The 270369-nt window shown below is 40.4% G+C and overlaps 2 protein-coding genes and 1 pseudogene across 2 annotated transcripts; all 3 read right to left on the bottom strand.

Annotated features, from left to right (window-relative positions):
- Positions 1 to 53209: 53209 nt before the first annotated feature.
- On the bottom strand, positions 53210 to 212710 carry grik1a (glutamate receptor, ionotropic, kainate 1a). Its single transcript, XM_007901250.2, has 17 exons — positions 212399 to 212710; positions 139897 to 140064; positions 139506 to 139763; positions 134722 to 134903; positions 133088 to 133141; positions 126051 to 126224; positions 113174 to 113317; positions 111486 to 111593; positions 110555 to 110596; positions 108944 to 109057; positions 107462 to 107665; positions 102028 to 102251; positions 95722 to 95840; positions 91214 to 91431; positions 89228 to 89453; positions 71253 to 71503; positions 53210 to 54289 (listed from the first exon to the last, which is right to left on the bottom strand). Exons 1-17 carry the CDS (start codon positions 212520 to 212522, stop codon positions 54134 to 54136), a joined length of 2766 nt encoding a protein of 921 aa, XP_007899441.1. The 5' UTR covers positions 212523 to 212710; the 3' UTR covers positions 53210 to 54133.
- On the bottom strand, positions 136237 to 136461 carry LOC121848961 (annotated as a pseudogene).
- Positions 212711 to 263557: 50847 nt separating the features above from the next.
- On the bottom strand, positions 263558 to 269779 carry med4 (mediator complex subunit 4; the record flags this gene model as incomplete). The annotated part of the gene is given in 5 exon segments (XM_042334279.1): positions 263558 to 264773; positions 265254 to 265385; positions 268263 to 268349; positions 269335 to 269392; positions 269609 to 269779. Coding segments are annotated over 5 exon segments (621 nt in total), but the record flags the coding sequence as incomplete, so codon positions are not given.
- Positions 269780 to 270369: the final 590 nt, after the last annotated feature.

The raw sequence follows: 270369 nt of genomic DNA on the forward strand, positions 1-270369 counted from the left end.
GAAGGCTTTTAAAATTCATATTTATCATACCCCAAATTGCCCTTTTCCCAGAACTTCATTCTCTATTGACCCCTCCCTCCAACCAATAAGTCTAATAAACACATCCATTCATTCTCTTTATTGTCAAGAAGAGTGGAAAAGGGATGCCTGGTGAGGCATTTTGCATTAAAGCTTCAGTTGAGTGCTCTGTTCAGTGCTGGTTAGGATTCTTGGATTTTTATCCTGCGTCCTTTACAATTATTATAGAACTATGAAAACAAACGTTGGAATGAGCTTAACGCTGCATTCATTCTTTGATGATAAATACAACTAAATGCAGGTAAGTACTGCCAGACACAGAAATATAGCTCTAAATATTTTTGTGATATTAAATGGTGATTTTTTTTACGTCTACATAAAAAAACAAGATTCATATAGTCTGAAAAAGGCAAGACACAGCTACAATTTTATCTTTTAGAAAACCACTTAAGATTCAAGCTCCCAATATGCTTTCAGAATTCATAGGATTAATTTTGCCTGGTATTTGCTCCAAACTTTTATAGCCTCTGAAAGATAAATTGATGAAAATGTATGTGGCTACACTGCTTTACTTTGTAAAACTATCCCTTCCCCTTAGTGAAACATAGTTGGAATAGAACCAGAATTTTGGAGAGAACTAGTGGAAAAGGGTGAAAGAAGGTTTTTAATATAAACTCTGTGGGATCAGAAAGCTAAACTATTTATTTTGGTAACACTGTCGCTGCTGAGTCAGAAAGTTGTGAGTTCAAGTCCCACCTCAGTACTTGAACTTGGGTAGTCTAAGCTGACACCCCAATACAGTGCTGGAGTTGTGCTGTATTGTCGGAGGTGCCGTCCTTTGGCTGAGACATTAAGCTGAAGTCCCGTCTGCCTGTTCAAGTGGACGTTAAAGATTCCCTTGGCATTATGCAAAGGGAGTTTCTCCTGATGTTCTGGCCAAAAATCCCCCCCGAAATAAAATTGATCATTTGTTTCATGGCTGTTTGTGGGACACTGCTGTGTGCAATTGGCCTGTCGCATTTGTCTTCACAGTAAATCCTGTGAAGCGCTTTGGGATGTCCTTCCGGACGTGATAAGGTGCTATACCAATTGTCAGGATTATTATTTATAAAACTTAAGATCATTTATTTACCTCCAGCAGAGGGCGTCTGAGACAGTGCTTGATACGATTAAGCTTATTACCGTATAAAACCGTGAGTTTACTTACAGTATACACTATAATGTGGTCAAAGGTCAGTCTTTCCTCTCTCATCATACCTGGAATTTCTTGCATTTGATTTGAAATCCAATGTATTACAACAAAAATTGCAGTTTGCAACCAATTATAGTGAAACCCATTAATGCATTACTACTGCCTCAGGTAAACATTTCATTGCAGAAAATGTTATTCCTAATCTTTAGCAAAAGCTTATCATGCTTTTTTTTTTAATTGTTCGCTTTGTGCTAAAACTTACAAAAAAATTAAAGAGAGTAGCAAGAACCAGCTGGATAAGCCAAACAATAAATGTTTCAAACTTTTGGAAATCCTTTGCACCCTGTGCACATTTAAACTCTTTTTAATACACTGCACTGTTATAGTTTTGTATTAGTTTATGTCAGATGCTTATTAAATGGGTTTCAAGAAATGCTGCCTTGAGAAATCGATACAAGCAGCAGCAAAATTTGTTGTTTTGGGGAAATAAGGTCTTCAAAATGTAATATATTGCTTTTTAAACTTAAGAAACCATGGTATTCAAATGCTAAAGGTCAACATCAAAAACTTGCTGTCCCAACTGTTTCTGGGCAGATATTTGCTATGGAATCTAATTGGTTCTACAAGTTATGTAAAATACATTCTAAGCTTTGTTGCATCTTAATTTACTTTTAGCATGAATATTGAAATTTTCTGCCAGTTTCAAAATGCACAGCTTCTATTTGTATACATCTGTATAAATGATTTTTTTTGTACTTTTCTAATGCTCAGTTTTACAAAATATCAGTACTGTGGCCAGATTTATGGTTCACGATTTCATAATATTGTAATAGACGTAACAACTAGTATTTTATTGTGGGTTTAGTTTTCATGCAAAAATACCACTTTAATATTGAAAGAGCTAATTGACCTTTCTGAAGTAGAGATAAATAGTTAATGCAGTGATGTTTAATGACAGTATGGTCTGACTCTGAATGTGCTACACATTTTTTATTTCCCACTTTCCTATTCCTCTTTCAAGGATTATATTTCGGAATGAAGTCTCAAATACCTGCTTTTTTTTACAGATTGATTTCCAGTTCATTGTTCTTAGTTTCAAACCATTGTTGAATAGCTATGTATTCACTGCCATTCTCTGTGATTTTTTTATATTGTACAAATGTAAAAGAAATGAACCAACATTTATACTTGTTTGGCGTGTTCTATCCTGAAGTCAGTGGTTTAGGATCTGTCCCATTTTGCATAAAATGTAAATATTAAAAATGTGTGAAACTGTTACCCATCTCAAACATTTTCAATAACTCTTTTGTGTATGAGTTCATAACATTGTGTTCACTATTGCTGAATTTGAAAAAAAGCTTTATTGAAACAATATGAATATATGTATGTGTATGTATATATATATATATGTATGTGTATATGTATATATATGTATGTGTATATATGTATGTATACACAGTCCAATTTAAGTATAATAAGGATTGGGAGGATAAATTGTGTTATGTCTATTCTGGTATGACTGAAAATTATTCTCAGAAGATTTCTTCATTATATGCTGGAGCATCACCCTGCCACTGGATGGTGGTGTAACATTGCACATTTTTATCTTCTCAAGTGAAGCCAGTATTTCATGGTGGACTGTGGCACTTGATGGCAGCAGCAGGTCTCTTGCTACCTTGCCCACATGACCTCTTTAAATGTGTGCAACAGAGCAGTGAACTGGACAGACTGCTCTGTTTCTACTTAATAGAAAAAAGTTCAATGTCTGAGTTGCTGCAGAGATCTTATGTTTCTTTATTACACAAACAGTACAAGCAAAATTTTCTTCTTGCTGTCAAATTGTGGATTCATTTTTTTTGCACACCTTTCAACCTTCAGCAGCTGTTAATTTCTCATAATTCCCTTTATTTGATGTAGCACCTGTCAGGAGGATGTCTCATGGCACTTCACAGGATTCATTGTAAAGGCAGTGACTATATTATTGAAGGTGATTGCAGCAGCCAATTTGTGATTTGCACGTAGCAATGGCAACAAACAACTAAAAAAGGGAATGACCAATTTTATATTGGGAAGTGTTGTCCAGAAGATCAGGAGAAACTTCCTTTTTGAAAAACGCCAGGGTATCTTTAACATCCACCTGAACAGGAAGATGGGACCTATGATGAGATGTTAAATCACGAGATGGTTTAACATCTCATCCAAAGGAAAAGCAACTCTGATAATGTAGATTATCTGGCAGCATTGCAGTGGAGTTTCAGCCTAGACTGGGTTTAATTTAATAGATTGAAGCCTAAGCTTGTTTTAAAACAATTTTTCATCATTATCGCTGCTTGTTCATGCTAGCACATGAATTACATTTGCCGAGTGCCATGGAAGTTTACCACTATGTTCAGTGATTCCTCTTGTTGTTATTTAATGTGTTGATGCCTGTTAAAAGCTGAGCTCTGGGATTCACTAAGTTCTTAGAAATCACTGGAAGTGGAATCTTGGCTTCCAGAATATTTAAGCAGGCATTCCAGCACAGGTAATCAATTTGAATCCCTAGATCAGAGAAAGCAGAGTACAAACTTGATATGAGGAAAGCACAACGGCATAGGAGACTAATTCCATGTCTTTGAAGAGCACCCCTTTTCCCAATCGATTCAGTTCAAACTCTTTATGTGGGCTTGCATGTCTGAAGAGACAGCATTAGAGGGGACTTTAGATATTGCACCGCTTCCACAAGAAAGCAGCAGTGACCCATAATTCAGCTGCTGTAACATGCTGCCACCTTGTTGGTTCTGCTACCATCTACTGCACCATTGCACGTTAGCTATTTCCATTCAAGCTGTTACGTAAAAATTAAATTTATACTCTACATGCAGGTCTTACTGAAATTCCTGGCATTAGTGTACAATATTGCTACGGATTCCTCATTCCTTACCATCAGCTGAAACATCCTAGCTGCTCTTTCTTGGCTTCTCCCTACTCCACCCATCTGTCTTCAGATTAATCCAGCCCTCATTTTAACCTCTCTTTATCTTTCCTGCTGTTGATTTGTCTGTGCTACCCTCCATCCCAGTTTCACTTTAAAGAGATCTTGATGTGAACAGAAGGGACCGATGAGGTCCTTAAGTGATATAATTGGTAGACGCTCGAACCAGCATTGTAACCCAGAGCAACCACAAGAAAACGCTGACATTTCAGTTGCTGTTGGGAAAAAATGCTGCCAAGATGGAGTGGTGTAAATATATTGGGAAAGTGAGTGTTTACTTCTCGCAGTTGCCTTTTACTTCTAGTGCTACAGCATGATGTATGCTTCACCCCACTTGACAGCTCAGTTTCCTAATTAACCCCAAAGTATCGGAAATTAATCCGACTAGCAATCCACACAGGTTATTAACACCCAAAGTGGATATTCATGTGGCTGCTACCTCTGGGAGGGTTTAATCCCATTTTTAATATTTTTTCTGATGTTCCTTGAACGTTTACTTCGCTGGTTCTTATCCAGTTACCTTTTGAATTATTTCTTTAGCCTGGTGGCTTTTAATAATTAAAAGCTAAAATTATGTTGTGGACATTTGTGGTGTCCTGTAGTTTAGTAGTTAGAGCACTCGCCTCGCAAGCTAGAGGACCTGGGTCCAATTCCCAGGTGGGGTGAAACCTTAGGCAAGTTTCCTTACTCTACACACCACTGTTTCCCTAGCAGTAAGTAGGAACTCGGTTGTTAGTCGATTAGAGGATCGCTTTTCCGGGGGCAATAATTTCTTCAGAAAAAAATTATTTGGACACTCAATCCATGACAGTGGGACACAATTCAGTGCCGCGAATAGCCCACAAAATATGCAGTCAATTCACTTTACAGTATATTCTGGGAAGCGTTTTGATACATCTCAAAGATGTGACAAGGTGCTACATCAAATGCAAGGATTATTAATATATTATGCTTCTCCTTATAGTAAGTAACTAATAGCTTTGCTTGGAGTTCAATGAAAAATGTGGAGAGGTGACGTAGCATTTAGTAATCTTACAGAGAGCGCTTTTCAACAGACCTTTATGAAGGACAGCTCATTTAAAAAAATAACTTTTATAGAATAGCCAAATAGAAATTCTATCATAGTAGGCCAAGAGAAATATATAGCTTACTAGTTTTAAAATGAATTGGTCAAGCAGTTAATTATTATTATAATGATTCAAATTTTATTATGCCTAGTAAAATGAGTAGCTTGAAATATTGAAGTAACCATTGAGAAGCAGTCGTTTCCTCTCCACTCATTGTTTAAGATTTATAATGTAATAAAAGTTTACGGTGATTAAACATATTCTACACATGTAATTGGTCAGGAAGCAATGTGAAAGGGGATTACCTATCTTGTTTCTTTTTCATTCTTTGAATTTGTAGGATAACCACAAGCTGCTTGGTTATCAATTCACGTACTCCACATTGTGGAGTTTTGCACCATATTGGATAGAGCACTCGCCTCGCAAGCAAGAGGAATGGGGTTCGATTCCCGGGCCAGGCGAAACCTTAAAGGCAAATTTCCTTACTCCACACACCTCTGTTTACCTAGCAGTAAGTCGGAACCTGATCGTTAATGGATTGTTGGATTACTTTTTTTGGTTAGGACACTGGGAAACAACATTTACCCTCTTCAGTTAAAAAAATCAGTTTTTAAATTCCTGGTGAGTGGGTGTGTCTCTGCTTGTTCTGTTGCAAAGTGAATTAAATCATGCATGACTATTAAACCTAAACAGTAGTTTTAATACATTTTGGCATTCTACCAATACACAACAGGTTAATTAAGAAAATTGATTTCCTTGTGTAAATGTTTCATTGCAAATTATATGCCAAAATACTGGTAGAAAAAGAAAAAGAAGAATCCTTGCATTTGATAAAGCACCTTAACACGTCTTTAAGGGTCCCAAAGTGCTTTACAGAATACTGAAGTTAATTGACTGTATATTTTGTGGGCAAAACGAGGCAGCCAATTACGCACAGCAGTGTCCCACAAACAGTCTTAGATTGAGTGACCAATTTTTTTTGAAGGAATTATTACCCCCAGAAAAGCAATCCACCAATCGACTAACAACCCGGTTCCTACTTACTGTGAGGTAAACAGTGTGAAGTAAGGAAACTTTCCCAATGTTTTGCTCTGCATTAATATTTCAAGAATGCATTAATAGTTAACTTCCCACTAATTTTTATTGAACAGTCTTAAGAAACGTTAAATATATTTGCTCAATACATCTCTGATAAATGGAAGATAGGCCATCTGATTACAGAATGAGATCACACGTTATAAACATTAAATTAACTGACCTATTGATTTCTAGTATATCTTCCTGTGCAATATGAATTATAGCAATCTTCATAATAAAGAAAATTGCTTAGTTGATCATAATAACTCATACTTGTGTAATTTCTTTTACCATTTTCACTCGTTGGAACTATTTTGTGAAAAAAATGGAGATCAGAATGCAAGATTATTGCCAGCTAAATAAGACTGGATAATTATCAACTCAGTGTTTGGCACATTTTTGACATTTAATTTAAAACTCATTGACAGCAACTTCAAAAATTGGCCTCAGATTCACTGAAGGTGACTGTTGTTTCCTGCTTCTTCTGCTGGTTGTACTTTTGCATTGTGAAAATTCTGACAATATTTTCATCAGCTTTTGTGACTAAAAGTAGGAAGCCTGATGAACCAAGGCATACACCTGAATGCATTGGGTCAAATATATACTTCTACATCAACATTAAAGATTTAAATTTACAAAGGAAAAACATGAAGCAGGACTTGTTGAGGTAACATGCAGTTTCCAACAAGCCTCCTTAACCAGGAGAAAAGTAACTTAAGTGACTTCTTGGTTTTGAACTGAGACAATTATTAGTGTATTTTGGTTTAACTTTTATGAAGTTAGGAACAGGAGTTTATCACTTTGAAAGCCCTCCATGGTCTTACTCCTCTCTTCCTCTGTGATCTACTAAACCTTTACCAACCTGTCCGCTCCCTCCGCTCAGTTGCTCCACATCCGCCGCCCTGTCCACATTACCCCAGCAGTTTGGCCTTCATGCTTTCTGCCCCTGCCCTCTGCAACTCCATCCCGGAGCCCCTCTGCATCGCCCTCTCCCTTGCCTCCTTCAAGGCCCGTCTCAAGATGGCAATACTTAGCTTTATTTTAATTAGATTATTGCCAGCTCTTCAACCGGTCATCTTTCCCACCCCCACCCACCCTTGCTTTCCACCCCTCCTGATTCCAACTCCAACTTGGGTGCAAACCTCTCATTGCCAGCACCTTGGCATGGCCTTCCGACATGAAAGGTGTTATATAAATGCAAATTGTTGTTGTTATCAAACCTTACCATGATATCCGTAGATGTCTAACTACCAGTGCTGTTGACTATCACGTATCAGTCTTTGGTCCCTCAGTACCTGCATCAACAGCAGTCTGGTCTGGTACCTTCACATTAGTGTTAAAAATGGAATTGGATTTTACTAGATTTTCACTAGATTTTAAATTCTTTGAAGCACTTTGAGGCATCTTGGGGCCATCATGACAGAGCATTATAGGAAATGCAAGGATTATTGTCATTCTATTTATATAGTACTTTTTAACATCAAAAAAACTTCTTGAAGCATTTTACAAAATAATTGAAAATGAAGTGAATCCAATAAATCAGCACAACAGCTGACTTGCCCTGACAGTGACCAATGGGTGTGAGATGAGTAGCCAATAGATTTGGTGTGAATTTGAATGACTAATAATAATCCCTCCAAAACCAAAACAATAATAAATTGGTCATTTTAAATCTACGACTGTTTGTGGGACATTGCTGTGCGCAATTGGCTGCCGCGTTCGCCCACAAATATACAGTCAATTCACTTTACAGTGTGTTCTTTGAAGCGCTTTGGGACATCCTCCCGACGTGAAAAGCGCTATATCAAATGCAAGGATTATTATTATTATTATTGTAAGCCAGGAGGGAGAAACCTTCATGTTTCTTGTGGGGGGGGGGGGCTTTTAGTATACATCTGAAATAAATTAATGGCTCAATCAAACAATGGGATGATCTGGACTTAAAACAATAAACATATATTTATTATAGAATATTAAGTAGGGAAATATGACATACTGACTTTCTGAAGCCTTTCACTTAGCCTTACAGTACTCCTACCTTAGATTGTAGATCAATCAGACATTCTGTGGATAGACAACACTACAAAAGTGAAATCTCTACATTAGGTCATTTACTCTGTGCAAGAGTGCTCTGGAGATAAGGACTGTATTAAAACAATCCTTGCAATTTGATATAATGCTTTATGTCAAAACATCTTAAAGTGTAAAGTGCAGTAACTATTTGAAGGTGAGATACATGGACTAAGCATCTTGAATCTAACGGAATCCAGATCAGAATACTGCGGTGGTGGACTTCAAAATCCTGCTGGAAATGCTCAGAAGCATGATCCAGCCATACGGCTGGACATTTGGATAAGAGGTAACAAGAACTCTCTACACCAAAATATCAACTGTTGAAATGAGAGCCATTCAATCCAGTTGACTTAATAGCTGTCCTAAGGCTGTGAAATAGCTCCCTGAACCTTAAAGCAATTTAACAAAACTCCAGAATCGATCTAATCCTACAGAATGCATTATTGTACCCCAACCAGATGTTTCCATTGTCCAAGTACCACAGAAATCATTGTGTTCTCCATAGAATTTGATCTCATTCATGTCTGTCCTTATAACCTTCAATCCTTTTCTTTTCCAGCTATCTATCCACCTTTGATTTGAAAGGAATCAATTGACAGAACATGTACCTCTTACGTTGGATGTCTGTTCCACGAATTAGAGAAGAAAAACATTTTTCATTTTAAATCTTTTTCGAGGCTCGTAAATTATAGTCTCCTGGACTCAAGAACTTCTATCTGAATCCTAGAATATTCACCAGTGGGTAGTCTTGTGAAATGGCCTAACGTCTAATCATACTGGACAGGAAACCCATCATTTTACTTTGTTCTCCGCGTGAGTTTAAGCTCTTCCACACAAAGTTCCTAGCTCAGACTGATGGCTTATTTATTTGAAACAGACAGAGCAATTGTCCAAGGATACACCCATGATCAACAGACTTTGGCATCATCAATATCTATCATCAGGTCTTTAATACTATAAAGGCAGTGTGATCTGATATTAGAACAAAGAGAATCCTCTCATCTCAAAAAAAAACCCTGGCATACTGTTCTTGCGGAACCAATATGAATGATGGTCATGTTTTATGTGGGTGCAATCAACAAGTGTAATCGTATGCCTGGAAAGGAACTTGGATCTGTAAGTATGTATTGACTCAAAAGATTTTTAATCTTATACTTATAACTACAATATATATTTTATTACACTTCTTTCTGAGTGTATCTTAATGTCCTCATTAAAATTTGCAATTGGCCAGTGTGTTCTTGACATAGAAAAATGTTATTCTGAGAGCAGTTGTTTTCATAAAGCATAGGATGATTTACATCCACTAATCAATATCCATTCTGCTATGTAGGTAAAGCCGACTTCCAGATCCTCACTCTAGTGTTTAAATCCCTCCATTCCTTGGCACCCTCCTATCTCTCTAACCTTTCTCCCCACAGCAGTACCCGTTGCCTCCGCTCTACTGGGTCCGGCCTCCTCCGCGTCCCCGAATCTTCTGCTCCACCATCGGTGGCCGTGCCTTCAGCCACTACAACTCGAAACTTTGGAACTCCCTCCCTCAACCCCTTCGCCTCACCCCCTCCTTCCCGATCTTCAGGTCGCGCCTGAAGACCTTCCTTTTCAACCGCGCCTATGGTCACCTTCCCCCTCCCCTGGCTCGGCCTTGGGCTCCATCATTGTTAAGTGCTCTGAGACGCCGCCTGGTGTGGAGGGCACTATATAAGTGCAAGTTGTTGTTGTTGAAGCAGTTCTTGGAATGCAGCATGTTTTCTGCAGCAAAATTGAATACTGCCTTGTCTAAATAAATCCGAATACTATGTGTATATCTTGCTCCATATAATTCGAAAACCAAACTTCAGTTTAATACCTGGATGTGAGGAAAGCTTGTCAACATTGTACAATGAGAAAATGGGTTCTAATTTAATACTTTACTTCATTTGAGTAACTTGTGGAACTGCCTGTTTTTAAGTGCTCTTAGATGCTACCCTGTGTGAAGGGAACAATATAAATGCAAGTTGTTGTGTTGCTGTTTTTATTTAATTAATTATTTCATGCAGCCTGTGTTATTTAAAAGAAATTGATTACCAATTGGTCTCTGATTAGCACAAAAACAACAACAACAACAACAAGATTCCATTTATAAAGCGCCTTTCACGTCAGGAGGACGTCCCAAGGCGCTGCACAGTTGGGTCATGACCCGAGCAGGGGGGAAATGGTCATGGGAGGGGAGGGAGCGAGGAGGGGGGAAATGGTCAGGGTGAGAGGAGGGATGGGAGGGACCGAGAAGGGGGAAGAGAGTCGAGAGGGGAGCTGAAGGCTCGGTCAAAGAGAAAGGTTTTGAGACCGGCCTTGAAGGAGGAAAGGGAGGAAGCAAGGCGAAGGCATTGGGGGATGGAGTTCCAGAGCCTCGGGGCTGAGAGGCTGAAGGCCCGACCACCAATGGTAGGGCGATTGGGGCGGGGGACGTGGAGCAGACCGGAGCCGGAGGAACGGAGGGTACGGGCAGGTAGGTAGGGGGATAGTAGGTTGGAGAGGTAGGAGGGAGCAAGGCCGTGAATGGCCTTGTAGGTGAGGATGAGGATCTTGAAATCAATCCTCTGGGGGATGGGGAGCCAGTGGAGGCGAGCGAGGGTGGGAGTGATGTGGTCCCGAAGCCTGGTGCGGGACAGTACACGAGCTGCAGAGTTCTGGATGACCTGCAGCTTGTGGAGGGAGGTGGCGGGAAGGCCGACGAGGAGAGAGTTCCCATAGTCCAGCCTTGAGGTGACAAAGGCGTGAACCAGGGTTTCAGCACCGTGAGGGGTGAGGTAATGGCGTAGTCTGGCGAAGGGTGAGGTAATGGCGTAGTCTGGCGAAGGGTGAGGTAATGGCGTAGTCTGGCGACATTCAATCCATCAAGTCTGCATTGGTATTTTTCTCCACATGAGCTACCTCATCTAATCCTATTTTCATGCTCGCTCCCAATTTCTTTTAATATTCACAGGATACTTGCTTACAATGTCTTGCTTATAAGTTCTGACATGAATAGCAATAAGAGTACCATGACATTAATTAGCCTACTACAAAAATAATATGTTTCTATTCTGCAGATGTTCACAACAATCTGACACCAGCTTGTGTTTTTGTCTGTGAATGTTGATGCAAACAATATGATATCAAAACTTCAGAGAAAAATAATGGATCCATCTTTTGAAACAGTACAAAGAAAAACAAGTGCAGCTTGGCAAAAATGAGGAGCAAGTTGGGGAAGGAGAGAGAACATGACCACTGTATCTGAATTCAATCTGTGTGAGACATCGGCTGGATATGCAAAAGATGATTGAATTAGAATTAGACACAAATGCTGAATTGGATATTCTAAAAACCCTACGAGGAAAGTACATTGAATGTAACCATTCAGGGCTTACACTTACATATATTTTATTTTTTTGGAGGATTCCAAGAATTGGTACTCAGTACTGAACAGACTGAAAGCTGAGACTTAAAACCAATCAAAGAAAATGATGCCTGGAAGCAAAGTCATGAAAATGCTTAAAACTGCCACATTGTTCATGAAGCCATGATCTATTGCCTCTGCTGTCTGCAGTATGTTATCTTTATTTTTCTTAACCTTTCAAAAATGATTTCTGATATGCATCTATAACATAAAGCATGATAGGGTCACCCTGGATACAATATTTATCCAAAGTCGTGATCTGGCATTATTCACAGATGAACCTGTATCTGAAGAGGTGACTGTTCAGGTACCAACTGGAAAATGGCATAGAATTCTGGTCACCATATAATGGATAAGGACTTTGGAGATAAGGCAAAGGACAATTAAGGTGGAACTAAGGACAATTAAGGTGGAATTGTATGTCAACCTGGTGCAGTGGTAGCACTTTTGCCTCTGAGTCAGAAGGTTTTGGGTTCAAGCTCCACATTGGGACTTGGAATCACATAGTCAAAGCTAACACTCCATTGCAGTGCTGGGGGGTGTTGCATTGTTGGAGGTGCCACGCTTCGGATGAGATGTTAAGTCGAGGTCTGCCTGTTCAGGTGGACATTAAAAGATCCCACAGCACTATTCAAAAAGAGAAAGGAGTTTCTCCCAGTGTCCTGGTGAACAATCCCCCAAATAAAATTGGTCACTCACCCCATGGTTGTATGTGAGACATTGCTGTGAGCAAATTGGTTGCTGCGTTTCACCCACAAAATACACAGTAGGTGGATATACACGTATAAACATATACATTTATACACTTCCATTCATATTGGCCCACAAAATGTAGCAAATTGCTGAGTGTTTTTTAAAAAAAAAATGTTTGTGAGCAACCAGGTTTGAGAAAGGTAGCATATTGAGAAGTACTTCATAATTCCTATAATACATAGAGGTAATGAAAACTCCAAAAATTCAAACATTTAAATGTTAAATATTTCAAAAGAAAAATCATTCCTGAACATAAATGCTAAATTTTAAATAAACACAGGAAATTAAGGATACATTGAACCAACGCTTTGAATAAATAGAAACTAGAATTTGGAAAATTGAAGCTTCCAAGGAAATCTCAAAAAATTAAAAACCTAAAAAAATCAATAAAGTACAAACAAGCTAAACATTTAATTTACGCCTGGCTGTGAATGTTCAGTTAGGGACAAGCAGGGATTGAAGCTGCCACTTCAGAAGTTTATGGATTTGAGTTCTACACTGGGAGTTGAGCTCTTAAGCTAGGCTGACACTCCAGTGTATTATTGGGAAAGTGCTGCGTTGTGTGCGATGTTTCGGGTGTTAAGCCAAGCTCCCGTCTGACTATTTCTTTGTGTGTACATTAAAGATCCCATGACACTATTTAAAATGGGATTTTTTTCCCCCCAGTGTCCTAGTTATCAAGCCACCAAATTAAATGCTCGTTTAATCATGGCTACTTGTGGGAATGCGGTTGCCTACAAAAAGTCATTGCATTTGAGTGAATATTTGAACCTATTTTGAGGCATTTTGTTTGTTAAGATGCTCTGAAAATGTTTTTTCTTTTATTCACTTTACTTAAATCAAATCAAAGACACTAAAAGCATCCTTTCGCTAGCATTCACTTTCTTGAAGTGAAAGATTAATTTAAGTTAAAAATTAAAGGAAAGGAAAATATTTTCAAATTCAATGTTTTTAAAAATGAGATTTAAAAAACCCTGAAATGAAAAATCCTTTTTTTAAATACCCTACTAATATGAGCATAAATTGTGAATGACATACTTTATGTTTTGCATGGTGTACTAAATTCATTTCTGCAATGTGAAATGATGAGATTTTGTGAAACATTTAGGGACATAGAGATATATGACAGGAAAAGACTAATACTGTCCATCTGGCTCTTAACATTTACAAAATACCATTGGTCTCTTGTCTCTCATACCTCCAATCCCCATGACATCGTAAACATATTTAATTGCTATGTGAAATTGTCAATTCTGTCTGCCTTCACAGCCTTCCTGGTTAAAAAGTATCCACATATTTAGCACTTGGTAAGGTAATTGTATCTGAACTTCCTTCTGAATTTGAGACCATGCCATCTTGTCGACTTGACAATATTAAACCTATTAATGGAGTCCACCTTATTCTTTAGAGACTGAAAATATCAATAAGATTGCACTTTAATCTTCTCTTCTACAATATAAACCACTTCAGCCTCTCCTCATTACCTCAGGTGCCAAATTGTCTATTTCAGCTTCGTGTCCTTTCCAAAATCAGGATGGATTTTTTCCCACCTGAATTGAACAGTACTCCAGGTGGGCCTAAACCAGTGTTTTATAAAAAAAGAAACCCTGGTTAGTTCTTGGAATTTATGCTCTACTTTTATCTGCACACTGTGGTAATTAAATCTTAGATTCCACTGAGCTAATGGTTTCTATGAGCTCCCTAACAATAGTCTTCAAACCTCTTTTTCTGGTAGTACTGGCACATACGCTAGTGTATTCTTAAATTAGGTTCCATTTGCCTTATGATTCAGGTGGGTGTAAAGGGAGGTCCCTGCCATTTTTATTTCAAAAAAAAAGAAAGTTTTTCTGATGGTTAAACTGGTTTATATTCCTATTATAATCCAATTTCAAATCAATAATCTGATCATCTCATTGTTTATGGAGCATTTGCATATATTACAATCTTCACTTCTTTTGTAAAGCAATTAGACATTTAATTTTGCTTGACAAATATCCATAAATGCAAGTTATTATTATTTACCACTTATTCCTCTGGCTATTCTCATCTGTTTACATTTATCCACAAGAAACATTGTCTGTCATTTTCCAGTCCAACTACATGATCTTTCGCATTCTGTTCACTTAAATCTTCCTCTTAGGCGATCTCATCGAATTTGATATCAACAAAAGTTCTCAATTTCCTTTTACTCCCAAATTATTCATAGCCATTCTGAAGCATGGAGGCTCTATTACCTACCCACAGCAATTGATTAGTCACTTCCTTCCAACCTGATGCGGTTTCAAGATCTCTGATTTACTCAATTTTGAATCACTTTAGACATCCCCCTCAAACACACACACTCACGTTATCCTCCATCCTGTGTCTTTCAACCTTGTGGAGCAATCTTCTACCTGGCACTGTGCCACAAGACTTGGTTAAATCCAAAATGTAATATACACTGCGTTTTTCCTCACTCACCAAGCTTGTCATTTAATCATAAAGCTCCCAAAAGATTTGTGAGGCTTGACCCTTTTTCATAAAATCAAGCAGTCTCCCTCTTATTTCATATTTTTAATATAAAACTCTAAAATTGTTGACAAACAATCAATTTAAGTTGCTCTCTGTGTCTCTCTGCACAAAACATCACCACATATTTTCATACAGCTAAGCAATGTCATTTATACATACAATCACCCATTTACCCATTAATTTAACTTTATATCCTCTCTGGAAAATTACTCTCCCTCAACCTCCTTTCAGAGTTAGATTGCTGAGGATGGGGGACTCCTTCCTTTTCACTGTCATTGAAGAAAAGTTCCAAGTCTAGGAGTTTCATTGCCACCTTCTAATGAATGTTTGAGAGGAAAAGGGCCATATCAAGTGTTATTATCAGTCAAAACTGATTTGAAAGTCCAATTTTTCAGGCAAAGAGAGGAGGATATCATAAGATTTGACCTCATTCTTTGTCACTTTCTGATGTTTATTTTCAGGTGCTACCAAGACGTGAAGTGCCAAGGACCTGTCGATGGCTTGTGTAAGATATTTCATCAATAGTGGCCAACGGTTTCAGTAATTGGAGATCAATTATGATCAGATACTAAGTTTAAAAAACTTTGCTCTCTTTTCTTCCCAATGTAGAATTAAGAGAAAACCTCACAAACACTATGATAATGTACCCATTATAAAGAGGAAGAAACAGATGTGCACTGAAGCAAAGTTGAGGCTTTAGTCTTCTGCTTGATCCATATAAGATTAGAGATCTACTTTGGATTGTAATTAAGAATACAAGGCTAAAAGGCTTTAAATATCAAAAAACAAATTAAGGAGCTTTAAGGTTCAATCCCAGGATTCATCAAAATACTGGAATCTAAGATGTCATTACAACATGGGATTATGGCAAAACCCTGGCAGACCTTGATTTGTTATCCTCTGCTCTACGACAATTCTCTTCCCTCTCCTCTTTCTGTGTAAGATTTGCTTTTCTCTGGATTGCAGTTTATACAATACTGAAGATGTCCCAATAACTCTAGATTGGTGTCTAATACCCTGCTCTCAATGAGGAAACATTGATGTTGTTCAAAGCAAAATGACAACCGCTTGACAAGTGGTTTCACGTCCTTTGAGGAAAATATTGATGAGTCATTTCTGTTTATGATATAATTCATTTTGCTGATAACAAAGTACAGACTGAAAGAGCCTGTGAAGGGTTTAATGGTAGCTCACTCTGGGGTAATACATTTTGTGAGTTTAGTGACATTGTATTTTATGAAGGACTGAATGCCACTTTCACATATTTATTTTCAAGGTGATCTTTGTGTTCCTCCACAGATTACGAAAGAGTTGAAAATGGTAAATGATTGAATTCTGATGCTTTCAGTAATGCGCATGAAATGTTACAGCGGAGGCTTTCGACTGTTAGTTTATAGATAACGCTTTCAACTCTTGGAGAAAGAGAAGTCGTGAGCTCACTGATATCTGCCAGTGATATATGGTTTGCAATCAGTATCTCCCTTCTGTCATCTCACTCTCTCCTTTCCAACCTTCCCTCCCCCATGTTAGATTGAAACAAAAACAAAGCACTAACAATCCATGGCAGGCTAAGTTAATTTCTGAAAGAGAAACAGAGTTTTGGGTTAATGATGCGGGCATGACTTACAGCAGCTTCTTGCAGATGCTGACTGGCCTGCTCAACACATCTGCTGTTTTCTTTGTATTTCAATCCAGGTGTTTAATGCACTGTTTTCAACTGGAAAACATCGGGGCTGGAGAAGATAAAGTGTACATTTTTACGTAGCAAAATTAGCTTCCCTGGGAAATGTGTTAGGCATTGATTTTGTTCACTCAAATGCAATATGTACAATTTATGAAGTTTAATGAACAGAATATCATAGTTCTATGATTCAACACTTAACAACAACAAGTCAACAAGATTCCATTTATTGAGCGCCTTTCACGTCGGGAGGACGTCCCAAGGCGCTGTACAGTTAGGTCAGGACCTGAGCAGGGGGGAAATGGTCAGGGTGAGGGAGGGAAGGGAGGGAGTGAGGAGGGGGTAGAGAGTCGAGAGGGGAGCTGAAGGCACGGTCAAAGAGAAAGGTCTTGAGACCGGCCTTGAAGGAGCAAAGGGAGGAGGCGGCGAAAGCACTGGGGGATGGAGTTCCAGAGCCTAGGGGCTGAGAGGCTGAAGGCCCAGCCACCGATGGTAGGGCGGTTGGGGCGGGGGATGTGGAGCAGACCGGAGCCAGAGGAACGGAGGGTACGGGCAGGTAGGTAGGGGGATAGTAGGTCAGAGAGGTAGGAGGGAGCAAGGCCGTGAATGGCCTTGTAGGTGAGGATGAGGATCCTGAAATCGATCCTCTGGGGGATGGGGAGCCAGTGGAGGCGAGCGAGGGTGGGAGTGATGTGGTCGCGAAGCCTGGTGCGGGACAGTACACGAGCTGCAGAGTTCTGAATGACCTGCAGCTTGTGGAGGGAGGTGCGGGAAGGCCGGCGAGGAGAGAGTTCCCATAGTCCAGCCTTGAGGTGATAAAGGCGTGGACCAGAGTTTCAGCAGCGTGAGGGGTGAGGTAGTGCCGTAGTCTGGCGACATTCCGGAGGTGATGGAAGGCGGTGCCAGTTGTGGCGCGGATATGAGGGAGAAAGGACAGCTCAGGGTCGAACAGAACCCCGAGGTTCCTGACTGGCTTTGAGAGGTGGAGAGTGCAGCCTTGGATGCTGATGCTGTCAGCGCCTGAGGTGCGGAGGCGCTGACTCGAGCCAATCAGGAGGGCCTCAGTTTTGCGCACATTGAGCTGAAGAAAGTTATCTCTCGTCCAGGACTCGATGTCGGACAGGCAGGCTGTCAGGACATCGGTGGTCGAGGAGTTGAGGGTAGAGGAGGAAAGGTAGAGTTGGGTGTCATCCGCATAGATGTGGAAGTTAACCCCATGTCTGCGGATGATGTCACCAAGGGGGAGCATATAGAAGGTGAAGAGGAGGGGACCGAGGGCAGAGCCTTGAGGGTCACCGCATGAGACAGTGCGGGGCCGGAGGAAAAACCATTTGTGGAGACAAAGTGAAGACGGTGGGAGAGGTACGACCTAAACCACTCAAGGACAGGGCCTTGAAGGTTGAGGTGGGAGGACAAGCGGTGGAGGAGGATAGCGTGGTCGACCGTATCGAATGCTGCCGATAGGTCGAGGAGGACGAGGAGGTAGAGGGAGCCCTGGTCACAGATGGTCAGGATGTCATTGGTGACCTTGACCAGGGCAGTTTCTGTGCTATGGGCAGCACGGAAACCCGACTGAAGGGGTTCGAATAGTGAATGGTTGGAGAGGAAAGAGCGCAGCTGGGAGGCGACAACTCGTTCCAGGACCTTGGACAGGAAGGGGAGGTTGGAGATGGGCCGGTAGCTTGATAGCTGCGACGCATCAAGGGAGGGTTTTTTTAAGGTGGGAGTGATGGTGGCAGTTTTTAAGGGAATGGGAATAGAGCCAGAGGAGAGGGACAGGTTGACGATGTCTGTGATATGTGGGGCAAGGAGGTGGAGCTGGGAGATAAGGAGTGGAGTGGGGATGGGGTCAAGGGAGCAGGTGGTGGGTTTCAGGGATAGGATGAGTTTGGTGACAGAGGATGGGGAAACGGGTACGAAGGTGTGTGGGGGAGGATGGGTAGGAGTCGGAGTGTGGAAGGGAAGGGGTCGGTGGATGTTGGAGGGGAAGTGACCGCGGAGCGAATTCCCTTGATCTTGGATTCAAGGAAATCCAGCATCTCCTCGCAGTGAAGGTTGGAGGAGATGACCTGCGCGGGGTGGCGGGGGGGACGGAGGAGTTGGGATGTGGTAGAGAACAGTAGCCTGGGGTTGTCCTTCGCCTCCAGGATTATCCTGGAGTAGAAGGACGATTTGGCCGAGGCTAGAGTGGAGCGGTAGATTTTGAGGAGGTCCATCCAGATTTGTCGGTGGACCGTTAGGCCAGATTTGACCCAGGTGCGTTCAACAGCCCGCGCCTGGCTCTTCAGTGAGCGGAGGTGGGTGGTGAACCAGGGGGAGGAGCGAGAGTAGGAGACAGTACGGGAGGTGATAGGGGCAAGAGTGTCAAGTGTGGAGGAGAGGGTGTTGTGGAGGAGGGTGAGAGCAGAAGAGGGGTCGGTGAGGGTTGAAGGCCAGAGGGAGAGGAGTTCAGAGGACTCCAAGGCAACGGTTAGGGATTGAGGGGGTAACTTCTTCCAGGGGCGGTAGAAGATGGTGGTGGGTCTGGTGGAGGTGGGGAGGGGGTGGAGGTGGTGAAGGAGATGAAGTGGTGGTCGGAGATGGCCTTGTCGGTGATGGTGACATCCGAGACACTGAGGCCCCGGGTGATCACCAAGTCGAGTGGGTGGCCGTGACTGTGAGTGGGGGAGTTGATGTGGAGGGAGAGGTTGAGCGAGGAAAGCAGGGAAGAGAAATCTGAGGAGATTGAGCAGGAGGGGGTGAAGTGCAGGTTAAAGTCGCCCAGGATGATGAGGCGATCAGAGCAATGCCTTTGCAAACACATAAAAACATGAATGAAGTAAATTGATTTTTGAGTTGTTCCTTGGTGTGATTAGCAAAGTATTTTGCTGAATTTTTTAACATTTCCCTAACTTTTGATGTCTAAACACAGCAGGTATTTTTCAGCAAGGTAAAAGATGAAGACCGATGTCTGGAAGATCAGACTTTGATGTGCTTGTCACCAAGCCTTACAAAACAGCAATTCATAATTGTCTGGCGTTGTATACCTTCAAAACAGAGAAAGGTTATTTCTCAGTTACATTTATAAATCTTTCTCTTGAAATAATTTATTTACAAGTCATGGCAAGCCATAATTTAATTTGAAGCACTACACTAATGTACCTTGATATAATTTGCAAATTTTATTAAAGAATGTCTGACTACTACCTCCTCCCCATCTCCCTCTCACACCCGGCCCCAACCATCCCTCCCTCCACACCTTCAAACCTGTCTCGCACTCCTCTCTCACCACCACTGTAACCCACATGAAACCGACCCCATCCTACCCATCTCCATACCTCCCAGCTCCCCCACCTACTCACAGACATCATAAACCTCTCCCTGTCCACTGCTACCGTTCCCACCCCTTTAAAAACAGCCGTCATCACTCCTAACCTCAAAAAACCCTCCCTGGACCCATTCCTGCTCTCAAACTACCATCTCATCTCCGACCTCCCTTTCCTTTCTAAGGAAACGAGTCCCAGCCTCGCTCCTTCCTCTCCTGCCACTCCTTTTACGAACCCCTCCAATTAGGTTTCCATGCCACCCACAGCACAGAAATAGCTTTGGTCAAGGTGACAAATAACATTTTGTCCATCTGCGATCAGGCTCCCTCTGCCTCCTCATCCTCCTTGACCTCTCTGCTGCTGTCGATACGTTGACCATTCTATCTTCCTCCACTGCCTCTCCTCTCACCTCAACCTTCATGATTCTGTCCTTGAGTGGTTCAGATCCTACTTCTCACACTGTTTCCACTTCATTTCCACAAACTAGCCCCCACACCATCTTGTTCGGAGTTTCTCAGGACTCTGTCCTTGGTCCCCTCCTTTTCAATATCTATATGCTCCTTCTTGGTGCCATCATCCGCAGACTCGACATGTATGCGGATGACACCCAACTCTACCTCTTTGCCTCCACCCTCGACAGAATGTCTGTCAGACATCAATTCCTGGATGAGAGCCAACTTTCTACAGTTGAACGTCAACAAGACCAAGGCTCTCCTGCTTGGCTCCAGTCAGTGCTTCCACACCTCAGGCACTGACAGCATCTCCATCCAAGGATGTACACTCCACCTCACCGAGCCAGTCCGAAACCTTGGCATCTTGTTTGACACTCAACTGTCCTTTCTGCCCCACATGACTCGCTCTGCCTTCCCTCACTCCGCAACATCACCCAGCTCCGCCACTGTCTTATACCGCAGGCTGTCAAGACCCTCATACGTGTATTCATAACATCCAGGCTCGACTAAGAAAAGGATCCACAGCATACAGATCATCCAAAACTCTGCAGCCTGTGTCCTCTTCCACCCCAGGTTCCATGATCCTATCATCCCCATCCTCGCCCGACGCCACTGGCTTCCCATCACACACAAGATACAGTTCAAGATCCTAATCCTCACCTTCAAAACACTCCATGGCCTTGCTCCCCCCTACCTCTGCGACCTCCTAAACCCCAACCACCCTGCCCACTCCCTTTGCTCAGCGGGCTCCAGCCTGCTTCATGTCCCCATCTCACCCACCTCACCGTTGGCAGGTGGGCCTTCAGCCACTTTGCCCCACCCTCTGGGCCTCCATCCCGCAGGCCCTCTGCCTCGCCCCCTCCCTTGCCTCCTTCAAGACTTGTCTCAATACATTCCTATTCAACTGTGCCTTTGGTCACCCTCTTTCCCCCCCTGCCCTCCACCCTCCCCAATCCCAACCTCCAGCTCGGGTCAGAAACACTGATTGTTCAGCACCTTGGGATGTCCTCCCTACGTAGAAGGTGCTATACAAATGTAATGTTGTTGTTGTATAGCAGCATTGTAGCTAGTTCAGCCTTTTCCATTATTATAATTTTGTTGTTGTTGTATTCCCTCTGAAGAAAGTAATAAGTGATGCAGATTTGACAGCAATTTAGTGAAACTGCTGGATGTTTGATGTCACCAGATGCAATGGTATTAACCAGCAAATTTCTCATCAATATATTGTTCAATTACACACCATCTGCTCATCTATTTAGGCTTACAAGTGAAGCAAATGAAGTAAACTATGTTCTATACAAAAGCAGACGGTCCCCTTCACCAATGTCATTTTGTGTGTGTGATTGATACTGTCATGTAAAGGGATTCCTTCTGGGTTGCAGTTGATGGACGTCAAGAGATGGAATGATACAATAGGAAAAGAGCTTCCTGCCAACTCTGAAACTGGTGCAGGCTTTGCTGCAACATGATACCACACCACATGAGGGATAATCACTCTGTGCCATACACAAACTCTGCCCAGTAGGTATTTATAATAATCCTATAATAATCTTTGTATTTGATATAGCACTTCTCACGTCTTCTAGACGTCTCAAAGAGCTTCACTGAATATACTGTAAAGTGAATTGACTATATTTGTGGGTAAAACACAGAAGCCAATTGTGCACAGCAGTGTCCCACAAACAGTCGTGGATTGAAGTGACCAATTTTATTTTATTTTTATTTGTAAAAGAAGCAAGTGGATGTATTATAAATCATGTTGAACCTTTTTCTGATTTTGAAGAATTCAAAGAAACCACTTATCTTTAAAGTGATATTCCACATAATGAGTGCTCTCGCTCTTCTGTAAAACTCTATTCAGTGCAGTCATGCTGCAGAATTATAGGAGTAGAGTATTCTACTACTTGGTCACACAATCTTTAAAGCTTTTAAAGCAAGAAATTGATGCATTTGGCACAATTGGTCTCACTTTTGCCTCTGAGTCAGAAGACTATGGGTTCAAGCCTCACATCAGGAATTTGAACTCACAGTCCAGGTTGACTCTCCAGTGCAATGCTGGGAGAGTGCTGCTCTGTCAGAGTTGACGAGCCTTTAGATGAGATATTAAACCAAGTTGCCATTGGCCTGTTCAGGTGGTTGCTAAAGACATTTTAATATAGGGCAGCTGTGCAGTGCAACGGAGAAGGGTGGGTTCTTTTCTATGCACCGAAAGCACTATCCTAGATTTTCATTAATAACATTAGTTCATCTTCTAGCTTATCAAGGACTGAATATTAATACAAATTTTCTAGGTAAAACCCAATTTTCTTTTAATGTTAATACAAAGAATGTACAGCATGGAAACAGGCCACTCAACTACCAGTATTATAAATACCACTGGCCAGCCCGTGACAGTTTTTTTACACCAAACTAGTCTTCACCCATTCCTTACTCCCTCCAATACCTTTGTATTCCCTCTGCCTCTTGTGAAAGTTCTAGCTTCCTCTTGAATACATCTACACTATCTGATTCAACCACCGTTTCAGGCAGCGAGTTCCAAAATCTCACCAGCCTCTGGATGAAGTAGTTCCTTCTAAGTTCTGTTTTTGATCCCCTAGTCACTATTTTATATTTGTGTCCATTGGTCATGGACTCCAGAACGAGTGGAAACAGCCTATTTATGTTAACCTTATTAAAACCCTTTTATAAATTTAAAACACTTTGGTAAGGTCCGGCCTTAAATGTTTCTTCTGTCGCGAAAAAACGCCCAACTTATTCAGTCTATCCTGGTATCATCCTTGTATACCTATGTTGTACTCTTTCTATCACTGCTAATTCTTCTATAGTTTGGAGACCAGAATTGGACACAATACGCTACATGTGGTCTAACCAAGGTTTTGTATCAATTTAATATCGCCTCCTCTTATATTCTATCCTCTGGATATAAAGCCCAAGATCTCATTGTTCTTTTTTTGTAGCCTTAACTACTGGATAATCCTTTCTGATGAGAACCCAAGGAGTGTGTGGCAGTGAAGTAAGCCTTTAATAAACAATGCATGCAGTTCCTGACCTATTTATCTCTGACAATTGCTGGAGTTTTCTACCAATTTAGGTTTGTCCCCATTGAGCCATTCTTGGAAGAAGTATGATCAGTATGTTTTCTATTGCTTCAATTTTCTACGATTTCACATCAGTAAAGTCTCAATATATCTCTACACCAATGACACCTTGTTATGCCAGGTGTTAAACTATAATAGGCATCTTGTGTGATTGTACAGATGAATAAAGTTCTCATGTTGCTGATTTTCAACAGTACACTACAATGCAAGTCTCACTGAGCTTCCAAAGGGACTCGGATCATAGCATGTATACAAGCCGACCTTATGTCAAAAAGCACATATTCAACTCGTAATCATAAAATGAATTTTATTGCTTTCTCATTCACCTACAAAAACAGTCACTATACATTACAGTAAAATCCTGTGAAGTACGTTGAGATGTTTTGATGATATGAGAAGGTGCTGTATCAAATGCAAATGTAAGGATTATTAATATAAACTAATTAACAGCCTTTGTCAGGTATTACAGACACAATTGACTTCAGATTAATTTAACTAATTAATTCTATCGTAACAACCAAAATCTGTTCCTTTTTTCAGATTAATTTAACTAATTAATTATATCGCACCAACCAAAATCTATTCCTTTTTTCACTTTCATTGGATAGATTTTCTTTTCTAGTTTTGCTCGTTACATTAATAATGTTGACCCAAGCATGAAATAGTCAACGATTCAGTTTGATGCCAGCCGATAGTTTCAGTCCAGAGGATCTGCCGTCCTTCACAAACCTATAGTCTTTTGTACAAGATTACTCTGCAGAATAACAAAATGTTTAATTTAGCCTCAGTTAAAACCTGATTGATTGAATAGTTGAGTTAAAAACTGATGAAGTTCTTTAATGAACAATCTGTAGAAAGCCTAATGTAAGAATAAAATATCTTAGTAAAACCAGTTATATGCTTGTCTGGTTGCATCAAAAATACATAAATATATGCTACAACTCTACAATGGACATGATTTAAAATCAGATGCACTCCTTATTTATTTAGCAGATCTAGATCGACTGTGTTAGAATGTGATCAAGCTGTGACCTTTAAGCTAAATTAATGTCTTGAAACTCAGCATCTCTCAACAGCAGGTTTCATTTTACTTTAATAATCCACTTCATTTTTTATTTTATTTTAATACGAATCTGCATTGCCGTAGCAACACCATCATAGCTGCACGCTGGGAATAGCAGAGTTTGGCTGTTTGCAGGTCTGCGGCTGAAAATTGAGAGTGTTGCTTTTTGATTAATGACACTAGCTAGGCTGAGGAGAGACATTTTGTTTTACACAAGCCACAAATGGGAACAAATGGATGAAGTGCAGCAAAAGCCAGCTGACAAATGAATCTAATTGACCAACAGGACCAAAAAAAATATTTTTCACAGCGCCAGAGTGATGGAGATCCACTTCTTAATGCCACAAGACTTAGGGAAAATTGTTTCTTTAATATCAGTAGGGAAGCTTTGAGTTCCGTTTGATTAAGTGCCTTTTCAGTCCACTGCTGCTGTGCTATGCATAATTTTGTGAATCCGAAATTACTTTTTAGGTTCTGCAGTTAGGTCTATCCAGGTGATATTCAATGCAAACTTCAGTCGTTTTGTTGGAGAGGGGAGAGAGTCGGTGGTGGTGGAGGGAGTGCAATCAGGATGTTACATTGACTGACCTGTCTGCCAGAGAGGTTCATATTCAGCACAATGGATCTGGAAAACATTCGGGTGAATTCTTCACATTGTTTCATTAATTTTGCATTAACGTCAGAGATCTATGAAGGCCTTAAGGTTATTTGGGCAATAAATGCAGAGCCACTGCTTGCAATTACTACCCAAGGGCAAACATGCAATTTACAGCTTTTTTATCCATGTCTTAATTTGTTGCTGATAGTAAGTTTAAGCCAACCGATTGATTGTTCATCATTAAAATTAAACAGTCAAACAACAGGAGATTAACCACTTGACCTTTGTTGATGACTTTGAGTTCATGTCCACAAGTGCTAAGAAATATAAGTAAAACTGCTTTTTTTAAAAAAAGTGAAAGAGGCAATTACATGTGTATTAATCGTGTCCACACCAAATTGGTGTCATTTGATGTTTGTGCTAAAATAGCTTTAAATAATAATAATAATCCTTGCATTTGATATAGCACTTTTCACATCTTCTAGATGTCTCAAAGCGCTTCACAGAATATGCTGTAAAGTGAATTGACTGTATATTTGTGGGCGAAACACAGCAGCCAATTGTGCACAGCAGTGTCCCACAAACAGTCGTGGATTGAAAATGACCAATTTTATTATTGTTTTGTTTTGGAGAGATTATTATCAGGCGTGTGGAGTAAGAAAACTTGCCCAAGGTTTTGCCCTGCCTGGAATTGAACCCAGGGGTCTCGCTTGTAAGGCGAGTGCTATAACCACTGAGCTACAGGACTCCACCTCACAAACAATAGAAAAATAATAAAGAAAATGGTCACCCAGTTAGTGAGTGAACAAAAAAGATTTCCTGAGTCTCAGCTTCTTACATTTATTGTATATGTCATTTTATCACTCATCTGTTTAAACATGGATCACAACTCATTTATGAAAACAAATTGTGTTTCAAAACATAAATGCATGCCAATACATTGCAAATGTACTGAAACACATTATTTTATATACCTCATGTCATTGTCCCCTCCTATGTGTCAGCCTGGCTTAATTGTTAGCACTCTTGCCTCTGAGTCAGAAGATTGTGGGTTGAAGCACCAAATCAGAACTTTAAATTCATGTAGTCTAAGCTGACGGTCCAGTGCAGTGCTGGGGGTGTGCTGCATTGTTGGAGGTGCTGTTCTTCAGATGAAATGTTAAACTGAGATGCCTCGACTGCCTGTTCAGATGGGCGTGGCACTATTCAAAAGGAGAAGGAGTTTCTCGTATGATCCTGGCCAACTCTCCAAATAAAATTGGTCAATCACTCCATTATTGTTTGGGTGCAGCTTGGCTGCAAAACACAGTCACTTCACTTTACAGTATATCCTGCGAAGCGCATTGGGACGTTCTCCTTATATGAAAGGTGCTATACCAAATGCAATTATTATTATTATTCTCATTTATCTTTTATTTCATTGACTTTGCTAAGAAACTATTTGCTTTAGTGACTTGGGGTCTGATTTGTGTTGAAGAAAACAAAAACCTCAGTGAGCTAAATGTAACTATATTGAACATGAAATTGAAATGAAATGTCAATTGTTGTCTTCTAGCCCCTCCAGCTGTTGTGCTTTGTCGTCCATTCCCTAAGTTCTTTCTTCAAATATTAGCGAGGCTTCCTTTCCCCGAATCTTATCCTGGATGTTTTTGCATAAAGAGATAACTGGCTTCTGTGACTCACTCTTCACCTGTAATCATGATGGCCTTGTCAAAGAAACTCTGTTCATTGATCCATCCTGTTCTACTATTATCATGGATATCTAATTTTATTTCCCTCTGTCCCTTGAAACCTTGGCCATTTTTATTTTATTCTGTCCCCTTCTCCCTTGCTCGGCATCCAGGTTAAGTGACCAAAATGTACATCACGCTATGAAGACTGGCTTCCAATAACGGCACAGAAATGTTATGATCCTAGACTGTCACTTCTGGCAAATAGCCCAAACCGTTATCATCAGCTCCTCATTTTATTCAGATATGCATGCAGAAAGCGACTTTCTTTGTGCCAGGAATTCATCAAATCCCTGAATGGAAAGGTAATCTCAATCTCTCTGTAGTAGGCCGAATTGCATTAATACAGTTAAATCATTCCAGCTTTTTTTTAAAAAAGACTTAAAAATCATACAAATTCTCTAAAATTTCATCAATTGCAGTGGTTCATACAATGTAGCTTTTTTCATGTGTTGCCATGGGAACTGAAAACCTAAACTATACTACTATATAGACCTTAGCACAGAACTATTTAACACTCAAAAAATGCATCAAACTGCAGATATACGATCTGTTCAGTTTCTTATTTATTAATCCAAATACAGTTTATCAATTGGTTAACAACTATGACACTATCAAAATATTAAGTAGTAATAATAATAATTCTTGCATTTGACATGGTGGCTTTCATGCCAGGAGAACGTCTCACAGTGTTTCACAGGATTTACAGTAAGGTGCAGTAATTGGATTTTTTATAGGCGAACGCATTTTTGTTGGCAATAACAAACAATTTCCTCTCCACCCCCACATCTTCCCATGTTACCTCCTACAATGAAATTTAATGGAGGGTCAGTTTTACTCAGTTCAGAGCATTCTTGCCTCTTATTAAGAAGACTGTGAGTTGAAGTCCTTTATCAAGATCTGTACTCCGAATCTAGGCTGATACTGTAGCACAATACTGAAGGAGTGCTATATTTTTGGAGCTTCAAAAATAAGTCCTTCAATTAAGACTTTAAATCAAAGTGTTGTCCAGTGGTTCATTTCACTAGCACTACTTTGAAGAAGAGCAGGAAGTTCTTAAGTAATAATAATATTCCTTGTATTTGATATAGCGTCTTTCATATTGGGAAGATGTCAAAGCTCTCCACAGGATTTTCAGTTGTGTAGTAACTGTGTACTTTGTGTTGGATACTCCTTTAAGAATAAATTGACAATTAACAAAAGGGCCAATAATAAGGACAGGAAGTACAAAAGGACACTGGGAGGTGGGCAAAGTTTGTGTTTTGGAGTGGTGGGTTTTCAGTGTTTGAATCCACAAATAAAGAAGCTACTAACACACCTTTGATTAGGATTGAGTTATATTACACTTTATAAAGGAATGCGATAGTCCATTTTGCCCACAGCAATGTCCCACAAATATAGGAACACCTGACAGGTACTAAAGCTACTAGCTGGCAGAAGTAAAAATGTCAAAGTCAAATGCCTGAAAGTCTATGGCAGTTCCTGTTGATGTCCCTCAATGGGTGGCACAACCCTTGATTTAAAATCCCCATTTATTGAGTCAGACCCAAAAAGGCAATGTGTTTATCCTAACTAATCCTGACTGTAGAGTATCTGGATGCAATCCTCAGAAACTCCTCCTACATTGCACTTTCATAAAGGAGCACAGGTAGCAAAATTGACATAACACAAAGACATAGTGCATGATTACATATAAAAAATAGGAATTGTAAACAAAATTGCACTGAGAGTATATCAACAATTCAAAAACTAAATTGCTTTAAATTAAGAACTAAATCAAATCATCACATAAAAAATACTTTAAAAATACTTTGTGGAGTCCTGTAGCTCAGTGGTTAGAGCACTCGCTTTGCAAGCAAGAGACCTGAGTTCAATTCCAGACAGGGCGAAACCTTGGGCAAGTTTCCTTACTCCACACAGAGCCTAATAATAATCCCTCCAAAACCAAAAACAATAATAAATTGGTCATTTTCAATCTATGACTGTTTGTGGGACATCGCTGTGCGCAATTGGCTGCCGCGTTCGCCCACAAATATACAGTCAATTCACTTTACAGTGTGTTCTGTGAAGCGCTTTGGGACGTCCTCCCGACATGAAAAGAGCTATATCAAATGCAAGGATTATTATTATTATTATTAATATTTGGGGCAAGACTTGAACTTGGTAGCTAGGACATTTGAATCGACAGGCTCAGGTTCTAAAGCAAGCTGTAAATGGGATTTGAGGACTAACAGGATGTGGGCAGGATTGGTACAAATGAGGATTGAGCTCAAGGTTTAAAAATAAATTCAAAAGGGACTAGGAGGCTCAAATGGAGTGTAAATGCTTATCCATCTTTGGATGTTACTGGAGTAAATTAGTTGTTGTGTTGACCTCATTTCTAAATAGCGCTGCACATTTGATATAGCGCCTTATCACATTGTTGAGATGTCTCAAAGCGCTTCACAGAATATATTGTAAAGTGGATTGACTGTATTTGGTGGGCGAAACGTGGCAGCCAACTGTGCACAGCAGTGTCCCACAATCAGTCGTGGATTGAGTGATCAATTTTTTTTTCTTTGGAGGGATTATTACCCTCAGAAAGTGATCCACCAATTAATTGGATTCCTACTTATCTACTTACCATGAGGTAAACAGAGGAGTGAGGATTAAGGAAACTTGCCCAAGGTTTTGCTCTGCCCAAGAATCGAACCCGGGTCTTCTCGCTTGCGAGGCAAACATGCTAACCACTACACCACAAATATGTATGGGTCTCCACAAATATAGAACCACTATGTGTGTTTGAGGAGAGAAAGAGAGAGCGAGAAGGGCTTGCGTTAAAGAGAGAGAATGGCTGGATAAACCTATGAAAGAGAGAGAGAGATAACTGAGACTTTGTATTCTATAATGACAGTATAACTACTGGTAGATGATTTTTGTTAATACCATTACTGTGTATTATATTGTGTAGTGCACAATGACCTCAAATCCTCAAATTTTTCAAAGCCACAATGGAGGAATTCCACATCAGAGGATATACTGGCCCCTCTTCTGAGACCTACAAAATACAGTCACTACTTTCACATTAAATCCTGCTGAAGTGCTTTGAGATGTCCTCCCAATAGGAAAGATACTATATCAAATGCAAAAATTATTATAAATGTGTTTAACTTGAATATTGAAATTAATTTAATATCACAATATTAGCAAGAGCATGTTAGCTAATGCATCACAATCTTTGTCTTGGGTAGGGACACTAGACTGAATTATTTTCTCTCCTATTGATCACTTTGCTGATTGATTTTTTCCAGAAGAGCTTTCAATCCAGAGAGCAGCTACTATGAAAGATGTATATACACATTGCACACACTTCATTCTGATTAGATGAAGAGATTGATATAAATGTTTTTTGAGTCCACACACTGTGACTGAATAGTAAGGACTCACTTGACAATCGAATGAGTACAATTCCCACTTGATTGGAGAGTATAGGGTTTCAGTGACACTCCACAGAATACCAGTTTAACTCAAACAGCATCTTGTTAAATCACAAGATCACAAGACTGATTTAGATACAGAAGGTCCTTCAACCCATTGGATCTCATCCTTCCAGAACACTCACCCTGTCATCCTTCTATCACAGCATCAAGCCGCTATGTAAATGAGTCCAATAACTTTGCCTCAAACATCTTTTCTGGCAACCTGTTCCTGTTGTTGATTACTCTCTGAATAAAGAAAACACTTTCTAGCAGCTGTCCTGAGATTGTCCTTTACAATTCTAAGACTATATCCTCTTGTTTACTGTATTGTTGCATCTAAAGTATTAATCTGTTTCCTTTTTTAAATCCGGTTTAACATTTTCTACACCTCAAATGGTCTTTTCTGGGTCAGGAATGAGAATCAAAGACACTGGGACTCAAGAATAGTACACAAGGATGTTAAAGATCTTGGAATCGTCTAAGACCCATCCATTGTGTCATTGTGTCACACTGGCGGACAGTCTTTTAAGAATAGATTGAACATTGTAATGCTTCATAACAGATTCTATAACAAAAGCCATAACAAATGGAATCTGTGATGAAACATTGCAACTTTCACCACATGACCCCTTGAAATTATCATTGAAAGGTTTGCTGAGATTGATAGCATGTTTTTAATTTACCTCTTTCTGCTGGAATTACTATTAGTCAAATGAGCAGCCCATGTCCATAACATGACAGTGAAATTCTGATGGGGAATGTTTTTCAGTGAAATAATCCTGTTTTCCTTGGGAATATGGTCTCCTATTATAGCAATGCTGGGTTTCCCTTAATATTTCAGCACTGTTGTGTGTCGGTGCTCTTTCTGTGTATGGAAAAGGAGCTAATTGCTCAAACCAAAGGTACAGCATTCAGAGAATACAACAACAACTTGCACTTATATAGTGTCCTTCACGCGGGGCAGCATCTCAAAGCTCTTAACAGTGTTGGAGCCTGACTCCGAGCTGAAGGAGGAGGTGCTGTAAGCACAGTCAAAGTGGAAGGTCTTCAGTCTTGATTTAAAAGAGGGGAAGGAGTGGGCAAAATGGGGCAAGATTGGAGGAGAGAGTTCCAAAGAATAACCTCTTAAATGAATGAAAACCATTTCAGAAGGAAGGATAAAAACTGCAAGTATTAAAGGATTCCTTGTCAAATTAATTACTTTAAGCTGTGTTCCTGGAAGACAGTTCGTCTCCATCCGTACCTCACAACCAAAGCAGCCAAAACCCTTGCCCACGCCTTTATCACTTCCCGGCTGGTCTATTTCAATACCTTTCCCTTCATGTCCTTGCACCTCTCTACCTATCTTATAAATTTAAGATTAAATTTAAGATTGTTTTCTTAAATTTTGTCACTAACGGTCTTAAGCCGAGAAACATTTAGTTCCCTGGATGATAAAGAGAGACTCAAGAGAAAGAGAGTCAGAAAGTAAGAGAAAGCCTGACATTGTATGGTGCTATAGTAACAATAATGTAACATTCCTAATAGAGCAATATTTCAGTTAGCACTATAGACAATTTATATTTTGCTTGATGTCCAATTATCAGCATTATTTACTTATTCACAATGGAACAAGCCATAATTAGTGGGAATAATTGAATAGTTATATGTAATTGGCTTAATAAATTAATATAAATGATTAGTTAACAGGTAATGATATTTTCATAATACAAGCAATGAAAGAAACAATGTCCGCTATGTATTGACAACCTCAAATATCCATTCAGGTTTGTTCTATTAGTCTGCTATTGTTTATGCATGCTGCGAAAAGTGAAGAGGATGGGATTAAGAACATAATCGAAAAACAGCAAACACCTTTTTAATTAAAAATCAAAGTTAACAAAAAAATTATGCATAGCACTAGCATGCAATAGAATTCAAAGAGTATTTCCTAAGCCTTTGAGGATTTTTAATATCATATTTCATAAAGACACAGAGATGACAGTGACAAGGACTGGTGCATAATGAAATTGATAAGAGTGGCAACTGATAACAGCAAACAAAACAAATTGCATTTATATAGCACCTTTCACTTCGGGAGGACGTCCCAAATCACTGGACAGTGAAGGGTTTGCAACCCAAACTGGGGTTTGGAATCAAGAGGGGTGGAGGGAAAGGGAAAAATAACACAGAAATAACAGATTATTTGTACTGTGGTGGAAAAGCACAATTCATAGTTGTCCTATGGCCAACCATCATGAACACGATTCAAAGTGCTAGTTAATCCTTGTGTTTGAACTTCCCCACATGAAAGGCAGAGGTGCAGGAGATGACACTATCTGGGAAAGCTTTGCTACTTCCAGGTCAGAAATCAAACAGACCAAATGCAGAGTAAAATTCCTACTCCAGATGCCTTCAGCCATTTCCATCAACCAATTCTCCACACTTTGCAGGTGGAAATAATACCAGTGGGCATTTTAAAGCTCATTAGGGCCCAATTTGGTTATAATTCAGCAGGTACCCAATAGAGTAACTAACACAAGTGTAAAAATACACATGGGGCTATTTTTTCCATCTCTTTCTATAAATTAATCTGCATCCCTATGATTTACTGAACTTGTGGTAATCTCAGCATCAAGTTCAATCCCCAGCTTTCCTTCCTACCCCACATCCTTGACAAGAGCTACTTTCCTCTGTCACATTGCTTGTCTCTGACTGCACCTCCCACCCAACGCAGCCAAAACCCTCAACCGCACTTAAGTCACCTCCTGCCTCTACTTTTCCAGTGCAGTCCTTCCTGGTCTCCCCAGCTCCACAATCCACAAAATCCAACAAATTCAAAACTCACCTGCTCTAAGCTCTGTACCTAAACTCCTTGGAGTCCTGTAGCTCAGTGCTTAGAGCATTTGCCTCACAAGCGAGAGACCTTGCTTCTATTCCTGGCAGGGCAAAATATTGGGCAAGTTTCCTTACTCCACACACCTCTATTTACCTAGCAGTAAGTAGCAACCCGGTTGTTAATTGTTTATCGGATCGCTTTTCCAGAGATAATAATCCCTAAAAAAAAATTTGGTCACTTAATTGACGACTGTTTGTGAGACACTGCTGTGCGCAATTGGCTGCCACATTTCGCCCACAAATATAGAGTCAATTCACTTTACAGTATATTCTGTGAAGCACTTGGAGATGTCTAGAGGACATAAAAATGCTATATGAAATGCAAGGATTATTATTAGTAGTATTATTATAGAACAAACAAGCTCTGTCCAAAACAATCGTACATTCCAAAAAATTGCATGTAAATTGACTCCAGCACACTCAAATTTGCAAACAGCAGATAATTAGTTCCATCAGTTTCAAATTCACTTAAATATTGAACAGGAACAAAATAGCAATGGAAAAATAAATTGTCAAAAAGCAGTGTGATAAAGGCCGATACAGATTATTGTATTGTATTAAAAGTGCATACGTAATTGTGTGACAAGTTATTGTCTTTGTAGATGACCATTTTATTTTGTACTAATTTTATACAGAATACAGAGTGATGATTCCTCAAGAAAAAACAATAATAAAATTGGTCTCTTCAATCCACAATTGTTTGTGGGACACTTGACTATACAAACTCCCTGCTTGTCGGCCTCCCCAACTCCCCCCTCCATAGGCCATAGATCATCCAGAACTCTGCAGCCCGTGTCCTCTTTCGCACCAGGCTCCGAGACCCTTTCACCCCACCCTCGCCTGACTCCACTGGCTTCCCATCACACAGAGGATACAATTCAAGATCCTGGTCCTCACTTTCAAAGCCCTCCATGGCCTTACTCCCCCCGAACTCTGCAACCTCCTAACCCTCTACCAACCTACCTGCTCCCTCCGCTCAGTAGGTTCCGGCCTGCTTCACATGCCCCACCCCACCATTGGTGGGTGGGCCTTCAGCCACTCCTAAAGCAACTCTGAAACTCCATCCCACAGTCCCTCTGCCTCGCCCCCTCCCTTGCCTCCTTCATGACCCGTCTCAAGACCCTCTTCTTCGACCGTGCCTTTGGTCACCCTCCTTCCCCCACTGCCCCCCACTCTTCCTGATTCCGACCCCCAGCTCGGGTCCGAAACACTGATTGTCCAACACCTTGGAACATCCTCCCGATGTGAACGGCACTATACAAATGTAAGTTAGTTGTTACTGTGTAGGATATGGAGCAGAAAATCTGATTTACATTTGCTTTTCGACATTGAATCAGGAATCATAAAAACATCCAATTTCAGTACTCTGCGTTATTGAAAAGCAGAGTATTGAATATTCCTGGGTGGTTCAATAGCCGGCTCAAGAACCATGATTGGACTGTGGAGGGAGGGAATCCAATGTGATCCACAGTTACAACCTCTCTACAATGACCTTTGAGAATCACACTACCCATCAAATCCTATCCTTCCTGTGGTGTCTGGAGTGCAGCTCTGAAGAAGTTCAAACCAGGACAACTCATATTTATGTTGGCATAAATTCACCATGGACAATTGGCTGCCAAAGGTACAGTGTAAACATAGTATGACAGGAGTTATTTTGAACCAATGTTTCAAGGAACCTAGCTGTAAAGGTAGTGGTTCCGTGGGGAATGCCCCAGACAGTACCATTGAGTGATCCATTGTGTGCCATGTGCTGACAGATTGCAACCATTTTAATGCAGGCTTCAGCAAGTTTTTTTGGTTTAAGAAGAAAACACGTCTTTTGGTTACAGGATAACTTGATGGCAGCTTTTGAGAATGTGTTGCAAGAATTTGCATATTCAGTGTCAGCAGAACAGGACTATTTGAGTGCTTTATCCAATTAGTGTTCAAAACAGAGCCTGCGGGACACAGTAATTTAATCACTGGCCTTTGACCAGGGTCTGTGTACAGCTCAGACTAATGGAATGAAAGCATCGTCTTAACTGTGTCAATTTGTCTCAGTTGGTAGCACTCGTGCCTCTGGTTAAGGAAGTTGTGAGTTCATGTCAACATTGGACTAGGCTCGTAGATTCACCAAGCCAGCACCAGGGAGTCTCTGGACAATCGGTGGTACCTCTTTCAGAGGAGATGTTAAACTGATCTCCTGTCTGTCTATTTTCAGGAGGATGTTAAAGGTTCCATGACACCATTTAAAAAGAGAAGGTATTTTCTCCCAGTGCTCTGACCAACAATCTTATGGACGCTGGGGTAGAATAGGGAAGTAGGTTATGTCTGGTGCTGAAATCTAAGGAGATGCTCCTGACAACCCAGCCATCCAAAGCAGTAATCCTGCCTTCACTTGGCTGCCTGCAGTAATACAATTAAGATATGAAGTTGTAGACACATCCTGGAAATGAAAACCTGAAGTAGGCCAATCCTAGCTGGAACAGTACTGTGCTTTGCATTACCCATTATTTCAGAGATCAGCATAACTGTGGCTGGCCACTTGTGTTGCTCTCACATGACACTGCACCACCTGACTGACCATAACATTTATGTTCGGGACACATCTTTTTTGATCCTAATTCATTCAGACTTCCCCTCCCCCCAAACTGCTGAATGCTGAGGGTAGAGCAGTTTTCATTCAGTTGGATGGCTTCATACAGTAGACCTGTTTCTCTATATTATGTTTACTTGCTTAGCAGTAGCAGCACCAACCTTCTGATCTCTCATAGCAACAGTGGGAGCTGCCAGCATTGATCAGAAAGGCCCCTGACTGATATACCTGGTAAATGATAGATAACGTTATGAAGGAAAGACAGCAGGGCCATTATTCTGTTATTTGAAGACAGTTTAAAGACAGGAAAACTGTGAAATACAAATAACATGATGCTCATTGTGGAAGACAGAAAGGAATTCTTTATTTTAAAATGATTTTTATTGCACCCTCACTATACAATGTCAAAAAAGAATGCATTAAACATATACAACAAATGCATACCGGGGCAACTGACAATATATATTTTAAAGCATAAATGTATGAAAGTACAGAGTTATTTTGATGTGTATACTTCATGGCAATTTATAAAACTACGAGCTAGACTTGATAATAATAATGAAAAAGCTTGCATTTGATATAGCAACTTTCAGGTCGGAAAGTGCTTAATAATATTGTGCTGTAATGTGTAGTGACTGTGTATTTCATAAGGAGATGGAAAAATGCTACAAAAATAACTGCATTTCAATAAACTTACATTTTCTGAATTTTCAGAGGCAAGTTTTTCCAAAATATCTGTTGTGTGTTTAGTCAAATGAAAACATATTGCACATCTGCAAACTGAGGAAATAACTTATCACGATAAGAAAAATAATTCTTATAATGCACACGAGTAAGTAAGTTGTCAGACAAACACCACAACACTCCATTGTTCAAAATAATAATAATTTTTGCATTCAATATAGCACCGTATAATGTCAAAACATTGCAACGACGAATTATCCAGAAGTTAGACATATGTATAAATACATAAATAAATGTGGACGGAACATTTACAGCATGATGACTTAAGTGGTAGTGATAAGTTAAGACAGGGTCAAATTATGAGAAATTTACTATATATATACATCTATACACATGGTAGATAGATTCAGGAGGGAAAAGCGGATAGAAAGGTATGGGAGGGAGTAAGGAGTGGATGGAGTCTTGTGTGAAATATAAACACTGTCATAGACTGGTTGGGCTGAATGGTCTGTTTCTGTGCTGTATAGTGTGGCATGAGGAGGGAGTATTCACCATCTTTGCTCCCATCAGCCATGTTGCTTTGGAAGAACAACAAATATTTCAATTTGTGTATATTTTGAAGTCAACTTTCTCTGGTTCATTTTGGTTGAAATCTGTTCCAAAGCATAGCAATGGAGTGGGATCACTTAAATGAATGTTTAGAAAATCAGTTATACTTTTGCAAAAGTGCCTTTCTTGATAAATGTAAGAATATACATCTTTCTTGACAAATGTAACAATATACAGCCATTGAGTTTTTAGTAAAATGACAATTCCTTTTCGGCAAGATGTATTCCCTCTTTAATGTAACAGGTCAATCACCCTCACAATCGATCCACCTTCTGGTAGGTTTTAAGTTAGATTAATGGAGCTGCTGTGCTCAGTTGGTCCTATCTACAGGAAGGCTATCGTTGACTATAATAAAGCAACGGAATTTTGCCAAGAGTCACTTCCTTCTCTTCCAAGAACAGCAGGCCAGATCAGTACACAATCCATTACAGAGATGACCTTTGTGTTCAAGGAGCAAGCCAATATCAGAGCTCAAAGTCTTGCACATTCTGGTTCAGCTGTTCAGCAGTATTTGAATAATCTCTTGTTAACAGCAATAAATCCTACAATTTATACACTGAAAAATAGAAGGTCAGATTCACACATGGTTTATAATAATTTTAATTACGACCTATAGTCGTGAATATTTTACAACTTCTAGGCCGAATATAATATTTACAAAATATCTGAGGGCTATTTTCATATAGCAACATAATTGTTCTTTAGTATGGAACATTATTACAATTTTTTGCCTTGTATGAAAGACCCATAGAACTGTAATACTGTCGTGAAAATGTGTAACTTTAATAAGAATTTAAAAGAAAGAATAAGGAAACGTTTTCCTTCCATAGACTAAGAAATTTTTCTACACATCTAGCCATGGCCTCTACCTATCTATACAATCTACATGAATAGTTTCACAACATTGTCCAAAGGTGATAAAGAAAACCCTCCTGAAAACGCATCCATTCTCACATAATCACAATGCGACTCTGATCTGCTTCCCTCCACAGTCAAAGTTGTTCACCACCTCTTGGCCTCTGACCTCAGCAGCCCAGAAACCATTGCATCCTATGGATAATCATTAATCTACGTATTCCATCAGCTATTCAGCAGAGACTAGAGAATGAATCTCATCTTTCTGGCATGTATAGCTCAATGCCATCTGCTACTTATATTTCTCACCTAAATTGTACATGTATCATCTAAATAATCTGCAATTCATACAGGCTAATTAGAAATACAGTACTCCATCTATTATAATTATTCCTTTTCAAAATTTGAAGTCTTGAATTTGTTGAGGAATGCAGAAATGTTACGCCTGCCAATATTGTTAGCACTCCAAAATAAGCTCTGACTCAACCAGAACAAGCTTGCTATTTTATGTGATGGAATTGGGGTATGAAATATTCAGGGTTAGAAAACAACCAAATTAAATTCTTCTGGCTCAACAACTTTGGGAATTATTCCTTGTGAAAATTTTATGTTGTGCAGCACAAATTAAGTACTTTAACTGAGACACATTGGTTTATTTTACTGCCACTATAAGAGTAATCAACAGGACGATTATCTTGGCATGAAGATCACAACCATATGAATCACATTTCACATTAACTGGTCAAGTGGGGCCTTCTACTCCTGCTTTGTCAACCTATTTGTGATTGGAACAAGGCAAGTGAAATATAAACCATACCAATTACTCATTCCAAATACTTCATTGTCAGAACATTAAAAGCTCAAACCTTTACAAAGTCAGGTTAAAATATCACAGATTAAAAAAAAACTTCCAGGATATTGTATTTTATTGAACTTGTTGAGAGATGTTTCATCCACCAATATCGTTAGGACTCCAAAATAAGCTTTGAGTCAACCAGGACGAGCTTGCTATTTTATGTGATGGGATTGCGGTATGAAATATTCTGGGTTAGAAAAGAACACATTAAATTCTTAAATGATAATGAACTCAACTTGTTTTATCGTTTTCCCTTCTTTTCTGCCTCCAGCTCAGGTATAGCAAAAGACATGCTCTCTCAGAGTATTAAAGGGACTCTGATTGAGTTCAACCATACATTCCCTGGATCAATGTTGCATATACGTTCAATCCAACGCTTCCTCCATCAAGACTTGATATGAGAAATATACACAACATAAACTGACTTCTGTAATTCAAATGCAGATTCCCTATAGTTGTTCAAAGAACTTTTTTTTATTAGGTTGATAGCATAGCATAATAATAATCCTTGCATTTGATATAGTGCCTTATCACATCTTCGAGACGTTTCAAAATGTTTCATAGAATATACTGTAAAGTGAATTGACTGTAAATTTTGTGGGCGAAATGTGGCAACCAATTGCACACAACAGTGTCCCACAAATAGTTGTGGATTGAGTGATCAATTTATGAATAAATAAATAAATTCCAGGCATATTTATTCCTGGAATTTAAAGATCAGATCATGAATTATGTTCTAAGAAAAGCCACAATAATATGTGTTGAATTGCAGAAGAAAATCTCTTTGTTTACTCTTTTCATTCAATACATCAGCTCCATTAATATACTGTGAAGCCATGTTCATGAGAATCAATGGTGCCAGAAAAATTACACATATTTTACAAGTGTATATTCTTGTAAAAGTCTTTTGCTTCTAAACAAAGTAAAGCTATTTTGAGCATATATTAATCTTCAATTAATAAAAGGAACAGATTAAGGAATATTACAAATGTCCCCTTTTATTTCTATATAATGTGTTACATAAACATCACATGTAAATACTTACAAAAACTACCCAAGCATTCCCTAGAGTCTAGAGGTTAGGGGATTAAACCATGTTTGGTGAAATTAGAAGTTGGGCAGATTCAGAGGTCACAGAATATTACGATTCTTTGCCTGATATCTTATTAAGTTCTAGGGATTTTGTATGCAAACAAAATCTACTATCCTGACCAAAAAACCTACAATAATAATAATAATCCTTGCATTTGATATAGCGCTTTTCACGTCGGGAGGATGTCCCAAAGCGCTTCACAGAACACACTGTAAAGTGAATTGACTGTATATTTGTGGGCGAACGTGGCAGCCAATTACGTACAGCAATGTCCCACAAACAGTAGTAGATTGAAAATGACCAATTTATTATTGTTTTTGGTTTTGGAGGGACTATTATTAGGCGTGTGGAGTAAGGAAACTTGCCCAAGGTTTCGCCCTGACCTGCCTGGAATTGAACTCAGGTCTCTCGCTTGCAAAGCGAGTGCTCTAACCACTGAGCTACAGGACTCCACGATGTGTATATCCCCAGAGGATTGATTTCAAGATCCTCATCCTTGCCTACAAGGCCATTCACGGCCTTGCTCCCTCCTACCTCTCCAACCTACTATCCCCCTACCTACCTGCCCGTACCCTCCGTTCCTCTGGCTCCGGTCTGCTCCACGTCCCCCGCCCCAACCGCCCTACCATCGGTGGTCGGGCCTTCAGCCTCTCAGCCCCGAGGCTCTGGAACTCCATCCCCCAGTGCCTTCGCCTTGCTTCCTCCCTTTCCTCCTTCAAGGCCGGTCTCAAAACCTTTCTCTTTGACCGTGCCTTCAGCTCCCCTCTCGACTCTCTTCCCCCTCCTCGCTCCCTCCCTTCCCTCCCCTCACCTTGACCATTTCCCCCCTCCTCGCTCCCTCCCTTCCCTCCCCTCACCCTGACCATTTCCCCCCTGCTCGGGTCATGACCCAACTGTGCAGCGCCTTGGGACGTCCTCCTGACGTGAAAGGCGCTTTATAAATGGAATCTTGTTGTTGTTGTTGTTGTTCTATATGTATGTTCTATATATTCACGCGTATAGGAAGTAAGAAATAGCAGATATGTGTACTGCATAGGTGGGATAGAACTTGCCAATGAAGAAGCTGAAAAAGGCCTAGGGCTGTTAGTTGATTTGTTGCTCATCATGTCAATACAGTGCAGCAATCTACAAGGCAAACAGATGATTTGCTATATTGTCAAGATCCCCAGAAGACCTTCAAACCACACAGTACTTTGATCAGGTTGGACCTGGAGTACTGCATACAGGTTAGTCATGACCTGAGGTGTTATATTTTTTTATCCAGAGCATAACAGCTGGACCAGGTTCCTAGGAAGGGTGGTAGTTGATATTATTGGACATAGGGTCACTATTTTTAGAAGGCAAAATTACAAACACCTCTGAAAACCTAACCAAGTTTCTGTCCTTAATTATTCATGTTTATAATATTATCATTATTATTATGTGCTGAAATTCAGTGACTGATGTTTCAGAGGTGAAGTGCTTCCTAAAGGCAAAGAAATAAAATCAGAGAATGAATCCCTGCCGACTGACGAACTTGGTACAGCTGCAGATGTCTAGTCACCATTGTTACTACAGAAACCTAAGGATAATCTGGCTGAATGCCCCTCAGTCACCAAATAATAAGGAGATCTTAAAAAAAGGAGAAAATATATCAGAAAACAGGATATTTTTCGTTAAAAAAACTAACTAGTGCAGAATTGAAAATATTTGGGAAAATAAATTGTTGAATAAATATCAAATTTCTTATTGCACTTAATCAGGTCATCCATTTTATAGACTCAAAATAAATGTACTGCTGAAAAGAACAACAACAATTTGCATTTATATAGTGCCTTCATGTAGAAAAACATCTCAGAGAAGATAGATTGAGGACGATTGAGGGTGATTTTTTTCCTCTGGTAGAGGGATCCAAAACACAAAATCTTAAAATTAGCTCTAAATGTGTTAGAAGTGAGTTCAGAAAACATTGTGTACCATAAAAGGTTTGTGAAAACTTGAAATGCATAGCTCCAGAAAGCTGTAGGTGCAGAATCTATTGGAATATTTTAAGGGTCGATAGGATGCTTGCGTAATAAGAATATCAATGGATAAGGAGTCAATGCAAGGAAATTGGATTAAAGAACTGCAAGATGAAATAACGTGCTAGAAGAGATTTGAGAAGTTGAATGGCTCTCTTCTAAGGCAGGACAAACCTTAGCAGAAAATAGTTAGAAAACATAAACTGAACTCCTGTGTTTCACCATATGAATCCATTTGATTATCGTACATAATCTGCCAGGGACATAGTCAATGAGCTGTGGCTTGAAGCAAGCTTTTCATTGTGATAGAGGGTCACAAAATGTGCACTGTTAGGGAACATCAGACAATGTCCCTATTAGAGTTCCCATGGTACGAGAGGACACACAGTGTAAGAGAGGACATGCAGTGTAAGAGAGGACACACGGTATAAGAGAGGACACAGGGTGTAAGAGGGGACACACAGTATAAGAGAGGACACACAGTGTAAGAGAGGCCACACAGTGGGCACTGTTGGAGTGGGCCAAAGAGTGGGCATTGTTAGAAAGGGTCACACAGTTTGCGCTGTTAGAAGGCTATCGTAAAAATAGAGAATGCCAGTTGTAGAAATATTACAAAACAGTTAAAGAAGGATTTAATGATTTTTTTGTGCTCAATGTGGTCCATATTTCAATATTTCATAAACTGGGGTTATTCATAAGGTTAATGACAGTGTCTGGATTAAGGTTGGTTTGAAAATGTAATTAAAATCAATTACAGGTAGCTGCTTTAGCAAAGTAAATGATATAATATGAAAGGGCTGCAGGATAACATAAAACAGGATATGTTACAGTGTGCTGTATATCAATGAAGTCCAATGGCTCTGAATTCTTTTACAGATTAAGACTGAAATTGCATGATAATATACTGTGCAGTTGATGTTGAGGGGTGATCTGATTGAGGTGTTTAAAATTATAAAGGGATTTGATAGGGTAACTACAGAGAAACTATTTCCTCTGGTGTGGAATCCAGAACAAGTGGGCATAATTTTAAAATTAAAGCTAGGCCAAATAGGAGTGAAATTTTGAAGCATTTTTTACCCAAAGGGTAGTGGAAATCTGGAACTCACCCCCAAAAGACTGTGGACGTTGGATCCATTCAAATTTTCAAGACTGAGGTGGATAGATTGTTGTCAGGTCAGGGTGTCAAGGCATATGGGGCAAAGACAGGTATTTGGAGTTGAGGTACAAATCAGCCATGCTCTAATAGAATGGTGATACAGGCTTGAGGGGCTGAATGATTCCTCTGTCAAATGATTGATCTGAGTTCAATAAGTGACACGAGTTAGGCCTGACCTTGTCATCCAGCATCGCCTCTCCAGCAGGGTTCACTCATTAATGTTATAATAATAATAATCCTTACATTTGATATAGAGCTTTTCACGTCTTCTAGACGTCTCAAAGCGCTTCACAGTAAAGTGAATTGACTGTATATTTGTGGGCGAACGCGGCAGCCAATTGCACACAGCATTGTCCCACAAACAGTCATGGATTGAAAATGACCAATTTATTATTGTTTTGTTTTTTTGGAGGGATTATTATTAGGCGTGTGGAGTAAGGAAACTTGCCCAAGCTTTCGCCCTGCCTGGAATTGAACTCAGGTATCTCACTTGCAAAGCGAGTGCTCTAACCACTGAGCTACAAGGACTCACAGGTAGAACATGTTATCTCCTCTCCGGCTTTGGAACCCTGAGGCTAACTCAATAAAGACCAACAGCTTGAAATTTCACCTGTCTTAGCCTGTCACATATAAATGTTGTAAGACCATTAAGATTTTGTGGAACTGTGGAGCATTCTTCAATTCATTTTTCATTTGAAATGTTCCAGAAACCAGCTTTCAGATTGGAAATGAGTTTAAGAATTCTCCACAATTTTAAATGTTAAGATTAAACGATTTTACAAGCTGAGTTTAGGCCTCAGGATTCAATCTGTCAAAAGGTCTTCAAAATTCTGAAAGCTTTTGCCACCGCAAATACCGAAAGTATATTCCCACTACTTCGTAAATTGGTAACAAGGGGACAAAGACTCACGATTGTTACTAGAAGCGTTAAGGGAAAGGTCAGAAGAAACTTGTTAAACTTGACAGTTGTTAGAACAAGGAATACTTTGTCAAAAAGTGGCTGTTGACGCTGATAGCACAGATAGTGGTGATGTGTTTTGACTGGCTGAATGGGTTGTGGTACCAAGGCAATTAATGATAATAATAATTCTCGAATTTAAATGTGCCTTTCAGAGCAGAAGGATGTTTCAAAAGAACTTTAGAAGATTTTACTGTAAAGCAAGACTGGCCAACCTGTAGCTATCATAGAAAACTCCCCCCCTGAACATTCACACAAGTCTAAGAAAATTTGTGTTCAATCGGTAGTGTGTTTTCAGTTTTTTTCTTGATTAAATATTTCTTGATTTATGGCATAAACCAAGAAATATTCAATCAAGAAAACATACTATAAAGTCTAGTGACTGTATTTTGTGGGTGAACTACACAGAGTGATACCACTCTCTGCTGGGCAAATCATTTCTTCCAATGCTGCTTGTCTCCTTGTGTCACCAACAAGTTATTGTTTGGCCACTTGGCTGCAGAACATCAGAATATGACTTGTGCATTCATTCCTGTGAAATGACCAGGTCACGCTGCACTGGGAGCTTCCCTCATTAGCTAACAAAAGGTCTTTGAACTGTGCTTCAGTCAATCAGAGACTGATATTGAAGAATAAAGAAAGATATTGCATTTTAATGATGTCTTATCATGCCGAAAAACATTTTAGATGAATTACTGTTTTCGCAAGCACACACACCATTTTGCACATGGCTAGATCCAATAACCAGCCATGCGGCGAATTACCTTTTTTTTCTAAAATTTGAAGGATTATTGTTCAGTGCCTGGGAGAGAGAAACTCGCTTCTTTTTAAATAGTATCAAAGCATTTTTAACACTCACCTGGAAACAGGGGGAAATGAACGAAGGGCAGCACTTCTGATTTATTGCAATATGTAATGACTGTCTACTCTGTTGGCTAAACATGGCAGCCAATTTGGACATAGTAATATCACTTAAACAGACATGAAGTAAATGATCGACTTTATCTTGGCGATTGTTGGTCATTGTACTAGGAGAAACTCCCTTCCAATATTGCTGTTCGTAAACACCATCTGCTCTAAATTCTAAGTGTCCATTTTGAAAACAAATGGACTCAGCAGGCATGCTATTAAAGAAAAAGAAAAAGCCTGGGGATATTTTAACAGAAATGTTTAACAATAAGTACCTCATTCCATCTCATCCCTTGGAAGTACAACAGCTGTCTATAGAGGTTCATGCAGACTGAAAGGAAGGATGCACATTTGGCTGTACAGTGACATCTGCCACAGTGAATGGAGCCATTGGAATAAAATGAGAAAAATACACACATGAATCGGAGTCCAAAAAGACTGTTGGAGAAATATGTTGCTTAGCGACGTCTAATTATCTGCTGAAATATTACGTGGAGAAAACATAAATAATAATGCTGTTGTGACTGCCTCACGTACATAGAATTTGTGAGCGTTGTTAAGGCTGGTATCCTGGCAGATCAGCAAAATAATTGGATATTAAGAGAGGAAACCTGACAGTTAATCAATGTTTGTAAAGGTATAGTCCAAATTTTTTTTCTCGGATACATCGTTCACAAGTAAAGGTCAACAAAGACTCAGGTCAATAGCCCCTTAAGAGGAAATAAGAGATTAAAATGAATTGAAGGCATCTGAATCCTGTACAGAGCACATTACCAGCCAATGCCATGGAGCAGTGTTCAGCAACAGATAACCTTTCTTTGTAAAATTTGAAGGATTATTGCTCACGGCCTGGGAGACAGAAACTCGTTTCTTTTTAAATAGTGTCAAAGCATTTTTAATGCTCATCTGGAAACAGGCAGAAATGACTGAAGGGCAGCACTTCTGCATAAGCAGAGAGACAAAAACAGAGGATCTTTAAAAGATCTTTATACCTGCTATTGACCGAGCGAGGGCTCAAACCTACACTTCACAGGTGTCAAATGACCAACAAGTGACTGTCCTCCAGGTGGAAGTGGAGTGACCAGGATCTCCTTCCGGCTGAGCTGGCTCCAAGGTGAAGGACTTGCCAGCAGAATGTTGGAATCTACTTGACACTTTGTGAGGGTCTCAGTAAAAACTAAGTGATAACAACACATTTTAATTACCATTAATGTCTTTTTGATTTGTTCTGACGTTTCTGATATCTTTTGGAGTGTTTTATGCCTTTTCGCACTTCTGGACAATATGTCAATGTTTTCAGGAATAGAAATGCAAAGTGACGTGATCAGAATACGTCACTCAATTTACACTGTAACTCACTGCTTCAAGAAGCTCTTGCCAGAGGCTGAGGAAAGCTCTACCTGACTGCAGTAGTTGCTGGAGATTATGGAAGGTATTCTTGGACCTAAAAGGATGTGCTGGTTTTCCATCTCATACTTGTGGTAAACATGAATGCATGTGTAAAGGGGCAACATTTGTGGAGTCTTGTAGCTCAGTGGTTAGGGAACTCACCTCGCAAGCGAGAAACCTGGGTTTGATTCCCAGCAGGGCGAAATCTTGGGCAAGTTTCTTTACTCCACTCTCGTGATAATAATCCCTCAAGAAAATAAATAAATAAAATAATAATTTGGTCACTCAATACATGATTGTTTGTGGGACACTGCTGTGCGTAATTGGCTGCCACATTTCGCCCAAAAGTATACAGTCAATTCACTTTACAGTATATTCTGTGAAGCACTTTGAGACGTCTCGAAGGCGTGAAAAATGGTATATCAAAATGCAAGAATTATTATTATTATTTTCTGTTGAGTTCTCCTGCAATATAGCTTGTGTAAAATTAAAATAGTTACATCCAGTGCATAGAAATGCAAAGCCATCAAAGAGAATGGCTCTGTTGAATTACCTCAACGTGATTTATCATGATTTATCAGTAGAGACAGCCACTGTAGCAGCATCACAGCCACAGCAGGAAGAGAGAAAGGCAGCAGGGAGAGGGCAAGACAGAGGGAGTGCGGGATGGAGTTCCAGAGGGTGGGGCAGAGTGGCAAAAGGCCTGTCTGCCAATGGTGGGGTGGGTAAGGCGGGGGACGTGAAGCAGGCCGTGCCTGGCCGCTGAGCGGAGGTTGGTAAGGGGTTAGAAGGTCGCAGAGGTAGGAAGCCTGGTAGGAAGTAGTAAAAAAAACCTGACTGCTGCTTTATGTGCATACATGCTTAAAATATTTAAAATTATATGACATTATTTAAACATTTGCTAAGTGTTCAGTGCAAAGTTAAACAGCATGTAAATAGCATTAATTAATCAAGAGTTTTTATTGAAGAAATTAATAATATTAATCATAATCCTTGCATTTGATATAGCGCCTTATCACGTCTTTGAGACATCTCAAAGCTGTTGACAGAATATACTGTAAAGCGAATTGAGTGCATATTTTGTGGGTGAAACGCGGCAGCCAATTGCACACAGTAGTGACCCATAAACAATCGTGGACTGAGTGATCAAATGTTTTTTTTTGAAGGAATTATTACCCCCAGGAAAAGTGGTCTGCCAATCGACTAACAACTGAGTTCCTGGCAAAGTCAAGTTGATTCATAATATACAAAATTAAACAAAACATTATCAAATACAAATATCAATATTGCTGTTGTGGATAAAATGAACATTTGTGCATAAGATGTTGGCACCGATCAAAGCTTCCTTGTGAGACATTTTCAGGATGTCTTCTGCCTCTTCTTCAGGTAGAAATGAAAGATCCCAAGATCCCATGATCTCGATTCTAAACGAAAAGGCAGCTTCGCCCAGTATCCTGCGACAAAATAGATATTCATTCATGACTTATTTGTGGGACCTTTCAGTGCATATCATCCAAGACAAATTTACATTTGTATAGCGCCTTTCATATCAGGAATGATGCATAACATTACTCCTACTTTTGTCTACAAAAGAATCACTACAACACTTGACTATAATTGCTGTAAAGCACTTTGAGACTATTTGACATGAAAATGCATAACAAATCTTTCCTTCCTTCCTTTAATTTTCTTTCCCTCTCCTTATAATAATAATTATCGTTGTATTTGATATAGTGCCTCATAATATCTTTGAGGCGTGTCAAAGCACTTCACAGAGAATACTGTAAAGTGTAGTGACTATATATTTTGTGGTCGAAACATCTCCTTCCATCTGATAATAAAACATCTCTTTATTAAAGAGAACTGCGTCCGTTATGTCTCTGGTACGATAGCGAGAGAGCTTTCGATGAAGACGACTGTTCGACCCATTCAATCTCATTCTTCTACAATACTCACCGTACTTTCCCATCATAGCTCAGGTTGAATGATAGTTTTTACAGTTTATAACTAGATGCAATAAGCAGGAGAGGAAAATGTATTTACATTAAAATACATTTGACAGCTTTTGACCCATCTATTTAATGGTCTTGTATATATTGTCCTTATGTTAGTCAACTACTGACAACAACAACAACAACAACAACAAATTACATGTATAGTGCCTTTCATTTTGGAACCATGTCCCAAAGGCGCTGGACAGTCAATGACTTGTACCTAAGCTTGGGGTTGGAATCAAGAGGGGAGAAGGAGAGGGGAGGTGGGACTGGGAAAGTGGCCAAAGGCACAGCTGAAGAGGAAGGTATTGAGACAGGCCTTGAAGGAGTCAAGTGAGGCGGTGAAGTGAAGGGAATCCGATCTGGAGTTCTGGAGAGTGGGGTTGGAAAAGCTATTCCTAACCACCAATGTTGGAGCAGGAGGGAAGGGGAACATGGAGCAGGCCAGTGCCTGCTGAGCGGAGGGAGTAGACAAGCTGGTATGGTGTTAATAGGCTGCAGAGATAGGGGGGAGCAAAACTGTGGAGGGATTTGAAAGTGAGGACAAGGATGTTAAACTCGATCCTCTGGGGGATGGGGAGCCAATGAAGCTGAGCGAAGATGGGAGTTTTGAAGATTTGGGAAGACTGGTGAGCAGGGAGCCTGGACATGATGTATGAGGGTCTCGGTGCCTGAGGGGAGAGGTAGTGGCAGAGGTGGGCAATGTTGCAGAGATGGGGGAAAGCAGTGTGGGTCATGGCATGGATGTGGGATTTAGAGGACAACAACAACAACAAGATTACATTTGTGTAGCGCCTTTCACGTCGGGAGGACAATTGAGGATCAATCAGGACTCCAAGGTTCCATATTGGCTCTGACATGGTTTGGGAATATAAATATTATAATCACCTCCAAGTCAATGAGGCAGAACATGTTCCTGGGGAATTTTCTTTCTTAATGCCCCTTATGAGAGGTTTCCATTTCTCATCACTGTTTCCTTAATAATATAATAATAATAGTTGCATTTGATATAGGCCTTTTTGTGTTGTTGAGATGTTTCAAAGTGCTTCACAGAATATATTGTAAAGTGGATTACTCTGTGTTTTGTGGGTGAAACTCAGCAGCCAATTGTGCATAGCAGTGTCCCAAGAACATATGTGGATTAAGTGACCACGTTTTTTTTAAGGGATTGTTACCCTCTGAAAGTAATCTGCCAATTGACTAACAATCAGGTTCCCACATACTGCTCCAAATCAGAGATGTATGGTGTAATGAAAGTTGTTTAAGATTTTGTCCCACCCGGGTCCTCTTGCTTGTGAGGCGAAAGTGCTAACCACTACACTACAGGACTCTCTTTCCAAATTGTTAATTGAGTTCTCAATCTAATGAGCTAATTTGCTATTAATTGCACAAGATATAACCTATTTCTTTAAAGTCTTGCACATTAAACTCAAATGACTTTAAAAAAAAGAGTAAATTGTATCTGTTGAATAGTCCTCATCATCCACCAGTTCAGTTACTTCCTCAAATAATTCATGAGACATGGCCTCCTGCTTTTGAATCCATTATAGCTGTATTCCTTATAGCTTCTGTATTCTTCATCGAGGTACTTCCCTAGACCAATGTGACTCAACCCCATCCCCAGAAGAGAACTTCCTCCTATATTAACCATTCTTGTGGTCTGCTTTTTTTTATATTAATTTGTGCTGGACAATTTATGCTCACATCCCCAGGAACACTTTGAGACAGCCTGAACTTATTTCACCTTGGACTTTTGTAGCTGTCACAGTGAGGGAAGTTTCATCTTGTTGTTCTGAGCTGGATTCAAATCTGGGTCCCGGAGGTAAAATGACCCATTGAATTATCCAGGCTTTCAAGACAACAAAACCTTTCAAACAAGAACTTTAATCTGCTGGTGACCTTATTCCTCATTCAGGAACTGGTAGACACCCTTAAGAAGAACAGAAACAAAAGCATCTGCATTAAAAATAGACGTAGTGGAACAATACTATCTGGGCAGAATCTGAATAGAGTTGATAGTAAATGAGTATCATGACAGTTAATTGTAACATATAGAGGGAAGATTTGAATGTTAAGCTTGTGGGAGAGCATTGATTCTTAGAGCAACAAGAGAAAATATAGGCTAGAGATCACAAGTCAACAGCAGCAAATCTTCAGTTATTATAAAATGTGAATCCGACAATCTGCAGTGATGGGATCAGCACAGGAGATTGTGAAATCCAAGTACAGGCTACATCCTAGAGAGTTGCTGAACTTAACTGAACTTGTGTTTTGTTGATGACAATACATGATCACTGTTTCTTGAAGGGATGGATGAATCCACTGGAAGCTTTTGTGAGAATTCACCTCGCCAGTACAGGATATCAAATTACATCCATACTAACACAATGTATGAATTAATATTGCTCAGGAATATCGTTTGTAGTCCTCTTAAATATAAATAACCAATGATGAATACTATATCACTGGCAAACAGTATATTTCTTTGCAGTTGCTAGACACATATGAAATCTTCTCAACATGTAGAGAAAAGTAATGAAAGCACAGAAAGAAAACCTTTAGCTCAAGATTCCTCCCATGTCTGTCTGAATGAAAGATTTAGGTTGACCTGAATATATAGTGAAACTAGGAATTGATCAAAGAATTCAGATCAACTAAAGATGGTCACATAGACTGCAGATAATTCAAATGGATTTCATAACTTAAGAAAAACAGAAACGATTCTCACAAAAAAGGTTGTTTTCTTCCAAATTGTTCTGTTAAATTGACAGCCAATATTTTGCAATGATAAATGAAAAAAAAGTTAAGAAAGGATCAAGAACTGTTTTGGTGAATTTTTACCTTTGTTCACAATAACCAATGCGAATTCCAATTCCATCCAGTCAAAATATGCTGAAATTATCTATATTACTTACAAATAAATCTTTCCCACATAAATATTTCAAGCATTAATAGCAGCATTTGGCCATCTCAATGCTGACTACAGAGTGGAAAAAGGCACTTGGAGAGAAATTAAATTGCTATAGAGATGGTCTGGCAGACTCTGTGTCTGGAATGAGGATCCAATAACATTACCTCTAATGTTAAAATCAATTTAACAGGTTGCTGTGCCACTGTAATCAACTTATTTTTTTTCACAGGGCTTCTTTGCATTCTCTTTCAGCTCTAAACCAATGGACCAACCAACCTGTCTCACTATTATGACAGCCAACAAAATAAAGGTCTCTTCTTTTGATTCCAAATATTGCTCCTCTTCTGACCGCTTGGATGATATAGTTCCAGGATCTTGACAAACCTATCAGATTTCTCTGGTAATGGCACAGGCAAGGATTACCCCAGCAGTAGCTTGTACTTCCCAGAAACTGTATGCTGAGTGTCCTGGCTTCCATTGGCATTGCTATACTTGAAAGCACATCCCTCAAAGTTGAATTTGATTTTATCAAGTTATAATGGGATAATTACCACGAGAGTGGTTTCCTACTCTCTGGATCTCCAACTCCGAGTCCCTGCAACTTATCCTTCTCTCATATCCTTCAAGACCTTTCTCTTTGACCACACCTTTGGTCATCTTCCCCCCCACCCACCTATACTTAGGTGCAAACCTTGGACTGTCCAGTGCCTTGGGACATCCTCCTGACGTGAAAGGAGCCATGCAAATGTCAATTTATCGTTGTTGCTATTGTCTGATTGTAGATTGTGCATTTATTGATTATTAATTCTATTAGAATCTTGTATTATCCACATCCCCAAGACATGTTATTGTCTTAAAATTAAAGTCACATTTTATTTGGAATAAACATTAATTCATTATTATAACTGTGTGCCTATTTCATTTCCAAATTGTTTTCTGTCTTCCCTTTCCAAAGCATTTGACTTTTTTCACTTCATTCAAATCCTATTTTACAGATTTTGAGCATCCAAGGGAGTCTTGACAAAGAGTGCCAGTAGATTGTTAAACCATGAAGTAGGGGAAGAGGGGAGAATGACAGAACAAACTCCAATCTGTCCCCATCTCCAACAGGTTGAGTAGATTTTCTATCTCTTTAACATAATGGGGTATAACAACAATAATAATGATGATCCTTACATTTGATATAGCGCCTTATCACTTTGAGATGTCTCAAAGCTCTTCACAGAATATACTGTAAAGTGAATTGATTGTATATTTTGTGGATGAAACGCGGCAGTCAATTACGCATGGCAGTGTCCCACACAGTCGTGGATTGAGTGACCAAATTATTATTATTTTTTTGGAAAGTAATCCACCAATCGACTAACAACTGGGTTCTTACTCACTGCTAGGTAAACAGAGGCGTGTGGAGTAAGGAAACTTGCCTAAGGTATCGTCCCGCCCGGGATTCAAACCTGGGCGTCTCACCACTTTTGAGGCGAGTGCTCTAACCACTACGCTATAGGTCTCCAATTGTAATCTCTGGGCTGAGATCAACTCACTCAGCATCATCCAGGCTCTGGATCTACTACGTTCTGATTTATATTGCATTAGGTGGTATCTTTCCCCACTAACTCCTGCCTACACTCTCTATTGGAAAAGTTTCTCTTTCCAGACGTAAATTATGAGTTGATGGAGTGACCTCTGATTGTGAATCAATGTCTGTTGCATTTATTTTGTTGTGACGTGCGCTAGTTGATACCAAATAAAATCCAAATGTACGCACAGGGAACAACCAGATTCTTGAAAAAACTGTGAACACTTTATTCAGGAAAGAAATAGAAACAGATGAAATCAAGGTTTAAATGGCAGAAACACCAACACTCGGAACTTGGTTCAATCATTCAGTTATCTAAATGCGTGCTTTAAATAATGGCAATTGTTGCCCAATTCCTGTTGATTTCCTGTGCAGCTAAACTGTAAGAACCATTACCTAAGACGAGTTGATATATGAATCTCCAGTTTCCTAGTACACTATTGATTACCAAGCGTTCCCATTAACCAGGGACATCTCTTTTACTGAGTGAACGACTGTACCTCATTGTCACAAGTGGGGTTACTCAGTAATCAATACCAGGAACTGTACAGACCAGTTCCTGGACCAGCACTCTCTGGACCGCTCCACTATAAGTAAAACGACGAGAAGGTTGCAACAAGCAAATATCACAATAGATAACAAGCATGGCAGCACCAGGCTTTTTTTGGGGGTGGGGCTGGAGTGATGAATAAGTAAGTGGAGCCAGTTCAACAAACGTCGACACATTTGAGTCATTTGAAGTCTAGTTGATTAATAGAGGGCCTCCAGCATCTATAGCAGGGACAGCAAAGAAAGAGTAAGAGAGGATTGTGATCTTAATGGTGTTTTACCATTTAAACTTCAATAGGCTTGCTTCACTGAACATTAAAGGGAGAAATGTCTATGCATAAAGCTGATTCTAGTGCTACTGATGTACTTCCAGGAAATTAAACTCTGTGTTACAATGTTTCTTTATGTGTCAGCCTCAGTTATACCAAACCTTGTTACACTCAGTTATAACAAAACCACTTTTGCAAATGGAAAAAAAATGATCACTTAACATTTATCATTTACTTCGCTTGATTATTTTTGTTAAAAAAAATCAGTAAAAAGAGTTTCTAAATCCCATGGTCATGTCACTGTCAAAAAGTCCCATATTTCACAATATTGTCCACGAGGTAAAAAATACAATTCCAGTTAACAGCAAGGACTTTTTCATGCCAGGAATACAGATTGCAAGTTCATGTTATCGTCTCCCTACGTATAATTCGCCTCTGGTGACACAATAGGATGCTCGACAGCATGTATTTTCTTCTGGTGCTGGATTTTCTGTTTATTTTTCCGTGACACCGCAGTGAGATGCGAAGATCCTCGATCACTGTGCTCAACATAAAACACTGGAGAATAAAAACAAAGTAGAAAGATTAACCAGATCAAATTCGTGCTGAATATACAATATGCTCTCATCCTTACTCATTTCCAGCATATTACCTCAAGTAATTTATATAGAAACCAATTCTGCACAAACATTCGACTTCCTAGCTAAAAAGATGCATTACTTTAATTTGTGAAATGACTTGAAATTCCACCCTTTTTTGTTTTACATTATAATTTCCTTTCTTTTCCAACCACTTAGTCACCCGTAACACTGCTAGCCTACTAAATGGGTGGGTAAGATGGTCCAGGAGATATCCATATAGACCCATGATTTTGGTCAATCTGTTAGAAGATATACAGATGATTCACCCGTTGGTCCTTGCTGGCCAAATTGCTCTCTTCCTATAGGTGACTGCTGAACATCATCAGCAGTCACCTGTAGCTCAGTGGTTAGAGCACTCGCTTTGTAAGCGAGAGACCTGAGTTCAATTCCAGGCAGGGGGAAACCTTGGGCAAGTTTCCTTACTCCACACGCCTAATAATAATCCCTCCAAAAACAATAATAAAAATTGGTCATTTTCAATCTACGACTGTTTGTGCTGTGTGCAATTGGGTGCCGCGTTCGCCCACAAATGTACAGTCAATTCACTTTACAGTATGTTCTGTGAAGCGCTTTGGGACGTCCTCCCAACATGAAAAGCGCTATATCAAATGCAAGGATTATTATTATTATTATTTATCATGGCTCAGGACAAGTTGAGTGTTAATGTTAGTCTGAACTGGAGCTTGTACTCGGTCCTTAAAATGGGAATCCAACCAGCAATATTACTTTGCGTTAAGAATAAATACTTTTTGGATACATTTTTAACTGTATTTATTATTACTTGAATATTTGCCAAAGTGTTCAAAGTGCTGAGACCTTGACATATTTTTCAGTGTCATCGTCAGTTATCAATTGAATGAAATGGGCTCCATTTCTTCAGTTGATTTACACCAGGATGTAATTAAGTGACTGGTGCAACCTTAAGTTAGGAGGTAGCTTTAGAACAGTAGATCCATAAGTCCTGGGTCACTCAAAAGCTAGTTAGGCTTTTGTATCATGTCTGTCATTGCTAAAACATGATTGTGACAAGGGTTGATAAAATTACATAAGAATGTTCAGTGTGCCAGGTGACCTTTAGAGATGCAGAAAGTTGAGTGACAGGGCTATTTGTGACCAGAATATTTCAGGCTGGTGCATTAAGCAATTGTGTTTCCTTTGAGCTTCAATTCACATTGATTCAATGTGGTTTCTGCATTAATTTCAAACTCCGTGACCCCATCTCCCCCACTCTCGCCCGACTCCACTGGCTCCCTATCCTTCAGAGAATCCAGTTCAAGATCCTGGTCCTCACATACAAAGCCCTCCATGGCCTCGCCCCACCCTACCTCTGCGACCTCCTAACCCCCTACCAACCTGCCCGCTCTCTCCACTCAGCCGGCTCCGGTCTGCTCCACGTCCCCCGACCCACCCGCCCCACCATTAGCGGGAGAGCTTTCAGCCACTTTGCCCCGAACCTCTGGAATTCCATCCCCCAATCATTCCACCTCGCCCCCTCCTTAGCCTCCTTCAAGTCCCGCCTCAAAACCCTCCTCTTCGACCATGCCATTGGTCACCCCCTTCCCCTCCCCTTCCTTCCCCCACCCCAATCCCAGCTCGGGTCTGAAATGCTGTACTTTGTCGAGCACCTTGGGACGTCCTCCCGACGTGAAAGGCACTATACAAATGTAATCTTGTTGTTGTTGTTGAACCGAGCAATGGAGCAATACAAATGTGGTTTTAAGGGCAGCAAATGGACTTTGACCGCGTTCCTGAAACCATAACTAGGAATTGATTTGGGAATTGAATAGATGCCATTGGTTACAATGAAAATATTATGGACAAATGTTCCTGGGCAGCCCAAGGGTTTTATTATTACAGGAGACCGCCATCATGGTTGACTCTTTAATAACATTAAAAATCAAATGCGACTGTGTGTCAGTTGGCAGAATTCTACAGGCCCTTTTGCAAAGCTCCCCCAGCATTAGGCGAGAACAAATCTGCACTGATAACATAAATCCGTTCACTGCTTCCAATACGTCAATACATGCCTGCATAATTTCAGAGAATTGTGAGGTTACTAATAATGTTTCAAATATTCAATTAAGTTACACTTTAAAACATGGAACTGTGAAAATATATCTGAACATTAAGACAAAGGCCTACTAACAATTGAAATCTTCAAGTCCCACCAAGAAAGGTTTGAGAGATGAGAACACAGCAACATAAGAATAGAATGGAAAAAAAACATTTATCCCATCAAAGCTGATTTCTCTAGTGTATTAACTTTCCATTGTGGAACCAGATTCTATATAGAAAAAGCAAATTATTTTGTTTCTATTAATTTTCTTGGCAGATTATTCCAAATATATATGACTCTGTCCTAAAATTTGCTTCTAATTAATTTCTATTCATGGGCTCTGATTCGTTTTAGACTTTCTTTTTCCAAATTTTATAATTTTACTGACAAGAATCCTGAAATTGCTAATGGCCTTAGCCGTAAAATTCAAAATTATGCTGAGTTTTTATAGACATGTATTTTAATAACACAAGATCGATGATGACTGCTTGTGTCAAATATTTCTGAGCCAGAACATTTGGATCTGCAATTTGACTTTGTCTTCATAAATGAGGACAGATGTGAAGATTCTGTTTAACAGCTGTTCCATTTCCATATCCTTTGCATCTTCCTAACATATCCCTTGAAAGGCCAATTGAGTTCATTTAAAAAAAAGGTTCCTCTTGCTCCAGTTTCTTACATCCTTTGTTGAATGCCCAGGGTACAGTTCTGAGTGTCGATTAGCTTGTCTTTATAAATCAAATGCTTCATGTGTAACCCAAACAGTGAATGTCGGCTATGTGACTGCAGGAATAATCAAAGCTTAGCTTGATCAATACCTCAGAGAACAACAACAAAAAATACACTTTGCTCTGGAGGTAGGGGATACTAGATACAGATCACGAGTGGAAACCATGTCTGCTCCATACCTATCCCCCTCCACCCCACCCATATATAAAGTTATGATGCAGAAATCCAACTACAAAATGAAGATTGAATTTAGGATTTTTTAAAAAATCTGCACAATTTTAAATTTTAAGGGAACGTTTTAGATGAATGGTTTTAAGACAATAGTTTGACAATGAATGGCTAAGAAACTTTCAGGCCTCTGGTCTGCAATGCGCACAGTTACACAATGTGCATCTTTGCCAACCATTAATAACATAGTTTAAAAACAGTTTTGCATTCCTCTTGCTCTTATGTGCAATATAATAATAAATAATAATAATAATAATACTCCTTGCATTTGATATTGCGCTTTTCACGTTGGGAGGATGTCCCAAAATGCTTCATGGAACACACTGTAAAGTGAATTGACTGTATATTTGTGGGCGAACGCGGCAGCCAATATGCTTTCCTATTGCTCTTTTATCTCTTCCATTATATAAATAATATAAATTATATAAATAATAATAATCCTTGTATTTGATATAGTGCTTTTCACATTAGGATGATATCTCAAAGTACTTCACAGTACTTTTCACTGTAAAATGTAGTGATTGTATATATTTGTAGGCAAACACAGCAGCCAATTCGCACTCAGCAATTTCCGCAAACAAGCATTTTGTGAGTGACCAATTTTATTTGGGGGATTGTTGGCCAGGACACGAGGAGAAACTCGCTTTTCTGTTCAAATAGAGCCATGGGATCTTTTAACATCTATCTGAACAGGCAGATGGGGGCCTTAGTTTAACCTCTTATTCGGAGGTCGGTGCTTCCAATAATGCGGTGTCATTGGAGTGTCATTATATACAAGGATGTACAAAGACCTGATATGGAACTTGAGTCCACGACTTTCTGACTCAGAATCGAGAGTACTACCAGCTGAGCCAGACTGACTTATTTTCAGATGATCTTTTCAATGTGCCTAGGTCTCACTACTTTTTGTTTTCTTGAACTTTCTCTAATATTTCTGTTTGGATTGGTTTTGATCTCTTCATTCAGTTTCTTCACAAACACAGATTGCTTTCAGTAATCACAATGACAACTGTAGCCACAGGCAGCTGCTAAGATGGTTGTTGATCATCTCACAGAGGATAGATCTTGCTACCAGATTGTAGTAAGAATTCCACCTGGGTGTATATTAATTCTATTAATGAAACACTTCAGAGTATCCAGAATTTGTCAAATTATTAAATAAGGTCTTTTAAAACCTGTTAGCTGTAAGTTTTTCTCAAGAATGGGCTTCAATGCTAAAACTGAATTCAACATTTACCAAATTCTGCACACTCTGAAATGCAACTTTAATAAGGATAAATCTAGATTCAGGTGAAATTCTCTTTCATGGCTATTACACTTAGAAAAATGTTAAATATCAGGCAGGAGATTTACAAATATGGCTCAGTGTACCAGCCTTGTGGTATAATCTTTGATCTTATAATGGAAAAAAAATTCAATCATGCTATCTTTTTGTGTTTTGAGTTTGTGCTGTCTCATCCTGTGTAGAATTTGAAATTGGGGAGCATCCTCCGAACGTTTTAAAGTCAGCCCATCATCATTGAGGTAACCTAGCTAAACTATTGAAAATCTCACATATGCATAGAGGTTTTGTTTGTCTCGAGTGGATTGCATACTCTCCCCCCAGGAAGATCTACTCTGTTTATCTAATCCCGGAAAATAAATGGTGCATGAGGCTACTGCTGGAGTTTAACTGTGCAGTGAATGCTGAATGGCAAGCGTCCTGCTGTTTGTCCAGGTAGGTCGACCATACCCATTACGGTTTTGTATGCAGGGTTAAGGTACAGATTATACAATTATTTGAATCTGCACAATGTATAGCCATTGATTCATTCCAGTCAAGTTATGAGATCAGTATGTGGCAATTTACAAAAAGATGCCCTTTTGCCATTAACTAACATGCAAAATTGGAAAGTCAGCCGGCAAAGTATTGGAGACTTAAAATGTAGGGGTATCAATAGGGATAGATTGCAGCTTACTTATTTAGAAGTTATAATGTTGATATAATAGGTTTTTAGTGTGAACTGTTTTACAATCTTATTAGAAAAGAGATGCGGAAAACTGGCTTCAACATTAAGATGGAATTTAATTTTGTTTAAAAATTCTTCAGGATCTTAAATTTTATGGCCAAACCATGAGAGATTCAGGCTTCTAATGGTCTTTTTAATCACCTTCATCTCTGTTCATCATGAAAATCCCAAGTAATCTTCAGAGGACTGTTTAAGGAGCACCTTTCGAGTAGTTTAAAATATCTTTCCTGTGTAATGGACCAAGCTATTAATCATACATTGCATTAAAAGGAGCAACCTCCTGTTTGCTCTCAGAGATGTTCATAAAGAGAGAGTCTCTGCAGTTGGGACCAATATGCTAACATTTATATTAAAAATATACCTTGATTGATCTGCCTGGAAGTATAATTGAACTGTACAGAACTGGGTTTAGGCCAGATGGCTAAATCAGAGAAAACACTGACACTAACGCAGTCACTCAAATGGCCCCCTACTGTTATACATTTCTATGTGTCTATCGCCTCTTAGATTGTGATCTGTAATGATCTAAAACCAGCATGAAAATGAAGGAATTTTCACAGTAAGTGTCCATTTTAAGAGCATATTGTACTATCAAATCATGTCTTTTTGATTTATATGCATCGCCCTCCAGTGATATTTTACTATTTTAAGTTGATTTGGCACATTGAACAATCAGCTCAAATTAATTAATTCTTTTCTCAAGCGTACAAGTGAACAAAAGGCACATATTTTTTCTTAAATATGCCCTGTAGTAAAAACATTTGCCTGTCCAAATGGTCTTTCCCCTGCTCAGTATTGTAGGCAGGAAGTTCTGATATTGTGCAAACAGAAGCCTTGTGCAAAATAATCCCTTTGTTAATCCATCCATATTTAGATCCAGAGGGGGAAGGTCAGAATATTCATACTTGGAGAGAATCAGTCAAAGCAAATAAGCCAATACATCAATGATAAGCAATCTATCTTTCACCTAGCAAGTTGTAAGACATTTGGTTTTAGCTGGTTAAACTCCAGCAGTACTCCAATGCATACTCTGGGGTCCCCTAAACCTTGGCTCTTTCTAACCTGAGCCTACTACTTTCCAGATTCAGGTTAAGCACGGTGGGTTCCTCTGATGAGAGCATGTGAATTTGATTTAAGATAAACAGAAATTTCCATGCATATGTGGAATTCTCAGTAGTTTGGGGATGGGTTTTCACATGTGTCAGAAAGCCAGCTGACAAGAAAAATTCTCCGACATATAATATAAATAATTCACCAAAAATCATATACTTTAAGAGTAAGAGAGCACATTTTTAATCTGCAGATACTAAAGCAGGTCACCAGCTGGGTTTAATATCAATGTTAAATAAAACTATGCAAATGACTTAAAATTATTTTGCCTGCAGCCTTTCATTTAATTTGGAAGGAATTTCCTACCTGCTTTCTCATCACCAGTAATAGATGCATTCACTGACCTTTTGCTGTGCTTTGATTTGCAAAGTTTACCAAAGTTTGTTAACATGAGACAAAAAGCAGTTTGAATTTTCTGAAATGACAATTTTGTGTGAATATTGACAGTGCAGTACATATCTGCAGAGCAGTAACTGCTCCTCCTTTGTGTTGAGTGTGGTGGGGGAATTCATCAGTAAAATTGGTCAACAACCAAACAGTTAAAGTTCTGTAGGGATTGACTTGGACATTAAAAATCCCACGGCAATACTCAGAGAGAGAAAGGAGTTTCTCTCAATGTGCTGGCCAGTTATCCCTCAGTTAAAATTTGTCATTCACTTCATCGCTGATTACGGGACATTGCTGCACACAAATTATCTGCTGTGTTTGCTTATAAATACATAGTCATGACAGTAAAATCCTGTGAAGTGCATTGAGATGTCTTGACAAACTGATAAGGGGCTATATCAATGCAAGAATTATTACTATTATTACTAAAAGAGGATAACCTTGAGCTTTAGATAAAAACAATGGCTGGGTCACATCTTGACAATACAGGGTTCCTGTCTACCCAAGCTCACTATCCAAGTTTCAGGCGCCTTGGGACGTCCTCCTGATGTGAAAGGCGCTATACAAATGCAATTTGTTTTTGTTGTTGTTATTGTTTTTAAAACACAAGAGGTGTAACATAGAGGGAGCCCGAAAACAAATCCTGTAACACTGTTTAGGTGTAACACTAAAACAGCAATATCTTAGTCTAGTGTAAGGTACAAATATTAAATGGAAATGGCTTCAAGCGGACACAAACTCCCTGACTACATTTTGTAAAGATTTAGGTTGAGCCTTGAGTATTGATAGGAGAGAAGGTTGTTCAATGCATGCAGTTGACAAACTATTTTGACTGTAAATAAAGCAACCAAAAAGGCTGTTATCATAGTTATTAAATGGAGATACACGAGAAGAGTCAATAGTTTTTAGAGTTGTTAAACCTCTTCTTTGCTCATCTCAAGGCTGGACTATGGGAACTCTCTCCTCGACGGCCTTCCCGGCACCTCCCTCCACAAGCTGCAGGTCATTCAGAACTCTGCAGCTCGTGTACTGTCCCGCACCAGGCTTCGGGAACACATCACTCCCACCCTCGCTCGCCTCCACTGGCTCCCCATCCCCCAGAGGATCGAATTCAAGATCCTCATCCTCACCTACAAGGCCATTCATGGCCTCGCTCCCTCCTACCTCTCCGACCTACTATCCCCCTACCTACCTGCCCGTACCCTCCGTTCCTCTGGCTCCGGTCTGCTCCACATCCCCCGCCCCAACCGCCCTACCATCGGTGGCCGGGCCTTCAGCCTCTCAACCCCTAGGCTCTGGAACTCTTCCCCCAGTGCCTTCGCCGCTTCCTCCCTTTCCTCCTTCAAGGCCGGTCTCAAGACCTTTCTCTTTGACCGTGCCTTCAGCTCCCCTCTCGACTCTCTACCCCCTCCTCGCTCCCTCCCTTCCCTCCCCTCACCCTGACCATTTCCCCCCTGCTCGGGTCCTGACCCAACTGTACAGCGCCTTGGGACGTCCTCCCGACGTGAAAGGCGCTCAATAAATGGAATCTTGTTGTTGTTGTTGTTGTATCTGTTAACCTCTCTGTTTACAGCCTGCAAATGTAAATGTTGGTATTTATTGAAGTCTGGAGCTTAGAAGATATAATGCTACAGTTCTTAGTTCTCTCGTCCTTAAACTTTTCCTCTTTGAGTAAACTGTTTAAATGGTAAACTGGGTGGTAAGCACACTCCAGGTAATTGCTTTAGTGAGATATCCCTGTGGAGAAATTTCACTTGTCATACTCCATCTCTTAACATTTTAAAGCCTAGAATGAATTTGTCAACTTATTGAATTCAGTCTTAACTCATAGTCAATTTTCTGTAGTTTTAGAAGAATTTACAGAAAACTGGCTTCAAATTCAGTTTGTACTTAAGTTCTTGTGAAATTCTGGACACTCTAAATTGGTGCTATGCTACATAAATCAGAGTAAATCTAGACTCAAGCAGAATTGCTTCCCACCAGCTTTTGTGGAATGATATTGTCTGTCTGGTTATCCTTATCTCCACTATAAATTGTTGTGACTGCTCATACAATCTTCCAATTTGCCTGTTCTTCCGATGGACTTTTCACAGCACTATAGGAAAAGAGAAGGAACTTTTTCCCAATGTCCTGGTCAAGAATCTTACAGATAAATTGGTCAATCACCTCATAGCTGTTTGTAGAACCTTGTTTGCAAACAAAATTACTGCTGGGTTTCCTTACAAAACCAGTCACTACACTTGACAGTGGTTACTGTAATTAGCTTTGAGATGTTTTGATATGATCAGAGCTAAGCAGATATAATGTTACAATTCTTAGTTGTAACATTATATCTTAAAGCTAATTACTGTAATGATGAAAGTTCTTAAAAATCAGGGAAATTGTATGTGGCAAATTCATTAACGTAGTCTTTTGAACTGTTTTTTTGTAAAGTACTTTAAAGAACTTATAGAAAAATGATGTCAAAGTTAAGAATTTAACAATTCTGAATATTCTCAAATGATTAGAATTAAACCCAGGTATAATTTCTTCCACTGTACGTTTGATAATGACTATTTGTAAGATTTAATATAACCCAAATGACCAGATATCCTCAGTAGACATCAGTGAAAGAACTAATTTTCTCAGTCACTGTTTTGGCACTAATACAGCTGTGAGGCCTGAAACCTAATTGAGAATGAGATTAAGCTTTAAGATGCTTTAAGATTCTGTTTCTGTTTAAGGAGGTCTTAAAATTACAACAGTAAATAAGATTTCACATGGCTTAGCCTTAAGACCAGTGTTGTAAATTCCCAATGCACAGATTTTTGGAAAGTGTTTAAATTTAATTTGGAGCCTGGTTTTTTCACAGTTCCCAAAAAGAACTGTTTAGATTATTTCCCCCTCGTCACTGTAAAATGCAAATGTAAAATGTCAACCTGACTCAGTAGAATAGGGCTCTTGCTTGTGTGTCAAAATGTTGTGGGTTCAAGTCCTGCGTCGGGACTTTGAATTTATAGTCCAGTCTGACACTGAATGCTGTGCTAAGGAGAACTGCATTGTCAGAGATGCTGTCCTTCAGATGAGATATTAAACTGAGGACCTGTCTGCCTATTCAGACAACTGCCGTTCAGTTGTTAAAGATCCCATGACACTTCGAAATGTTTTTTTTGTCCTGGCAAACAATAACCCAGATAAAAAAATTGGTCTTTCACTTCAAGTCTATTTGTGGCATATTTCTGTGTTGAATTAGGCTGCAGTGTTTGCCTACAAATACACAGTCACTACAATTCTGAGATAGCTCCGTGAAGCAATTTGAGATGCTTTAACATAATAAACTGCTACATCAAATGCAAGGATTATTATATCATTCTGATACATAGAATATTGCATGAACTGAAGTAAGGCAGACATGACTACATTATTGGATTTTATAATCCTTTCGAAACGTTCAAGCATTGTTTTTTCAACCAACCTTGACATTTTCATCAGCAAGGATGAGATGTGAAGTTTTAAATGATAGGCACAAGACAAGCCGGTGCTGCTGAGTGATGAATGACAGGAGAGGCTTTTGTGAAACTTATGCATATTTTAAAGACAGGACCTGTAACTAGCTTTATAATACATTCCTTGTGCTCAGAGACCAGATACACCTGCATAGAGGATATCTTTCTAGCATTCATCAAAATGTGACTGATGTTGGAAAAATACTACTGAGAAATTGCATGATGGTATTATACAGAGTATTGATGACAGCATGACCAGATAAGGAAATTGGAATATTTTAAAGGGACAGACATCCAGAAAACACCCCTTATTTTCCATGGTATGTGAATGAATGTTACTAGATCACTAGAATGAAGTCCCACTCCCACAACTCAACATAAATAATAATAATAATAATAATAATAATAATAATCCTTGCATTTGATATAGCGCTTTTCACGTCAGGAGGACGTCCCAAAGCGCTTCACAGAACACACTGTAAAGTGAATTGACTGTATATTTGTGGGCGAACGCGGCAGCCAATTGCGCACAGCAATGTCCCACAAACAGTCATAGATTGAAAATGACCAATTTAATTATTGTTTTTAGTTTTGGAGGGATTATTATTAGGCGTGTGGAGTAAGGAAACTTGCCCAAGGTTTCGCCCTGCCTGGAATTGAACTCAGGTCTCTCACTTGTACATAATATGATGTGCATGTGGATATAAACCTTCAGTCCAACAATCTATCAAAAACAAAAAACAACCCCCAGTTCATTTCCTGATGTGATACCTCATTGAAAATAATACCCACATTGAAAAGTAGCAACAGAAAATATTTTAATTTACCCAAGTTGAACATGCCCATATTAAGAGATAGAGGTATAGGTAACTTTCACCGGATAAATGTAGCAGATATGACATGGAGCACATTATTTTCGTTATGATTTATTGCATGTGAGTTAAACTGTCTTGATTTGATTCTTTTTAATTCAATGATCCATCTAATGTATCCTCTGTATGTGTATGTATTTGTCTAACGCGCATGTCTAATCTTCTGTATATTCACGCACGTGTCAAACACGTAGCCTCAGTATATGCATGAATGTGTCTAAGCAAAAGTTTCAGAAACTGTTGAATTTCAAATGAAGCTAACATTTAACAGAGTGTTCTGTTAAACATAGCATTACACTCCATGTTTTGCATATATAGCTATTGGCAAAGGATTTTCTTCAATATGGAGTGAAATCTTAATGAAACTTAAATTATCCGATTAAGGTAATTTCTGCTTGTATAGAGTGTCAGATCTGAAATGTTAACCTAACTTTCTGTTTTGGATGCTGATCAAACTACTGTGCATTTCCAGCATTTTCTGTTTTACCTCTATTTTGTTTTCATGTTTTTGAAGATAATTTAACTTTCTAACAACATAAATGCCAAGGATAATTTAAAAAAATTCAACCCATCCTTTTACAACTTTGTCTTCTCCAATGTAACACAGTATCACTTCAATCTGAATGTCTCGAATGTTTCTATCTCTATTTCTCCAACTGTGAGATTGATACAAACATTTTATTACTTTTTTCAGTGAAGGTGTTCTTCCTAAAACCTGATTTAATGCTGTTTTCCATGATTCTAAATTTACATTTACATAGAATTATATAGAACTCTACAGCATTGAAACAAAGCCATTCTGCCCAATTTGTCAATGCTGGTGTTTATACCCCGCCTTTCCTAATCCCCTCTTTCTAATCCCCTTTCCTAATCCCCACTCCTAAGTAAGTTTCCTTCATGTATACAAATTGATTTTAGAATGCAATGATGGGATTTGAATTCAGGATGTTTCATTTGCGCGACAAGTGTTGTTACTACTGAACTACAATGCCCATTGTAAATTTATGTCGCTGTAAATGTATATCCCACATTATTTTTGTTAATTTGAAGTAATATTCTGGGTTTAATTCTATCTGTTACATTTCCATGTTTTATATACCTCAATGAGGTCCCTTCTCCACCTGAAATGTGAGAATCAGAAAATGGCCCATGAAGAAGATTTCCATTATCTGTTAGATTCCAATAAAAGTTCATGTAACAACAATGCTTCACTGAACTGCGAAGATGACTATAAAAGCACAGGGATCTAATAAATTCTGGTGTGTTTCACCAACATGTACATTGTGTAAATGTAATAGGGTTGTTTAATCTTTTGCAAGGAATTTTGAGGATGGGATGGATTTCTAAACACATTTCTAACTTGTTGGTTCACAAAGATCTTGCAATCGTTCTGCTCCATCTGCTGAGGTATAGCATCTTGCCCCCTTATTTTGACAACTGGCTTAACTTCACCATTATTGTAAAATGAACAAACCACAAATTAAATGCGAAGACCAGATAGTGATGTAATGGCACTGTTGCCTCAATAATATCATCACATTGGCTTTTTTTGCAAGACAACTTTAGCCCTTTAAGAATATCAGATCTTTTGCACTCGATCAAATATTCTTCTGAACTTGTCCCATTTGCTGCTCGAAATACAACACATTAAGATAACTTCTCACTGATGGTAAGAAGACCAACGTGCACAAACCTTTCACTGCCCTCTCTACACAGTGTGGATGGAGGACTGTGGCCGTATTCCCCTCTCCTCCCGGATTAGTTTGCCACACTCTAGCTCAGTGGAAATCGTGGTTCCAGAAGTGGAGTTGGATGGATGAGTTTGCTTACATTGTAATCCATAAAACAAACAAAAGGCCTTGCATGCAATAAAAAAGTGCAGAAATAGCTTTAATTACAAAAAAATGTTGCAAAGGAATTGACAACAGTGTACAGAAAATTAAACATAAAAGTAAAAGTTCGGAATGACTTTTTAAATTCAAATAAATGAAGTCCCGTACTAAGCAAATGGACACACATGATACTGACAGTGAGGCAATTCATGCTAAATGGCAAAAAAAAGGTAAAACCCAACATTCAGACATTTCAGTAAGAATGAATGATTCAAAGGTACGATGGACTTAAAAAAAGCAAAAAGAAATAAAGTACATTTTTTTTAAATGCCGAAAACGATAAGACAGAGAATTAGAAAATGATCAGTTGATTTTGCAGCGGTTTATGTAATTTCTTTAATGTTCTCTCATTTTGAGCAGTAGGGGGATTGACAGTTTAATTACTATGCTAGCCGAAAAGAAACATGTACAGTCAAGATATAATCAAATGGGTTCATTGCTAATTGCAGATGACAAAATTACTGTTGCGGAAATAAAAATAAAGTGTGAAAAGCATCCATGCATTGAAATATTATTTGTTTTGATAAGCTATTCAGCAAATCAAAAAATATGACATTGTAAATGGGGCACATGTTTACTATAAGACAGTGAATAAGCAGGTTGCATATTGTGAACTGTTTTCACATGCGATGAATCTGAATACTACACCCAGGGTAAACTCTATAGAGGCCAGTTTTAGCATCAGTTAAAAGCTTTGCATAATTTAGGCTTTAATGCCATCTTTAAAGTTATCTTCAGACGATGTTTGCAATTCAGTTAACTTCACAGCAGTGCTCTGCAATATAGGATTATGAGCCAATGAAAGTCCTTTCTTATAAGCACCCATAAACTGACATTTAGTGGAAGTTTAGTATTTGATCTTGTATTGAAATGGATTGTACTCGTATTTAAAGACATTGGAGCCTATAAATGCTGCATATGTAAAAATTCAACATAAACAAACAACCTCTTTATGGCCACCAGGTCGATTCTAATTTTGGAAATTATGGGTGAAAGAGCCTCCAAAAATAATGCAATTGGTTACAGAAACACTGGGGCCTAATTTCCAGTATTTCTGAATGGGATTTTTAAATAAATCATCCGAATGGGGGTCTCCTGCCAATAACTGGAATGCACTATAACCTGCAGGAACTATGCTCTGACAAAATCTACCTCCGGAGCATTGTTCCATTGGGTTGATAGGATTTCTATTGGGATTCCTTATTTAGCAATCCCATTAAAAATGCCTCAAGGTGGAACCCAAAGAGGCTCCAGCTATATCAAGATGTAGTTCATCAAGCACTTGCTCTCTCTAGTCTTTATCTGTAAGTAACTCATCTATAGTAACATCTGACACCAATACTTCATTACTTTACTGTTAAACACACATTACAGCTGAGCTGATTTCAATGTTAGAAATAGAATGTACTGACTCTGTACTGAATGTATTGACTTTGAGAGCTAAATTAATTTGGTTACCTATGTACACAGAAGTCAAAATAACAGCTGAATGTGTACAATAAACACCACAGTGCATGTAATCTGGAACACAAACAAAACCTGACCAATTCTCAGCACTGTCATGCCTGTTCCTCCAGATAATCATGGAGTCACACAAGTGACAGACTGAGAAAAGTGAAACATTTATTCTCTAAAATCAAGGCAAGCCAGTAGCAAAAAATACCAGAGGAAAACCAGAAAGCAAATACTGCAATGTACAAAAGTGACCCGTCTCCATGGCACTGTTTGGATCTGTGCAGGTGGCTACTTCCACTCCTCTTAAAACTCCTCTTAAGGGCCCGGTACGATTCATACAGATAAATGGAGATAAAAGTCAATTGTGACAGTATGTGTGGAATAGTATCCTGTCTTCTGACAACAGTGCTTCCTAATTTCCAAAGAAAAACATTTGCATAATGTCAAGAAAATCAAAGCAAACTCCCTTAAAACCTATGTTTCATTCTATGTCACTTCAAAGAATATGCTACATTCTTTTTGCTGTAGCAGTTTGCTATTGCTAGAAGGTCAATCCCCGAACTGTGTGCAGCAAAATATCAAGACGTGCCATTGAAAAATATCAATACGTGCCATGAAAATGCTCCTTTGTTAGCTCAGTACAATGGTAAGTACAATGTGCCATGTGCAGCTGACTGCATGCAGACTGCAAAGGCACCCAGTGTTAGTTCTGGTCTGTGCTGTGTTAACTCTTCTCAGCTGGGTGGAAATAGTGTCAATATAATTGGGCCATGCCTTCGCTGGCCGAGGGAGAAGAACAATACCACTCAGCGTCCAGTAACCTCTGATGGAAATTGCTTGTGTGTGGCTCTCAAATGATGAGAAGATCGGGATTAGCAATGAGTTTGGATACTCTTAAGCATGGTGAAAGGTTTCTACATGTGTCAGACACCCGGATGACCAAAAATATGCTTTATTGTAGCACTGGGCATGAGATATTCGAGCCAGAGAAGCAGGTTACAAACGAGTGGTCCTGTGTTATTTAAACTACGGAGCGAATCCATAAAACCAGCAGCACATTTTATAAGAGTAAAACTCACACAAATTGCATAAGTCAGGACCACAGCATTTAATATAACTTACAATCTTGCATAAGTCATATCATATATGACTTATACAAAGTTATGTATAAGTCAGATTTTATAGACTAACGCATAACAAAATCAATAAACATATCCTTGTCACTAACTTGGACTTATTTGTACTTGTATTGCCTGATGCCATGATAACAGACCAAGACCTTGTTTCCCGCACTTGTTTCAGCAGAGTACAATGTACTATAGTGTACTATACTGAGTGTGCAGTACTTCATCACTGCAGCCGGTGAGAGTGCACGCAGTGACAGGTCAAGACCTGGTTTCCCGCACTTGGTTCAAATGGAACACTGCGCCTGTGCACTTCAATGCACCCGGTAAGTGCAGTAGTGGCGTTACAATTTAGGAGATGATTTGCAAAAGAATTAGGATTATTTGGGACCCCAAAAAATTAAGATTTAAACAGTTTGTGCAATGGTAAGCAGTAGTAGGAGATTGAATGGGACTCGGCTACATGTATGACTTAAGCAATTATACGATTTATAAAGAAACGATTTGTGTGAGTTTAACTGTAAAATATTATATCCACTTATTAAATTTATAAAATAATCCCTTTATTATAAATTTCCCAACCCGTTTTCCCAATATTTTTTCTATGTATTATGTTATGGTATATAGAAATCGGGGTCAATATAGTGATACATTTGATATTTATCACATGTTTGTTAGTGAGATAAAAGCTTTTTACTAAATAAAATACTCCAGAGTAGCTGGTATCTCACTTTACCAGCAGTTTAATACTACAACCCGAAAGCCAGAAGTCTAATTCCATTAACATTGAGAAACAGTTTTATGGGGACTGACTTCAGGGTATATTTGATTTGATAAGTATTGACCAATCTATGAGACATAATAAATTGAGGTGTATCAATTTCCCTGAACATTAAATTTGCTTAATATGCAAACCACTGTTAACATCTGTACCGCCAGTTGTCAATGGCGGTACCACTAAGTTTGACAAATGCATTTAAATATCATTGTTTTACTAACCCTGTAGGTAAATTGCTTGCAGCCCTCCACTTTTTCATACTCTATTCATATTTAGATTTAATCATCTTAAAGATTAAATTGCTTTATAGATTTGCTGAGTAGGTTTTGTTGATAGCTTTCCATTGGTTAAGTTTTGATGCAACACTTACTTATTTCATTAAAGCCTGTTTATTGTCGTAGGCAAAAAAACAAGGTGGGGGGAGGGGTGGGGGAATTCAGTCTGGGTCTAGATTTACTCTACTTTCTAAACATTTTAGAGAACCCGGAATTTGGCAGATTGTTGAGTTTAGACTTAACATTGAAGGCTGTTTTCTGTAGCTCTTAAAAGAACTTACAGAAAACCAGCTTCAAAGTTAAGACTGAATAATTCAATAACCTGCTAAATTCTGCATGCTTTGAAATACTAAGAAAGGAGAGTAAATCCAGACTCAGGAGAAATTTCTCCCCCTGGTATGTTTGGTGGAAAGTCCCACTGTGGTCATTTGTGTTACATACTCCACATTGCAAATGCATAATTAAAATAATGAAACTTACCTGTTCGATGTCACTATTTCTTCTTGATTTATATATAAACTCCCCGATGGCTACAAAGACAGAGAGAACAAGCCCAGCAGCAAGTACAATAAATATTCCTCCAATGTTTTCGACACCAAGGGCACTTGCTTCTTTGCTGTCCTCCTCTGGGCAGCCGTTCCCTCGCCACCATTTCTCTTTCATCATGTGCAGCTTTCCTTCCTCCTGTAGCTGAAGGATTGCGATTGTGATTTTATCTCTATATGGAGATCCTATCAGAACAAACACCCAGTCAACAGAAAGCAAATCCATGCACAAATGCAATGTAAATTGGAAACAGATAAAAGTGTCACAAATATTGAAATTCTAAAGAGAGACAGAATCAGATTGTTCTCAACTGTAACAAGACCCTGTTTTATTCGTTGACATTTCTATTCACAATTTGTAATTCTTTTCAGATAACAATTATTCATTAAAATATTGTGATTACTTTTTGCCTTAAGGAGATGCTAAGAAAATTTTCAGGGTGATGGAAAAAGCATCGACTATTTTATTCCACAAAGGAAAACAGAGGTTAAAGAGGAAACTGGGATTTAGCTGAATCAGGTAGGAAGGAACTGCATTTGTATAGCACTTTATCACATCAAAATGACTGAAAGTACTTCACAGTAATCATGTTCAAGTCTGGTAACTGTTTTTGTAGGCAAGTACGACAATCATTTTGTGTACAGCATGGTCTCAGGAATAGCCATGTTGTGAATGATCCTAGAGAATTTACTTCCTAGGAAAAATTATTTTTTCTTTTCAAGAAGTGCCTCGCCGCCTCTCTTGCCTCCTTCAAGACACGTCTCAAGACCCTCTTCTTTGACTGTGCCTTTGATCACCCTCCTTCTCCCCATATTCTCCATCCTCCCCTATCCCGACTCCCACCAAAACACTGATTGTCCAGGGACTTGGGACGTCCTCCCGACTTGAAAGGCACTATACAAATGTAATTTTGTTGTTGTTGCCATGAGATCTTTAATAATATCCATCCAAAGAACAAACAGATGGGACTTCAGTTTAATGTTTCACTTAAAGGACAGCATCTCCAACAAAGCTTTGCTTCCCCAGCACTTAAAAGGGGAGGGAAAACAACAACAATAAAATTACATTTGTATTGCGTCTTTCACGTTGGGAGGACGTCCCAAGTCGCTGGATAGACGAGTTTCGGACCCAAGCTGGCAGTTGGGATCGGGGAGGGTGGAGGACAGGGGGGAAGGAGGGAGATCGAAAGTACAGTGGAAGAGGAGGGTCTTGAGACGGGTCTTGAAGGAGGCAAGGGAGGGGGCAAGGCAGAGAGACTGTGGGATGGAGTTCCAGAGGGTGGGGGCAGAGTAGCAAAAGGCCCGCCCACCAATAGTGAAGCGAGCGAGGTGGGCAATGTGAAGCAGGAGGGAGCGAGCAGGATGGTAGGAGCAAGACCATGGATGGCTTTGAAGGTGAGGACCAGGACCTTGAACTGTACCCTCAAGCAAGGAGTTTGCATAATCAAGCCTCGATGAAATGAAAACGTGTATTAGGGTTCGGCCGTCTGCAGTGTGAAACAGTGATGGAGCCGGGCGATGTTGCGGAGGTGCGGGAAGGCAGAGCGGGTCATGGCACAGATGTGGGATAGAAAGAATAGTTGAGGGTCAAACAGGACCCCAAGATTCTGGACTGGCTTAGTAAGGTGGCGTGTGCATCCATGCATGGTGATGCTATCAGTGCCTGAGGTGTGGAGGCGCTGACTGGAGCCAATCAGGAGAGCCTCAGTCTTGTTGACATTCAACTGAAGAAAGTTAGCTCTCATCCAGGACTTGATGTCTGACAGACATTCTGTCAGGACAGCAGTGGTCCTGGAGTCAAGGGCGGAGGCAGAGAGATAGAGTTGGGTGTCATCCACATACATATGAAAATTGACCCCATGTCTGCGGATGATGTCACCAAGAGGCAGCATATAGATATATAAATCCATGCTATATAAATATATGCTATATAAATCCAAGTTGTTGTTGTTGTATAAGATATGGTTTGGGAAGAGAGGGAGCAAGGGAATCAAGAGTAGAGTAGAGGGAGCTGTCGGGAGAGTGACCGGGGATAGGTCATTGCGGGAGGAAGCCCAGAGGGGGAGGAGTTCAGATAACTCCAAGGCAGCTGAGAGGGAGGCGGGGGGGTGTGAGATTTTTTTCCAAGGGCGGTAGGAGATGGAGGTGGGTTGGGTGGTGGTGGGGAGAGGAATTGAGGAGTTAAGGGAGATGAAGTGATGGTCTGAGAGCCACACCGCCACCACGATGGTTAGGTTGAGGGGTATGGTGGAAGGTGTAGCCGGGTGGTGTGGCCTCTGTCAGGCGGAAGGTGTTGCTTGGAGTGATCCAGGTTTCAGTTAGGGCGAGAATGTCGATGTTTTCGTCAACAATGAGGTCTTGGATGGTGAGTGTTTTGTTGGAGAGGGAATGAACATTTTGTAGGAAAAAGGTTGAACTCACAACCTGAAGCAGAAATGGATCATGACAACTCATTAGCAAAGAACATTGAACATTGAAGGGCTGATATGCTAAAGACCTTATAAACTATGGGTGAATGAGGATATGTGTCATTCTCATATTATATAAAATAAACTGAGGAAAAAAGTGCTGTGTTAATTCTCTATATTCTATACACAGAGAGATGAAAGAGAAATTATTAACATTCACTTCAGAATATAGACAACAGCCAATTGCCTGAGAAGGACACTTTATTGTTTGTAATTTAATTGAACTAAATGGGACTATGACTCCAAGGTTTCCAATGAAATCTCTTGCTGAATATCAAAAGCTGTGCTTTTCCACTGAGGCGGAAAATTGTCTTCTACTCCTGGTTGTGGGTCAATTTCTTTATCTGTTGTTTTCCTGAGCCATATTGACCATTAAAGAGAAAGACAGAAAATATCTCTGCGGAATTTAATGAGAAGTAATATCGAAACAGATATGAGATGGGAAAACTTAGACTTGAATTTATGTGAAGCAGTTGGGAAATATTTCAATAAGCAATGAGTGAAGTGGAGGAATGTGCTGGAGCTTGAGGGTAATATGTGGTATGTGAATTGGACTAACAGAGATCTGGTCAGAACCAGAGTGAGGCATGGATTATGCAGTGGGGTTTAAAATTATTTGAAAGGTCAAATCATGGGGAAGTTCTGATCGTGTCTGAAGGAGAACATTTAGCGTTGGCTGATGCGAAGATTGATTTTTAAAGCCGAGTTAAGCCAAAGTGGTATTTGATATCCTGGGATCTGTGTGGTAGAAGGAATAACAGCTCTGTTGACCAGGAGCAAGTGGCTTTTGGTAAAAACAATTTGAAAGCTGGAAATGCTTCCCCTGGTGCAGGTTATTGCAGGTCACCTCCAAGAATGTCCCACAATGTGATACATGATATCGGGTGCTGCATTTTTCACCCCATACAAATACCCACATAGTAAACAACAATAACAAAGTTACATTTATTATAATAATAATAATCCTTGCATTTGATATAGAGGCTTCCCATGTTGTTAAAACGTGTCAAAGTGTTTCACAGAATACATTGTAAAGTGGCTTATTGCACATGGCAGTAGCCCACAAACAGTTGTGGATTGAGTGACCACAGTTTTTTTTCTTTTTTGGACGGATTATTACCCTGGAAAGCGATCTGCCAATCAACAAACAACTGGGTTCTTACTTACTGCTAGGTAAAGAGATGTGTTAGTAGCATATATAGTGTGATATAATGTATAGTGTTTATAGCACCTTTCACATCGGAAGGACATTCCAAGGTGCTAGACAGTTTTTACTTTATGTAACCAAAAATAGAAAATAGCATTATTATTCTGCTCAAATTAGTTAAATAGAGTTTTGCTAGAATTATATGCTTGAAGTGCTTTGAATTAACTAGTAGCTATGTCACTGTACCCTGGAGTGATTATACTGCTGTTATCTTAATGGAAATGATTGTTGCTCTTCAATTCAACTTGGCATTTAATCATTAGAGAAGACCAGAAGTGGAAAGAGGAAGAGCCACACTTTTTGGAGGAGTTCACTCCTCCAAAGATGCAGTTATTGTGAAGAGAGAAGCTGGAGTGAGTAGATAACTTACACACTGGTGGAACTAGAAGTACACAGGATGATATTCACATTTTTAATACAGTACTACAGTATCAAGCTATCATTGATAAATAATGTGACAGGAAACCACATGCACCAATAATGTATGCTTTAGCACAGAATACTCTCAGTGGTGCATTGTGCAACTCATAAAAACACTAATGATTTTCCTATATTTGACTTTCTTGGTAAGAGAGAGCTGCAGTAGGCAGGGGAGGCACAGCTTCTCGTGTACAATAATAGGTGTCGTGGACAAAGCATCTATGCCACTTTCACAACCACAAACTGTAAGTTCCACATCAGGAACGAGCGCAGTGGCAGTGTGTCAGTCTGGCTCAGTGGTGGCACTTTCACCTCTGAGTCAGAAGGTTGCTCAAGCCCCATGTCAGGACTTGGAATCAGATAGTCTAATTTGACAGTCCAATGCAGTATGTTGCACTGTCGGAGGTGCTGTCCTTTGCCTGATAAGCTAAACCGAGGTCCCGTCTGTTCAGGTGGACATTAAAGATCCCATCGCACTATTCCAAAAGAGAAGGGAGTTTCTCTCTCCTGATGTCCTGCCAACAATCCCACAAATAAAATTGGTCACTCACTGCATGGCTGTTTGTGGCATTGCTCTGTGTAAACTGGCTGCCTATTTATCTGACAAAATACACAGTCAATGCACATTAGAGCATATCCTGTGAAGCGCTTTAGGATGTCTCGGTGATGTGATAAGGCACTATAGCAAATGCAAGATTCTTCCTTGTTTTAATATTCCTCCAGGCCCCTTGTTATGAAGCCCAGCATCCCATTTGATTTTTTGATTATTTTCTGGACCAGCAAACTAGTTTTTAATGGTTTATGCATTTGGTCTTTTAAAACCATTTGTTCATCTATATCCACCCCCCTTAGTGTTTCCCTATTTAGAATATAGCAATTCACTGTTAATACAACCTCAATCTTAGGCACTGACGTTTTGAATAAGGATTCCAATAAGGGTTCTAATGAGCTTACTAATACATGTATAACGTGGAGTCCTAGCTCAGTGGTTAGAGCACTTGCTTTGTAAGTGAGAGACCTGAGTTCAGTGAGGTAAAGCCGTTGCTGGGTTCCACTGAAGTGACCAAAGGAAGAGAGGTGAGGGGGGGAATGGAGTTATCAGTGACATCCCAGAGGTTCAAGGGACAGTGTGCTCTGGTTACCACCAAATTGAATGTCATTGGTGACTGTGTATAGGGTGGTTTCAGTGTTGTGGACCGATTGAAGGATTGATTGGAGGGTCTTGTACAGGAGATGGTGAGTGAGGTGCCCAAGTAGTTGGGCGGGAATGACAGATTCCGGTACCTTGGGAAGAAAGAGCAATAATAGTAGTAGTTCAAAAAAGAAGCGGGATAGAGGAGAAAACAAGCTAAAGGGAAGTGAATGTAAAATGATATGTAAAATAATGTAAATGGAATCACTATTACACCAAACCAAATCTTGTCCTGAGATTTTACTTCAGACTGTATGTAATGTAATTTGTTATCACAATGTACTGGAAAGAATGCTCCAAGCACATCCAGAGCCAAATAAAACAAATCCTAGACACAAAAGAGAAAATAAAATCTGCCAATGTTAACCTTAACAACCCGAGGGAGAATGGGCTTTTTATAACATGAGCAGTTGTACACAACTGCAGAGTGGAGTATTTCATGCAAAATCTAAATGCTGTTACACTGGGGGTAATATTTTGTAATAGAGGAGATAGAACTCCACAAACATTGTGGTAATCCATGGTTAATGCAAGTTGTTGTTGTAGCAACAGTACAAAATGATGAATGACAACTCTCTGTTACATTTAATGCATTGAATAGATAGTTACAATGGAGGAACTAGCATAAAGAGGCATGAATGGTCTCTGTGGATGGTATAATTTCCAGGATTTTAGTGCACTAGATATTGACTGAGCTGGCGCATTCAAAAGGGAACTTGCTCCATTCTTAATTCAGCAAGCATGCAGGGAGGTGGTTTGAGTAAGAAGGTGACAACTTCTTAGACTGAATCTTGAAACGGGATCTGAATGAATTGAACAGGAGCTTCTCATTTCCACATTCTTATGTCCTTAAGAGTATTACGAGTATTTGTGTGTAGAACCTAATCCCCTTATGGAGTGTGAAAATCAAATAAAATCACCACTGGAACCGAAACCTCAGATCTTGCAAAGTATATTAGCTGCTGCTACTCTATTTCAAATTGTTCCAGATACAAGATTAATTTGACAATGGATTCACTTCAATCCTTCCTGCAGCAGACAGTGGTAACATAAACCCTATTAAAAAATATATTTATGTGCACAAAAAATGTTCTGCTGAACTGTGTTGGAATTTAAAGTACAGAAATGAAATATATGACGAAATGGACCTCTTGGGAATTTATTTTGGTGATTAGGCTTAGGTATTAGCAAGATAGGTTCACTGATGCATTTCAACATCATAAAATTGCTTACTTCATTACTAATGCAAAGAGCATCGCGCCAGGAATCTACTTTCAGAATTAGATGTGCAGTATATGCTGCCAGCAGAAATATTGATATTATCAGCATCACAGAAATATGGCTGGGAACAGTATGATGTAAAATGCTTTTAATGATAGACCCGTGAAGGAGGAGTAACATTATTACATAGAATTATATGTCAGTTCCAACATGGAAACTGGCCATTTGGGTCACCTGCTCCACCTGCATGAACCTCCATGCCTCCTAATCCCCTCCCCCATACCTCTAATCCCTTCTTTCTCATACGTACTTAAGGGAAGATATAAAAGCTCTCGAAAAGTGAGTTATATCAAGGGATCTGCTCAAGCAATCTGGGTAGACATTGGTACCGATGACAGCAACACAATAGCATTTAGAAATTTCTAAATTTAGAACTCCAGGTCAAGCTGAAGAATTGATGGAAAGCTGTTTAGGCAAGTAGGACAGGCTGCAACATATTTCAGTGTAGAATCACGGGAGCATTTCAATTGCCCAGAGAAAATTGGTCCAATCAAAAGCAGACTGCAAGGGAGGGAAGATGTACAAGTAATTTCACAGATGCATTAATGAATGCATCTTGACACAACGTATGAAGCAGAATACCACATGATATACAATATTGGACTTGTCTACCAGAAATGATTGATACCATACTAAAAGTCTAACACTAAAATAATAGGGAAAGATTTGAGGTGTTCCCCAAACAAAAGTTAACCATCAATTCAGCACACTAAGACCTTGATCGATAAAGACTTCATTCTGGGCCTACATTTTCTCTTCACTGTAGATAAACCCAGGAAAAAAAATAGCAATATTGTAAAACAAAATTAGAACCCACTCTCAGGCATAATTTACAAAACAAAAAAAGTTGCTTCAAAATAAGAAAAAAATGACAGACATCTTGATCTGTGCATGGCAGTCAATGCTGGCACAGGTTAAGGAGTACTGCATAAATTCAGAGGTCCAAGGCTTTAGCTATAAGAGTTGCAGCTATGACAACTCTAAGAGAATTAAGTAGGAGGCAGAATTAGAAAATAAAACTGCAGAGGAAACATGGAATTCTTTAAAGGAGAGAAAACAATACGTGGAGTCCTGTGGCTCAGTGGTTAGAGCACTCGCTTTGCAAGCGAGAGACCTGAGTTCAATCCCAGTCAGGGCGAAACCTTGGGCAAGTTTCCTTACTCCACACGCCTAATAATAATCCCTCCAAAAAAAAATAATAATAATAATAAATTGGATATTTTCAATCTACGACTGTTTGTGGGACATTGCTGTGCGCAATTGGCTGCCACGTTCGCCCACAAATATACAGTCAATTCACTTTACAGTGTGTTCTGTGAAGCGCTTTGGGACGTCCTCCCGACGTGAAAAGTGCTATATCAAATGCAAGGATTATTATTATTATTAATACATTCCTCATAGTGAAAAAGAAAAACCATAGGAAGGGCAAGACTAAATAAGGAGGTCAAAACTAATCTAAATACCAAACAAGTATGTTAGAAAATACAAGATAACATGAAGCAATGAGGAGTTTAAGTCTTTCATAAGGCTGGTAAAGTTATATAAAAAGAATAATGGAGGAAATAAGAGGGTACTGGACAAGCAGATTACAGACAGTGGGAAGTGGGATAAAATTAAATATTTTGTTTATGTTAGTAACAGGTTCCATGCTACGGACCAGACAGGTCATTTCAGTGTACTGCAGAAGATAAAATTGATCAATCTCTTCCCAGCTGTTTGTAGGACATTGTTGTGCAAATGAGCTGCTACATTCATCTACAAAATACAATGTCATTATACTTTACATTAATCATATGAGGTGCTTTGAGACTGCCTTCCAACATGAAAGCAGTGTTATATCAAATGCAATATTGGTTAGATTCAGTCCCTTTGACTCAGAACGTTTTAACACAGGTAATTATTAGCAGAGCATTGTTAGGGAGATTTGAAATAATGGAATATTTATAACATTAACTTGGGCAAATTCTTTGACCTTCAAAGCAATAGGAAAGGACACTTGTAGGAGCTCCATAAATTCTAGAATAGAGCACAGCAAATGGTACTCAATTATTCAAAAAAGAAGCACTGAAATATGTATATAGTAATTATAGACCAGTTAGCCAAACATCTTTATTGCGTTCTAAGCTTGAGAGCATTATATGAGCAATAGCAATGCTCATCAATGAAGTGCTAAAAGAGCATAGAGACGTTAGTCAGGATGGATTTATAATAATCATAACTTGCATTTATATAGTGCATTTTATGTAAAAATGAATGTTTTGAAGCATTTTACAAACTATAATTGATTTGAAATGAAGTGAATGTTATATTGGCAAATGTGGTAGGTAATCTAGATCAGCAATGGCCCATAAACAACAGTGAGACAAAATGAGGAGCTGATGAATTTGCATTAGAAAAGGAGAGATAACTTTCTAGAGCAGCATGTTGAGGAACCAACTAGGGGACAGGCCATCCTAGACCTTGTTTTATGTACCGAAACAGGGCTAGTTGGCAGTGTAGGCATTAAGAATCCTCTCGGGCAGAGTGATCACAATATGATTGAATTCTGCATTAAGTTAGAGAGGGAGATAGTTAAATCCAAGGCAAGTATTCTGAACTTAAATAGGGCTAATTTTGTAGGTATGAGGAAAGATTTAGGTAAAATGGACTGGAGAATAAGATTAAGAGGTAAAAATGTAGACCAACAGTGGCAAATATTTAAGGATGTAGTGCAAAATTCTCAGCGGTCACATATTCCCTTGCGGAATAAGAGTACCACAGGGAAAGCAATTCATCCGTGGCTAACTAGAGCAGTTAGGGAAAGCATCAAGTTAAAAGAAAAAGCTTATAAAACTGCCAAAAAAGCAGCAAATCTGAAGATTGGGAGAGTTTTAGAAAGCAGCAAAAAAAACTAAAAAACTCATTAAGAGCGAGAAAAAGGAGTTTGAGGGTAAGCTAACTTGGAACATTAAGTCTGATTGTAAAAGTTTTTACAAATATATTAAGAGGAATAGGCTAGTGAGGGTACATGTAGGTCCACTTCAGTCAGAGACGGGAGAAGTTGTAATGAGGGATAAGGACATGGCAGAGTCCCTAAATGGGTACTTTGCATCTGTCTTCACCCTAGAAGACACAACAAGTCTGCCAACAATAGAGATGCACCAAGGGATAAGGACAGGGAGCAACTTAGGGAAATTTTCATTAGTAGAGAATTGGTGCTAGGGAAACTGTTAGCACTAAAAAGTGACAAATCCCCTGGTCCGGATGGCTTGCATCCCAGGGTTTTAAAAGAGGTAGCTTATGAGATAGTGGAGGCCTTATGTCTGATCTTCCAAAATTCCTTGGATTCTGGAACAGTCCCCATGGATTGGAAGATCGCAAATGTCACACCACTATTTAAAAAAGGTGGAAAGGAAAAGATAGGGAACTATAGGCCAGTTAGTCTCACATCAGTGATAGGAAAATTTTAGAATCATTGATTAAGGATGTGGTAGTGCAGTATTTAGGGAGCACAATATAATTAGGCAAAGTCAACATGGCTTTACAAAAGGGAAGTCATGTTTGACAAATCTCATAGAGTTTTTTGAGGATATTTCGAGTAAACTAGATAAGGGTGAATCAGTGGATGTGGTCTATTTGGACTTCCAGAAGGCATTCGATAAGGTGCCGCATAAAAGGTTAGTCCAAAAGATAAGGGCCCATGGAATTGGGGGGAGCATATTAACGTGGATTGGGGAATGGTTAACGGGTAGGAAACAAAGAGTAGGGATAAACCGGTCCTTTTCAGATTGGCGGGATGTGACTAGTGGAGTGCCACAAGGATCAGTCCTTGGGCCTCAGCTATTTACCATCTACATCAACGATCTAGATGAGGACATCGAAGTTAATATATCTAACTTCGCGATGACACAAAACTAGGAGGAAGTGTCAACACAGAGGATGACATTAAAAAAATGCAGCGAGACATAGATAGGTTAGGTGATTGGGCAGGTAGGTGGCAGATGAAGTATAATGTAGGGAAGTGCGAAGTCATCCACCTAGGTAGCAAAAACAGTAGAGCGGGTTATTTTTTAGACGGGGAGAGATTGGAATGTGTTAGCGTCCAGAGGGACTTGGGTGTCCTTGTACACCAATCACATAAAGTTAGTCTGCAGGTGCAGCAACAATTAGGAAGGTGAACGGTATATTATTATTATGACAGGATTATTATTCATTATGACAGGATTAAACTGTAAGAGTAAGGAAGTCTTGCTGCAACTGTATAGGGCCCTGGTGAGACCACACTTGGAATACTGTGCAGTTTTGGTCTCCTTACTTCAGGAAGGATGTACTTGCCTTGGAGGGGGTGAAGCGTAGATTTACTAGGTTAGTACCAGGGATGAATGGGATGAGTTATGAGGATAGGCTGACCAATTTGGGCCTATATTCTCTAGAATATAGAATAATTAGAGGGGATCTTATCGAAACCTATAAGATCATCAAAGGGCATGATAGAGTAGATAGTGGGAGATTGTTTCCCCTGGTTGGAGAAACTAAAACCAGGGGTCACAACCTTAAAATGTGGAGTCCTGTAGCTCAGTGGTTAGAGCACTCGCTTTGCAAGCGAGAGACTTGAGTTCAATTCCAGGCAGGGCGAAACCTTGGGCATGTTTCCTTCTCCACACGCCTAATAATAATCCCTCCAAAACAAAAAACAATAATAAATTGGTCATTTTCAATCTACGACTGTTTGTGGGACACTGCTGTGCGCAATTGGCTGCTGCGTTCGCCCACAAATATACAGTCAATTCACTTTACAGTATATTCTGTGAAGCGCTTTGGGACATCTAGAAGACGTGAAAAGCGCTATATCAAATGCAAGGATTATTATTATTATTATTAAAATCAGAAGCCAGCCCTTTCGCACTGAGTTGAGGAAGAACTTCTTCACTCAAAGGGTGGTGAATGTATGGAACTCACTACTCCAAAGGGCTGTTGACGCTCAGCCATTGAACATATTCAAGACTGAGATAGATAGATTTCTTATTGTAAAAGGGATTAAGGGATATGGGGATAAGGCAGGGTTATGGTTTTAGCTGGAGTTAGATTAGAAGATCAGCCATGATTGAATGGCAGGGCAGGCTCGAAGGGCCGAATGGTCTACTCCTGGTCGAGAGGCCTGGAATACACAGGGGAAGAAATGATGCTTTAGCTGTATACAGCATTAGTCAGATCCCACCTGGAGTACCGCATTCAGTTTTGGGCACCACATCACAGGAAAGATATATTGGCCTTGGAGGGGGTGCAGTGCAGGTTCACCAGAATGTTACCAGGCCAAAAAGGATTAAGTTACGAGGAAAGCCTACATAAACTTGGATTGTATTCCCTCAAGTTTAGAAGATTGAGGGGTGATTTGATAGAGGTTTTTAGGATGATAAAGAGATTTGATAGGGTAGATGCAGAAAATCTATTTCCTATGTTGGGGGAATGCAAAACAAGGGGGCATAGTCTTAAAATTAGAACCGGACCATTTAAGAGTGAAATTAGGAAGCATTTTTTCACTCATAGGGTGGTAGAAATCTGGAACTCTCTCCTCCAAAAGGTTGTGGATGCTGGATCCATCCACACCTTCAAGAAAGAGATTGACAAATTTTTGGTAGGTCAGGGTATTAAGGGATACAGGGAGAAAGCGGGAAATTGGATTTGAAATTCTAGTAAAGATATAGATCAGCCATGCTCTAATTAAATGGCGGAACAGGCTCGACGGGCTGAATGACCTACTCCTGTTTCTATGTTCCTATGAAAGTGAGTCAACATTTCGGGTCTACGATCCTTCTTCAGAACTAGGGCATGTTGGGAGGGAGAGGCTTTTAAGGGCTAACAAAGATGAGGGAGGCAGGACAAGGAAGTCAAAGGAGAAAATGGGGTAGAGGACAGAGGATTATGGGTTAAAGAGGTATTAATGATACAAAACAAAATGGGGGGATTGCAACAAAACAGGGGAATAGATCTGTTATCGGTCCCTAGCAGATAAATGAGGTGTTGTTCCTCGAGCTTGCACTGTGGCTCATTGGAACAGCGTAGGAGACCGTGGATGGAGAGTTCAGAGTGTGAGTGGGAAGGAGAGTTGAAGTGGCAAGAAACTCGAAGCTCAGGGTTGAGCTTGCGGACAGAACGGAGGTGTTCAGCAAATCGGTCACCCAATCTGTGTTTCGTCTCCCCAATGTAGCGGCGACCACATCGTGAGCAGCGAATGCAGTAAACTACATTGGTGGTAGTACAGTTAAATCGCTGTCTCACTTGAAATCATTTCTAGTGAGACATAAGGACGATCAAATATGTTTTGTGCGGCTGTGGGAGGAATGGGCTGAATGATCCCAGTGGCCACTACTTATTCCATCCTTTCTTATGTTCTTAAATGTAAACTTCATCTGGGTGCAGACTTATTCAGTTTATGTAGCATTTTAGAGTGTTCAGAATGGGACAATTGTTGAATTCATTGTTAATTTTGAAGCTTTGAAGGCAGTTTATGTGTAGTTCTTAAAAGAAATGAAGTATTTGCAAAGGAAGTGAAATCAGTGACACTTCTTGCATATAGCACACATGTCAGCAGCAATGCGATAAAGCCAGACATTTTTTTGCACTTCACTTCGAACCCAGCCTCTAATATATTTGACCCACATGACCATGTTATAATGGGAATTGCCCTGCAGCTTGCGTTCATCTACTGCGGTTCTTATGCGCTCATTATATTTGGGACTCATGCACCTTGTTCGTTGGCATTTGGTATAGCTTGTACTATGCTCTCTTATGCAGTAATTCAGCAAATATTTAAATAATAACAATTAAAACTGGAAAACAATTTTCGAACGCTCATAATAATAATAATAATAATAATAATCCTTGCATTTGATATAGCGCTTTTCACGTCAGGAGGACGTCCCAAAGCGCTTCACAGAACACACTGTAAAGTGAATTGACTGTATATTTGTGGGCGAACGCGGCAGCCAATTGCGCACAGCAATGTCCCACAAACAGTCGTAGATTGAAAATGACCAATTTATTATTGTTTTGGTTTTGGAGGGATTATTATTAGGCGTGTGGAGTAAGGAAACTTGCCCAAGGTTTCGCCCTGCCTGGAATTGAACTCAGGTCTCTCGCTTGCAAAGCGAGTGCTCTAACCACTGAGCTACAGGACTCCACTCATATAAATCAACAGAAGATGTGAATAGAAGACTGCTCCAGATCATAATGAATCCTATAAGCTTTCATTATGAACAACTCCCAAACTAACAGAGGATTAAATTCACCCATCTGGACCAGCAGAAAAACAGACATTTTCCTCCCTGTGATCTGTCTCACTATAAATGTGGCATATTTAAGAAACGTTTATTTTGTTCCAGGCTGTTGAATAACAGCTTACTTCCTTCATATTATGTGAATGCAGTTTCACCTACCATCAGGATAGCACTAAGGATGTTTAATGTTACCATCTGCCGTATAATAAGATTCTGTTGACTTGCAAAGTTAGTTAAAATGCAAATGCTCTGAAAATCACCACACAACAGAATTTTCCCCATTTTAAATTTTCACTGCCAAGATCACTAAATTTATCAATTAGAAGTCAGGGATTTAATCTTAATGCTTGGAAGACGTTCTGTTGTGTTCATTATCACCCATTTGGTGATAGGAACACAAGTATTCAACCCATCAACCAGACCCATGTGTCCCGGAAGCGGATATCGATAAGCTCTATAATCATTGATAGCTCACCACACAGTGGGCTTTGGGTTTGTGGTTAATGGGATACTTGTTTTGCTCTGATTTTTCTTGATTTCCTGTTTTTACGCAGCTGGCTTCTCTGAAAAGGGGAGAGGGAGAGGATTGTCCAAATCACTTGGGGACCAGTCCCTGTGTTAAATATTATAGCATTGTTATATTGACCACATCACAAGTTTTGTAAGGGGAAAGAGTTTGTCCTGGCTAATAATCCTCCAGATAAAATTGGTCACTCATTTCATGGTTGTTTGTAGGTCATTGCTGTGTGCAAATTGACTGCTGCATTCAACTACAAATACACAATCACTATTTACAGAAATTATCTCTACAGTGCTTTGAGATATTTCAAGGTTATTGGCATGATATAAAATTGAAGGATTATTATTATTATAAAATGTACTCTAACATCGATTTAAATGAAGGCTAAATGATTTTTTGTATCCTTTGAAATATAGATTCCTCTTGTATAAGCACTTTCATAAATCAAGAATGTGAATTCCCTAGAGAATGTTTATTATTTTCTTAGGAACATTGTAAATGGTAATAATTTTAAAAACTATAATTACGCAATAAAAAAATATAATCATTGGTAATTATAAATGAAATTTAAATAGAATTCCATCTGGATGTACATCATATTTAACAGTCCAAAAACATATAATGCGTTCAATACTTTATTTGGTAATAGATACTAAATTAAAGACTGCATTTTAAAATGACTTTCACCAATAAAATATAATTATGAGCTACAGTATATACAAATTAGAGTACTTAATGACCTCTAAATTTGTAATAATGTTGATTTTACCCTGCCCCCACTCATTACAATACATTGAGAGAAATTGTTCACCGGAAATGATGCATATTCTTGGCAATTAAGTGTATAGATCGTGTTAAATGCGTTAATACTTAATTGGAAATGGTCAAGTCAATATCCTGCTGCTCATTTGGGAGTACATTACAATTTGCTACATATTTTATTTTCAAATAAAAGTAACATGAACTATTTTTTAAAACACATAATAGTACTAGAGGTGCTACAAAGGGGCACGTTACGTAAGATCAGCCTGATCACTGACTGAAATCAATCTAGAGATGTACATTTGTGGTTGTCATTTGAGGAGAGAGAATTGAAACATTAGGCTTTGCTCTGATAGCCTTTGCAGTCGAAAGCTTGCAAGCATTTACAACAGAGTAACCATTATTACATGGTAGTTGGGGATTGGTGTGGTGCCCATAAAATCCCAACCAGAGCTATACATTCCTTGTACATGCATGTGCAGAAAGACAGATGGCTCCATTGGTGCTTCAAAACACTGGCCGGACAAAATGGCTGCCCTCTGGGTCCTCAGGTTGACATATCCCCTTCCAGAACCTCCCCATTTTTACTTCCTCTGAGCCAGTCAGCATTTTGAAGCACCAGTAGACCAGGTTTAGATTTTTTTTTGTAAATGTTGGGGTCCACACTCCAATTGTACTATAAATGAACCCGTTACAATGAAGTGTGTAATAATGGGGTTCTACTGTACTATCAAGACTCACACGTAAATAATGGCATCTCGAGTGAGTTACTGAAGGATTGCAGGCACTCACGGAAAGAAACAACTCCATTACAGTGAAGGAGGGACAACATTTGGTGTGGGAAACACATTTTTACACTGGCAATGGTATTTGTCAATGATACTGACAAATGATAACAATGTTCCTAAGAATATTGGGATCAGACTATTGATGGCAGTCTCGGCCTTAGGTCAGGTACGGAAATGAGGAAAGATGGCATGCTCTGAATGCTGAGGTTGTTTGATGAGAGATCTGATCATACATATAAAAGTGAACCAGAAGGCAAGGACATTGAAGAAAGGTGATGCAAAAGTCTGTACTGTTGAGCTGTGTTTAATATTCTCTGTCAAGTCAAGGTCAGTAACAAACTAATGAACGCTGAGCTGAACTGATAAAAGATATTGTGAAGCATTTCAAATATAAGGCAAAGGCAATGGTTAAGAACATACCTTCAGAATTCTGGGCTCTCCAGACCCTAAGATTTTGTGTTCAATAGCCTGACAAGCTACTGGTAAGGTTGCATCTCAAATGCGGACAGATTTCATACAAGTGGATTTTGTAACGATCTTAATTCCTCCTGGGCAGATGGAGTGTAACGGCTCAGAAATGGGCATCATTTGGCCCACCAGGTGTGCTGTGGTGCTTTTCTCCACATGAACAACATAATCTTATCCCACTCACATATGCAAAATTCTTACCCTTTAATGCTTCTCTTTTTGAAGTATCTATTGTAATTTCCTCTCTGAAATAATTTATGGACTCTCAACAACAACAACAACAACAACAACAAAATTACATTTGTAAAGCGCCTTTCACGTCGAGAGAACGTCCCAAGGAGCTGAACAGTCGGGGATCAGGACCCGAGCATGGGGGGCAGGGTTGGGTTGAAGGAGGGCAGAGAGGTAGGAGGGCGGATGAAGGCACGGTCAAAAAGGAGGGTCTTCAGTCATGCCTTGAAGGAAGTATGGAAGGGAGCAAGGTGAAGGGATTGTGGGATGGAGTTCCAGAGGGTGGGGGTAGAGAGGCTAAAAGCCCGACCGCCGATGGTGGGGCGGGTGGGGCAGGAGACATGGAGCAGGCCAGAGCCTGCTGAGTGGAGGGAGCGGGCAGGTTGGTAGGGAGTCAGCAGGTCAGAGATGTAGGAGGGGACAAGGCCATGGATGGCCTTGAAAGTGAGGATGAGGATTTTGAATTCTATCCTCTGAGGAATGGGGAGCCAGTGGAGCTGGGTGAGGGTGGGAGTGATAGGGTCACGGAGCCTGGTGCAGGAGAGGACATAAGCTGCAGAGTTCTGGATGATCTGCAGCTTGTGGAGGGAAGAGTTGGGGAGGCCGACAAGGAGGAAGTTTCCGTAGTCGAGCCTTGAGGTGACGAGGGCACGTATGAGGATTTCGGCAGCCTGAGAGGTGAGACAGTTGCGGAGTCGGGCAATGTTGCGGAGGTGGGAGAAGACAGAGAGTGGCAGGTCATAGCACGGATATGGGGGAGAAAGGACAGTTGAGGGTCGAGCAAGATGTCCAGGTTCCTGACTGGCTTGGTGAGGTGGAGTGTGCATCCGTGGATACAACGGTTTGTCCCAGAGAATTCCACATTGCAGACACCCTGGGAATATTTTTCTATCTTCCCCTTTAATTCTTTTTGTGATTATCTTAAAGTTGTTACCATATCATTAAAATATAACTATTTTATTTATTTCCCCCGACCAAAATATGCAGTGCGCTACTGATACCAATATCTGTCACACCTGCCCAAGTGAGATGTGACATTTCCAACTGTAAATAAGACAATCCTAATCCTAGAATCATGGAGAATTACACTGCAGATAAAGGCCATTCAGTTCATTGAGTCTGACTGGTCTCTCAGAGCAAGCTGCAATCCCACTGCCCCACCCTATCTCCATGCCCTTTTCAAAATTGCCTCTGCCAAATTTGCTCCACAATCAATCAAAAAGGCATTTCTCCACAAAACTGGTTTCAAATAAAGTTACTACTGACTCAAGTATTTAACCAGCTGGTAACTAAAACATACTAATATCACTGTCTTACCTAAAGGTGTTCCTACACCATATCCTTTCGAGTCAATGAGCCCACCGATCTGGGTCAGGTTACAGTTTCGCTGGGTAACGAACTCAATGTTAGTTGACTCCATCAGAAGAGCATAGTCCGTAGTGAGCACCCGCTGGATCCCCACATCATTATTTTTCACCAAGGCTGTCTGCTGTCGACTGCTCATGAATGCCCACATCTTTTCGTAAGTCGAAATTTTGGATTTCTGTAAAATTGACATCAATTTATCTTTACTTGAACTATCTGAGCATTCAAGACAAAATTATTAAAGCATCATTCTTTAAGACAACTTAGCCTATGTTACAAACTCCACCTTCTCATGTTGGGTAGAAGTATAATGTTGTGAAAATATTGACAAAACTGACAATAAGTGACATAAGTTATAACTTTTACATACAGAAAATGTTTACAATTGAAACAAGAGCTAAATTTAAGACAATATTTGCAAAGGCAGCAGTGAAACAAGTGTAAACTTTGAATTTTAGATATAAGGAGTTTTTTTTAAAAAAACTAAAGTCAATTAGAATGGCGGTAATATCCATGTGATAGTCTGGCAAATTAGAAATATAGAAAATATTACTAATTGGACTCAGACAAAATTGATACAACTCCTTAGGTATGACAGTTTGGGATCCATTTTTCATCTTGTTATTGTATTCTTTGTGTAACAATGTTCCACAATTTGTACTGCCCCAGAGCACTGAAAAAACCCAAGAGGTTTACTTTGCTTCCAATTTCCTAATAATTGAGTAAGTAGATACAGTAGAAGCCTTTACATTAAAGAACTTCACACATTTGTCAACAATCTAAATCAGTGAAAAAAGCATAAACATAGATTAGAGTAATCCTATCATAATCCTTGCACTTAATTTAGAATCTATAACATTAAAATAACTCACAAAGAATTGTTTTCAAGGGCCCTGAATATTTGTCGACAAACACAGCAGTCATTTTGTGCACAGCAGATTCCATAGCGAATCATGAAGTGATTTACCAATTTATTGTTGGCCTGGACACAGGGAGAAGCTCCCTTCTCTTTTCAAATGGTGTTGTGTGATCTTTAATGTCCTTTTCAACAAGCAGATGGAACTTTGATTTAACATCTCATTCAATGCCAACAATGCAGTGCTTCCCCAGTACTGAAATAGCAATGTCATTCTGGACTACGAGCTCAACAACTCTAAATAATTTGAAATAGTCAGTTTGTATCCACATAATTATAATGGCATATTTATAATAATATAATAATATAATAATTATAAATGTTTGCAGGGCTAAGTTTGTAATTGCTAAGCATTTCCTACTCTCTTAAATAGAATTAAATTGAATCACATAGAATGGGTTAAATAATTTGCACTAATAAGGATTGGGTAAAGAAACGACCTCAAATATTAACCTGTTGATTTTTATTTTTATGCAAGACAGAAAAACTTACCTTCACCCAAATGTTCAGAACCATTCACAACCATGAACACGTCCGTCAAACCTCTCCTCAGTTTCCTTTTTTCAGAAGAGAAAAGTCCCAGTGTAGCCAACTGCCTAACCTTATCAAATTAGGGAAATCACAATGTACTCGCAACTCCAAATGTGGTCTCTCACAGCCCACATATGATTTTAAAATCACCTCTCATGACTAATACATTGTAGCCTTCGCAAAATTATCCAACATTTTCATTGGCAAACAAAACAAAATATAAATCAAATCTAATGGCGGAAATAACTAAGTTCCTGCCTGGTTTTGGTATACTTCACTGAAGCACATAATTGTTTGGAGACCACACTCAGAACAGGACCAATTCCTCAGAACATCCAGCTAGAATCACAGTGGCAGACAGTAGCCCTGTGTGTAAATTATAGCATATAACTTAATCCATGTCATTTTTGGTTCCACATGAGAGTGTGAACATGGATGGAGAAAGAATGAGGTTCGATAATACTTTTCTTCAAAACCAGCATATGTCGTACCTTAAAAAAAGTCATTGTTGATCCATCCCCGACTGCCCCGTATTCTATCTTGGTTTGTTTTGCCAAGTCATCAGCTGAGTCGATGGGCGATTCCATTCTTTCCACAGTCAGAAATGCAGCCAAGTTGGCAGTGTACGATGATATTATAATTAAAGTAAAAAACCACCAGATTCCACCCACTATTCTAGTGGAGAGAGCTTTGGGCATCAACTCTGATCCTGTTATAACAGCAGCAACAATAAAACATGTTAAGTTCACATTCTAAGATCCACTGGATAAGCCCCATCTTCCCCAGCAAATAGTTTGCATTCATCTTTCATTTGCAGTTCATTCGAAATAATACAGTGCAATAAAACAGTGCAGCCCAAGAATGAAAATACGCAAGATAATGTTATCCTACAGAGGAGAGTTTGGCATTGATCACCGGTATTGGCGGCACTGGCATTGAGGATGGTATTGAACAGCACAAGGGATAGGATATGCAAAATGATACACAAAGAGAGGTTAGCTACTTTGGCGCACTCTTAAAATTATATATATTTTAATAGAACAACAAACAGAATAAACTAAATCTTTTTTGGGTGGTATTGCATTTTCAGTTTCATTACCCTATAACATAGAAGCAAACTGAATTTCAAAAGTATGATGGAAACTGAAAAAGTCAAAACATTAGTTAATTGTCTAAAAAATACATCTGTAGGATTTACATATACTCAAACATTCAAGAGGACACTATGAGAAGTTGAGAGTGGAAAATGATGGTCTGGTGGTCTCACAGAATCAAATAATCCTGGCAGTCACTGATCTGATGTGTCTTGATTTTCAGTTTGATGGACTGGGTTTAACCTCTGCTGCAGAACAATTAACTACTTAAGCACTATCATCCATGACAGTAAGGGATAACTAAAGTCAAAAATGTATAGAGGTGTACCAACTAAATAACCCCAAAGGTCTTTTTTAGTGCCGACAAGGGCAATATGGGATGTGTCCTGTTTGTGTCTATTAACCCTGCAAGTCAAAGCCCAACAAGTAGAGTGGTTCTAACATGATGAGCTGCATGGCTTTAGCTGATTAAACTCCAACAGTACCCTTGGCCTTGGCTCTTGCCAAACTAAATTCTTTGGGAATTGGTTGCGTCCCTCCAGGAGAGAATGGATACTCTGCACCAGACAAATCCAAATCATAAAAGGAATTCTCAGTAGTTTGGTTTGGATAAAATAGTTTTTTTGAATGTGTCAAATATGTGACTGATCAAAAGACAAATGGCCACTGACTATACCCAGGAAGTTTGACTTCTTTACCCTATGAATCTAAGGTTTCTAGTTATTGGTAACTAGGCTTGACTTTTCATAGCTTAACACTCACTAACTACACCAGGGCTTTACTCTCAACTGGAAAATCAAACATTACATTCCTATACAAAAGTAGACTTTAGCTTGCTGGGTCAGCACTGGTATAGCAAGCCCAAATACCTTGGCTGTTTTTGATTAAACTCTTTAAGACAAGTCTTAATGATTGGGGAGGGAATTATGATCCCAGACAGAGGCTGCTGCCTATTACATTCCACTTGATGAACTGGAGCAAGTCAAACCCAGCTGGAATATAACTAGACAAAGGGAACTTGAGCTGTACTAAGAAATGACAGCTCAAGTTCAACAGCTGCAGTAAGAATTGCCAGGAAGGTTTCCTTGTACACCCCTTGAAATCCTAATGGTACAGATAGCTCAATTCTGATGGAAAACTATAGAAGTGTAACTTAGAGGTGTCACTTATTTATAATCAAATCTAGGTTTGATTAGAGACATGAGGCTTGTAAGGCAATCAGATTCATAGCCAGGAATATTTATGTGATCTCTTGAATCTTGATGTAGTATTACAGAATTCTATATCAACAATATTTGTTAATTCACAGCAAATGAAAGGAGAAGGTGAAATAACCATAAAACCTGGTGCATAAGTGGCACTCTTATGTTATGGCTGTGATTTTGTTAGAAAAGTAAACATTGCACTGTGTGAAAGTAACTCCTCTGGATTTGAAGAACATAAAACTAGATGTGAAGATATGACTTTTATCGTAACCTAAATTTTCATATAGTTTTCTCTTTCTATCCCATGTAATTATGTTTTAAAGAAAACTTGCGTGAGGTGGCTTTTTTTATAATACTTTTATTTAGACCAAACAAATTGTTCAAAGGATGATTAATGCAGAAATTCGTCCAGTGACAATTTGTTGGTAAGCCCAAGTTGTAGCAGGGACAACAAATCATTATTTTAATTAGGATAAAATCTGCTCAGAGACAATACTTGCTGAAGTCTCTTTAGTGCCTTATGGCAGACATGACAGCCAATCCTGATCCAGACTTTGCTCACGGTCTGTAGGAAAGAGAAAGTCTGATCATCATAGTAAAATTAAACAGTCGGCTCGCACTTTCATGCAAACAACACAGACTTTCCACATGGAAGAGATCAATGAAAACAGAAGAGGTTAGCATTTGGCTAGTCCTTTTGCAGCTATTAGTAGAAGCTATCATGGTGCACTTACGTCCACAATTACCACAAGTTTGTATGGGCAAACATTTGCTGGCTCACAAATGTTTATGAAGCTGTTAAAAGACAAGCAGAGTCTGGTTGGGGCTGACTGTCATGTACTCAAGGTAGTGGCAACTATCAGACACGACGTCCCACAATTTGCTGTGGATGATGGTAAACTCCAACACGTATGACATGCGTGGCAGATATACAAACAGTTTGCTAGCCACTATCATTAAAAAGTAAAAGTAGCTTTCATCAGCATTCATACACATGCATCCACCACAAACATACAAATGCTGTACTGTAAAACCTGATCATGCACCTGATCAATTCAATTTGAACAGATCAAAAAGTGCCTAAAACTATGACCCACTCTTTAACCCAGTGAGATTTAGCCAGCTTGTAGCTTGTTCACTGTTCAATGGGGTGCAGGGTATACTTAGTTTAATCATCCACTGCAAATTCATTCTAATACCAAGAAAGCAATGTAGCAGTATTAGAATCAGGATTAACCTGTTATCATGTTGCTGTCAATTTTCAGAAACGATTGAGATTCCACTAAAATACACAGAATAGTGTTGGGCTTACTACTTATGTATGTATATTTTTGCTGCAACACTACAAATATCCCACTGATATAAAGAACAACGCTTTTACTTCTTTGAAGATTTGTGCATCTGTGTTGATTGATAAATTAATTTGCATTTTTTGGTTGTGCTGCAAAGTGCATCTGTATGTTATTGAAGGACTGGTTGTTTATTTCTGGTTGGTCATGCTCTGTGATTGATTTGGAGTTCGGTTTTTAATTTACGTTTACTCTCTTACCAATATTTCCATCAAATTTTCCTTCCCCCTGTCCTTTCTGGTAGCCTCCTGCTTGCATTTACTCAGATGCAGTGCTGCAGCACTCCTTGTCTTATTGTTCATTGTTCATTGTGTACCTCAATAGCCAAAAGGAGTGGAAAACCCTCATTGATTTTCCCTTTTCTTTAATATAGGACCCTCATGGTAGTATCACTAGTGTTGGCTCAGCTAACACATCACAGATCAGGGATCAAACCTCAGACCTTCTCGGTGTGTGTCTCTCAGATCTCTCATTGAATAATCTTGCCTATCAGGAGTTTTCTAAATTTATTCATATTGTTACACTTGAAATAAATAACCATAGGGAGAGAGAGAGAAAATACATGCACTTTCTATCCATTGTCATTTAACTTCATATAAGCAGTTTGCACACCTTCTTTCAGATTAAGAGAAATTACTTAGCGCATGCATTAATTGTAACATTTTAATTGGCATTTTTCAGCCGAATGATACATGAAATGCAAGTGAAACTAAGATGAAACTCCAGTTATTTTCCTGCAGCTCATGTAAGTGTACAAAATTACAAAAGTTGTTACTTGCTACATTCTTTCCTATTTCACACAATGAACCCAACATTTACTCAATTGTATTCCTAATATGGTGTTCTTTCTTCCATTTAAGCGAAAATGGAAGTTTTTCTCGTGTATGATTTTTGCTCCCATTTCAGGCCTGTCAAGTTAGCCTAAATATGCAGGTTAGGCACAGCACACACCTCACCTCATTCACAGCAGAATTTAATTGCATGAATACACAACTTATACATCAGACGTTAATAGTGCTTAAACAAATCTCTGTACCGGTTGGAGTTAGTTTCATACAAGGCTTTACTTAGAATAAGCTTCATTTTTTTCATTATAATAATAACTGCCTTCTGCACCATGCATTTTCATTTCATTTCATAATAAAATCAGAATTTCATTGTTTTATTTTTAAGTTTGATATTTTTTGTACCATCAAACAAGCCTCAGAGAGGATTACTAATGATTAGTCTTTTTGAATGTCAACCAGGTTTTACAGTATTGGAGCATAGTTGCTGAGGATGGAGTTTACCAAGCACGAGGGACCCCAGCAGACTGTGGGATGTGTGTAGGAATGACGTGTGACCTATGTACCTTGCTGCATGAGAGCTCCAACTCCAAACCAGAAACTATTTAGTAAAGTAAAATTGTTTTCCACCACATCGGAGTCAGGATTGCAAGGGTGGGGGTTATACCATTCATAGGGTGTAAACCTGTGGTAATTAACAGAAACAGTCTGTAAAACATCGGATGAATACACAGTGCTCCAGCAAATCTGCCAACCATTCAATAATGCGGAAATAAAGATTAAGAAGTGGGTTATTCACCAAAAAAAAAATTACCACTAGTGTGGCATGTTGGTTCACGGTACATCTGGAGCAGGTTTACAACTCTCATCATTATAATGAACTTGCTGCGGTCTTTGCTGGTTTTGTGTTGTAATAATAATAATAGTAATAGGTTAGACAGTATGAGATTCTCTGTGTTTCTATCCTATAGAAGTATTTATATTGTGATCCAGGAGCTGCTTCCTTTTCACCTGCTTTTGCCTCTAACCCTATTAAATCTTGTTGCTCCATTTGGTTCACTACTTACTTGGCTGTAGGATGTCGGATGTGGGATTTAGTGCTGTTTCTTCTTCTTCTCTTGCTGTTTGGAAAACTATGGGATGCTATCAGGTTTGGAGGCCCTCTCAGTGCCCACTGAATAAGTTGACAGGATCACGTGGGGACTCCCTACAGCAGTAAGATTGTTATCAGAACCTCACGATAAAGGCGTAGACTTGCATCGTATCATTCCATGGCATAGCAAATCAACCCTCAAGCAAGCAATTACCTTGAGATCCTCGCACATGACAAAAATATTGATGAGTGGGACTGCATGAAGCTGCACTGGAGCCATTAGCCATCAGGTCATTCCACATGTTACACTAATTTCAAATTCAATGTCCTTTTATAAGATTGACATTCAAATAATGCAGGACTCAACAGGAGATTAGTGTACCCCAGGAATTCTATAATCCACTAATTTGATTTGTGTATTATATTGAAGGAGTTGGCTTGTCTGGAGTAAAATATACAATGGGATAAGTACCTTAGCCTGAGATGTAGAATTTCCTGAATTAGTTTGAAAAAATGATCCTAAATCCACTCAGAACCACTGGAGCCAGGCAGACCTGTACGTATCTGTGTACAGAATAGTGGCCGACAAGTTGTTTAAGTAAAATATCTCTGTTTCAGCAAATACTATGCAGTGACTTATACACACACATAAACACATTTGGAAGCATTCTGTAAAATAGATAATAAGCACGGGTGTAGGACAGGCTCCATTTCTTCAAATAAGCGCTGGTGCTGGCTAAGGGAGTCCTTTGACTTCTGCCAAGTTTAGAGTTTAGTGTCTACCTTTGCAATGTATGTAAAAGCTGTTCATGTAAACTAAATTATGCTAATTTACATTATGCCCCTTACCCTTGGGCAATCAAACTCCTTTAATTAAAAAGCATCTTTTGGAAACTGACTACTGCACTAGTTTTTAATAATAATAATTCTTGCATTTGATACAGCGATTTATCATGTCTTTGAGACATCTCAATGCACTTCACAGAATATACTGTAAAGTGAATTGCCTGTATAGTTTGTGGACGAAACACAGTAGCCAATTGTGCACAGCAGTGTCCCACGAACAGTCATGGATTGAGTGACCAAATTATTAATTTTTTTTTGAAGGGATTATTACCCTTGGAAAAGCCATCTGCCAATTGACTAACAACTGTGTTCCTATCTAGGCAAATAGAGGAGTGTGGAGTAAGGAAGCTTGCCCAATGTTTCTCCCTGCCCGGGAATTGAACCCAGGTCCTCTAGCTTGTGAGGCGAGTGCTCTAACCACTGAACTACAGGACTCCAATAGAATCCACAGCAGGAGAATAAACTGCAACATTGTTTTCTGCTCCAGATGTAATATGGACACAACACTGGTAACTCATTTAATCGGAGGGGGGTGGGGGGTCCTCTTAAAAAAAAACTAGATCCATATTATCATGCAAACACATTCTCTTAGACCTGGCCCTACAGAAATGCAGCATGTCACATGATAGGAAGAAAGCATTCAAATTTAGCGACAAATTCATGGAAAGAGGGAGTGTTTGGAAAGGGGTCTATTTAAATGTTTTTTACTCAATCAATGTTTTTATTGTACACTATTAATCTAGTTGTATACCTGACACATGAATGTTGTAAATAACCAGCAAATACTTAATCAACTATCATCAGTGATAGGTACTGCATTTCTGTAAGAGTGGTTTAGTTTATATTTTTCCTTCAGTGCAGAGAACGGAGCATTCTTGATTCGATTTATCTGAAAGACAGCTCAACAGCAAAATTATGTAATTTATTATGTGGGTGTTCCTGAGATTTTCAGAGCTATCAACAGCAAGTTTTTTTTTAAAGCCCCCCCCCACCCCATATGCAATAATTAAGATTAATTTGGACTAAATAACATGTGTTGCAAAGCATGTTTGAAAGTGCATTTGTATTATAAAGAGAACACATCATTGTCGGGATGATGCTGAACTTGGTCAAAAGACCATTTTAGGAAGAATTAGAAGAGCAATGCTGCAGTTTCCTGCAGCTCTTTCAAAACCTGTTTACTGAGTGATTTTCACAGGATCTGACTAATGCCAGATATTAAAACGCACAGAAGCAAAGAAATTTGGAATTAGCATGTAATTTATTTGCCCAATTGCAATTTGCTGTTTTGTTCCTCAATCTTCCTGCTCTGGAGGTAGTGGTCTTGTTTTGGTGAACAGATTCTGCAATGATAACTCACCCAAGCAACTATTCTTCATGTTTGAGTCCAAACAGGGAGTTTTGACAGACCGTTTGGTATGTAGTAAAGGGGGCTCGGGGGGAGGGGAATGGGGGGAGTGGGGGGAAGGGGTCTGCTCTCAGAATAGATAAACACAATCCGGCCTCCATTTAATGCCAAGATACTCAGCAGAGGATTACTGGGTAACAATTAATAGCAAGAACATTGGCCTCTCTCCATGGGAACACTGAATTATCTCAGCCCAGTTCAGCTGAACAAGTGCAGTCCAGGGGTTTTATCACAGTGTTCCCTGGTCTTTGTTGCTTTGTCATACATTCCACAATGCATTCGTCATCTATCACTTTCCAGGTTTGAAATAACAGTTGCATTAAAAATAGTTTTCAGTCTCACTTACACCATTAAACCTTAATGAAAGGCACACTAGTATCTGCATCATTCAAGATGGCTGCTCAAATTACTACATAAATCATTATTTGAGCTCTATTCAGTTCTCTAATTTTTTTGTATGTATGATGACTTTGTCCCCAGTTGTTAATAATATAATAATAATCCTTATAATAAATAATAATAATAATTTGATATTTGATATAGCACATTTCACGGCTTCTAGACGTCCCAAAGTGCTTCACAGAATATACTGTAAAGTGAATTGACTGTATATTTGTGGGCGAACGCGGCAGCCAATTGTGCACAGCAATGTCCCACAAACAGTCATGGACTGAAAATGACCAATTTATTATTGTTTTGTTTTGGAGGGATTATTATTAGGTGTGTGGAGTAAGGAAACTTGCCCAAGGTTTCGCCCTACCTGGAATTGAACCCAGGTGTCTCGCTTGCAAGGCGAGTGCTCTAGCCACTGAGCTACAGGACTCCTCACTTGAAGTTAATCACTTGAAGTGAGCCAATGTAAGTTTTGAGTTACAATTGTACTAGCAGAAAATAGGCCAAGTGGATCCTGTTTACAAGAGAATTTGATAACCTGAACATTTACAGGTATTACTTTTCTTATTCATAAAAATATTGGTGATTAACTTGCGGTATTTCTTAATAACGATTCCCATAATAAGGAATCTGAGTTGTGTAAAAGGGATTCCTTCTGCTAACCAGAAGTGCATCTCGTCAAATGATAGGATCACCATTCTGTCACAATCTATATTTGAAGTGGAGTTCCTTCAGCTTGATGGAAATTCAAATGGGATTCCTTAAAGTGTCTGGTTACCCATTTGTGTAATTTGTACAAAAAGCAAGGACTTTACATTGTACCCTAAAGATTTATGGGGTATCATATGGTTACCACCTCTATAAGTCAATGTAATATCATGCAGTTGGACAGATTCCATGTCTTGTCTCATCAACTGATGCCCCTATGCTCCCATCATCAAAATAGTTAGTTCTTAGTTACACATATAATTAAATTAGACTTGAACCTATGATACTTGAGGAGTAGATGATCTAACATTTGAGATTTGATGGCCTTGTTGCTCTTTTAAATGAAATAAGTTCTTCTTCTTGAAGTCAGAATTTGTGTTGTTCCTAAATAAATTCTATTCCTTACTTAAGTAACATCATTAAAATGTGATTTGAAATATCTCCTAACTTCTGAATAATGGTAACACCCAAAGTTGGGTGTAAATCCTTGAGCAGAGCTATATTGGGTTCCCACTCAGCAAAGCCTTCTTTGCAATTTTTGAGAATAGAAAAGAGTCTCTTTGGGCATATTCACTGGATACTTTTCTAATTCAGATTGGGTTAGTCCAATGTTTCCTTATTGCATTTGAAATGCCATGTTCAAAAATGGCAACCTATGATGGCAGCTCCCAGCACTTTTCTCATAAGTTTGGACATGACCTTTATTCAGATGTCAAATGATTCAAAATAACTTTTAAGCTTGTTCCTCAGATTACTAGTGGATGTTCAGGAATAGTAAACTTTTGGCTCCTATTTTACATGTGTTGGGTTAAAGACTGTTTCTGACTCAGGTGTGGCATTTCCCTCATGGTTGAAAAGTCTGCCATTGCCCATTGTCAAGGCTCACACATGAGTCATAGTGTAGGGTACAGGGCATCCATCATAGAATTGTAGAATTGTACCCTGATGGATGGAAAAGGGAGTTAAACACCTTCACGGAAAGTGGAGAGAGAATACTGGTGCGTGGTGAAAATTTGGAGAAGGAAAAAAAAATGAAACAGATTATATTAAAAAAAACACCTGCCACACTACAAGCCAGAAGTGCCACCTTTCCTCAAGTGCAAAGTAGCATTGAGACCACCTTCAAAGCAGAAACCATTTGATTCATTTGAAAACTGCATAACTAAAGAATGCTTAAAATTTACATCTTCCATTTCAATGAGCATGTAGGCAGGTGAAGAGAATACCAGTAAACAAACCTCACCCAAGTTGGGGTGAAAATTGCAATGTGTGATGTGTTCAATAACACACGAGTTGAAAAAAAGTAACATCATGATAATTAACGCATCAACAGGTCCTGTGTGTGTGTGTGTGTGTGTGCTGGTGGCAAATTACTCTCGTCTCTCAATACCCTTTTCAGCAATAATAATAATAATCATTTCATTTGGTATAGCGCCTTATCATGTCTTCAAGACGTCTCAAAGTGCTTCACAGAATATACTATAAAGTGAATTGACTGTACATTTTGTGGGCAAAACGCAGCAGCCAATTGTGAACAGCAATGTCCCACAAACAGTCGTGGATTGAGAAACCAAATTATTATTTTAAAAAGAATTGCATCAAGCTTTGTAACTATGTCCACATCTTTGGGCTGGCAATAAATGGGATACTGACTTAACTAACAAAACAGGTCTGATTTAATTGATATCCCACTAACCAGCAGTTCAGTCAGTTATGCAGAAGGCCAGTGAACTAGGTGGTCCACTTCTGGGCTCAAACAATGAAAGAGTCCTGGGGAGGATTTCAACTCTCTTACAGGACAGATCATCATTAACTAGCGCCATCAGTTTCACCACATGGTTCTTACAAGTGCTGTGTCTCTCAGCTCAGTGCACCGATGATCTTAAGGATTTGCTTAAATTGCATTGTGAAATACTGACATTTGATTCAACTTTTTTTTATTAGGAGCCACAGAAAGGTTCCAAGACACAATCTGAACTGGACAAGGATGTATAGAGAGAGGAAATATAGAGAGAGCACCACAGCCCTGTTCCAGAGGAACTACTTCTTATACACTTTTCCAGCGGACTTTAACGGTCCAGATCAAAACATGGGCTGGTGCTAACTAGAATGTGGTCCTTACCATTCCCATTTTGAATCACATAATTCAACAAATTCGCAAAATACAAAAATGACTGAAAGCTTCTCAGTTCTTACCAGATACACACTGTGTCTGTCTTTGCATAGCCATTTTATCCTGGAATCCACCTTGTTTAACTGGGATATAAACATTGCAAAAGTAGTGGGGCACCAAATATTCTATAGGGATGGAGTGTGCAGTGATCAAAAGATTGTCATTATTGTATCAGAATGCATGAAAAAAAGTGTATTTACCCCTCCCTTTTTCTCTCCCACCAGCCAAGTGTTACTCTCACTCTATCTTACCTGGCGATAACAAAAAGCACACAGCTGACTCCGAGGCAGGCCAGTAGCACATACATCCAAATATCTGGGGACAATGGATTCAGAAAGGAGAAAACACCTGGGTTTGTCCCGTTTGGTTTGCGGTAGAGGATACTAATCCCCAGAGTCAAGAAGGGTTTGGAAAAGTCAATAACCTTCTCTCTCACATAGGTAATAGTAAGAGGAGCAACTGCTAAATCAGCTATCTGCAAAAAGAAAACAGAAGATTGTAAGGTCATTTTCAAAACAAAGCAAAGATGTGGAACAGCAGAAGGAACAAATTACTCAGCAACATTTTGTCAGAAAACCCATGACAATCTCCTAGAAGGGAAAATCACTTTAGACAATCACTGGATTAAGTGATTGGACCGGAGGATTACCTCCAATAATTCCAAGCATTTCTACGTGGATACTTCTAAAGTTTTTATATTGTGGAGACTCTATTCACTTTTGGTTGTTGAGTTGCCTAAAAAACATGCATTTTGATTAACATAACAGGGTTTGTTGGATCAAAATATAGATACACTCACCCCTTCACCCATTTGAGGTTGATATTTGGAGTTCTCTGTCTAAAGAGAGTTTTGGAGAAGTCTCCACTGGGTTGAAATAGCTTCATAGAGATATGCCTGTCCACTGTGGTCCAAGACACTTGGAATTATTAACAGCTCCTCAACCTTTCAAGCCAAAGCCCTATCACTTGGGACTGTGTGAGTTGGACAGGTATCCTGCTGTATGGTACCCTTAGGGGCATTTACAGTCACTCCTAAATCCATGACTGCTGTAACCTTGACTCATTCACCTGGCAAGTATAGGCAGTGGATTAAAATATTCTGTGGTGGGGGGCCTGAATAAAACTTGTTGGGAGTATTTAAAACAGGCGAGCACTGTTGACTTTGGGAGAGGGCAAGATGGAACTCTGGGTGCTCCCCTTAAAGAGGTGAGTTATAGATAGATTTGAGGGGTGTGGGGAGAGGGGGGGGGGGGGGGGGCTGAGCCTCCTGTAGCTCCAGGCACCCACTGCCTATGCCAGGAAGACAGCTTGCATTATGCTTTACTGTAGTGTACACAGTGTGCTGATAGACAACACTGGTGAATATAACAGAATATATGTGATGTTTTCGTAGTTGAGCGCATCTTACCGTATTTATTCAAATCTAAGGCACCCCTGATTCTAACGTATAGGGAAATTTTAGAGAGTTTGGAGAGAAGTAAGTAAGGAATTTTACTAGAAATATAAGACCCCATCCCAATGGTGCATCCTGATTTTGGGGGTAGTTTTAATTGAAAAACGCAGGCCTTCGACTTGAGTATTTTCTACTGGCCAGTGCACAAGAAGCTCAAACCATTGGTAAGTTTAGCAAACAATGGAAAAATCGTCTCCGTAATGAGATACTATTGTATGTATTGTCAAAGTTGCAAGAATGATTTCTCAATGATTATCTTTGATTTTGGTGTTCTTTGATAGTGACTCAGACAGGAGTTCCAGTCGACTGGCCATAGAATATGGGATAGAAATACAAAAATTTAATGAGAACAGAAACCTTTTCTGTATTCATATTATATTTAACAAACACTTTCATGTCAGCCTGACAAACAAGAAGCACCTGGTTTGAATGCATTCCAGTGACAGATCACCACAATGCTACTCTATTTAATTAAGAATGCCAATGACTACAAACAATCGTGTTTGTACCATAATAGTGATACACCGACATAAAATCTTATGACCTGCAACAACAACAACAAAATTACATTTATAGAGCGCCTTTCATGTCGGGAGGACGTCCCAAAGTGCTGGGACCTGCCACATTGAAAGGCCAGTTTGTCACCATTAGGAACTGAAGACTGCTCTTAATGAGTCTCATTCACGCAGCGGGAAGATTTTTTTACTCCAAACAAACAATATATTTGTCGTTCTGAATGAAGTGAAGGCACTTGGTCACATCTTGGGAAAAACAGTCATTATTATTTGAATTTTCAGCCACTGAGTGATGACACCTACTGCTGCCAAATTGAACAGTAATGGACAAGTGGGAGTGCAATGTGTTATAATGAAGGGCAGGCAGCCTGACTGAAGGATCACAATGCAGGTTAAGCCTTTCAATCAAACTGCCTGTCCTCATTTACTACTGCTATACTACCAATTGTCTATTGGTGATATTCAGTTATACTTGAAGAACATTTTTTTTGGAGAACATTATAAAAATTGGATTCTGTTAAATTTCTAGACTCTGCTGGCTTGTGAATTGGTGCGAGTGGTATTCAGAGGCAGCAGCCTAAAATAACATTTTCATTAATCTCACCCTTTGCTCTGAGACCAGATTTAAGAAAAATGTATAACAAGCTGTTGAAAAATCTAATGATTGCCTGTGACATTAATAAATGTACTGTTTCGTACTGGTGCCTCAGATCCTACTGAGCTGCCTCAGGCACTGTTTGCTAAACAAGTAGAGATACACAGTTAGTCATGCAGATATCTTTAACCTGCTGTAAGGTTCCAGCTATTAAACCTTGACTAAAACTGCCTGCCCGGTCAATTCAAATACAATTCACTGCAATATGGTATTTGCATTGCGAGAAGAAGTCTGTGATGAAAAATTAATTTGGTTCAGGATGAAATTATGACAGAGGTTTTGGTCTGAATCACTAGAGGTACATATTTACATCATCGCTCCAAACCAACTGAAATCAATATTAGTTTTCAATGGCACTTTTGGGGGGAAAAACAAATAATGGGGTTCATTAAGTGGTGATTGGTAACAGGAGTTGCTAACAGGGCCTGGTGGGAACTAGAAGTGGGTCTCTCCAATCTGTAGAAACTCTGGCAAATGGAAGCAGTTTGAGTCGGATAAGAATGACCAAAACTTGGTGTGACATCTTCTGTTTACTGGCAGGAGTTGCTATTTGGGACTCAGTGTCTCTATTAACAATTCCTGTTAAAATCACAATGTATTAATCCCCAATATATGACCTCATGATGGCATTCGTTTCAAATGTCTATACAAATCCAGAACAATGTAGCAAAAGTAGTTCAACAACTGCCCCATAATTGCATTGTGATGAAATATTTGCATAACTAACATACTTATTTGTTCCACAGATAGGATAAATGTTACATACTTTGATGGATAGTGAAGGTTGCTTACTGATCCATTCACCTGGATGTTAATTCAAGGCTAGATGTCAATTTAATCATGGATGTACAGTGTAACACTGTATAATACTGGAGGGGTAATTCTCTTTTCGTTGGTAAATCTGACCTTGGCTGGTAGATACTTAATTCTGCATTGTCCAGTGAATTTATCAACCTTGACATTGTTTGTTTAATACAATATTTGTGTTATGCACTCTGCCAAGGCCATACACCCAACAATGGAGAATGTGATGCTCTGCCCTGCCAAGATTGGTAAATTTACCAGTGATTGGACAACCTTTTCATGGGTGATCCATTGCTGCGGAAATAATTCAGTCAGGTGGAGCTAAGAACCAAGAGTGAAGTGAAGCTGCCCTCTGTCAACTCCCACAGCGCTCTGCTCATTGTAACTCTCATTCAGCAATGAGCAGGCAATCTATCATCAGCAGCAGTGAAAGTTGAAAATAATTACAGGGTAAATTAAAATTAAGATTTAAATTAAGAAAGAGATTAGAAAAAGATGTCATCTGTCTTCAGATACAAAAATTCAGACAATTACCATTTAATTTAAGGGTCCATTTCTCTTTGACCGTGCCTTCAGCTCCCCTCTCGACTCTCTTCCCCCTCCTCGCTCCCTCCCTCCCTTCCCTCCCCTCACCCTGACCATTTCCCCCCTCCTTGCTCCCTCCCTTCCCTCCCCTCACCCTGACCATTTCCCCCCTCCTCGCTCCCTCCCTTCCCTCCCCTCACCCTGACCATTTCCCCCCTGCTCGGGTCATGACCCAACTGTGCAGCGCCTTGGGACGTCCTCCTGACGTGAAAGGCGCTTTATAAATGGAATCTTGTTGTTGTTGTTGTTGTTAAATGAGAGGTCTGAATGGTGAACTAACTTTATTGGAATGGGCTGAGTTGTGGAGGCATTTCACAAACAGATGAAACATAAGTTTCACCAGAGCTACACGCTTTGAGACTGTACCCTGTGTGGCGGGCACTCTTTAAGTGCAAGTTGTTGTTGAAGTTAAATGGAGTTTAATGTTGAAGTTTGTATTGCGTTATTTTGGAAATCATATTAAATTGCTAATGATCTAGTTTGTGAATAATTTGCGGCTAAGCGCTCCATCTTTTCTCAATTCATCTAGTTACTTAGGTTAGAACCTCCGGCTGCCAATTCCAATTCAGACATGTATCAATTCCCTTCAACTTTCATTTTGATTTTCAGATCACTTTTCACATTAACTAAAGCATCAAACATTTGTGCAACTAGAATGCTAACATTTTATTTTTTATAGTATCTCATGAAGCAGAATACAACCACATTACCTCTAGACACATTTCAAGACAGTGCCTATTGATCTGCACTAAATACTTCCTGCAAAAAAACAAAGACAGAATTCTCTATCCTCTCCCCCCTTGCTGGTATTGACTCAAGCTGAGGTATGGTTCCATGACCATAAGTAACCGTTTGGTATCTTGCTCATGCAGCCATTTTCTCTGTGTGAATTAAGACAGTGTTGGTCAGCTATTCAACAATGGAAGGTATCAGAGCCATATCTGACCTATACTCACCCAATGCCCACCCACGTGAATATCGCTAATTATTCCTTGAGATCACATGGAATAATGGTTAAGGGAGGAAACTCTGGCTTGTTTCCTCGTTCAAGCATTGCAGCTAATTATAGAGCCTCTATCCGTAATCTGGTTGAGATCAGATATTTCAGCACAGACAGAGGATCAAACCTTGAGGTTTCCTGGGTGCACACTAAACATTACTTTTACCATTGAGTCATTTGGGGAAGTTGTGAAAACAGTGGGAATTAATATGGACAATTTGTAACAGGTGTCAGGAGTGATGGTGACCAGAAGTGTAACACACAAACCTGAGGACACTCTGGAAACTGGAGATAGGTCATGCATGTGAACTAAGCATCTAAAGTAAGTATTAAGTACTTACTTAAATATGCCTATTAAGCAGTCTGAGACATTACCCCATGTGAAAGGCACTATAAATGCAAGTTGTTGTTGTTGATTAAGCGCAGATTGTCTCAATGCAATACTGTCAGGAATCATTATATGCAAATTGTCACTAATAGTGACTCCTCTTACAAATAGCTGCATATTACAGTCCAGTGTTTCACAAGTTTCCTTTTATTGTGGGTTCTACAAAAAAATGCAAAGTTGTATAGTATTGGAGGTTGCGGTGTACATTAGATAATCTTATAAAGACCAGCCTGTGTTATAAGCTACAGTTCTAGACTACAGCACAGTAATGCAAATATTACTTACGTGGTCAACGAGTTCCCGCACCATTCCATTCCACTGGCCCTTGTCGTTCTGGGCTCCGTACTTCCCATCAGCTACTAATCTAACTTCATAAGTGAAGCCCAGAATGTTTGATAACTCTTTTAACAAGTCAAGACAATAACCTTCAAATCGGTCATTGCCATAAAGAGGCTTGTCAGATTTCTTATACATCACGTAGGGATCTTCCTGCAAGACAGCATTGGCAAATGTAATCTTTTTAACACAATGTGATAATGAATCTGCTTTATTACTTTTCACAGTTTGATGGGAAAAGGTGAAAGGTTATCACCAACTGGTAATAACAGTCTCTAGATCAAAACCAGCTCTGGCTTCCACTTAGCATGGTTCAGAGTTTGGCTAAACACACTGACAATTTATTTTTACTTCCCTTTAAACACCATTCTGAGGATTCATTAATTCAGCACTGAGATTGTTTTGCTGTTTGCTTCTCCAAACGTTGCTATAGCCAATACTATTTTTTACTAAGATTATCTCACTTTCCAAACTCCTATGACTTGCCTTACTTATTCATTGATCTGGTGGTTCAAATGGATGTTACCCACTCCATGGCACTATTTTCAAGAAACCCAATGTGATCTGACTAAGATTCTTCCTCCAACCATATTCATTCCAATCCACCTCTTTACCCACATCCTCCCCCCACACTCATGCATAAAATGTAGTCATTCATTTCATTGGCGTTTCTAATACATTGCTGATTAACTGCCAAGTTTGCTTTCATTACAGCAGTCATGCACTTAAATGGAACTAATTGATTGAAGCTCTCGATGAAGTTTGACATGAAAAGTGTTCTGAGCACCATTTATTTGTTTTTTTGGGGATGACCAATATTCATCAGCAGCTTGGTAAATAGTTTGGATGCATTTTTATTCACAAGTGTGTGATGCAGTTGCAGTAACAGTAGAACTCAGTTACAATTCAGTACAGAAAATCCCCAGAATTTGGGCCTAGTCGGACTGGGTCTGACACCCAATTTTTTAAAAAAATCTGTGGACCCACGTACAGACTGCGGGACCAACTCTCCTAGCTCACACCAATGCTGCACTGAGTAGTTTCACCATCGTTTCAAAAAAGACGGTAATTGCTGGTACTGGCATTGTAATTTCACTTAGCCAGAAATTCCAGCTTGCTGGAATGAACCTCCGGTACATTGGTCCAGCTAGCTGGGATTTTAGTGCAATTTTAGTCCTGTCAAATCCAAGCGATGCTAAAATAGGCGTCATTGACCTGAAATGTTAACCCACTTTCCTCTCTCCATAGATGCTGCTTGACCTGCTGAGTGTTCCCAGCCACTTCTGTTTTTATTTCAGATATCCAGCTTCTGCAGTATTCTGCCTTTTTCTATAATGGTCGTGATTACCAATCATGACTTCCACATTCACTGCACAACAAACATGAAGATTGAATAATCACATGTATAGTTAACAGCCAAACAAAACTTACCAAAATAGTAGTGACTATAAGAGACCTATTGGACATTGAGACACTGATGTTTGATGGCTTCTCTTTCATGCTATCCGTCATGTTAAGGCCAGTGTTTGAGTTCCAGATTCCAATCTACATTCAGGAGATCAGATAATCTTCAGGTAAGATAATCATGCTCAAACCATTAGTCGCTGCACACACACTGGTATTAACGAAGAGAAGGTATGTGGCAATGTATATTGGACAATCCAGAATATTACTGCAGGTTTTCTAGAAAGATTGTCAACCACTGCACTCCAAGGCAGTCCACCCGTGTGAAGGATGCTATATACAGTATGTTGTTGAGAGTGATTTTGTTTTGCAAATTTTAGCCCCTACATCAGGCTCTCGGTTTCCTTTTAGTTTATTATTGCTTTGCTATGGTTGATCTGCCGAGGAGGACCAAATTCCACGCTCTACTAAGGTTAAAACCTTCCCCTTTAGCAATTGAATGAGCTAGTCCTAAAATTTGCAAAATAAAATCGCTCATCAATAACAGTGTTAAGACCCAGTAGAGGGCACCACCTGCTAGTGTTCCTTACATGCGTTAAGCAGTACATCGAGGAATATCGCAAATTTTACCCCCAAATTCTTTATTAATCCCAGAGATCAATGCGAATATGACCGTGGTTCCATGTCCATATGTCTGATAGGGTTATAGACAGGAATCCATTCATTTTGAGATTTAATAGGAAATGCTGTAAAATACCTTACATTAAATAAATGATATATATTTTAATTCAAAATTAATGATTACTTGATTTACTTGATTTTGACCCAAAAGATATGAGTCAGTGAGCACTGGAATGATCTCATTTTCTATTGTAATTATACGGCACTAACCAGAGAATATGGATAAGCATATAAGAGAGTTGTAAGTGGCTACATCTATATTACCTATTCACATCACTTTAAGTGTGGAAGTCAGAGATTAAAGATGTACACATTGGTTACTGACCTTTCTTGTCCTTTGCACTATATAAATGCAAGTTTTTGTGGTTCTTAGATTTTTAGTGATTATTCGAGAGAATCATGGGACTATTATCCCATCAGAAACAGCACAGAATTTGGCAGGATCTGCTTATAATGGGAACATTTTATTTTTATACCATTATTACATCTCTGAGCATTGTGAAACCTGTTTTACAATGCTCCAGGATGTAATAACGGTATAAAAATGGCTTGTAGTTTTTTTTAAGTAAGTTTGGATAACAGGCTTCACAAAGTAAAACTGTACTTTGAGAGTGGCGTCAGCCTGGTGCCAGCCTTCACCACATTTAGCATACGCCAAAAAACATTCAATTACCAAGGATTGTGTCTGGCTTAGAAACGAAGGGGTTGTTTTCTGTTTGTTGGTAAATTTACCGATCTCGGCCATTGAACCTTCAATGAAATTTTCACAGTCACAAATTTAACACCCAACAGAGGGAGTCAAGTTGCCTACAAGCTCAGTAAATGTAACAACATGCAGAGAATAACTCACATAACGCTTAGTCCAACAAAACAGGAGATGACCAACTTGGGACTAAACTAAGCAGGACATAACTTACGAACCACACCAAATATGGACACGTCTCTCTCAGTACAAACCTTCCGCCATATTTTGCTGGAGTGAATAATGTCACCAGGAAGCTTGTAAAGAATAAAGGAGCTTGTTAAAATAAAAAAAATCATGTTTTAATCCTAATTTAATTGTCAACTAGAATAAAAATAAACAAATAAAAAAACAAATAAATGAGTAAAATAGAAAGAAAGAATTAAAAAAAAATAAGTAACGGTGTATGATTTATTATAACCAGCTAAGGAGCTGTGGTATGATATGATTTTCCATCATATTCTGAGGGCACAATGCTATTCGTTAGTCACTAAAGAAATATTCAACAAGGCTTTCCTGTTGATGCTAAATATAAGAAGTATTTGAACAACCAAATAAATGGTTAATTTCAGCAGGGAAGGTCAGAAAGTAGAAACTGGGAGTCTAAAGTATCATATTAAAATTGAATTTCTTGTGTTAAATGCAGCTTCAAGTTTACAAATGTGGATTGTGAGATTTGCAAAATGGCAAACTGGAAATCCCAAGTCAGCAAATTTAAAAATGAAGATTTCCCATCAGCATTTGCTTGGTGAAAGTAGATTTACTATCATATAAAATTTGGGATATGCCATTCACAAATCTTGTCATGAATCTTTCAACACCATATTTGTAACCTGGATGTCAAAATTACAAATACAGTTTATGAATAACACAACCCACTGCTTTCTCCCCATTGTGAATGTGTTAAAGCAGGGCCTAATAGTTCTTAAATCACATGAAATAAATGCCTTTCCAAGCGGCAATTCTCAAGTTTGTCACTCACAATACACTCTCAGTTTCTTTAAACTGTACATTTTTCAGAGCAGGACGTTATGCTTTCAAAATAACAGGTAATGATAATGTGACTTTCTCCAGCAATGTTTACAACATCCTTGTCAAGAAAGGATTTTACCATGTGGGCAATAAGCAGGGCATTAAATTGTTCACCTTTTCCAGACCTTCCTCCTTTAGACTTATAACGTCCAAGTCAAAATCCTTCCGCAGACCATCAGTCTTATTAAAGGCGATATGTCCTGTCAGGCCATCCCACTGAGCCTAATGGCAAGATTTGAAAAATACATTCAATTTCTCTTCAGTTACCTCTGAATTGAGTAAAAAGAGAATCCCATCATTCGCAAGTATGGTTTATTCAAGCACAGAGGCAAATAAATCAATGTTAGTTTATATCCTAATGAAACAGTCTATTCTAAATGTCATTATCATTCCTTTTTGTCTAGGTAGAAGTGCAATTCACAATGACTTTTTCCATTTATTATATACTTTGCTCTAAGAGAAAAGTTCAACAACAACAAAATTATATTTGTAAAGCGCCTTTCAAAACCAATCATGCTATTCTTCATCTAAACCTGCATATGAGCATTGTGCAGTAAATCTAGATGTGTTTGACGGCAGAAATGTAACTGCATATCTGCTCTAATCCTATTCTCCTACTCTTTTCTCATCTCCTTGCATGCTATTTTTCTTTGAGTATATTGAATTCTCTTTTAAATTATGCAATGAGCTCAACTTCAACACCCATTTGTGGTAAATCACTCCACAGTTTAATACCTGTGTAAAAACCTTCTAATGTTTCCCTTTATTATTCTGATGATAATCTGCAAATCATGTCCTCTTGTTACTGATTCGTTAATTAGTGAAATAGTCCCTATCTCTTTACCCTTGCAAAACCATTCATTATTTTGAAAATTTCTATTAGATTCTCCTTAACCTTCTCTGCTCCAGTGAAAATATTCCCAAATGTCATCATTCACGTTTCGTTTGTTTTCTCCTGTCCTTGAACAAAATCTATTCAGTATGACATTAATCCATAGATTTTTTTCTGAATGCCAATCACACATCAAATCAGCACAAGGTACTTGCCATCGCACCTGTACCAACAGTAAAAGACCACTATCTAAACTGCCAAATAGGCTAAGCAATTGCTGCAAGACAAATCATTGCTTTTAATGTTGGACGTTGAATATGTTTCTCTTATTCCCTAATGATATTTGATAGACTGTTGTTTGTACCTTATTTACACCTTGGCAAAAATGTTAACTTCTGCCAAAATGCGTGTTTGAAATAAAGTTAATAAAAAAGGAATCAGGAATCAGCACCACAGTTGATTTGTTTTTAATGTAACATTAGTTACCAAAGATAGCATCTGCTTCATAGATAGAAAAAATGTGAGTTTAAGACCATTACCCAATCTCTGCTCTTAGGTAATATTCACAAAAACACCTGAGTTTCAATCTCATGCATTATGATTGTATTTGAAAGACCTCATTAATTTGCAATTTTTGTACCTTGCTCTGCCCTAACTATAATTCTATGGGCTGAAACATGCAAATAATTACGTCAAATCTTTTCTAAAACATTGCATTTTCAGCCCTTTCTATAAATTATTCACAGAACGCAGAGCATCTCCAGGCATAATATTGCTATAATCTAAATAGATATTCAAGGACATAACCTTGAGAAATAGACTAATTTTCCTGGTTTATAAGTGCATAAATATAAGAGTGTTATCCAGGAAGATCCTTCACTGTACTGGATCTCTCTTAAGTGCTCAAATCTGTGCATTCAGCTTGAAAATAAATTGCTGCTAAAATCACAAAGATAAATCTCGGACTTGCCTCTTTGATAAGGTTCATAAACCTCGATCCAAATCGCCAGGGCTTGTGCCTGTGACACTGTAAGGAGCTGACTGTCATTTGTGAAGCGCGTTGGAAGGCTATGGACACCACATAGACTGCATCGTACATCAAGGCTGCATCCGTCTGCCAAAAAATACCAAAACAGCACTTGAAAAGTAGATCCCGACAAGAAATGTTAATATTGGACATTAGCAAGATGTAGACAGAACAGAAATAAACACAAGTAGCAAAATTCCTTCCACGCCACTTCCTTCTGATGAGAACATTTTCTGCTGTCCAACTACGGTATAAATATACTGTATTTTTTTCATAATGATCCTTTGATTGAAAGACATTTCTATTTTGAATGTGAATTATTATAGTTTTGTCGATTGTCTTCATTTAAAAGTAATTTACCATTTACAAATCTCTCTGTGTTGTTTATCAAGATTGGAATGCAAAAATAAAATGTTTCACAAAGGATTCAACGTGATTTTATCACATTAAATCCAACACACAAATTCCTTTAGGAAATATCACATTTTCCACCCTATTGTTGTTTGAATCAGAGTTGATAGGAAATTATGTAATAAAGAATAATGGATACACAGTGGAGATTAGTCTGTTTATCCTAACAGTTAGCCTGAGATTAACAAATGGTGCAATATCATTACATGCTACTATATCTGAGTACAGAGCAGTTTCAGTATGTTGAAACACTCAAACATGTGACAGATTGTCTAGCATGCCTCATCACTGATGTGGGTCCTGGTCAAACCTCAGTGCTCATCTTTCCATTTATATCCAGCCTGAGGACTGGCCGGTTGCAAATGTTACACTCCTGTTCAAAAAAGAGGATAAACCCGGGAAGTACAGGCCAGTCAGCCAAATGTTGGTGGTAGGAGAAACTTCTGGAGACTATAATCTGGGACAAAATTAATTTTGGAAAAATCTAACATGGATTTGTTAAAGGTAAATAATGTCTGACAAACTTAAATTCTTAAGTGATGAAATAACGGAGAGGATTGATATCGGTAGTACAGTTGATGCTGTGTATATGGACTTTCAGAAGACATTTGATAAGATTCCACATAATAGATTAGTTAGCAAAATTGAAGCCTAAGGGATAAAATGGGCAATGGCAGCATGGATACGAAATTGGTTGGGAGGCAGAAAGCAGACGGGAGTGGTGAATTGTTGTTTTTCAGACTGGAGGGAAGTATACAGTGGTGTCCCCCAGCAGTCGGTATTAGGTCCACTGTTCTTTTTGATATACATAAATGACTTGAAAGGGTATAGAGGGCAAAATTAAAAAATTTGCAGATGACGCAAAACTTGGGAATGTAGTAAACAGTGAGAAGGATGGTAGCAGGCTGCAAGAGGACGTAGACAGACTGGTGAAATGGGCAGACACATGGCAGATGAAATTTAATGCAAAGAAGTGTGAGGTGATACATTTTGGGAGGAGGAACGGGGAGAGGCAATATACACTAAATTGTACAGTTTTAAAGGGTGTTCAGGAGCAGAGAGATCTTGGGGTTCACGTACATAGGTCTTTGAAGGTGGCAGTACAGGTTGATAGAGCTGTTAAAAAAGTACATGGCATCCTTGGTTTTATAAATAGAGGCATAGAGTATAAATGCAAGGCGATTCTGCTAAACCTTTATAAGTTATTGGTTATGCCTCAGCCGGTGTATTGTGTCCAATTCTGGGCAACACACTTTAGGACGGATATGGACGGATGGACGAATTTATCAGAATGATACCGGGGATGAGGGACTTTAGCTATGTGGAGAGACTAGAGAAGCTGGGATTCTTCTCCTTAGCGCAGGGAAGGTTAAGGGGAGATTTAATAAAGGTGTTCAAAATTATGAGGGTTTTGATAAAGTAGATAGGGAGAAACTGTTTCTGCTGGCAGGTGTGTCGGTAAAGAGGGGACATAGATTTAAGATAATTGGCAAAAGAACTAGAGGGGAGATGAGGAGAATTTTTTTTACACACAGAGAGTTGTTATGGTCTGGAATACACTGCCTGAAAGGCTTGTGGAAACAGATTCAAAAAACACTTTCAAAGGTGGATTGGATAGGTACTTTAAAAGGATAAAAATGCAAGGATATGGGGAAAGAGCGGAGCAATGGTACTGATTGGGTAGCTCTACCAAGAGCTGCCACAGACACGATGGGCCAAATGGCCTCCTTCTGTGTAATATTCTATGATTCTATGATTAATGATGTAACAATAGTCCAGGCAGCTCATGTAATTTAGTGGACAAATAAGAAGGAATGGAAATCTTGTGCAGCAAGATATAAATGGGGATAAATAAACTTAATACTGTAGGAACTAGGACATACGTGGGGCTTGCACCTTGCTGATGTTACATATGAAACAGCTGTGACCAACAGCACACTGAGAAATCCAGTGCATAACAAAATGTTTTCATCATATTCAGGCCATTTGCAGTTGTTACATGATTAAATCCTCATCCAGGCTGACAGTACAGACAGACCTCTATGTTTAAGAATGTCATTTGCTGCAAATGCTTGTGGGATCATCAAGGCTGACACTTCACTGCAGTGCTGGGGAGAGCTGTATCGTCCGAGGTTTTTGGATGATAAGTTAAATTAAGGTTTGTTTTTCAGCTAGTTACTGAAGATCCCTTGGCATAGTCTAAGATTGTATTCTAAAAGAGAAGGGACTTTCTCTCCCAGTAAGCTGGCCAATGATCCTTCAAATTACAGTACTTACTTACCTCAAATCTCTTTGTAGGATCTTGCTATAAAACAAAAACATCACTACACTTGACCATAATTACTTGTGAAGCACATTGTGAAGTTTCAACATGACAATGTGTTATAATCCCTCCAAAAAACAAAACAATAATAAATTGCTCATTTTCAATCCACGACTGTTTGTGGGACATTGCTGTGCGCAATTAGCTGCCGCGTTTCGCCCACAAATATACAGTCAATTCACTTTACAGCATATTATGTAAAGTGCTTTGAGACGGCTAGAAGACATGAAAAGCGCTATATCAAATACAAGGATTATTATTATTATTATTATTATAAAAAGTGCAAATATACTATCCTACTCCCCGCCATTGACAGAGTCCAAGAGAATTTCTCCAAATTTCAGGAACAATAATAATCTTTGCATTTGATATAGCACCTTATCACGTTGTTGAGATGTCTCAAAGCTCTTCACAGAATATATTGTACTGTGGATTGATTGTGTATTTTGTGCATGAAATAATGGACTGGTTAGATAGATGGGACTTCAAGTTAACATTTCATCTGAAGGATGGCACCTCTGACTGCATTGGCACTGTCTGAATAAATATGTTTGGTTCAATATTATCAGCATCGGTGACTTCCTGATGAATGTAGAAATTAATATGGATATGGAGATCTCCCCCTCTCCCTGACCTCAGCATAGAGTCATAGAGGTCATTGCTGTTTTCAATCATCATTTAGTGCTGTTTTATGGACTAACTAACAACTTAATTCAATTGGTATCTTGTGCAGAAGCAGTCAGAAAGTAGGTCTGCATTTGGGAATATCTATTACAGCTGCTAAGTGGGAATCCAAGATGATGGATATTTAAGATGTTGGAAGTTGATTTGACATGTTGAAGAATCCTAACAGATTCCATGGTGCATTGGAAAAATATCAAATCTGTTATGAAACTTCGTATTTTTTACCCCAAATACATAGACATCAGCTGGTACCGAGTGATGGGAGCTGTACACCATGGTTGGATACATAGAAAATGTTCCTTACTCTGTCCAGCAATGTGCCTCAATCCAACATCAGAAAACACCCCTAATAATAACTTTGACATGGTCAAAAAATTTAGAACAATAGTGCATAAACTCGAGCTCAGATGAAAGATGCTGAAAGAAGATAGTTCCTATTTAATAAATTTACACAGAGGGAGACCAATATATGAAATAGACTGTCCTGGGAAACAGAGGAGGTAGACTGTGTCACCAAATTCAAGAGGGAATTAGCCTGCTATTTGATCAAGAAATTGATCAAGGGATATGAAAGACAGAGTAATTTAGGATATTTTTATTTTGTAATTGGCCTGAATGGTCTTGTCCAATCCGGAAGATTCCTATGTTTCTATGTTCCTACCACACTATAGTGAATACAGTACTTCCATTTCCAACAGCGCCTCTCTAATGCATTGCTACTGTGCCAACCAGTCTCTGTTTTCATGTGCATTCTATTTAGTATAGCTTCAAAGCTGTTGTTAGGATTAATATATGGAAACAAGTAAGCTCAGAATTTCATAAACCCGAACAGGTGGCATAAAGCATGCTGGAGCATGATAGATACCAACATCAGATACTAACAAGCTCAACTATGGGTCACTTGCGGCTTAGCTTTCTCACCAAGGGAGATACAGCACTTGTCCCTGATACATATTTTTATTTTTACCAACAACCTTTGTATGGTATGTGGATACCATACAAAGTCTTCTATCTATCAAATGTTAATACAAGCATGCAGGTTAATGCTTTAGCAGATCGCATACTTTTTGTAGAAATATTGTCTTTAACTTTCAATTTTTTTATGCAATTACTTCTTGAATACACCTGTCAGAACACGTCAACCCCAAACGGTACACATACTGCTCTTGATCTTCTAGCTTACAAGGCAAGACAGGTCTAGCAAAAGAAGCAGACAAGCAGGCTTAAGCTTTGAAGAAGGATGGTGAAACAAGATAGTTCCTATTTAATGACTGCTCTATGGTGACAATTTCCATTTCACACACTCCTTATCATATTAATAACAATAAAAATAATCCTTACTTTTAGAAAAGGAAATTTAAAATCAGAGTGGGGAGGGAATGAGTTTAACATTAACTGATTAAATGTATTTTCAGCCCTCCCTCCGCGCCAACTCATTCACCTTTGACTGCATTGGACTGTCAGAGTCTCAAGTATTACCACTGTATTTTGGTTATGTTACAATACACATTTATATTTGTACAGTGCCCTTCATGTCGGGAGGACGTCCCAAGGTGCTGGACGTCCACCCGACATGAAGGGAACTATCCAAATAAATTTTTAAGGGATTTTTTTGGACCTAATGGGATCAAGGAGGGTGGAGGACAGGAGGGTGGCTGTAGGTCGAAGAGGAGAGTCTTGAGTCTTTCCTTGAAGGAGAGAAAAGAGGGAAGCAAGGCAAATGGACTGTGATATAGAGTTCCAAAGGGTGGGGGCAGAGTGGTGGGGTAGGCCGGGCAGGGGATGTGGAGCAAGCCACACCCTGCTGAGCGGAGGGAGCAGACAGGTTGATATGGGGTCAGCAGGTCGCAGAGGTAGGAAGGAGCAAGGCTGTAGAGGACCTTGAAAGTGAGGATGAAGATATTGAATTCTATCAGCTGGGGGAAGGGGAGCCCGTGGAGCTGGACGAGGGTGGGGGTGAAGGGAGTCACGGAGCTTGTTGCGGGAGATTTTTAATTGATATAGTGCCTGATCACGTCAAGAGGATGTTTCAGAGAACTTTACAGGTTTTACTATAAAAAAGGGTTCTACAGTAACCCCTCCAAACAATAATAAAAAAAACAAAAAGTTTAAATAACATGTTAACAATTGCTCACAACTCTCTGTTGTTATTTTGCAGTTTTTCAGTGCTTGTATTTTTCAGACCTTTACTGTGTATTTCTTTTTAAAGACAATGTTGGACTTGAGAATTCTGCTGGAAACAAACTCTGCATCTTTTAATGAGCCTTTTTTTATTTTGATGCCTCAGGTCAAATGATCTGCTGATACCACTGCCTGTGTCTCATGCATGGGAAATAGTGGGGATACTCCACTATCCCCACATACTAGTAGGGATAGTGGAGTATCCCAGTGCCTATGGAGCATTCACCAGCACAAATCAGTGCCTTCAGGAGAGGAGGTGGGAAAAAGGGAGAGATGGTGAAAGGAGCCTGCAGAAATTAGCCTTGGGTGCTGATGCACACAGCTCCCGTTTGCGCAAGTGAGACCTACTGTATATTGTGTGGAGTAATATCATTGGCCAATATCCCATTTTATTATCTACATTTAATCATGAGATTTATTTCTTTAACCTATTGAAGATTTGAAGATGTTATAGATCTTATTATCAATGTCAATATTTTTGTATTTTTTGATTACACTGAAAAAGATTAGCTTACTACACATTACCATGGAGAGAATTCAATAGGAAGGGAATTTATTTTTATGAATGCATTTTAAAAAATATTTATAATGTTTCAAAGCTACTTTTGGATAGCCAAAAATAAAGATACTTTTTGACAGCTATTCGTCACCACACAAACATTCTGTAGCCAAGGGGATGGTGATATATCATGTGGGCTCCAATAGGAGGTGCATTACTAGGAAGGGGTGAGGGAGGGGGCATTTGACCAATTAGGCCACTCTGTTGTACCCCGTTTACACTACATACCTTGTGCAAGATTGGTTTCTTCACCCTGCGTACTTGTTTGATAAGGTCAGAGTTTGTTTTGTTTATATTACAGCCACAGCAGGGCAGCCCTGAATGGTGATAAGACTGCATGTGTGACCATCAAGAAGGAGAAGAAGAAAGAAAGAAGCTTTTGTTACGGGCAGGAACTCCATTATCAGGGTAATACGTAAGCTGCTGGGATACCAATGCTGGCTTCCCACCAACTAAATGTCTACATGAGGCAGATACTACTTACAAAAGTGCCATGAAAACAAGGGCAAAACATCTGTGGTTTATGTTAGATCTATTCCAATAGGTTTAACCGTGTCATCTCCTACCAGTGTATATTAACATCAGTTTTATATCAGCATAAAGGTAGAAATGTAAATGGATATGAGATACAGCATTGTAGCTGCTTTCCCCCACAGTTATTGCCTTTTTTACACTCTCTTGATATTGTTCCGTCCTCTATAGTTTGAGGTTTGCGATCCACCGCTTTCCTCCTGTAACAAAGGGAAGTTCCAAGGTTTCTGTTGCCATGACACCGACTGCACTGGTGCCAGTTTTCCATCATCACACACGATAAGAATGGTTAACTGCAATCCATGTACAGTATATTAGCCAAATCTTACATGGATGTCTGCGTTAGACTTCCTTTACCAATTCTGATGAACTTTGCAAAAAATTCATTATATCAATTCTTAGCATGAATATTTTCCTCTGCAACTTCAGGCTCCTTTATTGCAGTTTTTGAGACCGCAAATTACCACTCAATTCTCCTTTCTGTGCTCTTTTTAAAACACCTACCCAGTTCTTCACATAGAGCGACCAGAGATGGAGGCAACATTTTAATCGTGGTCCAAATGACACCCTATCTGGATTGACATTTCACATGACGCAACAGAAGCACTTTCTGAGATGGCCTCAGCAACCTGTCAATAATCATCCCACACGAAAACTTGGCGTTCTTCCTGACTGACGAAAGGGGAAGGATGCGACGTGTGACATGATAATTATTACCGGTGATAATTATCTATCTGTGCACTAACAGGAAATCTTTCATTAGGGTATGGAGAAAATTCAAATAGTTGTAAAGCAAAAACACGTTATGACAGAGTTACAGGGTTGGAATAAAAAAATGTCTTGACAGCAGGCTTAAGTCCACAAACCTGGTGCCGAATCCATTTTACAAAGGCTGGAGGGAACACTGCATTTTCTGTCCTTGTTATAATTATCAACAACAACAACAACAAGATTTCATTTATAGAGTGCCTTTCACGTCGGGAGGATGTTCCAAGGCGTTGGACAGTTGGGTCAGGACCCGAGCAGGGGGGAAATGGTCAGGGTGAGGGGAGGGAGGGGAGGGAGCGAGGAGGGGGTAGAGAGTTGAGAGGGGAGCTGAAGGCACGGTCAAAGAGAAAGGTCTTGAGACCGGCCTTGAAGGAGGAAAGGGAGGAGGCGGCGAAGGCACTGGGAGGTGGAGTTCCAGAGCCTAGGGGCTGAGAGGCTGAAGGTCCGGCCACCGATGGTAGGGTGGTTGGGGCGGGGGATGTGGAGCAGACCGGAGGGTACGGGCAGGTAAGTAGGGGGATAGAAGGTCGGAGAGGTTGGAGGGAGCAAGGCCGTGAATGGCCTTGTTGGTGAGGATGAGGATCTTGAATTCGATCCTCTGGGGGATGGGGAGCCAGTGGAGGCGAGTGAGGGTGGGAGTGATGTGGTCACGAAGCCTGGTGCGGGACAGTACACGAGCTTCAGAGTTCTGAATGACCTGCAGCTCGTGGAGGGAGGTGCCGGGAAGGCCGGCGAGGCCCATAGTCCAGCCTTGAGGTATCACTCCACTTAGCACATTTTTCTCCCAATGTTACAAGAGCTTGGGCCCAATAATCCCTAATAAAATTGCAGTTGTGATAACAGAATGAATGGACTGTGTCACTAAATATCTAATCAATTTAAGTAAAATTAAAGTAAGAGACTGGATACACAATTGATTTAAAAATACAGCAAACAAGGAGAAGACAAAGTAAGTAAGAATCTTTCAGGCTGGAAAGAGATTTTAATCAGAATTGCACTGAACTCTTGCAATTCTGTCCTGTAAAATTAGCTATTTTTAATATGCAGTGAGACTCGAACAATATTGTGTACAAGCGTATGGAAAGATAAATCTTCCACATTTGCAGATGCGATTCAATACAGAAAGAAAATGTGAAGTTGTGCACTTTGAAAGTAAGAATAGGGAAGAAGCAGTAAAATACACCTTAAATGGTAATATGTTATACGGAGCAGAGGAGCAAAGCGACCTTGGAATGCAGATAAAGGAGTCATTAAATGAGGCAGCCCAGGCAGATAAAGCCATAAAAAGTCAAATGGAATCCTTGGTTTTATATTCAGAGGCATGAAATATAAAAACAAGAAGCTAATGCTGAACTTGCAAAGCACCTTAGTTAGACCATAGATTCACTGGGATGTTACCAAGAAGAAGCGGTTTTGGTTATGAAATGTTTGGGTTTTTTTCTCTGGAGCTTAGAGTGTTAACAGCTGAAATCTTCTAGATTAGAAAGGCAAGGATAAAACAGCAATTGATTATTTCCAATGCTTGCTTAGTCAGTAATGGGAAGGCACACATTGAATTAAATGTGTGGTTGGACCCAGGTTTAGATTCTGCCCAGACTGATGGGATCTACCTCTCCCCTGCTTGTTGGTTGTGTAAAGTTCCAATGTAAAATTTACTGGGAATTCTGTTCAGAGAAGCCACGAGGTGTGACATCTGGTGTGGAAAATTGAAAATGTCAGTATGCAGAATATTGAGGTTCATACTGAGGAGAGTTTCATTTTGCATATAACTCATGTTATAATAAAATCAATATCCTTGCATTCGATATTACACCTTTTACAATGGGAAGATGTCTCAAAGTGCTTCATAGGATTTACTGTGAAGTGTAGTGACTGGGCACCTTTCAGGTGAAATCTTAAGCCGGACTTGAGGCTGCTTTGACGCTCACACTGGGTACTGAATTGAGATAATGTTCCATTTCCCACTGCTGCATCTCTCACCTTGATAAACACAAGATTCAGTATGAAGAAACAAAGGAAGCCCTCCCATGTCCAAACCTGATGAAATCTGTGGTGACAGACAGTAAGGCTCCTCAGGGACTGCAAATTCCAATATGACAGGGCTGAGAGTGAGTAATTTGAGCACTCTGTGACTAAAATAGCTCTTGTGTTTTTACACTCAGTGACCATTCTTGTTGCTTTTTCTTTACTGGACAATTACCATGTGGCCAGGCCAATAACTGACAATGCAGGTGGCTTAGCAACCGATTAAGCATCACACAAACCGGTTCTGTGTCCGCTGCAATATTTGTATTTCTGCCCACTTTCACTCCAAATGCACATTTTTCATTCCCACTGGCTGCCTTTCAGGTTTTAGTTCAGCTGCCTTATAAACTACAGCCTGTTGTTGCTGTGCCAGAGTCTGTAGTTCTGAGCATCCAGCCGTAGTTATTAATCTTGAGCAGTTGGACTAACTGCAAATGCCAGCAGTTTTTTAGAAAGTGCTCATTAGAGTGAGTGTTGACAATGCAGTCAGGCTAAACATCATAAACAGCAGCTGTGCCAGTGTCAGATAGTACCTAGTAGTGGCTTTGTCACCCCTAAATCGATGATCATATTAAACAGTATTCTGCTCTGACAGACCAAAAGCTTTCTGATTGTTGCTCCCCTAACTCTATATTGTTCAATGACTTGTCTGAGGATCAGTACTAATCTGTCCTAACTACACAGCAAGTCTGTACCAGAGAGCTCTTTAGATTGAATGATATGACAGGCTCATTTACTAATGGTCTACCCAATTATAAAAAAGAAACTGAGCCCGACCTTATGTCAGAGAGACACTGCCCTAAGTGATTACATGTAACCAATCATTCTCCAGATCCTCTGGTATCTTTTGGTGAAATAAAATTACTCTCTTTAACTTCACTCAACTTTCCCTCATCCTCATTTTTCTTTTTGCTATTTTTTGTGCAGTTATTTTTGTGTGATGTTTTATTCACATTTCCTGCAATAAGATGCACAATTCATTTATTGTGCTTTCAAGTCTTCCCTGACTGTCTTGTCTCTGTTACTTTATTGTCACTTGCTTGTTTGGTTTTGTATTATATTAATTAAGTGTGGCATGTGTGCAGCTTTAAGAGCCTTTCAAACACTGGATTCTATTCTCAAATCCCAGACTCCACTTCCACCCCCATTGTGCAGAGTTTCTGCTGCAAACCTGAGCTTCACGAGTTGCCCTGTATTCAAATATATACATACTGACAGGTTAATATGATTTGATATGACTTCCAGCGCATTGTAAAACCAAAGCTACTTCTTATTTTCAGAGGTGGCTGGGGTGGAATGGCTACTCACGGTGTTAGTGAATCAAGGACTGACCTACATCGCCCTCCCCCATCCCATCACAACATGGAAAAAACATTTTCAGAGATTTCAGTGGGATGACAGTCTCTTCTATTGTACTTTCAAGATAAACAAGATTGTAAGCTTCCTACCGCATCAATGTACCTTTTGTGATGTGGCCCACAACCAGCACCATCTGGCCAACTAGCTCCAGTGAGGCTATTAACCACAAACTGCTGTTCCCTCCAAGGCACCCGGACACAGCAATCACTCGAAAATGACGTACTGCTGTCTTACATGCACTGTTTGCTAATGCTAGTGAATATTTTATTTTGCACTTATTATTAAGAACAAGAAACTGCACAACTTATGCTATGCTAATATTAGTGCTTGGATCAGTTGACTTAGCGAATAGGGTGTGTTGACACCTTATTGTCTTTATTCTGGCACTTAAATGGATTTTCACCCATAATGAAGTACAGTCCGAGAGGAAAAGTATAGGAGCAAAATCTGCAATCTTTTAAGCATTCTTTGTCTTAATTTATGTTGGCAAAAAGGATCAGTTGAATTGAGCAGTTTTTTTGTTTTGCAAATTGTAGCCCCGAGAATGATGTTTTCTTGGCTTAATGTTTAATTTTTAGAGCAGAGATGACACTCCCATTCTCCTCTGCCAAAGGTTATGCTTTTACCAATCATCAGGCCTGAGCTCATGAGGAGTGTGCTACCACCTACATGTAATTCTTGCTAGTATCAAATAACACAGGGAATGTTTAAAAGAAATCACAAACTTTACCCTGTAGAGTGAAGCTCACTGTAGTTTTAATAAACATTTGCTCTGTTACTCCATTCTCAGCACTTACATTTCATCAGTGGTTTCTTAATTGATCAAACAAAACATCCACCAATTGTCTTTAAATGTTTAAGTGAATGTCTCAGAGACAAGTGGCACAAGAGCAGCCTTTATATTTTATTTAATTGGTCCTGAGTTTCCAAGATTCCCCCCTCTCCCCCTGAGAATATTTCACTTGTACAGTTGTATTTAGCAGGAGTATTTTGTTGCCATCTAACATGACTTGCTACAAAGAATCAAAGGCCTGAGAAGCAATATCAATGTCTATGCAGTGTGTTCACCAGCTACATCACAAAGAAGGCTTTTCAGTGTTGAGAGAAAGCAACTCTTAGGAGATCTTGTAGAGGTGTATATAATTTAAATGGGATTGAAAAAGTAAACCCAGAACAATACTTTGGGATGTACCACATCAGTAGAATTGGTTTAGAATTGCAAAGGACAATTTCAGGACAGACACCAGGAAGTGTTTCGGCACTCAGAGGGTGATTTATGACTGAAACAGGTTGCCAGGGTGGTTGAGGCCAGGGCACTGGATGCATTTAAAAAGCTGTTTGATGCTGTGATAGGAAGATAGGAGGTGGGTGGTCTGAAGTGATGAGATCAGATGGGCTGAAAGGCTTTCTTCATCCAAATCAATCTTGTGATCTCGTGAACATAGTATAGCATATTTAATATGATCATTTAGAAACTGAAATGGGTATTTGTCAGAATATAAATAATTTCCTGATGAAAAAACATTGGTTGGCAAACTAGGCATCCAACATCAGAGGCCTGACATTTCTCATTGCCTTAAATCGTAAGACTCTGCAGAAGCTTAGAAAATTCTTAAATGCAGTCTCTATTTTGAAACTGTTTTTTCATAGTTCTTTTTAAGAAATCAGAAAAAATGGCTTCTATATTAAAACTGAATGTAAGGATTTTCTAAAATGCACCATGTTGAATTTTGATGCAATGTTTTTAAGGCTAGGAACCATGAGAATTTCAGGCCTCTGAAATCTAGTAATCTACCATTTGGGCAGTATCTCTCTCCTACTTAACTCAAATATCCCAATTCACACTGATTTATACCTTAGGGTGAAAAATGGATCATTAATTTAAGCAGTTATCATTGTACTTTGTCCGAACATGACTTGCAAGCGATTGATTATCAGGAATCTGTGGATGTGGGACAGTATATCCAGAGAGTACTTACTGTCATCATTCCATCCAACAGTCCTGATTCAGGTTTGGGTGGTGCCTGCAGGCGTTCCATTGACCATTTATCAATGACAGATGCAATGTGTGGATTGTCAATGTTCAGGAGACGAAACCCTGTCATATTGACCCCACTATACCGATAGGGCTCCAGGTTCAGTGCAAACAGATCCTAGCAGGCAGAAAGCAAAAGGAGAGAAATTTCAATCAACACCACATAAGTAATAGCATAAAAACTATTGTACGTTTTCAGCTGAGATAGCTGAAAAATAGCTTTGGGATTGCAACTCTTTCCATTTTTAAAAAATCAGATTTTTGAGCAAATCTTGAAATTTCGGTTACAAACTAAAAATTTGAAAGTGGAGGAAGTTGTGAACATCTTTGCAAACGTTGCAAGTTAGAACTCACTAATCAGTACTTACAATGAGATTCTATATCACTGAAAATATCCTTTTTCCTTTTTTTTCTGGGTGAAGTAGTGTTGGATTGAGGTCAGTTGTGGGGAATGGAACATTTTCCATGTTCTTGTACTTAGCACTCACATCTCAGAGGCAGTCAGCATTAAATACAGACTAAAGCTCCCTCGACACCACCACTAAGTGTGCTTTATGGAAGCATCTTTAGTTGTACCAGTGTGATTATGCCCACTTTGCACAGTAACCATCCTCAGAGCCTTGTAGACTGTGGCTGTCAATTTTGTGACAGATTATGAGCAATTTATGAGCAATTGTGAACTGTGGACTCACACTGGGGTGAAGCTAACCTGAACTCATTTCACTTAGCAATCTTGCTACTGCCAAAAAGGGCTGGCTTAAAATCCAAGTTCCAGAAATAAAAGGAAGTACTTCAACACTCTGTGACTTACAATCTATTTTTTATACTGCAGAGAGCACCAAAATTCAGTTTGTGGGCATTTTAATAGTTAAGAACTCCACAGAACTGCAAAAACATTCAGTAATTTACATAAAATCCTACAACATTTTTCTTTTTTAGCAGAGATGTTGTTGTGATCTTCAAAAAGTTAACCATACATCAATTGCACTGGTGTCAACCTTCACCAGCGACTGCCAAAAGCTAAAGAAACAACAAGCAGTGATATGACAAGAAGAATGAAAAACACGAGGTATGTTTTAATTTTCATATATTCTGAAAGGACTGCAGGTTAGTTATTATTTTCAGGGAGGTTTGGTTGACCTTCCAGCCGATTTATTGTTGGGCCTGAGTTGATGATCAGAAGGGTATCAGTATATCAGCCTAATAGGTTTACGAGCAGAATCTGTAATATATCATCACCACATAGCAGTGTGCACACTGGGGCTACAGCATAACTGCATTTTGTGTAGTATCTAATACAAAGCACCAGTAAGTTAATGGTATTTTAAGGGAAACTAACAAAGCAAAGACATCTCAAACTTCCAAATGCAGTATTCTTATAGGAGGGCCATTAATTTCATTTTGTTGAAAATGAACTGACAAACATCGAATACAAACTAGTTTGTAACTGATGGTTTACAGCATTACCAACAGAAAATGCATGGCAGATATTTGTGGGACCCAATATTGAACATAGGCTTGTGTGTGCCTTGCAATAGATACATCAGGGCTAGTAAGGAACTGTTTTGTCTGCGGAGCCCCAGGTGGATCATTGCGTGCAAATGCTGTGAATTCTACAAGCCAGGGCAGTGAGGAGATCATTCCAGCTGAAGTCACTGGTGTTTTTGTCTCAGCAGCTGGGCGTCTGACACTTGCGAAAAACAATCACCATCCTTAAAAGTATCCAAAGTAAACTGAGGTTTCCATGTATCCCACATACACATGGAAATCCCAGAGATAGATTGTTGGAATGGAATGTGCACTCTGTCCCTGGAGGGACACATCCTGCTTACATAATTCTGGAAAGTATTAAGCGCAGGTTGGCAAGAGCCAAGGCTTGGGGATCCCAGAGTGTGCGTTGGGGTACTGCTGGAGTCTAACCAACTAAACCTACATAGCTTGTCATTGATATTGTTGTCTGGCAAGCTTTCCCACTGCTTGATCAGCTAGGACCACCATAACTATTAGGGCTTTGGCTTACAGGGTTAACAGGAGCTGAGTGGTATGATTCCCTGCCCCAGTGACTGGTCTGCCCTTCCAGGTCCTGCTGATGAGCCAGGTTGGCTGTGCTGTCATCAGCAGTGCCTTGGTGTCTGGTACAGGAGTGAGGAAAATGAAGAGAATAATTTGTTGTGGTTTGTCGTCTTTATTAATTCAGGAGACAGTATTCATCACTGATATGTGGGTACATGTGAGAGACAGAGAGACAAACAGTTATAAGAGAAGACAAAATTCTGTCTCAGGGCCTACTTGTTAAATAATGTAATATTTATTGCAACAACAAAAATAACTTGCATTTATATAGAGCCCCTCACGCAGTATAGCTTTCCAGAGTTCTTGACAGTGACAGAGCACAATGCCTAACCGGGGGTAGGGAGAGGTGACCGTAGGCACAGTTGAAGAGGAAGGTCTTCATGCAAGACTTGAACATGAGGAAGGAAGGGGCAAGGCAGAGAGATAGAGGAAGAGTGTTCCAGAGTTTGGGGGAATAGTGGCGTAAATACAGTCTGAGGCAGGCAATGTGCCGAAAGTGGAGGAAGGCAGTTCTGGTTAGGGACCGGATATGGGGAAGGAAGGACAGCTGTCTAGGTTGCGCACTGGTTCGGTAAGTCTGAGGGATAGGCCTGGGAGGTTGAGGAGGTCAGAACCGCAGGATAGAAGACATTGATAGGAGCCAATGGAGTCCTGTAGCTCAGTAGTTAGAGCACTCGCTTTGCAAGTGAGAGACCTGAGTTCAATTCCAGGCAGGGCGAAACCTTGGGCAAGTTTCCTTACTCCACACGCCTAATAATAATCCCTCCAAAACCAAAAACAATAATAAATTGGTCATTTTCAATCTACGACTGTTTGTGGGACATTGCTGTGCGCAATTGGCTGCCGCGTTCGCCCACAAATATACAGTCAATTCACTTTACAGTGTGTTCTGTAAAGCGCTTTGGGACGTCCTCCCGACGTGAAAAGCGCTATATCAAATGCAAGGATTATTATTATTATAATGAGTATGGCTTCCGTCTTGTCAACATTTAGTTGTAAGTTTTCACTCATCCAGACCCTGATGTCCACCAGATAACTTGAGAGAACATCATTGGACCTGGAGTCACAGCTGGAGGAGAAGAATTAGAGCTGTGTGTCATCCGCATACATGTGGAAGTTTCCGGATGACATCGCCAAGAAGGAGGATATAGATGAGGAAGAGAAGGGGGCCAAGGATGGAGCTCTGAGGTATGACACAGGTGACTGGGAAAGGAGGCAGAGGGAGCTCTGGTCACAGAGAGAGAGAGAGGTCATTTGTCACCTTGGCAAGCACCACCTCTGTGCTGTGGGCAGGGTGAAAACCAGACAGGAGGGGGTCGAGGAGGGAGTGGAGGCAGAGGTGTGAGCAAAGCTGGTTAGCAACAACATGTTCCAGAGCTTTGGCAGGAAGAGCAGGTTGCAAATGAGACAGTCATTTGTGAGGTTGGAGGGGACAAGAATGGTCTTTTTTGAGAAGGGGATGACAACGGTTTTAAGGGGGAACAGGAACAGAACTTGAGGAGAGCGACTGGTTGACTGTGTCAGCCAGCAGCAGGGAGAGGAGGGGGGGTTGGGGGACCAGCAACTGGAGGGAGTCTAGACAGCAGGTGGTGGGCTTCATCTGGGAGATGGTGGTTGAGTGTGAGGTGGAAGTAATCGGGGCAGAGGAGTGACAGACGGGAGAGTGGTAGGAGCCGTGGTGGAAGAAGGGGGTGGTGAAGATGGTCTGGGTGTAGAAGGGGACATAGGGGAGGAGGATGCAGCCAAGCAGGTATTTTCAACTTTTGACACGAAGACGTCTAGGACCTCTTCGACTTGGCATTTGAAGTGAGGACAGAGGCAATTTAGGGGGGTGCACAGAGGAGATGATGGATGGTGGAGAACAGTGCTTTTTGCTCCAAAATCGTTTTGGGGTGCGAGAGGAAGAGGCAGTAGTTGCAGAGATCCTCGAGCCAGAGTTGGTGGTAAATTGTGAGGCCGGATTTGTGCCATCTGTGCTCGAGCATCCGGATTTTAGTTTTGAGGGAGTGGAGGTGACTGTTATACCAGGGGAAAGGGTAGATTTGGAGACAGACCTGGATTTCAGGGGGGCAAGGGAGTTGAGGGTTACAGAGAGGCCATCATCTCACAGCTTGACCATTGCTTCTGGATCTCTGTGAGTGGAAGTCCAGAGGGAGAAGAGATCTAAGGAAGAGGTACTCGGTGGAAGCTATTTCCAAGGTTGTAAAAAGATGGTGGAGGGCTTGGAAGAGGGGAGGCAGATGTGGGAGGAGATGAGGAAATGGCCTTGTCAGTGATGGGCAGATCGGAGATGACAAGGCCGTGAGTGATAACAAGGTCGAGGGGATGGTCATGGTTGTGGGTCGGGGAGTTTTTGTGGAGGGTAAGGTTTAATAATAATAATCCTTGCATTTGATATAGTGCTTTTCACATCTTCTAGATGTCTCAAAGCAACAACAACAACAACAACAAGATTCCATTTATAAAGCGCCTTTCACGTCAGGAGGACGTCCCAAGGCGCTGCACAGTTGGGTCATGACCCGAGCTGGGGGGAAATGGTCAGGGTGAGGGAAGGGAGGGAGCAAGGAGGGGGAAATGGTCAGGGTGAGGGGAGGGAAGGGAGGGAGCGAGGAGGGGGAAGAGAGTCGAGAGGGGAGCTGAAGGCACGGTCAAAGAGAAAGGTTTTGAGACCGGCCTTGAAGGAGGAAAGGGAGGAAGCGGCGAAGGCACTGGGGGATGGAGTTCCAGAGCCTGGGGGCTGAGAGGCTGAAGGCCCGACCACCGATGGTAGGGCGGTTGGGGCGGGGGACGTGGAGCAGACCAGAGCCAGAGGAACGGAGGGTACGGGCAGGTAGGTAGGGGGATAGTAGGTTGGAGAGGTAGGAGGGAGCAAGGCCGTGAATGGCCTTGTAGGTGAGGATGAGGATCTTGAATTCGATCCTCTGGGGGATGGGAAGCCAGTGGAGGCGAGCGAGGGTGGGAGTGATGTGGTCCCGAAGCCTGGTGCGGGACAGTACACGAGCTGCAGAGTTCTGAATGACCTGCAGCTTGTGGAGGGAGGTGGCGGGAAGGCCGGCGAGGAGAGAGTTCCCATAGTCCAGCCTTGAGGTGACAAAGGCGTGGACCAGAGTTTCAGCAGCGTGAGGGGTGAGGTAGTGCCGTAGTCAAAGCAGTTCACAGAATATACTGTAAAGTGAATTGACTATATTTGTGGGCGAAATGCGGCAGCCAATTGCGCACAGCAGTTTAGTGTGGAGGAGGGATGTGAAGTCAGAGAAGATAGGGTGAGGGGAGTTCAGGTGAAGGTTGAAATCACCGATTATGATAAGGAATTCAGTGCAGAGGCCAGAGGGATGGGAGGAGGGGGGAGATGTCAGGGATGAAAGAACCAAGCGTTTTGAGAGGACAATAAATGATGAGGGTTTTGAAGGAGAGGAAGGGATGGTACCGGGTTAAGTGTTCAAAAGAGGGGAAGGAGCTGGAGGAATATGGGGATAGAGTGAGGGAAGTTTGGGAGATGAGGGCCACCTTGCCGCAAAGTTGGTTGGGGCTGGGGGATGTAGTGAAAGATGTAGGCGGGAGTGGGGAAGCTTAGAGATTGAGGGATCAGTGTTGGGGTATCCCTAATACTGTCTCTGCCCACATTTATGCTTATGAGAAGGTAATAATTATTGGTGTGCAAGAGAGAGAGAGAGATTATGGAGAGAGAGAGAGAATTGAGTGGGATCAGAATTCTGTCTCTTGAACTACCAGTCCAGTAGAGAGGATATTGATTATCAATGTGTAAGCAAAAGGGAGAGAGTTAGTTGAACGCTCAGAGGGAGAGTTTATCTCTGTTCCCACTACAGAGAGGTTAGCTGTGTAAATCTCTTCAGCATTTTATATTGCAAGAACAGTCTCATGAAAAACACCTCTGAAATGAGTTCATCAGAATTATAATAGAATATTGTCTCTGAGGTAATAAATCAAAGCTGGGCTCCTTCATTTCTAAAGTCTGGCTCAAATAAAAAATGAGTCAGTTATATACTCATCACAAAGGAAGTGACATCAATAGTACTCCTTGTGCATAATATGCACATATAGCGTGCAGGAAGCAATGTCAGTGGCGATCTGATGGCGCGGAAGTAGCCTTTTTTATAACTTACTTATAGGATTTTGGGAGGTCCTCCTGATGTGAAAGGCACTAAATAAATGCAATTTGTTGTTATGATCTAACCTCTGAACTATTGGACCCAGAGGACCACATTATAATAAGATTCCCTTGTACTTCCTGGGGTCTGTCCTGTAAAAGACCTTTACAATCCTGAACATGTCTCGACAAACAAGCTGTGCTGATAATGGAAGAAGCATTCCAATTTGTTTAGCATTGCAGTTCTGATGAGGACATAGCTGAAATATTAACCTGCCTTTCTCTTTCAGATGATGATTCACCTGATGCAGATTTCCAGCATGTTTAGTTCTTAACCCAGATTTCCCAAGGGAAAGATTTTTCCATGCTCTGTTTGGCAGCCTTCCTGGTTCTACCCTCCAGAGCCTTTGGTAAAATTCCACAGCCTAAGTTCTCCCCATCTTACAGGGCAGGACGAATAGATTGGAGGTAATATTATAACTGAGCACACTTATTACCATAATAAATGGAATTTAAAATTCTACAATTTCTGAGTTGAAAACGTGCAGCACCAGTCAGCACCCAACCAACAAGAATCTCCTTAGACCCACTGAGACTTGCACTTTGCATTTTCTTCCTTTCCCTTTGAGCCAGCAGAATGTTTGAATATTAAAGTGGTGTGCTTAGTAGCAGGACGGCAAAATAACTGTGACAGCAGTGATAATTGCTTCTACTTCCTAAGACCTTAACACCGTAATATCAACACACAGCAAAATCCCAGGAGTAGTTTGTAAAGCTTTTCTTTAAAAATGCTGCCTTACCAGTGTGGTAAAAAAGTAGTGGTAATACTCAGTCATCATTCCCATTGAGAGGAGCTGCAAAGTGAACAAACTGGTGTTAGAGAGCATTAAATAGAAAAGGATGCAATCAAACCTCAGTTACATCAACTGGTCTACAGCTGAATAACACTTCCTGTGGATGAGCTATGGTTATAGATAGCAGAGTTATTGATTTTTTGGAGACAGTTATTGAATCCAGGTGAGGAATGCATTTGTAATAACATTGTTACAAAGATTAAGACCCAAGGAGTGCAAAATTACAAGGAAATAATTGTGTAGAAGTTTTGGAAAATGCAGGTAATGACTGGTGGTTTTGTGCAATGTTTTGCTCATTTCTCATAGAGCTTGACCAGTGTTCAGTACTAACCTGGCCTTTCAGTCATCCGTTTCACTACAAATGCTATGTAACCATTTAACTACAGAATCAGGTTTAAAACACACACACACATTTTCTGTTCAGTAGCAACTATAAAATAATTTTCTGTTTGGTTTTAAAACCGAATATTATCAAGAATTGGAGAAATTATAGGATTTGTGCACTAAATGTTGTGACAGACTGCAGTTTTATTTAATAAAAATTCTCTCAATCAAATGTCAGGCTTTCAAATGAATCAACATATCAGTAAATGTATTGAAACTAAGTTGAATATATATGAACATAAGAAAACTAATATATTGTATTAGAAAAGACCAATTCGTTATCCAGCCCTTGGCTTCTCAAGCCACATAATGTACTCTATCATGAACTTCATCTACTCAATGTTCCCCTGGGGACAGTGATGTACGTCTTACCATTGATGGCTTCACTCTTAATCCTTCTTCATCTATTGACATTTTCAGCCGCAGTATCTCTTCTGATTTCACATGGAATTCTCACATCTCCTCCACTGATTGAACCAAAACTGCCTCAAAAACCGCTGTGGCTTCCCTTTTGTGCCAAACATTTCTTTATCCTGCAACAATTCTTAACTCTCGACAAGCCAGAGGCTGTCCTAGACTTCAATTCTGTTCCTTGCTCCTAAAGATTTAAAGTGATCCCTTGTAAATCAGAGCTAAATCATTCTTGTTATTCTTCTCTAAACCCTCTTCTCTCTCTTCAATGCCCTTTTGCTACTCAACAATTGCCCACAGTATTCACAACGTGGCCTCAACAATGATGTAAAAAAATATTTGACCCCAGAATTAACACATCTTCCATCTCTTGATCTTTCATATCTCTTCCTAGATTATCTCTTAGAAGACTGACCTGTTCTTTAATGTGACCTCTGTTGATAACAAAGCTAAAAGATTTATTTTGCTCCTAGTGTTGCTGTCTGTAATCTGTTTTCCTATTGTTCTCTCACTTCCTCTGATACTCCTTTCAGTTATCCTCAATTGATCTTTATGGGGCTCCCAGTTCCTGCTTTTTTTGTTCTGTTGTACCTTTTATAACATTTCTGTTTGGCCTTTAGGCTGGTTTTGTTCTCATTATTCTGTGGTTTAACTCTTTTTAATCTATGCTCAGTCCTGTATTGCATTTTCACATTTCTTAAAATGCCTTTAATAATTTTCCATTTTTCTCCTACGGTTTTAATTTTTGATCAATAAACTATAAGAGGTCTGGAGATTCATTTCACCTGTTTCAACATCCCGGCAGCCGTTTCATATGTGCAGTCAAATATCACATAGAATTCCTTCCCCCTTTTCATCTCCTTCAGAAGAGGCTTGGGATCCCTGTTATCTGTTGGCAACTGGCGAATTTTTATTTTAATGTTATATCTGGAGGGGGCTTTCATTAATTCCTGTAAGCGAATGAGACCTGGGAAGTGGGGGTGGGTAGTAGGAGAAAAACAGCACATTGCAGCACAGTTAGAAATTGTGCAACTTGAATGATCTCAATGAAGGCATTCATTTGCCTCACATTTCTGTTGAATGTATAATCATGAATTAATTAAAATCATTTCAATATTATAATTTATGTGCACTATTCTCACCGTCAGTACTGATTTGCAACATTCAGGGGTAAGTTTGCAACATTTCAAAACAGATTCAAACACAAAGCTGATTATTATTATTACATTTGATTATCACATCAAATCTGTTGGACATATTTAGCCTGAGACAGAGGCTTGGAGATCTTAACAGTCCTGAATATACAGATTTCATGATCAGCATCCACAGCAACAATTTACATTTTTACAGTGTCTATCATATCCGGAGGACATCTCAAAGCGCTTGACATAACTGACTGGGAGCTTGAGCTGGGGGAAGGCTGTGTTGGGGGGTGGTGGAGGATGAAAAGGGGGTGAGGCAGTCCAAAGTACTTTCAAAGAGATAGGTCTTGAGTCGTGTTTTATAATAATAATAATTCTTGTATTTGATATAGCGGGGAGGGGAGGGGCAATGAGGATGGATTTCCTGTGAGCGGAGGAGCAGAATCTAAATTTGGAATCTAAAATTGAACAACTATAGAACCGTAGAACTTTACAGCATAGAAAAACATTAGGCCCATTATGTCTGTGGTACCATCATAACTCAGCCAGTATCCTGTAGAGCAGCTCTCAGATGCTGACTGTTGGCTGAAAAACTGGTATATTTTGTTCTTCTATCTAGTTCCAAGTTTGTGGACAATATTTCTAAAATGAATGAATTATTGACTAACATCCTGCCGTTTCATAATAAATTCAACGTCCTGTTCAGACTGATTGTTATAAAACATTGCAAATTCCACGCATACACTCGCAACTCGATGAGAATCCTTGGTAAATATAGAGGCAGCTATTTCTAACTGCATGTTTCACTTATTTTCTGAGCCTACATACCAATAGTCTCCATTGATTTCATTGAATTCAAAAGTAGAACTGGAAAAAAAATGAGTCACCATTGCTGCTCTTTGTGTGTCTTAATGCTCAGTATTGTGACAATTCCCTGTTCAATGTTTGAGAACGAGGGTTGTCCCCGCAGACAAGCCCCAGTCCCCCCAAACTCTTCTAGGCGCAAATTGTCAAAGAACAATATGGACTTGAACCATGTCTTCACAACCATCCAAGCAAGTCAGGTGACTGGATGGCCTCCTTGGCAGGGCAAGCCCGGCCTGAGCCTAGTGACTAAGTACTCAAGTGAGCTGTGAGTTCCAGTATTTCTGCTTCCTCTTTGTGAGGGCAGATCAGAAATACTGCAATACCGATCCCAACCAACAGAGGGCTGAAACCAAAGCTGTAACCAGGAGCTCAATCCTTCCCATAATAATCCGGTTATGGTAACCAACACACGCGAATCTCAAGCAGAAGATGAACCTTTCCAGCATTGCTAGCTCAAGAAGTAACTGATGTGAACAGAAACTACACTCGATCTTAGCCAAAAGGCCGAGAAGTGATTTATAAATATAATATTTGGTACAACAGAAATCCAATACAAACACAACATACAACATCTGTTACAATTTTCCCCTTACTCCCGATGCCGAAAAGTGATGGGGTTAGCACTGATGAATTGTAAAATCCTGAACAGCGTGAGCTGGCTTCACTTTGTGTATTGCTCAGACTGATCCTCATCCCTTCAAACTCACAGTGTGCTTAAATTTATGCTACTAGAGCTTCAAATTGAACCATTAAATATTAGCTCAGTTAACGAAATTGGTGGCATTTGGAGTCTGATTTCTTGTAAAACAACAAATACAGAAATTTAAAAGAAATTGAATCAATAATGCAGGACTCATGGAAGCGTGGACCAATCAAACCCGTCACATAGAAGTGAGTTCACTGTTCATCCTCAGTCTTGTAGTGCCATGGCTAAGTTTAATTATTCACAGCCTAGAACCCCGCTGGCATCCATGAGATATTTTACATTTCATCATCTGTGAAACTGGCCTTGGAAAGAGTTAACGCACTGGGAACCTATACCATTCAAGAAACCTGGGATTTCCGAGAAACAGATTTTTAAAATTAGAAATAGTGAGAATAAAAAGATAGGATTTTTGTGACGCATAATTATAATGGGGGAATCCTATTAGAGGTCAATATCTTCAATGCCCTAATGCGTAATATTGCACAGAATTGCCCTCCAGATTGCCCAATATTTTTCAGGGGGACCTTTCAGGCTGAATGAAATAGATTCATCGATTTCAAGACACACAGTCTGCATCCCGGATGCTGAAGTAGCTGAGATTGATAGATCTATTGACCTTTTAGCATTGTGCAATTGAGTGACACCTTTACTCTTGAGAATCATGTGCCTCTTCCCCTGTCCATTTCGGGATGATTTCTCATGTACTTTGTCCCTAGACATCAGAGGACTGTTCAATTTGTTTGTTTTGAAGACCTCAGACCATCTGTCTCTACAAAGGAGCATTACTTGAATGCCAGACCTTATAGTCAGCAGAGTGTGAAGTGTTTCAAACTGCAATGCAATGAAACCCAGGTTGCATAGTTAAAAGGATGAGTGTTAGGAACATAGACTAATGGTTATGAATCTCAAATCCCCCTCATAGTTAATCTATATTATAATCTATATTAACTATATCAAGCGCTCTGAGATGCCGTCCGGCATGAAGGATGCTATATAAATCCAAGTTGTTGTTGTTATATTACTGCACATTCTCTTAGGAAACATCTATTCAGCGATAACAAGTTTGACCATTGTTCACATAACTACTCTGTAATCATTATTAGTCTTCTTTCACCATGTTTCAAGTGTTCAAGTGGATGTCAGTCTGGTGGGTCATTTGGTAGCTCTCTCACCTCAAAGTTAGAGGGTTGTGGGTTCAAGTCTTATGTCAGGACTTTGACCTGAAAGCTTAGGTTGACACTCCAATACAGTGTTAGGTGAGAGCTGCATTGTCGGAGATGCCATCTTTTGGATGAGATGTTAAACTAAGATTGTTTAGATAGATGTTAAAGATATGTGGTGCTAATCAAAAAGGTAAGGGAATTTCTCCCAAAGTCCTGACCAATAATCTTCCAGATAAAATCCATCGTTCACTTCATGGCTGTTTGTGGGACATTGCTGTGAGCAAAATGGCCACCACATTTGCCTATGCAGTCGCTGTAGCTTGCAATAAATCACGTGAAGCACTGTGACAATGTCTTACCAATGTGAAAGGAGCTATATCAAAGGTTATTATTATGATTATTCTCATCATTAAGATTATAGTTAACCTGCCTGGGAGCTAAACCTTTTAAGTTGGGCGTATAAAACATACAAAGGGTGAAGACTTTGACCTATGATGTTTTAATTATCACTTACACCGTTGATGACTGTGTTCAAAGAGGCCTATTGATAATGAAAGACTGATCACATGTGTGCACCCCTCCCCCTCCTCCACGCCCAAAAGTTAATCTTTAGTTATCGACCAAACTCTTTGACTACATTTTGGCATTCAGATCAGTGACAATTAATAAATACCTGATCGTAATTTACACTATAAATACTTATGAATATTTAACGAATAATAAAAATGATTGATAATAGACACTGGTGCTGGTAAAACGATTTAGCATATTCTGGATCACCATTCCATTCATTTCTTAAACCCAGCATGTGCCACAATATTTTTTCAATGCATGAACATACAATCTAATATAGCACTTACTGTAGATGCAAGTTCATTTAAATGAAGAAAAAGTGAGATCACTCATCCTTGTTATGCAGTTTTACTCCATGTTAAAGGTTAAAAAATCAATCACTATTTTTTGCTCATTTGCAATTTAATTGATGTTTTTTTTGAACACCAAAGGATCAGGTAATTGAGCAGGTCAGTTATTCCTGGGCAAAGAATACAGATTAGCAGCAAAACCAATTAGGAAACCGGGAGATAAAAAAGAAAAACTGCAGGTTCTGGAAATCTGAAATAAAAGCAGAAATTATCAAGGCCGGAATAGAATTCTAGATCTGCATTCACATGCAGTGGATTTCAAATGTTTCTCTTTTTATAAAAAATGGAATGATAAAATATCTTTTATTCCATCATGTGTAAGTCTGACTCAGTTGGTATCCTACTTGTCTCTGAGTCAGTTAGTTCAAGCCCCACATTAGGACTTCGAACTCAGTCTCGGCTGACACTCCAATTCAGTGCTGGAGGTGCCACCCTTCACGGAATATACCAAGGCCCCATTTGATAGATTTCTTGTGGATAAATGGATTAAGGGATATGGGATAAGGCAGGTAGGTGGAGTTAGAATAGATCAGCCATGATCTCATTGAATGGCGGGGCAGGCTAGAGGGGCCAAATGACCTACTCTTATGTTCTTATGTATGTTCTTGCCTGTTCAGGTTAGAAATCCCATGGCACTAATCGAAAAGAGATTGGAGACATTGTTTAAATACTCAAATTCCAAGTGTAGCACTGAAATGAATGGGCTTTCCATTTGGTTCAACTCAATTAGGATAAAAAAAAGCAAGGGTTAGGTAATTAGTTATTTACCTGTGCTATCTTCATAAACCACAGTCACTGTCTTCCATTTGTAGTACTGCACCAGGTGCAGGATGGCTCTACTGATAGACGTGTAGTCTGGATACAGATTAATGTAAAATGAGTCCTTCTGGTTTACTATGGGATGTTTCCAACGAGTCTGGATGTGTGGAACTTCCAATGCATTAGAGATAGACTGTACTGCACTGAGTGAAGAACTGTGTGATGGTCCAAACACAGAGGCTACTCCGAGAGCAAGTTGGTCACAAGCTACATAAGTGTTAAAGAAAGTTAAATTAGAAACATGACACAAAAACTCCTGCCCCTTTTGAGTTGAAAATAAAATTATTCAAACCATTCAAAATGACCAAATCAGTATTAAGGATTGAAATGTGCTACTCACCTCGTCTGGAAGCTTCAAAGCTGTCATACAGGTTAATTCTCTGTATGTCATATGTGAGTGTGGTGTTGGGCATTAATGTCCTGTTTCGGTTTATGTTGGTGACTGCAAACTTGAAGGCCATCTCTTCAACACTAATAGGCTCATTTTCTGTAGTTTCAAAAATCCCGCCTGGAAAACGAAATAGACAACACAGGGCATGAGTAAGAGCTTCAGAGTTTTACTGAGTAAAAGTGGTGTTGGTGCGCAGACAATAAAATAACAACAACAAAATTACATTTGTATAGCGCCTTTCACTTCAGGAGGATGTACCAAGGCGCTAGAAGGTCCGAGTGTACAATATTGTTTGTGAATTATTTGTTGATGAATTTCTTTTACCAGGTAAACTTATCACAGTACTTTTTATATTTTAAATATCTAAGTTCAACTAACACGCAACAATGAGAATTGGTCTGTTTTTATATACAATGTGAGGGGCTCTCTGATAAGGATGGAGTTTCCTGGTGTCCTGGCCAACACTCCACCAGATTTATTCGGTTCATAACTGTTTGTGGGACATTGCTGGGGGCAAATTGGCTGCCACATTCATTCACAAAATATAGTCACTACATTTTACAGCAATTCCTGTGAATTAAAACAGGCCCTGATATGAAAGGTGCTACATCAAATGCAAAGATTATTATAATAGTCTCAAAATTTAAAGTTGTGTGGAATTTTGGAAAACAGTCTTCAGTTTAGTATTAATTTGTAAACCAATGTTCCTTAGTTCTGTTTGGGTACTTAATGCACAATCTTAATGTTAAAACTATAGGTTAAGGCTAAGAACATTCACAATATCAAGGCATTGTATGAAGACAGCATGGTAACTTTCATTGTCTAGTTTTGCAAATGAAGAATGGCCACTAGCGTTAGCACCTGCAAGAAAGGTGCGGGGAAATATTGATGAAGGAACCAAGCTACAGGGTAATGGCAATAAACCACAAATGAACACTACATTATATAAACAAAGTCCTTCAATGGATTGTGCGCACAGTATTAGAGGGCACAATAATTAAACAACATGCAAAAGTTGCACTTAGCAATTGTTGTTTTCCTCTCGTTATTGATAAGTGGTTTAGACTCGCTCATCTGGATCAGTTAATGTAATCGATTAATACTTCTGGCAAAAGAAACTGATGAATATCCAGCAAAATGATTGAGGGCTGTAAGGTTAAGCTAGATAGACGATCAAATGCTATGAGGAACATGATGGAATATAAACTGTTGTCTTTTGGAAATGTCAGGTTAGGAAAGGAACTGGTCAAGAATGAATGATATAGGGATTAAGAGACAAATACTGTAGATATGAACCACTGGGGGAAATTGTAGAAGCTTTCCACAGAAGATTCAATGGATTGCTGAAGATTAGAGTAGCTTGCATATACCCTGTAGAAGGGAATAGTCTTCCCAAATCACAAGCAGGCGAAGTCCAGAAAAAGGACTACCGTTTTGTCGGCTTGTGATTTTCAATTTGCAGTTTTGTGCGTCTCATTGTAAAACTCACAATCCGACACTTGCAAACATGTTATAATTAGTGAACCCCTAACGTATTTTCAGTCCTGTTGTTTCTATCCACTTTCACTCTTGATGAAAAGGACTTGATGGGAGCAGAGCAGATGATCCAAAGTACTTTATGGCGAATCAGCGATCAGGTGATCCATCATTTGAATCTCCATCTTGTAGCTATGATACAAGACAGCCAAGATAAATCCAGAATTAAATTGGATTTATCTCTAATCCTTTAAAATTAATGTGCAAAACAAATGTAAAAGCTTTAAAAGTCACCCAGAGATTCTGGAAGCAGTAGGGAATGGCCTCCAAAAGACTTTGTTAGGTTAATAAGACAATACCCCTTCTTTAGATATTCAAGCAAAAACTCCAGAATACTTACCTAATCTTAATTCCTGCATTAAATTTACTTTCATTCAAACAAAAGCATGATTAGTCAGAAGGATAAGTTCTGGACTCTCATCAGTGAAAGCACTTGGGTTCATGTCATGAATATCTAGGTTTATATGAAGTTATATAGACCCTTTTATAATCATGTGAAAGATAAACTAGTTCTCTTTTGCCTTTAAACGCTGACGTAGCTCTTTATTTGCCTGCCAGCTCAGTGCAGAGCTGGCAAGGAAAATTATTCATGTTTTTGGTACCAACACAAAGCTTCAATTCTGCCACAAACCAGCCCTACGTGTTTGCTTCACAAGATAAGAATGAGCCCTACTGACAACGTCGTTTTCAAAAGCCTGAACTGTTTGTTGGGCTCTTTGAAATTTTTTTTTATCTGTACCTTGATTTAAGATTGGGGTGACTGGGAAGCAGTGAACAGCACACTGTCTAGACATTACAAATTGCATACAAGGGAGCAGAAATAAAACCTCCCCTGCTTTATTGAGAATACAATTGCTGCAAAACACATCTAATTCTTGTCACATTGCAAATGAATCTTTGTAACTTATTTACAAACTTTCAAGCGCAAATACACTCCAATTTTCCTCTACTGAGCACAGTTTCAGTGTAGCTCAATTGTTGCAGTCTCACTCTGAGTCAGAAGCTTGTGGTTCAAGTCCTACATCATGACATTGAGTTCACAGTCTAGGTTGGCATTCCAATTGAGTGCTGTGGTGTGGTGGTATTGCTGGGGGCGCTGACCTTCAGTAAGATATTAAACCAAAGTTCCATCTGTCTATTTGGAGAGTCGTTAAAGATTCAAACAGAGCAGAGAGTTTCTCCCAGTGTCCTGGTCAACAAACCCCCAGATAACACATATCAATCACTTCATTCCTGACTGTCCCGTGCCTTTGGATGTCCTCCTGATGTGAAAGGTGGTATACAAATGTAATTTGTTATTGTTGTTGTTCATAGATGTTAGTGGGATATTATCGTGTGGCTGCTGCATTCGCTTACAAATACACGTCATAGTAAAATCTTATGAAGCAATTTTTCTGTAGTTCTTACAAGAATTTACAGAAAGCCAGCTTTAAAACTAAGAATTTACTAAATTCTGAATTCTCTGAAATGCTACCTAAATAGAATAATTCTAGACCCAGGTGGACTTTACTTTTTTTATATAAAAAGTATTCCAATGATGCTGTAGGTTAAGAACATTTTTTGAAAAAATCTCCCTAATCCTATTTTGAATGTTGCCATGTCGATTGTGATTCAAAGGGTTAAACACTGTGCTTCTGCATTTGTGAACTGAACCATCTCTGCTTCCAGCACATTGGAAATATGCAATCACCTGGATAACTAAAGAACTCCACAATTCCACTGTGTGTCTTGTGAATTAGACGAACAGAACATCTGTCATCTAGGATTTCAGACTTAAGAAGGATAATGGCTTCAAGCAAGATTATTAATGAGAAACATGTCTTGGTTTAAGAGGATCCTATAATCCTGTGATTTCTGACCTAATCGAATTAGTGATTATATAAAACTTTGCAATTCATTAATGTTGAGGTTCGACAGGGATCAACCCTCTGCACATAACGATTTTCCAGTATGGCTTCCCAATTCTTAGAAGGCACAGTATTGTGGACTCACATCAATACCAGCATCCAGTAAATAATGGATAACAATTTCATTTGAATAACTACTTTACAAATGCGTGGAAAACTGACTAAGGAATACTGAAAGCTGTGCATCTGCTCTGCGTTTCACTACAAGTAAACGGATGAACAAAATCCATAAAACAAATTATACCTTTCTAGACTCTTTCATGTAAGATAAGCATCTCAAAGCACTTCAAAAGATGATAGGGATCACTGTAGCAGGGAAGAAAGAATTTGAGGGTAATGACCAAAAGATTTTGGACTCACAGAAAAAATGCAAGGCAAAGGGATTTTGAGAGAGTTCCTCAGAGTGAGGGCACAGTGGCTGAAGGCTTAGCCACCAGTGGTGGGAAATGTGTACTAGACTTCAGTTGGAAGAGTGGATTTCAATTCATTTAGTGGGACATTCATTATTCAGCAACTCAGATTTTCTGGGATAGGACTGGGCAGATTTCAACCTCAGATACAGAATATCAACCACAAACTATTCAATAGTTTTTTGGCTTAGTAACAAGTAAGGTATCTCCTAAATGTCAGTCAAAATCTAGAAGTCCAATGAGAAGGGACTGGAAATGGGGTGTGTTCACTTCTGCTATATCTATGTACAGGAAATATGTTAAATATAATGTCAAATTGAATCCCAACATGTCAATAAAGAGTGTCAATAAGAAAAAGCTCAAATGACAATGTTTTGTAGAATTCCAACAAAGCATCTAAATTAAATATGGAAATAATCATGCAAACAAAGCCTAAGTCAACATAGAATAGAACATTCACTTCTTTGTAAATTTCACAAGGACTTTTTGGACACATTACTTTGCAAAGTTCATAATACTTACTCTAAATTATTTGCTTTGCTGAGGATATGACTGAGAGCTTGCCTTCGGTATAAGAGAAAATTGCAATAATTCTAATGCACCAGTTCTGGACGGGAGCAGTAATTTACCTGGTATTGTTAAGGGGCTTATAAAGTACATTTCTGAACATTTACTGAAAGAAAACACAAGAATGTTAAAAATTGAACAGTAATTTATAGGCATAATGCCCTTTTCTTTAATATTTAGTCCTCCCCCTTGGGCTTACACCCCAAGCTCAGGTACAGACCTTTGATTGTCCAGCAACTAGGGATATCCTACTGTCTTGAAAGGTGCCATATCAAATGCAAGGTTTATTTTAGGATTATTTTGTTGCAGAGCAGTATGGGGCAGCAAAATTACTATTGGCAGTACCCCAATGCTGTTATATTGTCTCTACAGGTGTTAACAATGGAATAGCCCTCGAGCCCATTAATGAAAAAGATTAAGCATCAGGTGATGCTGTGGCAAGTACTTCCATCTGTATTAAACCTCTGGGATTTAGCTTGTGATCTCTGAACTTGTAAAGTGGCTGACTGTGAACTCGATTCTCATTAAAAGAGACCAGAGTTTACTATTAAGCCAAAGTAAATCTATACAAGTCCCCTTGTCCATTCACCTTGTGTTTTATTGTTATTTTCTTGTTTCTAGTTATGACACCCCCTTTAATCTTGGATGTAGAAGATACAAGTACATATACTCACACCTGACTCCCTCCAGCCTGTATTACTCCAGGATCTGGAGTTTCAAAGTGGAGATCACAGAAACATAATTGGGGCAACAAACTTTGTGCATATTGTGCACTAGTTATGGATACAACGCCCAGCCCAATCATGTTTCACCCAGGGAACAGGAAATATTCTTACAAAGACAATGCACGTGTATTGCAATAACATATTTTACCGTTAGCTCTGTCTGTACAAATAGTAAGGAGCCATTCCTCTCTATCCCATAATTTTAGTCAATTTAGTAGTCCATTCGACATTTAGCATGTTGACTGGGCACAGATGTGCATGTCACAGACACCCCCACCTGATGCTGTTCACAATAGCAAAAGTTTGCAAAGTCACTGCCAAATGCCAACTTTTTGAGTTTGTTTCATAACTGAAAAGCCTTTAGGCTGCTTACTGTCAATTAAAGGAAGCTGAAAATATAATTCTGTGAGCTTTATTTCTCAGAATTTGCAGTTGAGATCAGTGTCAGAATTAGATGCACAAATTAATTACACTTTACCATTCTACCAAGACTGAGACATGTTTCTGATCTTTGTACCATAATAAAATAATGGGTTGTGGACACCAGTTACATTTACTCTGTGGCTTCTTTAAAAAAGTACAGTATTTTTGCATATGTATAAAAAATGTATTTTTGCACATATTATGAGTTACGAATCTCTTCTGCCGCAGTGGAAGGTGTTTTGGAAACCTATAAACAGATTTGTTTTCAAAATTTTCCCAAATGAAACATGTTCCTCTCCCCACACATGTGAGCAAAGTGCAATGAGAACAATGGTGCGGGTTGGTAATCCAGTATATTGGCTCCACCATCAGCTGATCAGCACATTCATTTTGTTAGTTGTCTCACTGAAGCTAATCAAATGAACTTCAATCCCAATGGAGCAGATGGGTGAACTCAAGATGTGTTTCAGTTCAATGTATCTGATTATATACCTTCAATTAACTTCTAATTAATGAGCTATACATCGACATCCTAAAAATATGTGTCATTTACAACAACTTTCGGAGTCAAGGAAGGAAGAGAACAGCAGTATGTAACATAGCCCATTGCAGTAATTTTTCAACATTGTCTAGTACAGGGTAACTCTGTTTTCTCAGGGAAGAAGACTTTCCTTTCTTGACCGTATTTATGGTTGTCTCTCCTTTGGAGTCCTGTAGCTCAGTGGTTAGAGCACTCTCTTTGCAAGTGAGTTCAATTCCAGGCAGAGGGCGAAACCTTGGGCAAGTTTCCTTAATCAACACGTCTAATAATAATCCCTCCAAAACCAAAAACAATAATAAATTGGTCATTTTCAATGCTGTGTGCAATTGGCTGCCGCGTTCGCCCACAAATATACAGTCAATTCACTTTACAGTGTGCTCTGTGAAGCTCTTTGGGACATCCTCCCGACGTGAAAAGCGCTATATCAAATGCAAGGATTATTATTATTATTAAGTCATTACTGATATCACTTCCTGCACATTACACACATTCGTGCTACATATAGTAAGGTGTCTGATGTGACTTCCTGTGCACCTCAATTTGATTACTTGGAAGTTGGTCATTATTTTTGAAAGTGTTGTCCAAATGCATTGTCAAAGAGAGACATTTTCCAGAGGGTTTTGGTGGTAGGGAGGGAACACAGTTATATTTCGGATCATCAGAAACTTGGGCAGATTTCACTCAAGAAAATAATATAGATTTCCAGTGTTTTTTTATTTTTTTTTAGATTTCAAGCATACACTATTTTTTTTCAATCTCCTGGTGAAATAGCTTTTCCTCATTTCTACTCTTTTAAAAGTGTTTTCCTGACCTATATTTAATGAACTGTTTGCAAACCCCAGGCTGAGCTCTAATAAGATGAACTCTCTGTTGACATGAGCTGAGACCCTGAACGTGCAATGCCTCATGAACTGTCTCACACAGCAAACAAGGACTTGAGACAGGTGCGCTGTGAATCCCTAGGACTTTATTTATAACTGCAGCTTTTTTAATATGGCATAAACCATTGAATCTTAATGACCAAACTCGTCACATCTCACCCACCATGCATGAAAAAACAATCCAATCTGAAGATACACAAACCTAATAAATCTCTGCAAAGAAAATAGTGATGGCTAATGCCAGGATTTTAATAAATGTCAAACGAATGAAATGTGACTTCCTGATCAAAGATGATATTGAAATGCTGAAGTATAATGAAAATATAACAGGCAGAATACATTACCGTTAATCACCATTTTAGAACAGATACAAGTAAATTGTACAGATGAGAATTAAAGTAATACATAATTTATATGTGGCTTCTTCCCTTTTATGCTGGAGCATTGGAAAGGCTTCAACTCTAATGTAATGCTTTATGAGCTACTAACTTGGGTTCATCATGAATAAAACAGGGAACATTTAATAAATGCTTTTTAGTAAATACTTTCAACGCATGATTATGCAGCTAAACTCTGCAGTTTCTGCTTGAAAAATCAGGGTAAGTATTTCTGGAGTCAGTCCAGGGTTAAGGGAAAATGTTTCAAAGTCAAAGCCACTATTGGCGCTTACAATTTAAGTTATATAATAATAATAATAATAATAATCCTTGCATTTGATATAGCGCTTTTCACGTCGGGAGGACGTCCCAAAGCGCTTCACAGAACATACTGCAAAGTGAATTGACTGTATATTTGTGGGCGAACGCGGCAGCCAATTGCGCACAGCAATGTCCCACAAACAGTCGTAGATTGAAAATGACCAATTAATTATTGTTTTTGGTTTTTGAAGGGATTATTATTAGGCTCTGTGTGGAGTAAGGAAACTTGCCCAAGGTTTCGCCCTGCCTGGAAATGAACTCAGGTCTCTCACTTGCAAAGCGAGTGCTCTAACCACTGAGCTACAGGACTCCACAAGTTAAAGCACAATGTCAGTGGCTCTGAGGCCAACACGGATTTGTTAAAGGCAAATCATGTCTAACAAATCTGATAGAGTTTTATGATGAAGTAATGGAGAGGGTGGATGAAGGTAGTGCAGTTGATGTAGTTAATATGTATTTTCAAAAGGCATTTGATAAAGTGCCACATAAGAGACCTGTTAGCAAAATAGAAGCCCTCAGTATTAAAGGGACAGTGAAAGCATGGATACAGAACTGGCTGGGAGACAGAGAGTAGAGAATGGTGGTGAACCATTGTTTTTCTGACTGGAGGGAAGTGTTCAGTGGTGTCCCCCAGGGATCAATATTGGGACCACTGCTGTTTTTGATCTATATAAATGACCTGGACTTGGATATAGGGAGTACAATTTCCAAGTATACTGATGATACTAAGCTAGGAAAAGTAGTAAACAGTGAGGATGATAGTAGTTGACTGCAAATAGTCATAGACAGACTGGTAAAATGGGCAGACACGTGGCAGATGAAGTTTAATGTGGAGAAATGCAAAGTGATGCCTTTTGGGAGGAAGAATGAGGAGAGGGAATATAAGTTGATGGTACAATCTTAAAGGGGGTGAAGGAACAGAGAGACCTGGGGCTTCATATAAGTAAATCTTTGAAGATGGCAGGACAAGTAAATAAAGCTGCTAAAAAAGCATACGGGATACTAGGTTTTATAAATAGGGGCATAGAATACAAAAGTCAGGAAGTTATGATGAACCTTTATAAAACACTGGTTAGGCTTCAGCTAGAGTACTGTGTTCAGTTCTGAGCACCACAATTTAAGGAAGGATGTCAAGGTATTGGAGAGGGCGAAAAGGAGATTTACCAGGATGGTACCAGGAATGAGGGACTTCAGTTATCAGGAAAGGCTAGAGAAGCTAGGATTATTCTCCTTGGACCAGAGAAGGTTAAGAGGAGACTTAATAAATGTTTTCATAATTATGAGGGTATTTGATAGGGTGAACAAGTAGAAACTATATCCACCAGAGGACACCGATTTAAAATAGTTGTTGAAAGAAACAGAGTGGGGGGGTGAGGAAATTTTTTTTTACACAGCGAGTTGTTCGGATCTGGAATGCATTGCCTGAAAGGGTGGTGGAAGCCGATTCGATAACAACTTTTAAGAGAGAAGTAGATAATTATTGGGGAAGACAAGTTTGCAGGGCTATGGGGAGAGCATGGGCGAGTGGGATTGAAATGGATAGCTCTTTTCAAAGAGCCAGCACAGACATGATGGACCAAATGGCCTCCTTCTGTGCTGTATAATTCTATGATTCTATGAAGACCCTGATTTTGCACTTATAGGTACCGGTCCCATTGTGGATATAAACTAATAATAATCCTTGCATTTGATATAGCACCTTTCATGTCGTCAATATGCCTCATTGGCTCCCGTCAACGTCTACTCTCCTGTGGGTCTCAACTCCTCAACCTCCACGGGCTCTCCTTCAGACTCTCTGAACCCATGCACAACTTAGGCGTCAGATTCAATCTACCCCACAACCGTTCCCTGACCAGGACCGATTTTTCCCACCTCCGCCACAATAACCGATTCCGTCCATACCTCACACCCACAGCAGCTGACACCCTAGTCCCCACCTGCGTCACTCCCTGGCTGGACTATTCCAACACTTTCCTCGCTGGTCTCCCCAGCCTCCACCATACACAAAATTCAATTAATTCCAAACTCTGCCTCCCGGATACTCAACTGCGCAAAACTCCTTATCTCCATCACACCAGTCCTTGCCGGTCTCCACTGGCTCCCAATTACTGAATGGCCTGAATGGAAGGGGCACAAGTTGTTGTTGTTGCCTCAAAGAGCTTCACAGGGTATAATGTAAAGTGAATTGACTGTGTATTTTGTGAATGAAACGCGGCAGCCAGTTGTGCACAGCAATGTCCCATAAACAGCCATTAAATGAATGATCTATTTTATTTGGGGGATTATTGGCCAGAACACCTAGAGAAACTCCCTTCTCTTTCCAAATAGCGCCACGGGATCTTTATCGTCCACTTGACAGGACCTCGATTTAATGTCTCATCCAAAGGACAGTGCAGATATCAGGTCATCATAGCTCAGTGAAGTCCTGTAGCTCAGTGGTTAGGGTACTCGCCTCGCAAGCGAGAGACCTGGGTTCGATTTCCAGCAGGGCGAAACCTTGGGCAAGTTTCCTTACTCCACATGCCTAATAATAATCCCTCAAGAAAAAAAAACAATAATAATTTGGTCACTTCAATCCACGACTGTTCGTGATACACTGCTGTGCATAATTGGTTGCCGTGCTTCGCCTACAAATACATAGTCAGTTCACTTTACGGTATATTCTGTGAAGCACTTTAAGATGTCTAGAAGACATGAAAAAGCGCTATATCAAATGCAAGGATTTTGATTATTATCATGTGAAAGACAATGCACAACAACAACAAAATTACATTTGTATAGTGCCTTTCATGTCGAGAGGATGTCCTAAGGCGCTGGACAGTCTATGTTTCAGACCAAGCTGGGGGCCCGGATCAGAAAGGATGGAGGGTGGGGGGCGGATCAAGGGTGTGTTGGATACTCGAGGTACATAAAAAATTGAGGACCTGAAAGAGGTTGGCTGAATAAGAATGTATTCGAGAAGGCTGGAGGAATGAGGTACTGGGCACGTACACGTTACTGAAAGATGAGACCATATGAACAGTTGAAGAAAAGGGTAGATCTCGAGACTAGTACAGAGAGATAACGGTAACAACATTGTCCCGTTAGAAGCCTCCAAAAATATGTTGATGGAAACATTATGTATATAACATAACCCGATCAGGTCAGAACGAGAAACTAACAAGATTAGTAGTAACATTTGTCCTGTTGGCAACTGATCACCTGGGACAGGACAAAGGGGTTACTGAGGTCTGGAGAATGTTATCTACTCAGACCAGGACAAGACGTCAAGGAAGGAAGAGGAGCAGAACAGGAGGGGAGTGCCCAGACTCGAGTCTCTAGCAACTTAAGAAACGTCCGCCACAGCTACTAGAATTGGATAGTATGTATTAATTGTATCTTGTCTTGCCTATGTTTCTTTAATTCTTGTATCAATAAACACCATACCTCTTTTGAGGATTGTTGGGTCATCATTTGAACTCTCAGGATCCGTATATCCCAACAGGTGACTGAAAGCACAATCAAAGAGGAGGGTCTTGAGAAGGATTTTAAAGAAGGCAAGGGAGGTGGCGAGGTGGAGGGACTGCGGGATGGAGGCCCAGAAGATGGGGGCAGTGTGGCAGAAGGTCTGGCTGCCAATGGTGGGGTGGGCAAGGCAGGGGACGTGAAGCAGGCCAGAGCTCGCTGAGCAGAGGGAGCAGGCAGGTTGGTAGGGGAAAGGAGATCGCAGAGGTAAGGTAGAGGAAGGTCATGGAGGGCTTTGAAGTCAGGACCGAGATCTTGAGCTGTATCCGCTGTGTGATAGGAAGCCAATGGAGTTGGGCGAGGATGGGGGTGATAGGGCCGCGGAGCCTGGTGCGGGAGATGACACGGCTGCAGAGTTCTGGATGATCTGCAGCCTATGGAGGGAGGAGTTGGGGAGGCCGACAACCAGGGAGTTTGTATCGCTGAGTTTGGATTTTATGAATACATGTATGAGGGTCTCTCTTAGCAGCCTGCGGTATAAGACAGTGGCAGAGCTGAGCGATGTTGCGGAGGTGGGGGAAGGCAAAGCAGGTCATGGCATGAATGTGGGGTAGAAAGGATAGTTGAGGATCAAACAAGATGCCAAGGTTCCAGCCTGGCTTGGTGAGGTGGAGTGTGCATCCTTCGATAGTGATTCTGTCAGCGCCTGAGTTGTGGAGGCGCTGACAGGAACCAAACAGAAGAGCCTCGGACTTGTTGACATTCAACTGAAGAAAGTTAGCTCTCATCCAGGACTTGATGTCTGACAGATATTCTGTCAGGTCAGCAGTGGTCCTGGAGTCAAGGGTGGAAGCAGAGATGTACAGTTGGGTGTCATCCGCACACATGTGGAAATTGACCCCAGGTCAGCAATGGTCCTGGAGTCAAGGCTGGAGGCAGAGATGTACAGTTGGGTGTCATCCGCACACATGTGGAAATTGACCCCATGTCTGCGGATGATGGCACCAAGAGGGACCACATAGATATTGAAAAGGAGGGGACGAAGGACAGAGCCCTGAGGAACTGCGCACGAGATAGTGTGGGAGCTAGAGGAGAAGCTGTTTGTGGAGATGGTGGAGGTGGTGTGAGAGGTAGAATCTGAACCATTCAAGGACAGAACCGTGAAGGTTGAGGTGAGAAGAGAGTTGGTGGAGGAGGATAGAGTGGTCAACCTTATTGAAGGCAGCAGATAGGTCAAGGAGGACAAGGAGCCCGAGGGATTCCAGGTCACAGATGGACAAAATGTCATTTGACACTTTGATCAAGGCTGTTTCTGTGCTGTGGGCGGCATGGAAGCTGGATTGGAGGGGTTCGTGAAGGGAATGGTACAGTAAAAACAAAAGCTTTTTTCACCAACAGTTAAACAGTTGCAGCGCAAAATAGGATAGCTGATAATTGATATTTGAGAGCACCATTTAGTAGTGCTCAGTGGTAAAATGCTGTCTGGAGTTTGCTGTCTGAATTTTTTCAAAAAATATTTCAAAATAGCAATGAATCACTCCTGATTGCTGTGATTACACGCAGCAGGATTCCTCCTACTACTTGAGGGCATCATTTTAGCTATTTTAAGCGTGACATAACTTGGGCAAAATGGTTTACAGGATGCTAAAGTGATGAAGGGTGCTCTGCTTTGCTATTACCTTTTTACCTGCTTTGAAAAAGTTCAAAGGACATAGATTTCTGATAAAGGAAATTGTTACTATACAGGGTTCCTTTTGGTCAGATGGTTGTCTGACGTGTGCAGAAACCCATCACTGAGCTTAAGTGATGGGTTTACATAGTCTGATCAAAAAAACACAGTGGAAAATGAGTCAAACTGCAGGTGAAGGTCAGGTAAAGCTGCCCAATGTTCTCATGGGCCAGTTTTGAAAGTGGCCATCAGAAAATGTAACCCTTTTGAAGAAATGACTTCTGACGTTTTGCTTAGTCTTATTGAAGAATTTCTGACATTTTGCTTAGTCCTAGCAAACCTCAATGTTTCAGTGAGGATCGAATCATGAAGCATTAGGAAATTGAGTGCAAATAACTGGAATTTGGTATCTTGAAATACCCATATGTAAAATGCCTCAATTTTGTCTTCCTTTGATCCATATTGCAGCGAGCAGCTTTGCTAAGCTATATATCCTCTGAATCCCATGTATCAAAGATAACAAATGTCTACAAAATACATGACTTCCTATCACAGCACCATTCTTTTATGCATAAGCGATATTGAACGATCTACGCTGCGCTAAAGAAAATGACAAAAGCTTTTAACAAAACAATAAAAAAAAGTTTATTCTTAAAAATGAGTCTAGAAATTTCCTTTCCACTTAAATTTCCTTTTACGGCAAAATTATATGACATCTTAAATATTAACTGTGAGTTGTTTGTATAGAAGTTCACTTGCAAGTGAAATCAAACTGCTCTCAAATTGTTCTTTTTAGGAAAATACTCTTGCGTTCTATTGACAGCTGCTGATGGTTTGGGCATTTTTAAAAGCTTTTTAAACCTGTCATGAGTGTGATGGAATGATATGCATATAGATCCATCCATAGAATGTGCTCTTTGTTCCATCCATTTGCTGCCTTTTTCAATTGACAGCTGGCAACAATATACCTGCTTTGTGGGAGGAGGTGAGATGTGACCTCACTTGTTCTAGTTTTAGAAAAACAATTGCAAAACATGCACACTTATACTAAATTAATGTTACTTGACAGCATATTTAGTGAATTCCTGTTTAATGTGGAATGACACAAGTGAGATTTTGTTCTAACTGTTTCTAATGGTCTCTGTTTCAAGATTGCTAATAAACTTTTATCTGAGCTGTTATTATTTGCAGGACATGGATTCATTTCATACAATAGGAAAAAATATCTGTTCAAAATCTTTATGACCTTGATCTGCAAGGTCTCATTATGGCAAAAAAATGTGATCTCAAGTATTTCACCACACAAGTCACGAAGAACAACTTCTGACTGAGATCCTCACACACCAGAGACACTAAAGCCACGTAGCAAAGCACAAAGCACATTTGCTGCAGGCACACTTCTGTAATCGAATATCCCAGGAGAGCCCCTCCAATCCTTCAATGATAAATCCTTTATTTATCTCACTAATAATTCATGGAGAGTACCCAACATGTTTAAAAATGCACAGAGAATAAAATGAAACATTGAAAGTTGGTTATTCGGATACGAAAAATACTTCATTCGTGAGCAGCTTCTGAAACTCACTACCTGAGGCCAGTTACTCCTTAATTATTCCCCACATCCCAATTCCAGAATGGACAATAGTAGACACAGAGAATTCCATATAATAATAAAGATTGTTGCAGCATTATAACCAGTCCAATGCACATCATTTATTGTGTCTTTTGGTTATTTAAATTAGATCCACCTTGAATGAAGCATAAATTCACAAAATATGATTGAATATCCTTGACTAAAAGAGCTGGGCTGGATATAAGATGTTATAATACAATATACTAGACTAGTTGTATTCTATATAATATCTCACTGCTTATACTCTAAATATATTTACAATTATTTAAACTGAGGCTTAATTTACATCTATCAGAAAACTGCAGGGAAATGTTTCAATTGGGATTGCAGAGAAGACGATTTAACTGCATTGTGTAGAGTTGAAACACAGCTCCAGTCATCTATTTGTGTAACACTGTACATAACTAATTGTATCTAGTGATAACACCATTGATTGCATTCTTCTGTGTAGGATAACATTACTGTACATTTAGCATTGAGATTAATATGTCACCAATAACACCTTACATTTATATTGCGCCTCTCATATTATGAAAGTCTCAAAGTGCTTGAGGATAAGAGGAATAAGAAATGTTGATGTGCTGAATAAAGACACTGCCAAATTAGGATATTTTTCAGAAGGTTTTTGAAGGCATGGAGACTGGTCTCCAAAGCACACAGGTGGCTGTAGGTTTGAATACCAATGGTGCAGCAAACAGAATGGGAAGTGAACACTAGACCAGTTGGAAGAGTGGAGTATATAGACTGGAATATAGAATTGGGCAAGATTACACAAGTAAGGTGTGGTGACTGATCTTTAACTTAATTCTCTGGGATACCAGGAACCAATGGAGCATGGCAAGTATGGGGATAATGAATGTGCAGAACATTGTGTAGCAGAAAACTCTTGAGTGTCAACGATGGACAGTTTTTTTAATCACAATAATAGGCAATTCCTCGATAATTGAGTAAGATTGCCCCTCAGCTTTTAAAAATAAAAGTGGGGAAGGCAGGGTTTGGGGGTTGAGTTTTAAGATTGGCCTCGTATTTGGTGGACATTTAGGTGGCTTTGTAGACAACTATCAAGGTATGTGAAGTACTCTACATTCTCTAGAATCATTCCATTGATGGACATTGATGGTTATTGATGAAGGAAAAGCCAGATTACCAGGTGCAGGTTGATAAAGCACTTTAGTTTTGGAAACATTAATAGATTCCGAAAAGATTGTAAGCTTCAGCAAAACTGTCAAGGATCATTTGAAAATTACTTGCAGAGTAAACCACAATTGTAGACTTGTCAGCATACTGGAGACCAATGATGATGGTGATGAGAACTTTTGTCTTTGCGTGCAAGCGCCTTAGTTTAAGAAGTTTTCCTTCTAATCACCACCGGATAGATTGACAGTAGTTCAGAATAGAAAAACCGCAAGGAAAATAGCAAAAAAAAGGAAGGTACAATGACGCATCATTGCTTTACTCCAGTTTTAATAGGGAAGTATTCCACCTAGGGCCCATTGTAGAGTATCTTCCTTTCATGTTGTCGTGAAGTTGTCTGACAATTGAGACAAACTTTCAGGGGGAAACCTACTTTGGGAGAGTTTATCATAGAGCCTCTCTGTTCACTGAATTATAAGCCTTACTAAGGTTGCTGAACGCCATATATTGAACATGGCGCTGCTCTTGACATATTTCCTGTAGCTGGCGCGCTGCAAATAGCATGTCATTAGGGCCCTACCAGGTCTGAAACCACTCTGGGTTTTGGAAATACCCTCTCTGATAGTGGAAGCAGCTGATGAGTAGAATTCTAGATAGAATCTCCCTGCTTTTGAAAGCAGCTCAATACCATGATAATTGACATAATCTGATTTCTCACCTTTTTTCTCATAGATGGTTATGATATTTGCATCTTTAAGATCTTGGGGGACTTCTTTCAGTTCCCAGATTCTTTGCAGAAGAAGGTGGAGATCGTTGGTGAGTGCTTGACCCCATTCTTATAAATTTTGCTTGGAACTAATGATATGATCAGCATATGTACTAAGATATTATTACTAAGCAGTATTAATAATGGAATTATAAAGATGGTGCAGGACATCGAAAAGGGCAGGTAGGGAAGAGGGGAGGAGGGAGGTGAAGGCACAGTCAAATATTTGTAATATTAAACATTACTAAAACACCAATCAAAAGGTTATCAGGCTGAATCTAATTTGAATAAGACAGGTGTTGTTCTGTTTTATATGGTATATTGTATAATCCAATTTATCTTGGAAGTAGGATTTAATTTCTCACACTGCTTTATACTGACAATTGTTGACAGAATTTTTTTNCAAATTATAAGGCAGATCTGAGTCATGCAACCACATGACCTGATTATCCTTCATACCAGTGTCTTTTAAGTACTTTATGCAATTGGTGAGCTTTAAAAAAATTGACTGCATTAGAATACTCCAAGTTTAAAAGCAACATTAACATAATTTCTTCTTCCATAGTGCGCAATATTTTATAGCTACACATATTTACTGCTGATCCTTCACTGTCGACTCATCTGCATTCCTGACACATTATTTTACCGCTGTTAGTAATTGAACCATCCAATGATAAAATAGACAAAGCTGTGCTATTTTATCACCTAAAGAATTGGAATTGAGCCACTTGATCTTTCTCCAATTTTCTCTCTGCCCATTTATTTGGCAGATTATAAACACTTCTGTCTGAAACTTGTGTTTATGTCTCGGGAAGGGATCACATGAGAGATGCAGTATATGATATGATAATTATCATATGGAGTCCTGTAGCTTAGTGGTTAGAGCACTTGCCTCTCAAGCGAGAGGACCTGGGCTCAATTCCCAGCAGGGTGAAATGTCGGGCAAGTTTCCTTACTCTACACGTTTCAGTTTACCTAGCAGTAAGTAGGAACCCGGTTGTTAGTCGATCAGCGGATCACTTTTTTGGGGGTAGTAATTCCTTCAAAATAAGTGAAAATAATTTGGTCACTCAATCCACGATTGTTTGTGGGACACTGCTGTGCGCAATTGGTTACTGCATTTTGCCCACAAATATACAATCAATTCACATTACAGTATATTCTATGAATGTTTTGAGACGACTCAAAGAGACCGGGTGGGGAGGGGGGAGAACAAGATTCCTTCTAATCTCAAATTTTGTGAGAGGCTTGTTAATTTTATATTCATGCCCTCCAGTTGTCACTCATAATCAAAGATAATTAACCCATATCCTTGGCGGGTTTAAACTGTTCATGAATAAAGCCCATAAAGGATCAACATCTGTTGTGTGCTCCACTCCAATTCTGCTTTAGAATTGATAAGCACTGTGCAAAACTTTTTTTCCATCTTCACATGAAAGGAAACAGAAAACACAAAATGCATCATCCACCTAGAGCAGACCATTATATCCCATGTGTCACTAAGCTTGATCCTGTTTCTGTGTCTACTATAAACATAATGTGACTCATAATCATAACCCTAGGGGAAAGGGTTCCTTATGGTTTGAGTCGATGCCGGTTTAGCTTTCTGCCAAATGCTTCTTTCTAAATTAATGTTTGCAAACAGAGAAATAAGGAATGTTCATAAGCTTCGTAAACTTTATAATTTAAACTGATCTTTGCAAATGAATGAGATAAGGGTGGGGCACTTTGTAGCAGTGGGATACAGGTTCTAATGTTTGCTGAAGTTCAATCTAAGCTATTTGTTCGGGAATGTTGAGTTTAGAGGGATTTCATGAAGATAACTCAACATTGGGTTCACTACTTCACGTGCTCTCTTGCTGCACAGCTGAACACTAGCACTGATACTGATATACAGAGGTACATGAGGCCATCAGAAGTCAGAGATTATCATCATTGCAGCCTCAGAGGTCAACACTGCATGTGTAGAGCACTCCGACATGCTACCCACATGAAGAACACTATATAATTGCAAGTTGCTGTTGTTATTGTTGTGGAGGTGATTGCTACAGGTGGCGAGGCCTTCGCTGAGGTGCAGAGGTCGGCCCTATAGGTGCAAAAGTCAGGTCTACAGCAAAAGTCAGGCCTACATGTGTAGAGATCAGCCCTACAGGTGTAGACAGCCCAAAGGTGAAGAGGATAGCCTTTCCAGTGAAGAGTGCAGTGAGATCCCCAACTGAAGGGTAGCATAACTCCAAAAAAATTGATCTCAAGGGGTAAATAGAAGATTGCAGATGCTTAGGAGAAGATATGTTGAATTTTAAAAGCACCTGGACCGGGATAGAAAACAAAGCCCCAATTTATTTTTCGTGCTTTTAAAAAAATTCAGCTTCTGCTGATTCATGCATCCAGCTCGCACTGCTCATGGATAATGAACTTCAGATTTGTGGAGTATAAATTAAACTGCAACTTCTCATAACGGCCACTTAATTTGAGCACATAAATCACTTTGGAGACCAGTTCCTCTCCAAAGCTACAGTAAGTAATAACAACACTTTCCAGCAATATCAGTTCAGCGAAAGTACGCTGAGCAGGTTTGTAATTGAGAGATGCATAGTTACGTGCCTAGTGAATCAATTATGTTGTTGTGTCATCCATTGTGTCTGGACTAACAAAACTCTTTTCACCAAATCTTCTTGTATCCTCCATGCTAATAAAACAACAATGTCTGTCGGTTTGCGCTTCAAGAAGGATCTCAATAACCGACTGACCTAGAGACATCATTTATACCTCATTGGAAAGGTCTTGATACTGGGAGTGTTATGGGCATATTTTTTTGAGTATCTCTATTGTTCATGAGTTATGACCTAAAATGTATTTCAGTTTTGTGTTTTTCGCTGCAGTTACACCTGGTATCCACCGAGTTAATGTGGCACTGTGGCATCCTGCGTCATAGAACACGCACATAGCCAAGTGGCGGTGGGAACAAAATAAACAACAACAACAACAAGATTGCATTTATAGAGCGCCTTTCACGTCGGGAGGATGTCCCAAGGCGCTGGGCAGTTGGGTCAGGACCCGAGCAGTGGGGAAATGGTCAGGGTGAGGGGAGGGAAGGGAGGGAGCGAGGAGGGGGTAGAGAGTCGAGAGGGGAGCTGAAGGCACAGTCAAAGAGAAAGGACTTGGGACCGGCCTTGAAGGAGGAAAGGGAGGAGGCGGTGAAGGCACTGGGGGATAGAGTTCCAGAGCCTCGGGGCTGAGAGGCTGAAGGCCCGACCACTGATGGTAGGGTGGTTAGGGCGGGGGATGTGGGGCAGACCGGAGCCGGAGGAACGGAGGGTACGGGCAGGTAGGTAGGGGGATAGTAGGTTGGAGAGGTAGGAGGGAGCAAGGCCGTGAATGGCCTTGTAGGTGAGGATGAGGATCTTGAATTCGATCCTCTGGGGGATGGGGAGCCAGTGGAGGCGAGCGAGGGTGGGAGTGATGTGGTCACGTAGCCTGGTGCGGGACAGTACACGAGCTGCAGAGTTCTGAATGACCTGCAGCTTGTGGAGGGAGGTGCCGGGAAGGCCGGCGAGGAGACAGTTCCCATAGTCCAGCCTTGAGGTGATAAAGGCGTGGACCAGAGTTTCAGCAGCATGAGGGGTGAGATAGTGCCGTAGTCTGGCGATATTCCGGAGGTGGTAGAAGACAGTGCCAGTTGTGGTGCAGATGTGGGGAAGAAAGGACAGCTCAGGGTCGAACAGAACACTGAAGTTCCTGACCGGCTTTGAGAGGTGGAGAGTGCAGCCTTGGATGCTGATGGTGTCAGCGCCTGAGGTGCAGAGGTGCTGACGTGAGCCAATCAGGAGGGCCTCAGTTTTGCGCACGTTGAGCTGAAGAAAGTTGTCTCTCGTCCAGGACTCAATGTCGGACAGGCAGCTGTCAGGACATCGGTGGTCGTGGAGTTGAGGGTAGAGGAGGAAAGGTAGAGTTGGGTGTCATCCGCATATATGTGGAAGTTAACCCCATGTCTGCGGATGATGTCACCAAGGGGGAGCATATAGAGGGTGAAGAGGAGGGGACCGAGGACAGAGCGCTGAGGGACACCATACGAGACAGTGCGGGGGCTGGAGGAAAAGCCGTTTGCAGAGACACAGACGAAGCTAAGCGACGGCAACAACAACAAAATTACATTTTTAAAGCGTCAAGTCCTCCCACTAAGTCTTCCCAGATGAGTATAGATAAAGATGAAATGTCTGTCTGTATGTCTGTCTGTGTGTCAATCTACATTCCATATTGGATCCTTTGGTTGCAGGCGTAGCTGCAACGGGTACAGCTTGTGTTATATTATATTTCTTAAAATTCTCCAAATGTGAAATGAAGGATCAGGGCAGCTTAGGGTTCATACAAAACTAGAGGCACTAACTTATCTGAAACTTTGTCTTAAAATCTATGCTACCACCTTCCTTAATCCCTTTAAAAAAATGATAATAATTTGGTCACTCAATCCACAACTGTTTATGCATCACTGCTGTGCGCAATTGACTGTCGTGTTTCGCTCACAAAATGTATTGTCAATTCACATTACAGTATGTTCTGTGAAGTGCTTTGAGATGTTTCGAAGACGTGATAAGGTGCAAGGATTATTATTATGATTATTATTTCCCTCGTTCGTAAACTGCTGTGAAAATCCATGGGAATCTTCGGGCCCAGTTGGGAACGGGATTAAACCTCTTATTGGAGAAAGATCCCAGATGCTAAGAAATGTGTGTCAGTATACCTGGTTGAAGTTGGATTGTTTCATCAAGCAATCAAAACAATAGTGGTTTGCCAAGTAGCTAACTAGATTGGTCTAGATGCCTTGAGAACTGTTATTTTAGGCTTTACTGGATAAAAAGGTTAGCTGAAAAATATGTTTGCAAATGCGATTTATTGAACAGGGAAGAGGGATGTGCGTCAGCACATGTGAGGTTTAAATTTATGACATTTCCTCTGCTCAGAGTCCAGAGATCTGAAAATAAACTGTAGTATCAATATGGAAGATGGATGAAAGCACATTTTGCCTGTGGAAATATGTTGTTAAATTCATACATAGGCAACATATTCCACCATCATTGGCCGCACTTTCAGCCACTATGCCCCGAACACTCTTCCTCTATCCCTCTGCTTTGCTTCTTCCTTCCCCATCTTCAGGTCGCGCCTGAAGACCTTCCTCTTTGACCGTGCCTACGGTCACCTCTCCCTCCCCCGGCTCAGTGTTGTGCTCTGCCACTGTCACTGTCGGGGACGCTACCCTGTGTGAGGGACACTATAAATGCAAATTGTTATTGATGTTGATACATGCCTGGGTTCAAGCCTCACATCGGGACTTTGACCTCTCAGCAGGGCTATGCATGAGAGTTCAACACAGTGCTGGGGGAGAATGGAGGGTAAGCAGGTCGGAGAACTAGAGAGGTGCCAGGGCATGAAGGAGCTTGAAATTCCATGTGATCTGTTTCAGCATACTGGATAGTTTGGTTTCTTCATTAACTAATGCTGTAATTAGACCTTAATTAAACATCCAACAAATAATTCTCTGCCATTTCCGGCACCTCCAATGTGATCCAACCACCAAACATATCTTTCCCTCCTCCCCCCTCTCAGCATCTGAAGGGACAGTTCCCTCCATGACTCCCTGGTTCATTCCTCCATCACCACCAACAGTTGCTCTCCTCCCCCCGGCACCTTCCCACACCAGTGTAGGAGATGCAATACCTGCCCTTTCACCTCCTCCCATACCACTGTTCAGGGCCCCAAACACAGATTTCAAGTGAGACAGCGATTTACGTGTACTACCACCAACGTAGTTTACTGCATTTGCTGCTCACGATGTGGTCTCTACATTGGGGAGACAAAACACAGATTGGGTGACTGATTTGCTGAACACCTCCGTTCTGTCTGTAAGCACAACCCTGAGCTTCCGGTTTCTTGCCACTTCAACTCTCCCTCCCACTCGCACTCTGAACTCTCCATCCACGGTCTCCTACGTTGTTCCAATGAACCACAGCGCAAGCTCGAGGAACAGCACCTCATTTATCTGCTAGGGACCTTACAGCCCGCTGGCCTCTATATTAATTTCAACAATTTCAGACCATAACAGCTCACCTTCCACTCCCCCTCTTCTGTGACCATTACCACATCATCTTGGTCCCAGACACACCTTTTCTCTTTCTGGGGCTGCCTATTTTGTTGCAATTCCCCATGTACACCCCCACCCCCCCTCACACACACACCTTTGTTTTGCATTATTAACACCTCTATTCCCCTGCTTTGTTGCAATCCCCCCACTTTTGTTGCATCATTAACACCTCTTTAACCCATCATTCCCTGCCCTCTACCCCATTTTCTCCTTTGTCTTCCTAGCCCTGCCTCCCCCCTCTCTGTTAGCCCTTAAAAGCCTCTCCCTCCCAACATGCCCCAGTTCTGACGAAGGGTCCTGGACCCGAAACGTTGACTCACTTTCCTTTCTCCATAGATGCTGCCTGACCTGCTGAGTGTTCTCAGAGACTTCTGTTTTTGTTTTGAAAATGAATGTGCTGATCAACTGATGGTGGAGTCTTAGAGTCTTTGATGCTGTCACTGAGTGTAATAGGAAAATATTCTATTGTCTGGCACTGTCAGCCTTTACTTTGAACAATGATGATTTATAGAATACAACACTTTCATACCAGTAGCTTTTGTGGGGCAGAAAAAAATTATATTTAAAATCATAAGCTCAATAGATGTTTTTTTTCCAAAATGCTCTATAATTTTCCATTATAGTTTCAAAAATGAACCCAAGGTCAATTTTAATTTCAGTGTTTTAAATGCTCCCTTCTCTTATTTGTTTGATGATGGTGGGTTTTCTTTGATGAATGAATGACAGGATGGTACCCAACGATGGATCGAGAAAAAAGTTCAGACGAGTAGACAGTTATTTAGTTACGAGGAATTACATAAGGAGTTAGTTTGGTCACCCTCCTTCCCCCATGTCTTCCACCCTCCCCAATCACGACCTCCAGCTTGGGTCCAAGACACTGATGTCCTCCCGACGTGAAAGGCGCTATACAAATGTAATTTTGTTGTTAGTTGACAAAGCATTGACTGCTTTTGGTGGATGGGTGTCTATTTTGCATTTGCCATTCCTATAGTTGAATGTGAACAAGACTGAGGCCCTCCTGGCTCACGTCAGCGCCTCAGCACCTCAGGCTCTGGCAGCATCAACCTCCATGGTTGCACACTTCAACTAACCAAGCCAGTCAGGAACCGAGGTGTCTTGTTTGATCCTCAATTGTCTTTTCTTCCTCACATCCAAGCCATGACTCGCTCTGCCTTCCCTCACCTCCGTAACATCGCCCGACTCCGCCACTACCTCACCCCTCAGGCCACTGAAACTCTTGTTCATGCCTTCATCAACTCCAGGCTCAACTATGGAAACGCCCTGCTTGTCAGCCTTCCCAACTCCTCCCTCCACAGGCTGCAATAATCCCGCACCAAACTCCGTGATCCTATCTCCCCCATTCTCGCCCGACTCCATTGGCTCCCTATCCTTCAGAGGATTCAATTCAAAATCCTGTCTGTGACCTTCTAACCCCCTAACAATCCACCCGCTCCCTCCACTCAGCCGGCTCCGGTCTTCTCCTCGTCCCCCGACCGACCCGCCCCACCATTGTCGAATTCAAGATCCTCATTCTCACCTACAAGGCCATTCACGGCCTTGCTGCCTCCTACCTCTCTGACCTACTATTCCCCTACTTACCTGCCCGTACCCTCTGTTCCTCTGGCTCCGGTCTACTCCACATCCCCCGCCCCAACCGCCCTACCATCGGTGGCCGGGCCTTCAGCCTCTCAGCCCCCAGGCTCTGGAACTCTATCCCCCACTGCCTTCGCCGCTTCCTCCCTTTCCTCCTTCAAGGCCGGTCTCAAGACCTTTCTCTTTGACCGTGCCTTCAGCTCCCCTCTCGACTCTCTATTCCCTCCTCGCTCCCTCCCTTCCCTCCCCTCACCCTGACCATTTCCCCCCTGCTCGGGTCCTGACCCAACTGCACAGCGCTTTGGGACGTCCTCCCAACGTGAAAGGCGCTCTATAAATGGAAACTTGTTGTTGTTGAGAGCCTTCAGCCACTCTGTCCCCAACCTCTGGAATTCCATCCCCCAATCACTCCGCCTCACCCCCTCCTTCTTCAAGTCCCGCCTCAAGCCCTCCTCTTCGACCATGCCATTGGTCACCCCCCTTCCCCTCCGCTCCCTTCTCTCCCCCTGACCCCAGCTTGGCTCTGAAATGCTGTACACTGTCCAGCACCTTGGGACGTCCTCCGGACGTGAAAGGCGCTATACAAATGCAATCTTGTTGTAGTTGTTGTTGTTGCCTTTCTCCATGGGGAAGAAAAATCCTCTTATTTCAAGTGGCTTGTTTTATCATCTATGCCTTTACCGTTAAGACCTAAATGTCACTTCCCATATCTTTTCTTATCTAAAGAGAACACGTTCAGATCTGAAAGTCTGTCTTCATAGTTTAATGCTCTAAATCTCAGATTCATTCTCATTGATCTTCTCCGAATCCTCTCTAATGCTTCAATGCCCTTTTGATGTAGGGCCCTTAAAGCTATAAGCAACAAGGTGAAATTCAGGATCCATGTCCTATTTATCACATTGAGTAGGCCAGAGGCAGACCCCTCCCCCAAAACATAATAATAATCCTTGCATTTGACATAGTACCTTTTGATGTTGTTGAGGCGTCTCAAAGAGCTTCACAGAACATTCTGTAAAGTGGATTGGCTATGTATTTTGTGGGTCAAAAATTGCAGCCAATTGCGCATAGCAGTGTCCCAAAACATTGGAGAGGTCAGGCTTGTGCTTAGAGGGATGCTTAAAAGTTAATCGCAAGTCAAAGGCCACAATCTGTAAGGTCGATTTCCCAAACCATAGGCCTGTCTTTGCTAACTTCACCATTAAGAATATCGGCGGAAGAGAGAGCTGCATCTTCAAGGCATTCAATCTAATAAATATCACATAGACGTTCCAAATAATTAAATCCAATATTCTAAACACGGCCTAATTCCAAACCTGCCCTAATCTGTGTTCTATAAAGCGCTCTGGGTCGCTACCCTGCGTGAAGGGCGTTAAATAAATGTTGTTATATTATTATTGTTGTTATATAAGGTTAAACAGAACATAGAATTTGATTTGCTTTAATCTATCTGTCATTCCATGGCCCATCTGCTTAAATGGTCTTGATCTTCTCAAAAGCTATTAATCCTGCTTATAAATAGTCACCTGATCACATAGATTGCTTTCATTCAAAAATGTTATATTATAAGACATAATTATGATGGAACTCTGTCATAGTTGGCTGGGTGAGCGGGTGAGTGAATAACGCTCACAAATATACTCTATTCTGTGAAGCGCTTTGAGACGTCTAGAAGATGTGAAAAGTACTATATCAAATGCAAGGATTATTATTATTATTATTATTAATAGCTGGTTGGTTGAGTGGGTGCCTGGGTGTTAGTGGCAGATGAGAGGTAGAGATGTTTTTCCATAATTCCATTCATTATCACTGTTTCCTTTCGACTACTAAACATGTTTTTAATCCAACTGGCTAATTTGATAAATTTCATGCTTCCATAAAAGACTCAAGTCTGAAATTTGATCTAATACCTTCTGAAAGTCCAAGTAAATGATATCTGCTAAATAGCCTTTATCCACTAATTCATTTACTTTCTCAGACAATTTCACTAGATTCATGAGGCATGATCTATTGTTTCTAAAGCATGCTGATAGCATCTTATAATTGCTGATTTACAGACCACAAAGCGGAATGTATTTAGTATACTGATATTTTATACATTTAGGTAAGTATTGATAACATCTTGTAAAATGCTCTGAAGCCTTTTTCCCACTGCAAGTCTCAGGCTAAGTGCTCTATAATTTCCAGGTTCATACATTTTATGAAAACTAAGGACTTTCTTAAATTACAGCAGTCAACATCTCTTGACATAGACAACATTTTTAGTCCCGTAAATGCAAAATATGAGTTGACATCATACAAAACGTGCATTGGAATCACTTAATAACAACAACAACAACTTGGATTTATATAGCGCCCTCCACGCCGGACAGCACCTCAGAGTACTTTAGAGTTTAGGATCCTGGGACCAAGCCGGGGGGAGGGGGAGGAAGGTGACCAAAGGTGCGGTCGAAAAGAAAGGTCTTCGGCAGAGACCTGAAAATGGGAAGGAAGGGTGGGAGTGAGATGAAGAGAGTGAGGAAGGCAGTTCCAGAGCCTCGGGCATAGTGGCTGAAGGCACGGCCGCCGAGGGTGGAGCGGAGGACTCGGGGGACAAGGAGGAGGCCAGACCCCGAGGAACGAAGGCAATGGGTACTCTGCTGAAGAGAGAGGAGGTCAGAGAGGTAGGGGGGTGTAGAGGAGTGCAGGGACTTGAATACGAGGGTGAAATCGATCCTCTCTGGGATAGGCAGCCAGTGCAGTCTGGCAAGGACTGGGGTGATCAGAGAGCGGAGTTTCGTGCGTGTGAGAATGCGGGCGGCAGAGTTCTGAATGAGTTGGATTTTATGGATCGTAGTGGATGGGAGACCGGCGAGGAGGGCGTTGAATAGTCCAGCCGAGAGGTGACAAAGGCATGGACCAGAGTTTCTGCGGCTTTTGGAGTAAGGTATTGGCAGAGACGGGCGATGCGCCGGAGGTGGAAGAAAGCGGTGCTGGTGAGACCCCGGATGTGGGGGAACAAGGATAATTGGGGGTCGAACCTGACGCCTAGGTTGTGTATGGATTCGGAGAGTTTTAGGTTAGGTCGGGTAGGTGGAGGAGGTGAGAACTGTGAGATTTTAGACGTTGACGAGAGCCGAGGAGTATGGCTTCCGTCTTGTCAACGTTCAGCTGAAGGAAGTTTGCGCTCATCCAGCCCCTGAGGTCTGACAGGCAGGCTGACAGAACATCAGGGGACTGAGAGTCGCAAAGAGAGGTGGAAAAATAGAGTTGGGTGTCATCTGCATACATGTGGAAATGTACGCCATGTCTGCGGATGACATCCCCAAGAGGGAGCATGTAGATCAGAAAGAGGAGGGGGCCAAGGATGGATCGTTGGGGTACCCCGCAGGTGACTGGGTGAGAGCGGGAGGAGAAGCCATTTATGCAGATGTACTGCTGGCGGTTTGTGAGGTAGGACTCAAACCAGGCGAGTGCTGTCCCACTGAGGTGGAAGATGGAGGAAAGGCGGCAGAGGAGGATGGCGTGATCGACTTTGTCGAACGCGGCGGACAGGTCCAGGAGGACAAGGAGGCAGAGGGAGCCCTGGTCACAGATAGAAAGGATATTGTTTGTGACTTTCACAAGCGCAGTCTCCGTATTGTGGGCAGGGCAGAAACCGGATTGGAGGGGTTCGAAGAGGAGGGGGAGGAGAGGTGTGCGCCGAGTTGGTTTGCAACAACGCATTCTAAAACTTTTGAGAAGAAGGGCAGGTCAGAAATAGGGCGGTAATGGCTGGGGTTTGAGGGATCTAGGGAGTGTTTTTTCAGGAGTGGGAGTGATGACAGCAGTTTTGAGGCAGGTAAGGACTGATCCGAGGAGAGGGACTGGTTGATAATATCAGCCAGTAGTGGGCAGAGGAGGGGGAGCTGTGTGACCAGTAAATTGGTGGGGAGGGGGTCGGGGCAGCAGGTGGTGGATTTCATGAAGGTGATGGTGGGTGAGAGGGAGGAGGGAGAGATGGGGAGGAAAGAGTGTAGAAAGGGGGTGGTGATAGGAGCAGATGATGAGGAGGGCGAGGGGGACCGAAAGGGCATTGTGGAGGGTGACAAAGGGCAGGTGGATGAGGCTACCTGGCTGATGTTCTGTATTTTAGTTGAAAAGAAGTCCATGACATCCTCGCACTCGGCATTTGATACGAAGATACGAAGGGGGGTGGCGCACGGAGGAGGTAGTGGACGGTGGAAAAAAGGATTTTGGGGTGGTGTTTAGTCTCCAAGATTAAAGAGCATGTCAAAGAAATAACATCACAAGGAAATAGATTACTATCACAATCCAAATTTGCCCTTAAATTTGCTATTTCCTTGGTTAAATAGTCAGGCTTTCTGAAATATCAAGCGTGATCTTCTAAAATAGCAAGCAGGTATCAGCCACCCCAAGGTGATCTGCTGAAGTATTGTACTTGATCTCTGAAAGATCTGTTTGCACCCCAAGGAGATACAAACCTAATTTCCCAAAAAGAGCTATAGTACCTTGTGATCAAAACAATTATAGACAAAACCAATTGTGAACAAATCTCATGAAACAGAGTTGAAAATCCAATATTCATTAGCCATAGGTCACTATTAGAGCAGTGACTTCCAGCTTGTGAATACTGCAATTTCAACTCCAATTAAACATATTTTACATTGATCATTTAACGATCTGTTCACTAAATTTTAATGATAGGGAATCCCATTATAAAAAATCCCTGTGTTTTACATAGGCAGTGAAGGTTGGCAGGCTATTTGACTGAGTTGGTGTCATAGTCAAGTCCAATACTATCTTGTCCTCACCCAACATTGCTGTTCACCTTCCAGAAAAAGACTCTGGATAGTGATCAGTAATGAAACCATGACTACTTACCCCTCACTATTGCAAGAGACCCAAGGCCAATTGTATTGCAATTGGCAAACAGTAAACCAAAGAAGCTGTTTTCCCCCATCCATCACCTCCTCCGTGCACCCCCTCAAACCTCCTCTATCTTCATATCAAATGCCAAGTGCGAAGGGGTCCTAGACTTCTCCGCATCAAAAAATTAAAACATCCGCTTGGCTGCATTGTCCTCCACCCGCCCCATGTCCCCTTCCACCCCACCCAGACCATCCACACTGCCTTCTCCCTCCGCCACAGCTCCTGACACTCCCCCCTCCTTACACTCCTTTCCCTCCATTTCTCCCTCCTCCCTCTCAACCACAATCCCCAGATGAAGTTCACCACCTGCTGCCTTGACACTCTCTCCACCCAGCTGCTGGTCACTCAACTCCCCCTTCTCTCTCCCCTGCTGGCTGACACAGTCAACTCCTGTGGATCTAAACTCCTCACCCTCCCTGGGTTCTCCTTCAGACTCACCGAACCAGTGTGCAACCTAGGAGTCAGGTTCGAAACCCAGCTGTCCTTCCCCCCCACATCCGGTTCCTGACCGGGACCACCTTCTTCTACCTCCGCCACATTGCCCGCCAAAGCAGCAGAAACACTTGTGCATGCGTTTGTCCTCCCTCTTGGATTACTCCAACGCACTCCTCGCCAGTCTCCCCAGCTCCACCATTCAAAAGATCCAGCTTATTCAAAACTCTGCTGCCCGCATACTAACCTATCCATACCCACATCTCCCCAGTTTTGTCCAGGCTCCACTGGCTCCACGTCAACGAATGGATCGACTTCAAGATCCTCACACTCATGTTCAAATCCATTCACTCTCTGGCACATCCCTACCTCTCCAACCTCCTCACTCCCCAATCCACCACTTCGCTCAACTGGCACTGAGCCCCTGCTCGTCCCTCGCACATTCCGCCCCACCATCGGAGGTCACACTTTCAGCCACTACTCCCCAAAACTCTGGAACATTCTCCCTCAATCCCTCCGCCTTACCCACGCTCTCCCCTCTTTCAAGTCCCACTTGAAAACTTTCCTCTTTGACCGTGCTTACGGCCACCTCCCCTCTCCCCCGGTTGGAGTCAGGCTTCACCACTGTTAAGGACTCTGAGACCTACCCTGCGTGGAGGACGCTATATAAATGCAAGTTGTTGTTGTTGTGTTGCTGAAACCTGAAAGTCTCTGGTTCATATGGACCAATGCTGCACCAGGCAAAGTCTTTACCCATTAGGCCATTGAACGAACTGTGGTCATTTATAATCCTTGCATTTGCATTTGATATAGCACCTTATCACTTCTTCCGAGACATCTCAAAGTGCTTCACAGAATATATTATAAAATTAATTGGCTACATATTTTGTGGGTGAAACACGGCAACCAATTGTACATAGCAGTGTCCCACAAACAGTTGTGGATTGAGTGAGCAAATATTTTTAATATATTATTATTTATTTGTTTTTGAAGGGATTATTATCCCCGGAAAAGTGATCCACCAATTAACTAACCATCTTCCTACTTACTGCTAGGTGAACAGAGGTATGTGGAATAAAGAAACGTTTCGCCCTGATTGGAAATCGAACCCAGGTCCTCTCGCTTGCAAGGCAAGAGAGAAACAGTTATAAGTATTAATGTATCTGCTGAGGCAGTTTCTAACCTCACTATAGACCCATTTAATACATCGTGAACAATTTAAAAAAAGTTCTTTCAATAAGACCTCCACATCCCCTGGAGATTTAGCTTGTCACTTGTCTTTGGATGAGGGGCGCATTGCTCAGCACCATAGCTGTCGATCAAACTTATCTCCTGAGATATAATGTCCACCCACAATTGGACCCAACTTCATACAGAATCCCTGCAAAACGTCCTTCACATCAATTTCAACCGTTCACCACAATTTCTGAGATGGCTAAAAGGTCATTAATTTAAGAAACAAGGCTGAATTGAGATTCTGCACATGCCCACTGTGTGCTAATGCCTTTCAAACATCTAACTAGGACACTGCACCTATCTGGAAGAATGAACGTGAAACGCATACCTTGTGTAGTGTTTTTGTTTTCTACATTTTGTCTGCAATTTCATTGGGGATCCAGGGCTGATTGCCAAAGATTGGGAAAATAATTAGAAAGGCATGTGACTAACAAGCTATAGAATCTCGTACTCTCCAAACTTGGTGTTCAACAGCTGAGGCTGAGATTTCTCATAATCTCAGCTTTAAGACCATTGGTTTCAAATTACAGATCATACATAATTTTTGGAAAATTCTTCAATTTGTTCGTGATTTTGAAACTGTTTTTCCTCAGTGCTTTTTTAAGAGTTGTGAGAAAACCGATGTCCAAATTTAGACCAAAATTAAGAATTTTCTGCCTTAGGATACTGATTTAAAGAATGAATTCCAGACTTGAAGGAAATAGTTAATCACCTGCGATATAATTGCAATTGAATAACAAGTTTTGGTGGGTACTTAAATAGCATCTGTTATCACTGTGTTATATCCCTTTGATGGCGGTGACATTGTGAATCTTGCATAGAAACAGTAATATGTTTGTTTGTTCATTTAAAATGCTATGCAGTTGTGTATTGTATTACCAATAAGCTCACTTAATTTTAATATTTTCTGCATTTGATGTTTCGCTTCTGGTTATTGACACATGCACTTTTCTGTTAAAATTTGATTTCATTTCTCCTTATTTTTTAGGGTCATTTCCCTTGCTTGTCATCATACAACAATTCCTAAGCAGTTTTATGCTGATGCCTTTCTTTAATCAGCTGCCCCACAGGCACATGAAAGCAGCCATATAATATCTCACTTGCTGACCTTCACTAGGCATTTCTGTCTCTGTGGAATAGCCTCTCTGCTTAATGTCTCCACAGACAACCTGACTGATGCTGGCAATTCAGTGTACATGGCATTTGTGAATGTAAAGGTTGTGGCACAACATATTCATACACCAATGTCTGGTGTCCTATTTGGAATCTCCCACCTCTTATGATAGTAATTGTGCATGTGAATTCACAGTGTTCTTTCACTGAAACTTTCATTCAAGGACAAGGAAGAAATTGCTAACTATAGCTGAAGAGAAAACAGCTAGGGAGTGAAAAGAAATGAAGCAAACCTCTTAAACTTGGCCAACTAACGCATTCCTGTGGAATTACTCTTGGCTATGGGATAGTTTTAAGACTACAAATGCCATGGCAATCTTACAGACCTAATGCTGAGGCCAACTTAAATTTTAATTGGAAGTACAATTAATGGGGGTAAATCGGTCCCTGAATACTGTAAAATTAGTCTGTTACCTACAATTTAAAACTATTTTAGCTTTGGTTCCAACATGTTCCAACTATTACATTCATGACAAGATGTGGAAAATATGGTATTGCAACATAACACAATATAACTTTACATTTTAATTACGCCTTTCATGCCGGGAGGATGTCCCTAGACCCTTGACAGTTCTGACCTGGCACTCGTAAAGTGTAGGAGATGACTACACTAATAGTGATTTTCGGTCACTATTACATTAATAGTGGGGGTTTGGGGGAGGGGGGCATACAAGGCAAGAAATTTCCAAAAACTGTAGAAAATCTTAGGATTACAAAATCTTCGATAGTCTAAAGAGGAAAATGTATATAGACAGACAGACAGACAGAGACTGACAGACCGAGATGAGACAGAGAGATAGGACAGACAGACACATATACATAGGCAGTTAGACATTGCCACCCACTGCGAAGTTGTAAATCTCTGATGATACATGTATCAAACATTAGTGAGCAGTCCAAATTCATCCTGAATCTTCAAACTCTAAGCATTTTGAAGCAAACTAGACAGGTGCAGTGTGCACAGTTTATTAATGACCAGACCTAATTCTCTTATTCAAATTAGATTAATGACAAAGGGGATGTTTCTCCTATCATAAAAACTGGAGGTCAGAACTGCAGTATTTCTAAATACATTCTGTTCTTTAATTATCACTGGCAATAATTAAGGAATGGTAGAGAAATTGTGATCACCTCCTGACTTTGAGAAAATGGTTTCTCTCGCCACCCTTCTTCAGATCTGAATTGTCTTACTCATTCTTCCAGAATACCCACCTACCTCCGATCCTCCCATCACAGCATCAAGGACGTATTGAATGAGTCCAATCTCCTGGCCTCAACTTTCCTTCCTGGTATCCTTTTCCAATCATAATTACCCCCTGGGTAAATAAATTCTTTCTGGTTTCTGTGCTGAAATTACTGTAATATCTATACAGTATTCAGCCACTATGCCACGAGGCTCTGCAACTGCCTTCCTCACTCCCTTCATCTCGCTCCCTCCCTTCCCATTTTCAGGTCTCTGCTGAAGACCTTTCTTTTCGACTGCGCCTTTGGTCACCTTCCTCCCCCTCCCCCTGGCTCGATCCCGGGATCCTAAACTGTAAAGCACTCTGAGACACCGTCCGGCGTGGAGGGCGCTATGTAAATCCAAGTTGTTGTTGTAGTAACCAAATATTTAAATTCCAATTGAATACAATAGGCGATATTGCATTTTAAAGCTGTTACCTCAGTTAAATTGTACAGAGGCACTCAGCAAAATTATAAATAAATACTTGCAGTATTCATTTACATGTTAAATGAATATCCTAATAGTAGTACTGTGGTTGAATGCATCTGAGGTGGAATACTGTTGGCTTGCTCATGATTTTATATGTTTCCCACTCTGTGTGCACCATCAGTGGTAGAGTTTAGAGTTACCCAGATACTGTCGTATCAGAGCAAAGTCAGAGTACAAGCAAATTCCTTCTTTCCTCAGTTGATAAATAATGCAGAACAATGAAAGCAACAAGAAAATGGGGTGAGATAAACAAATATTCGGTAAAAGTAGAGAAATAACTTATCTGGATCCTGATCAATGATACGAAACAAAAACTATTTGTGCAAAATAAGTTTGTTATGCTAATTTAAAAGCCTGAGAATTTTTTAGAAAATGAAAAGACCATTATGTCCAACAAACCTGTTCATGTTTACTTAATCTCAAAGATACTGTTCTGAGAAAAAATGCCCCATACAGTAATTCATTGCATGAGTACACATTCCATTAAAGTAAAAAAAAACTAAAGATAACCAGCAAGAAAATGACACTAAAGACTGCTTGTAAGGAATAGGTACAGGGTTGGTAGATGGCAGGGGAGTAGATAGACGTGCTGCAATGACAAAGCCATTAACAAGGTAAGCACATTCATTTGTTTAATAGTGCAGCAATGCAGGACCATCTGCTCAGCTTAACCTGCAATAAAATGAAATATGTAATTATAGAGTGAAACAAAATAGCTAGAAATCCGGTTCATTAGTCAGACCAAGTTAATCATATTTCTGTACTGCACTTCATATAACTCTCAGGTCCTAGTTCTGGCAAGAATTTAAACCAGTCTACAATTGTGAAAGGAGAATGTTTAAGGGAGTAAGGCATTTTAGGAGCAGGAAAAGACCATTCTCTAGTGCATTTCTCCCTCCCCCCTCCTCACCACTCCCCCCACATGCTATTTGCCTCTTTATAATTTTCAAATTATAAGATCATAAGATTGATTTTGATGAAGAAGGCCCTTCATTAAAAACTGCCATCATCACGCCCACCCTGAAAAAACCCTCCCTTGATGCGTCGCAGCTATCAAGCTACCGGCCCATCTCCAACCTCCCCTTTCTCTCCAAGGTCTTGGAAAGAGTTGTCGCCTCCCAACTGCGCTCTTTCCTCTCCACCCATTCTCTTTTTGAACCCCTTCAGTCAGGTTTCCGTGCTGCTCATAGCACAGAAACTGCCCTGGTCAAGGTCACCAATGATATCCTGACTATCTGTGACCAGGGCTCCCTCTGTCTCCTCGTCCTCCTCGACCTATCGGCAGCATTCGATACGGTCGACCACGCTATCCTACTCCACCGCTTGTCCTCCCACCTCAACCTTCAAGGCACTGTCCTTGAATGGTTTAGCTCTTACCTTTCCCACCGTCTTCACTTCGTCTCAACGAATGGCTTCTCCTCCACCCCCCGTACTGTCTCATGTGGTGTCCCTCAGGGCTCTGTCCTCGGTCCCCTCCTCTTCACCCTCTATATGCTCCCCCTCGGTGACATCATCCGCAAACATGGGGTTAACTTCCACATGTATGCGGATGACACCCAACTCTACCTTTCCTCCTCTACTCTCAACTCCACGACCACCGATGTCCTGACAGCCTGCCTGTCCGACATCGAGTCCTGGACGAGAGACAACTTTCTTCAGCTCAACGTGCGAAAAACCGAGGCCCTCCTGATTGGCTCACGTCAGCGCCTCCGCACCTCAGGCGCTGACACCATCAGCATCCAAGGCTGCACTCTCCACCTCTCAAAGCCAGTCAGGAACCTCGGCGTTTTGTTCGACCCTGAGCTGTCCTTTCTCCCTCACATCCGCACCACAACTGGCACCGCCTTCCATCACCTCCGGAATATCGCCAGATTACGGCACTACCTCACCCCTCACGCTGCTGAAACCCTGGTTCACGCCTTTGTCACCTCAAGGCTGGACTATGGGAACTCTCTCCTCGCCGGCCTTCCCGCCACCTCCCTCCACAAGCTGCAGGTCATTCAGAACTCTGCAGCTCGTGTACTGTCCCGCACCAGGCTTCGGGACCACATCACTCCCACCCTCGCTCGCCTCCACTGGCTCCCCATCCCCCAGAGGATTGATTTCAAGATCCTCATCCTCACCTACAAGGCCATTCACGGCCTTGCTCCCTCCTACCTCTCCAACCTACTATCCCCCTACCTACCTGCCCGTACCCTCCGTTCCTCTGGCTCCGGTCTGCTCCACGTCCCCCGCCCCAACCGCCCTACTATCGGTGGTCGGGCCTTCAGCCTCTCAGCCCCGAGGCTCTGGAACTCCATCCCCCAGTGCCTTCGCCTTGCTTCCTCCCTTTCCTCCTTCAAGGCCGGTCTCAAAACCTTTCTCTTTGACCGAGCCTTCAGCTCCCCTCTCGACTCTCTTCCTCCTCCTCGCTCCCTCCCTTCCCTCCCCTCACCCTGACCATTTCCCCCCTCCTCTCTCCCTCCCTTCCCTCCCCTCACCCTGACCATTTCCCCCCTGCTCGGGTCATGACCCAACTGTGCAGCGCCTTGGGACGTCCTCCTGACGTGAAAGGCGCTCTATAAATGGAATCTTGTTGTTGTTGTTGTTGTTGTTCTGCCCATCTGATTTTGTCCCTCCAGAATAGTCACACTCCCATCACAATGCTGAAGTAGGACTTCATATATAATAATAATAATCCTTGCATTTGATACAGTGCTTCATCACATTATTGCGATTTCTCAAAGTGCCTCACAGAATATAGTGTGAAGTGGATTGACTGTGTAGTCTGTGGGCGAAACGCAGCAGCCAATTGTGCGCAGCAATGTCCCACAAACAGTCGTGGTTTGAATGACCAAATTCTTCTTGGGTTTTTTTGAGGGATTATTATCCCTGGAATAGCGATCCACCAATTGATTAACAGCCAGGTTCTTACTTACTGCAAGGTAAACAGAGACATGTGGAGTAAGGAAACTTGCCTAAAGTTTCACCCCACCCGGGAATCGAACATGGTTCCTCTTGCTTGCAAGGTGAGAGCACTAACCACTATGCTACAGCCATATCTGTCAATTTTCTGACAGAGATTTTGGAGCAACTAACCTGTATTTAGTCTTGCTTCAAGCTGTTGTGAGAGTGGATAATGTGATTGACAATGTGCAAATCAGGGTTAGAGAGCTGACTGAAGTTGCCGTGCTAAACCTGTAGTTTTCTCCAGGAAAGGCTACAACACTCAAACTTCATACTGAAGGGGAACAAAATTGGGGCATTTTTTCTGGGAATAAACAAAGCAGGAAACCAGTTTATTTTGAGAAACTGGAGTATGAAGCAATGCAATTAAAGCTTAATGGTCATAGTTACTTGGTTGGCGATCAGTTGCATTTGTTTGTGCAAGCAAAGAAAGTGTGACACTGACAAGGCAACAAAGCCCAGCATTATAAGAACTTCCTGTGTGTGACAGAGCAGCATAAGCATTGCTCTGGGTAGTGTACCAACCTCTCAGTGTTGTAATTGAATGCTATTATAGCCACACTAACTGATCGATTCTCCCACCCAAGCAGAAACATAAGAGGTTTATGGAGATGAATGAAATGGCTGCACACACAGACACACATTGGCGCAGAGAGTTCAATAGAGTTCAGTGGGCACATAAATTATTCACTAAGTTCGTTCGAACACACTATTATGCCCTGAATTACTCAGTGTTTGCAAAGGACATATGTTTTTCTCGAGTGTCCAAGCAGAAACTGGTGTACTGCACCAGTATTCATGGCAATCTAACTCTGATCACATCCAAATTCAGCTAATATTGAATCACATGACCAGAAATGAAGTATACTCTACACCTTCCCCTTTGGGGAGCTAGGACACTCCACTATAGTAATTGGTTCTTCTGTAGCAGTAAGATAATTTGAAATCTAAAACTAATTGAAGTCTGATGGCCCACAGTACAAAGTAACAGCGTTGATATGTTCGATGATACAAAAGATGTAAATCATTCCCTTGTACCAGGTCCCTCTCCACAACACCAGAGACTCAAATTCATAAGGTTTTCATAACCCTTAAGACTGTTGTCCTACAATTTAAGATGATGTGGTATTTTGGAAAATTCTTAAATTCCGCCTTAACTTTGAAGCCAGTTCTTAAAAATAACTAGGGAAATTTGACTTCCATATTAAGACTGAATTTAACAATTTTACAAAATTCTGCACATTGCTAAATTTTAAAACAATGGTCTTAAGGTTAAGGCTAACCATGAAAAATCTCAGGCTTCAAATGCCAACTTCAGAAATGCAGCAGTGCAGAATTAATGGTTATTCAATAATGTATCCTTCAGAAATAACAATTATTGAACATTTTTAGTGGCTCCACCCGCTGGAGTTTACAAATACATATCTCATTCATATGCTCATATCAATCAAATTTGTAAGGAATTGTAACCTGCAACTTGCTGATAAACCTACTATCCAGTGATAGTTTTTATTTAACATTTCCAATATCTATTTATTTTCCTTTTCAAAAGCTCTCCTCAGGACGTGTAGGAATTACATGAAATTCTTAAAGGGATGTATGGATGTAAGATAAAAGGCATTTGTGCATTCTTAACCCCCCCACCCCACACCCAAGGCACAATAAAATAATCTATTATAGAATAGGTTAGGTTCCACTGGGAAATACTTTTTTACAAGATAAAGAATTGTGTTTGCTATTTTGGCATTATTGCAAAGCAATGTTGCAATGGTTTTGATTGTAGAGTCTGGTTTTGACGTGATGGCACTAGAGGGGACAGGATAAAATGAATTGCAGACTAGATCAGTAGAGCTAGTGCTGCAAATGTTATGAGTGTTAAGGCAAGTTATTTACTGCTGAAGAAACATGATGGTGATTGTAGATTTGATTAAATAGCTGAGGTGAATGTGAGATTTCCTCTGAATTTTTGTCCATCAATTAAGCTTTGAGAGCTCTGAAAAGAGGATATGAGTCTCAGATCTAATTGATCAAGCTGTGGAATACAACTGGAAGCACCGAGAGACAGTCCTGAAAGAAAGCAAAGGGCTCTGCAACCTACCACCCAGTCCTCATTTTACTATAAATCTCACAGCACATTTTACCTTCTTGCAGTGTCATTCAATTACTTACCCTCCTCGACAGCCCTCAAGTCATAATTGTCTTTAACTGTGTTGTCTCCATTGAAACTTACCCAAGATGATAATACAGCAATTACCACAACTTCCATCTAAATGTGGACTAAATGTAAAGACACAGAATCCAATGTGTCTCATAAGCCACCATCTCTGCCTTAATACCAGCACAAGTCCAATATGATAGAATGCAGATATGACTTCATGAATAGATTAGGATAGGTGTGCACGGGATTCCCCAGCTTCCTCTTACTCTCAAAGAACTGCAAATATTTATAAACTGAAGTGAATCCCTAAAGAATGCTCGAGAACCCAGTATTGCCTTCTTTACTAATGCTGCCAGGTTAATATGATAGGGAGCTGAAGTAAGTGATAAATTAAGGAACATTAACCAAAAGAAAACTAGGAGCAGAACTATTCTAAACTAAGGTTAAGATAAGTTAAGATAATCACTTACTGACTTTTCTCATTAGATTATCAATAGGGAATGGTGGAAGCACCCAATTGATATTAAACTACCCATTAAATTTCTCCAAACAAGAAATAACATGAAATAAATACTGTCACAGACCTACACTACTCCAACCCTGCAATTGAATTAGTTGCACTTCAACTACAATGCTCATTCGCTGTCCCACCATTCCCCCCACACACGCGGCTACCAGAGATACATGACAAATTTGTTCCACTAAACTGGAAAACAATACAAAAACTCTTTTTGCTTCAGGGCTCCAGGAACAACAGGCCATTGCCTGAGAAATGCAGCACAGGCCCATTTTTTGAAAGTGTTTGACACAAATTGGATTTTACGAAGTTCTATTGAATTGCTTTTGTTCACGTCATGATGCAACCCTGACAATGCTCTGCAGGCACCCAGGGTCCCTGTGGGAAGCAGTAGAATTGTTTATCATTAAGAGCAAGATTGACTCAAAAAAAATGTTAATGCATTGTCATGCATTGACAATGACATGCATTGTCAGCATTGTACACACTGGAAAACAACAAGAACAATTAAATGAGGTAGGCTTCTTTCTATATGTGTATATCAAAAGGAGTAATTAATTTGTCACAAACCAAAAGTGAATGAAACAAATGAGTGAGAACAGCCCACTCTCCAAATTTCCAAATATGGAAACTTCCATGTCTAGGTGGCATATATATATATATATGTGGAACTCTCAGTTTGGTCTGGATACTCTTAAGCATGGTGATGGGTTTCTACATGTGTCCTGGCTGTCCAAAGAACCCCACCCACTCCTCCCCAAAATATTCCAAGCAACAAAACTAGTATTGGCTGTTTAATACATTCAACACCGATGTGTTGTCTTTCACCAGCAATATGGCGGTGAGCATGTATAGTACTGTATTATCTGGTAAGGCCTAGGAGAAAGGTTATTATGGGTGCTTTACTACCAAAGCAGAAATTACAACATCAACTTGGATTTATATAGCGCCCTCCACGCCGGACAGCGTCTCAGAGCGCTTTACAGTAACAGATACCGGGACCGAGCCGGGGGGAAGGGGAGGAAGGTGACCAAAGGCGCAGTCGAAAAGAAAGGTCTTCAGCAGAGACCTGAAAATGGGAAGGGAGGGAGCGAGGCGAAGGGAGTGAGGAAGGCAGTTCCAGAGCCTCGGGGCATAGTGGCTGAAGGCCACTAACAAGAAAGTGTAAAAGTAATGAGTCTTGATACAAGTTTCAATGAACTCACCAACCTCTCTTTTGTACACACAATGCAGTTGTTGTCACTACAGCTGTGGAGCAAGGAATAATCTTCCACACAAGCATGTCTGGATGATTACTTTCCTGTGGCTGCCCACTTTGGTTTAGTGGACTGAGACAGTGAATCTTTAGCTTAAGACGGTTCTCTTAAAATTTAAGACTGCCGACTGCAGAATGTTGGAAAAATTAAATTCATGCGTGATTCTGAAGCTAGTTTTTGCAGTGCTTGTTACAAATGTAACTGTAAAAATTTTTTTACAAATGAAGACTCTTAAAAACATACCATTTGTGTACCTTCTATGTGAATTGATGTGATAAAAAGGCTGATGAGCAAAGAAAATGAAAAACTCTCAGGGAAACTCACTCTGTCAAGAAACACAAGATCAGCATTTAAATGTGTGCAGTTTGGGGTAAGTAAACGAAACACGCACCATGCAAACAATTACAAGGTTTAAATAATAAATCACATTTTAATTCTAATATAACAATATTGATGACATTTGATTGTATTATCTGAATGAAAGACCTTTAGCATTCTAATACATACACCAACATTTCTTTACTGAAAAAAGGGACTCCTTGTCAAATCAGGTTATAATTGCAAAATGAATCACAAGCTGGGAGCCGAAACACTGATTGTCCAGCACCTTGGTACGTCCTCCCAATGTGAAAGGCACTATACAAATGTAATTTTGTTGTTGAACGGGTGACCTGGCTTCACGGACATCGGTATTAAGAACAGTGTTGGGAGGGTCTGTCATATTCAGGTAATATTTAATGAATTTCTAAATGTAAACCACACATTAGATGCCATATAACCAAGAAACATATACGTTTATAGCATAGAAGAACGTCATTCAGCTCGTCATGTCTGTACTGACTCTCTGAAAGAGACCCTGAAAAAATCTTGTTTACCTGCTTTTCCCTTGCAAATTATTCCTTATTAGTTTTTTTTAGATTAGGTTTCTATCTTGTTCTCCCTTGAAAGCTAATATGGATCTTGTCTTGATTACCCCATTTGGCCGTGAAATAAAAGAGAATCCACTTTCAGGAGTCAAAATAAAGATTTGGTGGAGAGAAAAAAAATGCTGGTGCTGTGCAGAGCTTTGTTCAGGCTGGGGTAGAGAATATAAATCACTTTCCAACTCGCTCTCTTGAAGGAAGCAATACCTCATACCTTGCAGATGTATGGACCAGACATAAGCGACACAAGCCAGTCATATGATTTAGTCTGCATCTTTTGTACCTCTTGTGGTCAGTGCCTCTCAATACTGGGAGAAAAAAGAGTTTATTGTGAAGGCATCCAAATTAATATTCCCCTTGTCAAAAACTGTTACATGAGTATTAAGGAGAGAAAATGAATCACAAAATGAAACCGGATTGGCTTTTTGTATCAAGAAAGGTCCAACAGCTATAATTGGTCACAAAGGAGCAAAACTCAATTGGGATGGAGTATTGCAGGTGGAGAGATAAACAGGCTAACATTACTTGAAAGCTGGCAAGATGCCTCAATTCTCATCTTGGCAATTGCAGCACATAATTGAACCTTGACCAGTTGGCAAATATGTAGAATTCCATGCCTGCTGTTGCTCCTGGCAGAGCTGAAGCCCCACTGTGGAGACTAAGCACTGCACCCTGGTCACTTCAATCATTATTATTTCCTGAAAATGTGTTCAATGACGGGTTTCAACATGCAATCAGTAACAAATGGAAGGAATACAGACGGGGAAATAGGTGCCATTATCCACCCACTAAACTCAACAGATTGTGTATATAGCAAAACAACAAGTTACCTTTGTATAGCACCTTTCACGTCGGGAAGATGTCCCAAGGTACTGGACAGTCAGGGATTTGGACAGCCTCTAAACTTACTGTACACATGCAGCCCAGTCATTCAGTGTACACAGTTACCCTCTTCATCCAGTGTACACAGTAATCCCCTTCACCCAGTGTACACAGTAATCCTCTTCACCCAGTGTATACAGTAATCCTCTTCACCCAGTGTATACAGTAATCCTCTTCACCCAGTGTACACAGTAATCCTCTTCACCCAGTGTACACAGTAATCCTCTTCACCCAGTGCACACAGTAATCCTCTTCACCCAGTGTACATAGTAATCCTCTTCACCCAGTGTACACAGTAATCCTCTTCATTCAGTGTACGCAGTAATCCTCTTCACCCAGTGTACACAGTTACCCTTTTCACCCAATGTATACAAGCTTAAGGTGTCAGTCTGGTTCAGTTGGTAGCACCCTTGCCTCTGAGTCAGAAGGTTGTGGGTTGAAGCCCCATGTAGGCATTTGGAATCACGTAGTCTAGACTGACACTCCAATGCAGTGCTGGGGAGTGTTGCAATGTTGGAGGCACAGTCCTTCAAATCAGATGTTCAGCTGAGTCCCCGTCTCGCCTGCCTGATCAAGTAGATGTTAACGATTCCATGGCACTATTCAAAATAAAATTTTGCCTGCTATACTGATCACCAAAACTCCAGATAAAATTTATCATTCACTTCATAGATACTTGTGGGACAACACTGTGTGATAATTAGCTGCTGCATTTGTCCACTTACGCAATCGCTACACTTGACATTAAATCCTATCAAGCACTTTGAGATGCCATATAAAATGCAAGGATTATTATTACATGGAAGGATACTAATTATTTACATAATATTAATTTCATTTAAAATTGTTCTCATTGTGTTTTCCATGAAAGGGGCTGCGTAAATGTAAGTTACTGTTTTTGTGACATTTGTTAACCTACTCATAGCAGGTCGAAATGTTGGACAAGTTTCTTTACTCCACACACCTCTGTTCACCTAGCAGTAAGTGGAAACCCGGTTGTTAGTCGATTGGCGCATTGCTTTTCTGGGGATAACAATCCCTTCAAAACTAAAATTTAAAAAATAATAACAATTTGGTCACTCAATCCACAGCTGTTTGTGGGACACTGCTGTGAGCAATTGGCTGCCACGTTTAACCTACAGAATATACAGTCAATTCATTTTACAGTATATTCTGTGAAATGCTTTGAGACGTCTTGAAGATAAGTCGCAATATCAAATATAAGGATTATTATATTTACTTAATTTTAATTTAAGGTCAGAATCCTTTTTAAGGATCAGCCCAAAATTTATTGCTTATTTAGAAGCATAGAGCCATAGAAATCTACAGCACAGAACACCATTCAATCCATCATGTATATGCTGGATCTTTTAAGAGCAAAAACATTTCTCCCAAGCTCAACTCATCTATTTTTTGGTCAGTCTAGTGTCTGAGACATGTGGAAACCCATTACTATGCTTAAGTTTATCCAACCCAAACTAAACTTTGAGTTTGATTAAGCCTGAAGTTCATTAGAGTAAAGATCTCACAATACTATTCCAATATAGAAGGGCGTTTCTCCCAGTATTCTGGTCAACAAACATCTGGATAAATTGATCATTCACTGCATGGCTCTTTGTGGGATGATACTCTGTACAAAATGTCCTGATACTGCACGCAAAATGTCCTGCCTTCAATCACTACAACAACAACAACTTGCATATATATGGGATCTGTCACTGTGAAGCGCTCTGATACGCTGTCCGGCATGGAGGGCGCTATATAAATCCAAGTTGTTGTTGTTGTTGTCATATAGCGCCCTTCATGCGGGTTAGGATCCTGGAGCGCTTCACGGTGACAGAGTCTGACAACGAGCCAGGGGAAGAGGGAGTGGAGAAGTGACCGTAAACACGATCAAAAAGGAAGGTCTTTAGGCGGGATTTGAAGGTGGGGAGGGAGGGGGCAAATTGCTTTCAATCACTGCACTTGACAGTAATTAGTATAAATCACTTTCTAAAAGTGCTATAAAGTTCTTTCTTATTGCTTTTATAACCTTGTTTCTGGTATCTGAAACATCCCCATCTCATTCAGTTTATGCCATGCAGTGTAAAGCATGTGTGCTGCATCTAAGTTGACCATGTGTAGGACCCTCAGAGAGGATGCTCCTACTGTTTGTTTTCAGGTTCAGACAAGTCAGGTACCGCTGCCTTCTCATGGGAAGTGATAACCTTACATCTTTATCAGTATTCCAATCTTCTATTCAGCACAAACTGGAATGGTTAATTCCTCTGGGTGTCAGCAGATATTGACATTGTGACATACTACACCATTTGGCACCATTTGTGTAGAGTGCAAATGGTAATAATTACCACATCACTGCAAACTTTGTGAAATACTTGCTGCACTTAGCTCAGAAACAATTGACTTTAAAAGAAATTATAGAGCACTATGAAAAATGTTTTACACTGTTAATGTGGCAGCAAATTTTAAATACAGTAACAGCAACAACGACAAGAACAACCAATTGCATTTTTATAACTCCTTTCACATTGGGAGGATGTCCCAAGGCTCCGGATAGTCAAGGCTTTGCACCTGAGCTGGGAATTGAAATCAAGGAATGGAGAAGGGTAAGGGATTGAGGGCAAGGAGGGTGGGGTTGGGAAGGTGACTGGCATGGTCAAAGAGGAAGGTCCTAATATTACATGAATCCATAAGAGCATCTCAACACTGCTTCACATACAGCATTAGCTGGTTACATTACGCATCAATCAATCAAACATTTAAATCCCCTTCCCTTGCAGCACTATATCTGATAGATTGCAGAAAAGTGTAACAGCATCTCTTTGAGAACTGCATATTCATTAATTTGTGAGTAATTGATGATGCTTTATTTATTTAACGCAGCATGCACCAAAACCTTGAAATATTTTGTCAAGTTACTTAAAGGGACATCTGATTTCATATAGTAGCCCACTTATAAGTGATGTTACATCACAAAATTCATTACACCTAATTCACTGGACAAAGATTCATGAATCCTCTCTGCAATGGCTTATTTGAAAAGGACTTCAGGTGGTCTTAATAGAAAGAATTCCCTAGTGCGGGTCAATTCATCTAATTTGATTCACTCATTTATTGTTGAGACGAGCATTAAGTCATCATAACAGCAGTTGGTTTTTAAGACAGATTTCACTGGAGTGATTAGTCTGTATATGTGGGCAACCTCTATGTGTTACCTGCTGGGCTGTTCCAGAAACACTGCATCCTGTTTTGTGGGAAATTGAAGCTGGCACAGCAAGTATCTTTGAAATATCAGAGTAGTTCAGAAAATCAGGAACTGTATTGAATTCATCCATTTTATGAATTTGAACTGACATTGCAATGCATTTTAGAACATTTTACTCTGAGTTCAATTTCTTTCCCACCAGATGTAATTTCTGTGTTGAATTATTAGTGGTGTACATTAATGGTGGATCACTGTTGTAGAGCAATTATTGATAATAAAAATCCAACCAAATTTGTAACTACTTGTCCCAATGATATCTTTACAGATAACAACAATAATAATCATTGCATTTGATATAGCATATTTCATATGAGGAGGACATCTCAAGGCATTTCACAGGAATTACTGTGAAGTTGAGTGACTGTATTTTATGGACAAATGGAAATTGCACCATGGTGCCCCTTGAAGCTACAAAATGTTCTTGTACAAAAATGGTATGGCGTTCTTCCACCCTGTATCCTTTGTTGAAGCAAAGACTATTTCTTTTAAAAGACAATTAACATAGTGGCTGTTCATTCGCCTACAAACCCACAGGTACTATACTTCATTTAAATTTTGTGAAGCAGATTGAAATTTGAGCATTCTTACAATGATTACCTTAGAGTAAATATCCATCTAGCATTGGTGTTTTATGATCCCTTGTACACTGACTCATCTCACTGATTTAAGTAGGGTAATAAACATGCTTGGTCTCAATTCCTCCACTGCATTCAGCCCCTCTCCCCCACCCATGCACAAACACACACAGTCAGTCAGACAGAATTGTAAGCTCTCTTTTAGGACATGATGGCAGGTAAATAGGTTATGAGATCAAAATCAATAGATTCAACCTGAATTCAATTTACTCTAGGAATGAAGTATGATTTTGAACAACCAGAGCAGAAAAAGTAACTCTCTTTGACAGATTAATCATGATTCCATATGATTCAACCCACTACATAACTGATGTGTTCATTACAGCTTCAGAAGCTCGACATTTCAAAAAAATTCTGCACAAGTTCTTAAATTTTGAACAATGATCAATGGAGTTTTAAGAGGAAATTCCATGTATTCATGAGGGAGAAGGGAATGGTTGAATGGTCTGTTTGGTACTATAGATTCCATATGATTCTATGTAATTCTAATGGTGTTAAGGATAAGACCATGAGAAATCTTGGGCATTTGGATTATTAACTGTAGCCCTTTGCCTACAAAATACTGTATACAGTCAGAACATTTCATAGCAAACCCTTGTGAAGCGCTTCAGGACACCCTCCCGATATGAAAGGCCTTATATTAAATGCAGGGATTATTAATAATGGGAGTTTCTTTGCATTAGGTTTTCTAACCACACATTTTTAACAACGAAAATTTACAGGTTTAAATTTTGGGTACAATATGTGTCAAATGACAGAAAATGTACATTCACTCAGAATCAAAAATGATCTTTCATCAATTCAGACATCATTTCATACATTTCTTTGTCTAAATGACTGCTTGGGGAATACTGTGGAGTTTCTAATAATGATTTTTTACCTTCCACCTTATCAGGCCTTAGTTTTATGTGTGCATTTTGACTGTCAGCGAATGCAGTTTCACACTTCATAACATATGGAAAAAAAAGAGAAAAAATGTTCCAGGAAAATAATTCAACCGTTCAATACATTTTATTCAACTTTGACCAGTGTATCATTCCTTAAATGATTTATTCATGATTGCTGCATTACAGGAGACATTGTGGCCTATAGACCATCACTCATCTGCTCTCCTCAAAACCTTCCAACCAGATGACCAGCTGTTCAAAACAATTCATCAACATAAGTCATTTGTCATGAGGTTTTTTTGATATAACTGAAAACAGGATCTAAAATGCAACCTTTGCTAAGAGGAAGTTCTGCAGGTACCTGAATGCCCTTTTAAAGTATTTTCTAGTGCATTTTGTGCACAGTAAGGTCCTGCAAACAATCATAACGTGTATGACTAATTTACTGGAGGATTATTAGCCAGATCACCAGGAGAATCTCGCTACACTTTTTGAATATTGTCAAATATATCACGTTCTCAACAAACAATGTATGGAACACTCTTTTATTTTTAGGTCTCCAATTACACAATCCAGCAGTCACACCAAAAACTCTCTGCTTCCTGCTTTCTCTCCCGCCTGATCTCTTTCCATTGGTCCTAAGCAATTAGTTCTTATTTAGTAATTAGTAATCCAACAAAATATATAGCCCTATATAAATGCAAATTTGTGTTCTATTGCATGGTGTTGGATACTCCTTTACGAGTAAATTGACAATTAACGAAAAGGTCAATAAGACAAAGGGCAGGAAGTACAAAACAACACTTGAAGTGGGACAAAGTGTGTGCCTCAGAGTGGTGGCTTTTAAAGTGTCTGGTTTGACAAATAAAGAAGCAACTAACATACCCTTGATTTGGATTGAGTTACATTACACATGGGATTGTTAATATTCAGTTGTAAATTTGGCAGATAGGACTTCCATTCAATGTTTCATTCAATGGACATCACTTCTGACAATGCAACAGTCCCACAGGTTTGGAGTGTCAGCGCTTAATTTCAATGTGAGGTCTGATCCCGTGAGCTTTGGACCCATATGTGAGACTAACTGAGCTGCTGAAATCCCAATAATAAAGACAGAGGGTGTAGAAATGGCTTGACATTAAAGGACATTAGAGGCATAAAGGTAATTTATAGTAACCAGTTGATGGGAATAAACTGGGGCTAGATTAATAATTGTACTTCCATTTGAAAAAAAATCAATTTATTTATTTTAATCAACTCTAAGCTTTCATTTTAACCTCCGTAAATGTGTGGAAAAATACATTTCATTGAAACGCTGATAAGAAATGAAATTAAAAGGATGAAATTAAATTGTTAGAAAAGCAATAGGTTATCTGATTTGTTTTATCCCCTTTTTCCACCAAATGAGAGTGAGAAATGGATTTTTCTACATTTTGCAAAATAAATTGAGATATTAAGTGATGTGATTAGTTCCAGTTTGGGCTGTGTTTGAAAACAAAATATATGAATTGGGAGCCAGTTTAAAGCATATGACTTGCCATACGCCTATAGATATTTTCTTATGCTCAGCAATACAGTTGCACTTAAAATTTCACCTTTCACAATCCACCAACTTAGCATGTATTGAGCATTCTGTAACAACAATCAGCCTGACTTTAACTTGGATTGAATGTGCTGGCGGAGAAGATAATTTACTGAGAACAGATTGAGCAACTGGCAAACCTTTGCTCTGGGACCACTTTACATTATTTCTGGAGATCTACCGATTGTTTAGTGACTATTTTTGTCTCATTTTCTGGTTCTTCTGTACTTCCCATATGATGGAGCAGGACGGGCCATTCACGAAGTAGCCACTGGGGCTGTGAAATCAGACAACATGATTTAGCATAATTCTTGAATTAGTCACTAAATTAGGTGACAAAAGCAGATGCCTCAAGGAGGTTTGTGTGTTTGATTCTATTGTTAGCTCAGCATTAGTATAATTACATTATTGGTGTAAGATATGGCAAAATCCTTATCTTAATGTGTGATGCAATTGTTAAGGAATCAGATAACACATTTGGATGAGATTTCAAAATGAAACAACAAAAAAACTACTTGCATTTATATAGGAACAGTGCTCAAACCACTCGCATAGTTAGATGTCAGCCTGGTTGATTGATAGAACTCTCACTTCTGCATCAGGAGGATTGTGGGTTCAAGCCCCAGGTCGGGAACTTGAAATTCACAGTCCAAGATGACCATCCAGTGCAATGCTGGGGAAGCACTTCATTGTCAATCACTCTATCTAGTTAGACCCAAAGCATCACAAACAGCCAAGCTATAGATTACTGCTGGAAAAAAACAAGTTATTCTGATAAAGCCAGAATTATAATAAATTCTCTAAACAAGAATGAACTTACATTTATAGACATCTCCAACACTTCACAGTTCAATGACTGTTTTGTTGGCAAATGCAATAAACATTTATACCAGCAAAGATCCAATTAATTTGAAAAGTTTCTCTTTGAATAATAACATTTTTTTTCGTATTTGTTATTGAGTCTTTAACATCGAGAGGATGGCTCAAAGCGCTTCACAGGACTTACTGTGAAGTGGAGTGATTGTATATTTGTGGGCGAATGTGGCAGCCAATTTGTGGACAGCAATGTTGCACAAACAGCCATGAAGTGAATGACCATTTTTTTTTATTTGGGAGATTGTTGGCCAGGAAACTGGGAGAAACTCCCTTCTCTCTTCAAATAGTGCTTTGGAATCTTTAACGTCCACCTGAACAGGTTGCTGGGACCTTGGTTTAATGTCTTATCCAAAGAATACCACCTCTGACAAGGCAGCACACCCCCAGCACTGCAACAGTCATCTTAGATCATATCAGTCTAAGTCTCGACACGATGCTTGAACCCACACCCTTCTGACTCAGAGGTGAAAGTCCTACCACTGAGCTAGGCTGACATCTTTTCAAATAGTCTCCCCATGAAAGGCAGGTGGGAACTTGGCTTAACAATTCTGCTATTTCTGAGGATATACAATGAAGGGTAGTGACTATGTACTTAGTAGGTACACCCAGCAACCAATTTATTCACAGGAACGAATTGTCAAGATTCAATTTAATTAAAAATTAAATTCAAAGGTTTTCAAAATTGAAAGCTTATTATGACAAATGGTGGTAGTAATTTATAGTAAAAGCAGCATCACTCTTTGGGAAGTTTAATTTGTTAATACTGTGAATTGAAAAACATTGTTCATTTCTGCACCCTGCTGAAAATCTGCTTCAACATAAAATCATTCCTACAGATTTTATAGCCGAGAGAATTGGAATAACAACAACAAACAACAAAGTGCATTTATGGGATCACATCTGGAGGGAGTCCCAAGGCACTGGACAGTCGAGGAAGGTCTTGAGAAAGACCTTAAAGGAGGCAACGAAAGGGATGAGGTGAAGGGACTCCAGGATGAAGCAGACCAGTGCCCGCCGAGTGGAGGGAATGGGCAGGTTGGTAAGGTTTTAGAAGATCACAGAGGTAGGGTGTGGCAAGACTATGGAGGGCTTTAAAAGTGAGGACAAAGATCTTGAACATCCTTCGGGGGATGGAAAGCCAGTGGAATTGGGCGAGGATGGAATCATTGACTCACAGCGTTTAGTGCAGGAGAGGACACGAGCTGCAGATTATTCAGGACTTTGCAGCTCGTGTCCTCTCCCGCAAAGTCCTGAATAATCTGCAGCTTGCAGAGGGAAGAGTTGGGAAGCCCGGTGAACAGAGATTTAGCAAATTCAAGCCTGGAAGTGATGAAAGCATGGATGATGGTCTCCTCGGCCTGAGGGGAGAGGCAGTGGCAGAAGCCGGCAACGTTGTGGAAGTTGGGAAGGCAGAATGGTCAAGGTAAGGATGTGGGGTTAAAGGACAGTTCAGAGTTGAAAAAGACACCACGGTTCCATTCAGGCATGGTGAGGTGTAAAGTGCATCCATGTATAGTGATGTTGTCAGTGCCTGAGGTTAGGAGGCACTGATGGAGCTAAGCAGGAGAGCCACTGTTTTGTCGACATTCGACTGGAGAAAATTGGCTCTCATCCAGGATTGATGTCCAATTGCTATCCGTCAGGGCATCAGTGGTCCTTGAATCGAGGATAGAGATGGAGAAATATAATTGGGCTAACTCCACACCTGTGAAAGACATCACCAGAGCGGGAGCATGGAAATATTAAAGAGGAGAGGACCAAGGATAGGGCCCTGAGGGATGCTGCACATGATGGTGTGGAGCTGGGAGGAGAAGCCTTTGGCAGATACAAAGCGGAGATGCGAAATAGGCGAGAGTGAAACTGGGCAAGGATAGAACCATGAAGGTGGAGCTGAGAGAAGAGGCAGTGGAGAAGGATGGAATGGTTGACGGTGTCAAGGGCGGCAGAGAGTTCAAGAAGGATGAGGAGGCAGAGAGAGGCTTGCTCACAGAAGGACAGAATGTTATTTGTGACTTTGACTAAGGTTGTCTCTGTACTGTGAGCAGCACGCAATCCGGGAGTGAGGGTGAGGTTTGGAACCATATATAACTGAAACAGGGTGGCTGCAAAAGAGCTGCTGATTTTCATCACTGCAACAAAGATCTCTCGAAGCTGAAAGCAAATAGCTCACTTTGTACAAACTTTCTGAACCTTATTGTTTTAGATATAAAACAAATCTCCTGATATATAGGAGATTCCTTTCTGACTGTAAATCCAGATCCTGGGAGGCCAGACTGAGATATGTGCTACCTCCACACATATTCTTCCCACCAAACCGAGACAAATTATCTTTCTTTGTGAGAAATTCTCCTCTGGCGCATTTTAAACCTAACATTGAAAATTACAATTTTTTTTAAATTTCTGGTATTGTTTTTGAATCTCTTTCTTAGAGCTGACCTCACAGTGAATGCTGACATTTCAAGGGTGTGGGGGATTTGGGGTTCGGGGGATTAAAACACCTCTGCACCTCTGCTGCTAAATAGGAGTCTCTTCATCAATATAATAATAAATAATAATCCTTGCGTTTGATATAGCACCTTTCACATCGTTGAGATGTTTCAAAGCGCTCCACAAGATATACTGTAACGTGTTTTTGGACCTTTTTTTGGTGAGCAAAATGTGGCAGCCAGTCTTGTACTGCCAGAGCTCACTTTAAAAGACGAAGGCAGTGCTCTTTTTATGTGGAATGCTCCTAATACATTACATATCATAAAGAGTTAATTAACCCAGGACTGATGGGTTGGCCTATTTATCTGAGAGATGGCTGTTTTGTGGGTGAGTCTCAACATCCAGGATGCAGGTAATAAAGGACTTATGGGAGACCACTGACTCCGGCTTCCCCCTGTGTTTTTAAACAAAGTATCATTTGATTTAGTGATGGACTTTGCTGTTTGGGGTTGTCGGGGGTAAAAAAAACAGTGACTTTAATTTCACTGTGGTGTTGGAAACGGGATTCTTAGGTACCATCAGAATGAAAGGCAGCAATTTAAAACTACTGCATAAATATTTGTCCTTTTCTAGAACTAACACATCTATGCAAATGTCCTTCAGGATGCTGAATGAACTGTGTACAGAATCAGATGTGCTCCACGTTTTCTCCTTGTGTTTACTTTGGGCATAATAGGGCAGCAGCAGTGTTCATTCGACAGTTAACTTATTCATTTACTGTCCAAGTAGCTCTGATGCTGTCATTAACTCAGCAATACAATGATACAGCAGGTTTACACAGCAACTACCAATAGTGGTTAAATAGACCAAGCATGAAACTCAATAGCGTTAAATGTTGGATATGACAAAAATAAGGTGGAATGGGAGCATTTGCTGCAATACAAATGCAATGTTTGTGATTTATATCAGTGTGATTGTGTATGTGCTACAGATATAATAATAGATATAAGGTCAACTTGTCGAGGTGCAGGATCGCACAGTGCCTTTGTTTCTCTGCTGGCACAGAGCCACTGATCTTGTACAAGCAGCAGAAGGACATGTTCCACATTACTTTAATTTCTTGTTACCATGACAGGCAACAGAACCCTTTGCTAATAAAAAATAATAATAATTCTTTCATTTGATATAGCACATTTCATTGGGAGGAGATGATCTAAAAACGTTCATAGGATATACTGTAAAGTGCAATGACTGTATGTTTTATAGGCAGTCAATTTGTACAATCCCATAAATAGCCATGAAGTGAGTAACCAATTTTATTTTGCAGATACCCCAGTATTGTCAGCCTAAACTTTGAGCTCAAAGTCTTGACGTGGGGTTTGAACCTAAAGCCTTTTGGCAAAGAGATGAGAGTGCTACCAACTGAGCCAAGCTGAGCTGACTATGGCCCCAATGAAAGATTATTTTGGTTTGACCATATTATTGAATGGACCTGCATGATTAAAGTGTTCTTGTTCTAAAACAGGGCTGTGAAGAAATTACTCAAAGTAATTTTTTGTACTGTTCTAAATTATGCTGTTGCAGCCACCCAATCAGCACTGTGTACAAACGTAAATGATAATATTGCGATTGATGGAGCCACAAATGGGAAACAGAAATCGACTGACATAAAACACTGATATTAATTGCTTTGCAAGAAACATTAATAGGAGCCGTTACAAATGAGGGTCCAGAACAAACAAAAAAACATAAAAATGCACAGCAGATATATGGGTGAAACTGCGACCTGTGCTGATATGTTAACTCATGGTTGAATCTTCCACCACATTGATAACCAAAGATATTGACAGACCATAAATGTGACCTCCACCCCTTTCCGACTCTGTCACACTGGTTGGCCCCACTTTGCAGGAAACCGGATTTACTCTGATATTGGTGGCTCAATACAGTTATTATCTCAATAACCATCAGTCAGCTTAACGCCACTTTCCACTAGGTCAATCACTATGAGGAGTTGTGTAGGTCACTTGTGCATTCCTTAGTTAATTTCCTTAGTTATCAACAAGGCAGAAACGTTATGGATGTGTTAATACATCACAGAGCTTATTTTTACTCCACAAATACTTAAACATCAATGTTTAATAAAATACACTTGAATACTTAATTGAGAACCAACTATCTGAAAAATTTGTGAGAAAGTTTAGATTATTTTAACAATGACATTCCTCTGATCTGACCTTGCAAAATTTTCTGCTTCACTGGAATATACTTTGCTTTTCTTGTACTTTGTACAGTACTGTACTGTGGAGTCCTGTAGCTCAGTGGTTAGAGCACTTGCTTTGCAAGCGAGAGACCTGAGTTCAATTCCAGGCAGGGCGAAACCTTGGGCAAGTTTCCTTACTCCACACACCTAATAATAATCCCTCCAAAACTAAAAACAATAATTAAATTGGTCATTTTCAATCTATGACTGTTTGTGGGACATTGCTGCCGCGTTCGCCCACAAATATACAGTCAATTCACTTTACAGTGTGTTCTGTGAAGTGCTTTGGGATGTCCTCCCGACGTGAAAAGCGCTGTATCAAATGCAAGGATTATTATTATTATTACAACTTTGTCTACATTTAGGCAATGTTAACCCTGGAAATGGAACAATTTCCTATTTTGAGTACCTGTCACAATCAAGGACTTCCTCGTCAGTTATAGAGTGTTAAAGCAAAGTATAGCTCTCTCTACTCTTTCCTAATAATGTATTCTCGTCCCAACCTCAGAATACTGCTCCGTATTGTGCCTATGTAGGCTTTTTCATTCCCTACAACAGCAGCCTTGCTGGTTGCCAGATTCCTATTTTAGTTGTGAATCAAGTGAACTGTTGTGCATGTGGAAAATACGTTAATGTAGACTTAATGGTCCAAATAGTGGGTTTCTATACAGTCACCTTATAGGATCCAAAATGACCAGGAAAAAATAAGCAAACTGCAAATTTTACATCTGTGTGCCTACACATACAATTGTTAGGTGCAGTATATTTTCTTCATATTTTTTCCAAAATTAGATGTCCGCTTATAGTCTTCTAATTTTCTCCCCCACTGGCATGTACATCTACGCTCCTTGCCCCTGGTCTGACCTTTGCTGGGCGGTGGTTCTGTGTTCGCTGGTTGCTCTCTGGTACCCTGTTTAAGGTGTCATTGGCCATTGTTCACATGTGAACCACAGCAGTGAGTGTTGGCTGCCATTCAACAACAACAACAACAACAAGATTCCATTTATAGAGCGCCTTTCACGTCAGGAGGACGTCCCAAGGCGCTGCACAGTTGGGTCATGACCCGAGCAGGGGGAAATGGTCAGGGTGAGGGGAGGGAAGGGAGGGAGAGAGGAGGGGGGAAATGGTCAGGGTGAGGGGAGGGAAGGGAGGGAGCGAGGAGGGGGAAGAGAGTCGAGAGGGGAGCTGAAGGCACGGTCAAAGAGAAAGGTTTTGAGACCGGCCTTGAAGGAGGAAAGGGAGGAAGCAAGGCGAAGGCACTGGGGGATGGAGTTCCAGAGCCTCGGGGCTGAGAGGCTGAAGGCCCGACCACCGATAGTAGGGCGGTTGGGGCGGGGGACGTGGAGCAGACCGGAGCCAGAGGAACGGAGGGTACGGGCAGGTAGGTAGGGGGATAGTAGGTTAAACTGTGGAGGACTGTAGATTCAACTGTGGAGGACAGCACAGCCATGCCTGACATCTCCCCATCCGATCACACATGTACAATAGAAAGAGCTGTAGAGGGAGCAGCACGAACCTGGATTCAAACCAGTTGAATCTGCTGTTTTATTCACTAGTCCATGGGGGCTGCTCTTTTCTTCAATTCTTATTAAGAAAAACAGTTCAACAAATGGAAAACATTGAAAATCGAGACTATGTTTTATTGGTAATCATAGTCAAAGAATCAGCACTCACTGCAGGAACCTTACATCGACTTGCCATATGCTATCATAAATTATTTGACAGCAACATCTCACTCCTTATTCCTAATTACCTCTTAAAACTGAAGAAGTCACTCAAGCACACAAGCAATAATATGTGTTGTACAAGGTTTAAAACTAATTTATTTTCACGGTTAAGAAGAGGAATGAAATCTCTTGGCGGGGAGGGGTGTCACGACTCCAATCTCAAATACATTTTAAGGCACTTTTCATTCATATCACAAAGAATGATAATTAATGTCTTCTGTATGTAGCAGGTCCATTTGAATTTTGTTTTACATCTCATCTGTATTTAAGACTAAATTAAAAGTAAACATTATATTCTTTAACTAATCTTGATAGTAATTAAGGAAAACTTAAAATATCTCATCCTCTACTATAATCAAGTTCATATTTCTCATGTGCTTCCTTTTAGTTTTTTAGTTTCACCTTTCCTGAAGGCACTGAGATTGCTGCTGAGATGTTGATCTATGATCAACAGCTGAGTCCTCCAGTGCCCCCTCGATGTAACCATTCTTCATGCATGAAGCCAACAATAAATGTTGGGAAACTATTCGACCATAGGTACCATCACAGCTGTGCCTTTTGCTCTCTCCATTCATTCAATTTTCACATGTGTGGAGAGGTGTCACGGGATAACCAAGAACAATACGTTTTGATGATTTTTGTCTTCCCTGGCTTAGAGGCACTGAGACTTTTCTACTTCCCCCAACTGAGATCAGGAAGATTAACTTTATGAAGCTCTAAAAAGGTAACCAACTGAAAGTTATATAGGACTTTCAGATAACATCTCTAGGAGTAAGACTGGTCAGTGGAATAGACATTGCTACACATCAAATGAGAATATCTTGGAGGAACAAATGAGCAAAAACCGTGATGATAAGAAGAAAGTTAGTTTGAGAGCTATTGAAATGCTGGATTTCTTAACAAAAATATAGAATACAAAAGCAGCAACATACAATAGATATACAGGCATGGTGAGGCCACAATTGGAAATAAAGGAATAGAAATTAAAACTTACATTTGATATCACACCTTTGTGTGCATATGTGTGAGAGGCTACACTAAAATGAATGATTGAGTTGGTAGAATGTATTCTCTGGTACTGAGGAGACTGACAGGAAGATTTAATAATAATAATCCTTTCATTTCATATAGTGCTTTATCACGTCTTCAAAGTTATGACTTGAAGGCTAATGTGGTTAACACTTAAGCAAGAATGCTTTTCTTCTTTCAGAGAGGACTAACACTTTGGATTGTACTGGCTGAGAAACATGTAGGGTGAGAAGTCGATTGAGATATTCAAGAGATGGATAGATATGCTGGGGAGCAGAAGTACTCAGGAAAATGGTTAGAAGGCAGGCGAGTGGAATTGATTACAGGAGGTGACAGTATATAGTAGCATGGACTAATCTGTAGCAGACTGCGCTTCTTACATTTGCTATTAGCATTTACAGTATGTGACAGAATCTAACTATCTGATTGTGCTGGCTTGGATTTTGCTTCAGTTTATAAGTTTTGGCATTCTATACCAAAAAAGGTGTTCTGAGTAGCGGTCTTAATAAGTGTCAGTGCACCCCTTCGTGAAAGGATGGGGGAATATCAGGAGTAAAAATTTATTTCTGTAATGTTTGTACTGGGAGGGTGAGTCAGTGGTATTCCACGGCACTACTGATGACAGCACAGCCAGCCTGGCTAATCAGCAGGATTTGGAAGATGCACACTCTGGGATCCCCAAGCCTTGACTCTTACCAATATGCATCTAATACTTTCTGGGATTAGGTAAGCAGAATAATTCCCTCCAGGGAGAGAGTGCACGTTCCATTCCAACAATCTATCTCTGGAATTTCCATGTGTAGGTGGAATGCATGGAATTGTCAGTTTGGTTTGGATACTCTGAAGTATGGTGATGGATTTCTGCATGTGTCAAACACCCGGCTGACCAAAAAAAGGAATACTGACTTAATTTGATACACCATGCAACACCTGGACATGCACAAGTCATTTGATGTTTTTGACAGTTCCTAAGGGGAGTCAATGAGAATGAACTTAGATCTTACAACAATGAAATGTAAATTTTTGTTGGACTACTGACCTCAATCACACCATTTGTGAAATGCAACAGGAATCTCTCTCCTCTCCTGCCCATAAGCTCCTCTGTAACGTTGCTATTTCTATTGGAGCCTAGTCTTAGTCTTCAGTTATTTGTAAGAATTAAAATTAAAGCACATAATAACTTTTTCACCTGAAGGAAGTCCACCAAAACCTGAGGTGGACAGAGAGGAAGGAAAACTGTACAACAAATGCATTAACACAGCAGAAAACCCTGTCCCTGTATAAACACAGGAACTTCTAAAGTAAAAGTGTCTGGGATCTGTAAGTCATTTGTCAGGATGTGCCATAAGTAATGCTTTTCAATAATATATTATAATCTGTATATAACATGCAAAGCATCATGGCACTTTCAAATCTCACCTTTTACAAAGCAAAAATAAGTGTGTTCAAGAAATAACAAAAAAACTGAAAAATGACATTATAGTCTGAATTTGGTTCTTTTTACATTACTACATCTCACAATCAGTATTTCATTCTAGGTTAAAATTGTGCGAGAATAAAATTGTATGAGAATTTATCCACAACAATAGACAAGCTCTGGAGAGCTAGGGGCAATTTTAAGACAGGAAGATTATGTAATGTCTTCTCCTATTGATGGCCATTAGCTTGAAAAAATTGTGCTCTGGTAGTTTGGGTTTCGAAAACACAGTTAAACAAGTTTGGCTAAAAATAAATGGGTCTGATTTCAGAAAAAGTACAGGAAGACTCCATTCAATTCATATGCCCCATTTAACATAATTATAACTTCCCTTCAAAATCATGCCACTGTGGTTACTCCCTGTTCGTTTAATGACGTTTGATTGGAAGTTAATTGTTGCTTCTCCTCTAAAAGCTTACTGCTCTTTGTTAATTCACCTTCTCCTTTCTTCCATCTCCTGTGACATCATATGAGAGGGGAGGGAGATTTAATTCTTCAATGTCCTTGATCTGATGTGTTCATTTCCCCATTTCTCTGGCTAACTTTTTTTTACACTTATATGAATCTGTATTTGTTCATCACTTGCTTCAATAATGTAGTCAATAAGGCTTCAGTATTTTCAATTGATAGGTAGTTCTGTGTGACAGAGGGAGAACAGAAAATATCTTTCAGGTGCTCTCACCAGTGATGCTTGCTGGTGGTGATGATAATAATAATAATAATCATAATAATACAGTAAAACTCACATAAGTCTTATCAATTAGGCCCATAACATTTAATATGATTTACGCAAAGTCCGAGTTGCAGACAAACTGCATAAATCGTATGAAATTGGATTTAATCAATAATCTACACTGCGCAAGTGTCGCCGGTAAGTGCACATGGGGGGATGGGTCAAGACTACGTTTCCCACGATTTAATCTTGACACATCGCTGCATGTGCATTTACTGGCAAGCATTGGAATTGCATTGAATTGCAGGAAATTAAGTTCTTCTGTGCATGAGTTGATGAAACAAAATTATGTTTCCTGTGATTCAATGCAGCGACATAAGTGTGCATGCGTTGACGGGTCAGGACGTCATTTCCCAGGATTGAATACAGCCGCTAAGTGCAGGAGTGATGGAGGGTAGGGGAGCGGCATTACGATTTAGGAGATGATTAATACGACTAGTGCAAAGAAATCTAAGTGGTTTTGATAGGAAATTGAATGGGACTTGGATGGATGTACGACTTAGGTGATTATACGATTTATAAAGATAAGACTTATGTGATTTTTACTGTAATAATCCTTGTATTTAATATAGCGCCTTTCACGTTAGGAGGGCATCTCAAAGTGTTTGACAGGACATACTGCACAGTGAAGTGACTTTTTTTTGCGGATGAACTCGGCAGCCAATTTGTGCACAGCAATATGCTACAAATAGCCAATATCCAATTTTATTTGGTGGATTGTTGGCCTGGACACCCAGTGTAGTGTGCTGACTGTATATTTGTAGCCAAACATGTAATTAATAGATAGGAACCCAAAAGGATTCACAAAAATCCCACTGAGAATATGCCACTGTGACTGAGAGTATTGGTTCCTCAGATATTTCAGTGTTAGCACAGATACTGCAGATATGTATGTCTGTTTACAAGCATTTGTTCCATTGGTAATTTTCTTTCCTAAGTTTCCCACATCTAGACCTCTAATCTTGAACACTTTGTCACTGCCTTGGACATCTCTAAAGTAATTATCTGAGCTTCACACTGCAGACTCTAAACACAATACCATCTGATCATTACCATTTTCTACCTAAGATACGTTCATAAATTCTTGTCAAATCACCTTATATGTGCTGTTGTTGATAGTTCATTCTCCAACTTTTTTCAAATTCCACAGGCTTCTGTTGTGTCTCCCGTTCTGTTCCTGTCCATATCAATGACCAATTCCACTCCTTAGCTAATCTTACCATTTCATTCATTGATGCACTATATATTTATGACAAGTGACTGTGGTTTGCTATCATAGGTTTTGTGAATGAAGTGATGCTGACTGTACAGGGAGTCTGCATTTATGAGACATTAAACCGAGGACTCGTCTGGCTGTTCTTCAGTTGAACAGTAAAGATCCCATGACAATTTTTGTTATCCAGTATCTTGTCCAAACATCCTTCAGATAAATGGGATGAAAATCTTCCAGATAAACACTGTCACATTTCCTCACAAATACAGCATCTCTACACTTGCCCGTGAATGTGAATCAATCTGAAACATTGACATTATAAGCGCTATATAAAATGCAAGGATTATTATTATCCTTATAATATTTATTATTTTATTGCAGCTGCTTATCTCTACCTCCAATGATCACAAGTTTTCATAACTCACTATCGACCTAAAATCAAATACTTCAACAATGAAATTACATTAGGATAAAATCTTGTCTCACCAGCATGCTCTGCATTAATGTAAAATTGTGGTTCAGGCTGCATCCTGCAGGCAATTTATTATTCTTGACTTTCATTGCAGCTTTTCTCAACCTGCCCTAGAAGTGTTCAATAGACAATGCAAAAATAATTCCTTCATTTGCCAGCACTGCCACCTCCCTTGTTTTAATTAGAATTATAAAAGCAATTGATTAATCCAACTTCAAATGTTGACTAATCCACCAGGTTGAATTGCAAACAGCAATAACATTGCACCAACCACAATGCAGAAGAAGCCATGGTTAATCTAGCAGTGAGTTGTGCAATACATCACTGAAGTCCTGTTATTACACCAGATAATGTGGCTCTTTAAAATGCTAAAAGGTACCGATAATGCAGATGTAAGCAGGCTGTATAATTTGCACTGTGAGTGTTTAGAATTAGAGGACACGTACGTTTTTTAACAAAATAGAAGTAAAACTGGAGGTAGGAAGAAACTTCTACCTAGTGATAGATTTGTGAAATAGATTCTCATTAAAAAAGATATTGCGGCATTGATGAAGAGAAGAAATCTCTAATGCTAGAAAATAAATTCTTCGTCTTCATCTTCGTCTTGGTTTTCATCTTAAAATTAAAGATTCAGGAATTTTAGAAGACTCTTAAATTCAGTTGGAAGCCATCTTTTGGTAGTTCTTTTAAAAAATCGGCTTTCAAATTAAGACTAAATTTAAAGATTTTCCTAAATTCTGCCCGGTTTAAAATTTTAAGGCAATAGTCTTGAGGTTACGATCAAGAGAAATTTTGGGCCACTGATTGGAAATGGAATTGATACCTCCTTGAATATGACTGCTCTGTGAGCAAGGAAATATCATCTACATAAGCACCACCCTGGGTTGAATTGTTGAAACACAGAGATGCGTAGGTATTCTGGATCTATGCACAATTTCTTTTGGATGTACACTCCCTTCGCTCCCTCTGCTCAGCAGGATACAGCCTGCTCCACATCCCCCGCCTGGCCCGCCCCCATCATCGGTGGTCAGGCCTTCAGCTTCTCTGGCCCCACCCTTTGGAACTCCATCCCACAGTCCCTTTGCCTCGCTCCCTCCCTTACCTCCTTCAAGTCACATCTCAAGACTCTCTTCTGCAATGGTTCCTTTCACCACCCTCCTACACTCCCTGCCCTGCACCTTCCCTGATCCCAACCCCCACCCCCGCTTGGGTTCAAATCTCTGTCCAGCGCCTTGGAATGTCCTCCCAACGTTTACTCTACTCCATATATCAGTGACCATTACATATCAATGAAACACAATTTTTATTTGAAGGTCAAACAAGTTAAAACCAGCCGCAATTCAATACCTCTTATTAACATCTCACCCAAATTGCATTTGCATATTTAGCAGTTAACAGTTTTAACTGCAAAAAAGAGAAAGTTCGTATTTTTATAGTGCCTTATGGTGTCAAAACATCTCAAAGTACTCAAGAAGTACTGTAATTACTGTGAAGTGTAGTGAATGTTTTTCTAGGGAATTGCAATAGCCATTGATACTAAACAACATCTTATATTCCCCCCATACGATGAATGATCACCAACAACAACAAATTACATTTGTAAAGCGTCTTTCACGTTGGGAGGACGTCCCAAGGTGCTGGACTTCAGGGATTTGGACCCGAGCAGGGGGTTAAGATCAGGGGGGCGGTAGAGGGCAGGGAGGGTAGTACCCCTACCCTTCAGTGGGTGACCAAAGGCACGGTCGAAGAGGAGGGTCTTCAGACATGTCTTGAAGGAGGCAAGGGAGGGAGCAAGGCGAAAGGGACTGTGGGATGGTGTTCCAAGACACAGAAAGAAATGTTACCCTTTTTAAATAGTGCCATGGGATCTTTAACCTCCACCTGAGGACAAGCAGAAGGAAATCATCTCATCTGAAGGTCATCAGCTGCAACGATGTAACTCTGCTTCAGTATTGAGCTGGAGTGTCAGCATAGACTATAAAGCTCAGGTCCCGATGTGTAGTTTGAATCTGCAATGTTTGGACCCAGAGGCAAGACTCAAATTGACCAATTGAGTCAAACCAATGCAAAAACACTTTTTTTATGGGATGAATTTGCAATATTTCTCAATGGGATTCCTTAGTAAAGAACCTATTAGAGTTCCTGTTGGGAAGTCCATTGCTGAATTAAATCACATCAGAGCTGACTACTCTTGGGTTGGTGGGGAGGACTTCCGGTAGCTAAAAGCATTTTCTATTATGAACTTTGAGCAATCACACCTGCATCAAGCGCTCTGTTCTTTATAAGGAATTATGTCACAAAATACTGCAGATTAGATGTGCATAACATAAATCTTACAAGATCAATGTATGCAATACTACTCTTCTCATCATACATAATGGCTCTTGTTCTACACATTCAGTCAGACCAATATCATATACAATCCAACCAGTAACGGTGGGATCTAGTAGTATCAGCAATTACATCCTGAAGATGCCAAGTATTGTTTTAATTATTGTAATAGGCCCACCACACTCCAGAAATGTTATGGTTTTTGTTGTTTGTATCATGACCCTGCAGATTAATTAAATTCAGGTTAGCAATGCGCTTCCGATCAGCTAGTCATATTTAATTGCAGTAGGGCTAAAGGCTATGCTATCAAAAATAATTGGAAGAAAGGATAGAACATGATCAGCAGCAATGTGTTTAATGGCCTTTCACTATAGTTCCTGCCTATGATTTTATTTATGTTAATTGTCTGACTTTAGGTTAGATTTTCATATTTCAATGTATTTAATAAGCCCCTCGTCAGAAATGAAAACATAACTGCCAAGTTAACTAGGAGTACAACAAAAACAACTTGCATCTATATAGTGTCCTTCACACGGGGAGCATCTTGGAGCACTTTACAATGGCAGAGCTTGATGTCAAGCTGGAGAGAGAGGGGAGATAACTAATGGCACGGTCAAAGAGGAAGGTCTTCTGGTGTTATCTCAAGACAGGGAAGAAGGAAGCAAGGTAGAGGGATTGAAGCAGAGAGGTCCAGAGTTTCAATGGGCAGTGACTGAAGGCACGGCCAGCAAAGGTGGTGCAGAGGGGATCTGGGATGTTGGAGAGCCAGCTGAGTGAAGGGAAGGATAGAGGAGTGGGGTGTAAACAGCCTAGAGTCAAGAAGTGCAAAAGCCATGAACTGATTATAAGAAAGTTGATTATAAGGAATCAATCTGTTCAATAGGGAGCCTGGCAAGGACTGATTTGATAGAGGAAAAGAGTTTGGATGCGTTAGGACATAGGAGGATATAGGCATTTTGAATCAGTTGGATTTTATCGGTGGTGCAGCTGGGGAGACAGACGAGGAGAGTATTAGAAAATTGGAGTATTGGAGTATTATCACATCTTCGAGATGGCTCAAAGAGCTCCATAGAATATACTGTAAAGTGTACATTTTGTGGGCGAAACTTGGCAATCAATTGCACACAACAGTGTCCCACAAACAGTTGTGGATTAAAGTGACCAATTTATTATTTTTTTAAGGAATTATTACGCCCAGAAAAGCAATCCGCCAATCGACTAACAACCCGGTTCCTACTTACTGCTAGGTAAACAGAGGCGTGTGGAGTAAGAAAACTTGCCCAACGTTTCACCCTGCGGGGAATCAAACCCAAGTCTCTTACTTGTGAGGCGAGTGTTCTAACCACTGAGCTGCAGGACTCCACTGATAATGATAAAGTAATGATAAGATCAACAAACTCATGAAGCAACACTCAAATAATGGTGGTAACAGGAGGCTCAACCACTGTGCTGAAGTCAGGGTTGGTGAACACAACAGTGACTAGTTAATAGTTATTAAAAAGTTCCAAATACAATATTAAGCGATGTGATAATTATAATAACAATCAATAATCCTTAAATTTGATATTGCACCTCTCGCGTCAGGAAGATGTCTCAAAGCGCTTCACAGGATTTACTGTAAAGTGTAGGGACTGTACTTTGTAGGCATAATTACTACAACACAACACATGCTGCAATTTTGGACACCTAAACTTCATGGTTTATGAATTACACTTGAGATGTATACATATCTTCTTCTGAATTCATTAATTGTTTCAATAAACACCACTTTATGGACATATGAAGTTAAATAAAACTTTCACTAAAGTTGTATGTAGAATAATTAATAATAATTAAAGTGGCATGTGGCATAATATTCACTGAATAAATGCTGGTACATTTGTACATTTTTCTAGTCCACGATCACTCTCACATCTTCTGCCTTAGATGACAAAGCATTACCAACAAACTATTCACAACATACAATGACATTTGGCCAGAGCATCTCACTCCACTGGCGTAAACTCTGAGATGAACTGATATTCCAGAGCATTCACAGCATGCCCTGCTTTCATAAGATCACTGAGTCTGTCGCTGAAGTACACACACTGCCTTGGCACAGGGAAGATATACCCAGACAACTATGTTATAGTCTCACCTTCACAGTTAATTTGGTTGAATGGAGGGTGACCACAATGAAATAATCAATCAGTCTACATGAATGTGTAGGGGTGTGCATGGATTATGTACACATCAAGCTTGTTTCATCACCTTCTTGAAAGAAGTTACAGCAGGTCCAGAGATTCTGCTGTTCTTCATTGTATGAATGAGATTTATTAGATGTAATACACATAGATGCAATCTCTCACTGTCAATTATCTGTTATGCTCTTCTTTGTCATGTTAGCTCCAGGTAAAGTAGCTTTATGTTAATTGCCTAATTTTAGGCAATATTTCAATGTGTTTAATGAGCTCTTCACCAGAATTGAAAACATATCCATCGAGTTAGCTAGCAGTAATGAGAAGATCAACAAATGTGTATTGACTTAAACTGGTATCCCATGAAGCGCCACTCAAACACAGCCAGTAGAACAATTGTGTTTGGGGGAGGAGGCCATGTCGAACGTCATACATATTTAAAACCATTAACTGTACCTAGATATTGCAATGCAAATTGTTGGAAAGTCTGTATAGACTAAGTAACATTGCCCATCAACTCCTCAGGATCACAGACTGCACTGCAAATAACAAGAAATTGTGTCTTCAGTCGCAAACTGAATAGAAGATAAGTACAATGTACTTAGTCACGAGGAATACTTGAGTTGTGAATGGTTGAATTTTGGTAATGATGTATAATCAAACATTTAACATTTCGGTCCTGCCCCAGAAACTTTACAAAGAAAAACATCTCAGCAAGATGTCAGTGCTGTCAGAAATGAGATTCTTGAACAATGTGAAATAGCACTGCAGTTAGCAATTAAGTCTAATAGCCAGTTCCCTCATGTTCCTCTGGTAATAATTTAATAAGGTTAACATTTTACCACAGTATTACAGGTACCATAATATAATGCATTAATAATTTATTGTGTAAAATCCCACAAGATTAACTCGACTACTTTAGTTCAACTCCCACTAAGCTAGATTGGGTTCAGTTATTATTAAAAACCCTGTGATGTTAAGAATGATTTCTAACTTTCTATTCTTGATGGATTTTAATGGTCATCAAAGTGAGATTACTGTTGTATGAGAGTATAATATTTTGGGCATCACATATGGACCAACAACTCCTTGGTAAGATGCAGAATAAAAATTTGGTCACACAATCCATGACTGCTGGTGGGACATTGTTGTGCGCAATTGGTTGCTGCGTTTTGCCAACAAAATATACAGTCAATTGAATTTACATTATATTCTGTGAAGTGCTTTGAGACATCTCAATTACATGATAAGGCACTGTATCAAATGCAAGGATTATTATTGTTATATCATGTTCTGTAGACCAATACTGTTTAGTTTATATTCTATTCCTTCTGTTCATTCTCCTATCTCATCAGTGCATATGTTCTAGCTGATGAAATACTGTTTCTGTATCTAATATTTTATCCAACAATTGCATCAGACTAACAGAGTTGGTAACCACACACATTTATGGAAAGATTTACCAACATTACCAGCTTCTCAAAACTAACAGCTTTTAACTATGAGAAGAATTTCAAATGTCTTTTGTAGTATTGTTTGTAGAGTATCAATAATTCACTCATGGATTTCTTTTTCAGAAAATTGACATTGAACCTTTAAGGTTGTGTTAAAAGCTCCCTCATAGGCCTAGTGGGTAAAGACACTGACCAGTCCAGCACAAGGCCATACAGACTAGAAAGTCACAGGTTCGCATCCTGGGTTGTGATGATTCACCTTCAGTCATAGTGTTTGGAACACTAAAAGTTGCCTGGACTTGTATCAGTTAAGAATTGAAAAATCAGTTGAGGTTTCTGTTCCTGATTGCTATCCAGAGATCTTGCTGAAAGATAAAGTATGTGGCAGATGAATCTATAATGGGAGTGGCCTGCAATGCCCCTTCGTTGAAAGCTTTCTAACTCAAACGGTCGTGGAAAATACCAGAATTTTCCAGTGGAGGAAAAAAAGCAGTCAAAAGTGCTTTTAGGAGACGAGGTGGGGTAGGTGAGGAAATTGGAGGGAAACATTGAAATAAATTGCAGGAGTCCATGCAAACAGAGACTTATTATCAATAGTCTGGTGTTTTATTTTGCGGCACAACAAGCAATCGTGTTCACTGAGCTCCCTAATTTCGCTTTAAATCCTGAAGGAACTATTATAAAACAATGGACACTGAATACATTCAGCCACAAAATGCACCATAGACTCTATGATGTAATTACCGCAACACAATAATGCAACAATCAATACAACTTAATCGAGAAAGTAATGGAAACGTAATTATACTCAATATACCATAACAGCTTTTAAAGTTCATCAGCTACAGGCATTTTACAACAACAAAAACAACAAGATTCCATTTATAGAGCGCCTTTCACGTCGGAAGGACGTCCCAAGGCGCTGTACAGTTGGGTCAGGACCCGAGCAGGGGGGAAATGGTCAGGGTGAGGGGAAGGAAGGGAAGGAGCGAGGAGGGGGTAGGGAGTCGAGAGGGGAGCTGAAGGCACGGTCAAAGAGAAAGGTCTTGAGACCGGCCTTGAAGGAGGAAAGGGAGGAGGCGGCGAAGGCACTGGGGGATAGAGTTCCAGAGCCTCGGGCTGAGAGGCTGAAGGCCCGGCCACCGATGGTAGGGCGGTTTGGGCGGGGGATGTGGAGCAGACCGGAGCCAGAGGAACGGAGGGTATGGGCAGGTAAGTAGGGGGATAGTAGGTCAGAGAGGTAGGAGGGAGCAAGGCCGTGAATGGCCTTGTAGGCTAGGATGAGGATTAGATCAAATGGTGGAAGCATCCCACTTTTTTTTAAGGGGAATTAGCCTTTCTTAATACCAAAGGGATAGAATATTATGTATGGAGAGAAATCTGAGAAATCATCTTTTTTCATCTATTGCAGGTTACTTGGTTTCCATCTCTCTTTATAATACCTTGTCTTGCTTTTCTCTGTGCATGTTCTCACTCCTTTATTTAATTCACCTTTCAACAGATTGTTAATGGCCGTAAACGAAAAAGCTGTGCGAGACAGGGAGAAGATAGTCAACTAGCCAAGACAACAACAAATCAATAAGCAAAGGATTTGACAGAGAATTGGATGGAGAAAACCACAGACAGCTGGGAATGCAGGAGATGGCCAGAATGTAAGTAGAGCAGAAAAACAGATTATAATGACAACAACAACTTGCGTTTATATAACGGCTTCACAAAAGGTAGCTTGGAATTGGATCACAGGAACAAGCACACAAGAAACTATTCTACATTATTTGCAAATGGTCACATAAGCAGGAGCATATTGTTTTTAGCAGGGAAACCTTCAATGCAGAAATTGTGCAATTCGACAGTTCTCAACGAAAAAGTTTATGAGATTTCCCTTTCACCTCATGCACTGGTTCTGTTTGAACACAAATAGTATATCTCTTAATGTAAAGTTCATTCATTATTCAGGGTACAAATCCAAAGTATATCCAATAATTATTTTGATAGCTCTTTGAAAAAGATGTTGTTGTTGAAGACAAAGGATACAAGACTAAAATCGTTCAGAATGGTGAGCAACTTAATGGGAGGTGAAAATGCAATTTTTTTTAAACAGATTTCATGTTTTATTGAATCTGTTAAGAAACACTGTAGTTTTCACCTCCATATCAATAATTTCTATTGGAAGTCTTTCCTTTTTAACTTTGGTGAACACAATGCAATATAATTTACCTTGATATAGCGCCTTGACATTGGGAGAATATTACATTAAAAATGGATGGCATAAAGTGCATTTATTTTATTAATATCAATATCCGATCTGGAGTGACAATGTTTTCCTGCACTCCTATTTTAGTAACTAATTTTATTTCCTCATTTGCTTTCCCTTTCTCTAGTTGTCCAGCACCCCTGATGAGAGTATAGCTAGAGGACTGCCCTTCATCAGTAGAGCTAAGGATTCAACCACAGGGAATGTGCACAAGAACACCCTCCAGTCATGAGGTCTGTTTTTTCTCTTTTCTTTTCAAGAACCATCTGCCATCCATAAGGCATCTCCCCTATAGCACAATGGCTGAGTTAACACATTCACTAAAGGAGTTGTATCTCTTAACTAGCATTCTTAAATTACTGAGTCCATTGCACCACCAATAAGTCGTGTCTCAATGTTATTCCCAATCAGCACAACCTGATGCAATGTTTATTATAGTAGCATGCATTTTCATGAATGGAGGAAGCAGCTCTGCTTTATTTATGCTATAGAGCCCAACCCACATCAGGAATTCTTCATGTGGGACAACAAGAGAGAACCAGTGGGTGTCTATTCACAGGGCACTCTGGTAGTGTACCACCTTATTTTTACAGGCAATGTTATTCTCATGTCAGAACTTGAATTAAGACTTTGAATTTCTTGTCTATGTTCCAAAGCAGAATTGTTTTATTCCTACACGGTAAACTCAAACCTACCCACACATTCTGCCATTCATAACATTCCTCTCTTGAACAGGAAAAAGGTAAAATAATGGACCTGTCTATCTGCCTGAATGCCCAAGTCAAATTTTCTGAAGCAAGAAAACTCAGCAATGCCTTCAAAGATCTTCAACAATATTTCAAACAATTCCCTCCCCCAGGAGAACTATTTGCTTTCAAACTTGGGTTAGTTCTGATAATAAAAAAAGAAATTGAAGGAAGAGCCAGTAACACATGAAAATAAATTAAAAATAAGGAATGCAGATTCACAAGATAGTGGCAAAAATCTTTTACAACTATCATTATTATATTCATAATATATTTCACCTGAAAGGATGACAACCCTTCCTGTTTAGATTTATTACACAACAAAAATATTACATGTGTGAGAAGGTTCTCTACGTTTGTATTAGATTTTCCCAGGTGATTTTGTTTTACACACATGCAGAAGAGATGCAAATGATCGTGTTTGAGTTCCTGTTTGTGGGTTGTATTGAGTTTTCATGACTGCTATCAATGCCTTTTCCATTCCATTGACTGAGAAATACAGAAGTGCAGTTCCTTTTTGCTGAGTTTTACCACTAAATAAATGCTGAATAAAGGATTCCATCACTTACAATATTGGAAACTGAAAACCTTTGCAATTAAATGCTGCTGTGTTTGATGCATGGATGAAGGGAGGTCAGATCAGGTAACAAGAATGTGGTTCGTGGAAGTAATCACAGAACAAAATGTTAGGATGGATTTCTGCCTCGGCACAATCCTTGAGGCAAGCGGTCAAATCAAACATTTCTGAGAAAAGCAGATTAGACACTACCGTTTAACCTGCTTGGAAATAAAAAAAAGATTTAACCATATTATCAGCTAAGATTAAAGAAATGGTTTGTAATCACAGTGACAGGGAGTGCTCCCAGTCAACAAATGGGACATGTTAATTGAAAACTGGGCCATATGGAATCATTTAGATTATGGGAAAGGATTGTTTGGACAGATAACTGCAGAAGAATTACTCACGACAAATCTAAGCACAGTAGGTATTCATGCTTCGAGATTAGGAAATGATAAAAGTTTAGCTTGAACCGTTTCCCATTGACCTGCATAACGTAGGGGCTCAGTAAGCGAAGCTCAGCTATAACAGAGCCAATCTTAATGTAAAACATCTGCAGTTATAATAATAATATAATAATAATCCTTGCATTTGATATAGCGCTTTTCACGTCTTCTGGTCGTCTCAAAGCGCTTCACAGAATATGCTGTAAAGTGAATTGACCGTATATTTGTGGGCGAAACACGAAAGCCGATTGCGCACAGCAGTGTCCCAGGAACAGTGATGGATTATTAGTTATGTACAACAGCTACAACTCATCACTGAATGGTGTTGCCCAACGCTAATTACTAGGAGGAAACTGGCACATCCCTGGGCTCTTTCAGATAGATATATAGGCTCTTAAAGGACATCTGTCAGTTACACAACCCAAGTGGTGAACTGTGAAGCTCGCTGTTGTCCCAGAAACTCCTACAGTTTGGAGTCCTGTAGCTCAGTGGTTAGAGCACTCGCTTTGCAAGTGAGAGACCCGAGTTCAATTCCAGGCAGAGGGCGAAACCTTGGGCAAGTTTCCTTACTCCACACGACTAATAATAATCCCTCCAAAAAAACCAAAAACAATAATAAATTGGTCACTTTCAATCCACGACTGTTTGTGGGACATTGCTGTGCGCAATTGGCTGCCGCCTTCGCCCACAAATATACAGTCAATTCACTTTACAGTGTGTTCTGCGAAGCGCTTTGGGACGTCCTCCCGACGTGAAAAGCGCTCTATCAAATGCAAGGATTATTATTATTAATATTAGTATTATTACATACGATGCACTGGGCTCAGAAACCGCATCGGAGTGTGCAGGTCGGTGCTGGGGGGGGGGGGGGGGGGAGAGAGATGGCGTGTGTGTGTATGTGTGTGTATGTGTGTGTTTGGAGACGACACTTAACCATAACCCCCCCCCACCCCCCCACCACCACTTCGCTCCGGAATGTATTTTCAGAGGTATTTTCTTTTAAAGAGGCGGTTCACAGAACGGTGGCGTTTGGGAACCGGGAAATCCTGGAGCATCGCTGGGAATCAGTGACCCCCCGACATCTGCCCCACAGACCACAGACAACACACACAGACACACACACAGACACAGACCACACACACACACACACAGAGAGAGAGAGAGAGAGAGAGAAAGCGCCGCTCTTTTGACAACGACCCCCCCCCCAAAAAAAAGTGTGCGGCGGTTCGAGGGAAAGTTAAAGGCGGAAAAGAAAAGAAGCTTTTTTATACGTGAGCTCGAAAGCTGATGGGAATAAATACTGAGCGATTTGAAACGACCCCGAACGATTGCACGAGCGCTGCAAAGTTTGGGTCAGAGACGTGCGGCCGCTGTGCGTGCGATCGGTTAGCGGGTTATCCGCAACGGTGCGATCGTCCTTCCACACACACACACACACGCACACACACACCCCCTCCCGGGAGGGACCGCAGGTCTCAGTCACCGTAACGTGGTCGAACCCGCGTTGCCTTTCTCGCCGGTGATGTCCCTCACGCGTCAATACTAAAAAGGGGGGAAAAAAAATCTCATCCCCTCTCCACAAAACACACACACACACACACACACATTTATTTCATTCCCCCCCCAACGTTTAACCCGACAGCGGGAGCGCCGCACCGGGACCCGCCGCCCCGCCCCGCAAACTTACCGATACGGAGGACTTGTTGAGAACTGTGCGAGAATCCTACGCAGCAGATGTACAGTGAGAGGCGAAGTGCCGCGTTTGCAGCCCCGAAAATCACCGCCCGGTCGCGGCTCGTGGCTGTCTCCATCGCGTGTCCCCTCTCCCGCACACTCGGGGCTGGCGATCCGCTCCCGCTCCGCACTCCGCTCCGCACTCCGCTCCTACACCGAACGGCTCTCTGGACGGTATGTGTTGGGATCCGACTCTCCGCGACTGCTCTCCCATTCCATCGCGTGTGTGTGAGTGAGTGTGTGTGAGAGTGAGTGTGAGTGTGTGTATGTGTGAGTGAGTGTGTGTGTGAGTGAGTGTGTGTGTGAGTGAGTGTGTGTGTGAGTGTGTGTGAGTGTGACTGTGTGTGTGTGTGTGTGAGTGTATGTGAGTGTGTGAGTGTGTATGTGAGTGTGTGAGTGTGTATGTGAGTGTGTGTGTGTGAGTGTGTATGTGTGAGTGTGTGTATGTGAGTGAGAGTGAGTGTGTGTGAGTGAGTGTGTGTATGTGTGAGTGTGTGAGTGTGACTGTGTGTGTGTGTGTGTGTGTATGTGAGTGTGACTGTGTGTGTGAGTGTGTATGTGTGAGTGACTGTGTGTGTGAGTGAGTGTGTGAGTGAGTGAGTGTGAGAGGCACCGCTGCTCAGACAGAGCTCTCAGGGGCTACAGTGCAGTGATCGGCTGCCCCTCCGCTCCTCTGCCCCTCATCACTGCACCAAAGCCGCACACATATCCTGTGCGGTGCACCCAACCCACGCACCGCGCTCGGCTCTCTGGGCTCGGGGTTGGAGCGGATGGTTATTTGTGCGTCTCCCCCCCCCCCCACCCCCCCCCACCCCTCCCCCGGGTCGGGTCTGAGCGGCGGGGACAGCCCCGGGGAGAGACCGGGACGGTCAGTGAGTGCGGTGTGAGATGGAGTGAACGCAGCCCCTCAGCAGAGATCAGCCGCCGCACCGCAGTGCCAACCGGAGAGAGAGAGAGGTCCCGAACTCACAGCCTTCACCAACCCATCACTTACAGTCACTTCCAGATCGGAGCGGAGTGCTGATACCATCCTGGGGGGGGGGGGTTGGGGGTCGGGGGGGGTGGGGGGGGGGGGGAGAGATCACACCATCTCCTTTAATACTCATTCTCACCGATGACACCGCTTTGTCTTGAGATAAATCCCCAATCATTAAAAAAAAATACACTGATCAAAAAAAAATCTCACCCCAACATCACTGTCACTCGACTTCGAGCTTTGCTTAGTTTTAAGAGAAAAGGGGGTCCCTTAATCATCTGTGTGCAACAGAAATAATGGCTCGATTCAGTCCAAGTCCTGTCCTCTCCAGTGGTCCAGGAGCATCTGAGCTGACAGTTACTGTCAATTGGGCTTTGGCAGAATTTTGTATTTGTTTCCAGTCATTTGAGTCCAAACTAATTGAGAGAATTGGAAATGAGGAGTCACAGAAACAGAACTGCTTACGTTACCCTTTCCCTGTAACCTCGCTGTTAAGTTAACCAGTGCCATAGGTGTTATACAATATGCTTGAAATGTTTAAAAGCTGTCTTTTTTTTAAAAGAAAAAAACACTTTAGTATTTTGGGGAGTGAAGTGAGTGGCAGATAGATAGACACCTGAGCGCCTGCTGGTTGGGTTACCTGCCACTCGTAAGGAATGATTCTCCAAGTGTTGATTCCTTCATTGAGTTTGGCAGCGGAAGCCATTGGTATTGGCACTCTACAAATGTAACTTGCTGTGTGCTGATTAAAGCCATGGTCAACGACAGGTCATCTCTCCCCTAACCCCCCGCCACTAAGGTGTCCAGCCAGCTATGTAAACACTTTGAGACATATCCCTAATGTGACGTGAAAAGTGCTGTGTAAATGTAATTATTCTGCAATGTGTAAATGCACCGCTTTCTTTCACCTCCACCAATACGTCGCCCATCTCTGACAATACCTCACTCCAAAAGTTGCTGAAACTCTTGTCCATGTCTTTGTCACCTCGCAGCTGGACTACTCTGACGCCCTCCTCACCGGTCTCCCCTCCACCACCATTCACAAATTTCAGCTCATTCAAAACCTCGCATTTTCACCCGCACCAACCTTCGTACCCTGATTACCCCAGTCCTTGCCAAACCCCACTGGTTCCCTGTCACAGAGCGGATCAACTTCAAGATCCTCACTCTAGTGCTTAAATCCCTACATTCCTTGGTACCGCCCCAATCTCTCTAACCTCCTCTCTCCCCACGGCAGTACCTGTTGCCTCCGCTCTACTGGGTCCTGCTTCCTCCATGTCCCCTGAATCCCCCGCTCCACCATCGGTTGGCCGTGCCTCCAGCCACTACATCCCAAAACTTTGGAACTCCCTCCCTCAACCCCTTCACCTCATCCCCTCCTTCCCCATCTTCAGGTCGCGCCTATGGTCACTTTTTCGACCGCGCCTATGGTCATCTTCCCCCTGACCCTGGCTCGGCCTTGGGCTCCACTATTGTTAAGCGCTCTGAGGCATCACCCGGCGTGGAGGGTGCAGTATAAGTGCAAGTTGTTGTTGTATTGTGTAGGTTTTTAAGAGGGTTTTGAAGGCAGGGAGAAAAGGCATAAAGTAAGGATATTTTCAAGGAGAATGCTGGAGAGTGGAACATACTGGTCAAAGGCTTGGATAGGAACGAGTGAGAAATGAACTGTAGGCGAGAGGCAGAAGAATAGAGGGTACAGGCAGGAGAAGAGGAGACTGGTCACCTTCTCCTCTGTTAGCTTATACCACCCAGGTTGGTAAATTGTATTGCGCAGTGAAGAATCAGGTGTGCTCACCTGACTGGGTCAGTACATTTTCCAACCAGGGGAAAAGCAATTTCTTAGACCAAGATTTCCTGCTTGGGAAAATAGTAATACGATGGGGTGTATAAAATGGCAGGAAATCAGGAGGTAGGAAGAAAAATGTTGATAAAATCCAATTTTTCACCCCTTTAAAAATGTTGAAATCATTGTTGCCAATGTAAGTTTTCATTTTTTAAAAAGAAAAATGTAATTTATCTGTGTATAAAATTAATGGTTCTATTTAATACCTTATATATTCTAGACTCTAAAATGGTATTTAAGATTTCTTGCTCACAGTTTTATTAAGAATTAGGCAAATATTCAGGGCTTACTTGCCTACAAAACACACACACGTTATAGCAAATCAAGTGAAGAGCTTTGAGACATCCTGATGTGAAAGGTGCTACATTAATTTCAAGGTTTATTAGTAGCATTATTATTAATGTTAATTGCAGGGATTTAGAAGAGGTAGGGTGGGGCAGGACAGTGGACTGATTTAAAAGAGAAGACGAGGATCTTGAAGTCAGTCCTCTGAGAAATGGGAAGCCAGTGGAGCCGGGCGAGGATTGGAGTGAAAATCTGGCAGGTATCCATCTCACTCATGGGGTAACCATAACTTGGCATGCATGTTTTGGGGGCTTGTATACTTAGGTGGCAACCATTCCTATGTATCTCCATTGGAATTGCTCTTGCTTAAATAGTGAATTATTCACAAGAATGGATGAGGACATGCCACTGTGGGAGTTTAAGTTTGCCTTTTGCATTCTATATTTTGTATTCCATAGCATGTATGAGAAGCAAGGTACCAGAAAGAACCTGAACACCCTGCAACAGAGCAACAGGTAGCACTGCCATTAATCCCAGAGCAAACGAACAACAACAACAACAAATTACATTTGTATAGCGCCTTCCACATCAGGAACCAGACCAGAAATGTACAGAAAGAGTGAGGCCCAGAAAATGCAGGGAACACATAAGGTGGAACTAGTTACAAACAATGAAGGGACAATAACAAAAATGATAATAATAATCCTTGCATTTGATATAACATCTATAATATCAAAAGGGTTAAAATGCTTCATTGGAAATTGCTGTTAAATGTAGTCTCTGTATAGTTTAAGGAAAAAAAGTGGCAGCCAATTTGTATACAGCAAGATCCTACAAATATCCACAAAGGGAATGATTAATTTAATTGGATTACTGATGGCCAGAATAACAGGAGAGACTTGTAATGGTATCATTAACTCCGACCTGAACAGGTAGGCAGGACTTGGTTTAATATCTCATCCAAAAAATGGCATTTCTGGCAACGTAGCATGCCCCCAGCACTGTCAAAGGGTGTCAAAGTCCTGAAGTGGGCCTTGTATAACTTGGTCTTCAGTTCACAGGGAAGCTATCACTGGAGCTATAAAAGAATGGGAAAAGTTCCCATGGAGACCAAACTGGTGAATGATTTGCTAGAATTCCACATAAAGGCCTGCACTGAGTTACTACAGACCTCACTCCAGTAGGAGGCATCTCTCCTTGTTAGCTTCACTGGTTAGCAATGAGTATGTTATGCATGGTTACTCTGCCAGTTGTAGTTGTGTTTCATTCTGTACACCCACTGCACAGGAAACAGCTTGCAAAGGCAATCTCTGATGCACTCTCCTTTTAACCTTTCCACCTTCTTGTTGCTACAGAAAAATGCAGCCTGCCAGCCTTGATGCTCCCACGTGTATTCAAGACTGCTGTTGTCTCCATGGATGTTCTTCTAAAACATTAGGAGAAATATTTTATCTGGTACTTATGTTTGGAGCTTGTTTTGCAGCATAACCTCTAATTACAGGCAATTCTGCCTGTAAGTGAAAAGAGTGGTGCTACATTTGCTGAATGAGGAGTGGAAAATAGACGTAACTGCTGAATTGTCTCCAAGAAGGACTCAGTTAGCTAAATTCGCCTGGTTTGAATTATGGACACTTTATAACAGTTACATAATAATAATAATAATAATCCTTGTATTTGATATAGTGCTTTTCACATCTTCTAGATGTCTCAAAGAGCTTCACAGCAGATACTGTAAAGTGAATTGAAGGTATATTTGTGGGCAAAACACAGCAGCCAATTGCACACAGCAGTGTCCCACAAATAGTCGTGCATTGAAGTGACCAATTTTATTACTGTTTTTTTTCTACATTCATGGTATTTTAGTACAAACTCCTGGTTTTTGATTGCAGTTTACCCCCTCAAGCAAGGGAAATCAAATCCTCAAGTTCGGATCAGGATTGATGGGCCGATTGGCCTCCTGCTACTAGGATAGTTCAATATTTTTCCTGAACTCTCTAGATTTCTCAAGATCTTAGAGATGATGTTGACTTGGTAGGTCTGCGATGATTCTCACCCCTAAATGTACATCTGTGTTATGTAAAGCGCACAGTGTACCAAGTGGCCTCTGTGTAGATTCTTCTCTGTGAAGTGCAAGTTCCTTCTCGATGTGAAACTTCACTATGTGAGAATTAACACGATGATAGGTAATCCCAATGGCAAAGCGCAACAATAGTTGCTTCAGTCAGTGTCCTTAGCACTACGAGACAGCTGACTTCTGCAGTAACCTGGTTGTGTCTCTCCCTCCTTGAATTTAACAGAGACTCAAGATGCACTTTTTAGAAAACAACAACAACAACAACAAGATTCCATTTATAGAGCGCCTTTCACGTCAGGAGGACGTCCCAAGGCGCTGCACAGTTGGGTCATGACCCGAGCAGGGGGGAAATGGTCAGGGTGAGGGGAGGGAAGGGAGGGAGAGAGGAGGGGGGAAATGGTCAGGGTGAGGGGAGGGAAGGGAGGGAGCGAGGAGGAGGAAGAGAGTCGAGAGGGGAGCTGAAGGCACGGTCAAAGAGAAAGGTTTTGAGACCGGCCTTGAAGGAGGAAAGGGAGGAAGCAAGGCGAAGGCACTGGGGGATGGAGTTCCAGAGCCTGGGGGCTGAGAGGCTGAAGGCCCGACCACCGATGGTAGGGCGGTTGGGGCGGGGGACGTGGAGCAGACCGGAGCCAGAGGAACGGAGGGTACGGGCAGGTAGGTAGGGGGATAGTAGGTTGGAGAGGTAGGAGGGAGCAAGGCCGTGAATGGCCTTGTAGGTGAGGATGAGGATCTTGAAATCAATCCTCTGGGGGATGGGGAGCCAGTGGAGGCGAGCGAGGGTGGGAGTGATGTGGTCCCGAAGCCTGGTGCGGGACAGTACACGAGCTGCAGAGTTCTGAACGACCTGCAGCTTGTGGAGGGAGGTGGCGGGAAGGCCGGCGAGGAGAGAGTTCCATAGTCCAGCCTTGAGGTGACAAAGGCGTGAACCAGGGTTTCAGCGGCGTGAGGGGTGAGGTAGTGCCGTAATCTGGCGATATTCCGGAGGTGATGGAAGGCGGTGCCAGTTGTGGTGCGGATGTGAGGGAGAAAACACAATGGTATTTTATTGGTCCTTAAAACCCTATGCCTCACTTATACTGCCCGGAACAAGATAAATGGTCACAACGTTAAGAAATAGAAAAACTCTGACACAATAGCTATGACACTAGCTGCTTTACCCAAAGTTAGTAGACAAAGAACAAACAATGTTTACCTGGAGGCAAGGCTCTCAGGTCAGGCACGTACCTCCTTGATGACACTAAAGGCGAAGAGCGACCCTGAGTTTAACGAACCCCTCCTTTTATGTTTTTCTAACTCCCCCTTTTCAATGTATCGCTCGATACCTTTACCCTCCATTTCCAGTCTCCTCCCCTTCCAATGTATCACTTGGTTCCCGCTACAGGACCCAAGTGACTCTCCCCTGCCTTTTTCTGTTGCAACACTTGCCTGGGTCAAAGACTTTGTATTGTCAAGGCTACCACTTCAAAATTATATTCTGGTCTCTGGACCATTATTGCCTTAAAGTGAAGCGGCTTATTTTAACACAAGTTCTATATACACAGACTATCTCCAGCAAATATCATTAGAACGAGGTAGAGCATTAATAAAAACAAGGTGTTCATGACAGGTCTTGGTTAAAGTCTCCCTCTTCCTCAGGAATGTTGTGGAAGTTTATTCCCTTCTCAAGAAGTCCTCCCAATGCTCCAAGACAGTTTGTTCCAGCACCTGCTGCAACACTGCTCTACATCTTGTTTAACGTCCTTGCAAGTCTGTCATTACCGTTTAAAAGAAAAGTCACATTTCTATATTATGTTGTTCCCCCTTGTATATGTTTATGCAGGTTATCCTATTAGAAGCGTTCAGAGCTGTGAAATTTCAATTACTCAAGCCTGGTACAGGATACACATGGCCATGACACAGGTACAGACACCAAACACTCAGGTGACAGGTGACAAATGATGACATTTAGAGACAATTGTTAAATAGACACACATGAGTTTCATACACACTGGGGAATTATCCCCTAAGGACTCTGACATATTCAGCAATGATTGTAGCTTTGCAAAAAATAATGTTTGCTTCATACAGAATCATTTGCAATGCATTCAATGTGATTTTAAACAGCAGCTGACACTGTGCAGCTACTTGAACTCTGCAGCACTCTGCTGTAATGAAGTAATTTTAAATGAGGAACTTGGTTCCAAGTGGGTCAGAATTACTTCAAAAAGACAATTGCTGGCTACCAGAATCTGCCATGGTGACTAGAACCTCTAAATAGTAATCATTTAGTTGGAATAATGCCCTTTGTCATATTAAATTTAAGGAACTCATGTTAAATATACATAATCATCAGGTCAAATTTAACTATTTTACTTTCTCAAAGCCTTAAATACTTATTTTTTTCTTTTTTGTTCACTTGTTGCATTTTAAAATAAATAAAGGTTCTTTAGAATGTAAATCTTTGGAGCTAATCAAAGGTTACTTAAAGCCGAGGTGGCTCTAAGGTGATGTGCTGGCAATGTTAGAATCTAGTTAACCGTCTGTGGAGGTCTCGGTAATCCGTTTCCTGAGGCAAGCAGTTTACAGTACCCCAAGGCACTGCTGATGACTGAGTACTCAACCTGCATCATTGACAGAACTTAAAGGAGATAAATATGTTTCAGACATATAATAATAATAATAATAATAATAATCCTTGCATTTGATATGTCTTCTAGACATCTCAAAGCGCTTCACAGAATATGCTGTAAAGTGAATTGACTGTATATTTGTGGATGAAAGGCGGCAGCCAATTGCGCACAGCAGTATCCCACAAACAGTCGTGGATTGAAAATGACCAATTATTGTTTTTGTTTTTTGGAGGGATTATTACTAGGCGTATGGAGAAGGAAACTTTATAGATGAATGCTGTAAACTCACAACCTTCTGATTCAGAGGTGAGTGTGCAACCAACTGAGTCTGGCTGACAAATGCAGATAGACCAGGGAACTGGTCTTTATTCTGTGCCGAACATATTTTATCCTTTATTTACTTTAGAAAGAGAAAATTAAATAGCACAAAATTCCTGTCTTATAAAGTGCACTATCTGCATGAACACTGTTATTTGCGATGTTCTACAGGAGGGTAATGGATTTTAAGGTGCTGATTGCACACAGATAGATCCAAATATTCACTGTGCTGTCCATTGTATCCCAAATATTTAAGTTCCCTTTAAAATCTAGAATATATATATGTCTTTTCAGTCTTTAATGTAATTCTTTGTATTGATTTAACCAGATGTGTATTCTTTTCACTTTCTCTCCACTGTATTCCTCATCACCTAGTATGCACGAACATGGATGTATGTCTCTTCAATAATTCTCTTTCTTGGCATCATCAATCTTGTTGGCTGATGACCTGGCTAACATTTCAGTCAGTTTTCACTTATTGTATTCATCTGTCTCCAAACTATAGTCTGGAACAAGCTAACTCCTATTCCTTGCAAATATTTTTACCTGATGGGGGGAAATCGTTTGAGGTGATACGTTCAAAAGAACAGAATCCTCTGACAGAGTTGATTCAGCCAATGATTCAGTCCCCTCATGTAACATGTGCAGTGACAAGTCTGACTGACTTACTGAGAGGAAGATTGTCTCTTTTGTCCTCAGTGATTCCATAGATATCTGCCAGCGCAGGTAGAAGAAATTTGGCAGGAATATCCTTGAGGAAGATAATTAACATGAGTGGGACTAAATGAAAGAGAATATTCAAACAAGATAAACCTGTGGCAATAATAATAATAATCCTTGCATTTCGTATAGTACCTTATCATATCGTCTAGATATCTCAAAGCACTTTCCAGGATATAAGATAAATAACAACAACTCCATCCTCTGGAGGCAAGGGGGGCAGTAGAGAATAGAGTTGGGTGTCAACCCCTCCAATTCAGTTTCCATGCCACCCACACCACAGAAACAGCTTTGGTCAAAGTAACAAATTACATTCTGTCCATTTGCGACCAGGGCTCCCTTTGCGTCCTCGTCCTCCTTGACCTCTCTGCTGCCTTTGATACCGTTGACCACTCTATTGTCCTCCACCGCCTCTCCTCTCACCTCAACCTGCAGTTCTGTCACTGAATGGATCAGATCCTACTTTTCACACCACCTCCACTTCATCTCTACAAACGGTTTCTCCTCTAGCCCCCGCACCGTCTCGTGCGGCATTCCTCAGGGCTCTGTCCTTGGTTCCCTCCTCTTCAATATCTATATGCTGCCTCTTGATGACATCATCAGCAGACATGGGGTGAACTTTCACATGTATGCGAATGACACCCAAATCTATCTCTCTGCCTCCACCCTTGACTCCAGGACCACTGCTGTGGTGTGTCAGACTGTCTGTCAGACATCAAGTCCTGGATGAGAGCTAACTTTCTTCAGTTGAACATCAGCAATACCGAGGCCCTCCTTATTGGCTTCCGTCAGCATCTCCACACCTCAGGCACTGACAGCATCACCATTCAAGGATACACACTCCACCTGACTAAGCCAGTCTGGAACCTTGGTGTCTTGTTTGACCCTCAACTATCCTTTCTACCCCACATCCATGCCATGACCCGCTCTGCCTTCCCCCACCTCTGCAACATTGCATGGCTCTGACACTGTCTCACACCGCAGGCTGCTGAAACCCTCATACACGCATTCATAACGTGGAGTCCTGCAGCTCAGTGGTTAGAGCACTCCCTTGTAAGCGAGGGACCTGAGTTCAATTCCAGACAGGGTGAAAGCTTGGGCATGTTTCCTTACTCCACATGCTTAATATAATCCCTCCAAAACAAAAATAAATTGGTCGTTTTCAATCGACGATTGTTTGTGGGACACTGCTGTGCGCAATTGGCTGCCGTGTTTCGCTCACAAATATACAGTCAATTCACTTTACAGCATATTCTGTGAAGCACTTTGAGACACCTAAAGACGTGAAAAGCGCTGTATCAAATGCAAGGATTATTATTATTATAACATCCAGGCTTGACCATGTAAACTCCCTGATTGTCGGCCTCACCAACTCCTCCCTCCACAGGCTGCAGATCATCCAGAATTCTGCAACCTATGTCCTCTCCCACACCAGGCTCCATGACCCTATCACCCCCATCCTCGCCTGACTCCACTGTTTCCCATCACACAGAGGATATGCCTTGCCCACCCCACCATTGGCAAACGGGCCTTCAGCCACTCTGCCCCCACCCTCTGGAACTCCATCCCACATTCTCTCCACCTCGCTCCCTCCCTTGCCTCCTTCAAGACCCATCTCAAAATCCTCCTCTTCAACCGTGCTTTCGATCTCCCTCTTTCCTCCCCTGCCCTCCACCCTCCCCAATCCCAACCCCCAGGTCAGGTCCAAAACACTGACTGTCCAGCGCCTTGGGACGTCCTCCCGAAAGGCGCTATACAAATGTAATTTTGATGTTGTTGTTATTGTGTTGTAGAGGGTAAGGTGCTCAAAGAAGGGGAAGATTCTGGAGGAGTAAGGGGATAAGCCGAGTGGAGACTGGAAGACGAGAGCCACACCGCCCACTATGGAGGATAGTTCGTTGGGAATGGTGGAAGGTGTAGCCAGGTGGTGTGGCTTCGGTCAGGGGAAGGTGTCACCGAGGGTGACCCAGGTTTCGGTGAGGGTGAGGGTATTGATGTTTTTGTCGACAATGAGTCTTGGATAGTGAGTGTTTTGCTGGAGAGGGAGCGGACATTTTGTAGGGCGATGCAGAGGGGACAGCTGGTGGTGGGTGGAGGAATGGGTGAGATGAGGTGGGGGAGGGGGAGTATTGATAGGGTGGATAAGGGAGGAGAGGTTGATCCCCGGGAGTTGTCAGGAACCGATGGGCTTTTCGCCAGAGGTGGGGGATGGAGTGGTCAGAGTGGCTGCTGTTGGACAGCCAATGGCTTCTGTCAAGATGGACGGGACGGAGAATTCACAGGCTGGAGTAGAGGGAGGCAGTGGGAGGGTTGAGCAGGGATAGGAGTCGGGGATGGCAGTGGGAGAGAAGGATTGAGCAGGAGTAGTGGAGGATAGGGGACAGGGGTGGGAGTATTTTTTGGGAGAAGCAGCTCGGTGGCGGCAGCCAAAGTGCGCACACCAAGACTAAGAGTGAACGTGGGGTGGGGGGGGGGCAAGCATGGTCACCCTGCTGGTATGGGTCATGGGAAAGGAGAGTATGACAGTCATTGTGAGTCCAGGCTCAAGAGTTTTGAATGTGATGGGCAGAAGTGACGTAATGCGGCAGCCGACTGGTGATTGAATCAAATAGTATTGATTTAAGAGGAAGCAAGACCTTCACCTGAGAGAGAGAGTGGGCAGAGACTTGTGTGAAGTATAAACACCGTCATGGACTTGTTGGGCCAAATGGCGCATTATGGGAAAGATTGAGCTCCTAGCCACAGCTATGCTTTCAACCCCATGATGGTTGGGATCGGTGCTGAGTACTTCCAATCTAAGGTGTTTGATCTGCTCTCACAAGGAGGAAGTAGAGAATACGTGTGAACTCGGAGCTACCTTGACCACTTGGTCACTAGGCTCAGGCCAGGCTTGCCCTGCCGGAGAGGCGATACGATCACCTGACTTGCTCGGTTGGTCATGAAGACATTGTCCTTTGACAATTTGGGGCCTAGAAGGGTTTAGGGGATTAGAGTTTGTCTGCAGGGACATAACCCTCATTCCCAAAGTGGACTATTTTGGTTTAATTCAGTTAATGGGGGGATGAGGAGGTCTAACTTCACTCACCAATAAAAAAAAGACTTGTTGGGCCAAATGCCCTGTTTCCATGCTGTGTGTACACAATCTATGTAAATAGATGTAAATAATAATCCTCACATTTGATGTAGCACCTATAATGTTGAAACAGCTCAAAGAGCTTCACAGCTAATTGCCGTCAAGTGTAGTAACTGTGAATTGTAGGCAAACATAGCAATTATTTTGGACACATCAAGGTCCCATAAACAGCCATGAACTGAAAGATCAATTTAATTGGAAGCTTGTTGGGCATTTCATTGGGAGAAACTCTCCACTCATTTTGAATAGGGTCATTGAGTTCTTAGTACCCACATTAACAAGGAGGCTGGATCTCGGTTTAATATTTCATTTAATATTTCATTTGTCGGTGCAGTGCTTCCCTAGTACCACACTGGGAACTCGTGTCCCAATGCCCTTGGCTCACAAGCGAGAGGACTTGGGTTTGATACCCAGGTGGGGTGAAAACTTAGGCAAATTTCCTTCCTCCACAAGCCTCTGTTTACCTAGAAGTAAGTAGGAACCTGGTTGTTAGTCGATTGGTGGATCGGTTTCTGGGAGTAATAATTGCTTAAAGTAAAAAACATTTGGTCACTCAATCCATGACTGTTTGTCTGCTACGTACAGTACACTGCTGTGCGCAATTGGCTGCCACATTCGCCCACAAAATGTTCAGTTAATTCACATTACAATATATTCTGTGAAGCGCTTTGAGATTCATAGATTCATAGAATGTTACAGCACAGAAGGAAGTCATTCGGCCCATCGAGTCTGTGCCGGCTCTTTGACAGATCAAGTCACTTTCTCTAACCCCAATCACCAGCTTTCTCCCCATAACCCTGCAAACCCATCTTCCCCAGATACCTATCCAGTTCTCTTTTAAAAGCTGTTATCAAATCGGACTTCACTATCCTTCTTCTAACCTTCCCTCTGCAAGAAGCAGAGGGGAGGTTAGGAGAATTTTTTTCACTCAGCGAGTTGTTCGAATTTGGAATGATCTGCCTGAAAGGATACTATACTACTACTCCTATATCAAATGCAAGGAGTAGTAGTATAGTATCCTTTCAGGCAGATCATTCCAAATTCGAACAACTCGCTGAGTGAAAAAAATTCTTCTAACCTCCCCTCTGCTTCTTTTGGTAGATATCTTAAGACTGTGACCACGGGTCACAGACACACCTACCAGCGGAAACAGCTTTTCCTTATCTTGCCTGTCGAAACCTTTCATGATCTTGAAGACCTCTATAAGGGCCCCGCGTAACCTTCTCTGCTCAAATGCCTTTTTTACTGCCTTATCTACCTGCCCCGCTACCTTTAATGATTCGCTTACTTGAACACCCAGATCTCTCTGTACGTTCAACCCTCTTAAGATTGAGCTACCAAGTCTATATTGCCTCCTATCATTTTTCCTACCTAAGTGTATCACCTCACACTTACCCACATTGAAATCCATCTGCCACATGTCAGCCCATTCCACCATTCTGTGTATGTCTGCTTGCTGTTGGTTACAGTCCTCCTCACTATTTACTACCCTACGTAACTTTGTATCATCTGCAAACTTGGAAATAGTGCTCTCTATGCCCAAGTCCAGATCATTAATATATATTAGAAAGAGCAGTGGTTCCAATACCGATCCCTGGGGGACACCGCTGCACACCTCCTTGCATTTCGAGAAACACCCATTAACCACCACCCTCTGCTTTCTGTCACTCAGCCAGTTCTTAATCCAAACTGCCACTGTCCCCTTAATACCGTGGGCCTCTAATTTTTTTATTAATCTCTTATGCGGTACTGTGTCAAAAGCCTTTTTGAAATCCATGTAAATAACGTCCACCGCATTTCCCTCATCAACCCTCGCAGTCACCTCTTCAAAAAATTCTATTAGATTTGTTAGGCAAGATTTGCCTTTAACAAATCCATGTTGGCTGTCTCTAATTACCTCATGTTCCTCTAAGTAGAGATTTATTCTGTCCCGGATTATGGTCTCCAGTAGTTTTCCTATTACCGAAGTTAGGCTGACTGGCCTGTAATTTCCGTGTTTGTCTTTCTGCCCCTTTTTGTAGAGGGGGGTAACATTAGCCACTCTCCAGTCTCTTGGCACCACTCCTGTGTCCAATGAAGATTGAAATATAATGCCTCCACTGTTTGAACCCGTATCTCCCACAGCAACCTTGGGTCAAACCCATCTGGTCCTGGTGACTTATCAATTTTGAGCCCAGTCAATCTTTTCAGAACTTCCTCTCTGTCTATAGTAATCTGATCTATTTCCTCTACCCTCTCATCCAATACTGCGGCATTTGGGGCATCCATATCCGTTGTGAAGACAGATGCAAAGTACTCGTTCAGTACATCAGCCATGCCCTCTGCCTCCACAACAAGATTACCATCATTGTCTTTCATTGGCCCCACCCTACCTTTAACTAACCTTTTTTCCTTTATGTGCTTGTAAAATATTTTAGGATTCCCCTTTATGTTACCCGCTAATCTCTTCTCATGCAATCTTTTAGCCTGTCTTATCACTCTTTTAAGATCACTCCTGCATTCTCTATAATGCGCTTTGTATCCTCAGTGTCTTGCGTCTTCCAATTGTCGTACGCCGTCTTCTTCTTTTTCATCCTAGACAGAATAATGCAAGGATTATTATTATTATAATGCAGGGCCTTGGATTTGACTACCTCTGACGATGATGTGTGACATTATCTAAATAATGTCATCAATAGAAGAGAAGATTAGAAATGAGTTGTACTACTAAATTTTTGCAGTTTTTTCATGAATGACCCCAGCATTATGAAAGGAAAGTGGCATGGTATGGGGGAGAGGGGAGGGGAAGAGATTGGACAAATATTATCAGAAGAGAAAAATATTAAGGGCTGTGGGTTAAGGGAAGGGAGGTGGATCTACTTGGGTAGCTTTTCCAGGGACATGATGGGCTGAATAAACATAAAATAATCCTTGCGTTTGATACAGAATCTTTCAGATCCTTGCTGTCTTAAAGTGCTTCACGGGATTTACTGTAAAGTGCAGTGACTGTGTATTTTGCATTGAAGCATGGCAGTCAATTTATGCCTAGCAATTTCCCAATATGAAATAAATGACAAATTTTATCTGGGTCATTGTTGGTCAGCACTCTGAGGAGATACTCCCTTCTCTTTTCAAATACACTCGATCTGGGATACACTTGAACTGGCAGACAGGATCTTGGTTTAAATCTCATTTGAAAGACTGCATCTCAAATGATAATAATTCTGCAGCTCTCCAAAAATGGTTGAGTATCTCAAATGTGCTTTTGAGATCTGCAATTCTCAAATCCTTCCTTGTTGCAAAGATTCTCAGATTCCAATTAATAATGAAAGAACTTGATGGATTATGTGCACTGAAAAGAAGATGGGAATGGCTTGGATAGATTTTGCAGGAAACCCAGAGATCATAGTGGTGTTTTAGTGAACCCTTTGAATATGGTGCCAGGGAAATGTCATCTCGTGGAGTCCTGTAGATCAGTGGTTAGAGCACTCGCTTTGCAAGCGAGAGACCTGAGTTCAATTCCAGGCAGGACGAAACCTTGGCAAGTTTCCTTACTCCACAAGCCTAATAATAATCCCTCCAAAACCCAAAACAATAATAAATTGGTTATTTTCAATCTACGACTGTTTATGGGACATTGCTGTGCGCAATTGGCTGCCGTGTTCGCCCACAAACATACAGTCAATTCACTTTACAGTGTGTTCTGTGAAGCGCTTTGGAACGTCCTCCCGACATGAAAAGCGCTATATCAAATGCAAGGATTATTATTATTATTAAATAGATTGATTGACCACAAACTCAAAGACTGACTGTGCCAATGAAACATATTCTGTTCCAACAGAAATAAAGGAATACCTTAATGTTCGATTATTCGGATTAGCCTCCTCATCTGAGCACAGTGAATTTAATGTCTTTGAAAATGTCCACTATAAATGATTGATTTGAACAAATTGGTTCAAGGATTGAAGATGGAGTGCAACACAAGCAGATTTCTCTGTCCTTGTCCATGTTCCTTTGAAGTTTGAATAGGGAATCCCCAGTCTTCAAACTGACAGATTAATCTCCAGCATAGCAGATGAGTTGGAAGGAAAAATGTTATCCAGAAAATCAGTCTCTCAAGCAAAGTCTGTTTGACATCTGTAGCAAGAAGAGAAGAAATTACAAAAGTAGGGGCCATTGGGGCTGAGATCATAAAATATTTAAAAGGGAATTGGGTAAGTATTTGAAGAAGAGCCATACGAAGGGAGTGGGGGTGGGAATTGATTCCAGAAAGGACCCTCGACAAGCTTGGGATGAATAACCAGTTAACCTGGAGGCTTGTTGGCCGGGATATTGCAAAAAGTTCCCTTCTGTTTTTAAGTAGGTTCATAGAATCTATAAGGTCCATATGAAAACTAACTCAATTTAATGACATCTCTGAAAAGGTAGACAGTATAGATTTGGTTTTAGAGTGGTTCACACCAGTATTGACTCAAGGCATCAAATAGCCTCCTCATATGCTTTGAATCCTATGATTTTCTTTAGGTGATACCTAAAGAAGGGGGGAGGGGAGAGGCTTCCTAAACTGGCAATGAATCTACTGGTCTATACTTAAAGAGAGCTGAAAAAACTTAAAACACCATATTTATATGAAACAAATATTTAAAATTTGCCTTGCAAAGAAATGTGAAGTTCTTTTACCTTTAGATGAGCCAAGGGGAATTCTTTTGTTGAGAAAATGGATGGATCCTTGGAGTACCCCGCAGATAACCGGGTGAGAGCGGGAGCAGAAGCCGTTTATGCAGATGTACTGCTGGTGGTTTGTGAAGTAGGACTTGAGTCAGGCGAGTGCGATCCCACCGAGGTGGATGACGGAGGAAAGGCTGTGGAGGAGGATGGCGTGATCGACTGTGTCGAACGCCGCGGAAAGGTCCAGGAGGACAAGGAGACAGAGGGAGCCCTGGTCACAGATATTGAGGATGTCGTTTGTGACTTTCACAAGCGCAGTCTCTGTACTGTGGGCAGGGCGGAAACCGGACTGGAGGGGTTCGAAGAGGGAGTGAGGGGAGAGGTGTGCACAAACTTGATTGGCAACAACGCGTTCTAGGACTTTTGCGAGGAAGGGCAGGTAAGAAATGGGGCGGTAGTGGCGAGGGTTTGAGGGATTTTCAGGAGTGGGGTGATGACAGCAGTTTTGAGGGGGGCAGGGACTGATCTGGAGGAGAGGGACTGGTTGATGATGTCAGCCAGTAGTGGGCAGAGGAGCGGGAGTTGGTTGACCAGCAAGTTGGTGGTGAGGGAGTCGAGGCAGCAGGTGGTGGGTTTCATGGAGGTGATGGTGGGTGAGAGGGAGGAGGGAGAGATGGGGAGGAATGAAAGTAGGATGGGGGTGGTGGTAGGAGCAGATGATGGGGAGGGTGAGGAGGACAGAGAGGGCATAGTGGTGGGTGACAAGAGGCAGGTGGATGAGGCTGCCTGGGGATGTTGTGAATTTTAGATGAAAAGAAGTCCATGACCTCCTCGCCCTTGGCATTTGATATGAAGATTGAAGAGGCCTAAGGGGGGGCACGGAGGAGGTAGTGGGTGGTGGAAAAAACAACAAGATTGCATTTATAGAGCACCTTTCACGTCAGGAGGACGTCTCAAAGTGCTGGACAGTTGGGTCAGGACCCGAGCAGGGGGTAAATGGTCAGGGTGAGGGGAGGGAAGGGAGGGAGTGAGGAGGGGTTAGAGAGTCGAGAGGGGAGCTGAAGGCACGGACTTTAGGGTTGTGTTTAGCCGCCAAGATGATGTTAGAGTAGAAGGCAGTTTTTGCGCGTCAAAGAACGGCGGTAGCTGTGGAGATGCTCGAGCCACAGTTGGCGGTGGACTGTCAGGCCAGTTTTCCGCCATCTGCACTCGAACAGCCGGGTTTGGGTTTTTAGGCAGCGGAGATGGTTGTTGTACCAGGGGAATCGGGTGGGTTTGGAGATGGTCCAGGATTTCAGGGGGATGAGGGAGTTGAAGGTGGAGGAGAGGCGATCATGGAGCAGATGGACGGCTACTTCAGGATCTCTGTGCGTGGAAGACGAGAGGGATAGGATGTTTGATGATGCGAGGGCCTTTGTGAGGGTCTCAGGGGGTAGCCTTTTCCAAGGCCGGTAGAGGATGGTTATGGGCTTGGTGGAGGAGAGAGGGATGTGAGAGGAGAAGGAGATGAGGAAGTGGTCTGAGATGGCCTTATCTACAATGCTGAGGTCGGAAATGTCAAGGCCATGGGTGATAACGAGGTCAAGGGTATGACCACGGTTGTGGGTAGGTGAATTTATTATGAAGGGTGAGGTTTAAGGAGGAGAGGAGGGCAGTGACGTTGGCAGAAGTAGTACAAGGGGAGTTTAGGTGGAGTTTGAAATCGCCCATTATGAGCAGGCACTTGGAGCAGAGGGACAGGGAACAGAGGAGAGTATAGATGTCTGTGTGGAAGGAGCCGGTGGGTGGTGGCTTAGTGGGGTGGTAGACAAGGAGGATATCTACAAACTTCCACTGTGCAGTGTATAATACAGATTAGCAACCTCACGTCCAGATTTTCATGGTAATCAGAACTGTTTCTGGATATCAGAAAACTGCCAATGTCATTTTATAGGGTAGTGGTATTAAAGATGGTCAGGTTAAATGTCCTGGTGTGACCCTTGATAATCTTGTCAAATTAATTATGAAATCATAGAATGCGGGCTCAGAGTCCCAACTGCTTGCTTCTTCCCAGAACCTCAGAATGTGCAAGAATTGTTAATATAGTACTAGCCTGGTTCAGTTGGTTACACTCTCAGCGAGAGAGCTCAATGGGTCTTTGGACCCTTTTAGTTTCTTTGTTTTCTCTATAAATATCTATGTTTATACTACCAGAAACCTGACAGAACTGCCAGTGTAGAAATAAGGTAGGCTTCACTGAGTGGAAATATGTTTCAATAGCATCTGGGTATCAGCTATGCTGAGATCATTACTCACCTTTTTCTCTCCTTCATTATGACCTCCAAATAAAGAAGAATTTGCAAGATATCATTGCTCCCAGAAGGAATTAACTTGCATACAAAAATTGATCGCAGAAATAAATGAAAAAGGAACATTAAATTAAATTGACATAAAGTGTGCAGTAATAGCTACATCCTGACCGGTACTGTGTGAGTAGGGAGGATATCAGCCAAGATAGCAGGGATCAATTTCAAACTCAAAGCTTGTTTAAATCACATCAGGTCACAGCAAGCAATACTCAAATCAAATAAATTTTACAAGAATTTTATTGCAAATTCAGATTTATTTTAATTTCAACCGTGACAAAGAAAACTAATTAATTTAGGAGATGTAAAACGTCTTAAAGCTCCAGATTCCCTTTAAGCAATTTAGAAGCAATTTGGGATCACCTGCAGATTTTGATACCCTAATAATAAAACAATAATCCTTGGATTTAATGTAGCACTTTGAGATGCCCTTTCTGACGTGAAAGGTGCTTTATCAAATGTGAAGATTATTATTTAAGAAAGGCGCAAACCCAGCATAGACCCTTGGGACATAACCACAAGTTAGCTTTGCCAATTTGAGAAACATTCATCTCTTTCTACTTTCTGCTTGCAGTCCTTCAGCCAACCATGCTGTCACTTTATCTTTAAATCTATGGCCCTCAATTGCTGAACTCTATTATTTGACATATTTTCAAAAGTCTGACTACATTACATCATATCCACTCCATTTCCTTTAGCTACATGCTCAGTAATTTCCTTAAAACATTTGATCAAATTGGTTAAGTATGATTTCTGTTTCATAAATCCAAGGTGACTGTATTCCTGCTCCTCTCCTCGCTGACACAACAGCTACTTGTTAAAGGGGGAACCTGAATCTTCTTCAAGATTTAATTCAATCCAATCATAAACTTCAACGAGAAATGTTGCAAAAGGCCCAACGGAGCCAGAAGTCACCTTTTACCAAGGGCAATTAGCTTACCTGGTAACAGCCTTGGGGTAGAAGTGACCTAGTTTGAGACATTTTTACCTGCCTTGATCGCTGTCACCAGTTCCAGTCCAGAATGATACATGAAACTTCTTTCTTCCTTACCAGGAAATGGTAAATTGCTGTACTTATAATCTAAATATTTGCTACATCTGCTACAGTACAGCCCCATTATAACACAGTAGTTTTTGTTCCATAATATCCCAAACAGCAATAGGATAGGACATCATTGCTGATCAGTGTTTCTGTTCACTATGCATTTGTGCAGAGATTCTCACGCTAAAAAATGACTGACATCTGAGTCATTAGGTCGCCACGGACATCACTTCATCGTACAGGAAGTGGTGTTAGCAATGACCTAATGACAATGACAACTTGATTTATATTGCGCCCCTCATGCAGGTGGCATCCCAGAGCACTTGAATGACCTTGAAGTCAACCATGTTTTAGTGCCTGGGGCACTGGCTCGCTTTTAATGCGAGCCAGCCAGCCTTCAGCCCACATTTTATATTTTCTCATAATTAAATGTTGGAGTGCACATCCCAATTGCATTATAGTGAAATGCATTATAACAAGGTTCTACTGTATAATTCTTTCAAATTTGAATATTTGGTGAAGTGAAGACAGTTCAAAGCTTCCACTGTCAATGACAGAAGAAATAATCTCCACACGGGTTAAGCCGTCCTTAAAATATAACAACCTTCAGCTCAGTCAGTTCTGCGGTCACATCCTCTTTCTAAAATGCTAACCCGTATTCCCAGTTGAGACAGTTCGATGTTTGGTCTTTTTCCTTTGGGGACGGAATGGATGGAGCTCATTAACCAAAACAAACATATGCAATTAATGTGGGCTAGCTCCTCAAGGGTTTTGTTTATTAAAGTAAATCCACAATTTAATTCGCTCACCACAAATTCCAAGAAGTCATGAATATTTTATCAAAATGTTACATTGTTTCCTGCTAAATGCAAGGTGCTTCAAATAAGTAACAGATTACTATCTCTCCATATTCCCCCCACTTGCATTCCTAATCCCGATGCCCTGGCCAACAATCCCCCAAATAAAAAAAGTGGTAATTCACTTCATGGTGGTTTGTGGGATAATGTGTGCAATTTAGCTGCTGGTTTCACCTACAAATACACAGTCACTACCCTTCACAGTAAATTCCCGTGAAGTGCTTTCAGACATCTTGATGACATAATAATGCACTATATCAAATGCAAGGATAATTATACATTATAAGGATTATTAGCTTCACAGTTCATACTAAGGAATCTCTGCATTTGATAGAGCACCTATAACATTAACAAATCGCAAACTGCTTCACAGGTAATTGCTGTCACGTACAGTGACTGTGTACTTGTAGGCTAAAGAGACAGCCAATTTATCCACTTCAAGGTCCTTAAAACAGCAAATGTGAAATAAATGACCAATTTATCTTGAGGATTGTTGGCAAAGACACCAGAAGAAACTCCCTTCTCTTTCCAAGAAACAAAATAATGTAGTAGAATCTTGAACGTCCTCTTGAAAAGGTAAAAAAAAGGACCTTGGTTTAACATTTTATCTGAAGGATTGCACTTCAAATAATGCTGCATTTCTCGAGTTTCGCACTGGAGTGCCAGCCTAAACTGCAAGCTCAAAGTCCCGATGAAGGATTTGAAATCACCACCTTCATAAGCTGGAGCACTACTGCCTAGGCCAAACTGAAACCCAGAATATCTTTTGATAATAATACTGAATGTTTAAGTGCAGCACTTAGAGATTGGGAATGTTTAAATATGAGAACCAGTAGTTGCCAGAATTTCAAAAGTGCGCAATTAGCTTGTAGTTTTACATTATTCTGTTCAGTGAAGCAAAACCATTTAAAAACACTTTCTAATGAATTTCTACAATCTTTCATGTATGGTTAAAAAATACTTAGCCTTGCTCTTCACTGCTATAAGGCAAAACATGTTGAAGGTACTAAAATACCAGACAAGATACAAGCTGCAAAAGCATGTGGTCTTGGGCATGCGGATGATATTGATTTCCATCTTATTACTTCTGCAGTTCAAAGATTTACAAAGAATGTACAGCACGGAAACAGGACACTCGGCCCAACCAGTACGTGCCGGTGTTTAATCTCCACACGAATCTTCACCCATTCCTTAATCCCTTCCATACCCTTCCATTCCCCTCTTCCTCATGGGAAGATCTAGCCTATTTTGGAGAAGTCCTGTAGCTCAGTGGTTAGAGCACTCGCCTCGCAAGCGAGAGGACCTGGGTTTGATTCCCAGACAGGGCGAAATGTTGGGCAAGTTTCCTTACTCCACACATCTCTGTTTACCTAGCAGTAAATTGGAACCAGGTTATTAGTCCCTTTTCCAGGAGTAATAACCCTTCAAAATAATAATAATTTGATCACTCAATCTACTACTGTTTGTGTGACACTGCTGTGTGCAATTAGCTGCCGCATTTCGCCCACAAAATATACAGTCGATTCATTTTACAGTATATTCTGTGAAGCGCTTTGAGATGTCTTGAAGTGGCTATATCAAATGCAATTTTTTTATTATTATCTATGCTAACTGATTCAACCACTACTTCAGGTAACTAGTTCCACAATCTACCCTCCTAAATTCTCTTTTTGATCCCCTAGTCGCTATCATATATGTGTCCCCTGGTTACAGACTCCCCAACCAATGTAAACAGTCTATCTATGTTAACCCTATCGAACCCTTTTATAATTTTAAATATTCACCTACAAAATACACACAGTGAACTAGAAACTGTAACCGTAAACTACATTTTACAGCAAATCATGTGAAGTGCTTTAAGGCATCCTTCCAATTATTATTTATTTATTATAAAACAATCAACACTGGAACTCTTATTATAAGAAGCCATTGTGTCTTGATATTTTTCAAGATGTTAAATTTTTTTACCTCAATCCCATCTGAATGATGCTGAAATCCAACATACAAATGACTGAAGACATCATAGCTAATGCTCACCCATTGATAAGCATATTTCACTTGCTCAGTCTCCCCTTTCCATTCCAGTGGAGGGTTAGCATAGAATTATCTAGGAATTGAAATGCATCTATTTCCAAGCACAGTTTGACCTGTAATTTATCATGTCATTAAAGTGTAGAGATATTGCTCCATAACAATTTAAATTTAAATTGTTCTTTTATTGCTTTAATTTATAAAGTCTTCTAGCGCAATCTTCCACAAAGCCACATCTGTAAAATCATGCCAGGTTTGCAGAAACATATACCACTGAACACGTCAGAACAGTAAATAGAGAAAACCTTGTTCTATTTGTATTTTGATGTTCTGGTTCCTTCCACCAATTTATTGCTTATTTTAAATTCCGGTTTGTGATATGAAGATCCATTGTTTGATTTCAAGAAATCAGATGTAGAAAATGTGATCGGTTCAAAGAATCTCAAGAAGTCTATGAAATCAAGATTGATGGTAAATGATTGGGTGGGGCGAGAGGGTGGGGGAGGGGGCAGGCAGAGTTTTATTGAAATCTTATATTTGGAGAAGCGAGAATAAAGTAATTGGATTCACTCAAAAGTAATGTCAAATCACATCCTGAATACATAAGCAGTAGCATGGATACACAAATAACAAGGACACCAAAAAATACACCCATCAAGATTCCTTTCCCAAAATAAAGAATGAATAGAAGTACCTATTCAAGCCACTATATTGCCAAAGTGATGTGGGTGGAATATAGTGTACCAACTTTTAAAATAGAAAATAAACCAAGTGAGTAATCTAATCTAAACTCCACAGCTCACATCCTCTCCCGCAACAAATTCTGCATAGCCATCACCCCAGCCCTCGCCACACTCATTTGTAAATCCTTTCATACCCAAGCACCTCACTATCTCTGCTGTCTTCTCTACCGCACTCCTCTGCTCTCCTCCTCCATTCAACCAACACGAGCCAACTGCACATAACTTTTTAAGGGTGGTGGTGATTTTACTGAACAAATCTGTGCATGTTCCTTGTCTTAATTAGCACAATGAACATTTTAAGGAATCCCATAAATGTTGCCTCAGTATCTGAAAGAAAAGGAAGTTTCTCTCAGTCTCCTGGCCAACAATCCTCCTCATGGATGTTTGCAGAACCTTGCTGAGCACAAAATGGTTGCTAGGTTTACCTACTAAAAGCAGTTGCTATACTTTCTTACTTTTGCCACAAGTTGTGTGACTGTAATAGTTCTATTTGCACTGATGGCATTCACAGATAACAAATGAAGCAATAGTCAGCTTGGAATCAACATGATCAAGGTATTAGTCATTTATTCTGGAAATTAAGGTAAAGTGGGGATGTTTTCACAAACATTTTGAAGTCTATCCAATATATGTCAGGTTTACTGACTGAATAAAGTTCCATAGGATAAAATTTGGCTTAGGTTACTAATTTGAATCTGCACTAATTTGTTCTTTTAGTAATTCAGTAATTTTAATTTCTAAAGTGCAGTATAAGTTATAGCCATTAACTAATAAGATGCATTCACATACCTTACATTTTCTGTTGCAGGAGCAATATAAAATATTGAGTCATTCTCCAGGATATGAGTTTTTTCGCATCATTGGACTGAATCCATCTATTCAATTCTCCATTTGTTCAGCAGTCTCTTGATAGAGGCCATGGACACTTCACAAGGCGATTTACAGTTCAACAATATTCTATTATTAAATATCAGTTTTGCAGGTTGCTACGCAGGAGGCGTTTAAAGGAGTCCTTTCTCACAGAAATGGGAATAGGAAAGAGTGGAGAAGTGGGTGAAAGAGAAAGAGAGAGACTGTATTTAATGCAGAAATCCACAAGGCATAGGTTAGGAAGGCTGCAGGTTAAATCCATACACGTGCTGTTAGTCTACCTCTTATATGGAGGCAAGCACTGGGCTTGTCTCACTGTTCCTGACTAGAGACAAAAACACATTAAACTTCTGCTTCATTTCCTTAAAGTTTAGGATTGTGCAGGTTTGGAAAACTCTTAAATTCAGTCATAAGTTGGAAGTCTCGGGGAAGAAATTCCACATGTGTCTAGTCTTAGATTTTACTTACGACAGCAATAACAACACTTGTGCTTATATAGCGCCCTCCACGCATCTCAGTGGCGGAGCCTGACTCCGATCCAGGGTGGGGGGAGGTTACCATAAATACAGTCGAAAGGGAAGGTTTTCAGGCGGGTCTTGTAAAAAGGGAGAGAGAGGGCAAGGCGGAGGGATTGAGGGAGAGTGTTTCAGAGTTTCAGGGTGTAGTGGCTGAATCATGACCTTCAATGGTGGAACTGAGGGCGTCTTTCAGATGAAACCTTATACCGAAGTCCCAGGCAGACATTAAAGATCCCATGATCCTTTTTGAAAACAGAAGGGAGTTTCTTCAAGTGTAGAATAATCCCCCAGAAAAAAAATTGTCTTACCAGACAGTGCTATCAATGTCAAGCTATGCGGTTTTAGCTGGTTAGTTTCTAGCAGCACCCCAGTGCACACTCTGGGGTCCCCAAGCCTTGGCTTTTGCCAACCTGTGCCTAATACTTTCCGGAATTAGGTAAGCAAGATGCGTCCCTCCAAGGAGAAAGTGCGCATTCCATTCCAACAAATTTTATCTGGAATTTTCATGTGTAGGTCAGATGCATGGAGTTCTCAGTTTGGTTTGGAAACTCTTAAGCATGGTGATGGGTTTCTGCATGTGTCAAAGACCCAGCTGACCCCCCAAAATGATCATTCACAAACATTTCTGTGTGCAAATTGACTGTCACGTTTACCTACAAATGCACCAAAAATGTCTGTGAAGTGCTTTGAAATGTTTCATCTTGCTACATCAAATGAAAGTATTGTTATTTTTCCATTGCAATCTGGATTTGATATTCTGTTGCAGTCATTCATAAGTTTGTTGTCAGTGTATGTTATTTTGTTCTGTCTCAACCAAATCCACTTTGATCTAGTTTTATTTCCTCACCTACTTTATTTCCTAAAGGCATTTTATTCCTTTTACCTTCTACTTCAGTACAGTTCCATTGGTATTGGGTGCTCCCTGTTATCTTGACCAAGTGAGCCTTGACAGTGACTGACAGCAAACCATTTGACTTATAACATGACTGATACCCTTCCCATCTGCTAGCTAAGATGAAGTTATTCATCACAGTCTGCTAGCTAAGACTTATTCATCAGCGGATTGAATTTGGGATCTTCTGTATAGACCAGCTACATATTGAATAAATCCACTGAGCCATTGGACGAGGAGTTTTTTTAATTTTTTTTTAGTAATATGCACTATCATTATCACTAGATAGAGATAAGCGGGTCTCCTTGGGACAGAGCTGACTCCAAGTTAACTTGCTTGGCAACAGAATGTCAGAATTATGCCAACCCTCTATGGCAGTCTTGATAATGAGGTTCCTGGGCAAAATGAGTCTGTAATACTCCAACGCACTTCTGATGAGGACCAATTAATACTTTTGAGAATTAGGTAAACCGGTTGTGTCTCTCCAGGAAGAAGGTGCACAATCCATTCCAGACACAGAAAAATGTCCTTGTGTAGGTGGCATACATATGCATAACTCTCAGTCTGGTTTGCATCCTTAAGCTTGGCGATACATTTCCATCTGTGACAGATACCCACCTCAGCAAAAACAGACAGGTATCTGTCACATGTCATAGATTAAGAAATGTCAAATCAGGTGCATTCTGTTACCCAAAAGTAAAAATGACCATTCCATTTAAGAAAGGTTTTAGTTCAAGATTGCTTTTAATAATAATAAATATTATTATTAATATAAGATTGCTTTACTGAAAATCAAATTTTTTACAAATATTTGCTGCAGTTGAAATCAATAAATAAAACTGGATTTGCTTTTTCTCTCATTTTTACTGTCCTCAAATATAATGAAAGTGAGACATATTTTTTTCAAAATGATCATGGCTGGCATGGCAAAAAAAATATTGGAAATCTTTATGAACTGGTTTTAATATCCAGTTTTATTTTTGTGACTTTACTTTTTGTGAAAAATAATCTTGAAATAAGATTTTCTGAAATGGTAGTTTCTTGGGTCATTCTATTGTTTATAAGTTTATATAATATTTTCATATTATTTCTGTTACAACTCTGTTTTTTTTCCTACACTCCATGTTGCCCTTTTATTGTCTCTTTATTGTTTCCAAGTCATCACAAAAATTCTTAACCACATTCTCGAGATTGCTGAAACAAAATGATTAGGAATGTTAATATCATGTCATATTAGATTCCCCCTCTTTCTGTCTCGAGTTATTTTATAACATCAGTCTATTTTAAATAACAACTCCTATTTACATCTCTTTCAGAATTCTTTGGTGAGTACGATGGAATATTGATTGTCCAGCTGAACAAATGATCTGAACTTCAAATGAATATTTCATTTCAAGGACCCTGCTTCCAATTATACGTTAACATTGCAGGAGGTCAGTATAAGCTACAAATCTTCCAGTCTGAACCTGCAATCCTCTGCCTTGGAGGCAAAAATCACTACAAGCCATTTAAAATCACGTATTTACAACATATTGACATCTACATCCATTCTCAAATTATGGTTCAGGTTGAATTATGACATTTATATAATAGAAACAAATCATGTTTATACAATAGGAACAAACACTCAATCTCTCCACTTTGACTTCTCCTTGCCCATCATCAGATCACATCTGAATACCTTCCTCTTTGACCATGCCTATGGTCACCTCCTTTTTCTCCTTGGCCACCGTAAAGTGCTCCAAGATGCTCTCTGCATGAAGGGAACTATTTAACTACGAGTAGTTATTGTTGTTGTGTTTTCTTGCAAAGCACTGAAATATATTTTCATTTCTACCACTGCATTTAAGACTAATGAATACAACAACAATAAAATTACATTTGTATAGCACTTTTCACATAGGGAGGACATCCCAAGGCGCTGGACAATCAGTGTTTAATTGAATACAAATTTGAACAGCATTTAACACACACAGAAATTCATATTGTGCCCTAAAATCCTGGCTAGTTGATATGAAAAAGATGGTTCATATATTGTTCTGACTTTGTTTTACTCAAGGCTACCTCACCATGTTTCCCCACCCTCCATCCTGCACACCACATACCCAACCACCATTTCAGCTTCCATAACTGGACCTGCAAGACTCATAGTTCTGCACATTGTGACTCAGTTAGTCACCAGCCAATTTTTTTCTCATCTCCTATCTAAGACACAATGTTAAGGTCCAGAATATATAGCATCATACATACATTATTTGTCATTAATGCATAACTGGGGTGGGATACATTGTTGGAGGTGCCGTCCTTCAGATGATACGTTAAACCAAGGTCTGGTGTGCCTGATCAGTAAGATATTAAGGATCCCACTCCACTGTTCAAAAAGAGAAGGGAGATTCTCATGGTGTCTTGACCAGCAATTTCCCAGAAAAAAATTGGTCACAGCTGATTGTTGGACATTGCTGCGCACAAATTGACTGCCACATTCGCCTAGAAAATACATGGTTAGTACACTTACACTTTATATCCTGTGAACCACTTTGAGACATCCTTCTGACGAAAAAGGTGCTATATTAAATGTAAGAATTATTATTTATTATTCTGGCTTCAGTAAGTTTGGTTCTTTTAGGTTCTCCCTTCAGATGAAGCAGTTCCCTAAGGGATTCCCTTCTCCACAGAGTCAGTATTTTAATTACCACCTTCAAAATGTAGAGAGTGTGGTGGATGTTTACTTTGGATAATGCAAGACCTAATCATAATTCCTTTTGAAAAGTCTTAGATCAAATTCCCAAGTGGTGATCATGTAAGTTGTATTCCATAATATTTATTAACAACAAAGGGTTAGCTTTCTGCCAATTTGGTTGGAGGTTGTGTAAAATGCATGACATGCCTACTCTTAGCTCCCTAGAAGAGTGAGGGTACGAGGCAGGATTTAATATTTGCTCTATGTAGGGCTTCTCTTGCAAACTGTAACTTTATTTTTTGAAAATGAATTATCAATAACTTATTTATCTTGTTTTCCTTTTCAGATTCACCTGGAGCTGTAGGTATCGGTTAAATAATATTTTATTATTTGAAATTCTAGTGTGGTATATCTTTTCTAAATAAAATAAAATTGTTTAATTTTTTAGAAATATAGCTTCTCTCCTTTCCAATTTTCTCCTGAATGCACTAGGAAAGCTCTGCACTGTCAGAGATGCCGTCCTTCAGATGAAATATTAAACCAAGGTTCCGTCTGCTTGTTCAGGTGAACAATCAATATCCCATGGCACTATTCGAAAAGAAAAGGGAGTTTCTCCCAATGTCCTCGACAACAATTCCCCTGATAAAATTGGTCATTCACTTCATGACTGTTTGTAGGACATCACCGTGTGCAATTTGGCTGTTGTGTTCATCTTCAAAATACAGTCATGACACTTCACAGTAAAATCCCTTTGAGACATTTCGACAACAAGGCAATATAAAATGTAAGAATTATTATTTATTATCTTTTTAAGTTGCTATATCCCTACAAATTATAGAAGCTCTAGTGTTTTATGAGAAGGAAAAATGAACAGAGTAGAATGTATTTCCTGAGAAATAGCTTAAAATATGCAATGCTGCTGATACAGAAATGATCCACAGTAAATATATCATATTCACATTTGATCAATTGCTAATTAAATATCAACTTGTTTCTTTTGCAGTTCAGCACTTCTATATGGTTGAACATGTAAGGAAAACAATTATAACCATCTGATAACAATACCACCCCCTCAATAGTTGGAACAAGTTTACTAATTAAAGTAGCCTTTGCTTTGCAATGAACTTACCGTTGCTGTGCCATGCCACACTTCAATTAGTATAAACTGACTTCCTTCTCCTATTTTGTAAAACAACAATTTAAATGTGTGCTGCAGGTCATCTCACGGGAGTTTCCCCATTGTACTGGCCAACAATCCCCCAAATAAAATCCACTCAGTGGCTGTTTGTGTGCCAACTGGCTGCCCACAAAATATGCACAGTATATCCTGTGAAACCTTTTGAGGCATCTAGCTGACGTGATAAGGCGCTATATCAAATGCAAGGATTATAATCTCCATTTAGCCTCTCCTAAAGGAAAACTCTTCAGGTATAAGTATCAACAATAAAATATTTATATCTGGCACCATCCTCATAGGTTAAGTATGAAGAATCTAGAGATGAAGTTATACTTATTGACTTGCTTTATAACACTTAGACAGACATTCAGAATGTGTAATAATTCAATGCAATGAGAACTCCTTGCTCTTCAAGAGAAATTTTTGTAATTAGTGGATGAATATAAATAACTGTTCCTTTCTTCTTTAGCATCTTTGAGACACAGTTAAATAGTTTCAAACCTGATAATGGGATATCACGTGGCATGGGGCAAGAGGAGGGAAGGGTAGCTTGCACAGATACTAGAGGCAGTGCAGAAAAAGCAACAAAGCTGATCTCCAGGGTTAGAGGTATAAGCCGTGAGGATTGACTTTAGAATTTCTAGTAGAGGGAGATTGTCAGAGATACAATCCTTTAGCTGAGATCTTAAACAGAAGTCCCACCTGCCTGTTCAGATGGATCCAATTAAACTATTTGAAAAGAAAGTTTATCTTGGTCAATGATCCCCAAGATAAACTGACCATTCGCCTGTTGGATTTTGTTTAGCACCAATTGACTACAATACTGCAAATACACAGTCACTACACTCACCAGCAATCATGTGTGAAGGACTTTGAGAGGTCATGACATTATAGGTGGTACATAAAAGTGCAGTAAACTCCAGTTTTACTGGACTTCGGGTATCCAGAATTTGTACTTAATTGGCCCCGACCTGAAACGAAAACATTTAATAATATTCTGTGGCCCTGCGCGCATGTAGACTCCCGCTGACTCACTCTCCCAGCGTGCATGCCACCTTACCGTGCTTGCTGGCTTTCAGTGATCGGAGAGGTCAACTTTGACTCAGTTGAAACCCACAAACAGAATTATTCATCAGCTTATTCATTATCTTCTGACAGGCGGGTTCACAATATTCCAGCACAGCCAGCCTGGCTCATCAGCAGGACCTGGAAGGGCAGACCGGGCACTGGGGGGCAGGGAGTCATCAGCTCTTGTTTACCCTGCAAGCCAAAACCCTAACAGGAGGGTGGTCCTAGCTGGACAAGCAGTGGGAAAGTTTGCCAGACAGTGATATCAATAACAAGTTGTACGGTTTTAGCTGGTTAAACTCCAGCAGTACCCCAACACACACTCTGGGGTCCCCAAGCCTTGGCTCTTGCCAACCTGTGTCTAATACTTGGGTAAGCAGTATTAGGTAAGCAGGATGCGTCTCTCCAGGGAGAGAGTGCACATTCCAACAATCTATATCTGGAATTTCCATGTGTGGGATGCATGGAATTCTCAGTTTGGTCTGGATACTCTTAATACCATCTGGTGATGGCTTTCTACATATGCGAGACACCCAGTTGACCAAAAAAAAATCTTCTGCTTGCAGGATTCAAACAATTACAATTCCAGTACAATTCCAGTTTTCAGCACTAAAAAATGCGGGCGCCAAAAGAAGTCAGTGAATGCCAGTACTGACATTGCAAATACATTTAGCCAGTTGTTCTGGCTCGCTGGACAGAATCTCTTTCCCACTCCATTAGCCCAGCCAGCTGGGGTTTTAGTGTACAAATATTATGAATACTATTTCTGATATTTTTGGTTGGGTGATCACAATTGTGAAAAACTATAATTCATTTTTGATTAAATTCCCAGGTATGTAATGTGAGATTATTTTTGAAAGAACGCTGATAAATGCTATGCTTAAGCCTGAAATTTCCTTTCTCCTCAGCTCCTGTGATGTAGCCAGAAAAATGACATTGATAGTCAGTTGAGGTTTGACTTTTCCCCATATATTGAAAAATTGTACCTGGGTCTAGATTTACTCTATTTATGCAACATTTCAGAGCTTCAGAATTTGGTAACTTCTCAAATACATCATCGGTGGCCTAGCTTTGATTCGCTACTCCTCTAACCTCTGGAACTCCCGGCTTCTATACCTCACCCCATCTTTATCTCACCCCCTCAAATCCTATCTTAAAACCTATATCTTCGACTGTGCTTATGGTCACCTCCCCTTCTGGCTTGATCAGCATCCAACGCTGCCACTGTGAAGCGCTCCAAGATACTATCCTACATGAAGAGTCCTTTATAAATGAAAGTTGTTGTTGTTTGTTAATTTTAAAGCCGTTGTGTTTCGATCCGCAATAAACAGCTTCAAAATGAACACTGAATTCAACAGTTTGCCAAATTGTGGACCCTCTAAAATGGTACTGCAGTAGAGTAAATCTAGATCCAGTTGGAATTTCTCCCCCTATAATCAAAATTTAAAAAAAAATGTATATTGGCCACAAAGGAATGCTGGAAGCTGCATGTTGTGTTTAAAACCTATATCATCATCTTTAATTTCTTACTCAACAATGGGAAAGTCATTGATGTACAAAACAAATAATAGTGTAACCGTGACCCCCAAACTAAATCCTGGTAACGTTTACTTTAATCAGTTTGAATTCAGAATTCACACGCTGATATTTTGAAAAAGATTTGGAAAGGGCAAAGATTATTTTGCAGTGTTTTCTTGACTCCATTGGAAATGGCAGGCTATTTTTAAATATCTGGTCTTGCTCTGTGGATTAAATTACTTTTTGTATTTGTGCTGGGGGCAATAAAAAAAGTGTTCACACCATTTTAACTATTTTATGATGCTTTATGAAAGCAAATATTAACAGGAATTTTTGGAAAAAAGACTAGGCAACCAGATTAGTAGCTATTAAGGTATATCCTACCAGCACAAGCATGATGGATGATGGCTTCCTATTATACTGTAAATTTCTATTTCACTCTATCTGCCCCCACCCTCTGGAACTCCACGCCGGAGTCCCTCCAACTTACTCCCTCCCTTACCTCTATCAAGGTCCATCTCAAGACCTACCTCTTTGAATGCGCTTTTGGTCATCTTTCCCCTACCATCCCCATCAGCTCCCACCCACCAGCTCAAATGTCAAGCCTAGTTTGTTAAGCACCTTGGGATGTCCTCCTGGCATGAAAGGCACTATATAAATATAAATTTGTATTGCATGGTTCTACTTTAAGACTCACACATATACATTCATGCAAAACACCCCAAAATTGTCTTGTTGCCTGCATTACACATTGTAACGGAAGGAAGGAAAGCAATCTTTAATGGATAGAATGCTCTCCTAGCCTGACGCTGCCTTCACGAGAAGGCTGACTTCATACTCATTGGTCATTTGTTTCACAGCTGTTTGTGGGGCATTGCTGTAAGCAACTGGCTGCTGCATTTGCTTACAAATATACAGTTGTTACACTACATCCTGTGAAGCACTTTGCAAGGTCCTCCTGATGTGAAAGGCATAATACCAAATGTAAGGATTATTGTCATTATGTTTGATGCCATGCATTGGCAACAAATTAACCAAAGTCTTGTTTGCCTGTTCAGGTGAATGTTAAAGATCCTCTCACACTGCAGATGAGTGTTTCACTTGCACACTGTTTCAACTTGTCCAGAATAGTAAAACCAGAGGGCACGATTGAAGGGAGTAAATTCAGAACAAATTTAGGCAAACATTATTTCAGTGAGGGAATAGTAAACCTGTGGAACAGGCTCCCTAGGGAGACGGTTGAAGCAGGAAATGTTGATTCTTTCAAATACAGATTAGATAGTTTTATTTTAGGAAATTACATTTTGGAATATAATACATAGGTAGCTCAGGACATATGTGCATGCGACAGCCAGGAAGGTGGAAAGCAAACTAGATGGACCTTGGTCTTTTTCGTCTAGCATTTCTTATGTTCTTATGGAAGGGGTGAGTCAAAAGGACTCCAAGATAGAGTTCCAGAGGGTGGAGCAGATACGCTGAAAACCCAACCACTGAGGGTGAGGCAGGCAGAGTGGGGGAACTGAAGTAGCCACTGAGCAGAGAGCAACAGAGTTTGCAGGGTTTGAGGACAGCACAGTTTGAAGACAGAATTTACAGACAACAATGTCCTATAAACAGCCAGGAGGTGAATTATCATTTTTTTTTATCTGGAGGATTGTTGGCCAGGACAATAGGAGACATTCCCTTCTCATTTAAATGGTGACATAGGATTTTTAATGTCTACCTAAACAGGGGGAACTTAGTTTTATGTATCATCTGAAGGACAGCAATAATGCAACACCCCCCCCAGCACTGCATTGGTATGTCAGCCTACAATGAGCTCATAGTCCCAAAGTGGAACTTGAACCCACAACCTTCTGACACAAAGACAAAAGTGTTGCCAATTGATCCAGGCTGACACACAATGCTTGAATTATAGTTTGTTAGAATAAAGTACATAGAAAGAAAGCATTGCAGTCTGTTTTAAAGAAAGCAAATCCAGTTTGTTTAGCAAGGCAAATCAATAGTTTGAAGCGATCACAAGCTTATGAAAGAAAGTGCATGTCAAACAAATTCACTGAAAATCTTTGAAATAGGCGGATAATATAAATAGAATTTCAGAAGGTACCAAACAGAAACTTGTGGATCAAATAAACACTCTTGGGATGAAAGAGAGGTAGTAATTGGTTAATTGATTGGAAATCAATCACAGCAGCTTTAAAAGGAGAGACTCTTAAAGTCCATCAATTACAGATACATCTTCCTCATCAATTTAAATGGCAAGATCCTATCCAAATATTTACAAAACATAAGAAGATTCTTCTGCCAATCCACTGGCATCAAACAGCGTTCATTAAATGTAAAGCTTCTTTTCATATCAATTCAGGCAGGTGAAATTCAACATTTGAATTCAACATTCAATAGGTGACAACTAAACGGAATAAATTGGGAAGTGTAGCTGTATTTATTAGACACTGTCAACCACATTGATTTTCTGAGGAGTATGTATGTCTTAGCTGATAGGGACACAGTAGTTTTGAAAAGTCTTTAAACGGTGCGCAAGTGGCTCAAGAAGCTCGTAGAGGTGGTGGCTTGTGGAAGAATGGAAGTCAGCGATTAACAATGGAAGAGTGAAGTATTATGTGCATCAATTGTTCCTTCTAAGAAACCAAACTCCTGCCAAATATTTGCATAAGGAAAAAACTGTTCAACAAGCTTTTTTCAGTATATTTTATGGAACGGATATCATTATACGTACATCGATGAAATCGATCTCTTTGTAGCTTTTGTTCAACATTGGTGCTTCTACTTTTTTGGAACTTTTTTGGAACATACAACTTTCAATTTTTTCTATTGCAGAAATGTTCCCTATTTTCCCTATTGCAACTCTTTGCAAGAGATGCTGTATTGCTGACATGAAAGGGACTTTACAAATGTAATTTTGTATTTTAACTCTATTGCATTCCTCCTTGGGGGAGGGCAGGGGAAGCAGGGTCTCCTTGCAACTGAGCTGGCTTCATTTGTTTGACAACCAAATGTTAGAATTGAGTCAACCTTCTGTGGGTATCTTGGTAGTCTTGTTCATAAATCAGATGGATCTGCAATAGTCAGTGCAGTTCCAATGGTAGACCAGCTAGCCTGGCTCATTGGTGGGCAGACTAGTCCCTCGGAGCAGGGATTCTTCCCATTCAGCTGCTAAACCTACAAGCGAAAGCCTAACTGGTATGGTGGTCCTTGCTGGACAAGCAGTGGGAAAGCTTGCCAGGCAGTGCTTTCAGTGGTAAGCTATACAGTTTTAGCTGGTTAAATTCCAGCAGTACTCCAGCACACACTTTGGGATCCAGAAGCCTTGGTTCTCACCAACTTGCACTAAATAAGCAGGATGCATCCCTGCATAGGGAGAGTACACATTCCATTCGAAATACAGAGAAATTTCCATGTAGATAGTAAACATATGTATCAGTCTGTTCAAATACTCTTAAGCATGGTGATGAGTTTCCACATGTGCCAAACACCTGACTGACCAAAAAAAACCTTATCAGGAGAGGCCAGGGACAGCGTACTTGAAGCTTGCAAAAATGTCTGCGGCTTCATTTAAAAACCGAACAAACTCCTTTTGTTCTAGGTGGCAAGGGCACAAAAGTGATGAAATTGCCTTGGCGGTGAATGGGAACATCTGCTCTTATTTTGTCCAGATAGTTTGTCTGCTTGATACAAAAGTACTTTACTGTTATCTTGACACACGTCCCCCATAACTACATGATGCTTCTGTCCAGTTGTGAAACATTTTCAGGCAAAATTTTAGGTTGCTTCCTTTTGTGAAAGGCAGGATTTTGGAAGTCGTCACACATGCTCCGGGGCAAGTGTGAATGAAATCCATCTTAAAGGGATACTTACCACACAAATGTTTATCCAAATCCCTTTTAAGCCTCAAGTAGCTACTTTTGGCAAAATATTCTAAATCCTAACAACATTCTGCATGAAAATGGTTCTAACCTCTCCTTTAACTCTTCCAATGACAAGCCTGAGTTTATACCCTGTAGTTACCAATGCTTTGTTGAGGAAATTACTTTGTTCTTGCACAAAGCAGTAGCATTGGTGAAGACATGAACACAATCAGTAATACTCAGGTAGTGATAGAGATTCTCTCCCTTTAAATTAAGCTGCATACATTTTTTGCAATCATCAAAGACATTGTTGCTGGACACTCCTGATAAAGGGATTACATTGCATATTTGGATGTTTGGTCTGCTGTTCATTCATAGCCATGCTGGTATCTCTACATTTGGGATTGTTTTGCATCATGCAGCAATTTGATGATGAATTTAATCATTTGAATCAGGATGATACTGCAGTGCTGCGCCTGAGTTATCTAGTCAGTAACTTCCATCTACTTCTAATAATAATAATAATCCTTGCATTTGATATAGTGCCTTATCACATCTTTGAGATGTCTCAAAGCACTTCACAGAATATATTGTAGTGAATTGACTGTATAATTTGTGGGCAAAATACAGCAGCCAATAGCGCACAGCATTATCCCACAAACCGTTGTGGATTGAGTGACCAAATATTTATTTTTTACAATTATATATTTTTTAAGGGTTTATTACCCCCAGAAAAGCAAACTGCCAATTGACTAACAACCGTTAGATAGTTTTCTTTTAGGAAATAACATTATAGGATATAATACATAGGTAGTTTAGGTCATATATGCATATATGTTCTTATAACCGGGTTCCTACGTACTGCAGGGTAATCAGAGGTGTGTGGAGTAAGGAAACTTGCCTAAGGTTTCGCCCTACCCGGGAATCATACCCAGGTCTTCTTGCATGCGAGGTAAGTGCTCTAACCACTAAGCTACAGGATTCCACACATACTTACTTTGCATGAATACACTAACAATTGAGAAGTAAGGGAGCTGAAATTCCACCTCCTGTTATATTTTTTACCACAATGATGTGGTGCATAAAACCATACAAAATTCTTGATCTTGTTGGTTACAATCGATCTTACTTTAGTGAACTTGTTATTTTTTGGAGCATTTAAATTTAATAGAGAGGTTGTCAAACCAGTGGTTGCTTCAAAACTACATACTATCCTCTTTAATGTTTCACATATTGTATTTTATGTTAGCTTGGCATCCATCTGGAGATGAAGATCCTGTCTATATTAATCATGGTGTGAGGGCATACCCATGTCACCAGTGATTCACTATTGCAGTCGCTTTCGAGGGAGTTTCGACCTGATAAAGCATGCAAAATGGATGCATCATATGTGGATCTGGAGAACGGCAATTAAGAAGCAAAGAGTCTTCCAGGTTTAGATGGATCATTGGATTTACAATATTCTACAATATAATTTACATTTGTATAGCGCCTTTTACGTCCCAAGGACATCTCAAAGTGTTTAACACAAACAATAAAGGCTTTCAGAAAGGCCTCATCTGCCTAGTGACATGGATACTAAAGAACCCATGACACTATTCAAAAAGAGCATCTCCCGTATCCTGGCCCACGATCCTCCAAAATAAATTGGTCACTCATTTCCTAGCTGTTTGTGGGACACCTCAGTGTGAAAATTGGCTGCTGCATTTGCCTACAAATACATAATTACTACAATTAACAGTAATTATTATAAAGTGCTTTGAGAATTTTTTTGACATTATAGGTGATATATGAACTGCGAGGCTTATTTATATAAAAAAGATTCTTTCTACTTACCATAAATATGCACTTTGAACACAATACTGATCCTTGTATTGATTCTAATTGTGTGAATTTAACACAACTAGATTTTAGCACCTTTGAAAGCTGAATAAAATATGATTAGTGGATGTTCCAGGCAATTTTAACGTGAAATGAATTGGTTTGACAACCTCCCCATTAATATTTAAAAGCTCCATAAAATGCCGAGGTTGTACACTAAATTAAGACCAGTGTTTAAGTACCAAAATCAAGAATTCTGTAATCTTTTTTGCACCAGGGAAGGTAGTAAAATTAACACCAGACAGAATTTCATCCCATTCTAAATTTTAATGTAAAAGAAGTTATGTCTTCTCACCTGAACTATTCTGAACTCAACTCAGGAGATCTCAAGGCTTTAATAAAGATATTTTATTACACAAATGTCGGTTCAGATCTATGGAGAATTTAGCCTCAAGATTTCCAGCAGTGCTTTGGTATTGCACCAGTCTTGATATATCTTAGGCTGTCTATACTCGGCTTTATAATCTGTGTTAGGTATTTTCTTGCACCGGAGATCCTTTTTTTTATAATAAGCTTTCATAATAAACAATCAGTAATCACTACCTGAAGCCTAAAATTCCACCCAGTCTTTCAGAATTATGTCTTCAACTTTTAACAATTCGTAGAATGGTGAAAATTCTTAAAAACTGTTTTAATTTGGAGCTATGTTTCTGCAGTTATTAAAAGGAAACGGTTTCCAAATTTCGAGTGAATTTAAGAAGTTGTGCACAATTGGCCCCAAGATCTTGGGGCTGGTCTGCCTATCAACAGAGAACGATTCCTGGGCCAGGGAGAGTGCAACTTTTGATGCTTCTTCAACTAATTAAACCTGGGAAACAAATATTTTACAAATAAAATTAGAAGCTCCTTATAAAGACTAAAATTTACATTAATACTTAGTTCTTGTAAAGGATATAAAAGATGGCGGTGAACATGTCTGAACCAAAGATTTCACTTCCCATGAGTGGAGCGCTGCCACCAAGTGGCCAGTAAGCTGGTGTATTTTAACACAACAACAGGTTTAAAACATCATAAACTCTACCGCTATTACACTCAGAAATGTTTGTTAATTTTCTTACAGCTTCTGAGCATCCTATTTTACTGAATGTTCAGCATGACAATAACCATCTCACGAAGCTTCAGAATCTTAATTACATTCCGGTCCTGACAGTGCATCATTAACATATTAGTTCTGCATGTGTCAGCTACCAGATCAAAGAGAAGTAAGGATAAAGAAAGTCATTCAGCCAGTTCACAAGATTGATATGGATGAATTTGGCCCTTTAGCCCAGCAAAACTTATTCCTCCAGAATACCGCCCTACAATCTGCCCCTCACAGCATCAAGCTGCTTTTTAAATGAGTCCAGCATCTTTGCTCCAACCACCCTTCCTGACAATCTATTCTGATATCATTCTTCAAGAATACCAATGTTAATTGGTATTCCCATTACAGCAGCAAATTATTTCTTAAATCAGTGTTCTGGTCTCAATCATTCTTCTTGGTAATCCACTTTAGCTCTTGATTATTGCTGTTTGAAGTCATACTACCTAATATTTAATGTCCTAAAATTGCTTTCACAACCCTAAATTTGTGCCTTCCTCACCTTCTGTCTTGGCATATCTGAAATATTTTTTCCAGGTTTTCTGCATTTTGCATTTTACATACCTGTGTAACACTCATTTGAGTTGTCTGCTTTCATGACTGAAGTGCCCTTGCTTCATTGTTGCTCATGATTCATCACCGTAACACGAGAGATCTGCCTCATTGCTCTCCTCTGCACTGCCTCGAGGGATTGACCAGTCCCATTAAGTCTCTTAGAACAGAATTGTTGTAGTATTGCAAGCGCAGATTTGAAGCAGAGGAAAAAAATCAAATAAATGTGTTTTGCTGCAATATGGCATAGTGTGAACACCAGACACATTCAAATTGCACAAACTAATATATTTGTAGAACTAACTGATGCAGTGTATGTATATTCTTTGAAAAAATCAAACGCCTCTACTTGTTCTGTTAAAAGACATTTGATGGACACTAAACATTCATGTGCTTATTCAGAGATGCAGTTCTTTGTGAATTTTTGAAGCCTTATATTCAAATGTAAGGAAAGTTTTGGATATTGTTAAAAGCACAGGTCGAGTATAATCATATCCATTCAAAACGTATGGTTTCAATGAAACTACAGAAAGCTAAGCTTGGCTGCAGATTGTTCTAGTCAAAGACTTGAAGTGTAAACACTGCAGTGCAGTATACACTCTGAGAATGGACGTGCATTTGTTTGAGATATGTTTCAAATAATAACAAATTGAAAATAGGTGCATTATTGGGGTCACTGAGCTCGAAATGCATAGACGTAAAGAGAAAGAAGACAAATCAAATGATTGTCATGTTCGGTGCTGAAACATGACAGTGCAGGAGAGCTTCAGCTGCTTCACTAAGAGGAGCTTCTAAAGGCAACTTCCAGTGAGTCCCAAGGCTCTGCATGTTGCCATTACCGCACTTCAATTAGTTCTTGAAAAAATCATTCAATTAATGCTCTGAGCTGAATTTCATTTTCCTATTCATTTTCCTAAAGTGAAATTATTTTAAAAGTGCTCTGTAATTCTAATCTAATAAATATGATGGTGGGTGAACACCACAGCGGTAATGGATCTGTGCATTGACATTAAAAACAAAGTAGAAGCTTGCCATGTCAATGTGCTCATCGCACCATGTTGAATCAACCGCCAAACAGAAAATGTCAGTTCCTCTAAACATGCACTTAAAGAATATGCAAAAAAACCTTAAATTGCTGGAAAGCTTTTTGTTTAGTTCAGTAGTTGTATAAAATGAGTTTTATGATCATTGACAGGTAATAATTACAATCCATGTTCTGTACCAAGCCAGTATTACTTCACCCAAATCACAAAACATTACTGGAGCTGTTCCTTTCAGCACACAGAACAACAACAGCAGCAACAACCACACATTGCATTTATATAACGTTTTTCAGGTTGGGAGGGCATCCCAAGGTGCTGGACAGTGAAGGGTTTGCACTTGAGCTGAGTTGGATTCCAGACAGGTGCTGGGCGGATAACCGAAAGCACAATCAAAGAGGAAGATGTTGAGACATGTCTTGAAGGAGGCGATGGAGGGGGCAAGGTGGACAATTAACAAGATGGAGTACCAGAGGGTGGAGGCAGAAAAGCTGATTGCCCGACTGCTGATGGTGGGGTTGGCAGGGCGGGGAACATGGAGCAGACTAATGCCACCGAGTGGAGAGAGTGGGTAACTTGGTAATGTTTTAGTAGGTCTCAGAAACATAGGAACATGAGGAAAAAGGAATAGGAGGACACCACCTATCGAGCTGTTCTCCCAGTTGATTAGATCCTGGCAGAATCTTTTCATCCCAATACCTAACCCTTTCACCTTACCTCTTAATGCTTCTGCTACCTCTCGTTTAAACTTCCCTATTGATTCTCCTCTAATGGTTTCAATGACAGCGAAATACTTCCTAACCTCAGTTCAAATTGTTTTAGTTCTACTTTTAAGGCTATGCCCCCTTATAATGGATTCTTGTACCAGAGGGAAGAGTCGTCCACTATCTAACCTGTCAATTTGTTTCATTATTTTATATATCTGAAGCAAATCACCCCTAATCTCTGTTCTAATAATAAATAATAATTCATGCATTTGATATAGCACCTTATTACTTTGTTGAAATGTCTCAAAGCGCTTCACAGAATATTGTAATGAATATTTGTAATGTGAATTGACAGTATATTTTGTGGTTGAAACACAGTAGCTAATTGTGCAGAGCAGTGGCCCACAAACAGTTGTAGATTGAGCGACCAATTTCTTTTCAGGGATTATTAGCCCTGGAAAGCGATCCACCAATCAACTAGCAATTGGGTTCCTACTTACTGCTAGGTAAACAGAGGTGGGTGGAGTAAGGCAATTTCACCTCACCCCTCTCGCTTGCTAACAACTATGCTATGGGAATATAACTTCAATTGGCCCAACCTCTCATCATTGCTAAACCCCTTCAGCCCAGGTATTAATCTTGAAAGCCAATTTGGGATATCCTCCAAGGCTATTATATCCTTCCTAATAAATCTCTTCTCTTTTCAAAGGGTCCCTTGATATCTTTGCAATCCACTTGAAGAACAGGGAGATCAAAGGTTTAACATCTCATCTGCACATTAGTGCCTACGAGCGCTTGTCTGATATGGGACTTGAACCTCCAACTTTCTAAATCAAAGGTGATATTATTAGCAATTGATCTAAAATGACACCGGATTAAAGTATTGTACATAATTCTATTCATAAAATGATGCCCCAGAGAAGGTTTTGTATTAAAGATTTTCAATCTTAATTGCTTACTGCCAACAATGTAAACTAACCTGACAATAATTCTAATTCACTACCATTCGCAAATCATTTATAGATTGGTGAGCTCTGCAGTATAAGCCTTTTTTTTATTATACTCTAGGATGAGTTTAGCTGTTTTCAATCTCCTGAAATGTCTCACACATGTGATGCATTTAACAGCTTGGTATTACAGCTGTCTGTGCTGCGGGAAGTTATTTAGCATCAATTATACTTAATCTGGTCAGTCTTGAAGGATAAAGAGTGCTAACAACTTTGATTATATCAGGGATGAATATTGGCTTAATGTAGAATCTTCCTGCAGCAGGTTAATACTGGAAGGTGAATAGCGCCAACGTGTAAGTACTTTTGCTGGTTGCTTGATGATATTGACAAAATAAGAATTAGAAGCATTAGTGCTGTCATTTGGGGATGAACAAAACTATGTAATGATTTATCAAGGACTTCCCAACTACCCAGGACACACAGAGGAAACTCAATGCACTAAACATAAGTAAATAAAGTTCCAATGTGCTCCATTTTGATAATTAATACAAGTCTGAGCTTTACAAAAAATTAAGGTTCAAACTGATGCACCTTGTAAGTATCAGTCTGGCTTAATAAGTGGGAATCTTGCTACAAGGTTGTGGGTTTGAGCCATACACCAGGAACTAAATTCATAATCTAGATTGACACATCAGTGCAGCATTGAGGGCAGTGTTACAATGTTGGAGGTGCTGTTCTTCATACATTCAACTGAACTTGATTCTCTCTGGTCTTCAGATTCAGCCAAAACAGTCTACAGGTAAAATCTGCAACTTTTTAAGCATTTGATAAAATAAGTAGAATGGTGAGATAACTATCGACAGTGTCAATTATAACAGAATTTGGCAATTGTTTGGTATTTAAAACTAAATGATCACGAGGTAGCAGAATACCCCTCCCACTTCATTGGCTCCCTTGTCGTCCTTTCAGATCTGAATCAACACCACAGTGAAGTGAGCAGTTTTGCATTGCAAATTCTAGCTACTTGAGCAGTTCTTAAGGTTGTTTTTATTTCATGGTTATTTTGAAGACTTGATCTGCTGAAGAGGGGCAAAGATATAAGCAATTCCCACCTCAGGAATGACCTTGAATTAATTCTCAGGCCTCCTCAGTTACTTTCGGACCAGGGAGAGGAAGAAGTTCTTCATTTCTTGACAAATAATAATAGTAATAATAATAATCCCTGCATTTGATATAGTGCTTTGAACGTCTGGAAAACGCTTTAAAGTCTTTTGTAGGCAAACATAGATCAATGTAGAAAATAAATATTAACCAAAAAAAAGTTACGAGTTGCTCCAGCAAGTAAAAATTTCAATCCAAAAATGCGTAGTGTGTCAGCCTGGCTCAGCGGTAGCTTTCTTATCTCTGAGTCAGAAGGTTGTGCCTCACATCGGAACTTGAAGTCACATAGTCTAAGATGACACTTCATCTTGAGGGGATGGGGTGGAGGGGTGTTGCATTGTCAGAGCTGCCGGTCTTCATATGAGATCCTAATCCAAGGTCCTGTCTGCCTCAGGGAGTTTTTCCACTGTCCTGGACAACAATTCCCAAAATTAAAAGTAAATCATGCACTCCATGATTATTTGTGGGACATTGCTGTGCACAATTAGCTGCCATGTTTCACCCACAAATACACAGATACAATATACTCTTTACAATATATCCTGTGAAGTACTTTGAGACGTCTTGACAATGTGAAAAGGCGATATATCAAATGCAAGGATTATTTTATCATTTGTTCAAAAAATATCAAGATTTATGCCAAACTCCAGTTGATAGTGGAGACAGAAAAAACACTCACTGGGAGGGTCTTACTGCCACCTACTGTCATTTAGGGTTAAACAACAAAGAAATTCAAATTCTGGTCTGATGATAATTATTACATTGAATGTTTAAAAAGTTACAAATTTCCACCATATACCTCCAGACACACAGTCACTACACTTTACAGAAAAAAATTTTCAAAGTGTTTTGTATCATTTCAAAATGATAAGCAGTTATATCAGTGTTTTTAGATGATGTGATTAAATGCAAGGATAATTATTATATTATTATTATAGGATTGACTGACAATTCTACAGGAAAATAGAATCTTAAGATTTACATGAAATTACTACCTTCCAACAATAATTCTAATATTTTACCAGCTAAATTGGATGTAGTGAAAATCAGAAATTTAAACAGGTGAGCCATTGCCTCTGTTAACACAAACTACACAGTCAATCCACTTTACATAGTAGTTGAAAGCATGCTTGCTGATGGTGGAGTGGAAGGGTTGAGGTGTACTATATCGTTCTGAGAAAAAGGAGATTTCATTTTGAAGTTCCTGCTACATATTTCATGGGAAATTCAAACGTATTCTAACCTATCAAAGCACTGTTGTTCATAAATATATACACTGTGAAGGTGGACATCCCTTGTCTGCCTGAACACATTTTTCAAGATCACAAGATTAGTTTGGATGCAGAAGAAATCTTTGGTCCATCTAGTAATAATATAATAATAATAATAATCCTTGCATTTGATGTAGCGCTTTTCACGTCGGGAGGACGTCCCAAAGCGCTTCACAGAAGACACTGTAAAGTGAATTAACTGTATATTTGTGGACAAACTCGGCAGCCAATTGCGCACAGCAATGTCCCACAAACAGTCGTAGATTGAAAATGACCAATTTTTATTATTGTTTTTGGTTTTGGAGGGATTATTATTAGGTGTGTGGAGTAAGGAAACTTGCCCAAGGTTTCGCCCTGCCTGGAATTGAACTCAGGTCTCTAGCTTGCAAAGCGAGTGCTCTAACCACTGAGCTCATCCTTCGAGAACATCCACTTACCAGCCTCCCATCACAGCATCAAGATATTTTTAAATGAGTCCAGTGCCCTGGCCTGAACCACACTTCTTGGAAATCTGTTCCAGCCATTAATTCCCCTCTGGGTAAAGAAAACGATTCTCGTGTCTGTCCTGAAATTGTCCTTTGCAATTCTAAACCTATGTTCTCTTGGTGTACTACTTGGTGCATTCTTAAGTATATTTCTCGGTTTACTTTTTTCAATCCCATTTAAAATTCAAAAAAGTCTAAATAAGGTGCCAGTCTTCTCTCATGACTAAAGAGCCCCAGTGTGTCTGATCATTGCTTATAACTTACAGCAGCTTTAATGCTACATTTTCAGCAAAAGATCAGCCTAACATGCATGATCTGCAACACATTACATGGAATGATATGAATCAGATAGAATGAGACGGCATAGAAATAGGCCATTCAGCTCAATTAGTCCATGCTGAAATATTAATGACTTTACATGGAAAATTATATTATCTTTGCGCAAAGCCACTCCTCCCTAGTTTACTGCCCACCCACCCCACCCAACCTCCTGGCTCCTTCCTCACTGATATCTCCTCTCTCCTCTCATCCCTGTCCCTCTGCACTGAACACCTGCTCATAATGGGTGATTTCAACCTCCACCTAAACTCCCCTTGCACCACCTCCTCGGATTTCACTGCTCTCCTCTCTTCCTTAAACCTCACTCTTCACATCGACTCGCCAACCCACAACCATGGCCTCTACCTCGTCATCACACATGGCCTTGACATTTCTGACCTGTCTATCACAGACAAGGCCATCTTGAACCACTTCCTCATCTCCTTCGCGTCCCACATTCCCCTCCACTCTTCCAAACCCCTCCACCATTTTTTTTTGCCCCTGGAAAAAGCTTCCCCCTGAGTCCCTCACAAATGCCCTCATCCTGGAGGCAGTCAACAATTCAAAGATGCTGTTTTCTACCATCCTTCATCTTCTCCGTGCACCTCCTCAAGCCCCCTCTATCCTCTCATCTATCTACGGCCACCACCCCCGCCACTGTTAAGCTCTCCGAGATGCTGCCCTGCATGGAGTGCACTATATAAGCGCAAGTTGTGTTATTGTTGTTAGCGTGCTTTAACGACTGACTCAAAAATCAGAATCTCAACTGGAACTGCTGCAGCAGTATTATTAAAACAAGATTGCGATCATTTTAAAAGAGACATCAATGAAAAGCGAATTCATTTAGATAAATAAATGAATGAAATGTATAATATAGATAAATTTGAGATACAACAACAACTTGCATTTATATAGTGCCCTTCACGTGGGGTGGAGCACTTGACAGTGGCAAGTCTGACACCGAGTCAGGAGAGTGAGGTGACCGTAAGCACGATCAAAAAGGAAGATCTTTAGATGGGATTTGAAAGTGGAGAGGGAGGAGGGATTGAGGGAGAGAGTTTCAGAGTTTCAGGGCATAGTGGCTGAAGGCACAGCCACCGACAGTGGAGTGGAGGGAGCGAGAGACAAACAGAAGACCGGAGGCAGTCGAGCGGAGGCAGCGGGTGGTGGAGTGGGGAGCAGATCAGAGAGATAGGGAGGTGTGAGGGCATGAAGGGATTTGAAAATGAGTGAGAGGATCTTGAAATCGATCCGTTCAGTGATTGGAGGACTGGTGTGATGGGTGGTAGAGTCTTGAATTAATTGAATTTTGTGTATAGTGAAGCTGAGGAAAGCAGTGAGGACAGCATTGGAATTATCCAGCCAAGAAGTGACAAAAGCGTGGACGAGGGTTTTATCTGCATTGGTTGATGTGAAAGGATTGTATCAATTTCAATGAATATTATCATAAAAATACCATTTTTCTAAAGCTTTTTTAAAAAATCAAATTGTGTAGTAAGACTCGTCTTCAATAGGAACATTCAATTACTTAGCAAAATGGTTTCTTTAATTACTGTTCATATTAAGCAAATACTCCTTGGAATGCTGGAGAACTGATCGGAACAGGTAATGAAATGCTGTGTAAATGTCAAGTAACTAAAATCAGTAACGTATCCATAATAACTGACTTACATTGCCTACTAAGTGTGTCCTTATGACTGGCTGAATTGCATAACAATAGCAGAAACTTGTGCAACATCTATTCAAAGAATGGTTCTGTCTATTCTTGATGTGATTATAAGAAAAATGCACACAGCTTTTGCTGTGAAGACTCAGGTTTGAACTTGGTTAAGAACCATATTGAAACGCAAGTTAGTTTGAACAGTATATTTGTTAGTCTGTGTTTCATCCAGGTGTGTGTATATTGAAACATATTTTTATATAGGGCAGTGGTGGAGGTAATGGGGGGCAGGATATGGTCAACTGCCCCTGCTCCCTTCCTTGCAGCCTTTAGGTGTGTGTATGGTGCTTCTTCAGTGGCAGCAGAGGCAGCACATAGAGAGACAGGAAGAGGGCCAATAGGTGTAATTGAAGGGGGTGTCACTATGACCCAGCGCCCCCCGGTTGCAAAATCCAGCTCCATCATTGATATTGGATACTGGTTGCCTTTGTAAAGCAGCAGATCATGATGAATTGTTTAATTCCAGCCATAACACCCGAGTAGTGCGTTGTTAGAGATACCATCCTTCGCATGAGCAGTTAAACTAAGGTCCCATCTGTCTGTTAGATGTTAAAGATCCCTTGACACTCTATGAAAACAGAAGAGTGCTGTAGCTAACAATCCTGATAAAATTGATCATTCATCTCATCATTGTTTGAGGCAGCGGGACCTGGCTAAACAATTTGCCTACAAAACAGTCACTGCACTTGATTGTAAAGTGCTTTGTGAGATTTTGAGATAAAAATGCATTCTAAAAGTACAAGTCATTTTGACTTTCTTTCTGCATGTTCCGTAAGTTGCATGTATTTGAAGTTGCTTCTGTTCACTGGCATCCTGAGGTAGTGTCTACTGCCTGTGAATACCTTATGATGAACCCTGTATTCCTGGGCTTTTCTGACCAATTCTGCAAGCCCTACTCACATTATTTTAAAATGTTGTTGCAGTGAAAGGCACATATTAATCGGGTTAAATAGAATAGATCTGAATTGCATGGGAGCCTCATATTGTTGAGAGGAGATGATTCTAGAAGATGAGAGCAGCAATTATATCCGTTACTGCAGTCTTAAAAACACGAGGCTCATTGAACATAAACAAATGTAATTTTACACCAACACCTACCTGCCTGGTAAAAATGTATTATGTTTTCCATTGTTACTTGGGCAATCATATCTGTACATATTATGTTTTCAGACAACATTTATAAATAATAAATAATCTAATGTCTCACCCCAACAAACACTCGTGGTTCTTTCCTTGCACTTAGAGATTTTCAGCACCTTGGGACATTTAATTCGACTATGCCCGAGGCTCGATTATGCAAACTCACTGCTTGTCGGCCTCCCCAACTCCTCCCTCCACAGGCTGCAGATCATACCTCTCCGACCTCCTAACCCCCTACCACCCTGTTCGCTCCCTCCGCTCAGCGGGCTCTGGCCTGCTTCACGTCCCCCGCCTTGCTCGCCCCACTATCGGCGGGCGGGCCTTCCGCCACTCTGCACCCACCCTTTGGAACTCCATCCCGCAGTCCCTCCAACTCACCTCCTCCCTCGCCACTTTCAAGACCCACCTCAGGACCCTCTTCTTCGACCGTGCTTTCGATCTCCCTGCTTCCCCCCTGGCCTCCACCCTCCCCCACCCCAGGTCTGTAACTCTGTCTGTCTAGCGCCTTGGGACGTCCTCCCGACATGTATACAAATGTAATTTTGTTGTTATTGATGTTAATTTAGAGTACAGTACAGAAGTAGGACAATTTAATCATAGCAACTAAACAGCAGGACAAAAGAGACACGTAAAGAGCCATAGTACAAGAATCTGTAACTTTTAAGGGAGAAGCTACCCTCTTTTGAAATTGTTTAAATACAATATTTTCCTATTAGCAATCCCCCACAGTCTTTTAATTTACCTTTCCTTTCAGCATTAGCCTAAAATCTATTTCTATTGGCACAGTATCCTGTCTGAGGTGGGAAGGGGAAAGTAATCAGAAATTATTTACTATTTGGTTTAGAGGTTAGTGTCCTGCGTTTCCCGTGCAGTTCATGGAGAATTCACGATGCCCTCACACTCAGCAGCAGTGAATTCTTGATCAAACTGCTTGCAATGTTCTTTTCCACCCCACCAGAGGGAGACATCTACATTTTTTGTGCAGTGAATTCTGGTGCGAAGGTCACCACTATTGCCACACTGTGGTGTTATGTAAAAGTGCAGAGGTATCTTAAAAATCAGGTTCATTATTTTCCACAGCTGCTAGATGGAAGATGCTATAGATCTGGGATTAAGTACAGGATTTAGGGATCTGAAATTTCTCATATTCTTAGGTTTAAAACCATTGTCTGCGAATTTAAATGGCCCTGGAAATGTTGGCAATCTATCAGATCATTGTTGTTTCTTCTTGACTAAAACATTTGTAATCAAGGAAAATGTGGAGGATTGCTCCAGCCAGGGAATGGAAAGTCTATCTGCCTCTCATCCATTCTTGAATCTGAAAGCAAATAGTAACTGGTGTGTTCGTATCTGTCCTATCACCATTTTGATAATGTAACAAAGTCTAGAGGCATTTTTTTGGCTTATAAAAATATGCAAATAGAGCATGTCAATGCTTTATTTATGGCCTAGCATAACTTTACGTCAGGCTGCCTTGTTCAGCTGCCTAACTTAGAGGACCTCTTGCATAACAAGCTGTGGTTGGTTGCAACTCCTCCCACTAGCTGGCATTGCTATGAGCAGTTAGCAAAGTCCAGAATATTTCTGGGGTACTGAACCAGCAAAAAATGTAAAGTATGTTTCCTTTTTAACTGTTTTGCTCCCAATGAAGACAATCATTAGCTTTATACATATAATCCTTCAATCCTTTCAAGGAATAATTTCTTCAGATAGAAGCCCATCACCATGTCTAAGAGATTACGGTTCACAATAATGAAAGGCTTCAGGTTAAACCTAAAATAGACTCCTCACAACAGTTTCTCACCATCACAGAATATGCCCATTGTGCACAAAACAAATCCTGATGAAAAGTACACAAAAATACAAATTAAAATCCAGAGGAACAGCAAGAGCAGCTTTTAGAATGTGAAAGCAAACAGGACTTACCATTGGCTTAAATGTAGCTTCAAACTTACACCAGAATATTGCATTTTAAGCAATATGTAATGACTGGCAGGTGTGGTAGGGAGAGGGGTTCTCTGCACCTACCATCTGCTAGTCATTTCATATTCATTAAAAACAAAGAATTCAAGCCTTACACAAAAAAAACTTGAGTGTTTCAAATGATGCAGTGTTTACTAAAATAAAACCAAACTGGTTAGTAAACACGTCGAAGACGGAAGTGGCTGAGGAAACTGCTGAGAAAATATATCAGGCTTAGGATACAGTATTCCTACTTACTGGAATTTAGGACCAGATGGTATAAGCATCACATCCCAGCAACTTAGCACTGATTTATGAACTAACCACAGCTATGTAAGGAAATTAACTAAGAAAAGCATATAGGGGAATGAAGCTCTAAAGCAGCCCAACAAGGAGAATACTGAAATCCAGTAAACAACTTCCTCTGTGCTACATTCAGAGCTACATAGTTTGAAATTCAATGCTTGGTCCACCTAAAGCTGTGGAATCTCATTTAATACATCAATGAAACTTCCTAATGGTCAGTGATACAATCAACATAATTAACTAGAGGTGGCAAATAATACTCTTGCAATTTGTTTCTAGTTTTCAATTTTTTTATTTACAAAGTAGAAAAACACAAATGAAGCACTTTTTAAATTACAAAAATTTACACCTGAAAAAAATAGTAAACTGTGTACAAAAATTTTAGTTTGCATTATAGTGTACAGGTATTTTAACAACACAATAGAATTGCTTTAGCTGCTCTCAATCTAAAGAGGTGTTGCTTGGGGCTAATTAAAATGAGGCATCGTGCTGAAGAATGCAACATTTCTACCGTTTCAATCATTTACCATGGCTTGATGACTAAACTCCCTCTACTCTACAGTAATCATCCTTTACTAAAACAGTGCATTTTTTCATTTTCCATAGCAGTCTTCTTGTTTAATAATTTATATCTACTATGAGTAATTTTGTGCTGTGGTCCACACCTTCTTGCACTAGTTCACTATTTTTAGTACTCATAGAGCCTGCAGAAAGAGCACTTTGATCCAATCAGTTTGAGCTGGGATTCAAATTTAAGTGTCAGAGATGACATGACTGTGCTTGAAGATATTCTGTTACACATAGAAACAACTCCACTTCACATCTGCTTTTAAGACTAAAACTTTGTTGAAATGCATTTAATTGTACTCAGTAAATTGCATGTCTAAAGCTAAGTTTTAAAGCTTTGCTATTTTCTCTTTATTCAGAAAGTCCTCAGATAATAAGTTGACATATTGTTACTTGTTTCCTGCTCCAGTTCCTATGAAGCCTAGAAATCAAATACTCACTCGTACTCAAAAGCCATAGATTTCTCTCACCAGTGACAAAATATTATTCTTACACTGATAATAACCTATAACGCAAGTACACACTGTGTTGTTAGCCACATTTGTTGACATTTTCATAGAGGTTTGTAAACTTTGGTGTGATTATCAACCCCTATTATTAAATTAAATTGGATTACATTACACTAAATCCATCACTGGAGACTAGTACACACATAGCTGTACTTCATACTTGAAGAATACAAGATCCTCTTATCTCCAAAATACAATTTCTTTGTATGTTCATATCAGTTATGTTTCAGCAGTATTGGAGGAATAAGCATGTTCTTCATGGGCCTTAGACTATGTTGCTCTCTTTTTTTACTTCAGTCAGAGTCACTACTACTACTTGAAGAATCAGTTGACATAACTTCAACATCATCTTCATTTTCTTTGTTGTGTCCAGGAGGCTCCAGCATAAAGTCATTGCTGTGGTTTGGAGGCAACAGGTTGAGAGACATGTCGTTTGACTGCCATGGATACTGGGGTGCAAGTACATCTGAAATCAGATAATTTTCATAAAATATTTAACCATTTTGCCATTTGATATAACAAAGCTTTTTTGTTTCATTGAAGGTGGCTTTGGTGCAGGTCATTTACAAAGTTCTTCTTTGGTCTGTTTTGTTTTCCTTGCTAGAGCTAATTCTCGTTCCTTCTCAATCCAAAACCACAGCTGGCTGTAAAATACATACCTCCCCACCAAAAAAACATAAAATGACAATATTCTCAATTGCCGAGGAATGTTTTTATGACAACCTGCCAATACTGCATCCGAGTGTCAGACTGAACTATAAGACCAGACTTCAATGTGTGGCTTGAACCAACAAGCACCTTGTGGTTTGTAGGTAAAACTGAAATACACCACATTTCCAATTACTGGTTTCTAGTCTTGATGTAATGTACTGTTAGAACTTCACATTTCAAATTTAATTTTGCCCAGAGTTTACACCTACACAAGCATTTTGTTAATAGATGTTACCTGGTAATCGCCCTGCAGCCAGTGCATCCCCAGGCAGATGTCCATTCATCCCATTAGTTGAAAGATTACTTTGTTGACCCAAAAGCCCGCTCCTCATTTCCAGATCAGTGGGATAGGGTCTCCGTGGATCACCTTAATCAGAAAACATTCATTAAATCACATGTTCATATCCTATCAGCCCTCCAATATATTAAAAAACATGTCTTACCCATAACACTTATAACATTATGATAAACAACTTTCCAAATACTGCAATAGATCAGTAATTAAACCATCAAAAAGATTAACAGCCATTTACAGACCAACACGTTCACTATAACAGTCCTGATATTTGATACCCAATTCTCAACTTTTGTGCTATTTTGACTGTGATGTTTGATACCCAATTCTCAGGGATCCAGCAAGAAAGCAATTGGATAAGAAAAGAATTGCATGGGTACCAAAACAACAATACTGAATAGGACTCACTGATATTCTTTATATAGCTCTCTCTGGATACACCGCATAATATAACCATGGTTAAGCAATTAAGTTTAATTACATAGATACAACAAAGTACAGAAATTTGTGGGAGGAGGGGAGGGAAGGTACGTAAGTGGGGTCTCCTTAGAGCTGAGTTGGCTCTAGGGTGATACTTGGCAACAAACTATCATTGTCAGGGTCAACCCTCAGTGGCAGCTTCAGTAGTCTGGTTCCTGAGCCAAATAGGCCTGTAATATTGCGCTTAGCCCTATATAGAATTAGATAAGCAGGGTGCCTCTCTCTCCCCATTCCATTCCAGGAAAAGGGGACATCACTGTGTACCTGGCATACAAATGTGAATAATACAATACAGTACAAATTACTTTTGTACAACAACAACTTGGATTTATATAGCGCCCTCCACGCCGGACGGCGTCTCAGAGAGCTTTACAGTTTCGGATCCCGGGACCGAGCCAGGGAGAGGGAGGCAAAGGTGACCAAAGGTGCGGTCGAAAAGAAAGCTCTTCAGCAGAGACCTGAAAATGGGGAGGGAGCAAGACGAAGGGAGTGAGGAAGGCAGTTCCAGAGCCTCGGGGCATAGTGGCTGAAGGCATGGCCGCTGAGGGTGGAGAGGAGGACTCGGGGGACAAAGAGGATGCCAGACCTGGAGGAACGAAGGCAACGGATACTGTGCTGAGGAGAGAGGAGGTCAGAGAGGTAGGGGGGTGCAGAGGAGTGCAGGGACTTGAATACGAGGGTGAGGATCTTGAATTCGATCCTCTCTGGGATAGGCAGCCAGTGCAGTCTGGCAAGGACTGGGGTGATCAGAGAGCGGAGTTTCATGCGGGTGAGAATGCGGGCGGCAGAGTTCTGAATGAGTTGGATTTTATGGATCGTAGTGGATGGGAGACCGGCGAGGAGGGCGTTGGAGTAGTCCAGCCAAGAGGTAACAAAGGCATGGACCAGAGTTTCAGCGGCTTTTGGGGAGAGGTATTGGCGGAGACGGGCGATGCGACGGAGGTGGAAAAAGGTAAGGGACCGGATTTGGGAGAGGAAGGATAATTGGGGGTCGAACCTGACGCCTAGGTTGCGTACGGGTTCGGAGAGTTTTAGGGGGAGGTCGGGTAGGTGGAGGAGGTGAGAGCCATAAGATTTTAGATGTTGACGAGAGCCGAAGAGTATGGCTTCCGTCTTGTCAACATTCAGCTGAAGGAAGTTTGCGCTCATCCAGCCCCTGAGATCTGACAGGCAGGCTGACAGATCAGGGGACTGGGTGTCACAAAGAGAGGTGGAAAAGTAGAGTTGGGTATCATCTGCATACATATGGAAATGTACCCTATGTCTGCGGATGATATCCCCAACAGGGAGCATATAGATCAGAAAGAGGAGGGGGCCAAGGATGGATCCTTGGGGTACCCCACAGGTGAGCGGGAGGAGAGGCCGTTTATGCAGATGTACTGCTGGCAGTTTGTGAGGTAGGACTCGAACCAGGCGAGTGTGGTCCCACTGAGGTGGATGACGGAGGAAAGGCAGTGGAGGAGGATGGCGTGATCGACTGTGTCGAACGCAGCGGAGAGGTCCAGGAGGACGGGCAGGCAGAGGGAGCCCTGGTCACAGATGGAGAGGATGTCATTTGTGACTTTCACATCGGGAGGACGTCCCAAGGCGCTGCACAGTCAGGAATTTGGACCGGAGCTGGGGGTCAGGATCAGGGAGGGTGATCGAAGGCTTGGTCAAAGAGGGTTTTGAGACGTGCCTTGAAGGAGGTGAGGGAGTGAGGCGAAGGGAATGTGCGGTGGAATTCCATAGGGTGGCAGCAGAAAGGCTGAAGGCCCAGCCACCGATGGTGGAGCAGGCCCGGCGGGGGAATTTGGAGCAGGTCAGAGCCTGCTGAGCGGAGGGAGTGGATAGGTTTATAAGGGGCCAGCAGCTCACAGAGGTAGGGAGGAACAAGGCCGTAGAGGGGTGAGGCAGTGGCAGAGCTCGGCGATGTTGCGGAGGTGGGGAAAGGCAGAGTGGGTCATGGCACGGATGTGGGGTAAAAAGGACAGTTGAGGGTCAAACAAGACACCAAGGTTCCAGACGGACTCAGTGAGATGGAGTGTGCATCCTTGGATAGTAATGCTATCAGCACCTGAGGTGTGGAGGCTCTGACGGGAGCCAATCAGGAGAACCTCAGTCTTGTTGACGTTCAACTGTAGAAAGTTAGCTCTCATCCACTTTATGTCTGACAGTGATCAAGAGGGAGCATATAGATATTGAAGAAGAGGGGAACAAGGAGAGTGCCCTGAGGAACATCGCATGAGACAGTGCGGGGGCTAGAGGAGAAGCCGTTTGTGGAGATGAAGTGGAGACGATGTGAGGTGGGATCTGAACCATTCAGGGACAGAACCTCTCAGTATGTTTGAATACTCTTAAGCATGATGGGTTTTCACATGTGTAAAAACACTCAGGTGACCAAACAAAATACAAGAAATCAACAGTAGGAGAATAGTCAAGGGAATTCTCCATTATAATAATTAGAAAGAAACCTATATGAAGTGTTACCTGGTACCCAGGTTAGTGGGGCTGCTACAGCATTACTAGCGCTTATCCGGTGTGCGTATTTGATCAGTTCTTCTGATGAGATGGCACCTAAAAAGAGAAAACATTTCTTTAGTCTTTTGAACAATTCTGAAAGAATGTTTAATCCATGTACTTTCAGAAACCAGGAAGTGCTTTCAAGGCCACAAAGATAACTTCTATGTATACAGTTCACAGAATACCTGACATTGTATGTTTACTCATTCAGTTGAAAAACATTGAAAAAAGGAAGACAAACAAAGTGCTACAGCTTGGTTGTTCCAATCACTGTCCATTCTCTGCTTTAATGTGAGTAATATGGGATTAGAGAGGATTAGAAGCAAGTAAGATTTAAAATTAAAGGACTCAGAAGACAATAGGAGCCTAAACTCAAAGTGCTGACCGTATGTTGCTGAACAAGACTCAATGGCTGTTTTTGCCTGCATTTTGCAATTTAAAGTTACATACCATTGTTTTAAAAATGACAACAGTTAAATGTAGTGCTGAAATTACACAGACTGCAATTACTGCTTCATAATCTACTGAGGATAACACAGTCAAATGATTGAAATGAAGAGATTAACTCACTTTAAAGCACAATTAAAGGAAACAAACACACATAAGTGATCAAATGATTTTGGAACAAACGCAGCCTAAATATTTACATTCACTGTCTGCTTTCTTTTTAAATTATACCAGATTATCTCCATAATGCAGTCTTCCAAAAGCAGATTTATTACTTGCTTCCTCGGTTCATAAACATAAACAAGGCCTTTGTACAGGTTGGTTACAAACAGGATTACAGTAAAGAGGAAAGTAACAATTTATTTAGGTCGATGCTGGAAATTTACCACTCAAGCACATTATAGCAAACTAAAGTCATAACACATTTGAAAAAATCTAAATCTTAATATCCACTAACCAGGCAAAGGCATATTTTTGATAACAGCAAATTCTTCAGAATATGAAGCCTGGTATAACTAAAATGTGTTTAATTAGTCTCTGAAGTACACCAATTGTACAATATGTGCTTTACTGGATTCAGCAACATTTTTACCTTTTCTTGCTTTTTCAATAGATTTTAGCTTCTCTTTGGCTTGATACACAGCAGTTGCCTAACAAAAAAAATTACAATATAATTGGTATTTCATTGAACAACAATTATAATACCCATGTGCATTGTGATTTCTGCACTTCTACTGTCCACTTTCGCTTTCATCGAGACTTTATACCTCTAGGATTTTAACACGTTATAAATATATTACTGGGACTCACACAGCATAGGATCAGGTCTAGACTTTTGCAAAAAAAAAGTAGAAGGTTTGACTCACAAGTATGTGCTCGGCCTCTTTGAGTTGCTTCTGTAGTTGCTGAATATCAGCATCTCTTTTTTCCACCTCTTTTTCCAAAAGTTGCATCTCCTCATGGACTTTGCCTTGCTCCAATGACACTTGTATTAGTTCTTGGAATGCTCCATCCTTCTGAATTAATAGTTCCAGAACCTGCAAAATATGTATTCATTAATAACCTCAGTTACCAGACTGAGATTCTCTTTTCTTCCTTTCAATACTGTAGGCAAAAACACTGAGAACCTTTCCCTTCCCCAATGAATGTTCCTCAAATATTTACACCTTTCTAGAACTTTACCCCATTTATAATAAAAATCATAAAAAAGTTAAGAAACTACTGTATGATGAAACATAGAAAAATGTGGAGAAGTTGTATTTGAAGCACCATTGGACAATTCAGATTTCCAATTCAGATAGTGACATGTATGTTACGAAAACCCAAAGTTTTAAACCACAAGTACGTAATCAGAAACAATGCTACAATGTGTGAGTGTTATCTATTCAACTCTGAGATTCGTGTTTAAATTACAATGACGTTAAACAATGGCATACAAGTCTCTACCTTACTCCTGTTTATAAAGGGCTATTGTCATTCTCAGTTTCAATTGGCACAAGTGCAGTTTAAAACTCCCACTAGATTGTCACAAGCTGACACCTGACACCAGAGAAACTATAAGGATGATTTTCATAGGAACTGCAAACAAGAGAGCTGTTGCTTCCGACACTTCAAACAATAACATATT

The sequence above is a fragment of the Callorhinchus milii genome, unplaced genomic scaffold (genome assembly GCF_018977255.1).
Source record: "Callorhinchus milii isolate IMCB2004 unplaced genomic scaffold, IMCB_Cmil_1.0 Scaffold4, whole genome shotgun sequence".
NCBI lineage: Eukaryota > Metazoa > Chordata > Chondrichthyes > Chimaeriformes > Callorhinchidae > Callorhinchus > Callorhinchus milii.

Excerpts from the sequence above, each read along its gene's own strand:
- grik1a (XM_007901250.2), bottom strand. The coding sequence starts at position 212,522 with ATGGAGACAGCCACGAGCCGCGACCGGGCGGTGATTTTCGGGGCTGCA. Across the intron at positions 102,252-107,461 it reads TGCGGGAACTCGTTGACCAC|ATAGCTGATTTAGCAGTTGC; the intron begins GTAAGTAATATT and ends TTCTTTTTGCAG. Across the intron at positions 71,504-89,227 it reads TGGTGTAGGAACACCTTTAG|GATCTCCATATAGAGATAAA; the intron begins GTAAGACAGTGA and ends TTGTTCTGATAG.